The 288358-nt window shown below is 36.8% G+C and overlaps 1 protein-coding gene, 2 long non-coding RNA genes and 2 pseudogenes across 16 annotated transcripts, besides 1 other annotated feature; 2 read left to right on the forward strand and 3 right to left on the reverse strand.

Annotated features, from left to right (window-relative positions):
* NAP1L1P2 (nucleosome assembly protein 1 like 1 pseudogene 2) lies at positions 24245–25208 on the reverse strand (annotated as a pseudogene).
* On the forward strand, positions 30219–77344 carry ZFY (zinc finger protein Y-linked). Of its 14 annotated transcripts, none has more exons than NM_003411.4 (8): positions 30219–30607; positions 48747–48835; positions 55912–56484; positions 69933–70082; positions 70349–70492; positions 71508–71660; positions 72778–72918; positions 73648–77344. In NM_003411.4, the coding sequence occupies exons 2-8, from the start codon at positions 48775–48777 to the stop codon at positions 74829–74831; spliced, it is 2406 nt and encodes an 801-aa protein (NP_003402.2). In that variant the 5' UTR covers positions 30219–30607; positions 48747–48774; the 3' UTR covers positions 74832–77344. The 14 variants fall into 14 exon arrangements, with proteins under 14 accessions (NP_003402.2, XP_016885564.1, NP_001356631.1 ...); XM_017030075.2 differs by having other exon boundaries at positions 30219–30473; NM_001369702.1 differs by having other exon boundaries at positions 30219–30284.
* ZFY-AS1 (ZFY antisense RNA 1) lies at positions 61657–97464 on the reverse strand. Its single transcript, NR_144458.1, has 3 exons — positions 97151–97464; positions 76676–76765; positions 61657–61777 (listed from the first exon to the last, which is right to left on the reverse strand). It is a non-coding gene; the product is annotated as a ZFY antisense RNA 1 (long non-coding RNA).
* On the reverse strand, positions 89740–90113 carry EEF1A1P41 (eukaryotic translation elongation factor 1 alpha 1 pseudogene 41; annotated as a pseudogene).
* Positions 97465–97833: 369 nt separating the features above from the next.
* LINC00278 (long intergenic non-protein coding RNA 278) lies at positions 97834–197110 on the forward strand. The gene is made up of 4 exons (NR_046502.1): positions 97834–98055; positions 174122–174179; positions 191833–191894; positions 196923–197110. It is a non-coding gene; the product is annotated as a long intergenic non-protein coding RNA 278 (long non-coding RNA).
* Positions 182814–183355: an enhancer, noted in NCBI's record as "OCT4-NANOG hESC enhancer chrY:2956017-2956558 (GRCh37/hg19 assembly coordinates)". NCBI's record gives its function as "activates a minimal SCP1, AML or CMV promoter by ChIP-STARR-seq in naive H9 embryonic stem cells {active_cell/tissue: H9 hESC(naive)}" and the evidence as "EXISTENCE:reporter gene assay evidence [ECO:0000049][PMID:30033119]".
* Positions 197111–288358: the final 91248 nt, after the last annotated feature.

The following is a 288358-nucleotide window of genomic DNA, read 5'->3' on the forward strand; positions in this document are numbered from 1 at the left end:
ATCAAAACCACAATGCAATACCACCTTACTCCTGCAAGAATGGCTATAATCAAAAATGAAAAAAACTGTACTTGTCGTGGATGCAGTAATCAGGGAACACTTCTACCGTGCTGGTGGGAATGTAAACTAGTACAGCAGCTATGGAAAACAGTGTGGACATTCATTAAAGAACTAAAAGGAGAACTACCATTTGATCCAGCAATCCCACTACTGAGATCCACCCAGAGAAAAAGAAGTCATTATTTGTTTATTCAGAAAAGACAGTTACACATGCATGTTTATAACAGCACAATTCACAATTGCAAAATCGTGGTACCAATCCAAATATGCCCATTAATCAATGAGTGTATAAAGAAACTGTGGTATAGGCTGGGTGCAGTGGCTCACACCTGTAATCCTAGCACTTTGGGAGGGCCGAGACAGGCAGTTTGCCTGAGCTCAGTAGTTTGAGACCAGCCTGAATAACATGGTCAAACCCCATCTCTACTAAAAAAAAAAAAAAAAAAATTGTGGGACATGATGATGGGCACCTGCTACTCAGGAGGCTGAGGCAGAAGAATTGCTTGAACCTGGGAGATGGAAGTTACAGTGAGCAGAGATCGAGCCACCGCACTTCAGCCTGGGTGACACAGCGAGACTCCATCTCCAAAAAAAAAAAGAAAAGGAAACTGTGGTAGATATGTATACACACAAAAAGGAATGAATTAACAGCATTTGCAGTGACCTGGATGAGATTGGAGACTATTACTCTAAGTGAAGTAACTCAGCAATGGAAAACCAAATATTGTATGTTCTCACTGATATGTGGAAGCTAAGCTATGAGGACACGAAGGCATAAGAATGACACAATGGACTTTGGAGGCTTGCGGGGAAGAGTGGGAGGGGAGTGAGGGATAAACACTACAAATAGGGTGGAGTCTGTACTGCTTGGGTGACGGGTGCACAAAATCTCATAAATCACCACTAAAGAACTCACTTATGTAACCAAATACCACCTATACCCCAATAACTTATGGAAAAATAAAACATTAAAACACAATCATCATAGCTCCTCATAGCTCCTTTGTGCCAATGTGAATCAATGCAATCAATTATTACATTGATTCTAACTTGTCCTAAAAAGCCAGAGCAACATGAGGATGTCTGTTGGGTCCCTTATGGCTTATGGAGGGGGAAATTTCTGAGCCATTTTACAGACTCACAGATGGATTTCCAGGTACTTCCTAGCTGACCAAAATAGTGCACAGGAATCTAGGCCAGGATTATGTGAGTTGGTGGAGTCATTGCTTGTGCTAAGCACTATGACAAATATTCATAGATGAACAAAGTTACTAGAAACAATAATGATACCAATTTGTAATAGGGATCTGATCCAGAAACTTACCTTTTCTGGTAACTAAGAAAGTAAACCCTTTTCCCTTTTTTCTCCTCCCCTCTCCTCCTTCTTCTTTTTCTTTTTCTTTTTTTTTTTTTTTTTTAGACAGAGTCTCACTCTGTTGTCCAGGCTAGAGTGCAGTGGCGTGATCTTGGCTCACTGCCAGCTCCGCCTGCTGGGTTCACACCATTCTCCTGCCTCAGCCTCCCAAGTAGTTTGGACTACAGCCGCCCGCCACCACACTCAGCTAATTTTTTGTATTTTTAGTAGAGACGGGGTTTCACCGTGTTAGCCAGGATGGTCTTGATCTCCTGACCTCGTGATCCACCTGCCTTGGCCTCCTAAAGTGCTGGGATTACAGGCGTGAGCCACCACACCCAGCCTCCTTCTCCTTATTTTTTCTTGACATGGTCTCACTCTGTTGCCCATCACTCTGTTGCAGTGGTGCCATCATGGCTCACTGCAGCCTCAACCTCCTGGGCTCAAGCCATCTTCCCACCTCAGCCTCCTGACTGACTGGGCCTGCAGGCAGGTGTGCCTAGGTGATTTTTTTTTTTTTTCTTCAAGATGGAGTTTCACTCTTATTGCCCAGGTTGGAGTTACAATGGCGCGATCTCGGCTCACTGCAACCTCCGCTTCCCAGGGTCAAGCAATTCTCCTGCCTCAGCTTCCCAAGTAGTTGAGATTATAGGCACACACCACCATGCTTAGCTAATTTTGTATTTTTAGTAGAGATGGGGTTTCACCATGCTGGTCAGGCTGGTCTTGAACTCCTGACCTGAGGTGAGCCGCCCACCTTGGCCTCCCAAAGTGCTAGAATTACAGGCATGAGCTACTATGCCTACTTATTTTTGTAGTTTTTAAGAGGCAGTGCCCCACTATGTTGCTCAGGCTAGTCTCAAACTCCTTGACTCAAGCACTCCTCCCACCTCAGTGACCCAAAGTGCTAGGATTACAGGCATGAGCAACAGGCATGGAATTTAAACAAAATTCCAGAATTTTCTTTAAATATTACACAAATCTGTTATTATCATGAACGTGTTTACTTTCTTTTGGAATGCAAGTCTGAAATTTATTTCATTCTTGCTTTGGGAAGCTAAAGGAATAGCTCTTCTTAGCCAACTCTGTAGCTTTTTTTTCATATGGTGCAGCAGATTTCATCTTAAATCATCAGAAGAATTTTTCTGTCTTGCCATTTTTGCCCAATAATTTGCTCATCCTGACCCAAAAGCAGACGTATTAGCTGATATAAATCAATATCCAGCAATATAAAATGGGCCAACTGCTGTACATTCCTGGGCAAATTTATGGAGTCCTCCTCAGTCACCCTGGCAAACTTTTTGGCTATTGCATGCAACTCAGTGGGACCAGAGAGTGTAAGAAGCCACTAATAGATTCTGTTTATTATTGAGTGGTGTTGAAATGCATACGCAGGAATTGGAGGAAGGATGGGAAAGCCTTCTGCTCCCTTGTTTGGGGGCTTGTAGACAAGTTTAGGTTCAGCTGTTTTAGGTGACTGTAAAGGGGAAAGAATTGTAATTTTAGAATTTACAAATGTTGGAGATGGACATTCCTGTTAAGATTTTTACTTTATTTTTCCATTTTTTAAAGAGATAAGGTCTTACTCTGTCACCCAGGCTGGAGTGCAGTGGTGCAGTCATAGCTCACTGCAGCCTCCAACTCCTGGGCTCAAGAGATTCTCTTGCCTTAGCCTCCCAAATAGTCAGGACTATAGGTACATGCCACCATGCCTAGCTAATGTTTTTATTCTTTTGTGGGGGTAAAGTCTCACTATTTTACCCATGCTGGTCTTGATCTCTTGGCCTCAGACAATTCTTCCAACTCTGCCTCCCAAAGCACTGGGATTACATGCATGAACCACCCATGGTCTAAATTTTTATTCTAATTTTATTTTTATTTTTTTTTTACTCTAGAAGGGTAGAGACATACTGTCTTGCGGAGAAGGTATATTCGATTTAGTGGACTTTTTAAGGCTTCTGAGTGCTAATTAAATTACACTTCCATACCCTTTACTCATTCTGAGAAGTGCAACCCTTTTTATTTTCAAGGTGTTGTCTTCAAAAAATAGTTTGAAAAGGCCAAATGAGCCCCAAAGGGACTACTGCAACTCCAAACTATTGTTAGTCAAACAGAGCCTTTTAGATAAAAACACATAATTTAGATTAAAAACCCATAACACCTAAACCTATAACAATCTAGATTCCCTCTGGAGAGAGAGGAACTTTCAGTTTGCTTAAAACAAAGGCTTTTATCCTTTCCTTGTCTGAACTTAAAATGGAAACAAGCAAAAAGACTGACAAGGAGCGATGCCAACAAATCCTGAACAAAAGAGAGATCTCAATCAATATGAAAGTTGTTTGGCATGCAAGAGAGCTTATCACTCCTGGTACCAAAGGACACTAAGATCCCAAAGTGCAACAAGGTTTCAGTAGGTACCTCATGGATGACCAAGACCCCTGGAACCATGAAGGATAAAGTCACTTTGCAACCATGCTCCTGACACCAACTGTGAACCCTAAAAAGAAAGACAGAATCAACCAATCAAACACAAATAAGCATTTACTCTGAAATGGATGTTGCAACCTGGGTAGCAGTTAGAGACTGTACCACCTGAGAGGGTGTGGGGGCTTACATTTAAAGGAACTTATTTAGACTATGTAAATTGTCTCATTATTTTATTGGTGGATTCAACAATTAAGTCTGTAATCATTAGTAGAGTAAGTGTAGTTGTGTTAATCCAAAGAAAAGCACATATAGAATGTTTGTCAGTATTAGGACCAGTTTCTTTATATTGCATATGGTTGAAAATATGGTTGTTGTGAAAGAAGTGTGTTTCAGCATTCCTTTCTGTTTTTCAGTATTCAAGAGTAGTTCAATATGGCATTGGTAGCCTAAGATGGAGTCACTGACGGAAAGTTGGAAGCACTTCTAAGCTCACAGTAGCATGCCAAGACTGGGCATGGAAGTCGAGTGTATCTTTTGTAATAAGGCAGCAATCATGGGTATTTTTCTGGCTTCTCTTTTAGCCATTCCAGGGAATTATTGGACTTGAGGAGAGAATTATGGGAAACTAATATGTAGCCAGTCTGTCAGTAGTACAGATTTCTTGGGACTAAGAACTCATATATTAAATAGGCATAACTCTATTTAAATCTGTGGAGTGTTCCGAAACTCCAGTTATTTAGTGTTGGAAATAATTGATAGTTCACAATGGGTAGCTCCAGGAGTTAAAAAAAAAAAAAAAGAGAGAGAGATAGAGACAGATATGAATTCAATGGTTGGACAATAGTTGGTGTTCAGAAAATTGAATAATTGGTAATTGATGTATTCAGATTTGTTTCTCTTAATTTTATTCTAATCATTTGTGTCTTTCAAGGTATTTGTTTCATTTAATTTTTCTCCAGGGTTGATAGTAATGTCCCTTCTGATATCTCTGATTCTAATGTTACAGGTGGTTCTTTGTTCTTAGAGCTACCAAGATGGTGGCTGGCTGCTCCCAAGATGGCCTTTTGTTTTCTGACCTGGGGTTCTTGGCCTCATGGATTCCAAGGAATGGAACCTTGGGGCAGGTGGTGAGTTATAGCTCTATTAGAAGTCGTGGGTCACAGAAGAGAACTGTGGAACCCAGCAACGAGTGTTCAGCTCAATTAGGACGAACCTGGGCACTTAGCCGCACAGGAACAATGACAAGCCTCTAGGCAGATTGGGAGTGGCAATGGGTGCCTTGCTGAATCAGAAGCACATTGGACACCCTGCTGGATCTGGAGGGGTGGAAGTCACGGGTCTATGATGGCGGCGATCAGCAGTGGTGAACGGTGAGTGAAAGCTCAGCTTGTGCTGGACAAACACAGACCAGAAGAGTGTGGTGTTGCAAGATTTAATAGAGTGAAAACAGATCTCCCATATAATTGGAAGGGACCCAAAGGGGGTTGCCTGATCTGGCTTGAATGCCTGGATTTATATCCCGATCATTTTCCCTCCCCCTGTGCTCTCAGGCTATAGATGATTTGACTATTTCTTTACCTCCTGCTTTTAGCCTAATTAGTATTTTAGTGAGCTCTCTTTATTACCTGATTGGTTGGATGTGAGCTGAGTTACAAGCCCCCTGTTTATTGATGGGTGCAGTCACCTTCCCCATAGAGGCTTAGGAATTCTTAGTCGGCCTAGGAAATCCAGCTAGTCCTGTTTCTCACTAGTTATATGAAACTTTTCATGTAAAATTTGTCAATTTTGTTATTTTTTATACAGCCAGCATTTTGTTTTATTGATTGTCTCTACTATTCTCAGTTTCACTGAATCCACCCTAATCGTTATTATTTTCTATCTTATGCTTGTTTGTGGTTTGGTTTTGCTTTTCTTTTGCAGTGTCACTAGATAGAAGGTTAGGTTATTGATCTGAGGTCTTCTCATTTAATGTAGGCATTTACTGCCAAACTTTTTCTCTAAGTCATGCTTTAGATGCATTTTGCAAGTTTTGGTGTGTCAATTTTTTTCATTTATTTTTAAAGTATTTTCTGTTTTCCCTTTTGATTTTCTTCTCATAATGTCAAGTAAAAATTATAGGATGTTATTGAACTATGCTTCTGCAGTAGGTCCGAAAAGACCAGACTAAAAATTAAACTGGGGTCACACATGCTAATGTTCCGCATCCCCAAATGTGAATTAAATTATCTGACCTTCCAACAAATAAAAAGAGAAATGACAGTCAATTTCCCAAACAAGCCAGTTTTAAATTTTCAGGGTCTAGTTCAAAAACGATGCTGTAAAATCGAGCTGACTTACAGACATACAGCACCAAGATGATCATCAGCAACATCCCAGAACTCAAATGTGAGGACAAGACAGATGCAAGGATCACAGAAAAGTGAAAGACAAGGGAGACATATCCATGAGGATAGGCAGAAACAAAGAGGAGCAGTGAGATTACCATCCCTATCCCTGGAAAATGTGCTCTGTAACTTGGCCAAAGAGATGCCAAATCAGAGTGGCTTGTCAGGAGCACTATGATGCAAGAAGTGCATTTCATAGGTACCCTGGCCAAAAATGCCTAGGTAGCATTCCCACTCTGCTGGGATATCCCCTTTGGAACCTCCCTCATTCAAACTGGGCAGTACTCGAATTATTTAATACACCCAAGCAAACCTGGGCTTAAGATACAAACTAGAGTTAAAAAGAGGCAGCAACTTAGCAGTAAAGAATTTAAGCAAATATATCCAATAAAAAGCAAAAGAAGCCAGACGGGTAAGACTGCAATATGTAACCTATCCTTCAATGCAAAGACATGCATAAGAAACAACAGCAAAGAGGAAACTATGACCTTTCCAAACAGAGAAAACAAGAAAAAAGTGACTGACTCTAACAAGATGCCAATATGTGAGCTCTCTAACCAATAATTCAAAGTAGAATTTTAAGGAAACTCAATAATCTTCAACACAATACAGAAAAGCCATCAAAAACTTATCAGAGAAATTTAATGGACATTCAAATATATAACTTTAAAAGCATGCAAATCTTGAAACTAATAAATACTTTTGATAAACTGAAAAATTTGTTAGAGGTTCTTAACAGCAGGATGGATTCAGCAGAATAAGGAATTAGCTCGTAAACAGGCTATTTGAAAACACACAGAGGAAAATTAAAAAAAAAAAGGATAAAAAGGAATAGAAAATTACCTCAAAGAAAAAACAAACTTCAGAATTATTGGTGTTCAAGACAAAGTTGAGCAACAGCAAGGGGTGGGGGACTTATTCAAATAAATAGTAATAAAAAAGTTTCCAAAATTTAACAAGATGTATTCATGTACGAGAAGTTCAGAGAACAACAAACAGATTCAATTCAAAGAAGTCTACCCCAAGGCATATAACAATAAAACTCTAAAAGATCAAAGACAGAGAGGGGACCCTAAAAGCAGCAAGAGAAAACCAAATAACATCAAGGAGCTCAGAATTTTCTGGGAACAGACTTCTCAGCAGAGACCATACAGACCAGGAGAGAGCAGACAATATTTTCAAAGGGCTAAAAACAGGGGAAAAGACACACACACACACACACACACACACACCCCTACCATCCAAGAATACTGTGTTCAAAAAGCTAGTCTTTACATATGAAGGAGAGATAAATTGTTATTCAGAGTGACAAATCAGAGAAGTCAACACCATCAGAACTACTTTACAAGACATGCTAAAAATAACTCTTCTTCTTTGGCCAGGGTACCTGTGAAATAATAAAGCACCATGCAAAAAGAATGAATTTGACTGTATAAAAGCCACTGGTTAAATTTAGTACACAGACAAACTGAGAAATGTAATTGTAATATGCAATTCACTTCTAATTGTAGTAGGAAGTCCAAATGTTGATAGCTACAATAACATGTTGAGGTGAGTAATATAAAAATATATAAATTGATACAAATAAAAGTCAAAATGTAGAGGTGATTGAATTAATGTCCAGAATTTTTCTTTATGCCTTTGTTTCTGTATAATCTAAAATTAGTCGTCTTCACTTAAAATAACTTACTGTAAGATTTTTTTTTTGTAAGCCTCATGGTAACCACAATGCAAACATCTTTAAGAGACAATCTGAAAAGCAATGAATTAAGCCACAGTACCAGAGACAATCACTTAACCACAAAGAAAGACAGTGAGAAAGGGAAAACAGTTTAAAAAGAATGTGAAAACTTGCCACAAAATGGCAGTAGTAAGTGCTTTTTTTAAAAAAAATATTTTTTTGAGACAGGATCTTCTTCTGTCACCCAGCAGAGGGCAGTGGCAAAATCATGACTCACTGCAGCTTCACCAAACCCAGTGTAAGTCCTTCATAACAGTGGATGTAATTGGAATCAATTGATCAGTTAAAAGGCATAGAGTGGCTGAATGGATTCAGAAATGAGACCCAATTTTATGCTACCTACAAGAAACCCACTTTACCTATAGAGACACAGAGACTGAAAACAAACAAGTGGGAGAAAATATTCCATGCAATTGGAAAGCAAAAATGAGTAGAAGTAGTTATGATTATGTCAGATTAAATAAATGACTAATCAAACACAAAAAGAAACAAAAAAAGGTCACTATATAATGATTCAGCAAGAGGATATAACAGTTACAAATACATTTGCACACAACACCAGAGCTTCCAAGTATATACAGCAAATAATGGATCTCAAGGGAGAGACAGAATGCAAATAATAATAGTAGGTGACTATGAATCCATTCTCAGTAATGATGGATTCACACAGAAAATCAACAAAGAAATATCAGAGTTAAACAGTGTACTAGACATAATAGGCTTAAATGACATTTACAGAACATTTTATCCAACTGCTGCACAGAATTTTATCAGCACGTGAAATATTCTGCAGAAGAGATTATATCTTAGGCCACTTAACAAGTCTGAAAAAACTCAAAAAAATAAAAATAATATCAGGTATCTTGTCTGACCACAGTGGAATATCACTAGAAATCTGTAACAAGAAGAATCTTGGGAAATACACAAATACGTGGAAGCTAAACACTATGTTCCTGAATGACCAGTTGGTCAGCATAGAAATTAAGGAAACATTTATTTTTTTTTTCTTTTATTGAAGTCAAAAGACAGTGAAGAAATTTAATTTTTTTGAAGCAAAGGAACATGGAACTACAACACACCAAATTCTGTGTTTAGCAAAAACAGTACTAAGCTGTACTAAATGGGAAGTTTATAGCAATGAACAACTATATTGAAAAAGTAAGAAGACATCAAAATAACAACCTAATGGTTCACCTCAAGGAACTAGGAAAGTAAGAACAAACCAAACCCAAGTAGAAAGAAGAAATAATAAAGATCACAGCATATATAAATAAAATTGAGAAAATACAAAATATTAATGAAATAATTGTTTTTAAAGATAAATTGACAAAACCTTATCAGACTAAGAAAAGAGGAGATTGAATAAAATCAGAAATAAAAAAGATGTAACAACTGAGACCACCGAATACAGACCCTGGATACGTACAAGTTCCAAGGTGAACCATGATGATATGGAAAACCTCAACACACCAGTAATGAGTAATGTTATTAAAGCCATAAGAAAAAGTCATCCGTGAAAGAAAAGCACAAAATTGATGCCTTCACTGCTAAATTCTATGAAACATCTAAGGAAGAACAAATATCAGTTCTACTCAAACTCCTTAAAAGTAAATGGAAGAGGAGGGAATACTTCCAAACTCATTCTGTAGGTTTAGCATTACCCTGATACCGAAACCAGACGGGAACACAACAAAAAGAGAAAAACTACATGCCAGTAGCACTGATAAACTTAGATGCAAAAAATCCTCAATAAATTACTAAGAAGCCAAATTTGACATTAAGAATATTATTTACCATGATCAAATGTCCTATATCCCAGGGATGAAATAATGGTTCAACATACACAAATCGGTAAATGTGATACATTAACAGAAGAAAGAACAAAAACCACATGATTATTTCAACGGATGCAAAATAAAAGCTCTTAAATAAAATTTAACAACACTTTATGACAAAAGACTTAAACTGGCCGTAGAAGTAATGATATACCTCAAAATAATACAGGACATGTTTACATCTAAACAGTAACTTTATGGACAAATTTACAGCTAAAATCATATTTTACAGAAAAAAAAATTGGAGGTCTTTTTTTGTAAAATCTGTAACAAGAGAAGATGCTCACTTTTACCACTTTACTATAATACTAGAAGTCCTGGCCAGAGGAGTCAGGCTTGAAAAAGAAATAAAGGGGTTGGGCGTGGTGGCTCACGCTTGTAATCCCAGCACTTTGGGAGGCTGAGAGGGGGGCATCGCGAGATCAGGAGATCGAGACCATCCTGGCTAACACCGTGAAACCCCATCTCTACTAAATATAAAAAAAATTAGCCGGGCGTGGCAGCGTGGGCTTGTAGTCCCAGCTACTTGGGAGGCTCAGGCAGGAGAATGGCGTGAACCCGGGAGGTGGAGCTTGCAGTGAGCTGAGATCAGCGCCACTGCACTCCAGCCTGGGCAACTAAGCGAGACTCTGTCTCAGAAAAAAAAAAAAAAAGATTGATATTCATAATGTGTAAAATGTGTCTACAAAAAAAGGAGAAGGAAGAGCAACTCCAAAAAAAACAAACAAACAAAAAAAAAAAAAAACAAGAACAACAACAACAAAGCAACAGGTTGTTCCAAGGAAATTTTCAGAAAAGAAAAATTGCATAGCTAATATACCACAAAGAAATTATAAAATTAAAACAATGTTAGCATTTCACAGTTCCTGGGTTGACAGACATAAACAGTATCAAGAGTTGGTTGGCTAAGGAGCAGGGAATGGAGAACACTCTTCTTGCTTGAAAGAATGACTCCTGGTATACTGGGCATATTATGGTAAAATAATGTAAAAACCATTAGTAAATGGTTTTTACTAATGTAAACCCATTAGTTTTATGGCTTAATGAAACAGGACAAATTATTTTATAAAACTGATATATATAATCATATTTTAATAAACATAGACATAGACCCTACAAGCTTTGAAACTTGAGAACGTTTAATTTGTCTTATCTGAATTCCTTTCTCAGAAAACTAACCATCTGGCCTCCCAGGTTTCAGACACATAGTTTGTGAAGATTTTTCTCCCACTCTGTGTGTTGTCTGTTTTCTCTATTGATTATTTCTTTTGCATTGCAGAGGAGCTTTTTAGTTTAATTAGGTTACATCTATTTATTTTTGTTTTTTTAAATTATTTGTATTGAGTTTGCTTTTGTGTTCTTGGTCATGAACTCTTTGCCTAAGCCAATGTCTAGAAGGGTTTTTCCAATGTTATCTTCTAGAATTTTTATGGTTTTATGTTTTAGATTTAAGGCTTTGATTCATCTTCAGTTGACTTTTGTGTAAGGGGAGAGTTGAGGATCCAGTTTCATTCTTCCACATGTGGCTTACCAGTTATCCCAGCACCATTTATTTAATATGGTGTCTTTTTCCTTCCTATGTTTTTGTTTCCTTTGTGGAAGATCAGTTGGCTGAAAATATTTGGCTTTATTTCTGGGTTCTCTATTTTTTCCATTGGTCTTTGTGCCTGTATTTATACCAATACCGAGACAGCCAGGGGGTAGGGAGTCCCTGGAGAAACGCCAACCAGTCTGCCCACTGAAGTGGGGGGAGGCTCTGGGAGCTCATCACGTTTACAGCTGGGAGGAACCTGGCTCCTCGTCTTCTAGGAGGGGAATCTGGCCTTGTGAAAGATCCCTGTTTCCCTTTATTTTCCCCTTTCACCCAATAAAACCCTCCATTATTCACCCTTTAAACCACCTGTCAACCCAAATTTCTGTGGCTGTGGGATGGACAGGAAACCAGTCTTTAGCTGAACTAATGAAAAGTCCTGCAACAATACCATAGCTGTTTTGGTAATTATAGCCTTGTAGTATAGTTTGAAGTTGGGTACTGTGACACCTCCAGATTTGTTCTTTTTGCTTAGTGTTGCTTTAGCTATGAGGGCTCTTTTTTGTTTCCATATGAATTTTAGGATTGTTTTTTTCTAGTTCTGTGAGGAAAGATAGTGGTATTTTGATGGGAATTGCATCAAAAATTTGTATATTGCTTTGATACTATACTCATTTTCACAATATTGATTCTACCCATCCAGGAGCATGGAATGTGTTTCCATTTGTTTGTGTTATCGTCTGTGATTTTTTTCAGCAGTGTATTGTAGTTTTCCTTGTAGAGATCTTTCACATCCTTGGTTAGGTATATTTCTAAGTATTTTAACTTATTTTTTGGCAGCTGTCATAAAAGTGATTGAGTTATTGATTTGAATCTTAGCTTGGTCATTGTTGGTGTGTGCACTGTGTGCATTGATTTTGTATCATGAAACTTTACTGAATTCATTTATTGGATCTAGGAGCTTTTTGGATGAGTCTTTAGGGTTTTCTAGGTATACAATCATATCATCACTGAACAGTGACAGTTTGACTTTCTATGTATTGATTTGGATGCCCTTTGTTTCTTTCTGTTGTTTGATTGGCTAATACCTATTCACTTTCCCACAGTGGTTTGAAATTCTGGAGGCAGCAACTACTAAACATCAAATTACAGTATTTTAACTTGTTAAATGCTAGAGAGAACTGCAGTAGACATTCTGCATTGTAAATATTCTATTAACTACTATTCGTGCTGTTAAGTTACAGAGTTTTGACTTCTGGGTCTGAAAAAGGCAGCTACTTCCTTTTATTATTATTATTATTATCATTATTATTATTACACTTTAAGTTTTAGGGTACATGTGCACAATGTGCAGGTTAGTTACATATGTATACATGTGCCATGCTGGTGTGCTGCACCCATTAACTCATCATTTAGCTTTAGGTATATCTCCTAATGCTATCCCTCCCCCCTCCCCCCACCCCACAACAGTCCCCAGAGTGTGATGTTCCCCTTCCTGTGTCCATGTGTTGTCATTGTTGTCATTGTTCAATTCCCATCTATGAGTGAGAACATGTGGTGTTTGGTTTTTTTGTCCTTGCGATAGTTTACTGAGAATGATGATTTCCAATTTCATCCACGTCCCTACAAAGGACATGAACTCATCATTTTTTATGGCTGCATAGTATTCCATGGTGTATATGTGCCACATTTTCTTCATCCAGTCTATCATTGTTGGACATTTGGGTTGGTTCCAAGTCTTTGCTATTGTGAATAGTGCTGCAATAAACATACATGTGCATGTGTCTTTATAGCAGCATGATTTATAGTCCTTTGTGTATATACCCAGTAATGGGATGGCTGGGTCAAATGGTATTTCTAGTTCTAGATCCCTGAGGAATCGCCACACTGACTTCCACAATGGTTGAACTAGTTTACAGTCCCACCAACAGTGTAAAATTGTTCCTATTTCTCCACATCCTCTCCAGCACCTGTTGTTTCCTGACTTTTTAATGATTGCCATTCTAACTGGTGTGAGATGGTATCTCATTGTGGTTTCGATTTGCATTTCTCTGATGGCCCGTGAAGATGAGCATTTTTTCATGTGTCTTGTGGCTGCATAAATGTCTTCTTTTGAGAAGTGTCTGTTCATATCCTTTGCCTACTTTTTGATGGGGTTGTTTGTTTTTTTCTTGTAAATTTGTTTGAGTTCATTGTAGATTCTGGATATTAGTCCTTTGTCAGATGAGTAGGTTGCAAAAATTTTCTCCCATTTTGTAGGTTGCCTGTTCACTCTGATGGTAGTTTCTTTTGCTGTGCAGAAGCTCTTTAGTTTAATTAGATCCCATTTGTCAATTTTGACGTTTGTTGCCATTGCTTTTTGTGTTTTAGACATGAAGTCCTTGCCCATGCCTATGTCCTGAGTGGTAATGCCTAGGTTTTCTTCTAGGGTTTTTATGGTTTTAGGTCTAACGTTTAAGTCTTTAATCCATCTTGAATTAATTTTTGTATAAGGTGTAAGGAAGGGATCCAGTTTCAGCTTTCTACATATGGCTAGCCAGTTTTCCTAGCACCATTTATTAAATAGGGAATGCTTTCCCCATTGCTTGTTTTTCTCAGGTTTGTCAAAGATCGGGTAGTTGTAGATATGCGGCGTTATTTCTGAGGGCTCTGTTCTGTTCCATTGATCTATATCTCTGTTTTGGTACCAATACCATGCTGTTTTGGTTACTGTAGACTTGTAGTATCGTTTGAAGTCAGGTAGAGTGATGCCTCCAGCTTTGTTCTTTTTGCTTAGGATTGACTTGGCGATGCGGGCTCTTTTTTGGTTCCATATGAACTTTAAAGTAGTTTTTTCCAATTCTGTGAAGAAAGTCATTGGTAGCTTGATGGGGATGGCATTGAATCTATAAGTTACCTTGGGCAGTATGGCCATTTTCACAATATTGATTCTTCCTACCCATGAGCATGGAAGGTTCTTCCATTTGTTTGTATCCTCTACTTCTCTTAAATCTTGAATGTTGAAACCAATTAAAGCCTTACCTTCAGACCCATCTTCATTTGATGGGTCTTGATCTGGCCTTGTGAAAGATCCCTGTTTCCCTTTATTTTCCCCTTTCACCCAATAAAACCCTCCATTACTCACCCTTTAAGCCATCTGTGAACCTAAATTTCTGTGGCTGTGGGACGGACAGGAGCCCAGTCTTTAGCTGAACTAATGAAAAGTCCTGCAACAATACCATAGCTGTTTTGGTAATTAAAGCCTTGTAGTATAGTTTGAAGTTGGGTACTGTGACACCTCCAGATTTGTTCTTTTTGCTTAGTGTTGCTTTAGCTATGAGGGCTCTTTTTTGTTTCCATACTAATCAATCAAAATGCACGGTTCTTGTGAAACAGAGGTCCAGAAATCAAAACTATTCAATCCATATAGGCCCAGGGACTATTGTGGAAGATGGATGATTCTGATTCTTTGAATTATCTGAAAATTAGTTGAGAGATTTTCTATATATTAAACATTAATGTCAAAAGCACACTGATGTAAGTCCAGGACCTGGTCCTCTGTGTCAGAATAACAGGGTTTTCTTGGAGCATTGATCTGCTCTTTAATAAAAAATTGTAAATGGTTCTGGTACGTTGTGTCTTTGTTCTATTGGTTTCAAAGAACATCTTTATTTCTGCTTTTATTTTCTTATTTACCTAGTAGTCATTCAGGGTTCAGTTTCCACGTAGTTGTGTGGTTTGAGTGAGTTTCTTAATCCTGAGTTCTAATTTGATTGCACTGTGATCTGACAGACTGTTATGATTTCCATTCTTTTTCATTTCCTGAGGAGTGTTTTACTTCCAATTATGTGATCAATTTTAGAATAAGTGTGATGTGGTGCTGAGAAAAATGTATATTTTGTTGATTTGGGGTGGAGAGTTCTGTAGATGTTTATTAGGTCTGCTTGGTCCAGAGTGAGTTCAAGTCCTGGATATCCTTGTTAATTTTCTGCCTCATTGATCTGTCTAATATTGACAGTGGGATGTTAAAGTCTCCCACTATTATTGTGTGGGAGCCTAAGTCTCTTTGTAGGTCTTAAGAACTTGCTTTATGAATCGGGGTGTTCCTATATTGGGTGCATAAATATTTATAATACTTAGCTCTTCTTGTAGCATGGATTCCTTTACCATGATGTAATGCCCTTCTTTGTCTTTTTTTGATCTTTGTTGGCTTAAAGTCTGTTTTATCAGAGACTAGGATTGGAACCCCTGCTTTTTTTTGCTGTCCATTTGTTTGGTAAATATTCCTCCATCCCTTTATTTTGAGCCTATGTGTGTCTTTGCATGTGAGATGGGTCTCCTGAATACAGCACACTGATGGGTCTTGACTCTTTATTCAATTTGCCAGTCTGTGTCTTTTAATTGGGGCATTTAGCCCATTTACATTTAAGGTTAATATTGTCATGTGTGAATTTGATCCTGTCATTATGATGCCAGCTGGCTATTTTGCCTGTTAGTTGATGCAGTTTCTTCACAGTGTCGATGGTCTTTACAATCTAGCATGTTTTTGCAGTGGCTGGTACCGATTGTTTCTTTCCATGTTTAGCGTTTCCTTCAGGAGCTTGTTTAAGGCAGGCCTGGTGGTGACAAAATCTCTCAGCATTTGCTTGTCTGTAAAGGATTTTATTTCTCCTTCACGTATGAAGCTTAGTTTGGTTGGATATGAAATTCTGGGTTGAAAATTATTTTCTTCAAGAATGTTCAATATTGGCCTCCACTGTCTTTTGGCTTGTAGGGTTTCTGCCAAGAGATCCACTGTTAGCCTGATCAGCTTCCCTTTGTGGGTAACCCAACATTTCTCTCTGACTGCCCTTAACATTTTCCCCTTCATTTCAACCTTGGTGAATCTGATGATTGTGTGTCTTTGGGTTGCTCTTCTCGAGGAATATCTTTGTGATGTTCTCTGTGTTTCCTGAATTTGAATGTTGGCCTGTCTTGCTCAGTGGGGGGAGTTTTCCTGGATCATATCCTGAAGAGTGTTTTCCAGCTTGGTTCCATTCTCCCTGTCACTTTTAGGTACATCAATCAAATGTAGGTTTGGTTTTTTAACATAGTCCCATATTTCTTGGAGGCTTTGTGTGTTTCATTTCACTCTTTTTTCTCTAATCTTGTCCTTTCACTTTATTTCATTAAATTGATCTACAATTTCTGATATCTATTCTTCTGCTTGTTTGATTTGGCTATTGGTACTTGTGTATGCTTCACGAAATTCTTGTGCTGTGTTTTTCAGCTTCATCAGGTCATTTATGTTCTTCTCTAAACTGGTTATTCTAAAGCTAGCAGAAGACAAGAAATAACTAAGATCTGAGCAGAACTGAAGGAGATAGAGACATGAAAAACCCTTCAAAAAATCAATGAATCCAGGAGCTGTTTTTTTTTAAAAGATCAACAAATTAGATAGACTGCTAGCCAGTCTAAAGAAGAAAAGGGAGAAGAATCAAATAGATGCAATAAAAAATGATACAGGGGATACCACCTCAATCCCACAGAAATACAAACTACCATCAGATAATAATACTATAAACATCTCTATGCAAATAAACTAGCAAATCTAGAAGAAAGGGATAAATTCCTAGACACATATGCCCTCCCAAGATTATATCAGGAAGAAGTCGAACCTCTGAATAGACCAATAACAAGTTTTGAAATTGAGGCAGTAATTAATAGCCTACCAACTAAAGAAACTCCAGGTCCAGACAGATCCACAGGCGAATTCTGCCAGAGGTATAAAGAGGAGCTGGTACCGTTCCTTTTTTTTTTTTTTTGAGACAGAGTCTCACTCTGTCACCAGGCTAGAGTACAATGGCATGATCTTGGCTCACTGCAGCCTCCACTCCAGTGATTCTCCTGCCTCAGCCTCCCGAGTAGCTGGGACTACAGTCACGCGCCACCATGCCCAGCTAATTTTTTTTATTTTTTCAGTAGAGGTGGGGTTTCACCATGTTGACCAGGACGGTCTCGATCTCCTGACCTGGTGAGCCACCCACCTCAGCCTTCCAAAGTGCTGGGATTACAAGCATGAGCCACCATCCCCGGCCAGTACCATTCTTTTACAAACTATTTCAAACAGTAGAAAAAGAGGGAATTCTCCCTATCTCATTTTATGAGGCCAGCATCATCCTGATACCAAAACCTGGCAGAGACACAGCAAAAAAAGAAAATTACAGGCCAACATTGCTGATTAACATCGATGTGAAAATCCTCAGTAAAATACTGGCAAACCAAATCCAGCAGCACATTAGAAAGCTTATCCACCACAATTAAGTCAGCTTCATCCCTGAGAAGCAAGGCTGATTCAACATATGCAAATCAATAAATGTAATTCATCACATAAACATAACCAATGACAAAATCCACATGATTATCTCAATAGATGTAGAAAAGGCCTTTGACAAAATTCAATAGCCCTTCATGCTAAAAACTCTCAATAAACTAGGGACTGATGGAACGTATCTCAAAATAGTTAGAGTTATTATGACAGACCCATAGCCAATATCATACTGAATGGGCAAAAACTGGAAGCATTCCCTTTGAAAACCAGCACAAGACAAGGATGCCCTCTCTCACCACTCCTATTCAACATAGTATTGGAATTCCTGGCCAGGGCAATCAGGCAGGAGAAACAAATAAAGTGTATTCAATTAGGAAAAGAGGAAGTCAAATTGTCTCTGTCTGCAGATGACATACTATATATTTAGAAAACTCCATCATCTCAGCCCAAAATCTCCTTAAGCTGATAAGAAACTTCAGCAAAGTCTCAGGATACAATATCAAAGGGCAAAAATCACAAGTATTCCTATACATCAATAACAGACAAAAAGAGAGCCAAATCATGAGTAAATTCCCAATCACAATTGCTACAAAGAGAATAAAATACCTAGGAATCCAACTCACAAGGGATGTGAAGGACCTCTTCAAGGAGAACTACAAACCACTGCTCAAGGAAATAAGAGAGGACACAAACAAATGTAAAAACATTCCATACTCATGGACAGAAAGAATCAATATCGTGAAAATGGCCATACTGTCCAAAGTAATTTACAGATTTAATGCTATTTCCATCAAGCTACCATTGACTTTCTTCACAGAATTGGAAAAAAGCTACTTTAAATTTTATATGGAACCAAAAAAGAGCCTGCATAGCCAAGACAATCCTAAGCAAAAAGAACAAAGCTGGAGGCATCACACTAGCTGACTTCAAACTATACTACAAGGCTATAGTAACCCAAACAGCATGGTACTGGTACCAAAACAGATATATAGCCAATGGAACAGAACAGAGGCCTCAGAAATAATACCACACATCTACACCATCTGATCTTTGACAAACCTGACAAAAAGAAGAAATGGGGAAAGGATTCTCTATTTAATAAATGGTGCTGGGAAAACTGGCTAGCCATATGCAGAAAGCTAAAACTAGATTCCCTCCTTACACCTTATACAAAAATTAACTCAAGATGGATTAAAGACTTAAACGTAAGACCTAAAACCATAAAAGCCCTAGAAGAAAACCTAGGCAATACCATTCAGGACAGGCATGGGCAAAGACTTCATGACTAAAACACCAAAATCAATGGCAAGAAAAGCCAAAATTGACAAATGGGATCTAATTAAACTAAAGAGCTTCTGCATAGCAAAATAAACTATCATCAGAATGAACAGGCAGCCTACAGAATGGGAGAAAACTTTTGCAATCTATCCATCTAACAAAGGGCTAATATCCAGAAACTACAAAGAAAAACAAATCTACAAGAAAAAAACAAACAACCCCATCAAAAAGTGGGCGAAGGATATGAACAGACACTTCTGAAAAGAATGCATTTATGCAGCCAACAAACATATGAAAAAAGGCTCATAACACTGGTCATTAGAGAAATGCAAATCAAAACCACAATGAGATACCATCTCACACCAGTTAGTATGGTGATCATTAAAAAGTCAGGAAACAACAGATGCTGCAGAGGATGTGGAGAAGTAGGAATGCTTTTACACTGTTGGTGGGGTGTAAATTAGTTCAACCATTGTGGAAGACGGTGTGGCGATTCCTCAAGGACCTAGATCTAGAAATACCATTTGACCCAGAAATCCCATTACTGGGTATATACCCAAAGGATTATAATTATTCTATTATAAGTCACATGAACATGTATGTTTATTGTGGCACTGTTCCCAAGAGCAAAGACTTGGAAACACCCCAAATATACATCAGTGATAGACTGGATAAAGAAAATACGGCACATATATAGCATGGAGTACTCTGCAGCCATAGAAAAGGATGTGTTCATGTCCTTTGCAGGGACATGGATGAAGCTGGAAATCATCATTCTCAGCAAACTAACACAAGAACAGAAAACAAAGACCACTTGTTCTCACTCATAAGTGGGAGTTGAACAATGAGAACACATGGACACAGGGAGGGGAACATCACACACTGGGGCCTGTTGGTGGGTTGGAGGCTAGCGGAGGGATTGCATTAGGAGAAATACCTAATGTAGATGATGGGTTGATGGGTGCAGCAAACCACCATGGCATGTGTATACCTATGTAACAAACCTGCATGTTGTGCACATGTACCCCAGAACTTAAAGTATAATAATAAAAAAATTGTAAATGATTATTAAAGGCTTATGAAATATTTACCTTATAATAATCTAATTTAAAAAAATATGGTGTCAGTCAATTCTAACTATTCACTATTTCCTTATAGCAATTGACTTCAGAGTTCCATTAAACCTCTTTTTCTTTATAAATTGCCCAGTCTCAGGTATGTGTTTATCAGCAGCAAGAAAATGGACATACAAAAACCATCAGATCTTGTGATACTCACTCATTTTCATGAAAACAGTATGGGGAAAATCTCATGATCCATTCACTTTTCACTGTGTCCCTCCCACAGCAGGTGGGGATTATAGGGATTACAATTTGAGGTTACAATGTGACACAGGGGACACAGCAAAATCATATCAAATAGATTTGTTTATAAGGGTTTATTAAAATAGTTTAATAATACAACAGAAAAAGGTAAAATTTGGTTTTCTCTTTTGAAATTATTTTTTCTTTTCCTTTTTTTTAGGATCTCAGTTTGGCTTTCAGGCTGTAGAGCATTGGTGTGATTGCAGGTTACTGCAGCCTCAACCTTCCAGGTTCAGATGATACCTCCACGTCAGCCCCCTGAGTAGCTGCAACTACAGGCATGAACCACCACACCCAGCTATTTTTTCTGTTTTTTGGTAGAGATAGGGTTTTCCTATGTTGCCCAGACTGGTCTCAAACTCCTGGGCTCAAGTGATCTGCCTGTTTCAATCTCCCAAAATGCTGAGATTATAGGCATGAGCCACTGTGCCTGGCCTGAACAGAATTTGTGTGTAATATTAATTAGAAATGGTCCTGCTATTATGTATCTTTGGTGGAAGTAAGGGGCTGGAGAGAGAAAGATTGTGTTTCAGAAGAAAACTATAGTATTAATTTCACCTTTGATTCCCAGTTGGCCAAGAGGCCACCATCATATGGAGCTACCGAAAATGCCCCTTCTCAGCATTGTGAAAGGAAAATATCTTGGGTCCCTTCAAGGTAGTAACTACTCAGGGCAAATCTGCTTCCCATTATATTCAAAGTCATCCTTCTGATCACTGAGTTAGATGCATATCTGATTGCCTCCTTTGGATAGGCTTCTCAGAAACTCAAAAGAATACAACCATTTGTCTCTCACCTACCTGTAACATGGAAGCCCCCTCCCTGCTTTGAGTTGTCCCTGCCCTTCTGGATGGAACCAATGTACTTCTTACATATATTGACTGATGTCTTATTTCTCCCTGAAATGTATCAAACCAGGCTGTGCCCCAAACACCTTGGCCACATGTCATGAGGACATCCTGAGGCTATGTCATGGGTGTGTATCCTCAACTTTGGCAAATATACCTCCTTGAACTTGGAAAGTTTTAAAGTGTGTCTTATCAGAGTTCCTTTCTCAGGCAGCCCACCATCAGGCCTCCCATGTAGTATCAAGGAACTAAAACATAACTAGATTACTCCATTGGGATAATGAGATGCCAGACCCCTCACCCATTGCAATTGCATAACTGACCACTTGCTTCCTGTTGACCAAATCATCTTCTTTACACCTCCATAATTTCTGTTTTTCTGCATGTGTTTATATTTTTTCCCTGCTATATAAACCTTTGACTTTAGTTGCTTGGCACGATGGATTTGAGACTGAGCTCCTATCTTGTTGCCTGCAGCACCTGATTAAGCTTCTTCCCTATAAATATTTCTTGTTTTAGTAAATGGCTTCCTTTTCAGTGAGCAGCAGGACCTAGACTGAACCCCTGGCATTTTGGTAACATTAATCATTGATATGGTTTAGCTATGTCCCCATCCAAATCTCATCTTGAATTATATAGTTCCCATAATCCCCACATGTTGTGGGAGTGGCCTGGTGGGAGGTAACTGAATCATGGGAGCAGTTACCTGCTTGCTGCTTTTCTCATGATAGTGCATGAGTTCTCATGAGATCTAATGGTTTTATATGGGGCTTTTCCCCCTTTTGCTTGGAACTTCTCCTCACTGCTGCCATGTAAAGAATGATGTGTTTGCTTACCCTTCCACCATGATTGTAAATTTCCTGAGGCCTCCCTAGCCATTTTGAAATGTGAGTCAGGAAAGCCTCTTTTCTTTATAAATTACCCAGTCTCAGGTGTGTCTTTATTAGCAACATGAGAATGGACTAATAACAATCCTCAGTGGAAAAGCTATTTTAGATCTGGACAAAGAGGATTTTACAAGAGTGTGCTAATGTTTTTCAAAATGTGCTTGGTGTTGGGGAAAACTATTGATACGTGAGCCCTAAAATCAGTTCCTACAAGTAGGGCCCAGAAATCTCCATTTTTTAAAAAAGATGTTTCTCTGGAAATTTAAGAACTATAGCTGTTTTCTGAAATATAAGTGGTCTGATTTTTATTTAGCTGTTCCTTGGTTATGCTAATTGGTTTCTTGTTTTGTTTTATTTGTTTTTTTTTTTTTTTTTTTTTTTTGAGATGGAGTCTTGCTCTGTTGCCTAGGCTGGAGTACAGTGGCATGATCTCAACTCACTGCAGCCTCTGCCTCCCAGGTTCAAGTGATTCTCCTGCCTCAGGCTCCCGAGTAACTTAAACTACAGGCACATACCACCATGCCTGGCTAATTTTTATATTTTTAGTAGAGTCAGGGTTTCTCCATGTTGGCCAAGGTGGTCTCAGACTCCTGACCTCAGGTGATCCACCTGCCTTGGCCTCCCAGATAATTGTTTTTAAAATAAGTGGTATTGCATTGGTCCACATAAACATGAAGGAAGCAAGTAGTGTCTATAGAGCTTGTTCCTCAACAAAAATACTTGCGAATGTGAAGGTAAACTTTTCTTTTTGTATTTGTCTTTGTTTGTCTTTCAAACCTGTGAAGTATTTTGAATATACACACATGGAGAATTACTCCACATATCCATCACTCAGCTTCTATAACTGTTACAACATAGACAAATCTTATTTCATGTATACCTTTCACCTATTTCACGATCCACTCATGATCCTCCCTCAACTTCACAGTTTTTTGAAGCAAATTTCTGAAATATCATTTCCTGTAAAAATATTTTGATGGCATATCTTTAAAAGATAGGAATTCTTTTTTAAGGGTATAATTACATAATCATGTCAAAATAAACATTAACAAAAGCATTCAAATTCAACATATTAACAAGAATATGTAGGTATATAATAATATATATATTTGTATTGTATCTGTATATCATAATAGATGTATATTCATGTATATCTGTATATATAGGCATATTAAGAGTTTATATATTTCAAAGTCATAGTTTTTATAGTTATTTTTCTGGATCAGGATTAAAATAAATCTTATATAATTGTTTAATATGCCTTTTAAGCATCTTCTAATTTATTGATTTTCCCCTCCATTTTTATCTCATATTTTTTATTTAATAAAGAAAAGTCATTTGTCCAGTAGAGTTTCTCGCCCTCTGAATTGTGTTAATCTATTCCTGTAAAACACTCCCCACCACCATGGCTTTACATGTTTCTCTAAGCCCCTAAATTTATTGTAAATTAGTGGTTAAATCTAGAGGATTGATTGTGTACAAGACTGCTTTGGGGGAGTTAGGAAACAAATTACTTTATAGATCTTATTGTGCATATCCTTCATAGGGCACATATCTAATTGTCTTCTAGTAGTCACTGATAATCATTGCTTTAGATTAATTTAGGTACTAGGGCTTGCAAAATGGTGGTATTCTCCTATTGTCTATCCTTTATGAATTACTTGGAGTACACTTGTTTTTTGTATTTGACGTTTTTATTTTAGGCTGTAAAAACAAAAACAAGCCAAACAAGCCAGCAAGCAAACAAGAAGAAGAAAACAACAACAACACAAACCTTGAAATAGACTTGTCAGATGTAAATATTTCTTTTCTAGGGAAATAGAAGGTAGGCCATCTTACTTTACTGATGCTTGCTCTCTGTGAGGTTTTGATCCTGCTTTGGATTTTTGTTTTGTTGTTGTTGTTATTGTTGTTTTTTTTGAGACAGGATCTTACTCTGTCAGACAAGGCTGAGTGCAGTGACATAATCATGGCTCACTGCAGCCTTAACCTCTTAGACTCAGGTGATTGACCTTCCTCAGCCTCCCAAGTAGCTGAGACTTCAGGTGTGCACCACTATACCTGGCTAATTTTTGTATTTTTTGGTAGAGATGGGATTTTACCAGGGTGATCTTTGGTCAGGGTGGTCTCTAACTCCTGGCCTCAAGTGATATGCCTGTTTCAGCCTCCTAAAGTGTTGGATTACAGGTGTGAGCCACCATACCCAGCCTGGATAATTTTTCTCATCTCTTTTTGTTTCCTCTTTATCATCCATTTCTTCACTTTCTTCATCATAATCATCATCATCTTCAACACTTGCTCCAGTAAAGTGTAACACTGATTTTGGGATTATACACCATTTTCACAGTCTGCAGCAAATACAGCTTCAGCAGCATCATCCAGAACTGCATTCTCAGAACTTCAGGCAGGCAGAAAAAAATTAAAGTCATCAGAAACTGTTTTATTCCCATTAGAAACTGTCCCACATTCCTTGTGTTTCTGCTTCTTAAAGGTTTTTATTCCTTTTTTCCCAGTCCATCTGGCACCCTGTAGAACCCATAATTTCTGGCCTATCAAAAGAAAAATGATGAGAGTCTTCTGATTTTGACTTCATACTATATGTCTTTGTCAACACTTCATTTGTGAAATATTCAGGGTTCAAAGTGAAATTCTAAGACAAAACTCATAGGTTGGCCAGCATCTGAGAACTTCACCTTAACATCTTTGAAGTGCTTCAGAATAGGTTCATCATGTTCCTGAACTATATCATTGAGCAAGTCCAAAATTTAGGAATTCCTTTGGGGTCTTTGTTTTCTTCATCCATTTTTTCATGATCAACCTTGGCCTTTCTTTCAGCTTTGAATTTCAGCTGAAATTTTGTCTTCTTTATCTCCTTTCAATTCACATTTTTCTTCCATAGTTCATAAATTGCATTAATAACATCAAATCACGTATCAAATAGAGGCTGAGAGGGAGTAGCATACTTCCTTTCAGGATCATAAACTTCCTCATGGAATTTGGCCTCTGTCTGTGCACATTTAAGTTGCAGGTTTTTGAGAGCATTGACTCATCTTTAACTACCTTAGGCAATCATTCAATATATCTTGTTGATCTTTCTACCAAACCATCAAGTCTTTCTCTAAAGCCTGTAAGAATCTGAGGATTTTCCATCATCTGAACAAATCTGCTTTGATTTTTTTCTCTTCACCAGTTTCTTTTCTTTTCTTTCTTTTTTTGAAACGGAATCTCACTCTGTTGCCCAGGCTGGAATGCAGTGGCGCAATCTCAGCTCACTGCAACCTCCGCCTCCCAGGTTCAAGCAGTTCTCTGCCTCAGCCCCCCAACTAGCTGGGACTACAGGCATGCACCACCACACCTCATTTTTATATTTTTAGTAGAGACAGGGTTTCACCATGTTGGCCAGGCTGGTCTTGAACTCATGATCCACCTGCCTTGGCCTCCCAAAGACTTGGGATTACAGGCGTGAGCCACCATGCCTGCTCTTTTTCTACTTCTTCAATGCCAGTCAATTTTTTTTTTTTTTTTTTTTGGGCCAGGTCTCATTCTGCTGCCCAAGCTGCAATGCAGTGGCATCATCTTGGCAATTCTGCCTCAGCCTCCCAAGAGGCTGGGATTACAGGCACACATCATTGCACCCAGCTAATTTTTGTATTTTTAGTAGAAGTTGGGGTTTCACCATGTTGGCCAGGCTGGTCTTGAACTTCTGAGCTCAGGTGCTCCACCCACCTTGGCCTCCGAAAGTGCTGGGATTATAGGCATAAGCCACCATGCGCAACTAATTTTAGTATTTTTAGTAGAGATGTAGTTTAGCCATGTTGGCCAGGCTGATCTCAAACTCTAGACCTTAGGTGATCCACCGTCTCGGCTTCTCAAAGTGCTGGGATTACAGGTGTGAGCAAACACACCCAGCCCCAAATCTTGTCCAAGATCAGACTCTTCTTTGTTGTCAATGTCTGCCATGTAAGAACTCCGAATATCTGAAATGCAATCCCTCATTTCTGTTACAGTTCTTTCGGTGGATGAAAATGGCATATTTGTGCATTCTCTGGACATGCTATAACAAGGACACTCCTTGTAACTATTGTTACATATTAACTCAAAAATTCTTTCTCAAAGTGTGGTCTGAGGGTCCTCAGACCCTTACAGGGGAATTTCGAAACTATTTCCAGGCCGGCCGCAGTGGCTCATGCCTGTAATCCCCGCACTTTGGGAGGCTGAGGCGGGTGGATCACGAGCTCAGGAAATCAAGACTATCCTGGCTAACACGGTGAAACCCCATCTCTACTAAAAATACACACACAAAAAATTAGCAGGGCGTGGTGGCAGGCACCTGTAGTTCCAGCTACTCGGGAGGCTGAGGCAGGAGAATGGCATGAACCCGGGAGATGGAGCTTGCAGTGAGCCAACATCGCGCCACGGCACTCCAGCCTGGGTGACAGAGTGAGACCCTGTCTAAAAACAAAAGCAAAAAAAAAGCAAAAACAACAACAACAAAAAACTATTTCCATATAACCATAAATACTGCCTCTTGCATTCTTATTTTTCCACAGGTGTACAGTGGAGTTTTCTGGAGGCTACATGACATGTGATAAGAAAACAGACTGAAAAAGGGAATACATCTATAAAGAGAAAATTGCTATCACTGTTTTTGGTTGGGAAAAACATTTGTATGAGATAAACATGTTATTCTTTTCATAATCAGACATTCTTCTCACAAGTGTTGGTTCTCTACCATTCCTCAAAGGTGATAATTTTTTGAAATATGTTATTGTGGATTCATGATTTTGGATATATCCAATGGGTTTAAGTGCATTGCAATAAAATGGTATTTTGATACTCATCATTAGCCAGTACAAGCCTCTTCAAACTGGATCACAACGTTTTTTGACACACCCTAGTAATGATGTATTTTGCATGTGAGAAATAAGATGCATTTTGAGCGACCAGAGGGTAGAGTATTTTGGGCTGAAATGTGTCCTTCCCCAGATTATAACTCCAAGTACCTCCAACTGTGCCTGCATTTGCAGAGAGGTAATTAAGGTAAAATGAGGTCATATGGGTGAACTCTAATCCAATATGACTAGTGTCCTTACAAGAGAGTCAGACATAGACACAGAGCGAAGATCAGGTGAAGATAGTGATAAGGCTGCCATCACTAAAAGCCAAGTAGAAAGGCCTTGGAATAAATCAAACTTGTCAATACTTTGATCTTGGACTTGGGGCTCTGAAATTGTGAGAAAATGAATTTTCTTTTGGTTAAACCACTCAGTGTGGTATTTTCTTATGGCCTCCATAGCAGCCTAATACACTTAGTTCTATAAAACTTTTTGAGAAGTTTTAGATACGATGTCTTTAAATTTTGGTTCCATAAAGCTTTTTGAGACATTTTAGATAACATGCTTTTACATTTTGGTGTATGAATTAATTCTATACTATTGAAGTGTCTCTGTTTTCTCAAAAACTAGTATAATCTTTTTTTGTAAATTCCTTCTTAGTGATGGGAAGTAAAATTCTTTTTTTTATTTTTCTGCTTCATCTTCTTTTGGAAAAAGATATAAAGACCTTGTACTGTGTCTTGCTTATGCAATTGTAGCTACTTTACGCAATTGTAGCTACTTTATTAAAACCTCGATCTTTGTGAGCTGGTTAGTTACTTTCAAAGCTGAGACACATTAGCAACTGTGAACAACAGGTACATTTTATCAGTAATAAAAGTTTATTTGCTTTGCAGCCAGTTATTTTGTATTCACAATATACTTTTGAAATATTATCTCATCATTGTCCCTATATAAATTTTCCCTCTGTTGTGTTTCTTTGAGAAGGTAAAAAGATGTAAATATAGTTGACTTCATCTGTAGTCATTTATAATCTTTCTTGGACTGTAATAAAGACTTTTCTTATATGACAACTAAAATTAGACCATCCTTTCCTTGTCTCTCACCAAAAGTTAACATTATGAATGAAAAGTAATGTCAAAAGCTGTTTAGTTTATCTGAACTACCTCTGATCTTTCAGATTAGGAAACATCTTTTTTCCTTTATATTCCTTAGCTGTTCTTTCTGAAGTGCTTTATATATTGGTAATTTTTTATAATAATACTAGGATTTTTGATAAGCATGTAAGTATTAACAATAATGTTTACTTTGTTTTTTGTGTTCTGACCATGTTGCTTACAGTTGACATGAGACCCCATTCTTGACATACCATAAGGACATTAAATGAAGGCCTTTGGAAAATATTTGATTTACAGCTGTAATCCCAGTGCTTTGGGAGGCCATGGCTGTTACACTGAACTAGAGAGTTCAAGGCTGAGTGAGCTACGAAGGTGCCACTGCACTCCAGCCTGCGTGGCAGAGCCAGGTACCATCTCTAAAAACTTGAACGTTATCAGTATTTTGAAATTATGTTAATTACATATGAAATTAGGCTAGTTTTTTTTACTGAAAAACATAATGTAAAAATACTTTTCTTTCCTCAAAATACATTGTCTTAACTTGATGAAAATTTCTCAAACAAGATTTTATTTATTTAAATACAAGATCTTGCTCTGTCATAAAGGCTGGAGTGTGGTATCACAATCATAGCCCAAACAAATGGGCTTAAGCCTCCCATAGCTGGGACTACAGGCGTGTTCCACCACACCCAGCACTTTTCAATTTTTTTGTACAGATGGATCGCCCTATTTTCCAGGCTTGTCTCCAACTATCAGTTGAGCACAAGCTGATTTTATCTCAGCCTTCCAAAGTGTTTTGGAATTACAGGGGTGAGCCGCCTCTCATTTATCATTTTTGAAACAAAAGGTAACGACTTGAGAAAACAAGGTCAAACCAATGGTTTGAAAAGAGAATTGCTATCCAGCACTTAACTCATTATATCAACTATGTACCACTGGTTTTCCTTTCGTAAAGCATTTTATGATTTTTAGGTTTCTCAGTTAAGGACAAGATGATTTCTGAGTTTTAAAAATAGGTATGCTAGAAAACTGAAATACCTGGCCTCTACATTTAGAGATTACCGGCTCTGGCCCACAGGCTGCAGTGCAGTGGCTTGATCACAGCTGTCCGCCTGTATCTGCTGGCCTCAAGCGATACTCCAGCCTTGTCCTCCCAAAGCGCTCAGAGGTGAGCGACCGCGATAGGCATGTTTAACTTTTTAGTAGCAACTTTTAAACACAGTTTGGGTACCTAGTTTAATGGGAAATTAGAGTGCATTAAAACGTAAAGTAATGAAAACGCACAATACACGTTTTTGGAGTTCATCAGTACTATCTGTTTAATCAAATGCATTTTCCTCTCAGTCTCTAAAGCCTTTTTAAACTTTAAGAGGATAAATAATTTTGTAAGAAGACAATCCCAAAACCAATTGTTAGTTTACATTTATTAAAGGGTGTGCATAATTCATTGTTCATGAGACAATTACACAAAACTGACATTTCAAGGATGCCAAAAGATGAAACACTGCCATAAAGAACACACACTAGACATTACAAATCTTGGTCAAAATACCTACGTTAACGCAAAAAAAAAAATCAATTGGCTCAGTAATTGATTAGGATAATCCTCCCCTCCTCTTGCCTGTACACTGTGGCAAGTCCATTTACTTTCTTTTTTTTTTTTTTTAAAGCCAACAAAGGAGACAGTGGGGAATGCTATATGTCTGTATCTGCTTTCCTCCTCAACCCTAGGAATAAAGTAAACACGTTTACTGAGGGCGGGGGTCTAAGGGCCTGCAACAATGAGATCTGTCGCCTTGGCTAGGACTGGCGCCGAGAGGCGATAGGTCTCGGGAGAGCCTGGCGCAGGGTGTGGGAGATTAGGAATCCCAGGTCCACCGGAGATGGCAGGGGGTGGCCTGGCCCGGTGCGGGGCCGCTTGCCTGCACGCAACCAACTAAGGCGGTGGTGCGCAAGTAGTGGTGACGGCGGGCGCGCGGAGAAAAGGAACGTTGTGACGGAAACTCCAGCTGCCGGAGACCCCACCGCAGTGAGGTCACTGGACTCCCCGGACTCGGGGCGTGACCGGCGCCGACCCGGGGCGCCGAGAGGCCCACCGGGCGGAGGGGGCCCAACTACCATCCCGCATTTTCCTGGGTCTCTCTCCCGGGCGGTGACGTGACGTGCTGACGGCGGGCCCGTGCCGGGGAGCTGGGCCGCTTTTTGTCAGCTCCGAACTCGGCCCCTCCTCCCTCCCTCCGCCCGCCCTACCAGCCGGAGCCCGGCCCAGTGCTCCAGAGAAAGGCCGTCCTGCAGCACCCGCCGCTGTCGCCGACCGCCCGCACATCCGTCGGGTGAGTCCCGCGTGCCCCCGCGGCCGCGGGGCCTAGTGCGCGCGCAGTAACCTGTTTGTGGCCTGGTCGGCGTCCCGTAGGGCGCCCTCCCGCGCTAGGCCGGCCGGCGTGGCGCTCGGCGCCGAACAGGCCCCGAGGAGGCCGCAGTTAGGCCTAGTGATTATCCAGTTGCCCTGAGCGGCTGCGGAGGTGCGCTCCATAAGCGGGCAGGGTGGGAAAAGTTCGCCCGTTTGTCCGGAAGGCAGTTGATGGACCTGGGGTCGACACCACTGCGGACGCAGGGCACGGCACGGGGGCGAGAAGGCGAAGGCTGCAGGCGTGAGGTGAAGGCCGGAGGCCTGCTGGGCCTATTTTCGCTATGTAAATGTCCGCGAAGGGGAGGAGGGACGGGGGGGCAAGATGGCGGCTGCTAGGCGCCTGCTGCTGGGGAGTATTGAGAGTGTTGTCGGGAGGCGGAGCCGCCATCTTGAAGGCGGTATCTGGAAAAAAAATTCGGTTATGATCCTTGAGGCGGGGATGGGGAAAAGGACGGCGGCGGCGGCGGCAGCGCAGCCTCCGGCGCGACGGCGTGTCTGCGCAACAGGGCGTGCTCGTTCCCTTGGCGGCCCTTGCCTTTGTCGCCATATGCGCGCGTACGTTCCAGACGCCTGCGGCAGCGCCACCTTTCGGCCTTCCCCTCACAGCCCATCCTTGGCTGGGTGCAGTGTCGGCTACGCTTTAGGTGACATGCCGCAGGCGTCCGTTCGGGCGCCGGGGTCATTTCGCCCCTCAGCGCTCCCGGCTCTGTGCCCTTCCGAGAGTCTACAGCCACCCGTTTCAGCAGGTGGCAATTCGGGCATCTAGGCTCACGAGAGCACATAAATTCCAGAAAATTTTATTTTCCCCTAATTAAAGTCATTATGTGGCTGTTCGGGGACCTTCGATGCGCTTATTTTTCAACCATCATTGCCTCTTCGAGGATCTGCAAAATAGAACTGGAATTTATTATGAAAAAGTTATTAGGCACTCGTCCAATAGACAGTACAGTACAAATTATACAGCACGAGGGCAGAGGAATAAAATTTCCCCAAGGCGACTTTTCCCATTTATGTGGAAACACTTTTTTGATGAGCTGTATTTAAACGAGCGAGCTTTTTTTTAGTCCGTGTACTTTTTTTGAGTAAGAGATGGAAAATAGGCAGAAGAGGTATTTTTCTTTTTGAAAGACAATTCATGCATTACTTGTAGGTTCATATACCCATGATGACATTGAGATTTTATTTGAAATTTCTTATACAGTTTCATCTTCAAAATACTTTTGTTAGCATTTTGTACAACTTTGCTGGAAAATTGGAGCACAGTAATGTGAGCGTTGGACAGTGCTAGGTGCTAAGAAAGATTTAAAAGGCTCTTAATGCAGAACGTGACTGCAAAAAGTTTGCTGCGGGCATTTCACAGGAAGGCGAGGTTTCAGTTTGCAAAATTGGGAATCCTGAAGTAGATGGGGTTTAGCTAGGGTGAGGAATGGGAGTAGGAGAGGTCATTACAAGAATGAAATGTCTGTAGAAGATGCAAATATTTACGGTTTTGCTGGAGTGGATAATATAGATAGGAAAGGGATTCAAATTTAGGCTGTAAAAAGTAGATTTTGAAATACATTGGTGGCACACCTCAGTTTATGCTGAGCTCTGGCTGCAGCTGTTACAAAAGTTTAAAGGTTGAGAAGGATTGAGAGCTAGTATAAATTGATAAGTGTTTTCGTTACTGGATGGATGATCAAGAAGGTAGCTGTTTTTTGGCCAGGTGCGGTGACTCACGCCTGTAATCCCACCACTTTGGGAGGCCGAAGTGCGCGGATCACCCGAGGTCAGGAGTTCGAATCCAGCTCGAGACCAGCTGGAGACCGACATAGCGAAACCCCGTCTCTACTAAAAATACAAAAAAACTAGCAAGGCATGACGGCGCGCGCCTGTAATCCCAGGTACTTTGAAGGCGGAGGTTGCAGTGAGTCGATATCGTACCACTGCACTCCAGCCTGGGGAACAAGAGTGAGAGTCTGTCTCAAAAAAAAAAAAAAAAAAAAAAGAATGTGGCTATTTTTTGAATTAGTCTCTACTAGACTGCTGCTTCGTTTTTGCATCGAAAGTTTACCAAATAATCTTTTGCTCCTATTTAAAATTGTAAGCAAAATTGTATTTACTGTGGTTGAAAATTACAAAAGTACAGGAAATCAGTTTGAGAGGTATGTTTAGAAAAGCAGTTTTCAGAAATGCAGTAGCCTTCAGGTGGCTTTATGAAACTTTGCCCTTCTTCTTGGTGAAGGTAAGCAAGCTTTAAAATTCGCTGTTCACTTTATATGTGAGGGTCCTAGATGCAGTAGTTTCAGAGAACATGTATAGCAGCACTTGCTTCCTAGACTTTTACTAAATAAAACGCAGGTTTTGAGTCTTCCCAGACTGCAGCAGATCACAACGCTGATGATTCAAAGAAGTCTGAAGGGAACTAGAGATTGCTGTTTTACAAAAGTGTCTGGCAGTATATTGCAGGAGGTAGTCAAAGCAACATTTTTTTTTTTTTTTTGAGGCAGAGTCTCGCTCTGTCGCCCAGGCTGGAGTGCAGTGGCGCGATCTCGGCTCACTGCAAGCTCCGCCTCCCGGGTTCACGCCTTTCTCCTGCCTCAGCCTTCCAAGTAGCTGGGACTACAGGCGCCCGCCACCACGCCGGGCTAATTTTTTTTTTTTTTTTTTTTTTTTTTTTTTTTTTTTAGTAGAAACGGGATTTCACGGTGTTAGCCAGGATGGTCTCCATCTCCTAACCTCGTGATGTACCCGCCTCGGCCTACCAAAGTGCTGGGATTACAGGCGTGAGCCACCGCGCCCGGCCGTCAAAACAAATTTTTAATGCAATCTAGTTGTCGACTTGCTAAGGGGTCAGCATAAACTGTAGAGGTAGTTGCCTTATATCTTGACAGCTGAAGAGCTGTAAAGAAGATAGAACTGTATCTTGTACAGTACAGCAGCTGTAGATGTTCCAGTACATCAGCAGTGGATGTGCAAAAAGAACATAGGCAAGTGTATAGTTTTAAAGGATTTATAAGGAAATTGTTAAGTATAAAATATTTTTTTGCCTGATAGGATAGACCTTGATGATCTGCTAGCCAATTTCTTTTTTTTGAGACGGAGTCTTGTTCTGTCACCTGACTGGTGTGCATTGTTGCTGTCAGCTCACTGCCACCTCCGCCTCCTGGGTTCAAGCGATTCTCCTGCCTCAGCCTTCCAAGTAGCTGGGACTACAGGTGTGTGCCACCATACCCAGGTAATTTTTCTAGTTTTCGTAGAAATGGGGTTTCGCCATGTTGGTCAGGCTGGTCTCGACCTCCTGACCTCAGATGATCCATCCACCTTGGCCTCCTAAAGTGCTGGGATTACAGGCGTGAACCACGGTGCCCGACCTCTGGTAGCCAATTATCTTGGATGAATGAGTTGTTAGTTTTTAATTTATGTGTATTTATATTCAAATAGATGCCCCTTAACTTTCTTTCAAAAAGCATACAGTGCTTATATATATATATATATATATATATATATATATATATATAAATAAATAACTCTGTTTACATTTGTATTGTCACTAATTGATATCCTTTGAATTGTTGCATTTATGCATTCTGGCAATTGCAAACCTTTTTAGATTCTTAAATTCTTCAACCCCTGCATATTACTTCATTACTTAATTGAGAAAGATAGATGACTATATGATACATATGTTTGATCTCATTCATTTCATGCTTTTTCTTTATTTCTTCCTACACTTTCTTTTGCCGATGGAAGAAGTGCTGCTTTCAACGTCCATTTTCTCTGCTTACCCTTTTCCCTGCTCTCTGCCTGCCCCTTCCTATAAATATTCATAGGTATGCTCGTTTTACAAAAACCTTATCTGTTTTCTCTTTAGTTTCACTAGTCCTTCTATTTCTATTCTTCCCGCTTCTAAATCTGGTATTACTCAACGTGTGAAACGGTTCCACAGCAGGTAATTGGTGTGTCACATGAAAGTGTACTGCATTTCAGAAACTCTCTGTGCTTTCTTTGTCTGCTCTGGTCGTTTTCCTAACCTAAATGTGGAATTTAACTTGAGATTAATTACTTGTTTTCTCCAAACTTCTTCCCTGCATCACTGTCTCTTATTTTCACTCATCAAATTTGTCATCTAGCATTTACAGTTATCTACTGAACATCTCCATCCTGATCTCTTATTAACAGTCCATATTTAATATTGCTGAAACCAAATTTATCTGGCACATAGTAGGTACCCAGTAATGTGCAGTGAACCTCTTTTACTCTACAGTCCCTAAAATAATTCCTGATTTTGCTTTCTTTCTTTTCCAAACACTACTGTTTTACCAGGCTTTCTTTCATCCCGGTCACTTAGAGCAGTGTAGATATCTTTAATTAACATTTAATCTGTTGTATTCTAAATGTAGGTTTATACTTTTTGTTTTCATCCGTAACTTTCGAAGCCCTTAATTATAGTAGATAGTTTTTTATCTTGATTTGCTCCCCTAACAGAATGATTTGGCAGGTAAACATTATTCCAAAAAAAATTATTTGAATAATTTAATGCAGAGATTTATATGGAGTTGAATAGCCCTCCAATTGAAATTAAGGAGCCAAATAGTGTTCTTGAATTGTGTAAGTGTTAAGGCATACAGTGTTCATTTTTTGAAGGCAGCAGATGAAAACAGGATTCTCAGGAACATGTTTCCACCATTGCTTTCACAATCTACCTTGACTGAGAGCCCATTCTTTTTCTTACTAAATTGTTTTAAACGTAGTATTTTCATAAATACGGCTTTCTTATTTAGCTATAAAATGAAATAAAGGAGAGTTACTAGATTATAACCAAATCCTGCTTTATTGAAAGAGGAATTTGAATCTAGGCGAGGCACAAAGGAATCTACGTCAATGGCTTTAAAAAATTAACATAGTTAATATATTAAACATGTAAATTATAAAATCTTCTGTCCTTAGTAAGCAAGTACAAATCTGTTGTATCAGATTGTAACCTGTTGTAACAGATTGTAACAAATGTTACAGTCTTTCATACTTGTTTCATGTCTTTTTCTATTTAAAGAAATGGAATTCTGCAGGTCATTTTTAAGAGTTGCCTTCAGTGCTTCCCAATCCTGCTTCTTTTTCCCCAGACTGGTTTCCTTGTATATGTTTTAACTTTAGAAAGGTATCTTATAGTATGTGTCATTTTGTGTATTTTTTATCACTCAACAGTGAGTTTTTGAGTTTCTTTCATGTTACCTGTGGATCTGATATTTTAGTTAGCAAAAGTTGGTCTAGGAACCCATGGGGATCTTTGACACCTTTTCAGATGTCTGTGAGAGGACAACAATTTTTAAAAAATTACCGAGAAGTTATTTACCTTTTTTACTCTTATTATCCCATGAATGTAGTGTGTGGTAGAGTTTTCATGAGTTTCAGATGTTTCAGAAAGTTGAATGCAGAAGCAGAGGAATCCACCTGTTTTATTTAAGCCAGGTATTAAAAAGATTAACATAAAAAATTTGTATTGTGGAAAGTGCTTTTAATACAGTGTTATTTATTTTAATATTAATGGTTTATTAGTTGTAAGTGAATAAACATAAACTTTTCATAAAATTACTAGGCATTAACTTTTAAAATGGCATATATTGATAATAAAACCTGCTTAAACAAAAGCTCTTTGAGGACTCTCAAATTTTTTAATTGTAAAGGAGTCCTAAGGTGAAAACGTTTGGGAAATCATTAATCTGAATTTATTTATATTCTATTATAGTTTATAAATGTACTGTGGCCTGTTTATTCATTACTAGGAACCAGTTAGATTTCCAGTCTTTTGCAATTTTGAAACAATGTGGCTGTAACATCTTTGTACATGATTAACTTCTTTTGGGTTTAAGTGGAATTGGTAATCTGAAGTGTATGTGCATTGTCAACTTTACTGGAATTACCAAATTCTTTCCACATTGGTTGTATCTAGTTGATACTAAGTTTTCTATTAGACTGTTTCTCCATATCATTACCAAATTTTTTTTTTTTTTTTTTGAGAGAAGAGTCTCATTCTGTTGCCCAGACTGGAGTACAGTGGTGCAGTCTTGGCTCACTGCAGCCTTTGCCTCCTGGGTTCAAGCAGTTCTTGTGCATCAGCCTCTGGAATAGCTGGGACTACAGGCACGTGCCACCACACCTGGCTTATTTATTTATTTATTTAGTAAAGGCAGGGTTTTGTCATGCTGGCCAGGCTGGTCTTGAACTCTTGACTTCGGGTGAGCTGTCCATCTTGGCCTCACGAAGTGCTGGCATTTCAGGCATGAGCCACCATACCTGGCCCCAAAGATTTGACAGTTTAATTTCTTTCAGGGTTTTGGAGATGGAATAATACCCAGTTGTTTTAATTTTGCATTTATCATATTTTTAGTGAGGTTGAGCTTCCCCGCTTGCCCACCCTCCGCCAATATAAACTGTGTGTGTGTGTGTGTGTGTGTGTGTGTATATCTCTGTTTCCTGTGCTGGAGTGTGGTGGAGTGGTCACAATTCATTTCACCATGTTGGCAAGGCTAGTCTTGAACTCTTGGCCTCAAATGACCAGGCTATGTCAGCCTCCCAAAGTGCTGGGATTACAGGTATAAGCCACCGTGCCTGAGCCTAACTTTTGTATTTTTTGTAGAGATAGGGGTGTCACTATGTTGCTCAGGCTGGTCTTGAAATCCTGAGCTCAAGCGATCCTCCCACCTTGGCCTCCAAAATTTTTGGGATTACTGGTGTGAGCCAATGTGCCTGGCTAATTTTTCTTTCCTTTTTTTTGGTTATTTTTATTTTTTAAATATGGAACTTCACAAATTTGCAATTTGCATTTTTTTTTTTTTTTTTTTTTTTGAGACGGGGCCTCTCTGCTGTTATCTAGGCTGTAGTGCCAGGGCTATTTTTTTTTTTTTTTAATTTTTTTTTGAGACAGGGTCTCACTTCTGTTACCCAGGCTGGAGTGCAGTGCCTGATCATGGCTCAATGCAGCCTTGACTTCCCGGGCTCACATGATCCTTCCACCTCAGCCTCCCCAGTAGCTGGGGCTGCAGGTGCACACCACCATTCCTGCGTAAATTTTTCTTTTTTTTTTCTTTTTTTGTTTACTTTTTGGTAGAGGCAGTTTTTCACTATGTTACCCAAGCTGGCCTTGAACTCTTGGGTCCAGGTGATCCTCCTGTCTCAGCCTCCAAAAGTCTTGGGATTACAGACATGAACCATGGCCCCCAGCTGTGCCACATTTTCTTTCTCCATTCATTTATTGATGGACACATAGGTTGTTTCCATATCTTTGCAACAGTGAATAGCTCTATGATAAATATAGTTCTTTGAGAAATCTCTTTACAGTTTTCCACTGGGGTTATACTAACATACTATACCTACAATATATTAATATTGCTTTTTATAGAGATCTTGGAAAATTTTGGATAACTATACCAAGATGTTGTGTGACTTTTGTTGCCATTATGAATAACAATTTCAAAAAGTTATACTTACCAGTTGTTGTAATTTATAATAGAAATCCTATTGACTTTCAGCAACCTTGCTGAAAATTCCGTGATCATATTTCATAGCTTCTGAGATGTATAAATCTTCATATTTTAGCACTTCTAAAATCTGAATGTATTTTACCATGGATAGAGTTGTATAATCAGTTTTCCAATTTATAAGTTGTTCATTTTGTTATCACTTCAAATGAATTGCATCCATTTTTGGCACTAATCAGGTTGCTGATACATGCCAAACAGTGTAACTGTAAATAAAATAAATTTCCTTTGGATAAATTGAAGCAATTTTTATTTATTTATTTAAAGAAGCAGTCTCGCTCTGTTGCCCAGGCTGGAGTACAGTGGCGTGATCTCAGCTCACTGCAATGTCCGCTTCCTGGATTCAAGCAATTCTCCTGCCTCAGCTTCCTGAATGGTTGAGATTACAGGCGTGTACCACCATGCTTGGCTAATTATATATATTTTATATATTTTTAGTAGAGATGTCGTTTCACCAGGCTGGTTTCGAACTCCTGACCTCGTGATCTGCCTGCCTCAGCCTCTCAAAGGCTCAGCCGGGATTACAGGCATGAGCCACTGTGCCTGGCTGAAGGAAATGGCCAGAGGCAGGTTTGATTGGCCCTTGGTTCAGTCAGAGGTTAATTGGTCATAGGTTGAGTACAAATGCGTTGTAATGTGTTTATTATATATTTTCTAATTTTGGAGAGCAGTTCCTTACCATAAATTAGCGTGGTTCAATTGAGGGGAAATGATGAAACAGACTTGTCAAATGGTAAAGTACTAGCATTAGAACTTGGAAAGTAGATGTCTTTGACTTGAAAGAATATTCTAGAGATGATAATTTAGTATGCTTCATCGTTGGCACTGTTGTTATCAAGATGACTCTATTGTTAGAAAGATAAGGACATTGAACAGCAGTGAATAGAAAAGTGAGTAAAAGTAGCACTCTGAATTCAAATAAATTTTATCAATACCCTGAGCCAATTTCCTTTGGATGTTATTGTTCTTTCTATGTATGCATAAGAGTGGTGTATGATTTTTAAAAACTGTGTGAATAAATCTAAAAGAACTCCAGTATATCAATTTACTTGAATGTTTTTTCTTAGTGGTATATAAAGGCTCATGCTACAATTGTGAGCATGTAGACATAGTGAGATTTAGCAGTAATAACGATTTTTTTTGCATTTTTTGTACAATTATATTATCTGTGAAGAGTGATGTTAGATTTCTTTTCTGGTGGTCTAGATTTTTTGAAAGAAGTGCTTCCAGTGTTTTATCCTTAAATACTGATGTTAAGATGTTTTCTTGGGAAGATATTCTTTAAGCTTCCTTCCATTCACAATTTTAGAGTTTTTTTTTTTTAATATAAAGGAGGAGTTGAATTTTTAAGATAACTTTGGTTGCATCTGTTGATTTTCTCCTTTAATTTATTAATGTGCTTAATTGCGTTAACAGAGTTTCTAACTTTAAACGTTCTTTGAATCACCTGGATGTTTAATATTTACATTGCCTTATTGTAGTCCTATCTGCACAGTCTCATAGATGCTAATAAAATAGAAACAAAATTACAGTCCTGTAATTTTTTTTCTTTCACAGTTTGATAAGGTTATGTTAAACTCACGTAATGAGGGTTTCTCTCTTTCTGGACACAGGTTGCCTATTAAAAAGGGATTCATTGTTTCTTTGAACTTAGAATTTCTTTGTATATTTACTTGTACGTGGAGTCTTTTTATGATTTTTTTTTTTTTTTTTTTTTTTTTTTTTTGAGACAGAGTCTCGTTCTGTTGCCCAGGTTGCAGTCAGTGGTGCAATCTTGGCTCACTGCAACCTTTGCCTCCTGGGTTCAAGCGATTCTCCTGCCTCAGCCTCCTGAGTTGCCGGGATTACAGGCATGGGCCACAATGCCCAGCTAATTTTGTATTTTTAGTAGACATGGGGTTTCTCCATGTAGGTCATGCTGGTCTCGAACTCCTGACGTCAGGTGATCTGTCCGCCTTGGTCTCCCAAAGTGCTGGATTACAGATGTGAGCCACCATGCCTGGCCATGAATATTTTTTTGACATTTGATCTATTGAAAGTTTCTTTCATGGTGATATGTCTTTGGCTTTTCTTGAGTATGTTCTTGTTGCTTATACAGAATTTTTAATGTCCTAGAAATATGTTTATAAATAGGATATAAATATTTATAGTTTTATCTTATGACTTATAAAACATGTATAATTCTGTCAGTTTGCTTTTTTCTGATAAGCTTTTTACATTTTGCCATTTTTCCTTGCCAAATAGGAATTTGATTATATTTTTTAAGCAATTTTTTTGTTGATGCTTTTTGTCCATATCTTTTGTTCCCTTTTGCTTGAGTTTATTATCCTTTTTTTTTTCAGTTTTCTGTGTGTGCATATGTAGGAGGCTTAGCACATTTGTATTTAATTTCACTTTTTACAGTATGTTCAATTAAAGCTGCTCCCCTCCCCTCCCCTCCCCTCTTTTGACTCAGCATTTCACTCTGTTGCCCGGGCTGGAGTGGAGTAGTACGATGTCGGCTTACTGCAACCTGTGCCTCCAGGTCCAAGCAATTCTTGTGCCTGAGCTTCCCAAGTAGTTGCATGCCATCACACCGGGCTGATTTTTTGTGTGTTTTTAGTAGAGATGAGGTTTAACCATATTGGCCAGGACCATGTTGGCCAGGCTGGTCTCTAACGCCTGACCTCAAGTGATCCTCCCACCTTAGCGTCCCAAAGTGCTGGGATTAGAGGCATGAGCCACTGCACCCAGCCTCTATAAATATTTTACTTGTTACCCCTGAATTATTTAAGTTTTTCCCTTTGTTTTCAAATGTATGTATTTATTTATTGGGCTGTATTGTTAGGTGCCTGTGTTTAGGACTATTGCATATTATGTCACTATTTTCTTTTTAACATTAAGACATGATGTATTTCAACACTGATGATGATTCTTGTCTTAAAATGTGTTTTGGCTAATTTCTGGCTTTTTTGTTTGTTAAAATGCCTTTTTTAAAAATCTTTTTCTACCTCTTATAAAAATTGTATAATTTTTTAAAAAACTAGAATATGTAATGGTTTTAATTTTAATCTCCTATTAACAAAGGCATGCAAGGAGGTTTTTTTTTTTAAAGAGATGGGATCTCACTATGTTGCCCAGGCTGGTCTTGAACTCCTGGGCTCAAGCAATCCAATCACCTTGGCCTCCCAAAGTGCTGCGATTATAGACATGAGCCACCCTGGCTGGCCACAAGGAGGATTTTAAACATAACCCATTGAGTGAGTATCATTTCCAGGTGTGTTTAATCTCTTATTTAGGAAATATTTTTAAATCTTTTTCCATTGTATTTTATGTTGTCTGTTTGCCAATATTTCATATGAGTTCCCATCTCTTTTCTGACTTTTTATTTTACTGAATGATTTTATCTCACCATCTTTTTAAACAACAGCTTATAAATAAATTGCTTCTACTTACGTCTTTTCAGTTATTTTGTTTTAATGTTAAACCCAGTTACTTGATTTCAGGCAGTAGAAAATCAGTGTGTTTATTTTCTATTTAAACTTCTACTTGAAGATAGGGTTTGGTGGCCAGGAAAAAAAGGGAAGTTTAAAATTTGCTTTATCTTGAAAAGATTGGTTGAGTGGAGTAGCAGATAAGAAAAAAAAAAGATGAATTTTTAAGATAAATAGGATATATTAAATTAAAAATATTTGGGCCAGGCACAGTGGCTTTCTGCCTGTAATGCCAGCACTTTGGGAGGCTGAAACGGGTGGATCACCTGAGGTCAGGAGTTTGAAACCACCCTGGCCAAACATGCTGAAACCCCATCTCTACTAAAAAAAAAAAAAATACGAAAAAAAATTAGCTGGGCTTGGTGGCGGGCACCTGTAATCCCAGCTACTCAGGAGACTGAGACGAGAATTGCTTGGAACCTGGAAAGTGGAGGTTGCAGTGAGCCAAGATTGCGCCTGCGCCAGTGCACTCCAGCCTGGGCAAAAAGAGTGAGACTCCGTCTCAAAAAAAAAAAATTTTGAGGAAAGCTAAATAGAAGTTAAAAGCATTACAGTGATATCAAAGAAATGTGTATAACACGCCATATTAATGTTTTCTGAGTATTTTGATATGGAAGAAAGTTGGACCATGGAAAATCAGGATAAAAGTTTTATAATACGGTGCAAAGTAGCTTGAGATTTTATTTCTATAGATGAAATAAACATTATGAATTTGTTTCATCTTTCAAAAATCAGATGTAATTGTAATCCTGTGTACTAATTATTTGAATGAACAGAATGAATTAAATGGTGGATTCTGTTTTGGCTGACAAAATTGTGTGATAGTACAGTAATGGTATTTTCATTGAAACGCACTGCATGATAATAAAGAAAATATATTCAAGGGCTTTGTCAGTTTTCTAAGAGCTGTTGCAGGTCTTGATATTCACATAATTCTCCTTTGGAAAAAAATAGCTTCCGAGCTTACAGTTGTGTTTTTCTTTCTACAGTTATAATTTCTTTCTACAGTTATAAAGGGAGATCTATGTTTAAGCCAATGGCCATGACTGTGATTGAACATTTTTTTTTCACATTCACCAGTTTTTTATACATATATTGTAGGATTTACATTTTTCATCTTACAACATAATTGCTTTGTAATTACTTTGTATTGTCATCATGTTGCTGTATTTGCCATTCAGACTGATTAACAAAGACAATGTGTTGAGTGGGAAGCAGTTACAGTTTATAAAGGGAGGAGTGTTTGCATTTTTTAGTTGAGTAATCTCCAGTTTTTCTTATTCACGTATCTTGTTAAACTATTACTTGTTTTTAAACATACAAGGTAGACATTTAAAGGATGAGATGTTACAATATATAAAAACAAAAGTTTTGATTTTTGTCTTTTTACATCCATTCCCTAAATGTGTGCAAGTACTACTTTAGAGACTAGTAAGTAACATGCTAAATATGTTCATTCTTAGGACTTTTGTTTTCCTCTGCAACCATAAAACTCTTGAGACTAAGATAATGAACATTCAGATAAGTTAAAGTAGACTAAATGAAGATATTGTGAAACAACTGAAACTAGAGAATAAGGAATTAAAAGATTAAAAAATAAGTAGTTGAAATTTACATGAGGAATAAAATGGAATGAAGTCACAGATTATGATACGGAGTACTGAGACAAACAATAGACTTGGTGGTTTGACACCATAAATGAAAGATCTTCTTTTGCCATAGTGTGTCATTGAGCAGCCTTCTTAGCATTTTAAGCTTCAATTTCCTTAATTGGAAAATAGGGTTGGTCATACCTACTACTTTTGGTGAATTAAATAGTTGGTTTATACAAAGGGCTTAACAGATTTTTGCATCTAACAAATTATGCCACCTTTTAAAAATGGGTGAAGTTAGAATAAATTAAAACAAACATGGATACAAGTTAAAAAGACTAACATTTGACTTTTATTTCTGACTTTATTAAAGAAGCCTATAGCAGGCTAACATCCAGTGCTTTGAAGTAAATGTAATGAAACAATCTTTCTCACATATTCATATATTAAATCTAAGAGGACCTAAATTAAAGAATAGATATGGAGTAGAAAAGTTAATATTTTAAAGATGCTATTTCTTTTCAGATTGATCAGTGTAGATTGATGCAGTTCCAATCAAAATCTGATGGGGTTGCTTAAAAAATTTAAATATATGATGGATAAATAGAAGTATAACAATAGATCACATAACATTATCAACACGCATAACATCACATCAGTGAGATGAAACTTGATAGAGAGATGTATGAAATGCACAAGCAGACTTTCCAGAAAAAACACATTGGATATAAATGTTTGTTTGTTTTCAGTAAGGGGGTTAGAAGTTATTATTACTTTTTCTTTTTTTGAGACAGGGTATTAAAAAGCTTCATAGCTTACTGCAAGCTCAAACTCCTAGGCTCAAGCCATTCTCTCTCCTCATCCTTCTTGATGGCTGGGACTACAGGGGTGTGCCACCACACCCAACTAATTTTTTTTTTTTTAGTAGAGAAAGAGTTTCACTCTGTCGCCCAAGCTGGTATTGAACTCCTGGCCTCAAACGATCCTCTTGCCTTTGCTATTTCAAGTGTGAGCCACCATGCACAGTCACATTTTTTTTTTCCTTTTTTTGAGACAGTTTAGTTCTGTTGCCCAGGCTGGAGTACAGTGACAAGATTATGGCTCACTGCAGCCTCAACCTCCTGGGCTCAAGCAGTTCTCCCTCCTCAAACCCCAGATAACTGACTACAGGTACCCACTATCATGATTGGCTAATTTTTGTATTGTTTGTAAAGATGGGGTTTCACCATGTTGGCCAGGCTGGGTTTAAATTCCTGGGTTCAAGCATTCCACCTGCCTTAGCGTCCCAGAGTGCTAGGATTACTGGGGTGAGCCACGGCACCCAACCTGGCCAAAAAATTAAAGTCTGTGATGCTTATTAGTTTTTGGGAAATAGGCACTCTTACATTACTTGTGAAAGCTAATAAATTTTCAAGAGCCTTTATCGAGATTATTTTAGCAATATTGCTGGCTGTGATGGCTTACATTTATAATCCCAGCACTTTGGAGGCAGAGACAGGCAGTTACCTTGAGGCCAGGAGTGAAAGACCAGCTTGGTCAATGTACTGAGACCCTCATGTCTACAAAAAAAAAAAAAAAAAAAAAAAAAAAAAAGATTACCCAGGCATGTTGGTAAGTGCCTGTAGTCTCAGCTACTCTGGAGACTGAGATGAGAGGATCGCTTGAGCGTGGGAGGTCGAGGCGGTAGTGAGTCATGGTCACACCACTGCACTCCATCCTGGGTGACAGAGCAAGACCCTGTCTCAAAAAAAAAGAACACCAAAAAAACCCATATATATACACATACACACACAAACACACACTCATATATATGTTTGTAGAATGGTTTTCTACTTTACATTGCTTTATTTCTCCTTTTTTGGTTTACTAGCTATTAGTTGTTTTCTCATCTTCATACCACTGTAGCTAGGACTGAAGGCATGCACCACCACATCTGGCTAATTTTGCAGTTTTTTATAGAGACATTGTCTTGCTCTGTCACCCAGGCTGGAGTGCAGTGGTGTAATCATAGCTCACTGTCATGGCTACGTGACCTCTCAGGCTCCAATGATCCTTCCTACCTCAGCTTCCCAAGTAGCTGGGACCACAGGTGCACCACGACGTCCAGCTAATTTTTAATTTTTTTTGTAGAGAAGGGATCCAACTATTTGCCTAGACTTGTCTAGAACTCCTGGACTCCAGTGATCCCCCTCCCGTGGTCCCTCAAAATGCTGGGATTACAGGATTAAGCCACCACACCAGGCCTAAATTATTTTTCAGAGTGGATCCTCTGGATCATTCTGCTTATTTGTCTTCCAATTCAGCTGATCTCTAAGCTTGGTTCTTACTACAAAGGCATGGGAAATTACTGTGAAATCATGGGAACTTATTTTTCACCTTATCAAAATTGTGTTAATATTATTACCATTAAGAGCATGGTTTTGTTCTGGTTGTAGGAAGAAATTGGCATTTGTAACCCAAGAAAGCTTACTAACGTAAAGGTGTGGTCATCTTTACAGTGAAGTGCAAAAGAACCTCTTGTGCCTCTGTCAGTTTTCGCCGTGATAAAATAGGACAATAATCAGTCAAATGTGTTGTTGAAGAATGATTGCTCACTATAGTGAAGATTGGATTGGTGGTCAGCCCTTATCATAGGCTCAAGTACATAGTAGGGATATGTATATGACGTAAAATTATACTTAACCCTCTTTCATTCAAGATTTTGAGTTTGTAGGTGTTGTGCTGAATAGAGTCCTAGAATGTAGCAGTTCGTGGTTGGTTTCTCACTTGTTTGAGCTCTTTTCTCTTTATTGCCTGTTTCAGAATGATTAAACCAGAATTTAGCTATCTGTGGCACAGATGTTTGGTTACATACATGAGACACTAGCACTATGTCCCTAGGTCACTGATAGTGACATTTTCCTGCATTTATAAATATTTGTAAATATTAGCAGTTATTGACCCTGCTAATGACAGTTGACTAGGTATAGCTCCACTTTTTCAAGACCTCACCTCCTAGAAAATTCTAGGATGTTGAGTGCCAGGGTAAAAACATAAAGATCGTTTGAAGAATGACATGCTGTCCAGCTAGGTTGCAAAGTTGAGTAATAACAGTAAATAAGTCATGTGGTAGCTTGGGTTAATAATGTGGAGGTCACTGAATATTGGAGACTGCTTCTTGGTAAGGGAGTGATCAAAGCAGTGCTTCAAGAAGATTCATCTGGCTACAGATTGTAGGAATGCCTTGTTAGTTGGCATTACAAGACCCCCTTCTTATAATAGGTTTCCTAGTCATTTGTTTTGGAAGTGTTACAAAGGCCATTTCAGAAACTATTTTCATTTCTAGGGATCAGAAAATAGGAAGCTTAGAGTGATTGGTGATAATGGGAATACAAGCAGGGCAAACATAACAGAGAAATTGTGGAGAAGAAATTGACAAGATCTGAGAAACCAACTGTCAGGGAAGGAGGAAAAGGCCATAGTGATTGTGCCAGGAAAAATCTGGGTTTTAATTTTTGAAGATGTTCAGTAAACGGTCTGATGGAAATTTTAGGTCCTTCTCAGCGTGTGGATTTTGGGGATCATCTTCACGTAAGTCGTCATTAAAAACTGTGGAAATAAATGAGAAAGTAGTAGAGAGGAAAGCTGAATGTGAAACCTTGGACAAGACTATAGTAGCCATCGGTTAAGAAGGTGAGAAGAGAACTAAGATATCATATAAACAAAGAGGTAGGAGGGAGTTTCAAAATTAAAGAAACTGATCATCTATCAGACTCTAACAGACAGGTAAGGAAGATGAATACCTGAAACAGGAAAATTACGCTACAAGTTGATCTTTTTTTTTTTTTTTTTGAGATGGAGTCTCGCTCTGTCGCCCAGGCTGGAGTGCAGTGGCACGATCTCGGCCCACTGCGAGCTCCGTCTCCCGGGTTCACACCATTCTCCTGCCTCAGCCTTCCGAGTAGCTGGGACTACAGATGCCCGTCACAGTGCCCGGCTAATTTTTTGTATTTTTAGTAGAGACAGGGTTTCACTGTCTGTACTGTCAAGACACCAGGTGGTCTTGATCTCCTGACCTTGTGATCCACCTGCCTCAGCTTCCTAAAGTCCTGGGATTACAGGCGTGAGCCACCATGCCTGGCCCACAAGTTGATCTTTTATTAGAACTAATGAAATTGCTGTTTTTAGGAAAATTGGAAGGTCACTTCAATAATCCAACAAATCACATTTATTCCATCATTCATTGCCTTAATTTCATGTGGTTTTCTTTAATTATGCAGAGAAGATTAGTTTGCATTTATAATTTTATAATTACATTTTTTTAAGAGGGGAAAAATTAATGAAGCCAGAGATTGTTTGGGTAGAGGGAGCAGTGACAGCTTATTTAGAGCAGGTGCCCTTTTTCTTTTTCTGTGGTTGACAAAATATTAGTGTAGTCATCATGGCCTTTTTATTTGAAGCAGTTTGAATGTCATAAAACACACTTTCTTTAAATTGAGTAGATCTGTTTCAGAGAAACACTTTGGAAATCCATTGGTTTCTCACTTGCATATTGCCTTATCATATAGTTTAATATTTGAAAATTGACACACATAAGTGACCATAGCATGTGCTAAAAATACAGTAAGGGAGCTGGACATAGTGGCATGTGTCATTAGTCCTAGCTGCTTGGGAGGCTGAAGTAAGAGGATTACTTGAGCCTAGGAGTTGGAGGCTGCAGTGAGCCATGATCATGCCACTGCACTCCAGTCTGGGTGACAGGGTGAGACCCTGTCTCTGAGGGGAGAGAATGGGGAGGGCTTTTAAGCTACACAGAAATCTGAGGAGTGCTTATAATTATTAGGAATTTTGAGTTTTTTACCATTTTGTTAATTTACTGTAGAAAGACTGGAGACTATGTTAAATATAGAGATGTAATACAGTCTTGCAGCAAAAACCTACAGAATGTGTTAAAGTTGAGAGTTAATCATGGGTGCCAGACACAATAACATTCCTGTAATCCCAGTACTTTGTGAGGCTGAGGTGGGAGGATTGCTCAAGCTCAGGACTTTGACACCAGCCTGGGCAACATAGTTAGACCTTGTCTATACAAAAAGATACTTTAAAAATTAGCCAGGTTTGGTGACACATACTTGTAGTCCCAAGTAGTTGGGCTGAGGGGTGAGCATTGCTTGAGCCTGAGAAGTTGAGGCTGCAGTGAACTGTGCCACTTACAGTTTAGCCTGTATGACAGAGCCAGAGGCCCTGTTTACAAAAAAAAAAAAAAAAATCATGGGGGTTACTGATAGAAGGCAAGAGGGAGTCATCTGGTGTGTAAGAAATGTTCTGTTATCTTAATATAAATAATGCAAGTACCAGTTAACACTTACGTACTTAACATAAATAATGCAAATTCCAGTTAACACTTAGGTAAAAATTTGTTATGCTAAATACTTAAGCATTGTGAATTTTATATAAGATGATAATTGAACTTTTTAAAAAATCTAAACAAGCCAGATATGGCGGCCTGTAGTCCCACCCACTCAGTAGGCTGAGGGAGGAAGAATTACTTGAGCCCTGGAATACTAAGCTAGTGTGAGGAACATAGCAAGACCCAAAATCTTTAAAAAACAAAAAAACAGAAACACTGTCAATCTGATTTGATCTACCTGCCCTTTCCTGTCTTGTTGCAGCCCATGTATCCCTGGAAATCAATTTGTTCCCTTTAATTTTACATTGATAGCTTAGTAAAAAATAATTTGAGCATTTCAGAAATGTGAATATCATGACATTTTAATATGTGATATAAAAATTAATGTTTGGTATACTTTATTCCCTGGTTTAGGAGCTGTGACTAATGAGAATTAAAGGCCATGGATGAAGATGAATTTGAATTGCAGCCACAAGAGCCAAACTCATTTTTTGATGGAATAGGTATTACTATTTATTGGGTTGTTTCACTTCCCATCTGCCAGATTTTGAATTACTTACCAAAATTGCAGAATCTGATGTTAATCCATATTTAGGTACTTAGGTCCATACTTAGGTCCTGTCAGAATCTCATAGCCAACTCATAATCTTGTTAGTTAAGCCATCAATATCAAAATCTTACTGTTACCCTTCAGTTATTCCAGTTTTTCCAGTTATGCAACTAAAGCCTGCTAGTTCTCCCTTTGAAATGTTTTCTGTTTGTGCTAGTTTTCTATTTTTCTATTGGTACATTTCAGCAAATTTACTAATCTAAAACAGGACAAATTTATCTCAGAGTTCTATAGGTCAGAAATGTGGCTCAATTGAGTTCTGCGTGTAGAATTATACAAGGTTAAAATTAAGATGTTGGCCAGGTGTGGTGGCTCACATCTGTAATCTCATTGCTTTGGAAGGCTCAATTGTGAGGATTGCTTGAGATCAGGAATTGGAGACCATCGTGGGTGGTGGACAACCCAATGGAAACCTGTGTCTACAGAAAAAAAAATTTTTTTTTAATTAGCTGAGCATGGTGGTGCATATCTCTAGTTCTAGCTGCTCTGGAGGCTGAGGTAGGAGGATTGTTTTACCAGAAGTTAAAGGCTGTGGTGAGCTATAATGGCACAGCTGTACCCCAGCCTGGGTAACAGAACAAGACAGTGTCTCAAAAAATAAATAAATAAATAAATAAATAAATAAATAAATAAATAAATAAAATAAGCTATCTGCAGGGCTGGAGGCTCTTGACTTCGAAGAATATCCATACTTTTAGCCAAATTTAGTTTCTTTTTGTTGCACAATGGAGATACTGTTGTTCCCTACAGTTCATCATCCAGGGCCATTTTTTGCTTTCAGAGCCTGCCCACATTTCTTCTCATGCTTTGCATGGTGGTTTCCTGAAGCAGCAGTGAGTGGAGTCCATCTTATGTTTTTAGTCTTTCTGATCTTCCCCTCTATCACATCCGTCTTCTTGAATCTAGCCAGAAAACTATTCAGTTTAAGAGCTCACATGATTAGATTTGATGCACCAGGGTAATCCAAGATAATTGCCCAATTTTAAGTTCATAATCTTAATTATACCTGAAAAATTTCTTTTGCCATATCAAGTAACATATTTTCAAGATTTATAAGGATTAGTTTATGGACATCTTTGTGAAAGGACCATTCTCCCTGCCACCATCTTCACCCCGGTTCTCAAATATGTCTCTGGCAAATGTAAAATAACATCCACCCTCTCTTAAAGTTCCCAGTCCAAAAAAAAAAAATCTTACCTGAAATTAATCAGCTCAGAAGTCCTAAGTATCATTTAAATCAGATGCTTATTCTCTGGGTATCAGTCATTAAGTGCAACTCCTGGGACATAATTCCTCTTTATCTGCTTCCCAAAGTACAGTGGTAGGACAGTTTGGGATATTCTGGTTCAAACAGGGTGACATGAAAGGTAAGAGAAATTTGTCTGAAGAAATTTTGAAATGCAGCTGGACAAACTCCCATTAGGTTTCAAGACCTGGGAATAATCCTTTTTGGCCTGTGGCTCCGCCCTTTGAGTCTTCCTTGCCATTTTTTTCAAAGATAGCAGGTATTTGCAGCTGAATAGTTTTATTTCCTGCTTCCTGCCTCTGGAATTCTGTCAGTCCAACTGTCTTCATTATATTGATTCTGTGTCCCTTTCCGTTTAAGCTAGCAGTGCTTCTTTTGAAAAAAATTTTGCGTGTGTCATGGGGATTTATTGTATTAGGCAAGAGGCTAATATATTTTTTTTCTGAGATTATCCCATGTCTGTTTTTGACTTCTGCTAAAATGGTTGAAGTCCAATATCCTTAGATTTCTTAGAGGTGTTGGGTATGTGTAAGTCACACTTTTACTTGCTTGAAAAAGACTTAATTCTCTGGCCTTTTGATCTTTCCCTTTCCTTTCCCTCCACTTCCTTTCCTTTTTCTTTTTACCTTACCTTACCTTACTTTACTTTACCTTACCTTACCTTTCCTTACCCCTTGCCTTTTCTTTTTCTTTCCTCTTTCTTTTTCTTTCACCTTGGCTTTTCCCTTTCTTTCCTTTTTCCTTAACTTTTACTTTTCTTGTTTAATGATCGGGTGCCTGAAGGAATCTTTTGTTTTTTCTGAGGGTTCATGGAATAGTTGAGAATCACATACTGTTTTTTTCTCTCTCTCTAAATCAGCGTTCCCCACCTTTTTGAGTACCAGGGACTGGTTTCATGGAAGACAATTTTTCCAGAGACCTGGGAGTAGTGGGGTTCGGGGGATAGTTACTAGATGAATGAAGTGCATTACATTTATTGTGCACTTCATTTGTATTATTATTATGTGTAATATATAATGAAACAATTATACAGTTCACCATAATTTAGAATCAGTGGGAGCCCTGAGCTTGTTTTCCTGAAACTATGCCATCCCATCTGGGGGTAGGAGACAGATCATCAGGCATTAGATTCTTATAAGGAACATGCAACCTAGATCCCTCACGTGTGCAGTTTACAGTACGGTTTGCATTCCTATGAGAATGTAATGTTGCTTCTGACCTGACAGGAGGCGAGAGCTCAGGCAGTGATGCCGGTGATGGGAAGTGGCTGTAAATACAGATGAGGCTTTGCTCTGACAAGGAATCTCCTTAATTTAACCTCCCCTTTCACCCCCACCCCCCCCCCGCCCCCAAGATGGACAGAAAACTTCTGATTTTGTCATGTTTTGCTATCTTTTTGTTTAATAAATATTCCAACTATTCATTTTTCTCACTGAATTTTACTCTAAGCATTAAGTAGAAACAAGACCACTTGTCCAACACTTTGCTGAAATCTTCTGAGCTAAAGAGTTGATTTTTACAAGTTGTTTTTTCCACATAACCAAGGGAGACAATTTTGCTAAGTGGTTTGTCTTCAAGTTGTGCTTTCCACATAACCCAGGGAGACAGTTTTGCTAAGTGGTCTGTCTTTTTATGTAACAAAGCTCTTCTTTCCTTCAGATAGAAACTCACTTTTAAGCCCTTACAAGCAGTGTTACAAAACTCCAGATTTCTACTAGCAGTCATACATGACGTAGGTATTCTCTGAGTCCATGTAGGATTTCTCTACCTTGATCCCTTCTCCCTCTGGATTCTCACTGGCAGAGTTGTTACTGGTTTTTTTTTTTTGTTTTTGAGATAGGGTCTCACTGTGTCACCAGGGCTGAAGGGCAGTGACATGATTATGGCTCCTCACTGCAGCCTCAACCTTCTGGGCTCAAGTGATCCACCCGCCTCAGCCTCCTGAGTAGCTGGAACTACAGGCACACACCACCATGCCTGGGGAATTTTTTAAAATAGAGATGAGGTTTTGCTGTACTGCTCAGGCTGATCTTGAATTCCTGAGCTCAGGCTATCCTCCCACCTCAGCCTCCCAAAGTGTTGCGATTACAGGCATGAGCCACTGTGCCCGGCCTGTTATTTTTAACATTCATGTTTTTACTTATTGGTTTATTTAAGGAAATCTAGGCTTTTTTCCACTCAACAGAATCTAAGCTTTTCATTCTGTAAAAATAATTTTTTTTTTCATTTTCCTAAGAGCTGGAATTTCTCTTTATTCTTGTAAGAAATTTTACAGCTGGCACCTATCCAAGTGCAAAGCCACTTTACGTTTTTAGGTATTTGTATAAGCAGCTCTCCACTTCTCGACACCAAAATCTGAAATTATTTCTGTTACTGCAATGAAAATTACCACAAACTCAGCAGTTCAAAACAAATTTATTGTCTCACAGTTTCTGTAGGTCAGAATTCTATCATGGTGCAGCTAGTTTCATAAGGTATTGCCAGAGGTTTGTTCCTTTCTGGTGAATCCAGTTTCATTGTTCTCTGGATGCACCCAATTTGAGGTTATTCAGGTCATTGGTTGAATGCAGTTCGTTGTAGCTATAGGACTGAAGTCCCCATTTATGTGCTGGTTGTGAGCTAACAGGCTAGTCTTTGCTCCTTTTGACAAAATCTGTGTTGTTTCTTATGCTTTCCATGTGGCCACTGTAGGCAAGGCTAATTCGATCTCTCTCATACATAAAATCTTTTCAATTTATGATTCTGCTTCAACTTTCCAACTCCAGACATAAAAAGCCCTCTGCTTTTAAGTTTTATCTGAGCGGATTGTGCTTAACAAATTATTCTTAAAGTTCATGACCTTAATTTTACCTGCACTGCCCATGTGGTATATAAGTCATAACATAATATATTCATAAGTTCTAGTGATTAGAGAATAAACATCTTGGGGATTTGGTTGGTGGGGCATATGGTGGGGTGTAGATTGTCTGGGGTGCTGAGAGAAGTCTGCTTATGACACAGCTTTTTCTTCATGCTAGTTCCTAGGGCCATATAGGCCCTATTATCTCATTCTTAACTGATAATATTAAGACTCTTTTTTCACTCTTGGTTTCTTTCTTTCACCTACCCTAGTGGTAGAATATTCAGTCCCGAAAAACATGTGGATCATACCTTTCTACTGCCCAGGAAATAAACTATAAATCCCAGGTCCTCTGGAATTGATTCTGTTCGAACTTTTGTAACCCTTTCACATGTTCACAAAAGGAGCCTCTATATCATGCAGATGCATCCTTACCTCATTTCCAAAACTGCAAAAAGAAAATTATACCTAAACAAGAGGGGGAAAAAAGTATTCTCAATTTCAGATTGGTCATGGTTCTAAATACATAATGCTATAATTAAACTAGATTTTATTTTTCTGTTTCATACTCTAAGTTAAAATTTTAATGATTGTATTAACTGAATTTTAAATGAACATTGCCATATATTAGCAATAGTAATTAACTTTACCAAGAAACGTAAGGAATTTTAAATATACCTTCTAAATTTTGTGTGTGTGCGTATATTTGCTAAGCAATTTAGGATATTCTTTTGACTCACCGTTAAGTACTTTCAGGTTGTTAATGGTAAATGCAGACCTATAATTCTTTCTTTCTCTGGAACATAGTGAAATATAATTACTTTGGGAGGCCACAGCAAGAGGGTTGCTTGTGGCCAGGTTTTTAACACCAGTCTGCACCACCCTTTCAGATTTTTTGTTTGAAAGAGAGACTAAGTTCTTAGGGAAAACTCAGTATTTTTTAGTGTAATCTTGCCACAATCAAGCCTGAGTCAGGGCTAAATGGTAGATTGAAGGGCTATTGCATTTTAGCCTTGATTGTTAACACTTGAAATGGTATTTTTTTTAAATTTGAGGAAGTCATGTAATCTGCCCAAGCTCCCATTTTCATATGCATGATAATAATGAAACATCTGATTACATTTTTTTCAGGACACTTACCATGCATTCGCATTTGGTCACTATAGTCCTGTGAGGTGCGCATGACAGATACTACTGACATCATTTTACTGTTGAGGAAACTGAACTCAGAGGTTAGATGACTTGGTCCAAGGTCACAAAACTATTAAGTATCTACACTTTGCCCTCTGATTTAGACCATTATAACCAGTGCTGTTGCCACTAAATGCTATCAAATTTATATCTGTGCAATGGGGATTACACTGTTCTATTGCTGTCTATTATTATGAACATAGAAGACAAATGAGTAGAAAACATTTTGTAGAAGATGTATAAAAATAAAAGCAAACATTCTTTCAACATATAAGTTAAGTAGGTTTTAACTACTTTAAAGACTTCCTGCAACATCTATTGTTGGTTTGCCCTTGGTGATCATTTTTGTTGAAGAAGCTGTGTGTTTATTTGAGGGCTTTGCCACAGGTACACAATCACCGAGTTGTGCACCCACTTGGACTCAGCTTACTCTGAGTTACAATCAGAAACACTAATCAGATAAATAGCCTTTTTTTCCTTTCCTTTTCTTTTTTTTTTTTTTTTTAAGAAAAATCCGGTGAGGTAGTGAGAGTGCAGAAGGAAAAAGAGAAATCTTAACTGCTTGTGATACGTGAATAGCTTTTAATAGTCATCCATGTTTGCTTTTCTCTATGCACTAGTAGCCATAATGCCTGATTTGTTTCATATTAGGTTATATTTTTGTTAAAGTTGTATGAATTCTCTTCCTATTTGTGGTGTTCATTTAGAATAATATTTACTGAGCATGATGTGCTGTGCAAGTTGTGTGATCTTGGTTAAGTCATTTGATCTCAGTGGGCTTTAACTGGCTCTCACCCTTCTACCTTCATTGCTTAACTGCACCCAGCACTAGAAAATGCTTTTATATATTCTGAGGAACTACCTTGGGATTTGGGGTTAGTGGGAACAGGAGGAGGATAGATGGAGGTGGAATACCCTGGCAAAATTAGGGCAGGCCCCACTCCAACCACCCCCACCCTTCACCACCCAGCCCAGCCCATTTTATCTATCTATAGAAACCTCTAAACCTAATGTCTTTCCTCTTTTTATTCCTCTTTTAATTTCTACCCTGATTCTTTTGTCTTAGATTCAAAGAATTACTTTCTAATTACCAAAGTTATAGTGGATATTGATGGGATATTGCACCAGGACAAAGTGGGAAGATTATAAGGGCTGAAAGAGAAAAAAGAAAGGGTAAAAACGAGATATGTAGGTATAATGAAAAAAAAAAAAGTAATGTGTTAAGAAAGGAGATGATGAAAGAAGGAAGAGAAATGAATGAAACATGTAATGAAGAAATAGTATATTTGTTTTCTGAATTTGTTGTTTAACTTATATAAAAATCTCAAGATTTTATTTTAGTGGGGTGAGAAATTTTTTATCTTGATGTTTTAAAAGTATTTCACAAATAGTTTTTTTCTGTCATTGCCCCAAGGTTTTTTTTATTTTTCTTTTCTTGTTAGTTGATTTTATATTTCTTTTTTACTTTTGTATTTCTTTTCTTGTTAGTTGATTAGGGTTGAGTAAAATAAATTTTTATGTTAAAAATTTGTTTGTTAAGTGAATCAAAAGTGGATTCATTCTCTTATTTATTGTCTCAATGTTTGAGGAACACCAAGGACATAGTCTGTTTTCCCAGAAGAAATTAAATAAAAACTATATTTAGTCATGTATACTTACCTGAGATTTGTCATTTTAATTTTTATTCTTTAAGGAGCTGATGCTACACACATGGATGGTGATCAGATTGTTGTGGAAATACAAGAAGCAGTTTTTGTTTCTAATATTGTGGATTCTGACATAACTGTGCATAACTTTGTTCCTGATGACCCAGACTCAGTTGTAATCCAAGATGTTGTTGAAGATGTTGTCATAGAGGAGGATGTTCAGTGCTCAGATATCTTAGAAGAGGCAGATGTATCTGAAAATGTCATCATTCCTGAGCAAGTGCTGGACTCAGATGTAACTGAAGAAGTTTCTTTACCACACTGCACAGTCCCAGATGATGTTTTAGCTTCTGACATTACTTCAACCTCAATGTCTATGCCAGAACATGTTTTAACGAGTGAATCCATGCATGTGTGTGACATTGGACATGTTGAACATATGGTGCATGATAGTGTAGTGGAAGCAGAAATCATTACTGATCCTCTGACGAGTGACATAGTTTCAGAAGAAGTATTGGTAGCAGACTGTGCCCCTGAAGCAGTCATAGATGCCAGCGGGATCTCAGTGGACCAGCAAGATAATGACAAAGCCAGCTGTGAGGACTACCTAATGATTTCGTGTAAGTCATGGGGTACAGTGATTTTAAGCAATGTTTTTGAAACCTGTGTTTTCTAACATAAATAATGGTGAAATTTTATTGAGTTTAACTTCTGTAAAGTTAAAGTAGAAATGATAAACCTACATGCATTGTTGCTTAGTTTGCATCCCAGAAGATAAACCGTAATTAAGTGACATGGTGCAGAAGAGAGTTATTTCTATATTAGGATAGAACATAAGGATGAAAGAATAAGAAATGAAAATAACAGAATTGAGTCTTATGAAATCATACAAAGTATGATTGGTCTGTTACTCACCTTCAGATTTATCCCTGAGACTTGTAATCAGTTTTTTTAAAGTCTTTTTATTATGTAGTCATTTCACTTTCCCCTTTTTTTCTACCTTATTGTCCGTTTTCTCTTTAAGTAATGATTTTTTGTTGTTGTTTAATTCATTACTGGCTTTGGAGTTAAATCTAGTGAATTCTCTGAAATACAGTGGTCTCACCAAGACCATCAACCACTAATTTATTTAGGTTTGAAATTGATTTCAAATTTTACATTGTACTAGTTTTATGTTTTGCTCACTAATCCTCATGGGATGCTGGCTTTGTTGATTGTGTTTATAACTTTGTCAACCAGAACATGACTGGACATACTTTTGCTTATGCAGCAGCTGCTGTAGTCATTCTGTTACTAAAATCCCTGACTCTGTGTCTCTAATATTTTTAACTTCAATATCTAGGTATATTTTCTACGTTAATATGGTTACAACTTACGGAATCATTGTGTCATTTACCTGCTGATTTAAATAATTTAGTTATCCTAATTGACCAGTTCATTACTACGGTCTTTGGAATGAAGTTTTATAGTGTAGATTTAGTTTAGAGCATTCCCATTAATATTAAATACCGCCTACACTCCTCTTCCTGTGTCTTTGAGCATAGCACAGCAAAAGAGTTGTGCAGGCATTTTCGTGGGCACAGGGAGAGTAGGCATTTACCTCTTATATGATCAAGTGTACCATTATGGCCTAGTTTTCTGATAATGATAATTTTCTACCTCCCTCTGAACCTGCTTAATGATTTTAAACAGCCTCATTCAACTGATTTAATAAACATTTATTTCTGTGTGTAAAAACTTATTCTATGAAGTGTTTAAATATTTAAGATTAATAATTTACAGTTTTTGACCTTCGGTTTATAACCTGGTGTGCCCAAAAAAAGGGGGAGTAAGGTGGTGTTTAGCTCTTTGAAAATGTAATAATAAATATTTTTATATGCTGAATTTATCTAGCTATTTCAATTTTTTTTTTGCTAGCTCTTGTTTCTTCCAGAAGAAATATCTACTCTCATGCTGCATTTGTAATTAAAAATCCTGTAGGGCTGAGGGTAAGGGGACATATTTAGGGTTGACAGGTTTTTCTTAAAGTATATAAAGGAAGTACGGTCTGATTTTATATTAATATAGAGAATACTGAGAATACTGTCATTGACAGTAAGCTTTAATGCTTTCCATAATGTTATGAGAGTTGGTAATATCTTTTACATTCTTTAATATAGTTATTTAATACATAGATTAAAGGTTTTAAAACATTGTTTAAGTACACTTTACAATCTAAAATATGTTACTGGATTTAAGAGCTTATTTCTGTCTTTAGTAGCAGGTTTTTCTCCTCTGAATATCTCATTTAAAATGATGAGAGAGTCCTCTATGGTATCACAGTAGTATATCTGCACAAAAGTGCTCACTGTTACACCCTAAGTGCTATTGAGATCAACATGACCTCTTTATATACTCTTTACAGTATAGATGTTACTATTGGCTTTTAAGTTGATTATATCATCTTTAAGGACAGGTCCCCCTCAAACCTGTGCATATTTGGTATAAAATATTTGTTGAGTGAACACTTAGGTGAACTTTATAGCTGAACGTTTGTGCATATCATGTCTCATCCAAAGGGCATCTAGTTAGTTGTTTTAGCAATCTACCTGGTGTTTCTAATAAATTATGACTTTGGTCATAGTGAACATTCAGTGATTAAATGAATAAATGAAGCCCAATCCTCATATCTAAAGCAGAAAGCCTATGGATCAATACAGTTTGATGATTTGTTTAATGATTCTAGTGGCTATTAGAGCAGAATAGGGCTGGTAAAGTAGTTGTTTATTGTAATTATTTTATATTTTTTGTATATACACATTGCATATATTAATTTTGCTTATCCTTCTGTTCTATAACTCATTATTAGACGTATATATCTAAATATATATATATATGTTTTAAGCTACCTACTAGTTTTGCTTTGTTTTGTAAAACCATTTGGCAAAATGGTACCAAATGCAAGAATTTTAAAAATGTATATCTACAAGGGATGATTTCTGAAAAGTGAATAAAGATATTTTAGGGAGATAGGTTGTTTTAAGTTTTGATAAATTTCTGAAACGTGTTTTTTCATAAGACTTTCAAAAACTAATGATTTTTATGTAGGAACTCTAAAATGTATTTAGAAAATCTTAAAGCACATGCGCAGTGTTTCAAAGGAGATAAGCTAATCAAAGGAGATAGAAATCAAACGGTTGGAATTTAGGAAAGAAGCTGAACAGAGAAATAACATTATCAAGGTAAAAGAGACTATAAAAGCAGCAATTAAAATAAATGTGGATTAGTATTAATATGACTGGAGACCTTCTGATTGGGCTTTAGAAAATTGCCAAAATGAAATGATGAAAAAACAGACGTAAAAATGATTATGGACAAGATTAGCAGACATGAGAAACAGAAGGCAAACTTAGATACAGAAAAGAAGAAAACAATTAATATGACAGAAAGTTATGGAAGAAAGCTTTCCTGAAATTAGGAATGATTAGAGTACAGCAATGAAAATGGCAGAGTAAAGAACACTGAAAAACTTCTCTTTTATAAAAATAATGAGAACAATGGTTAAAAAATTATCAGAGTAACATTTTTCAGCACTCTGAAAACTAAATGATTGTAGCAATAGAGGGGGTACTGGATATTGGTGAGATTGTGCCCTTTTAATTTGCTGTTTACATCCACTCCTCCCAAGCTGTACGTTAGCCTTAAAAACTGACATCTGACAAATATAAAAAAAGGAGCAGTCACGGAAGATAACAGCAGCTCATGCCTGTAATCCTAGTGGTTTGGGAGGCTTGGCCAGGAGGATCACTTGGGGCCAGGAGTTTGAGACCATCCTGGTCAACATAGTGAGACCCTATCTCTAAAAAAGTTAAAAAATTATGTGAGCATGGTGGTATGCACCTGTAGTCCCAACTACTTGAGGCTGAGGTGGGAGTATCCTTTGAACTCAGGAGATCACGATTGCAGTGAGTTATGATTATGCTACTGCACTTCAACCAAGAGCAACACTCTGACTCAAAAATTTTTTTTTCTTTTAAACAGTAGTCTGGCAGTTACTGGAGGAGGAAGAAAGGCCCATTTTTAGAGAACTGATATTATTTGACCTGTTGGTGGTGACCTGCAAGACCCACCCTTTTTTTTTTTTTTTTTTTGAGACAGAGTCTTGCCCTTTTACCCAGGCTGGACCCCAGTGCTGTGATCTCAGCTCACCGCAGCTGCCAACTCCTGGGTTCAAGCGATTCTTGTGCCTCAGCCTCCTGAGTAGCTGGGACTACAGGTGCTGCGCCACCACAGCCCAGCTAATTTTTTTTTAATTTTTTTTTAATTTTTGGTAGAGATGGGGTTTCTCCATGTTGGCCTGTCTGGTCTCTAACTCCTAGCCCCAAGTGATATACCCACCTTGGCCTCCCAAAGTGTTGGAATTACAGGTGTAAGCCACTGCACCCAAGACCTCACTTAGACTATTGACTTAGACTCTGAACTTCTGTAGTATGATCAGCCTTCTCCTTTGGGTTGTTGGTTGAAAATTGTAGAGACAGCTGTTGAACATACTGGTTTTTAAGGCAATTGATACAGTTAGGGCAAACAATAGATACACTAAAGCTTAAAAGGAAAGAAAAGTCCAGTAGTGGAATGAAGAGTCCAGAGGGCTTTGAAAAACTGGGACATATTCCTGATAATCTTGAATGTGATAATGCCAGGTCTGTGGCCCTGCTAAGGAAAGGCTTGGCAAGGCCTTAGGCTCACACTTCGGGTAATCTTCAAGGGCTGCCCAAATAAATAAAAGCCAGTGTAGAACTATAAACAGCCTGAATGAATATTTCAACATGCATGTGGAGCCAAAAACTGCTGGTTCTACACATCTCTGTCAAGTCATAAGCTGAATATGTATTTTATGTAATTAGATAGACTTTTAAATTGCTGCATATGACAAAACACACACACACTTTATAGGATTAGTTTAGGAAAGTCACAGTACTGTTGTTTACTAAGCAACAGTAACCAATCATAACACACATTAGGAAAATGAAGAATCTGATTTTCACAGTTGCCAAATTATATTATTTTAAATGTTCAGTTTTCAACAACAACAAAAAATGAGACAGGCACAAAACCAAAAAAAAAGTACAGCCTATACGCAAGAAAAAGCACAGCCAACAGAAATTCATTCTAAGGAAGTCCAGACACAGTAACTAGAGTAGCTTATAAATCAGTTATATTACATTGTTCAAAGGCCTAATTAGGAAGTCATGTGTGAAGAAATAAAGGAAAGTAGGAGAATGATGTCTCATTAAGTGGAGAATATCAATAATCAGAAATTAAAAAGAACTAAATAGAATCTGGGGTGGAAAATTATGACAACTGAAATGAAGATTTCACCAGATGAACTCAAAAGTAGATTTAAACAGGCAGAAGAAAGAATCAGCAAACTTGTAGGAACTTCAATTAAGATTATCTCGTCTGAAGAGAAAGAAAAATAAGACAAATTAATATAGTCTTATATAATCTATGGAACGCCATGAAGTAAGCATACCAAGATATACTGTACCAGGAGTGAGAGGGAAGAAAGAAATTGGCTTAAAGAATAGTTTAATAATAGCTGAAAACTTCACAAATTTGATGAAAAACTGTAATCTTCACTTGTAAGAAGTTGCGTGAATTACAAGGGATCCATGTTTAGACACAAGACATTTTATGTTGTCAAAAGACAGATACATTTTTTAAAGCAGTAAGGTAGAAGTCACTTCTCACATACAAGTCCTCCCTCCTTCCCTCCCTCCCTCCCTTTTCTCCTTTCTTCCTTTCCTTCTCTTCCATCCATCCTTTTTTTTTTTTTTTGAGATGGAGTCTTTCTCTGTCGCCCGGGCTGTAATGCAGTGGTATGACTTCGGCTCACTGATGTTGTACAGCCATTGTGACAAAGTTTGGCAATTCCTGGAAAAGTTAAATTTACATAGGATTACCATATGACCCAGCAGCTCTCTTCTGGATATACCCAAGAGAACTGAAAACATATGTCCACAAAACAGTTTATATATTGTACAAATGTTCATAGCATCATTATTCATAGTAGCCAAAGAGTAGCAACAACTTTAATATCTATCAGTTGAATTGATAAAATGTGGTATATCTGTCTAATGAAATATTATTTGATCATAAAAAGTAATGAAGCACTGATGAATGCCATAGCATGGATGAACTTTGAAAACATTGTGTCAAAGTGCAAGAAGTGGGTGCAGTATCTAGAATAGGTATGTATGTAAAGTCAAAAAGTATATTGTTGCCTAGTGTTCGTGGATAGTGTTGTGTGGAATAGGGAGTAGTAGCTAAATGGTACAGCGATTTCTTGTGAGGGTGATAGAAATTTTCTGCAATTAGTGGTGTTGCTTGCACAGCTCTGTGAATTTGCACAGCTGTCTGAAAACCCACTGGTTTGTATGCTTTACATACTATGCAATAGTAACTCATATTATGTGAATTTCCTCTCAGTGCCAAAAAAAAAAAATTGGAATCTTTTAAGGCAATTCATTTTCTGCTAAGAAATTGAGAGACGAATAAAACTTTTTTTTTTTTTTTTGAGATGGAGTCTTGCTCCATCACCCAGGCTGGAGTGCAGTGGCTCAATCTCGGCTCGCTGTAACCTCCGCCTCCTGGGTTCAAGAAATTATCCTGTCTCAGCCTCGCGAGTAGCTGGGACTACAGGTGCCTGCCACCATGCTTGGCTAATGTTTGTATTTTCAGTAGAGATGGGGTTTCACCTTGTTGGTCAGGCTGGTCTTGAACTCCTGACCTCAGGTGATCTACCCACCTCGGCCTCCCAAAGTGCTGGGATGACAGGCATTAGCCACCACACCCAGTAAAAACTATTAATAATCATCATTATATTAATGAACTTAAGGATCAAGAATTATATAGTCACCCACATCAAAATACTCAATGCTATACACAGTGCAACAAAGCCTAAAGTTTCTGAGGAAAGTATAGCTTAAGAATTTTATACCCAGACAAATTATTCAAGTCAAAATTACAGGTAGACATTTTCAAACATCCAGGATTTCAGAAATTTTAACACCCATGTGTGATGGAGTTGCTGCTTGGTACCATAAACCAAAAGATGAATTAGTAGAAAAAGACTCAAGAATGGAGAACTGATAAAATAATGAGTAGTGATTTTTGAATTAATTTAATGTAAAATTGGAGTAAACATTTATACAAATTAAGGTTATGTAACATGGTAAATGTCTACAAAATATTAACGAAAATATTTGCCGTGGCATGATGTGCAAATATGTTCATGTTTTCACTTTTTTTTTTTTTTTTTTTGAGACGGAGTCTTGCTCTGTCACCCAGGCGGGAGTGCAGTGGCAGGATCTCAGCTCACTGCAAGCTCCGCCTGCTGGGTTCACGCCATTCTCCTGCCTCAGAATCCCAAGTAGCTGAGACTACAGGTGCCTGCCACCATGCCTGGGTAGTCTCTTTTTTGTATTTTTAGTAGAGACGGGTTTCACCGTGTTAGCCAGGACGGTCTCAATCTCCTGACCTCATGAACCGCCCGCCTCTGCCTCCCAAAGTGCTGGGATTACAGGTGTGAGCCACTGTGCCCGGTTGTTTTCATCTTTTATAGCAGGTGACAGTAGATAATATCTTTACAATATGATTCCTACCTATTATTTTTATCGTATTTTTCTTAGAGTATTTTAAAATCTTCTCTTGAATTAATAGACATTTAATTGATCATCATTCATATAACAAATTGAATGTTAGATAGTTACTAAGGCTAGACAGTATTGTCAAGTCTTGAGATACATCAGTGCACAAAATAGAGATTCCTTTCTCTCATCATTGTGGACTTGTAGTATGGCTGTACCTGTATCAAATTATTTAAATGTATATTAGAATGTGTCTTGGGAAAGTAGAAGAGTTTAATCAAAATGATTGTGAGTTTCAGAGATGGTCAAGGATGCCTTGCTGGAAGGATGACAGTTTGTCATAGACTTCAGTTTGAGTTGTATCATAAACTTCAAAAAGGAAATGCATGTATTAATCTTAGTAGAGAGGACAGTGACAGTTTGCATCAAATGCAGCAACTTAGGCAAGTCAGATGAGGACTCAGAATTGGTCATGTATGTCTTTGGTGAACAGATTCAGTGAAATCATGGACAAAAGCTTGATGGAAGTATTAAATAAGTTTAGAGAAAGAATGTGCAATGAGAATCACTGGAGATATGAAACAGTTGCTTGCAGGAGAAGTGGGATCAAGAGGAGATGGAATTTTTGTTTGTTTTAGTGTTGTTTCAAGAGAAAAAGCTTATTTGTTTCCTGATGGGAGTGTTCCTTTACTGGGTGATAGATAAATTGATGGTTTAAGGGATAACTGCAAAAAAACAGAAAAGAGAAGGTATAATTTAGTGCTTATGTGGAGGTATTGTTTTTAAGTGGAAAGGAACACTGCTTGTCTGTGGCAGTGTGCAGGAAATACAAAGTTTGTGAATTAGTTGTTGACAGTAGGACAGATGTGGCAGACAGCAGATCATCTTTTCTGTTTTGGGTTCTTCGTAAGGTGGGAAATAAGATCAACAGGCAGGCAGTATTGGAATTTTAAGAAAAATATGGCAAATAGCATCTACTCAAGATTCATATTGTATATTTAAAGATGATGCTATCTACATCATGCTTTTTTTTTCTATCTAGACTTAGCTGCATAGATGTAGATGCTGACATAAATTATATCAGGCAGGTTTGTGGTTTTGCCAGCCAAGTATTATGAAATCAGTCAGGGGCATAGGAGTTGAAAAAATATGCAAGAGAACAGTTAGAATGACCAGCCATGGAATTAAGCTGTTTTACTTGTTCAAATTGCTATAAAATTTTTGTTTAAAAGTAACATTTCAATTTTAATTTTAAACTTGTATTTGTCCTTTCTGTTCTTTTACTTATATATATGCATTGAGAAATATCTGAATAATATTATTGTAAATTCTATTCATATTTCAGATGGTTTGTTTTTGAGCACTCTTTAATTTTTAAGTAGTTTCTTAAATATTAAAGTGGATCATCTCAAGAAAAAGCTATCTTTTAGGGCAAAGTTGAAGAAGCATAAGGGAATAAATAATAAAATAGTATTGTTTAAATTTGGGGCCCATGAGATATTGAGGACAATAATACTGTAAAGACCAAAGGAGTTTGGGCAGATTTTGGTTGCTAGACTGTGCAATTTGTATTTTACTTGGTAGGAAAAGGAGTGCTAGAGACTAGGGCTGGAGGGTAAAGTAACTGGATCTTTCTTTTAAGAAGACAGAAAATTGATACCAATTTTCTTGATACCATTGATACCAATGTCAGGGTGTTTGGTTGGAAACCTTAGGAGAGAGAAATCAGGTAAACTGTTTGTTTCTGAGGTTGGTGGTAAATGAACTTTAACAACCTGGTTTTGAAAGATGAGACAATTTGAGTGGAGAGGCACAAGCCATGTTCTTGCATTGTAAGACTGCAAAGCAAAAGAATAGCAACGTTTTTATGATATTAATTTAGACAAAATGCAGTCCAGTGGAAATCCAACATCCAATTTTTTTTGTCAGCAAAACTGTAATTCTTTTTCTGAGGAAAACAAAGAGAAGTGAGATAACATGACTAGCTAAAAATTAAGCTGTGAATTATAAAGACAGACATCCTTCTCATTTCCTCACCTCTCCCTTTCGTAGCTGATTGGCTTGTGTTATTACAGCAGGTTTTACTAGCATTATTGGAATCTTTAACTCCCTAGCTTGTTTCATGCCCTTCCAATTACCTCTCCAGCTTTTACTACTTAGGTTAATTTGTGAATTCTTTCTTGCCCCTGCCTTAAATTGTAATCTCACTGGGACTGTGATTTTCTTTACACTCATGATTTCTTTACAGCTCATGATTTTCTTTACACTGCAGTTTGCTGATGGCTTCCAAATTGGTGTTGATCTTCAGCTTTCAGAGTTGAATATTCTGTAGGTGGCTTCATATGTCATTCATTCCGTCTTCTCAGTTTATTCTTAAATATGACCCAACTCCAGCCTTTATCCCAATTTATACTACCTCTGTCCTGATTCAAGGCTTCATTATCTGTCACCTAAATGTACTTGAAGCTGTAGTGCCCTGCTTCATTTCTTGATCTCTTCAAATCTGCTTTTTTATAAGGCCAGCAGGATGCTTTGGCAAAAATACTGATCTTAGTGACTGGTCTTTTTAAAAGCAGAAATTATCAGATCTCTGATAAGAATCCCCAAGAGTAGGATACCTTGAAGTCTATTTTGTATACAAGTTCATTCCATACCTGCAGATCTGGTTTTAATCAGATTGAGAAACTTGCAGTCTACCAGAATTAAGTTTGAGCCCCTCTGCCTGGTGCATAAAGTCCTCCATGACCTGGTTTTGCTTTACCTGTAGTTCACATTTCCCACTATGGCCTAATTTGCAGCAGTATTGAAGAACACACTCTCTTACTGTCCTGTCCCCCTACCTGCTGTATCCTTTGCATAGAATAAGTGCCATTCTCTTCCAGTCTACATAACGTACCTTCACTTTTTTTTGTGGCAGCTGTTATTGCACTTTGCAACATTTGCCAAAACGTTTCTGACTCCCCAGCCTGTTTTATAGTAACACTCATATGGACACCTTGAAAATTTATAAAATATTATTTCATTGGATGAGAAAATGAATCAATTTTAATAAAAATAATTTACACCAATGTTAACATTAAAGATTGCACTAGAGTTCAAAATTAGTATATTTTTATGTTTAAAGAAATTTTAGGCCAAGTGCAGTGGCCTGAGCCTGTAATCCCAGCACTTTGGGAGACTGAGGCAAGTGGATCACTTGAGGTCGGGAAGTTCAAGACCAGCCTGGCTAATATGGCAAAACCCCATCTCTACTAAAAATGCAAAAATTAACAATGCTTGATGGCAATGCCTGTAATCGCAGCTATTTGGGAGGCAGAGGCAGGAGAGTCACTTGAACTTGGGAGTTGCCGTGAGCTGAGATAGCGCCAGTGCACTCCAGCCTGAGTAACTGAGACTCCTATCTCAAAAAAAAAAAAAAAAAAAAGAGAGATTTTAACTTTTTCTTCTAAGTAATCTTTTAAATTTACTTTAAGGAATCAGGTAGTGTCTAAGTGACATTTTGTTTTGAAGACAAGTGTATATTAAAATGTGATTTGCCAATGTTACTGTATCCAAAATAGACAAAAAAACTCTTTTCCCCATTGTTTTGGGTTCTTACATCTTGTGTTTAAGTAGTTAAGTTTTAGTTGCTTTTAGTAGCCCAGTGTTTCAAGTTCTCATATTGTAGGTTAAGTAGTTAGATTTTATAATATCCGTGTTTGTAACAAGGAGATGCTATTTGAAAGTAGTCCATAATTTCTAGTAAGAAACTAAATTATATCGTCATTGTATTTTTGTTTTTTTTATGTTGGCTTTAGATAATTTTGATTAGACAAATATAGTTTTGGATCTTTTGAAGAACAAGACGGGGAATTTGAAAAGTATGCAGAGATTTCAAAATCTAAATTCTGTGTTTATAAGCCACTGCTGAAAGTTAAGACTAAGAATTTAAAACCTAAAATAGTCAAAACTATTACCATTGCCTTTTGTAAGTAATGCTTATTGTAGTTGAGTTGTGAATACATTTATCTGCTCTACACTAATGAAAAACATCTTTTGTTATACTGTTCTTTATTTCTTACAAAAAATTATTATTGCCTCTAACAATTTAAACTTAACAGCATTCTTCAAACACCAGAGGTTGATGGTGGTTTCTTGTGAATTACATGGATCAAGATTTGAATTCTGGTTTTGCCAGTTACTAGATGTGTGACCTTAGATAAATCATTCAAGTTTTCTAAACTTCAGTTTGCTTTACTGTAAAATGTCGACAGTATTATAGCACTTCCTCATGGAGTTATGAGTATTAAGTAATGCTTTCAGTAATCACTTAATAAAAAGTAACTACATTATTATGATCACATTTTAAAATAATCATCTGTTCACCTGTCTGCTTTTTCACTGAATTACAAATTTCTTGGGTCCATTACTTTTTTTTTTTTTTTTTGGAGACAGCCTTTCTCTGTTGCCCATGTTTGCGTGCAGTGGTGAGATCTTAGCTCACTGCAACCTCTGCCTCCTGGGTTTAAACGATTCTTGTGCCTCGGACTCCCAAGAAGCTGGGATTACAGGCATGTGTCATTATGCCCAGCTAATTTTTGTATTTTCAGTAGAAAACATGTTTTGCCATGTTGGCCAGGCTGGCCTCAAGCAATCCACTCACGTCCACCTCCCAAAGCCCTGGGATTACAGGTGTGAGTCACCACGCCTGGCCTTGGGTCAGTTTCTTTTAAAGTTTGCACCTCTAATACTTGCCCAGAGTCTGATTGATAGTTGTGAATCATTGTTTAATTGACTTAAACATAAACATTTAGCCAAAAGGATAATGAAATATATTCAGCAGAGGATTACAAAAACAAAACTAAAATGGGAAAGGGGAAATGAAAAAACTTCTTGGGGTCCTCCTCCTCTGTGGTTGGTCTCTTGCTGTGTCATACTGACCAGGTGGGCCCAGAACAGAGAGAACATTACTTAGTGTTTCTCTAATGGACCAAACATTGAAAAATCCAATTTTTGTGATAAATTAAATTGTACTATGTGCTATGTGTTCATTAGTCTGTGCCACACTTTCTGTTATGCTAAAGATAGTAGTCAGTGCCCACAGTGGTGTGTAGTGTAAGGTTACATTATATGGGGGTTGTATTTTTGGTATTTACTGCAATCCAGAATGTATTTTTTAAGACATTATTTTTTACTTTTGTTAATTTTGAAGTCCCAAGCATAACACCACACTTGATTCCCTTACCGTGTAACACTTAAAAGTTTGTTGTAGATTCCCTGAGCCCACTGTTGGAAATCATATGTTCACTTTATCGGTAAGTAAGGATTCTTTTTTTTTTTTTTAATACATAAACATGAAACAGGCTGCCTTAAGTATTTAAGAAGATACTTAAGTATACATCTTACTGTATTTGCCAGCAGTAGACCCAGACTCATTAGAACTCATATATATGTTTTGTGTGTGTGGTTTTTTTTAAAAATGCATGTGTGTGTAGTGTTAGGTTTGAACAGGTTAATATCAGAATTTACAACTATTTATTTATTTATTTATTTATTTATTTATTTATTGAGACAGTTTCACTCTGTCATCCAGACTGGAGTACAGTGGTGCAATCTTGACTCACTGCAACCTCTGCCTCCCGGGTTCAAGTGATTTTCCTGCCTCAGCCTCCTGAGTAGCTGGTACTACAGGCTCCTGCCACCATGCCCAACTCATTTTTTTGCATTTTTAGTGGAGACAGAGGTTTCACTATGTTGGCCAGGCTGGTCTCAAACTCCTGACCTCAGGTGATCCGCTGCATCGGCCTCCCAAAGTGCTGGGATTACAGACATGTGCCACCATGGCCAGCCAGAATTTATGTTTCTGACAACCATATTTTGATTTTTAAAAAGTTTATGATTCTCATAGAACAGATAAGACAATTGTATTCAGAAGTACTGAATGTTAGGTAATGCTCATAAAATATATTAGGACTAGTGTGTACTGAATTTACTAGTAGGACATTATTTTTCAGATCTTCAAGAACATTGGTAAGCTGGATGCAGTGGCTCAAGCTTGTAATCCCAGCATTTTGTGAGGCTGAGGTGGGAGGATTGCTTGAGCCCAAGAGTTGGAGATAAGCTAGAGAAAACCAGTGAGACCTTGTCTGTACAAAGAAATAAAAAAATTAGCTGAGCATGGTGGCATACGCCTTTTGTCCCAGCTACTCAAGTAGGCTGAGACAGGAGGATTGTTTGAGTTCTGGAGGTCAAAGGTGCAGTGAACTATAATTGTGCCACTGTACTCTAGCCTGAATGACAGAAAAAGAAAAGACCCCATCTCAAAAAATAAAACAGAATACTTGTAATATTGTATGCTTTTACTTTATGATAAACAAAGATGACATATGTCCTTTCATTAGTTTTCTTAAGTTTTAAAGAATCTGCTGTTATGGTTGATGATATATTTTCTGCCTTTTCAGTGGATGATGCTGGCAAAATAGAACATGATGGTTCCACTGGAGTGACCATCGATGCAGAATCAGAAATGGATCCTTGTAAAGTGGATAGCACTTGTCCTGAAGTCATCAAGGTGTACATTTTTAAAGCTGACCCTGGAGAAGATGACTTAGGTAAGAGGAAGCTGTCAGCATTTTATACATTGTCATCCAAATGTTTCAACCAAATGGTGTCAAAAAAAGTAAACAGGTTACTTTTTTTCATTGATACTTAACATTTAGTTTAGGTTATTTAGATTGGAAAATTTGAACTCTTTTCCAAAGACAACTTTTAAGACATATTTTTGAGTTAGTAATATAAAAATACACTAAAACGTGTAAGCAAAATATGTGAAAATGAACTCTCAAATAATTTTTGGAGCTTTCATATTCTCTGATAGGTGGAACTGTAGACATTGTGGAGAGTGAACCTGAAAATGATCATGGAGTTGAACTACTTGATCAGAACAGCAGTATTCGTGTTCCCAGGGAAAAGATGGTTTATATGACTGTCAATGACTCTCAACAAGAAGATGAAGATTTAAGTATGTGGCTTTTTAAAAAAAAATTTTTACTTTAAGTTCTGGGGTACATGTGCTGAATGTGCAGATTTGTTACATAGATATACATGTGCCATGGTGGTTTGCTGCACCTATCAACCCATCATCTAGGCTTTTAAGCCCCCCATCCATTAGGTATTTGTCCTAATGCTCTCTCTCCCCTTGCACCCCACCCCACAGTGGGCCCCAGTGTGTGATGTTCCCCTCCGTGTGTCCATGTGTCCTCATTGTTCAGCTCCCACTTACGAGTGAGAACATGTGACGTTTGGTTTTCTGTTCTTGTGTTAGTTTGCTGAGGATGATGGTTTCCAGCTTCATCCATGTCCCTGCAAAGGACATGAGCTTATTCTTTTTTATGGCTGCATAGTATTCCATGATGTATATGTGCCAGTATGTGGCTTTTTTTGTGGGAGAGGGTTTTATGTTTCTACAAGGTGTGTTTTTTTTTTTTTTTTGAGACAGAGTCTTATTCTGTTGCCAGGCTGGATGGAGTGCAGTGGAGCAATCTCCGCTCACTGCAGCTTCCACCTCCTGGGTTCAAGCAGTTCTCCTGCCTCAGCCTCCCAAGTAGCTGAGACTACAGGCACGTGCCACCACACCCAGCTAATTTTTGTATTTTTAGTAGAGATGAGGGTTTCACCATGTTGGCCAGGATGGTCTCGATCTCTTGACCTCGTGATCCGCCCACCTTGGTCTCCCAAAGTGCTGGGATTACAGGCGTGAGCCACTGTGCCCTGCCCAAGCTGTCGTCTTTTTTTTTAATGTAACCAATATTTGAAAAAAAATAAGCAGCGCTGTTGTAGAGATTACTGTGTTGCCGTATTCCAAGAATAGATATCAGTGACTATGTATGTTTTGATAGTTGCTTTATAAACTAATTATGGTGAAAGCCAAGAAACGAATAATTCAACCAATGTTTATTTTTTCCTACTAATGAATTTTTTCTGTGTGATCTCTGTAAACCTAGTCACAAAAAATTTTTTATTTATTTTGTGCTTAGATGTTGCTGAAATTGCTGATGAAGTTTATATGGAAGTGATCGTAGGAGAGGAGGATGCTGCTGTTGCAGCAGCAGCAGCTGCTGTGCATGAGCAGCAAATTGATGAGGATGAAATGAAAACCTTCGTACCAATTGCATGGGCAGCAGCTTATGGTAACTTACATAGAAGCCAGAAGGATTGAGTAGTTTTTGAACATTAATTCACTGTTGAAAGTGGTTTCTGTTGGCCAGGCGTGGTGGCTCATGTCTGTAATCCCAGCACTTTGGGAGGCTGAGGCAGGCGGATCACGAGGTCAGGAGATTGAGACCATCCTGGCTAACATGGTGAAACCCTGTCTCTACTAAAAAATATTTTTAAAAAATTAGCCAGACGTGGTGGCAGGCACCTGTAATCCCAGCTACTGAGGAGGCTGAGGCAGGAGAATGGCGTGAACCTGGGAGGTGGAGCTTGCAGTGAGCTGAGATTGCGCCACTGCACTCCAGCCTGGGCAGCAGAGCAAGACTCCATCTCAAAAAAAAAAAAAAAAAAAAAAAAAAAAAAAAAAAAAAGGGTTTTTTTTAGGGTTTCATGATTTAAGCAAAAGTAGAGGAGGATTAAATAGTCTCCCTGTTGCCTTTAATTTTAACATGAACTTCTTTTATTATGTAAGAAGTGTGGGAGCTTTCAGTCTAACATTTTAAATCTTGGTTTATAGGTGACACATAACTTTACAATTTTTGGGAGATAGCAGGGAGTCCAGTAGAGCAGCATGCTGCTAGATACGGAAGCTAGGCACTTCCCCTGGTCTTGCCATATATATGCCCATAAAACACATGGTCTACAATTGGGGGCCAGGTGTGGCTCTTGCCTGTAATCCCAGCACTTTGGGAGTCTGAGGCAGGTGGATGACCTGAGGTCAGGAGTTCAAGATCAGCCTGGCCAATATGGTGAAACCTCCTCTCTACTAAAAATACAAAAAAATGAGATGGGTGTGATGGCGTTGTTCCTGTAATCCCAGCTATTCAGGATGCTGAGGCAGGATAATCACTTGAACCTGAGAGGAGGAGGTTGCAGTGAGCCAAGATTACACCTCTGTACTCCAGCCTGGGTGACAGAGCAAGACTCTGTCTCAAAAAAAAAAAAAAAAAAAAAAAAAAAAGAATAAAAATAAATAAAGTAAGGACTTTCTGTCATTCATGAGTGTCAGGACTTCTTGTTGTTAATAAAGAATTCGTAATTCTTTAGAATTTATAATGTTGTGTAATTCTGTGTTTTAATGCACATTGTTAGGTAATAATTCTGATGGAATTGAAAACCGGAATGGCACTGCAAGTGCCCTCTTGCACATAGATGAGTCTGCTGGCCTTGGCAGACTGGCTAAACAGAAACCAAAGAAAAAGAGAAGACCTGATTCCAGGCAGTACCAAACAGGTGAGTTCCACAGGGGTGTTATGATGGAGTTTTAGCTAGTAGGCCACATGTATTTTTATGTGTTGAATTTGAAAGAAAAAATTTCAAAATTCAGTGATATTCATGAATGGTTTTCTTGGATAAGAAGAAACAGTTGTGCATCAACCATTCAGGAAAAAGAATTAAAATCCTCTGGTGATTTTAGTGAAAAGGAAAATAAATTTCTAAAATGTTACCTAACTTTAAGTGAACGAAATTACATGGATCTACTTATACTAGCATAAAGCAGGTATAATTTACCGAGAAGTGGAAGAAGTACCTAGGTTATTTGTAGGACTGATTACTATCCTATGTTGTTTTGAATGCTGCTTTGCATATTAAAATTTATTTATAGGTGCAGTTAAGCTTTACTGTTTGCATATATTTGGCTTGGAGTCAGTCACCAAAGCAGAAATGCTGGACTTGATTTTTATGAGTTATTTGCTACACATTTCTAAATTCATGTTCTTTTGTCACTGCTTGATTGATTTTTTTTTTTTAACTGGAGGGGGTGAGATTGGTTCATACTTAACCAAACCAGTTCTCTCGATTAGGACATTATTATAACTCTTAACATTGAAAAGCAGTAAAAGGAATGTTAATAATTTAAAAGTATTTGCCCACTAATGTTCAGAACACAAGCTTTAAAAAATTCATGAGGAGACCAGAAGTTTGATTAAGCACTCATACTGCTTTCTTTTCCTTTCTTAGCAATAATTATTGGCCCTGATGGTCATCCTTTGACTGTCTATCCTTGCATGATTTGTGGGAAGAAGTTTAAGTCGAGGGGTTTTTTGAAAAGACACATGAAAAACCATCCTGAACACCTTGCCAAGAAGAAGTACCACTGTACTGACTGTGATTACACTACCAATAAGAAGATAAGTTTACATAACCACCTGGAGAGCCACAAGCTGACCAGCAAGGCAGAGAAGGCCATTGAATGTGATGAGTGTGGGAAGCATTTTTCTCATGCAGGGGCTTTGTTTACTCACAAAATGGTGCATAAGGAAAAAGGGGCCAACAAAATGCACAAGTGTAAATTCTGTGAATATGAGACAGCTGAACAGGGGTTATTGAATCGCCACCTCTTGGCAGTCCACAGCAAGAACTTTCCTCATATTTGTGTGGAGTGTGGTAAAGGTTTCCGACACCCGTCGGAACTGAGAAAGCACATGCGAATCCATACCGGCGAGAAGCCATACCAATGCCAGTACTGTGAATATAGGTCTGCAGACTCTTCTAACTTGAAAACACATATAAAAACAAAGCATAGTAAAGAGATGCCATTCAAGTGTGACATTTGTCTTCTGACTTTCTCAGATACCAAAGAAGTGCAGCAACATACTCTTGTCCACCAAGAAAGCAAAACACATCAGTGTTTGCATTGCGACCACAAGAGTTCAAACTCAAGTGATTTGAAACGACATGTAATTTCAGTTCATACGAAAGACTATCCTCATAAGTGTGAGATGTGCGAGAAAGGCTTTCACAGGCCTTCAGAACTTAAGAAACATGTGGCTGTCCACAAAGGTAAAAAAATGCACCAATGTAGACATTGTGACTTTAAGATTGCAGACCCATTTGTTCTAAGTCGCCATATTCTCTCAGTTCACACAAAGGATCTTCCATTTAGGTGTAAGAGATGTAGAAAGGGATTTAGGCAACAAAATGAGCTTAAAAAGCATATGAAGACACACAGTGGCAGGAAAGTATATCAGTGTGAGTACTGTGAGTATAGCACTACAGATGCCTCAGGCTTTAAACGGCACGTTATTTCCATTCATACAAAAGACTATCCTCATCGGTGTGAGTACTGCAAGAAAGGCTTCCGAAGACCTTCAGAAAAGAACCAGCACATAATGAGACACCATAAAGAAGTTGGTCTGCCCTAACAGTGTGTCTACAAGCTTGTAAAGATGTTGGCCTTGAAGCAGAAAATTCATTTTTTAAAGCCAGTCTTGTTCACATCCATTACTATACATTGAATTATGCTGTGTAAAAATAGAATTATTGCTTCTAGTCCACTTTTCTTTACATTTTATTCAATACGCTGTCCTGAATCCTATTCAGTTTCTTTAATAGATGAGGAAAAATAGCAACAAGCAAGTTGCTTATAATAAAATAATTTGTGATTCTATACTGAATTTTCAGTCATAAAAGCTTTACTATTTATTTACATATTTATTCATGTTCATGGTACTCTTCTAAGACAAAATCAGATTGATAACTATGAAAGTAACATTTTTGACCCATTTCCTCCTACACAAGTGTTTCACATTGGAGACATCTGCTAATATAAATGGGAGGTTTTACTGTCAAGTCCAATTAGCAAAACGTGGTAATAATTTTTTTGTCAGTATTTTCAGATTACATGATAAAATTTTACATTTGAGCTTCTAGCATTGATTAATATAGGATATTGACCACGTTTATGTTTAAATTTCATTTTGTTCAGCAGACAAAATGTACTTCCCTTAACTTTCATTAATAGTGTTTACATCTTTTGTCAGCACAGCAAACTTTTAGAAAGTAATAGTTTTACTTATTTTTATCTTCTGTTTTCTCTTTGTACTGCTTTGTCTTGCATTGTGTTCCAACACATGAGACTTACTGCTCACTGAATTTTGGAGTCTTTTAGAGGTAAATTGTGGACTCAGGATTTTTTGAAACTTGGTGTGTAACTCTAAATCTTGTATATGCATCTTTGTTGCTTATTACATATTTACACACACAACCACAAATTTTAAACTTATGATGAAAATTTACAATAACCTGAAAGATCCAGAGATGTATGAGAGCATTTTGTAACTTGTTATTCAGTTACTAAATTTGAGGTGAATAATTAAAAAGAAAAGGACATTAGGAGAGTGAAAATCTTCTCTTCAAATAATCTTTGATAGATAAAAATGGAAGGTAAGATGTTTCTAGATAGAATGTTTTCATACAATTTCAGCTTCATATCATAAATTTTTCTGGAAAGCTATTTCAGACATAGATTTCATAGTATTTTTCTGAGAATCCTGTGAAGGAACGCTGTCTCTTTGCAAAGTAAGGAGGACTAAGGGAAAATGATGGTACCATGTAACAGAATGAGAGCTAATTCCAAATTAGCAACTTCATCCTGCTTTCTATTTTACATTGAGTAAAGTTTTAAAAAGACAACAGTCAAGTTGATTTTGATTAGAAGATAAAAGTACATAATGAAAATCCATGGCCTTATTTGGAATATATATCACTTTCCAAATTTTATTATTTATTTGAGAGTTAATAAGTTAATGTTATTAAGCAGTTAATAATTTATATGTATGGATATAATATAAAATGAATTCATATAATTAAAAAGAATTTGGTTAATAAGAATTTGGAGAATGGAAAATACATTTTTAGGTTCCTTAATTTGGCTGTTGGTACCTGTGTATTTGGAATATTTTAGGGGATTCGAATTTTTTTTAACCCACATTACAGCTACCTTCTAGCTTTAGTATGGTAGTGCTTCATTCAACTTTTGCTGTCAGGTTTTTATTTTCACCTTTTTCTGTGCCACCAATTCAAAAGTTATAGGATTAGGAAATATAAATTTATATTTGGTGATTGGCAGCCTCTGAAATGTTAGATTAATTTGATCTAGTTCTAAAGTGCTTTAGTCATATATGAATTTAAACCTAGTACCATCCAAAACCATGTAATGGATTTTAAGAATCTGTTAGGCCTTCTTAGCCTTTATACATGTCCCTACCTGATTTTTACTGTCCTTCATGATCCTGTTCTTGAAAACTTCAGTTTGTATTTGAGAATCCTTTAAATCTCCTTCCAATTTGTTTTCTCCCTGAAGTAATATAAAAGGAAGTATTTAAGTGAAAGTTTAAGAGTTTTAAAACATTCTTTAAAATTAATACAGATAGTTAGCTATTTATCTTTTAAAAATAAACTAAGGTAAAAAACGTGACACTTTACATATTTCATATTTTTCATATAGTCTGGAGGTATACACAGTTGTTTTGTTTTTAACCACGGTATTGAAACCTTTAAAAGGTAATTAAGCATTTGGTCAAGTAAATATAGAACATTTGTATAAAGAAAGAAATGAAATTGTGCTTAATGTTATATACTGTTATTATTTGCAGGCTGGTTTTAATTCTTAATTTGATTAGCAAAGCTAAAAAAGTGGATGTTGAAGTTGAAAGTTTTAAAGAGGTACAAAATCTTACAAGGACATAAATTATTATTTGGTTGAAAAATAGCCTATTAGATATTGTATGTCCCTTCCTCTGTACAAATTGTAAAATACTTAAAATAACTATGAAGAATTCATATAGGAAGTGTGATACTATTGTAAATGTGTATTTGAGAATATGCAAAAATAAAAATAATATTTTACTGTTAATAAATGTTTACTTGTATATGATACCAATACTAAGTTAACTCTTTCTTTAAAACACGCAGTTTTAAGTCTTAATAAACATAAAACATAGTGGACTATTTTTATTTCCCCACTTAGTTCATTCTGTACATCAGTGGAATACAAAATGCTTTTTATGTAAATATTGGTAACCTTATGAATTTACAAGTAGTATTTCAGAGTACTTGCGCTAGTTGATGAGGCCTTTGCTTAATGTGTTCTTGAAAGTCAATTTTTTGTTTTATCTTAATGAAAGATGGTTTGGTTAGCATCTGCACTTGCTGAAATAAATTTTCCTTGCATAAAGCTTTTTTTTCTTTTTTTTTTTTTGGTTTTTGTTTTTGTTTTAACAACAAAGTCTCACTCATTTGCCCAGGCTCAAGTACAGTGGTGTGTGATCTCAGCTCACTGCAGCCTTCAACTCCTGGGCTCAAGCGATCCTCCTGCCTCAGCCTACGCAGTAGTTGGGACTATGGGCATGTACTGTCATGCCTGGCTAATTTTTTATTTTTTATAGAGATGGGGTTGGGTCTCATCATGTTGCGCAGGGTGGTCTCAAACCCCTGGGCTCAAGGAGTCCTCCCGCCTCAGTGTCCCAAAATGGTGCTATTACAGGCATAAACCACTGCACCAGCCCTTAAGTGGTTTTTGAGGGCACTAAGTCCATAGCAGAAGAACCTGCACTAGTTACACATTTGTGTGTCACCTCTTTGTATTCAGTTTGGAGATCTTTAGTGCACACATAATACTGTGGGATGGGTATTATGACAAAAATTAGAAGCTTGGTAGAAGTTAACCAGGAGTCAAACAGATTACAACAAAGAAGACTGAGACTCATAAATTTTTGTAGAGGTAAAATTCACATGATAAAAGTCACTATCTTAAAATGTGTTAAGTGGCATTTAGCACATTCATATGTTACATTTCCATCACCTCTCTTTAGTTGCAAAACACCTTTTGTAAAGATTCTGCAGTTCTTCAACTCTAGGAATGTGTTTGTCTAATTGTTCAAACAGTAAATAATTAAAGCCATTAAAATGTTAAAAAAATATGGTGAATGTCACTGGCCAGAGTTGTAAGCCAGATAAGATCATGAATAACTTAGTTGTCTTAGAAAATCTAAATAAACATACCCAATCAGGCCTGTGATTTCATCTAAGATAATTTACTGACTGGTTTTCTGGCAATGTCAATGTCAATTTGATTTTTTTTTAAATTTTTATTATTTTTTAACTTCTCAGGAATTCTAGGGTTTTTGTAAAGAAAAGCGTTAAGCATTATGACCAATATCTTAAAGGTATGATATTTCGGAGCACTGGTTTTTGAGGCTGGGCCAGGTCAGCATCAGCATTACTTGAATCTTGTTAGATATATAAAATCTTGGGCTCATCCTAGACCTACTACATAAAAAAATTGTGCATAGGCACCAGCAGTCAGTTGGTTTCATTGTGAAAAAAAAAAATACAATTTCCCATTTAAACCATTTTAAGTGTATATGATTAGTAGTACTAAGAATATTTACATTGTTGTGAATGTTTCTTAACTTTCATATTTGAAACTCAACGTCCGTTAAACAACTTTCCTTTCTCCACTGATGCCCAGGCCCTGGTAATGTTTCTATGAATTTGACTACTTTATTAGAATCATACAGCATTTTTTTTGTGACTGGCTTATTTCACTTAGCAGCCTTGCCTCCTTAATTTTAGAGAAAAGTTTTCAGCCTTTCACCATCAAATAAGGTGTTACCTGTGGGCTTTTAAAAATAATTGCTGGCTGGGAGTGGTGGCTCACACCTGTAATCCCAGCACTTTGGGAGGCTGAGGCGGGTAGATCACCTGAGGTCAGCAGTTCGAAACCAGCCTGGCCAACATGGTGAAAACCCGTCTCTACTAAAAATACAAAAACAACTGGGTGTGGTGGCAGGTGCTTGTAACTCCAGCTAGTCGGGAGGCCGAGGCAGAAGAATTGCTTGAACCCAGGGAGCAGAGGTTGCAGTGAGCCAAGATTGTGCCACTTCCCTCCAGCCTGGGTGAAAGAGGGAGACTCCGTCTCAAGAATAAGTAAAATTGCCCCGGGTAGTCATGGTGGCTCATACCTATAATCCTAGCACTCTTAAGAGGCTGAGACAGGTGGTTGGCTTGAAGTCAGGAATTTGAGACTAGCCTGCCCAACATAATGAAACTATGTCTCTACTAAAAATACAAAAATTAGCTGGGCGTTCTGGCACATGTCTGTAAATCCCAGCTGCTCAAGAGGCTGAAGCATGAGAATGACTTGAACCTGGGAGGAGGAGGTTTGCAGTAAGGTGAGGTCGCACCGCTGCACTCCAGCCTGGGTGACAGAGCAAGACTCCATCTCAAAATAAATAAATAAATAAATAAATAAAAATAATTGCCATCATTATGTTGAGGGTTCTCCCTTCTTCCCTAAGTGTATTTTATAATGAAAAGGTGTGGAATCTTGTCACATGCTTTTTTTATGTAAATTGAAATTAGCCTTTGTCCTTTATTTTTGTTAACATGATGTATTAAAAGGTTTTGCTGAACCATTCTTAAAATCCAGTGAAATCTTACTGGTAATGGTATATAATTGTTTTTGTTTTTGTTTTTGTTTTGAGACTGATTTTTTTCTGTGTTGCCCAGGCTGGAGTGCAATGGCGTGATCTTAGCTCACTGCAACCTCCACCTCCTGGGTTGAAGAGATTGTCCTGCCTTACTCAGCCTCCCGAGTAGCTGGGATTACAGACATCTGCTACCACTCCCAGCTAATTTTTGTATTTTTAATAGAGATAAGGTTTCACTATGTTGTCCAGGCTGGCGTTGAACTCTTGACTTCAGGTGATCCATCTGCCTCGGCCTCCCAAAGTGCTAGGATTACAGGTGTGAGCCACTGCACCTGGCTTATGTAATTGTTTATTTTTTTATTTTTTGGAGATGGAGTCTTGCTCTGCTGCCCAGGCTGGAGTGCAATGGTGTGATCTTGGCTCACTGCAACCTCCACCTCCCAAGGTCAAGTGATTCCCCTGACTCAGCCTCTCAAGTAGCTGGGATTACTGGCGCATGCCACTGCACCTGGGCTACCACATGTGGCTAATTTTTGTGTTTTTAGTGGAGGCAGGGTTTTACCACGTTGGCCAGGCTGGTCTCGAACTCCTGACCTGAAGTGATCCACCCACCTTGGCCTCCAAAATGCTGGGATTACAGGCTTGAGCCACCACGCCCAGTCTATAATCCTTATAATGTGCTGTTAAATTCAACCTGCTTGTATTTTACTGAGAAGTTTTGCATAGATTTTTGTTAGTGATACTGGTCTGTGATTTTCTTTTTGTCTTTATGTGTTTAAAAAAAATTTTTTTTTGGACACAGGGTCTTGCTCTGTTGCCCAGGCTGTAGTGCAGTGGTGTGATTGCAGCTGACTGTAACCTTGAACCCCTGGGTTCAACTATCCTGCCATCTGAATAGCTAGGACTGCCAGTGCTCACTATCATGCCTAACTAACTTTTTACAATTTTTTTGTAGAGACAGGGTTTCCCTAAGTTGCCCAGACTTGTCACAAACTTCTGGACTCAAGCAATCCCCATCTTAATCTCCCAAGATGCTGAGAATATAGGCATAAGCCACCATACCTAGCCTTGTTTATGTCTTTATCTGGTTTTGATAGCAATGTAATACTGGCATCTTTATATGAATTTCAGAGTGCTTCCTCCTTTAGGATTATTGTTAATTTCTTTTTATTTTTTAAAAAATTCATTTTTATCTTAGATTCAGGTGTATTTGTACAGGTTTGCTATAAGGGTGTATGTGTAGTGTTGAGGTTTGGGCTTCTACTGATCCCATCAGCCACAAAGTGAAGATAGTACCCAATAGGAAGTTTCTCAGCCCTTGCCCCACTCCTTTACTCCCTTCTTTTGGAGACCTCAGTATGTGTTGCTTCTATCTTTATGGTCATATTAACCTATGATTTAGTTCCCACTATAAGTCGGAACATGTGACATTTGGTTTTCTGTTTCTGCATTAGTTTCCTTATGATAATGGCCTCTAGCTGCAACCATGTTGCCACAAGGACATGATTTCATTCTTTATTGTGGCTGCATAAAATTATTTTTAAATGTTTGATAGAATTCTCCAGTGAAGCCATCTCACTGTGGGCTGTTCTTTGTTCAGATTTTTATTTCTGATTCAATCTTACTAGTTACTGGTTTGTTCAGATTTTCTATTTCTTTCTATTTACTCGTGGTAGGTTGTGTGTTTCTAGCAATGTATTTTTTTTTTTAAAGACAGAATCTCACTCTGCCACCCAGGCTGGAGTACAGTGGCACTATGTCTGCTTACTGCAACCTCTGGCTCCGGGACTCAAGCAATTCTTCTACCTCAGCCTCCCGAGTAACTGGGATTACAGGTGTGCGTCACCACCCCTGAGTAATTTTTTTGTATTTTTAGTAGAGATGGGGTTTCACCATGTTGGCCACGCTGGTCTCAAACTGACCTCAGGTGATACCTGCTTTGGCCTCCCAAAGTGCTGGGATTCCAGGCATGAGCCACCACACCCAGCCTATTCCTTCTGATTTATCCAATTCCTTGGTGTAATTTCTATTCATTGTATTCTCTTTACTCCTTTTCATTTCTGTGGCATCACTTGAATTACCCTTCTTTCATTTGTAACTTCAGTTATTTGAGTCTTTTTCTTAATGTAGGCAAAATTTGCCAATGTTATTCATCTTTTCAAAAAATGAATTCAGTTTTGTTGATTTTTCTACGGTTAAGCTTTTTTTTTTTTTTTTAAATGGAGTCTCGCTCTGTCAACCAGGCTGGAGTGCAGTGGTGTGATCTTGGCTCACTGCAAGCTCTGCCTCCTAAGTTCACACCATTCTCCTGCCTAAACCTCTCCAGTAGGGGGACTACAGGTGCCCGCCACCACGCTGGCTAATTTTTTTTTTTTTTTTGTATTTTTAAAATATTTTTAGTAGAGACAGGGTTTCACCATGTTAGCCAGGATTGTCTCGATCTCCTGACCTCATGATCCGCCTGCCTCGGCCTCCCAAAGTGCTGAGATTACAGGCATGAGCCATCGCACCCAGTCCCTTATTTTTAAATAATGTATAAGAGTTATACATATTTTGGAGTACATGTGATATTGTTTGTACATATTTTGGAGTACATGTGATATTGTTAGGTAGTTGGTTTGAGGTCTTTCTTCTTTTCTGATAGATGTATTTACAGCTGTAAATTTACCTCTCTGCAACTACTTTGATTGTATCTCATGTTGTGTGTCCCAGATATTGTGCTTTCATTTTAGTGTGTGTCAAGGTAATTTTTCTTGTAACTTCTTTAGCTTCATTGGTTGTGTGGTTTTGTTTTTGACACTGGCTTTTGCTCTGTTGTCTAGGCTGGCCTTCAGCTCCAGGGCTTGAGAACTCTTACTTCCAACTCAGCCTCCCAAGTAGCTGGGACTACAAGTGAGTGCTATTGTGCCAGGCTTTCCATTGGTTAACAGTTTGTTGCTTGGTTTCCACACATTTGTGAATTTTCCAGTTTTCCCATTGCTCTTGATTTTTAGTGCATCATATTGTGCTCAGAAAACACACTTTGTATAATTTGCTTTTAAAATTTGTTAAACTTGTTTTGTGACCAAATATATGGTCTATTCTAGAGAATGTTCAATGTGCACTTTAGAATACTGTATATTCTGCTGTGGTTGTGTGGCATGTTCTCTATATATCTGGTATGTCCAATTGGTGTACAGCATTTTACCAGTCCTGTTTCCCCATTGATTTTCTATTTGATTTTTCTACCCATTATTGAAAGTGGTCTAATGATGCCTCCTATATTATTGTCTTTGTTTCTTGTTTTTATTTCTGTCAACATTTGTATCACATAGTTAAGAGCTCTGATATTTAGTGCAGATATATTTATAATTGTTATATCTTCTTTTAATTTTTATTTTAAGTTCATGTGCAGGTTTATCACATAGGTACACTTGTTTCATGGGGGGTTTGTTGTACAGATTATTTCATCACCCAGGCATTAAGTTGAGTACCTATTACTTGTTTTTCCTGATCCTTTCCCCGCTCCCATCCTCCATCGCTCTGATAGGCCCCAGTATGTATTGTTCTCCTCTATGTGCCCATGTGCTCTCATCATTTAGCTCCCACTTATAAGTGAGGACATGCAGTATTTAGTTTTCTGTTCCTATATTAGTTAGCTAAGTATGATGGCCTCCAGCTCCATCCATGATCCTGTTCTTTTTTTTTTTTTTTTTTTTTTTTGAGACAGAGTCTCACTCTGTTGCCCAGGCTGGAGTGCAGTGGCACCATCTCAGCTCACCACAACCTCCGCCTCCTGGGTTCAGGCGATTCTCCTGGCTCAGTCTCCCAAGTAGCTGGGACTACAGGTGCATACAATCATGCCTGGCTAATTTTTGTATTTTTAGTAGAGACGGGGTTTTACCATGTTGTCCCGGCTGGTCTTGAACTCCTGACCTTGTGATCCACCCACCTTGGCCTCCCAAAGTGCTGGGATTATAGGCATGAGCCACTGAGGCCAGCCTGATCCTGTTCTTTTTATATGGCTGCATAGTATTCCATGGTGTATATGTACCACATTTTCTTTATTCAGTCTACTATTGGTGGACATTTAGGTTGATTCCATGTGTTTGCTCTTGTGAAAAGTGCTGCAATGAACATACACATGCATGTGTCTTTATGATAGAAGGATTTATAATTCTTTGGGTATATACCCAGTAATGAGATTGCTGGGTTGAATGGTAGTTCTACTTTTCCTTTTATGAGGAATCACCACACTGTTTTCCACAATGGCTGACTTAATTTACACTCACACCAACAGTGTATGGGCCTGTCATTTTCTCCACAACCTTCCCAACATCTGTTGACTTCTTAATCATAGCCATTCTGACTGGTGTGACTGGTTTCTCACTGTGGTTTTGATTTGCATTTCTCTAATGATTAGTGATGTTGAGCTTTTTCTCACATGTTTGTTGGCTGAATGTATGTCTTCTTTAGAAAAACATCTGTTCATGTCCTTTGCTTATTTTATTTTATTTTTTTTTTGAGACAGAGTCTTGCTCTGTCGCCCAGGCTGGAGTGCAGTAGCGCTATCTCAGTTCACTGCAAGTTCCACCTCCTGGGTTCACGCCATTCTCCTGCCTCAGCCTCCTGAGTAGCTGGGACTACAGGTGCCCGTCACCATGCCTGGCTAATTTTTTCGTATTTTTAGTAGAGACGGGGTTTCACCATGTTAGTCAGGATGGTTTTGATCTCCTGACCTCATGATCCACCCACCTCAGCCTCCCAAAGTGCTGGGATTACAGGCATGAGCCACCACGCCCGACCCTTTGCTTACTTTTTAATAGGGTTGTTTTCTTGTTTTAAGTTCCTTATAGAGCTGGATATTACACCTTTGTCAGATATATAGTTTGCAAAAATTTTCTCCCATTCTGTAGGTTGTCTGTTTACTTAATTGACAGTTTCTTTTGCCGTGAAGAAACTATTTAATTAGATCCCATTTGTCAATTTTTGGTTTTGCTGCATTTGCTTTTGATGTCTTTTTCATGAAATCTTTGCCCATTCCTATGTCCAGAATGGTATTGCCTAGGCTGTCTTCCAGGGTTTTTACAGTTTTGGGTTTTATATGTAAACCTTTAATTCATCTTGACTTGAGTTTTGTGTATGGTGTAAAGAAAGAGTTTCCATCTGTATGGCTAATCAGTTGTCCCAGCACCATTTATTGAATAGGGAGTACTTTTCCCATTCCTTGTTTTTGTCAGCTTTGTTGAAGATGAGATAGTTGTAGGTGTGTGGCCTTATTTCTGGGATATCTGTTCTGCTCCATTGATCTATGTGTCTGTTTTTATAGAATTACCATGCTGTTTTAGTTACTGTAGCCCTGTAGTATAGTTTGAAGTCAGGTAATGTGATGCCTCCAGCTTTGTTCTTTTTGCTTAGGATTGCCTTGGCTATTCAGGCTCTCTTGTGGTTTCATATGAGTTTTAAAATATTTTTTTCAAGTCTGTGAAGAATGTCATTGGTAGTTTGATAGGAATAGCATTGAATCTATAAATTGCTTTGGACATTATGGCCATTTTAACAATATTCATCTTTATCCATGAGCATGGATTGTTCTTCCATTTATGTAATCTCTGATTTCTTTGAGCACTGGTTTGTAGTTATCCTTGTAGAGATCTTTCACCTCCATGATTAGCTGTATTCCTAGGTATTTCATTCTTTTCATGGCAGTTGTGAATGGAATCATGTTCCTGATTTGGATGTTGGCCTGACTGTTGTTGGTGTATAGGAATGCTAGCAGTTTCTATATGTTGACCCTGTATCCTAAGATTTTGCTGAAGCTGTTTATCAGCTTTTGGGCCAAGACTATGAGGTTTTCTAGATTTAGGATTATGTTGTCTGCAAACAGGGATAGTTTGACTTCCTCTCTTTCTATCTGGAGTCCCTTTATTTCTTTCTCTTGCCCGACTGCCCTGGCCAGAACTTCCAATACTATGTTGAATAAGAGTGATGAGAGAGAGCCTCCTTGTCTTGTGCCAGTTTTCAAGAGAAATGCCTTCAGCTTTTGTCCATTCAGTATGACGTTGGCTGTGGGTTAGTCATAGATGGCTCTTGTTATTTTGGGTTGTGTTTCTTTAATACCTAGTTTATTAGGAGCTTTTATCGTGAAGCAGTGTTGAATTTTATAGCAGCCTTTTCTGCATCTATTGAGATGATCTTGTAGTTTTGGTCTCTAGTTCTGTTTATGGGATAATTTACATTTTTTTATTTGTATTTGTTGAACCAAACTTGCATCCCAGAAGATAAACTCTACTTGATTATAGTTGATTAATTAGCTTTTTTATCTAATGCTGGATTCAGTTTGCCAGTATTTTGTTAAGGATTTTTCCATTGACGTTCATCAAGGATATTAGCCTGAAATTTTTTTTGTTAGTTGTGTCTCTGCCAGGTTTTGGTATCAGGATGATGATGGCTTCATAGAATGAGCTAGGGAGGATTCCCTCTTCCTCAATTTTTTGGGACTAGTTTCAGCAGGAATGGTACCAGCTCTTTCTTACATCCACTAGAATTCAGCTGTGAATCCATCTTATCCTGGGCTTTTGTTTTGGTTGATGGTTATTTATTACTGATTCAATTTTGAAATTTTAAAATATTTTCTTGTTGAATTGACCCTTTTATTATTATATAACATTTTTTGCCTCTTTGAATAGTTTTTTGCATGAAGTCTATTTTATCTGTTATTGTAGTCATTCCTGCTCTTTTTGGTTACTATTGCCTGAATTATCTTTTTTCATCATTTCACCTTCAGTATGTATGTCATTAGATCTAAGATAGATGACATATAGTTGGATTGTGTTTTCTTTTGTTGTTTTATAGCCAGTCATTAATAGTCTCCAATGTTACAATGTTATTTTCTTTCTTCTTCTTTTTTTTTTTTTTTTGAGACAGAGTCTCTCTTTCTTTTTTTTTTTTTTGAGATGGAGTCTTGCTCTATCACCCCACCTTGAGTGCAGTGGCACAATCTCAGCTCACTGTAATGTCCTACTCCTGGGTTCAAGTGATTCTTGTGCCTCAGCCTCCTGAGGGGCTGGGATTACAGTTGTGTGCCACCACACCCAGCTAATTTTTATATTTTTAGTAGAGATTGGGTTTTGCTACTTTGGCCAGGCTAGTCTCCTGGCCTCAAATGATCCATCAGCCTCAACCTCCTAAAGTGCTAGGATTACAGGCCTGAGCCCCTGCACATGGACACTCCAATGTTATTTTTAGATTTCAATCTATTTACATTTAAATTAGATTATAATAGGGGAAGGACTTACTATTGCCATTTTGTTAATTATTTTCTGTTTAGCTTTTTTGTTCCTGCTTACGTCTTAGTGCCTTCCTTTGTGTTTAGTTTTTTTTTTTTTTTTTTGGTAGTGATTCCTTGCTAATTTCTTTTGTGTATATTCTGGATATATTATGTTTACAATATTATCATTGCAATTAAATATCTTAAAGTTTATAACATTCTATTTTAAATTGATATAACTTAACTTCAATCACATATATGTGCCTCTTTAGCTGTAACCTCCATACTTGGTTATGTTTATTCATTAGCATAAATTTATCCTTACTTTTTCTTTTTTTATTTAAGAATTATGTGGGAAACTTTTATTTTTTACTCATTTTTGAAGGATAGTTTGCCAGTACAGTTTATTTGGTTGGCAGTTTTAAAATGTCAGCACTTTAAATGTATCATCACACTGCCTTCTGGCCTGCAATGTTTCTGTTGAGAAATTACTGATAATCTGATAACTCTTCTTGATTTTACTTGGCATGGGTGCTGTAGTTTCTCAGCTGATCTTGAGAGCTCTCATAAAGATATTCTGGTCTGCAGTTTATTCTTAACTTGGTGTCTCAGTGGTGGAATGAGGGCCTGGAGAGTTCTAGTATACCATCTTATGGACATCATTCTTTGCTGTTACTTGAGATTTTAGGCAGGCATAATTCATTTGCCAATATTTTTCCTACCAATAAGCCCAGCGATCTGATTTAATAAGTCCTTAAAGTTAAGGACTTTATTCTGATGCACTCTCAAGTTTGTGAATCTTTGCTAAAGAGCGCTTGAAGGAAGTTACAAAATAATTATGCAACGTATTGTGTTTTATGTGAAAAATTATAGAACTAAACCAAACCAGAAACTCACAGGTCGGATGTGGTGGCTCATGCCGGTAATCCCAGCACTTTGGGAGGCCAAGGTGGGCAGATCACCTGAGGTCGGGAGTTTGAGATCAGCCTGGCCAACATAGTGAAACCCTGTCTCTATTAAAAATACAAAAAAGTAGCCAGGTATGGTGATGTGCACCTGTAGTCCCAGCTACTCCAGAGGCTGAGGCAGGAGAATCCCTTGAAACCAGGAGGTGGAGGTTGCAGTGAGTGGAGATTGAGCCACTGCACTCCAGCCTTGGCCACAAAGTGAGACTGTATCTCAAAAAAAAAAAAAAAAAAAAAAAAAGCAGTGCAGGTAAAGCAGGGCCTAAATAGTTCATATTTATACATTTATGTATAGTTCATATTCATACTTTTATGTAAGCTTTTTACAGGGCAAGTTTTCATTCAATAAGTATACTTTTTAATGCACATGTAAATAATGTGCATTTCATAAATCTTGTATGGTCTCCCATGAGTTAAATTCTTCAAAGGTAAATAAAATTCAGAAGCAGAGTCAGCAAGCAAAACTCAAAAGGCTGGAAAAGATGTGGCGTGAGTAACTGCATGAGTATTTTGTTTTTTAAAATTAACTGCCCCAGGGGTAGTTAATGTAAATCATGTTAGAAATACAGTTTTTCCATACTCAGTAGCTATTAGGTAGTCAAAATTAAGTTGGCCTCATGGATTTTGTTTTATTATACATATATTTTTGCTCATAAAATTTTGTTTAATATATTATTCCTGTTTTGTTTTGATATCTGCTTTTATTTCTAAATAAATTTCTACCTTATTTTAAGGTACGTGTTTGAATATTGGTAGACAACAGATGACATGACATGTATATATATGTTTCTGTGTATGTATGTCCATATATATATGTTTGGGGATTCATGTATTCATGCATGGATATACACAAGAAATACATACAGACAAAAGCTGCTTAATCCCCAATATACTACCAGCTGGAAATGTTGCAGCTCTTTGAGTAGCTTGGCATTTCTGCTACCAGTGAAGTATTATCACTGTTGCCTGGAGGTATGACATCTATACCTACTCAGATTTTAAAACCATTTTTGTATCCTATGAGGTTGAAATACTTTGTAAATTATTGAAGTTTGAGGTCACAGGCTGGAGTACAGTGGAGTGATCACAGCTCACTGTAGCCTTGACCTCCCAGGTTCAAGAGATCCTCTCACCTCAGCCTAGCTGCTTATGTTGGCTAATTTATTATTATTTTTAAGAATTTTTTTGTAGAAATGGGGGTCTCACTATGTTTCTCAGGCTGGTCTCAAGCTATCCTCCTGCCTCTGCCTTGCAAAGTGGTGGGATTACAGATGTGAGCCACCACAAAAGCTGTTTTTCTTTATTTTTATTTATTTTTTCCTGTCAACTGAAAGTCAGCTTATGGTAAATACATAGGTTTTTATTCTGTTCCCTTGGTCAGTGTGTCTGTTTATATGCTGTGTCATGCTGCTTTGATTAATATAGTTTGTAATATATTTTGGGTTCTTTTTTTGGTGTTTTCTCATTAAACTTTGTTTTAATGGTTCTCAAAATGCTGTGACAGATTTTTATTCAAGTTGTTTCAATTAAATAGTACTGGTTTTTAAACCCAGTAACTGAAAACTGCCATATGCAAAAAAAAAAAAAAAAAATTCAGTGACGAACAAACAACACTCTCCCTACCAGTGACCCATAATACACTCTACTTTCCTTCTCAAGTTTTATGATGCATTATTTTCATTAATGATTCTTTCATTATTAAACTTAAATGGCCAATTGAAACAAACAGTTCTGAGACTATTCTTCCACCACTGATTAAAACTGGGGTAGCAGGTATTAAGGATAACATTCATTTAGCCTTCTGAGACTTTTGGGAAGAACTGAGGACCTTGCCAGCTCCAGCAGCCCTCTTGTCCACTGCTTTGATGATATACACATCAACTGTCTGTCTCATATCATGAACAGCAAAATGACCCAGAGGATAGTTAGAATAAGTCCACATTCACAGGGGCTTGTCAGGAACCCTATCAAGAATGGCAGCATCGCCAGACTTCAATATATATAAGATCATATCATCAGTGAATAGAGATAGTTTCACTTATTTCTTTCCAATTTAGATGACATTTATTTATTTTTACCTGATTGCTCTGGCTATCACTTCCCGTACTGTAGTGAATAAGAGTGGTGAGAGTAGACGTCCTTGTCTCATTCCTGATCTTTGGGGAAAAGCTTCTGAGTATAATGTGGCTGCAAGTTAGTAATATATATGGCCTTTATTGTGTTGAGTTACATTCCTAATTTGTTGAGATTTTTATTATAAAAAGATGTGGAATTTTGTCAAAGCCTGTCTGCATCTATTGAGATGATCATATGGTTTTGTCCTTCATTCTGTTAATGTTATATATTGCATATATTCATGTGTATATATTAAACCATTCTTGCATCCCAGGGATAAATCTCAATTGATCATGGCAAATGTTCTTTTAACATGCTGTCTTTTAGTCTGCTAGCATTTGTTTGAGACAGTTTGCATCTATGTTTATCAGGAATATTGGCCTATATTTTCTTTCCTTGTGATATTCTTGTTTGGCTTGGGTTTAGGGTAATTCTAGCCTTAGAAAATAAGTTTGGAAGTATTGCATCTCCTTTAACTTTCTGGACGGGGTTGGCAAGGGATTGGCATTAGTTTTTCTTAAATTATGTGGTAGAATTCACCCAGAAGCCATCAAATCTTGGGATTTGCTTTGATGAAAGACTTTCTTGTTTTTTGAGACAGGGTCTTGCTCTGTCACCCACATTGGAGTGAAGTGGTGAGATCACTGCTCACCACAACCTTGATCATGGGAAAGTGTTTATTACTGATTCAGTTTCCTTACTAATAATTTGGTTTGTTCATTTTTTATTTCTTCATGTTCACCTTTGATAGGTTTTATATTTCTATGAATTTATTCATTTCTTCTATGTTACCTCATTGTTTGGTATAAAATTTTTGGTTTGTAATAGTTTCATAATCTTTGTACCTTTGTGATATAAGATGTAATGTCCCCTCTTATTTCTGGTTTTATTTATTTTAGTCTTCTTTCATTTTTTTCTTAGTGTAAAGATTTATCAAATTTGCTTATTTTTCACTAAGTTAAATCTCAGTTTTGTTAATCTTTTAAAATGTTTTTCTAGTCCTATTTTATTTCTTTTCTCATCTTTCTGCTCTTCTGCTAACTTTTGGCTTAGATTGTTCTTTTCTAATTTCTTGAGGTAAAACAGTAGGTTCTTATTTGAGATCTTCCTTCTTTTATGATGCAGGTTATCCTTCCTTACACATGATCTAACAATTCCAGTTCTGGGTATTTATCCAAGGAAATTGAAATCAGCATGTGGAAGAGTTATCTGCACTTCCATGTTCACTGCAGTCATTATTCATAATAGCCAAGATATAAAATCAACTTAAATGTCCATTAACAAATAAAGGAATACAGAAAATGTGGTGTATCTACACAAGGAAATACGATTAAGCCTTTAACAAAAGGAACTTCTGGCATTTGTGACAGCATAAATAAACCTACTAGCTATTATATTAAGAGAAATAAGGTAGGTACAGAAAGACAAATACTGCATATATTCACTTATATGTGGAAATATTAAAAATTGAACTTATCAAAGCAGAGAATATAATGGCCTTGGGGTAGGAGCATATAGGCAATGGGCAGACATTGGTCAAGGGCACAAAGTATTACTTAGATAAGAGAAATAAGTAATACATTTTATACTATGATAACTGTAGTTAATAATAATGTATACCTTAAAATTGCTAAAAGTAGGTTTTAAATGTTCTCATAAAAAGAGTAAGTGTGTGAGGTAATGGATATGTTAATAAGCTTAATTTTTCTACAACATACACATGTATGAGAACGTCATTTTGTACTCCATTAATATACATTTATAACTTGTCAAGAAAAGCTTTATAGATCTACTGCAGAACAGTGTGAATACAGTTAACACTAGTGAACTGTAAACTTAGAAATTAGTAAAATGTTAAATTGTTTCCCACACTTACAAATACTACAAAGAATTTAATTTTTCTTTAATTATTCAGTGAGTGAAAACTTTCCTCAATTGGACTAGAAAGTTGGAATTATTTCTATGAAGTAGTTTTAGGTCCAGTAATGTTTAAATCCTGGTGTGTCCGGAATTGGTGGGTTCCTGGTCTCACTGACTTCAAGAATGAAGCCGCGGACCCTCAGTGTTATAGCTCTTAAGGTGGCGCATCTGGAGTCTGTCCCTTCTGATGTTCAGATGTGTTTGGAGTTTCTTCTTTCTGGTGGGTTTGTGGTCTCGCTGGCTCAGGAGTGAAGCTGCAGACCTCCGCGGTGAGTGTTACAGCTCTTAAGGTAGCGCCTCTGGAGTTGTTCCTTCCTCCCGGTGGGCTCTTGGTCTCGCTGGGCTCAGGAGTGAAGCTGCAGATCTTCGCGGTGAGTGTTACAGCTCATAAATGCAGTGTGGACCCGAAGAGTGAGCAGTAGCAAGCTTTATTGCAAAGAACGAAAAAACAAAGCTTCCACACAGTGGAGAGGGACCCTACCAGGTTGCCAATGCTGGCTCGCCAATGCTGGCTCGGGCAGCCTGCTTTTATTCTCTTATCTGGCCCCACCCGCATCCTGCTGATTGGTAGAGCCGAGTGGCCTGTTTTGTCAGGGTGCTGATTGGTGCGTTTACAATCCTTGAGCTAGAAACAGAGTGCTGATTGGTGTATTTATAATCCCTGAGCTAGATATAAAGGTTCTCCAAGGCCCCACCAGAGCCGCTAGATACAGAGTGTGGATTGGTGCACTCACAAACCTTGAGCTAAACACAGGGTGCTGATTGGTGTGTTTACAAACCTTGAGCTAGATACAGAGTGCCGATTGGTGTATTTACAATCCTTGAGCTAGATATAAAGGTTCTCAACGTCCTCACCAGAGCAGCTAGATACAGAGTGTCGATTGGTGCACTCACAAACCTTGAGCTAAACACAGGGTCCTGATTGGTGTATTTACAATCCCTGAGCTAGATATAAAGACTCTCCACGTCTCCACCAGACTCAGGAGCCCAGCTGGCTTCACCTAGTGGATCCCGCACCGGGGCTGCAGGTGGAGCTGCCTGCCAGTCCCGTGCCGTGCGCTCGCATTGCTCAGCCCTTGGGTGGTCGATGGGACTGGGTGCCGTGGAGCAGGGGGTGGTGCTCGTCCGGGAGGCTCTGGCCGCACAGGAGCTCATGGAGTGGGTGGGAGGCTCAGGCATGGCGGGCTGCAGGTCCCGAGCCCTGCCCCGCGGGAAGGCAGCTAAGGCCCGGTGAGAAATCGAGCGCAGCGCCGGTGGGCTGGCACTGCTGGGGGACCCAGTACACCCTCCGCAGCCACTGGCCCGGGTGCTAAGTTCCCCACTGCCCGGGGCCAGCAGGGCTGGCTGGCTGCTCCGAGTGCGGGGCCCACAAAGTCCATGCCCACCCGGAACTCCAGCTGGCACGCAAGCACCGCACGCAGCCCCGGTTCCCACTCGCGCCTCTCCCTCCACACCTCCCTGCAAGCTGAGGGAGTGGGCTCTGGCCTTGGCCAGCCCAGAAAGGGGCTCCCACAGTGCAGTGGGGGGACTGAAGGGCTCCTCAAATGCCACCAAAGTGGGAGCCCAGGCAGGGGAGGTGCCGAGAGCAAGTGAGGGCTCTGAGGACTGCCAGCGCGCTGTTACCTCTCACTGGCACACAGGATTCTGCAGAGGTAGTTTAAACAGGGTTCAGTACAATGAAACCGTAAGGTGGTCGTGGATAGTTATAGCATGATGGGAGAAAATAATCCTACATGTGCACACCTAGCCATATCAGCTGCCTTTTTTTTCTTGGTTCATTATTTTTTTCATACTCTTTTTTTTAGTTAGCAGCAGGCTTTTGATCACTTTGGCATATTAGATTTGTGGATAGTATTCATTTGAAAATGTATAATGTGGGAAAAAGGTATAAACATGAATACTCTTCAGTATGTTGTTTTATAAATATGAGAATTGAGGCTGCCAGTTAAAGTCACATAGTGGTTGATATTGTAGTAAAGCCACATTCTTTATTTCCCCCAACTTTGGACCTTCTCACCGATTATTTTTATCTGACACTTAGAAGCAAATTACTTTACGTCGACAATATTACACATGTATACCGTGAAAGCTGTCAGATTAAAAATGGAGTCCCTAATGTTAAAAAAAAATTCCTAACAAATGGAGCCAGGAAAGGCCAGGAATATAGGTACTTGTATGCCTGATAGCAAAGAAGACTCTACAAAACTCTACAACCTTGCACAATGTCCATCACAAACTATTAGTCCATTTAAGTGGTCTTATTTAAACTAATTTCAAGCCCGTTTAAACTACTATGCAGAATTCTGGATACCAGGATTTAAAGGTTATTGGACCAAGTGATTGTTAGTATCACTATTAGTCTGTTCTCATATTGCTATAAAGAAATGTCTGAGACTGGGTAATTTATAAAGAACAGAGGTTTAATTGGTTCACAGTTCTCCAGGCTGCACAGGAAGCATGGAAACATGTGCTTCTGGGGAGGCCTCAGGGAGCTTTAACTCATGGCAGAAGGCAAAGCAGATACAAGTGTCTCACATGGCTGGAGCAGGATCCAGAGAGAGAGGGGAAAGTGGCACACACTTTTAAACAACCATATCACAGGAGAGCTCACTATCAGAATGACAGCACCAAAGGGGGATTGTGAGCAACTGCCCCCATGATCCAATCACCCCCAAAAAGGGCCCTTGCTTCAATACTGAAGATTTCAATTCAGTGTGAGATTTGGGTGGGAACACAGATCGGAACCATATCACAAACTTACAAAAAAAATTTCCACAAAAAAATTTCCACAAGACATCTGCCAACAACTGCCTATTCAACCTCAGACTAGCATTATGTTTGTTACTTTTCTTTCTGACTTACCCACACACCTGTGTTACTGATCTTTGTAGCCAGGGATAGTTATTTCATAACAGTTATGTAATCCTCCTCATTTACTACTTTAAAGCTCCTTTGTCTTCCTTTACTGCTCTGAATGTGCACCTAGTTTACTATAGCTTGTGCATTGCTTGCAATTTTCCTTTTCCAAATAAACACCTTTTCTTTTAAAGAGTCTCTGTGTTTGTTTTTTTAGGTTTACACTACAATATGTTGCGTTTTAGATCATTGGTAAATAGTACACAGAAATTCTGCAAAAAAGGAAAAGTTGAATTTGAACTCCTGGCTTCAAGTGATCCGTCTGCCTTGGCCTCCGAAAGTGCTGGGATTACAGTGTGAGCCACTGTGCCAGAGGTGCCTATCTAAATTGCTGCTATTTAACAGCGTACTGGAAATTTAAGGCAGGTCAATTGGCAAGGAAAAAATAACAGGCATCTAAATTGTAAAAGATTAATGAAATCATCTTAATTTGCTAATGACGTAAACCTTTATGTTGAAAACATAAAGATTACACAAAAAAATACACAAACTGTTAGACATTCAGTACATACAAATAAGTCATATTTTCATATATTGGCACTGAATAATCTGAAAAGGAAATTAAGAAAATAATCCTATTTAAAATAGAATCCAAAAGAATAAAATACTTCAGAATATCTTTTTTTTGAAATGGAGTTTTGCTGTTGTTGCCCAGGCTGGCGTGCAATAGCACAATCTTGGCTCACTGCAACCTCTGCCTCCTGGGTTCAAGCAATTCTCCTCCCTCGAGAGAATCTGGGATTAGCTGGGATTATAGGCATGTGCCACCACGACCAGCTAATTTTGTTTTTTAGTAAAGACAGAGTTTCTCCATGTTGGTGACTCCAGTCTCAAGCTCCCGACCTCAGGTCATCTGCCCACCTTGACCTCCCGAAGTGCTGGGATTACAGGTTTAAGCCACTACACCCAGCAAAATAAAAAATATGTAAGCTGGACAAAATTAGAAACTTCTGAATACCTAAAAACACTACCAACAGAGTGAAAAGGCAATCCACAAATAGGGAAAATATCTGTCAATCATATATCTGATAAGAAACTAATATCCAGAATATATAAATAACTCCTACAACTCAACAAGAAAAACCAATTAAAAATAGGCTAAGGGTTTGAATGGACATTTCTCACCAAAGAAGATATACAAATCATCAATAAGCACATGAAAAGATTCTCAACATCATTGTCCATTAGGGAAATGCAGATTAAAGCTACAACGAGATACCATTTCATACAAATTAATACTTACTTTTAAGAGCAAATAAGTGTTGGGAAAAATGTGGAGAAAATGGATATTATGAATTGCTAGTGAAAGTACAAAATGGTGCAGCTGATGTGGAAAATGATTCAGCAATTCCAAGATTACATATATACCCCAAATAATTGAAAGCCTGGCTCACAGATATTTGGACATAAATATTTATGGCAAGAGTATGCACAACTGCAAAAGGTGGAAACAATTCACATTTCCATTAAGAGATGAACGGATAAACAAAATATGAAATATACTTAAAATGGAATGTTATTCAGCCTTAAAATAGAATACAATTCTGACATATGCTACAACTGGACTTACAGTAAAAACAGTGTTAAGTAAAATAAGCCAGACATAAAAGAACAAATACAGCATGATTCTGTCTATATGAAGTCCCTGGAATAGTCAAATTCAGGGAGACAGTATGTAGATGATGGTTGACAGGACTGTGGGGAGGGGAAAATAGGGAGAAGTTGTTTTAATAGGTATAGCATTTCTGTTTTACAAGATAAAGTTCTAGAAACAGGTTACATCAACAATGTGAAGGCATTTAAAAGTACTGAATTGTACACTTAAAAATGATTATCGTGGAAAATTTTATGTTATGAGCAGTTCATCATAATAATAATTTAAAAAGGCCCAATTTTCTTTCTAAGTAGATTAATGATGAAAAATACCAGGCAATGGAATTATTTAGGAGGACTCTGCTGCTATAAGAGTTTCTTGTTACTTTGTTTCTGTTTCCTAGTACTGGCTGTTAGCTTTGAGACTGACTTTTGCACTCCAACAGTTAGAATTAGTCATAATGACTTTCTGGTATCAGCTAGACACTCACCTTTAGCCTCACTTAGGGTTTCCAAGATGAATCTGTCCATAGGTTTAGATTCACTCCCTCTGCTTCCAACTTTGTTCTGCTGGACTCTTCTACTGTGAAGGTAAAGCTTGTTGTTTCTTGCTCATGAAGCAGGAAATATAAGAAAAACAAGTAAAAAGAAAAACAAGTCCTTCCCTGACCAGGCTGACTCACTCCAAAGTCCAGCTACAGCTGTGATAACATTACCTGCAAGGCCAGGTAGGGGCCCTGAAGAAATGGGTTCCAAAAACAGGGACAAGAGAAACAAGTTCTTATCAGTGTCTTCCTGAAATTCTCTACCCATGCCATCATTCTTTGTTCTGCTTGTATAACTATTTTTGTAACTATTTCTGCAAGTTTGCAAGGATTTTGTAAGGTCCTGTTTTTCCCATCTGTGCAGGATGGCAAAGGTCACAAGACATGCCTGAGTTACAAGACCTGTCACAGTTTAACTGCGTTTGTTCTGCTTCTGTAAGCTTGCTTTCCCCACCCCACAAGTTTTGCACCACAGGCCAACACCCTTTGGTCACATGAATAAAAGTCAAGCCCTTTCTTTGCTCATTGCTCAGCCTCTGGGTATTAATCTGCTGAGCTGGTGGCCACCTAAATACAATCGTCCTGTTCCCCTCATTGGTCTCTCCGGTCTCCTGATTCCAGCCACATTTTGGTGAGCCAGCCAGGAGTGAAGACGACAGGTTTGCTGTCTCCTTTGCCTGTGGGTCTGGGGCCCCAGCCTGGGGGAGACCCGTGACTCCAGGCATGCTATCAGGACAACTTCAACCCGAGGGGAGATCAGCTCTCCCGCAACCTGGTGCCGCTCTCTGACAGCACAACAGAACCTAAGGGGCTACAGGATGATTCAAGGAACAGTGTGCTACAGGACCTCGGTAAGGTTTGGGCCCGAGGCAAGACCTGTCCCATGACAGAAGGGGAGCCTCATCACCTCCCAGGGTATACCTAGTAATATGACCCAGGATGCAAGAGTGGCTCGCAAATTTGGAAGAAACCTACACCCCAACCAACCCAGGACACAAAAGTGGCTTGCTAAGTCAGTTAAGAAACGAAACCGGGAGTGGGGAGGTGTGTGAATGTGTGTGAAACAGACGATTCCAAAAGGAACCAACGTGGGGAATGGTGTGTGTGGAGCCACAGGTCTCTTAGCATAGACTGTATGCTAGGGAGGTGCCCCACAGTTTAGTGATTGTGGTGGTCTGGGTTTGGGACTCAAACCCTCCTTTAAAGCTTAGCAGTGTCTGAAATACTCCTGTGAGGGAGACAGTCTAATCGGTCTGAAGTGAAAGTAAAACAGTGAGTGAATTGTGCTGTAAATGGGAGGAAATGGGAGGGAAGTTGTTGAAACCCACCCCATTAGAATGCATGTTAAACAACTTTAAGAAAGATTATGTGGGGGATTATGGGATCAAGTTGACCCCCAGAGGTTGAGAACTGTCTGTGAAATAGAGTGGTCCTCTTTCAGTATTGGATGGCCGGCCGAAGGAACTATAGATGGGGAAATAATTGGCTGTGTATTTAAGGTGGTGACTGAGGTCGGAGGACAGCCTGGACTTCCAGGCCAATTTCCTTATATTGACTCACGGCTGAATATAATTCAAACTCGACCTGTATGGCTAGAGCCCTGCCTGGCAGCTTATTGCAGAACACTGGTAGCTCGAGCTGAGCCAAAAGTGAAAGAGAATTCAGCTTTACTGTCAGCTACAAACAGAAAGGAAAAACCACAAGAAAAACCAGTTTTGCAGGAACCACCAGCGGAAATAGAAACCCCTCTCCCCTATGCACCAATCTATCCACCTTTACCAAGCCTGGCCCAATAGCAGCCAGACTCAGATGATGATACACCTCAGGCTAACCCCAAAGTGTGAAATCTGAGCCCTTGCCCCAGGAGGTCAAGGAGGAAGGTCAAAATGATCAAGCAGGCCGCCTTTAATCTGGCTGCAAGAGCTTTGCAGATGCCTCTCTGAGAAACTTGGGGACCCATGTATTATGATGAACAGGGCCAGGTCCAAGGGTGGGCAACCAACTTTCATTTATCACCCTTTTTCAACTATTGATCTCCTAAACTGGAAACACCATACTCCCTCCTACATGGAGAAGCCCCAAGCTCTCACAAAATCTGATGCAGTCTATTTTTGAGACACACAATCCAACTTGGCCAGACTGCAAACAGCTTTTCCTGATGCTGTTCAACACCAAGGAATGCTGAAGGGTGACCTAGGTAGCCCACCAGTGGCTAGAAAACAATGCACTGGAAGGCACCCTTAATGTCCTGGCATATGCACAGGGCCAGTTCCCAGAAGCAGACCCGCACTGGGACCCAAACAAGGAAGCCCAACTACAGCAACTGCAGAGGTACCAAGAGGCACTCCTGCAAGTTTTGAGAAAAGGAGAGAAAAAGGCATTCAATATGGGAAACATTTCAGAGGTGCTTCAGAGAGCAGATGAAAGCTGTAGCCAGTTTTATGAGAGACTCTATGAGGCCTTCCAGCTTTGCAGTCCATTTGACCCTGAGGCTACTGAGAACCAGTGCATGGTAAACGCAGTGTTTGTAGGGCAAACCCAGGGAGACATCAGGCGAAAGCTGCAAAAGCTAGAGTGTTTCACTGGCATGAATGTCACTCAGGTTTTAGAAGTGGCCACCAAGGTGTACACTAACTGTGAGGAGGAGACTCAGGGAAAAGGCCAATTTGCTGGTGGCAGCACTTATGGAAAGGGGGGCGAATGTCCCAAGACGAAGTGGATGTAGGTGCGGACAAGGAAGAGGTCAAATCAGGCAAAGACCCGAGGATCAGGCAGCACTAGATAGGGACCAGTGTGTGGGGTGCAAGAAGAAAGGACACTGGAAGAATGAATGTCCAGAGGGTGATGAGGGAGAGGTGGAAGTAGGGGCCTAAGGGGCCATAACTTTAAGCCTGCCACCATCCTGAATATATGGTGTTAACTCTTGATGTCCCACAGGTGGAAGAATGGAGGCTGTATGCAGAAGGGTTGTCAAAGCTGGGGCTAGATGAGCTGTATGGGTGCCTAGTAAAATTCGTAGAGTGTGGGCTGAAGATAATGCCCCTACCCTCGCTGTGAACCAGATACAAAAGATAGTAGAACTAAAATCAGGAGAAACACTGGTTCGGTTTCGTTATTACCCACTTCCCTGAGAAGCAATACATGGCATTCAAGGGCATTTGAAGTGGCAATTAGAACACAGGATCTTGGCCCGATGACAGTCACTGTAGAACACTCTCCTTTTGCCAGTGCAGAAACTGGGGACTAATGAATATAGACTGGTGCAGGACCTACCTGTTGCAAACCAAGCCCCTGAGGATTCAGGAAGTGGAAGCTACACATAGCTTACTGGCTGCAAAGCTAAGGAAAAGTGGAGCACATGAACTGGACACTCCAGCAGCTATTAAAGAAATATTGCCAAGAAACACATCTAAGATGGGATCAGATCCTGCCCATGGTCCTCCTCTGAATCAGGTGCACTTGCACCAAACTGGGTATTCGCCCTATGAGATCTTGTTCGGCCGGCCACTCCCAATCATAGGTCAAATTAAGGGTGATCTCTGTGAGCTAGGAGAATTGTCCTTAAGAAGGCAAATGCAGGCCTTAGGGAAAGCCATGCAAGAAGTCCATGGCTGGGTATGGGAAAGAACAGCCATAGGACTAACAAGATCAGGGAGAAGAAAAACAAGTTCTTTTCAATCTCTCCCTGAAATTCTCTCCCCATGCCATCATTCTTTGTTCTGCTTGTATAACTATTTTTGTAACTACTTCTGCAAGTTTGCAAGGATTTTGTAAGGTCCTGTTTTTCCCATCTGTGCAGGATGGCAAAGGTCACAAGACATGCCTGAGTTACAAGACCTGTCACAGTTTGATTAACTGCGTTTGTTCTGCTTCTGTAAGCTTGCTTTCCCCACCCCACAAGTTTTGCACCACAGGCCAACACCCTTTGGTCTCATGAATAAAAGTCAAGCCCTTTCTTTGTTCATTGCTCAGCCTCTGGGTATTAATCTGCTGAGCTGGTGGCCACCTAAATACAATCGTCCTGTTCCCCTCACTGGTCTCTCCAGTGTCCTGATTCCCACAACAGTGTCCTGATTCCCACAACACTGACAATCAAGGCAACATAATGCTGTTGACTGAAGGCATGTCCTAATTATAAACCTTTATTGTCAGGGTATCCAACTATAAACCTTTATTGTCAGAGTATCCAACTGTTAAAAAACTTAAAAAATCCCAGGCAAACCAGGAAGAGCTGGCTTTCCTAGCCAGCTTGCACCATCTTATCCAAGTATCTGTTGCAATATGCTAGGAATTAATGAAAGTTTTTATGAAAATTTCTACATCTCCTTGGCCTGATATAAGATATCCCATTGATCCCTATTTCCCTCTGGATCATGACTTTTCTCTAATTGGCCACTTATTGGGATGGGCAGGTGGTGGCCATTGGTCACTTAGTTTGGCTGCTCAGAATCTAAAATTCCCTATATTTCAGGAATTCCTCAAGTTATATGGCAGAGTGTATCACCTTTCTTTGTAGAACCTCAGCATACTAGGTTCCCTTACAATTGGAGTGGTGGTATCTAACCAGGCTCTGCCAATCAGTGCTTGTACTGGAGGCTGAATTGGAAATAGGGATACAGAGTCTGGAATTTCGAGAAAGTTGTGCTGGTGAGGATGGAGACAGCCAGCAGAGGCCTATCAGAGTTAGAGGGAACAGTGTGCCCAAAAGTTCTAGAGTCAGCATCAGAACTCAGTGTCAGTGTTTGTAACATCGTGTGTCTGTAATGAGAGCAGGGACCACTAAACTAACTCTCTACAATTATTCTGGACATTGTTCCTGGTTACTTCACTTCCAGTCTTCATTCCCTCATCCTTCCAAAAGCTTATATTTTGTTACAGCCCCTCTGCTAAATCAAATAGAGTTGTTTTTTGTTATTTAGAAATGTATTCAATATATCCCCTTGACTAAGATATGGTCTCTACCTGCAACCATGTGACATAGAAAAACTGGGTAATTTAAGAATTTAATAAATGGACTATTTACAAAAATGAGCAGATTTGTGGGAAACTAATGAGATATAATGCAACATCCAATGTTAGGAACATTGGGGAGTACTCATCAGTTCAGACTACGGTGAAAGTGTTGGGAGGCTTTTTTGCTTCATTTCTCAGCATTCCCACATGGTCCACAAACAATCCACCTTGACAGCTAGAGATGAAAGATAGGAAATGCCATTCTCCCCTTAGAAGCATGCCAATATCCTAAAGCCTTCCCCTTTCTGTCACAGGAGACATTGGCTTACTTTCCAGTGTTACCAACCTGGAGACCCTTTCCCCTCAACACTTAAGGAGTTTTGCTAGCATTTCATTGAAAAAGTTCTCCCTCTGGAGGGGAGGATGGGAAGATCATTAGTAGCCTTGATAAAAAAAACCAGTCCCCTAACTGAGGGTTTCTCTCCTGTAATGCAACCCACCACAAGCTAGGTGAATACTTGGGCCTCAGCATGATATGTGTGAATGGAGGTATTTTGTATGAACTTAAGAGATTGCTCAGGCTGCTGCTTTTTGCTGTAAACAGTAAACAATCTTTGTCTTTGACCAGGTCTCTAGTCTCTTTGGTCAGGATATGAATATAATCACCTTATCTGTTGTCAGGAAGGCAAAATCTCTTGTCCTCCACAGTTCCTGACTTCTCAGGATAAGCATAGCCAAGGAAGAAAACTGTACTGACAGGAGCTTACTCCCTTCACAAGAGAGGAGCCAAGGCAATAAATACCACCTGCCTTTTATCACCTTCTAAACTGCCCATTGGCTGACTCCACCTGGAAACCAAAGGGAATGGGAGCACCTTACACAGTCCATAGAGGTCACTTTCTCAGGCACACAGCAAGGTAAAGATAGGAGGAGAATTGATGATGAGGAGCACAGTAAAGGCATTGAGCACAGTGAATAGTTTTATGGTTTGTACATTGCTTCTCTTGAACTGCTGCTCATGTTTCCCTTCATAAATGTGCTGTGTTAAATATTAATGTTTTTGTGTTTGTTGAGATTTTCTTTGCATACTTTACCTGGTCCATTATTTGCCAGTGTTCTATAAATGTATTGACTAATGGTTTACTGATTTGTTTATATGTCTCAAAACAACTATAACAGTGGGTAATGAGAGCAGGGAGGGGGCACTGAGTAAAAGCATGATGGAACCAAAATACTACACAATAACAATATACAGGAGAATTGGCATTGTTATTGCTACAGGATTCTTAGGGTGTCACTTTACCAACCAGAAACCTCTGTGACTGGTGACGCATCTGCTTGGGTTTTTCTTGGGCCTGCTGGGCCCAAGTGAGCTTGTTCCACTCACTTGGTGAAGCAACCAGCCTGGATTCCATGTCTGCCAAGGGCAAGCCAGATGTGCAGCAATGAGAGGTCTGCAAGTGAGGTCTGGCCACTGTGCACTGCCAGGCATGCCAGCTGTGGTGAGGTGGGCAACTCCAAGTGCTAACATAGGTGCTAGCTCTGTGTGAGGCTGCAGCTGGACCAGGCATACTGCAAGTGGCTTCCACTATGGGTACCGGGTAATGCAGTTGTGCCCAGAAGCTTGGAAATGCTAGGAACCATAGAGCCTCAAAGGTGTCACAACCCTGGCTTGGGGAGGCCCTAGGTTTGGGCTCCCTGAAAGTCAACAACTCTTTTCTTCTTCTTGTCACTCACAAGGTGTCAAGTGGAGGGTATGTTTCAGCCTTGTTTGTGTTACAGCTCTTTCAGTCCCACCATTCTGTGGTCCTGAGCTCTGGTCCTGCATCCAGGAAGAATGACGTATGTGGAAAACTGGAGCGTGAGCAAGGCAAAGAGGGGGTTCATTGAGCAACAGAACAGCTCTCAGGAGACCTGCAGTGGGTAGCTCCTTTCTGCAGGCTGGTTGTCCCAATGAGTGTCCACCTTTCAGCAGAAAGGAGACCTGCAGTGGGTAGCTCCTTTCTGCAAGCAGGTTGTCCTGACAAGTCAAGGAGACCTGAATTGGGTCACTGCTTCCCACAGCTGGTAGTCCCACAGTCTGTGTAAGTCTGGCTGTCTGAGGTTTTTATGGACTTCAGAAGGCAGGAAGTGTGTGCTGACTCGTCCAAGGGCAGCCATGTGCAGGCCTGGAAAAAGCACCATAAGTTTTCACTCAGGGCCAAGGACTTCACCTGGAACTGACAGCCTTCAGGATGGCTTGAAGCAGGGCCTCTCCAGGGAACCAACCCTTTATGCCCAGGAGCCATCTGCCTATTGTTGCCATCAACTTGGCATCCATAGTGCCCAGGCTGTTCATGCCAAGCAGTGCTGGCAGGCCTGTGCCAAATGACCCTCAGCACCCCCTCAGCTCCACTCCTGTGGTCATGGGCGCCCAAAGTCTGGAGGGGGATGAGGCGGCAGGGGGCTGGTGTGTCAGCACCACCCTGAGCACGTGCAACCTCCTGGCTGGGTTGTGATAGCACCTGGGCTTGGCCACAATGTTGCTCCACACTCGGAGCAACCAGGAGTTGAGAAAGGCCAGGCAGTGGCACCAAGCTCTTTCAAGCCTGCAGAGGCAAGGGGGCTTCCTGGGCTTCAAAAAGCACAGGGATACCAAGTCTGCAGCCACTGCTGGGCAGCTGCAGCTAAGCATGGGACTCCTGCCCCACCAACTTGGAAGGGGACAGGGCTCCTGCCTGTTCCCAGCTCCTGACGGCTCCTGAACATGCAGCCCTGGCCACGCCTCCCCTGCTGCAGCGTCCCCACAGTGGCTGCTCCAAACAGGTTGCCACCATCATTATAAGTCAGAATGCTCTTGGCTGCAAGTATTACGGATCATAACTTGGCTGGGTGTGGTGCCTCATATCTATAATCTGCTTTGGGAGGCCAATGCAAGAGGATTGCTTGAGGACAGGAGCTTGAAACCAGCCTGGGCAACATATAATAGTAATACCCTGAGTCTATACACATATGAAAAATAAAAGCACACTCACACACTCAAAATGGAAGACATGGCTCAACAGACCAAACAATAAGAAAACTTTTAATAGGAACTCCAGATGTAGTTATCTTCAAGGTTAGTTGCATATTTGATGTTTGTTGAATCAACATATTGGGAACAATACATTTATAGCAGTTCCACATGTCTCATCCAAATTTGGCAATTGGGAGAAAAAAGATAAATAACATTTTCCTATGGCTTTCTCTTAAAGAAGAAGAAACTTTTTCTCACAGTCCTTCTGTAAGGCTGCTTATCGTGTATCAATGGCTAGTGTTGGATCACACAGCTTTTCCTGGAAATACTGTTAACATAACTAACCATTACCAACCCCAACAAGTTAATGACATTATGCATAACTAGGTTGACTCCCATAACAAGAGATGGAGTTAGCTTTTCCTTCAGAAAAGCAAAGCAAAACAAAATATACACACATGATATGCAGTGAAGGTGTTGGTACTTCAACAAATTTAAAGTATCTTTGGTACAAGGGATAAGTATGTAGTGGGTAGGCAACCACTATCCTTCACTGCAGAGATTACAAGACTAAAACAGTGCTAAAGTATTATAATGAAAAAGGTTTGATTGCTTTTTTGTGTTTAAATTACATATAGGTGTTAAAGTATTAAGGGTAATCACCACAGGAATAGAGAGAAAATGCAAAATGTTCAAACAAGTAGAAGGGAAATATGGTACCAAAAAAACCCAAAACAAAATAAATGAACTTTCAAAACAAATTAAATAGCTGTTAGTAAAGCTGTCATAAAGGAAGTAAAGAAATAGCCTGATGAAAAGAAAATATGAAATAAAATATATAACATATTTTAATTATTTTAGCCAAATATTTTAATAATTGCAATGAATATAAGTAGACTACCTATTAAAGGCCAAAAATTATAAAATTAGATAAAATTCTAGCTATTCAATATTGGCAAGAAAAATACATAAATTAATGATACAAAAAAGCAGAAAGTAAAAAGATAGAAAATATACAGTAAAAATATATTGGGCAGCCACTGCCAAAATATTTTTAATGAAAGACTTTAATGCAAAATAATTATTATATAATGACTAAAACAACAACTTCCAGTGTCATAAATGGTAGCATGCTTACATACATAGCTGTACTTTGATTTGTCATAGTAAATGTTTTAGATGTTCAGTGTCATTATTGATTAGGAAAATAAAATTGTCTTATAAGTATTACAGTATTTTTTCAGTTTGTTTGTATGAACGTGGATCCAAATATGACTGGCACTATGTATGTTATATTTCTTAAGTTGCTCCTTCATCTTGTTTCTTCCTCACCTCTCTCCTGCTCCTTCCTCCTAGCTGGAGTTTATATGTTGAAGAAACAAAATAACTTGATGGGTATACTTTCCACAGTCTGGATTCTACCGATTTTATCCCCAATGTGATGTTGAACTTGTTTCTCTGGTATTGGTATTTCCCAACAGCTATAATATAATCTGAAGGCTTTGATCAGATTCAGATTTGACATCATGGCAAACACTATATCTTAAGTGGTAACATGCTTTTTTATGGAGGCACATTATATACCTAGCCATCTTGCTTGTGATTGTGGCAACTATTTGATGCTCAAAGCTAAGATTCAGTCAATTCTTCAAGGCTTGAAAATAGCGATATAGAATTTTATGATTCTTTATGATTTGCAATTCTTAATATTTTTTGAATGAGGATTCTTGAATTCTCATTTTGTCATGGGCCCCAAAAATTAAGTAGCTGGTCCTGGGTATGGACATCATGTAGGAGATATGCGGAAAACAAAGACAGAAATCTAGATTTGTTTACAGTGTGGTTGGCCTAATGTTGGTTCCCACCAAAGGAATACAAACTAATATGAAAATTTCAGAACATTTCCTCTAGTTTCTTCCTCTACATATCTGGATTTGTTATATTGTTAAGTTTTTACTAGACGTTTTCCTATCACCTTAACAGTGTTTTTAAAAATCTTCATGTTAGTTTCCTGATATAAAATCCTTAAGTCAAGGATATTTATTAGTTTAGTATTTTATGGCTGCAACAAAATACCAGACACTCCCACAAGTCACCCGGTCACCCAGGAGTGCCTTTCGGTGGGAGGAGCAAATGCCTTTTCTTGTCAGATAAAAAACTCAGTCTCTCATTTATCTATGAAAACAGCAGTTCAGTTCGTCACACAAATGCACACAGAAAAACCAAATCAAGATAAATTTTAGGAGAAAAAGCAATAGAGAATTCCCTTTAGAATGCATCTCTGAACTGGAATTAGGATCCTTAGACAACAACTTCCTAGCAGAAAATCAGCTCAGAATAAATCAAGCACCATCAACTAAAGGGAGGTGGGACTCAGGAGACTTAACAGTTCCACCAAAGGACAACTGGAAATCAGGTAGTTTTCAGTGGGCCCCGCTAGTACCTTAGCTCCAAGTTCAGATAACTCCTTCTGGGCCCTGAGTCTTCTCTGGGGCTCCTGTATTTAAGCACCAAATTATTGTTGATGAAAAGAGTTAAACTGTGTAAAATATTTCAAGACATTTATTTTGAGCGAAATGTGAGTGACCATAACCTGTCACACAGCCCTCAAGAGGTTCTGAGAACATGTGCCCAAGGTGAGCAGGGTACAGTCTGGTTTTATATATTTAGAAGAGGCATGAGATATCAATCAAATACATTTAAGAAATGCATTGGTTTAGTTAAGAAAGGCAGGACAACTGAGAGCAGGGGGGTTATAGGTAAATTTAAACGTTTTCTGGTTGACAATTGGTTATGTTTGTCTAAAGACCTGGTAGAAAGGAATGCTCAGGTTAAAATAAAGGATTGTGGAGACCAGGTTTTAGTGTACAGAGGAAGCTCTCAGATAGCAGACTTCAGAGACAGCAGGTTGTAAAGTGTTTGTTATCAGATTTAAAAGAATGCCTGGCTCTTAGTTGATTCTCTCCTGGATCTGGAAAGGAAGGAAGAAGAAAAAAGGTGAAAGTGGATTCTCTATAGAATGTGGATTTTTCCCACAAGAGACTTTTGCAGGGAAATTTCAAGGTATGGCTTGGGAGGCCAAAGTGTGCAGATCATGAGGTCAGGAGATTGAGATCATCCTGGCTAACACAGTGAAACCCCCATCTCTACTAAAAATACAAAAAATTAGCTGGGCATAGTGGCGCCTCTGTAGTCCCAGCTCTTTGTGTGGCTGTGGCAGGAGAATTGCTTGATCCTGGGAAGTGGAGGTTGCACTGAGCCAAGATGGTGCCATTGCACTCCAGTTTGGGCAACAGAGCTAGATTCCATCTAAAAAAAGAAAAAAGTATGGCAAGCAAATATATTCTGGGATAAAATATTTTGATTTTCTTCCTTGTTATGCCAGAATCACATTGGAGAGTAAGTCACTGTATAGTTTTAAATAAAAGGCATCTGATGATAATTTATGGTTTGTAGGGCATGACTCCTTAGACCCATTGGATAGGAATTTAGGCAAGATAAAAAAAATTAGAGCTTAGTTCTTACTTAGAAGACAAAAGGAGGCATAGTCTGGGCTGGATTGTCTCTGAGTCGTGCAAGGAACAGTCTTTGAGGTAGTAGAGTCTTCAGCAGCATATGCCAGGTTCTTATAATGAGTGACTGCAGGATGGTGTCAGCTACGACAGCTGTTTTAAGCTGCTGAAGTTCTGCTCTTTTATAGTCACAGCGTCCTCTGTGGAGGACTGACAGTGGAAGAGTGTGCTTGTTTATGTCCCCACATCTGGATGGATGCAAACCTAAACAAAAAAAACCCTTTGTTTATTAAACAAAACATCTTTGTTGAGAGAGTACCATATGAAATAGAAAATAAAGTCTTTTTTAAAAGGTGGAGTAAGTTATGTCAAGGGTGCTATACACAACCATGTAACTTAGATTCCCACAGTTTTCACACTAGAAGAGCTAGAATAATTTTGTTCAAATTTCTCTTTTTGCATTTGACTGCCAGGCCAAGAGATGTGTTGAACGGGCATTTTAATAGGCAAGAACTTCAGCTGAATTTTCTGACCACTGATCCAGTGCTTTTTCCAGAATGCTACTCATCTGCCAAAACTGTATCCATTTTTCCTATTTTTTTTTCTTGAGAGGCAGTCTCGCTCTGTTGCCCAGGCTGGAGTGCAGTGGCGCAATCTCGGCTCATTGACAGCTCTGCCTCCAGGGTTCACACCATTCTCCTGCCTCAGCCTCCCAAATAGCTGGGACTACAGGTGCCTGCCACCATACCCGGCTAATTTTTTTGTGTTTTTAGTAGAGATGGGGTTTCACCGTGTTAGCCAGGTTGGTCTTGATCTCCTGAACTCATGATCCGCCCACCTCAGCCTCCCAAAGTGCTGGGATTACAGGCGTGAGCCACTGTTCCCGGCCAAAGCTATCTATTTTTAAGCACCTTGCCTCTGTTCATTTGCTTATTCATTCCTCCATTCATTCATTTGTTCATTCATTCAATACCTATTAGTTTGTTGACGTTTTCTGGGTCTGGTAGTTTAGAGAATGCTTGCTTTCCTCAGCTAAAAGTTTTTTCTTTTTTTTTTTTCCTCATTTTTCTCTTTTAGTCAGAAGATTTTTTCCTTGAAAGCATCGATGGTAAACATCTGCACGTCAGAGAGTTTCTCAATAAGACTTGTAATCCAAAAACAATCTGAGAAACGTCTTAATTAATTTAGAAGTTTATTTTGCCAAGGTTAAGGACATGCCTGTGACACCACCTTCAAATGTCCTGACAACATGTGCCAAAGGTAGTTGAGATACAATTTGCTTTTATCCATTTAGGAAGAAATGAGACATTAATCAATACATGTAATATATATAGTGGTTTGGTTCAGAAAAGTAGGACCATTAGAAATCTGGGTTCCAGATTTTAAGTGGATTGAAAGATTTTCTTATTGTCAGTCATTTGAGTAAATATCTGCAATCAACAGAAAGAAATGTCTGGGCGATAATAAGGGATTGTGGATACCAAGGTTTGTCATGCAAATAGCCTCCAGGTATCAGAGAGGCTTCAGAGAAAATAGATTGTAAATGTTTCCTGTCAAACTTAAAAGATCTGTTCTATCAGTACCAAGGTCTGTGTTGATGTTAATGGTAATGAGGCATGTGTGACTCCGCCTTCTCATTATGGCCTGAACTAGTTTTTCAGGTTATCTTTGGAATGTTTTTGGCTGAGAGGACGTGTATATTCAGATGGTTTGAGGCTTTATATTTTATTTTGTCTTACAAGCTCATTTCTGGATAGTCCTGTGCCATGTGTAGGTAGTGGTGCATGTGTGTGTGGGGGACAGGGGGCTGTTACTAGAGGGTCAAAGAGAAGTTGTCTCAGTGAGGAATTTTAAGACCACCAAAAAGCCAATTGGGATGATGATGTTACAAATTGGTTAAATGAAACCCTGTCAAGTCATTGATTTACATACCTGCTGTCACTTTTTAATCATTTGTAGCTTTAGTAGTTGTACATTACTTAGAATTTTAACTACTACTATCCTTAACCCATAGAGAAAACCTAAGAAACACAGTTTTTAACTATGTGAACCCTGAATATCTGAGACAGGGCTCAGTTAATTTGGAAAACTTATTTTGCCAAGATTGTTCTGTTCCATTGGTCTATGTATCTGTTTTGGTACCAGTACCATGATGTTTTGCTTACTGTAGCCTTGTAGTATAGTTTGAAGTCAGGTAGTGTGATGCCTCTAGCTTTGTTCTTTTTGGTTAGGATTGTCTTGGCCATGTAGGCTCTTTTTTGGTTCCATATAAAATTTAAAGTAGTTTTTTCTAATTCTGTGAAGAAAGTCAATGGTAGTTTGATGACAGCATTGAATCTATAAATAACTTTGGGCAGTAGGACCATTTTCTGCATCTATTGAGATAATCATGTGTTTTCTGTCATTGGTTCTGTTTATGTGACAGATTACATTTATTGATTTGCATATGTTGAACCAGCCTTGCATCCCAGGGATGAAGCTGACTTGATTGTGGTGCATAAACTTTTTCATGTGCTGCTGAATTTGGTTTGCCAGTATTTTATTGAGAATTTTCACATCAATGTTCATCATTCCTTGGTCATAGATATTGGCCTGAAATTTTCCTTTTTTGTTGTGTCTCTGCCAGATTTTGGCATCAGGATGATGCTGGCCTCATAAATAATTTTTCCATTGTTTGTGTCCTCTCATTTTCTTGAGCAGTGGTTTGTAGTTTTCCCTGAAGAGATTCTTCACATCCCTTATAAGTTGAATTCCCAGGTATTTTATTCCCTTTGCAGCCATTGTGAATGGGAGTTCACTCATGATTTTGTTCTCTGTTTGTCTATTATTGGTGTATAGGATTGGTTGTGATTTTTGCACTTTGGTTTTGTATTCTGAGACTTTGCTGAGGTTGCTTATCAGGTTAAAGAGATTTTGGGCTGAGATGATGGAGTTTCTAAATATACAGTATGTCATCTGCAAACAGACACAATTTGACTTCCTCTTTTCCTAGCTGAGTACACTTTCTTTCTTTCTCTCGCCTGACTGCCCTGGCCAGAACTTCCAATACTATGTTGAAGAGGAGTGGTGAGAGAAGGCCTCCTTGTCTTGTGCCAGTTTTCAAAGGGAATGCTTCCAGTTTTTGCCCATTCATGGCTATGGATATGTGATAAATAGCTCTTATTATTTTGAGATACATTCCATCAATACCTAGTTTTTTGAGAGTTTTTTTTTTTTTAGCATGAAGGAGATTGTGTTTTTCAAAAGGTCAATGAAGTGTTATATTATCCTTGGCAAAAATTTTGTCAATAAGAGGAGAAACAGAGGGAACACATATAGTTGGCAGGGATTTTAAGAACAGAGAAATTCAGTAGATGGAGTAGCTATTATTGAGAGAATAGAGGCCTCACACAAATAAACATATATAGCCTAAATATTAACTTTTTGTTCATTTGTTTTTGAGGTGGAGTTTTACTCCATCGCCCAGGCTGGAGCGCAGTGGTGTGATCTTGTCTCACTGTAGCCTTGCCTCTTGGGCTCAAGCGATTATCCTGCCTCAGCCTCCTGAGTAGCTGGGATGAGTACAGGGATGAGCCATCATGCTCAACTAATTTTTGTATTTTTTACTAGAGGTGGGGTTTTGCCATTTTTGTCAGGCTGATCTTCAACTTTTAATCTCAAGGGATCTACCTGCCTTGGCCTCCCAAAGTGCTGGGTTATAGACATGAGCCACCAAACTGGGCCTAACTATCAATTTTTAAGTTGACTTTTGACTATAGAGCTCTTTTTTTGTCTGTTTTGAGATGAAGTCTTACTCTTGTCACCCAGGCTGGAGGGCAACGGTGCAATCTCGGCTCACTGCAATCTCTGTGTCCCAGGTTCAACCCATTCTCCTGCCTCAGCCTCCCGAGTAGCTAGGATTACAGGTGCCCACCAGCAAACCTGGCTAATTTTCATAGTTTTAGTAGAGACGGTTTTTCACCATGTTGGCCAGGCTGGTCTAAAACTCCTGACCTCAGGTAATCCTCCTGGAACTTTCCAAGTGCTGGGATTACAGGCGTGAGCCACTGCGCCCAGCATTTTTTTTTCTTTTTAAATAGACTTCATGAAAAGTCTTTTTATCAGATTTTCGTTGAGCAAGTACCAAACATTCCTATTTGTTGGCTTTTTGTTTCTCAAGTTTACAGCAAGAAAGATTTTGGAGATGGAGCCAAATTTGTTTGTTACAGGTCTAGGATGATTACTTTTAAAAGGTGCTGGTAGTTGAAATGTTTTAATGAAATATTTTCTTCTTTCTGGGTATATGTTTCCAAATAACTTACAAGAAACGGTGTAAACAAATAACAATAAAAGTTTCCTATTACATTCTAAATATAAAGGAGAATTTTAAATCAAAGATATTAATGAAAAAAATGACTCAAAAGCAACACGAATAAACATACATGAGGCCAAAACCCAAAAGCCCTTTATAGCATCAAAGAGGAAGCAAAAATTTTGCAGCCTTTCCAAGATCTATACCCCTACCACAGACTACTTAAAGGAAACTTTCACTAGCTGCCAATAGTTGAAACCCACAACTATCTGGCAATTTTCTTGCAGGGTTTCAGCTTCTAAGCTGATCATGTACATACAAATGCCCAGCATTTCTGGTGCCATACAGATGGAAGGTTAAAAGAGACAGTAGGTAAAATGAAAAGAAAAGGTGTTCATGTAGATGGCAAGCATAACACACGATACCCCCTCAAAATCAAGAGTTACATAAATAATCCAAAATAAATAGTTCAAATCAGAATAAGTAGTTCTAACAGAAATGTTTTGCTCCTAAGCTAGCAGTATGCACTGGGGAAAGGAATTTTGTGGTTGATCTAAAGAACTTTAACTCTGCCTCAAACCGGATCTTAGCTGAAATGTTGCTTGGCTGCTTGGATATAACATTTGGATATATCTCTGGATATAACATCTCCCAGACATAAGATTTACATCTCCAAGGAACTGCAAAAGGTCAGGGGAAAGGGTGGAGTGCCTTTTATAAATCCTGTAGGGAAGTTAAGCATGCAGTTTGAACATAAAAATGTTCTGGAGGACTTAAATGGGAAGTTTCTAAAAACAAAATAAAACTTATAGCCTATATAGTGACAAGACAAAGAAAAGACCACCTTTAGGCTCCAAAAGGCCTGAAAATGTGGAAAGATAAGTTTATGGGAAGAGTAAATCTGTCCCTCTATCCTCGATGCTTTTGTCTCTGAGCTGACAAGGAACATTAAGAGGCCTATCTTTAGATGGGAAAGGCAGCCAAGAGGACAGTAAGACCTTGTCTTTGTAAATTGCTGTCCTACTATCAGGTAGGCAGAGTGAGTGGAAGAATATCCTCCTACATATTTTTTGAGACGGAGTCTCGCTGTGTCTGTCTCCCAGGCTGGAGTGCAGTGGCGCCATCTCGGCTCACTGCAAGCTTCGCCTCCCGGGTTCACGCCATTCTCCTGCCTCAGCCTCCCGAGTAGCTGGGATCACAGGTGCCCCCAACCACGCCCTAAAAAATTAGCCATTTTTTGTGTTTTTAGGAGATCTTCCTACTTTTTAACCTCCTCCAGCTCTGCACTCTTTAGGATTTTGATAAAGCTCCGATGAGTGGAGGAACACCAGGGTTCTTGCCTTGCTTAGAATTAGGTAAGACAACACGGACACATGTGGACAGATTTTAAGGAGTAGGGAGTTTAACAGGGAAGAAAGAAGGGGGAAGAAAAAAAGAAGCAGCTCCCTTGTAGAGAGAGAGAGGTAGGAGGATCCAAAGCTGAGAGAGGAAACCCCGCTTTCAGGTAATGTTAGCCAGCTAAATTAGATGGCTGGAGGAGGCGGTGTCTGATTCGCACAAGGCTCAGGGTATTGGTTTGACCAGGCATGTCTTTCACGTAGCCCGAGAGAAAACTGGCCACCCTAGCCTTTTAAATATGCAAATGCAGAGTGCCCTCGTGTTCCAAACACCTGGAGATATGTGGGGGTGGCTATGCTGCCAGGCACGTGTTGGGGAAAGAGCAAGAGGACAAAGGTGGGAATCGCCATGTTGAGTGAACCCAGTTTCTAACGCTGGCATTTGCATATTAAAGGTTGACAGCCTAGGTCTAAGACCCAGGGTTTTCATGCTAGACAAGAGCTGCGAAAAATCTTCCAAGGACCCCGTTTTTTCCTCTCTGCCTAAAATAATTTCTTAATAACTCTTACCACAATTTTAGACGGAACATTTTTGTTTTCTTCACAGGCATCTTCCTAAATTAAGGGTAATGTAAATTTGAACTCAGCCCTGCTCAGTTGTTGTCATTAATTTTTTCACTTAGGCTTGGTATAGATATACAGATTTTCTCATTAATTTGGTTTGTTGGAAGGCAGATTTTTTTTTTTTACCACAGGCCATCATTTTGTAGAAAATGTTGCTCCTAACTATAAGGAGCACTGGTTCCAGGTGTTAGGTTCAGTCCTTTCCCATTGCAAAAAATCAAGGCCAACTCTCTCATTTATTTTTTTTTCTGGTTTTAAAACAAACTTTTTCCAATCACGCATGCAAATAAATTACTTTGAGCATTTCAAAAGACCTTCATTTAGGCTGTAGCTGCTTATGACCATCCCAGGTTACGTGGGCTTATTTTTCCAGATATTATTGATGACACCCCGTTTTTGTTGTACATAAAACCAGCTGCTTTTATAAAAGAAGATTGCCCATCAAAAGAATACACAGATCTGGCCGAGTGCAGTGGCTCATGCCTGTATCCCAGCACTTTGGGAGGCCAAGGAGGGCGGATCACAAGGTGAGGAGATTGAGACCATCCTGGCTAACACAGTGAAACCCCATCTCAACTAAAGATACAAAAAAAAAAAAAAAATTAGCCGGGTGTGGTGGCGGGCGCCTGTAGTCCCAGCTACTGGGGAGGCTGAGGCACGAGAATGGCGTGAACCCAGGAGGCGGAGCTTGCAGTAATTGGAGATCGCGCCACTGCACTCCAGCCTGGGTGACAGAGCGAGACTCCGTCTCAAAAAAAAAAAAAAAAAAAAAAAAAAAAAAAAGAATGCACAGAGCTTGATTTCCCATAATTTAGGAACCTTTTGAAAGTGACCTAGGGCAGAAATGTGTTTGGGGTTGAACTGTGCTGCTTATGCAAGTCACTCAGCCAAGGTGTTACCCAAGAGTCATTAATTTGTCTTATACATCTTGGAATTTCTCATCCCCTTGCAGTGGCTGAGTTGCTAAGTTGCCAGGTGACCAATCCTAATATACACCTTCTGGCTATGCTGAAACTCTCTGAAAGTCCTTTTTTTGCAAGGTCTCTGAGACTGCTACATATCATGGACAGCTGTCCAAACACCTCTGTAATACGTCTAGTCACTTAGAGCACCCAGTTGGATTTGGAGGGAGCAAGTGTCTCTTAACTCTGGAGTGAGAGAACTCATCTTCATGTACCTTTTGATTTGAAACTATCAGTAATTGGTTACAGATGAAAATGCAAGTCCACATTACAAACAGTAGGTCGCAGCTGCAATTTTAAATACACACAATGTAATTCTGGGCCAAAAGAAGTGAAACCATTGGTGGTACACTGCCAATAGCCTGACACAGATTTCTTCCTGAAGACAATGGCAGAGAAGGCAGTTCTCTGTAGAGTTGTTTTCCTGCTGTGACCTGCGCTTCTGTTCTTGAGGCAGAGAAGGCTGTTTTGATTTCTGTTTTTGTTTTTTTCTCCTGAAACTTGAAACTCCTACCCATGGCCAGAGATAGGCTAGATGAATTCTGCAAAGGGAGAGTTGGAAAGAACAGCTCAAACAGTTTGATCTCAACCAAGGGGTACAGAGATTTGAATTGTGGAGGACTAACCCCTTACATTAGCAGAAGAATGTAAGGTCTTCTGCCTGCCTAGATGTTGGGTCCACAGTGCTGACTCCTGGATGAGTGTTGGATGGTCAGAGGAGTGGACTCTGAACCCTGCTTACTGTACTCTAAATATCAAACTAAAGGAAAAAGCTGAGGGATGAAACATACTTTGAAAATGTCTATTTGATACAAGATGTGGAAAAGTTGCTGGAAAACACAGAACCTAGTAAACTTAGATAGGAGCACCAAAGTTTTGTTAACATGGGTATGTGATAAACAAATTCGTAAAGGCAAAAAGTGGACAGCAAGTGGCCTATAACAAAGTTGTTTGTTATGAATTGTCATTGGATTACAGAAATAGCATTGATTAGCAATTGGCTACATATTGTTAAGCTGTAGTTCGTTGGTTGTAGTGTCCAATATGTGGCATTGGTTGATGGTTTTTTAGCTAACGTGTGGCCATAATACTTGTAGCATCTATACAGCAAGCAGCTTCAAGAGATGACTACTTATCTTAAGGTGGGAAGTGGGATGTGGGTGCTACCTATGGGAGGCTTGCATTCCTTAGATAAAAGTTTATTTTCTTAGTTTGTTGCATAGCTTCTCAGTCTAAGGTGGTCTTCCAGAGTTTGGGACTCCAGTGTTAGACAGCCCCTGCCATGGGTCTTACCCTGTGCTTGTTTCCTCTCCATGAGGCCTTACCATGCTGTTTTTGCCTGTGGGTTTCTCCCTATTAGCGTTCATTGACTCTGTGATTGAGGTGTTCAAATGCTAGGTGCTCTAAGCACTTATGTAGATGTTTCATTGAGAGCCTACAAAGGCTGCATTAGCTGTACAGTATCATATGATGAAACTGACGCCAAGGGAGGTTGACTTAGTAGCCTCATTTCCCATAGCCAATGAGGGACAGCATGTCTTTGACTCCAATGTTGAGCACTGGTCCCTGCCTGTTCTAGATTCTCCATTGGCTTGGTTTTCCAAATTGCTTACACTCTGCTTGACTCTTTCAGAGACACTAATGTGTCATACATTTGGTCTCTTTACATAATCCCATATTTCTTAGAGGTTTCATTAATTTCTTTCTTTCTTTTTTTTCTCTGTTATTCTCTGAATGTCTTATTTCAGAAAAATACACTTCAAGCACTGAGAGTCTTTTCTCATCTTGGCCAGTTCTGCTGTTAATACGTGCAGTTGAATGATGAAATTCTTGTAAAGGTTTTTCAGCCCTATCAGGCTGGTTACGTTTTTTTCTATGCTAAGTATTTTGTCTGTCAGCTCCTGTTATCATTTATTTGTGGTTCTTAGCTTCCTTTAATTGGGTTATGCATAGTCCTGCATCTCAATGATTTTGGTCTCTGTCTCTATTAGGAATTCTGTTCCTGTCATTTTAGTTATCTCCGCCTGGTTCAGATCCCTTGCTGGTTCCCAGCTTCCTCCCCACTTCAGCTCAGCTTCTGTGTTTTCCCTCCATGCACTCTCAGTGCCTCCCTCTGAAGACCTGGTAGGAGTATGCCAGGCATCCTGGTACCAGACCAAACTAAGTGTTGGGCTGCTTATTCTCACAGCCCAATAAAGAGACACAAATGAACTGAGAAAGGAGGGAGTTCATTTCTGTAATTGGGTACAGAGAGGAGGCCTGGAAAATATTGCCAGACCAACTCAAAATTAAGTTTTCCAGAGCTTATATACCTTCTCAGGTATATGTGTTTGTGTAAGTGTGCATTCATCTAAAGATATAAGTGATTAATTTCTTCTAATCTGTAACTAAAGTCCAAACTTTGAAGACCCTTCTCAGGAGCTTCAGTAAATTTATTCAATCTAGATGGATCCGGGTGCTGAGGTGATTACCCTTATCTTGTCTCCCGCTAAATCATGGCGGCTTGGGGAGTTCTTTCAGATCTCCAATAAAACTTGTTTACGGAGGGCTAGGGAGTTTCTTCACACCAACAGTAAAACGTGTTTAATTCTAAACTCGTCCCATTAAGAATTCCTTTGTTATCTTATCATGCTTCAAGGCCTAGGAAAAGCCTGGGCAAAACTCTTAGTGGGCTTTTGTTACATTCTAGGCTTTGGATAAGAGCACTTGCTCTTATTATTTAGCTTAACCACTCAGTGCTGAAACAGTTGTTACAGGGGCCTGTCTGTTCAGCTGTTAGTGACCTACTCTGCAACAATCCTGGTCCCTCAGTGGCAGCTGTTTCACTTGACTGCCTCTGTTTGTCCATCTTGCTTGAATCTTGCAGTAACTTTTGAAATCTAGAATTGTGAGTCTTCTTACTTCCCCCTCCTGTAGTGTTACATGTAATTTCACATCAATTATAAAATCAGATTACCAATTTATTGAAAGTAACTCTTGAAGTCTAGAATTGTGAGTCTGTTAATAATGTTTGGTAATTTTCATACATTTTAAAACTTACAGTACAATGTTAAATAGAAGCTGTGTAAGCAGTATTCTTGTCTTGTTCTTTATCTTTTGGAAATGTATGCAGGCTTTCACTGTTAAGTGTGATGTTACTTGTGGGTTTTTGCAGATGTCTTTTATCAGTTTGAAGAAGTTTACTTCCATTCATATTTTTATCACAAATATTATTGGACTTTATCAGATCTTTTTCTCTCCTATCCTTGAGATAATCATGTGATTTTTGTGTTTTGTTCTATTGATGTGATGTGTAACATTAATATTTTTTGAATGATTAGCCAAACTTGCTTGCCCAAGATAAATCCCTGTTTGTCATGGTGGTTAATATGTATGTTGCTGCATTCAGTTTGCTGATATTTTGTTGAATTTTTTTGTTTTTCATTCCATAGTTAACACACTGTACTGTAGTTTTCTTATCATTTTTTTTTTTTTTTTTTGAGATGGAGTCTCCCTCTGTCACCAGGCTGGAGTGCACTGGCGCGATCTCGACTCACTGCAACCTCTCTGCCTCCTGGGTTCAAGCGATTTTCCTGCCTTAGCCTCCCAAATAACTGGGACTATAGGCATGTGCCACCAAGACCGGCTAATTTGTTGTATTTTTTTTTTAGTAGAGATGGGGTTTCACTGTATTAGCCAGGATGGTCTTGATCTCCTCACCTCGTGATCTGCCCACCTTCGCCTCCCAAAGTGCTGGGATTACAGGCATGAGCCGCTGCGCCCAGCCCCTTTTATATTTTTGTATGGTTTTGACATCAGGGTAAATAAGAGGAATTGGAAAATGTTTCTTTTCTTTTTGCAGAGTTTATGAATAAGTTATTATTATCATCATTATTTACAGAGTGTTGCTCTGTTGCCCATGCTGGAGTGCAGTGGCATGATCTCGGCTCCCGGCAATATTCACCTCCTAGATTCAAGCAATTCTCCTGCCTCAGCCTCCTAAGTAGCTGGGATTAAAGGTGCTCATGACCATGCCTGGCAAATTTTTGTATTTTTAATAGAGATGGGGTTTTACCATGTTGGTAGGCTGGTCTCAAACTGCTGGCCTCAAGTGATCTGCTGCCTAGGCCTCTCAAAGTCTGGGATTACAGGCGTGAGCCGCTGCACTTGGCCAAATTCATATTAGTTCTTCATTGAAGATTCAGTAACATTCATGGATAAAACTTTCTGACCTTAGGATTTTTCTTGTGGGCATTGAATCACTGTCCTCACTTGTTATAGGTCTAGTGAGATTCCTGTTTATTCTTGAATTAGTTTCAGTAGTTTGTTTCTAAGAATTCATCCACTTCATCTAAATAATCTAAACTTTTGATACACCCACAATGTTCATATTATTCGCTTATGTAAGGTTAGTAGTAATTATTTTTCTTTTATTTCAGATTCTAGTAATTTTAGTGTTCTCTTTTTTTTAGTTAAACTAGCTAATGGCTTACCAATTTTGTTCCTCTTTTGAAAGAACCAGCTTTTGGTTTCATTAGGTTTCTTTATTGCTTTTCATTATCTATTTCCTCAATTTCCACTCTAATTTTTATTACTTCCTTTCTTCTGCATGCTTTTAGTTTATTCTGTTCCTTCTCCCCCCACTATCTTATAGTAGTAAATTCAATTGAATTGATTTTTTTCTTCTTTCTTAAAAAGGCAGTTACAAGTGTAAATTTATATCTTTTATCATTACTTTTGCTGCATTGCATGAATCTGTGGTATGTTTTGTGTTTGTTTTAATTTATTTCAAAGTACTTTCTGATTTCTCTTTTGACTTCTTTTTGGAAGTCAATCCTGCAAACTTTTGGATTGTGTTTTAAATTTCTATATATTTGTGAGTTTCCCCCAACTTTTCCCGTTACTGATTTCATTTCATTGTGTTTGGAGAACTCACGTTATGTTATTTCCATTTAACCTTACTTATGATTGCTTTGTGGCCTAGCTGTCATCTATACCAGAGAATGCTTAAGGTATACATGCGAAGGATATATATTTAGTTGTTTTTTAGGATGGCATATGTGTCAATATAGTACAGTTGACTTACAGTGTTGTACCAGTCTTCTGTTTTCTTGTTGGTCCTATCTGTTATTGAAAGAGTGGTTTTGAAGTCTCCCGTTATTATTGTTTAATTGTATAGTTCTGTCTTAAATTTTGCATTTTTACCTTATTTATTTTTGTACTGTGTTAAGTGCATACGTGTTTATAATTATTATATTTTTCTTTGGGCTTCTCTAATTTCTTAACAATTTCCCCTGTTATATATAATGATGTTTTTGTTTTAGATGCCTTTTTTTGTCTTATATTAGTTATAGCCAGTTCATCTTTATTGTGGTTGCTATTTGCATGATACATATTTTTTTCATTATTTTACTTGAAGTATATATGTTTTTGAATTTAAATTGTGTCTCTTCTCTCATGTCTTTTGTTCTTCTATTTTTGCTATTTTATTTTGTATTGAAATAATATTTTCTAATAAAGAATTTTAATTGTATTATTTTTCTTTCCTTTTTTTGATTGCTTTGAAAGGCAGCATTTATTTATGTGGCTATGTTCTGAGAACTATGAAACAAATAATTTCATTATATTGTATCACAATTCATACCATTTTTCCTGTATTTATGATAGGAAAATATGACATGAAGCATGGTGTATACTTAATGTCTCATTTGTTTTACAAACTAAGAAGTGACAAAGGAAATTAACCCCCAAAATTACAGACATTAGAGGTCTACTCTGCTGCTTATTGTCACATGGTAACTACTTGTGTAGAATCATATGGAGTTTTAAAATCTTTTATTTGTTTATTTATTATTATAGGGTACATGTGCACAACATGCAGGTTTGATACATAGGTATACGTGTGCCATGTTGGTTTGTTGTACCCATGAACTCATCATTTATGTTAGGTATTTCTCCTAATGCTGTACCTTCCCCAGCCTCCGACCCTTGACAGGCCCCAGTGTGTGATGTTCTCTGCCCTGTGTCCAAGTGTTCTCATTGTTCAATTCCCACCTTTGAGTGAGAACATGCGGTGTTTGGCTTTCTGTCCTTGTGATAGTTTGCTGAGAATGATGGTTTCCAGCTTCATCCATGTCCCTGCAAAGGACATGAACTCATCCTTTTTAATGACTGCATAGTATTTCAGAGTGTGTGTGCCATGTTTTCTTAATTCAGTCTATCATTGATGGACATTTGTGTTGGTTCCAAATCTTTGCTATTGTGAATAGTGCCACAATAAACATACGTGTACATGTGTCTTTATAGTAGCATGATTTATAATCATTTGGGTGCATACACAGTAATGGGATTGCTGGGGCAAATGGTAATTCTAGTTCTAGATCCTTGAGGAATCACCACACTGTCTTCCACAATGGTTGAACCAATTTACACTCCCACCAACTGTGTAAAAGCATTCCTGTTTCTCCACATCTTCTCCAGCACCTGTTGTTTCCTGACTTTTTAATGACTGACCTTCTAACTGGCATCAGATGGTATCTCATTGTGGTTTTGATTTGCATTTCTCTGATGACCAGTGATGATGAGCATTTTCTCATGTGCCTGTTGGCTGCATAAATGTCTTCTTCTGAGAAGTGTCTGTTCATATTCTTAACCCACTTTTTGATGGGGTTGTTTGCTTTTTCCTTGTAAATTTGTTTGGGTTCTTTGCAGATTCTGGGTATTAGCCCTTTGTCAGATTGGTGGATTGTAAAAATTTTCTCCCATTCTGTAGGTTGCCTGTTCACTCTGATGGTAGTTTCTTTTGCTGTGCAGAAGCTCTTTAGTTCAATTAGATCCCATTTGTCAATTTTGGCTTTTGTTGCCATTGCTTGGGGTGTATTAGACATGAAGTCCTTGCCCATGCCTATGTCCTGAATGGTATTGCCTAGGTTTTCTTCTAGGGTTTTTATGGTTTTAGGTCTAACATTTAAGTCTTTAATCCATCTTGAATTAATTTTTGTATAAGGTGTAAGGAAGGGATCCAGTTTCAGCTTTCTACATATGGCTAGTCAGTTTTCCCAGCACCATTTATTAAATAGGGAATTCTTTCCCCATTGCTTGTTTTTGTCAGGTTTGTCAATGATCAGATGGTTGTAGATATGTGGCATTATTTCTGAGGGCTCTGTTCTGTTCCATTGGTCTATATCTCTGTTTTGGTACCAGTACCATGCTGTTTTGGTTACTGTAGCCTTGTAGTATCGTTTGAAGTCAGGTAGCATGATGCCTCTTAGCTTTGTTCTTTTTGCTTAGGATTGACTTGGCAATGCGGGCTCTTTTTTGGTTCCATATGAACTTTAAAGTAGTTTTTTCCAATTCTGTGAAGAAAGTCATTGGTAGCTTGATGGGGATGGCATTGAATCTATAAGTTACCTTGGGCAGTATGGCCATTTTCACAATATTGATTCTTCCTACCCATGAGCACGGAATATTCTTCCATTTGTTTGTGTCCTCTTTTATTTCATTGAGCAGTGGTTTGTAGCTCTCCTTGAAGAGGTCCTTCACATCCCTTGTAAGTTGGATTCCTAGGTATTTTATTCTCTTTGAAGCAATTGTGAATGGGAGTTCACTCATGATTTGGCTCTCTGTTTGTCTGTTATTGATGTATAAGAATGCTTGTGATTTTTGCACATTGATTTTGTATCCTGAGACTTTGCTGAAGTTGCTTATCAGCTTAAGGAGATTTTGGGCTGAGATGATGGGGTTTTCTAGAGATACAATCATGTCATCTGCAAACAGGGACAATTTGACTTCCTCTTTTCCTAATTGAATACTCTTTATTTCCTTCTGCTGCCTGATTGCCCTGGCCAGAACTTCCAACACTATGTTGAATAGGAGTGGTGAGAGAGGACATCCCTGTCTTGTGCTAGTTTTCAAAGGGAATGCTTCTAGTTTTTGCCCATTCAGTATGATATTGACTGTGGGTTTGTCATAGATAGCTCTTATTATTTTGAGATATGTCCCATCAATACTTAATTTATTGAGATTTTTTATCGTGAATCGTTGTTGAATTTTGTCAAAGGCCTTTTCTGCATCTATTGAGAAAATCATGTGTTTTTGTCATTTGTTCTGTTTATATGATGGATTATGTTTATTGATTTGCATATGTTGAACCAGCCTTGCATCCCAGGGATGAAGCCCACTTGATCATGGTGGATAAGCTTTTTGATGTGCTGCTGGATTGCTTTGCCAGTATGTTATTGAGGATTTTTGCATTGATGCTCATCAGGGATATTGGTCTAAAATTATCTTTTTTGTGTGTGTGTCTCTGCCAGGCTTTTGTATCAGGATGATGCTGGCCTTATAAAATGAGTTAGGGAGTATTCCTTCTTTTTGTATTGATTGGAATAGTTTCAGAAGGAATGGTACCAGCTCCTCCTTTTACCTCTGGTAGAATTCGGCTGTGAATCCGTCTGGTCCTGGACTTGTTTTTGTTGGCAAGCTATTAGTTATTGCCTCAATTTCAGAGCCTGTTATTGGTCTATTCAGAGATTCAATTTCTTCCTGGTTTAGTCTTGGGAGGGGGTATGTGTGGAGGAATTCATCTGTTTCTTCTAGATTTTCTAGTTTATTTGCATAGACGTGTTTATAGTATTCTCTGATGGTAGTTTGTATTTCTGTGGGATCAGTGGTGGTATCCCCTTTATCATTTTTTATTGCGTCCATTTGATTCTTCTCTCTTTTCTTCTTTACTAATCTTGCTAGCAGTCTATCAATTTTGTTGATCTTTTCAAAAAATCAGCTCCTGAATTCATTGATTTTTTGAAGGGTTTTTTGTGTGTCTATCTCCTTCAGTTCTGCTCTGATCTTAGTTATTTCTTGCCTTCTGCCAGCTTTTGAATGTGTTTGCTCTTGCTTCTCTAGTTCTTTTAATTGTGATGTTGGGGTGTCAATTTTAGATCTTTCCTGCTTTCTCTTGTGGGCATTTAGTGCTATAAATTTCCCTCTACACACTGCTTTAAATGTGTCCCAGAGATTCTTGTATGTTGTGTCTTTGTTCTCGTTGGTTTCAAAGAACATCTTTATTTCTGCCTTCATTTCATTATGTACCCAGTAGTCATTCAGAAGCAGGTTGTTCAGTTTCCATGTAGTTGAGCAGTTTTGAGTGTTTCTTAGTCCTGAGTTCTAATTTGATTGCACTGTGGTCTGAGAGACAGTTTGCTGTAATTTGAGTTCTTTTACATTTGCTGAGGAGTGCTTTACTTCCAACTATGTGGTCAATTTCAGAATAGGTGTGGTGCTGAGAAGAATGTATATTCTGTTGATTTGGGGTGAAGAGTTCTGTAGATAGATGTCTATTAGGTCTGCTTGGTATAGAGCTGAGTTCAATTCCTGGATATCCTTGTTAACTTTCTGTCTCATTGATCTGTCTAATGTTGACAGTAGGGTGTTAAAAAGTCTCCCATTATTATTGTGTGGGAGTCTAAGTCTCTTTGTAGGTCTCTAAGGACTTGCTTTATGAATCTGGGTGCTCCTGTATTGGGTGCATATATATTTAGGATAATTTGCTCTTTTTGTTGAATTGATCCCTTTCCCATTATGTAATGGCCTTCTTTGTCTCTTTTGATCTTTGTTGGTTTAAAGTCTGTTTTATCAGAGACTAGGATAGCAACCCCTGCCTTTTTTTGTTTTCCATTTGCTTGGTAGATCTTCCTCCATCCCTTTATTTTGAGCCTATGTGTGTCTCTGCACGTGAGATGGGTTTCCTGAATACAGCACACTGATAGGTCTTGATTCTTTATCCAATTTGCCTGTCTGTGTCTTTTAATTGGAGCATTTAGCCCATTTACATTTAAGGTTAATATTGTATGTGTGAATTTGATCCTGTCATTATGACGTTCGCTGGTTATTTTGCTCATTAGTTAATGCAGTTTCTTCCTAGCCTCGATGGTCTTTACAGTTTGGCATGTTTTTGCAGTGGCTGGTACCAGTTGTTCCTTTCCATGTTTAGTGCTTCCTTCAGGAGCTCTTTTAGGGCAGGCCTGCTGGTGACAAAATCTCTCAGCATTTGCTTGTCTGTAAAGGATTTTATTTCTCTTTCACTTATGAGCTTAGTTTGGCTGGATATGAAATTCTGGGTTGAAAATTCCTTTCTTTAAGAACGTTGAATATTGGCCCCCACTCTGTTCTGACTTGTAGAGTTTCTGCCGAGAGATCAGCTGTTAGTCTGAGGGGCTTTGCTTTGTGGGTAACCTGACCTTTCTCTCTGGCTGCCCTTAACCTTTTTTCCTTCATTTCAACTTTGGTGAATCTGACAATTATGTGTCTTGGAGTTGCTCTTCTCGAGGAGTATCTTTGTGGTGTTCTCTGTATTTCCTGAATTTGAATGTTGGCCTGCCTTGCTAGATTGGGGAAGTTCTCCTGGATAATATCCTGTAGAGTGTTTTCCAACTTGGTTCCATTCTCCCTGTCACTTTCAGATACACCAATCAGACATAGATTTGGTCTTTTCACATAGTCCCATATTTCTTGGAGGCTTTGTTTGTTTCTTTTTATTCCTTTTTCTCTAAACTTCTCTTCTCTCTTCATTTCATTCATTTGATTTTCCATTACTGATACCTTTTCTTCCAGTTGATCAAATCAGCTACTGAGGCTTGTGCTTTCATCACGTAGGTCTTGTGCCATGGGTTTCAGCTCCCTCAGGTCCTTTAAGGACTTCTCTGCATTGGTTATTCTAGTTAGCCATTCATCTAATGTTTTTTCAAGGTTTTTAACTTCTTTGCCATGGGTTTGAACTTCCTCCTTTAGCTCAGAGAAGTTTGATCATCTGAAGCCTTCTTCTGTTAACTCGTTAAAGTCATTCTCCATCCAGCTTTGTTCCGTTGCTGGTGAGGAGCTGTGTTCCTTTGGAGGAGGAGTGGCGCTCTGATTTTTAGAATTTTCAGTTTTTCTGTTCTGATTTTTCCCCACCTTTGCAGTTTTATCTACCTTTGGTCTTTGATGATGGTGACGTACAGATGCCATTTTGGTGTGGATGTCCTTTCATTATGTTAGTTTTCCTTCTAACAGTCAGGACCCTTAGCCACAGGTATGTTGGAGTTTGCCAGAGGTCCACTCCAGACGCTGTTTGCCTGGGTATCAGCAGTGGAGGCTGCAGAACAGCGATTATTGGTGAACAGCAAATGTTGCTGCCTGATCATTCCTCCGGAAATTTTGTCTCAGAGGAGTACCTGGCCGTGTAAGGTGTCAGTCTGCCCCTACTTGGGGGTGCCTTCCAGTTAGGCTACTCAGGGGTCAGGGACCCAGTTGAGAAGGCCGTCTGTCTGTTCTCATATCTCAAGCTGCATGTTGGGAGAACCACTACTCTCTTCCAAGCTGTCAGACAGGGCCATTTAAGTCTGCAGAGGTTTCTGCTGCCTTTTGTTTGGCTATGCCCTGCCCCCAGAGGTGGAGTCTACAGAGGCAGGCAGGCCTCCTTGAGCTGTGGTGGGCTCCACCCAGTTCGAGCTTCCCAGCCACTTTGTTTACCTACTCAAGCCTTGGCAATGGTGGGCCCCCCTCCTGCAGCCTTGCTGCTGCCTTGCAGTTTGATCTCAGACTGCTGTGCTAGCAATGAGTGAGGCTCCGTGGGCATAGGACCCTCTGAACAAGGTGCAGGATCTAATCTCCTGGTGTGCCATTTGCTTAGATCATCAGAAAAGCGCAGTATTAGGGTGGGAGTGACCCGATTTTCCAGGTGCTGTCTGTTACCCCTTTCTTTGGCTAGAAAAGGGAATTCCCTGACCTCTTATGCTTCCTGGGTGAGGCGATGCCTCGCCCTTCTTTGGTTCATGCTTGGTGCACTGCACCCACTGTCCTGCACCCATTGTCCGACAATCCCCAATGAGATGAACCTGGTACCTCAGTTGGAAATGCAGAAATCATTCATCTTTTGGGTCGCTCACACTGGGAGCTGTAGACTGGAGCTGTTCCCAATCGGCCATCTTGGCTAGACTCCCGTAACTCATTATTTTAAGCTAGGAAAAACTTAACCCTGTTTTTATAGACTAACTAATAAGCTAAAAGAAAATTCATAAAAATTCAACACTGTAACTTCATCTATCCGCTTCATAACTTGTTATTGTTTCTATTTATATCTTGGGCTAAATCTTGAGAAATTGTTTTAGTTATAATTTTTGAATTATTTGTCTTTTAGTCTTTGTGCTTTAAGTGTAGTTTACCCCCTGCAACTACAGCATTATACTATTCTGTGTTTTTTTTTGTACTTACTGTCTCTAATGAGCTTTGTTTCTGTAGATGACTTCTTATTGCTCTTTCGTGGCGTTTTGTTTCTGATTGAAGAACTGCTGTATTAGCATTTTTTATAGGACAGGTCTGGTGTTGATGCACTCTGCCAGCTTTCATTAATCTGGTAATTTCTTTATTTCTTCTTCATGTTTGAAGGATACCTTTGTCTGATATACTATTCTAGGATAAAAGTTTTTTTACTTGAACACATTAAATATCTCATGCGCCTCTCATGGCCTATAAGGTTTCCACTGAAAAGTCTGCTGCCAGAGGTATTGGAGCTACATTGTATGTTATTTGTTTCTAATCTCTTGTTGTTTTTAGGATCCTTTCTTTATCCTTGACCTTTGGGAGTTTGGTTATTAAATGCCTACAAGTAGTCTTCTTTGCATTAAATTTGCTTGATGTTATATAACTTTCTTGTAGTTGGATATTAATATCTTTCTCTAGGTTTGCAAAGTTCTCTATTATTAACCTTTTGAATAAACTTTCCACTCCCTCTCTGTCTCCTCTTTTTAAGGCTAACAAGGCTTAGATTTGACTTTTTGAGATTGTTTTTTCCTAGATCTTGTTGGCATGCTTCATTATTTTTTATTCTTTTGTCTTCATTTACTGTGTATTTTCAAGTAGCCTGTCTTCAAGTTTATAATTTTTTCTTTCATTTGATCATTTCTCCTGGTAAGAGACTTTGATGCATCTTTCAGTATGTCAGTTATAGTTTCAACTTCATAGTTTCTGTTTGATGCTTTTTAATTATTTCAGTCTCTTTGTTAAATGTTACCTGATATAATTCTATATTTCTTTTCTGTTATCTTTAATTTCTTTAAATTTCCTCAAAATGGCTATTTTGAATTCCATGTCTGAAAGGTCACATATCTCTGTTTTTTTCAGGTGTGATCCTTGTGGCCTTATATTATTAGTTCATTTGGTGAGTTCATATTTTCCTGGTTCATCTTGATTTGTCTGTGTCTGGGCATTGAAGAGTTAGGTATTTATTGCAGTCTGGACTTGTTTGTGTTTGTCCTTCTTGGGAAGGGTTTCCAGGTATTCAAAAGTTCTTTGGGTTCGGGATCTAAGCCATATTTGTGTTAGACACAACCCCGTGCTCAGTAATGCTGTTGTTGGTGCAGACTCACAGAGGTCCTACTACCTTGATGATGTTGGATAAGATCCAGAAAAATTATCTCAGTTACCAGCAGAAACTCTTGTGCTCTTTCTTTACTTTCTCCCAAATAAATGGAGTCCCTCTCTCTATGCTGAGCCACCTATTGTTGGGGGTGGGGTGACACCACTTCTCTGTGGCCACTGCCACTGAGAGTGATCTGGGTCAGACCTGAAGCCAGCACAGCACTGAGTCTCACCTAAGTCCTGCTGTAACTGCTACTTTGTTTCTGTCTGTGTTCACTCAAGGCCCTAGGCCTCTACAATCTTTAGGTGGCAAAGCCAGTCATGCTTATATCCTTCCCTAAAGGGCAACGAATTCCTCCTGGCTCCTGGTGGGTCCGGAGATGCCACGCAGGAGCCAGGGACTGGAGTAAGAAAGCTTACATGCCAACCTTGCATTCTCCTCTACTGTAGCTGAACTGGCCCTCAAACCATAGCACATTCTTTCTCACTCTTCCCTGTGCTTTCCATAGGCAGAGGTTCTTCATTCCATGGCTAACATCATCACAGCTCTTGGATCTCCAGTAAGCTTGTGATGAATGCTGCCAGGTCTGCAACTTACTCTTCAGGGAAGAGGGCTCCCTTGTGGCCCAGGGCAGGTCCAGAAATGCTAAGAGCCATGACCCAGAATTGGAAACACCAACAGCCCAGCTTGGTGCTCTACACCACTGTGCCAAGCTATTACCTAAGCTGCAAGAAAAAGTCCCCTTTACTTTTCCCTCCCCTCCCCTCCACTCACTTCCCTCCTTCCTTCCTTCCTTCCTTCCTTCCTTCCTTCCTTCCTTCCTTCCTTCCTTCCTTCCTTCCTTCCTTCCTTTCTCTTTCCCTCCCTCCCTCCTTTCTCTCTCTCTTTCTTTCCTTGTTTCTTCTTTCTCTCTCTCTCTTTCTTCCTTTCTTCTTTTCATTTCTTCTTTTCTTCTTTCTTTCTTGACAGAGGGTTGCTCTGTTGCCCAGGCTGAATGCAGTGGCATCATCTCAGCTCACGGCAACCTCTGCATCTTGGGTTCAAGTGATTCTCCTGCCTCAGCCTCTCAGGTAGCTGATATTATAGGCATGCACCACCATATAGTATGATGTACACTTGAACCATTGAGTGAATGGCTATTAATAACTCCTAAATGAATGGGGAGAAATTATGTTTTCCCACTTTACATCACAAGAGAATATAAATTATCCCATGTGATGGAAATGCAGACTTTGAAATCCAGCAAATATTTGGTAAGCTAGCACTAAATTTAGAGCTCAGATGCCAACAAAGACTCAGAAAATCCATGTATTTTATCAGTTGTTTTCCAAAAACTGATAGTGACACATACTTTTAACGTAGCTAAATGATAATTGTGTAACAAAAAAACTCTATTAATAATTTTTAAATTACAATACTTCCAAAAGTACATATGTCTGAAACCCAAGGTGGACTTATAATATAGGAGTTGTTCAAACAGGATTTGTTGATTCTGATGAAGGCAGTAGCACATAAAATACAAATACTACTGTCATTCTTTAGTAAGTGCATATAATTACAAGAAGGTATCCTAGATTATTCTTTCTATTTTTGTCAACATGACATATACATTATAACATTTTGGAAGTTTGTTATATAGGGAGGGGATGATTTGGTTTCTGGTGACTTGGCTTTTAATGGTGAAATTAATAAAACATCAATCTTGGATTAACCTTGTTTTAGTCCCTTTATGCTGCTTCAACAAAATACCACAGAATGGGTAATCTATAAACAAAAATTGATTGTTCACAGTTTTAGAGGGTGGAAGTCCAAGGTCAAGGTGCTAGAAATTTGGTCTCTGTGTCAAAGATGGTATCTTGTTGCTGGATCATGGCCAAGAAGCCCCAAATCCCCCATTCCAAACCCTCAAAACTTTATTCAAGCCAGCTAATAAGCCTACCAATCTGTCTTAAAGTTATTGACACTTCCCCAAAAATAAATAAAAGGAGACTCAGAGAAGAAAAGGCAAAAGATAATTTTCAAAAAGCACATGGATATGTGTTTCCCAAGCAGTATGCAATAAAATAGCTATTTGTTATAATTTCCACATGGTAATTGCAGTCACACAACTGAGTATATACACATATTAACAAGATTGTCCCACTGTACTTAGTTGTCTCATCACCATTATCAAAAGGAATGCCCTTGAGACTCCATATGTATCAATATGTCAAACTACTGTTAGTCAAAAACAAACTTATCAAACCTACATAAAGTAAGACCAGTAAAGTAAAAGAAAGGGGATGTAGCAGAAGGAGATGAGGAGGAAAAGGTTCTTAAGTTCGTATCTATAGTAACATCCTGTTTTCCTATGGCTAATCTTTTTACTTACATTGTTGAAAAATTAACATATTCACATGGGTCAAAAATAAAAAGATAAAAGTCTGCCATTCCTATCCCTAACTTCACAGTCTCCATAACAATCTACAAACATTTTTTTACCAGTTCCTTAACTGTCCTACTATACTTTATGCATCTGTAAGCAAGTCTGAATGTAGTTTCTTATTTCCTGTTCATGCATTACACATAAGATTAGACTTACACTCCTAAATTAAGCAAGCAGGTCATATTACACACTTGCACATTACCTGACTGGCCCCCCGCATTGGGTTTTCTTCTCTCTCTCCTCTTGACCAGTAGCCATCAGGCAAAGTTTGTGTTATGCATGCCAATAATAAAAATCATATTTAGCTGGTTTAAATATGGTTTGAATATGGTCAGTTCTTCCCACCAAAACTCTTGGAAATTTGAACCCCAGTGTTGGAGGTGGGACATAATGGGAAAGGTTTGGGTCATGACAATAGATCCCTTATGAATGGTTTGGTCCTGTTCTTGCAGTTGTAAGTTCTTACCCTTGTTTCACAAGATTAGTTTTTTGTAGAAACAGATTTGTTAAGCTGAAACACTCCTTGGGATTTGCCTCTTTACACTCCCTGTTTGACCTCTACAATCTCATAATGCTGCACAAAGCCCTCTTCTGAAGCTGAGATACCAGAGCAAGCCTTCATGAACAGCCTGCGGAACCATGAGCCAAAAAACCCCCACACCTATTTTCTTAACAAACTACCCAGTCTAGAGTATTCTTTTATGACAGTATTAAGTGGATGAAGACAGATGTGTAGAGTACAGCTTACTTTGTTTAATCCTTAACACAACCCCTTAATGCACTCAATTTTTATATGAATAAACTGAAAGTCAAAGAGTTTACAAAACTTGCCCAAGATGTGCTGCTAAATGAGGACCAGCTGGTCTATAGGACTGACAGCATGTTTGAAAATATAAAAATATGAGTCTTTGTACAACTTGCAGGGAAATAGGTAATAAATGAATAAAGTTTATCAGTTTTAATATTTCTTTTTCTTTTCTTTTTTTTTTTTTTTGAGATGGAGTCTTGCTCTGTCACCCAGGCTGGAGTGCAGTGGCACAATCTCAGCTCATTGAAACATCCACCTCCCAGGTTCAGGTGATTCTTTTTCCTTCAGCCTCCTGAGTAGCTCAGATTATGGATGTCTGCCCCCATGCGTGGCTAATTTTTTTTGTATTTTTAGTAGATATGGTGTTTTACATGTTGGCCAGGCTGGTTTTTGAACTCCTGACTTCAAGTGATCCATCTGCCTCAGACTCTGAAAGTGCTGGGATTATAGGTGTGACCCACCCCAACTGTCTAGTATTAGTTTCTAGCACCCGTTTTTTTTAACTTCAGCACCTCCAAAGTCACATTTCTGCTAGCTTTGGGTACAAAATGGTTCTCACTCTTGGTTATATATTGAAATCTCCAGGACAGCATAAGATACACAGACACTGGGGCCTACTTCAGAATGCAGGGTGAGAGGAGAGTGACGGTAAAAAACTGTCTATTGGTTCCTACACTGATTACCTAAATGATGAAAAAATCTGTACACCAAAACACTGAAACACCCAATTTACCTATTTAACAAACCTATACTTGGACCCATAAAGCTAAAATAAAAGTGAAAAAAATGGCAAGCAACAGGCATATGAAAAGGTGCTCAACATGATTGATCACCAGAGAAATACAAATCAAAACTACAGTAAGATATCATCTCGCCCTGGTTAAAATATATCCAAAAGACAGGCAATAACAAACACTGGCAAGGATGTGTAGAAAAGAGAATCCTTGTACACTGTTGGTGGGAATGTAAGTTAGTGCATCCACTATGGAGAACACTTTGGAGGTTTCTCAGAAACCTAAAAATAGAGCACCATATACTACAGCAATCCTACTGCTGGGTATATACCCAAAGAATGGAAATCAGTATATTGAAGAGTATCTGCATCCCTGCATCCGTATGTTTTTCACAGCACTATTACAATGGCCAAGATTTGGAAGCAACCTAAGAGTTCATCAGCAAATGAATGAATAAAGAAAAGCTGGTACATATACACAGTGGAATATTATTCAGCTATTAAAGAGAATGAGATCCAGTCATTTGCACTAAAGTCAATGGAACTGGAGATCATTCTGTTAAGTGAAATAAGCCAGGCACAGAAAGGCAAAATTTATATGTTCTTATTCATTTGTGGGAGCTAACAATCAAAACAATTCAACTCATGGAGGGAGTAAAATGATGGTTACCAGAGGCTGGGAGGGGTAGTAGAGAGCTTGTGTGGTGGGGAGTTGTGGATGATTAATTGATTAAAAAATTTAGAAAGAATGAATAAGACCTAGAGCTTGCTAACACAAGGTGACTATAGTCAAAAATAATTTAATCATACATTTTGCAACAACCAAGAGTGTAATTGAATTGTTCTTAACAAATGGATAAATGCTTTAAGTAATGAATACTCCATTTATCCTGATTTGATAATTATGCTTTGCATGCCTGCATCAAACCGTCTCATGTACTCCATAAATATATATATCTACTATGCACCCACAAAAATTAAAGGTAAAGTTCTTTTAAAAGAAGCATTTTTATTCCTACTTCATCACAAGGCAGCTTTACACTAAATTATGTTATTTAATAAATAAATAAATACGTATTTATTATGCAATTTATATTAACTTTTATGGTGACAGAGCAGGAGCATTGCCATCATGGACAAACCTCTCATTCTAAAGTTCATCTTAATAAAAAACCATCTAAATCCAAAGGGCATCAGCCTTATAGCTAAGGTCAACATGACCATAAACCACAAATAACATCTCCAACCAGAAACATTCCAAACTCCTCCCCATCCAGAGACATGTTAGCCCCTACGTAAGCCTCCTCCATCCAGGAAGATGCCAGCCTCGAGTTAAACCCCTCTGGGCTGGTAAGATGTCTGCCCCAAGAAAACCTCCCCTCCTCCCAGAGAGATTCCAACCCCACCATAAACTTCTCCACACACATAAACATTCCAAGCTTCTAAGCTCCCCCACCCTAAAACCAATATATACCCTTAGTGTGTAACAGAAAGGGCTGCTGATTGAAATTGGCCAGGGGCACCTCTCAGGTTTTAACTAAAGAAAACCTGTCTTTGGGTCTTGCTCTGTTGCCCAGGCTGGAGTGCAGTGCACGATCACAATTCACTGCAGCCTTAACCTCCTGGGCTAAAGTGACCCTCCTGCCTCAGCCTCCCAAGTAGCTGGGACTACAGTCATGGGGCACCACCATGACTGGCTAATTTTTCTTTTTTAGCAATTTTTTGCAGAGATAGAATCTCATTATTTTGCCCAGGATGGTCTCACACTCCTGGCTTCAAGTGATCCTCCCACCTCTGCCTCCTAAATCCCAGTTTGTGCTGGGATTACAAACATGAGCTTGTAATCAGACAATACTTGTGCTGAGACAATATAGGACCAGAAGGCCTGCACCTGATCTTCTGATCTTATATTCTCTTAGCACAGCTATTGTTTGATTTCTGTGTTACAGGTAACTAACATGTTGATGTTGCCCGTTGCTGTTAGTTCAGCCCCTCTAGGAAGCAGATACTGTGATGGAATTAGGAGTACAAGAAATTTATTGGGGGCTAATGGCTGTGACAGAAGAAGGTAGAGGAAACAGGACTGGGCAACAAAATTCTTCACACCTCCATGCAGATTAGACACTTGTGAAAGGAAAGAAAGAGAAGCAGAACTGGGCAACAGGAGCTTCAGACCATGCTGTGGATCTGCATAAGTCTCTGCCAATGCAACAAGGAGCTCTGGAACAAAGACTACTCATTAGAGGAGTCTCATGCTGGGCAGACAGGGCCACACCCGAGCACTCCCAGCTTGTACGATATTGGCCTGGGGGCTACCCAGGAAGAGATGGGCCTCAGATCAAAAATATGGCATATCTAGAAGATGCTGCAGCTAGAGGCTGTCGGCCAACTATACTCCTTGCAGCTCAACAGTGAATTTCTCTCTTAAAGGGAGATCTTCGCAGCACACCTCTGCAGCTGTCATGTGATCCAAATCTCTTATTCCATGCTAGCTTTCACTATAGAATAGTGGCCAGAGAGTTTGATACCTGCTTTCTGAGCCTCCCTGACAACTGGAATGACTATGTGACACAGTTCTGGCTAGTGGGGATTCTGAGAAGCTAACTGGATAAAAAGACAAAGTCTTATGCGAAGAAAGCACACACTCACACACACACCAGTTATTTGTTTTCTAAATTTGAATGTAGTCTTGATACCTGGAGGGGCAGCCATCTTGCAGGCAAGAGGCGATAAGCAAAAGTGCTGAAGGATATAGTTCCTTGATAACATTAATGAGACTGCTCTCTTCTTGGTAAATAAATAATATGTTATTAACAAAAAAAAAAAAAAAAGAAAGAAAAGAAAACCTGTCTTTGACTGCCAAGCTGTGTTTCGTGTTTCTTTCCTCTTTCTTCAAATTTTACATATGGTTATTCTATTAATTATTTGGTTTTGGAAAAAACATTCTAATCACCTTTTTTTTTCTCCTCATGATGGGTGGTTTTTGGAAGTAAAAATTAAAATATGGTCTAATACTAAATGAAAGATAGAACCAAAGTGAAAACTCAGAAACAAGAAGAAGAAGATGCTAGAGAAAATGAAAATTGTAGCACACTATTTCTATTCAAGAATAAGTGGATACTATTGGAGTGATTTTTTTTTTTTTGAGGTGGAGTGTTACTCCATCACCCAGGCTGGAGTGCAGGGGACGATATGGGCTCATTACAACTTCTGCCTCCTGGGTTCAAGTGATTCTTCTGCCCTAGCTTCCTGAATAACTGGGATTACAGGTGGTGCCACCATGCCCAGCTAATTTTTGTATTTTTAGAAGAGACAAGGTTTCACCATGTTGGCCAGGCTAGTCTTGAACTCCTGACCTCAAGCGATCCTCCCATCTTGGTCACTTAAAGTGCTGTGATGACAGGTGTGAGCCACTGCTCCTGGCCTATAAGGGTGATTTTTAAAGTAACTATTGCTATGAAATTCTGTTGTAAGGCAATGTTGCATCATCTCCAATCAACGTTAATAATACAGAATTTCTAAAATACCTGTAAGTATTATCCAAAGCAAATGAACTGGAACATTATAGTCTTGAAATCACAGGTGTCATTGCTATTTCGAGGTTGGTCTTGATGCTGAGATTTCAGAGACTCAAAGAATTGGCCCATCAGCAGTCATATGGCTGACATCTCTGTTACCTTTCTTCTGTTCAGTGGCATTTCTAACCATGGACTATAAGCTAGATTAGAGTTAGATTTCTTGTTTTTGTTGTTGTTGTTGTTGTTGGGCTGGCTGCACCTGCAAGTTAAGTTTCACTTATCCTTTTAGTTTTGGTTGGTTCCACTATCCATTCAAATTTGCCTTATTTGGTGTTCATACTGAGCACACAGTGGTCTGTTGACTCTCAGCAACTGCTCTTCAGTATGTTTAAAGTGTCCATCCCTTCAAACAAAACTGTCTCCTACCCCTTCCATCATTCTGGAATATGTTTTAGAATTCTCTCATTATTCTGATTATGTTGTTTTTGCCTGCATTGGAGCTGTAAATTTGTCATTATCGTCATTGACTGAATTGTATACAACTATTTATATTGTTTTAAAATTTGGAGTTTTTGGCAGGGAGGAAAGGAATGGTAGACCCATATCATAGTATTTACCAGTAGTAATCAGATAAAATCCTGAGGTGGTACCACAGAGTTGTTCACATTTTTGTATTAATTTAGGATGTGTGCATGTAAATAAAGCATCCTAACCTGCTGCTTTTCCATCCTAGCTGTATGTAAATTAGTCTGGGGAGCGTTAGATTTGTATTTGTATGTATAGTTGGTCTTCTTTAGTCTCAGGTTCTGCATCTGATTCGACTAGCTGTGGATTGAATATATTTAAAAACTCTCACAACTATAGAAAATAATACAAATTTTAAAACCAATACAGTATAACAATTATGATATCATATTTATACTGTATTAGATATTGTACATAGTCTAGAGATGATTTAAATATGCATGTAAAGTGCATAGGTTACATGGGAATACTATAGCATTTTATATCAGGGACTTGAGTATGTACAATTTTTAGTTTTGCAGAAGGCTGATTCTGCAGTCTTCCTAGTGGTGATGTAAAGATTAGAGGAACGTTTGCAAAGGGCACAAAGTATGTTCTCTGAAGGAACTGAATCTCGGTCAGCACTCACACTCAGGATGGACTTTGCCCAGTGCACATGGGCTACGACAAGAATGCACTTGACTTTTTTGGCACTGCATACATTTCAGTGCTCACAGTTAAGAGACTCAGTGCGGGTGGTAATGGCCATCCAGGTACTTGAGGATCCAGAAATTTTTGCCAGAACGGTGGGCCCATGAGAGCAAGAAGAACTGGAATTTGTGTGCTTATGGCAATATTCTCTGCTTGATCTCACATACTGGGAAGTAAAATTTATAGAGACAGAAAGTGGAGTAGAGATTACCATGGTTTGAGAGTAAGGATGGAGGAATTATTTCTTAATGCATAAAAAGCTTTAGTTTGGTATGTGAAACTTTTAAAAATAGTTGGTTACATTACACTGTTAATATATTTAATGCCAATGAATTGTAACATTTCAAAATTAGCCTAGACCACATAGTGAGATCCTGTCTCAAAAAAAAAATTAGTTGGATGTGATGATGCATAGCTGTGTTCCTTGCTACTTGACAGGCTGAGGTGGGAGGATCATTTGTGTCCAGGACTTTGAGGTTGCAGTCAGTGATGACTGAACCACTGCACTCCAGCCTGAGGAACAGAATGAAGACCCTGTCTCTAGAAAAAAAAATGGAAGTTGTATATTTTGTTATGCATATTTTGCCACAATTAAAAATAATTAGAAGTGCTTTTTTTTGTTCTTGTGTACTTTTTTTGGTTGTCAGACCTTTGAATTTGAGATGGCTATGTGTTTACATGCTGATATAAGAAGTGATACAGAGAGACAATCTACACTTTATCCAGTTTTCTTCAATGGTAACTTCTTGCAGAAGTACAGTATCATGTCAAAACCAGCATACAGACATTGATACAAAGTATGAACCAGTTCTATCACCACAGATATCCTTTATGTTGCCTTTTTAAGGTTACATCCACTGTCATTCCAATTGCAACTTCCTAACTCCTAGTAGCCACTATCTAGTTCATCATTTTTATAGTTATTTCATTTTTAGAATTTTGTATGATGGGAATCTACATAGTATGCATATAATTGACTTTATTCACTTAGTATAATTCCCTGAAGATTCATTCATGTTGTGTGATTTACTAACTTGCTCCTTTTTATTGCTAATTAGTATTCCATTGTTTACATGTACCTGTTGTTTAGCTACTCACTTTGATAGATATTTAGGTTGTTTAAATTGTTCTGCTATTATTAATAAAGGTGCTGTGAGCATTCTTGAACAAATATTTTTTGTGTTAAAATATGTTCTCATTTCTATGGCATAAATGCACCAAAATACATATGACTGCTGGGTAGTATGGTAGTTATATGCTTAGTTTGACAAGAAATTGCCAAAGTATATTATACTTTAGTGTGGCTCTACCATTATTCATTCCCCCTGGCAATGATTAATACTTATTTCCTCTGCATTGTCAGCAACATTTGGTCTTGTTACTATTTTTTATTTTAGTTATTGTTGTAATAATGTTATTATGGCTGTAATTTGCATTTCTTTCTTGGTTAATGAGGCTGAATATTGTTACATTTCTTTTTTTTGTGTTTTTTTGTTTTAGCTTTTTCTATTTCATTTTTTTGTAACATCTTTTCACATTTTTTGCCATTTATATATGCCTTTGATTAAATATGTTTTTAATGGCTTTTTCCAATTTTTGAATTGGATTTAGTTTTAAAACTGTTGAGTTTTGGCAGTTCTTTATATACTTTGGTTAATAGTTGTATATTAGGCTTGCGAAGCTATACTCCTAGTCTGTATCTTATCTCTTCATCTTCTTAATAAGGTCTTTTGCAGAGACAAAGTTTTTGATTTTGCTATGTTTCACTTTATTGATTTTTTTTTCCTTTATGGCTCATGCTTTGGTCTCAAATAAAAATATCCCTGTATATCTGTAAATTTGCAAGAATATCTTCTATCTTCTTTTTCTACAGGTTTTATGATTTTGTAGTCCACATTTGAGTCCATGATTTAAGATTTTTTTAATGTGAGGTGTGATATTTAGGTAGAGATTTTCTTTTCCTTTTACTTGTGATATCTATGCTCATTTGCTCCAGTACCTTTCTCCATTGAATTGCTTTTGTCAGAAATCAGTTTGGCCCACTTGTGCGAAACTACTTCTGGTGTATAATTTGTTTTTAAGAGAAGGGGAAGTTTCTCATAACTGCCTGAATCAGGAGTCAGACCCTGTAGTCAGTGAGGAACAAGCTGTGCACTGCAGGGAAAGCCCCTTACTCTCTTTGTCCTCAAATTTCTTTTAGTTAAAATGAGGCAAATATAGTCTCTCAAAAATATCTTCCGTTTATGTCCCTGAACTGTAAGAAGAAGTTCCTTGGCATTTTGTTTGGGCTGGCCAGAGTTGGGGTTGGGGCTTTCTTATGGGACTAATGATGGGTCTGGCCCCCAGATATTTTGACGGGAGTTGTTTCTCACACTCCTGATCTGAGGAGTTAAGAAAACAATTCTTGTGACTCAATATTGTGCTAAATGACAGAGTTCCTGCACCAGTTCCCATTATTTTATGAGTGGCTTCTTCTATCCTGAGGATGTTTTGAGTCCAGCCTAGTAACACTTGGACTGCCCCAAACATTCATTTGACACACCCATGTGTAGGGCAGAAGACATCACATTCCATGTCTTCTTGATGCCACGTAGCTGGGAAACCATTAAGGTCACAGAAATGGGCAGAAATTGTTATAAAGTGAGCACTTTCACCACAGTCCCTCTTGTGATGGTGGTAGCTGAGATGATGGCCAAGTTCCTGGGCAGTAAGCTCCTGGCAGAGTCAAGAAGGACTGTCCTGGGCCAGTGCTCACTCAGGCCCCCTTTTTCCTGCCCTGCTCAGACAGCAGTCTCCCTTCTGCCCACACATCGGTCTCTCTCCGTGCTATTCCCTGCAGCCTCTTTTGACAAAGCAGATCTGCTGATGACAAGCCCTGCCTCACATTCCCGGTGGTGGCTTATCAGGGTGGCTCACACATTTTTCAGGAGGCTTCGTTTTGCCAAACCCATTCTCACCCCACCTGGATGGGGCTAGGGCAGGTCCCAGTCCATCTGGGACTGGCCCATCATGGCTCAAGCATCCTCCACTCCTTCCATCCCCAGGGAGGAGGTTTGACGGGGACTTCTTCTCCTGTTGTACCTTCAACCCACTCTGCTGAAACCAACCCATCTGCATGAGCTGCACTTATTTACCTGGTGGCTCTTCCCCTGTACTAGCAACCTTGGGAACAGGGTCCCTGAAACTGGAGCTTCCAGACTGGTAGCATTTTGCCTATTTATGAGGCAGCATCTTGGATATACATATATGCACATTTTTTCCAGGGAGGAGATGGATAGCTTGTTTCAGATTCCCAAAGAGATTCAAGACCTAAAAAGAACTGCTGCCCATGGCACCTATTCTCTGCATCCTTTCCTGGTGCATAATTAATATGCACAGGTCAGATAGTACTTGTCATTTCTGCCCATGATTTTGTCCATAGTTTCAGTTGGTGACATGTGCAGCAATGCACCTATACATCTTCTCATGCCCCAAAGAAAATGAGTTAACTGACTGTGAAAGTTGTTTATTTTTTGTTGTTTTTTTCAGGGGTGATACTTAATGCAAAATAAGGTAGGTGATAAAATACTTTTGCTCTTATCTTAGAAGATGAGTGGGGTACTTTCTACATCTGGGCTCCAATAGAAAAGGAGGAACTTAATTTTGCAGTATTTGAAAACCTCAAGTTGAGATTACAGAACTCAAAAGATTGTGTTGCTTTTCTGCTTCCCTTCTTCCCTCCCTCCCTCCCTTCCTTCCTTCTCTCTTTCTTTTCTCTTTCTTTCTTGCTTTCTTTTCTTTCCTTTTCTCTATTTCTTACTCTCTCTCTCTTTCTGTCTGTCTCTGTTTCTCTTTGTCTTTCTCTCTTTCTCTTTCTTCCTTCCTTCCTTCCTTCCTTCCTTCCTTCCTTCCTTCCTTTCTTTCCTTCTTTCTTTCTTTCTTTTCCTTCTTTCCTTCTTTCTTTCTTTTTGGTAGGAGAGGGGAATGCGATCTCTCTTTGTCACCCATGCTGGCATGCAGTGGCCAGATCATAGCTCACTCCAGCCTGGACTCAAACAATCCTCTCACTTCAGCCTCTCAAAGTACTTGAGGCGCAAGTGCATGCCAGCTAATTATTTTGTAGAGACAGGAGTCACTCTGTTGCCCAGGCTGGTCTCAAACTTCTTGGGACCAGCAATTCTGCCTCAGCCTCCCAAAGTGCAGGAATTGCAGGTGTGAGCCATTATATATGTCCTTTTTATTCTTTCACATTTTTAATTTTAATTTTAAGTTCCAGGGTGCATGTGCAGGATGTGCAGATTTGTTACATAGGTAAATGTGTACCACAGTGATTTGCTGCACCTATCAACCCATAACCTAGTGGTATTAGGCCCAGAATGCATTAACTATTTTTCCTAATGCTCTTCCTCTCCCCAACTCAACCCCTGACAAGCCCCAGTGTGTGTTGTTCCCCTCCCTGTGTCCACGTGTTCTCATTGTTCAGCTCCTACTTATAAGTGAAAACATGTGGTGTTTGGTTTTCTGTTCCTGTGTTAGTTTGCTGTGGATAACAGCTTCCAGCTCCATCCATGTTTCTGCAAAGGACATGATCTCATTCTTTTTTATGGCTGCATAGTATTCACTGGTGTATATTTCCTACATTTTCTTTATCCAGCCTATCATTAATGGGCATTTAGGTTGATTCCATATCTTTGCTGTTGTGAATAGTGTTGCAATGAGCATATGTGTGCATGTATCTTTTGAATATAATCATTTATATTCCTTTGGGTATATAGCCAGTAATGGGATTCCTGGGTCAAATAGTATTTGTGGTTCTAGATCCTTAAGGAATTTCCACACCACCTTCCACACTGGTTGAACTAATTTACATTCTCACCAACAGTGTAAAAGTGTTCCTATTCCTCCACAACCTCACCAGCATCTGTTGTTTATTGACATTTTAAGAATCACCATTCTGACTGGTGTAAGATGGTATCTCACTGTGGTTTTGATTTGCATTTCTCTAATGATCAGTGATGTTGAGCTTTTCTTCATATGCTTGTTGACCACATAAATGTCTTCTTTTGAGAAGTGTGTCTGTTCAGGTCCTTTGCCCACTTTTTAACGGGGTTTTTTTTTTTCCTTGTAAATTTGTTTGAGTTCCTTGTAGATTCTGGATATTACACCTCTGTCAGATGTATAGATTGCAAAATTTTTCTCCCACTCTGTAGTTGCCTGTTCACTCTGATGATAGTTTCTTTTGCTGTACAGAAGCTCTTTAGTTTAATAAGATCCCATTTGCCAATTTTGGCTTTTGTTGCGATTGCTTTTGGTGATTTCATTCTGAAATCTTTGCCTGTGCGTATATCCTGAATGGTATTGCCTAGATTTTCTTCTGGGCATTTTTAGTTTTGGTGTATTGAAGTCTTTAGTCCATTTTGCTTTAATTTTTCTATAAGGTATAAGGAAGGGGTCCAGTTTCAATTTTCTGCATATGACTAGACAGGTCTTCCAGCACCATTCATTAAATAGGGAATCATTTCCCCATTGCTTGGTTTGTCCAAGATCAAATGGTTGTAGATGGGCAGTCTCATTTCTAAATTCTCTATTTTGTTCTGCTGGTCTGTCTGTTTTTGTACCAGCACCATGCTGTTTTGGTTACTGTAGCCTTGTAGTATAGTTTGAAGTCCTGTAGCATGATGCCTCCAGCTTTGTTCTCTTTACTTAGGATTGTCTTGGCTGTATGAGCTCTCTTTTGGTTTCACATCAATTTTAAAGTAGATTCTTCTAATTCTGAAAAGAATGTCAATGGTAGTTTAATGGGAATAGCATTGACTCTATAAATTATTTTATAGCATTGAATCTATAAATTATTATTCCATGAGCATAGAATATTTTTCTATTTGTTTGTGTCCTCTTTCATTTCCATGAGCAGTGGTTTGTAGTTCTCCTTGAAGAGGTCCTTCAGTTCCCTTACTAGCTGTATTTCTAGGTATTTTATTCTCTTTGTAGCAGTTGTGAATAGGAGTTCATTCATGATTTGGCTCTTGGCTTATCTATTTTTGAAGTATAGGAATGCTAGTGATTTTGGCACATTGATTTTATATCCTAAGAATTTGCTGAAGCTGCTTATCAGCTTAAGGGGCTGTTGGGCTGAGATGAGGGAATTTTCTTGATACAGGATCATGTCATCTGCAAACTGAGACAATTTGACTTCCTCTCTTCTTATTCAAATATGTTTTATTTCTTTTTCTTGCCTGATTGCCCTGGCCAGAACTTCCAGTACTATGTTGAGTAAGAGTAGTGAGTGAGGACATTTCTTGTCCTGTACCAGTTTTCAAGGGAAATGCTTTGAGCTTTTGTCCATTCAGTATGATATTGGCTGTAGGTTTGTCATAAATGGCTCTTATTATTTTGAGGTGTGTTCCATCAATACCTAGTTTATTGAGAGTTTTTAACATAAAAGGATGCTGAATTTTATTGAAGGCCTTTTCTGTGTCTATTGAGATAATCTTGTGGTTTTTGTCTTCAGATCTCTTTATGTGATGAATTATGTTTATTGGTTTGTGTATGTTGAACCAGCCTTGCATCCGAGGGATGAAGCCAACTTCATTGTGGTGCATGATGTACTGCGTTGGATTCAGTTTGCCAGTATTTTATTGAGAATTTTTGCATCAATGTTCATCAGGGATATTGGCCTGATGTTTTCTTTTTTGTTGTGTATTTGCCAGGTTTTGGTATCAGAATGATGCTGACCTCATAGAAGAAGGGAGTGGTTTCTCCTTTTCAGTAGTTTGGAATAGTATCAGAAGAAAGGGTATCAGCTTTTCTCTGTACTTCTGGTCCCCAGAATAATGGTCCCCAACTCCATCCCAGTTACTGTGAATGCCATTATTTCATTCCTGTTTATGGCTGAGTAGTATTCCATGGTATAAATGTATAGCACATTTTCTTTATCCACTCGTTGGTTAACGGCCATTTAGGCTGGTTCCACATTTTTGCAATTGCAAATTGTGCTGCTCTAAACATGTGGGTGAAAGTGTCTTTTTCATATAGTGACTTCTTTTCCTCTGGGTAGATACCCAGTAGTGGGGTTGCTGGATGAAATGGCAGTTCTACTTTCAGTTTTTTAAGGACTCTCCATACTGTTTGCCATAGTGGTTGCACTAGTTTACATTCCCACCAGCAGTGTAAAAATGTTCCCTTTTCACCACATCCATGCCAACATCTGTTATTTCATTATTTTTTTAATTATGGTCATTCTTGCAGGAGTAAGGTGGTATCTCACTGTGGTTTTGATTGGCATTTCCCTGATCATTACTGATGTTGAGCATTTTTTCATTTTTTTGTAGGCCATTTGTATATCTTCTTTTGAGAAATCTCTATTCATATTCTTTGCCCACCTTTTGATGAGATTATTTGTTTTCTGTTTTTTGTTTTTTCTTGCTGATTTATTTGAGTTCCTCAGAGATCCTGGATATTAGTCCTTTGTCAGATACATAGTTTGCAAATATATTCTTCCACTCTGTGGGTTGTCTGTTTACTCTGCTGATTATTTCTTTTGCTATGCAGAAGCTTTTTAGTTTAAGTCCCATCTATCTTTGCTTTTGTTGCATTTGTTTCTGGGTGCTTGGTCATAAACTCTTTTCCTAAGCCAATGTCTAGAAAAGATTTCTGATGTTATCTTCTAGAAATTTTATGGTTTTAGGTATTTGATTTAAGTCTTTGGTCCATCTTGAGTTGATTTTTGTAAAAGGTGAGAGATGAGGATCCAATTTTGTTCTTGTACATGTGGTTTGCCAATTATCCCAGCACCATTTGTTGAATAGGGTGTCCTTTCCCCACTTTATGTTTTTGTTTGCTTAGTCAAAGATCAGTTGGCTGTAATTATTTGGCTTTATTTCTGTGATCTTTATTCTGTTCCAATGATCTATGTGCCTGGTTTTATGCCAGTACCATGTTGTTTTGGTAACTATAGACTTGTAGTATTTTTTGAAGTTGGGTAATGTGATGCCTCCAGTTTTGTTATTATTGCTTTGTCTTGCTGTGGCTATTAAGGCTTTTTTTTTTTGTCCATATGCCATATGAATTTTAGGATTGTTTTTTCTAGTTCTGTGAAGAATGCTGGTGGTATTTTGATGGGAATTGCATTGAATTTGTAGGTTACTTTTTGCAGTATGGTCATTTTAACAATATTGATTCTATCTGTTCATGAGTGTGGGATGTGTTTCCATTTGTCTGTGTTGTCTATGACTTATTTCAGCAGTAATTTGTAGTTTTCCTTATAGAGGTCTTTCACCTCCTTGGTTAGGAATATTCCTACATATTTTATTTTTGTTTATTTGCAGCTATATTAAAAGGGGTTGAGTTCTTCATTTGATTCTCAGCTTGGTGGCTGTTGGTATATAGCAGTGCTACTGATTTGTGTACGTTAATTTTGTATCATGAAAATTTACTGAATTCATTTAGCAGTTATAGGAGCTTTTTGGACGAGTATGATTTTCTAGGTATACAATCATATTATCAGTGAATAGTGACAGTTTGACTTTCTCTTTATCTATTTGTATTCCCTTTCTTTCTCTTGTCTGATCGCTCTGGCTAGGACTTCCAGTACTATGTTGAATAGCAGTGGTGAGAGTGGGCATCCTTTTCTTGTTCTAGTAGAATGGAACATTCAGTAAAATGTTGGCTGTGGGTTTGTTATAGATGGCTTTTATTACCTTAAGTTATGTCTCTTCTATTCTGATTTTGCTGAGGGTTTTAATCATAAAGGAATGCTGGATTTTGTCAAATGCTTTATCTGTGTATGTTGAAATGGTCATTATGATATTTGCTTTTAATTTTGTTTGTGTTGTGTATCACATTTATTGACTTACATATGTGAAACCAAACCTGCACCCCTGGTTTAAAACCACTTGATCATGGTGGATTATCTTTTTGACATATTGTTGAGTTCAGTTAGCTAGTATTTTGTGGAGGGTATTCACATCTATATTCATCAGGAATATTGGTCTGTAGTTTTCTTTCTTTGTTATGTTCTTTCCTGGTTTTGGTATTAGGGTGATACTGGCATCATAGAATAATTTAGGGAGGAATCCCTTATTCTTTATCTTTTGGGATATTTTCAGTATGATTGCTACCAATTCTGCTTTGAATATCTGATAGAATTCAGCTGTGAATTTATCTGGTCCTGGGCTTTATTTTGTTTGCAATTTTTTATTACTGTTTCAATCTCACTACTAGTTTTTGGTCTGTTCAGAGTTTTTATTTCTTCCTGGTTTTATCTAGGAGGGTTGTATATTTCCAGGAATTTATTCATGTTCTCTAGGTTTTGTAGTTTGTGCACATAAAGCTGTTCATAGTAACCTTGAATGATCTTTTGTATTTCTGTGGTATTGGTTGTAATATTTCCCATTTCATTCCTAATTGAGCTTATTTGTATCTTCTCTATTTTTTCTTGGTCAGTGTAGCTAACGGCCTATTGACATTGTCTATCTTTTCAAAGAACTAGCTTTTCGTTTTATCTTTTGCATTTTTAAATTAATTTCAACTTCATTTAGTTCTGCTCTTAGCTTTGTTATTGTCTTCTGCTGGGTTTGAGTTTATTTTGTTCTTGTTTCTCTAGTTCCTTGAAGTGTGATCTTAAATTGTCTATTTGTGTTCTTTCAGACTTTTTGTTGGAAACATTTAATGCTATGAACTTTCCTCTTAGTACTGCTTTTGCTCTATCCCAGAAGTTTTGATAAGTTGTGTTACTATTATTGTTCAATTCAAAGACTCTTTAAATTTCCATCTTGATTTTACTGTTTACCCAGTGATCATTCGGGAGCACGTTACTTCATTTCCATGTATTTGTAGGGGAATGGTTCCTTTTGGAGTTAATTTCCAATTTTATTCCACTGTGATCTGAAAGAGGACTTGATATAATTTTGATTTTCTTCAATTTCTTGAGTCTTGTTTTATGTCCTATCATATGTCCTATCTTGGAGAATGTTCCATTTTCTGATGAAAAGAATGGATATTCTGCAGTTGTTGGGGAGAATGTTCTGTAAATATCTGTCATGTCCATTTATTCAAAGGTATCGTTTAAGTCCATTTATTATTTGTTGACTTTCTCTCTTGATGACCTGTCTAGTGCTGTCAGTGCAGTACTGAAGTCCTCCACTCTTATTGTGTTGCCTTCTATCTCATTCCTTAGGTCTAGTAGTAATGCTTTTATAAATTTGGGAACGCCAGTGTTTGGTGCATATATATTTAGGATTGTGATATTTTCCTGTTGGACTAGTTATTTTATTATTATATAATGTCCCTCTTTGTCTTTTTTAACTGTTGTTGCATTAAAGTTTATTTTGTCTGATATAAAAATAAATACTCCTCACTTTTGGTGTCATTTGCATGGAATATCTTTTTCCACCTCTTTAATTTTATGTGAGTCCTTATGTGTTAGATTATTCTCTTGAAGTAAGCAAATACTTGGTTGGTGTATTTTTATCCATTCTTCCATTCTGTATCTTTTAAGTGGCACATTTAGGCCATTTACATTCAATGTTAGTATTGAGATGGGAGGTACTGTTGTATTCATCATGCCAGTTGTTGCCTGAATACCTTGGTTTTTTTTTTTATTGTGTTATTGTTTTAGAGGCCCTGTGAGATTTATTCCTTAAGGAGGTCCTATTTCGGTGTATTTAGAAGTTTTGTTTCAAGATTTGAACTCATTTTAGCATTTCTTGTAGTGCTGGCTTGGTAGTGGCAAATTCTCTCAGCATTTATTTGTCTTAAAAAGGCTTTATCTCTCCTTCATTTATAAAGCTCAGTTTCATTGAATACAAACTTTTTGGCTGATAAACATTTTGTTTGAAGGTCTAAGATAAGACCCCAATCCTTTCTGGCTTGTAGTGTTCTGCTGAGAAATTTGCTATTAATCTTATCAGTTTTACTTTATAGGTTACCTCATGCTTTTGCCTCATAGCTCTTAAGATTCTTTCTTTTGTCTTGACTAGATAACCTGATGACTATGTGTCTAGATGATTATCTTTTTTGAGATGAATTTCCCAGGTGTTCTTTGTCCTTCTTGTATTTGGATGTCTAGATTTCTAGCAAGACCAGGGAAGTTTTCCTCAGTTATTTCCTGAAATATATTTCTCAAACTTTTAAGATTTCTCTTCTTTCTCAAGAACAGCAATTATTCATATGTTTAGTTATTTAGCATAATCCCATACTTCTTGTGGGCTTTATTTTTAAATTCTTTTTCCTTTTCTTTGTTTGATTAATTTGAAAGCCTTGTCTTTGAGCTCTGAAGTTCCTTCTCCTTTTTTGATTCTGTTGTTAAAACTTTCCAATGTATTTTGCATTTCTCTAAGTATATCTTTCATTTCCAGAAGTTGTGATTGTCTTTTCTTCATGATATCTATTTCTCTGGAGACTTTTTAAAATGCATATCCTATATTTTTTAATGTATTTAACTTCATTTTCACCTTTCTCTGGTACCTGCTTGAGTAGCTTAATAATTAACCTTCTGAATTCTTTATCTGGCATTTCAGAGTTTTCTTCTTGGTTTGGATCCATTGCTGGAGAGCCGGAGTGATCTTTTGGGAGCGTTATAGAAACTTGTTTTTTCATATTACCAGAATTACTTTTTTGATTCCTTCTCATGTGGGTAGAGTGTTTCAGTGGAAGGATCTGGAAATCAAGGGCTGCTGTTCATATTCTTCTGTCACATGAGACACATTTTGTCACATGGCTTGAGCTGGGGACCTGGAGTGCCTACAGGGCTCTTTCCACTGCTTCTTCTACTTTTTATATTTCTCTCAGCTCCCTAAAACAATTTCAGTTCTAGGTAAGGTTGAATCCTTCTGCTGTGATCTAGATTTTCAGGTTGCCCAGTGGGGATGTGTGTTCAGAGGCACACTTTTTCCCCTTCACACTTTAGGAACTCACAGTTTTTTGTGATGTGATGTGATGTTGTGCTATCCCTGTTCCCCTAAGGATGGGGCTTCCTGAGATCCCGACTGCAGTGATTGGTAATGCCCTTCCATGTCTAGCTACTTTGCAGGGCTAGCAGGCTCCAGGATGTTGCTGGGGAATGTTTGCAGAGTCCTGTGATGTGATTCATCTTTAGGTTTCCCAGCCTTGGATACCAGCCCCTGCTCCAATGGAGGTGGCAGGGGAATGAGGTTGACTCTGTGGGAGTCCTTGGTTGTAGTTTTGTTTAATGCACTGGTTTTCTCAGATGTTGGTTATGCTAACAGTGAATTTTTCATGTGACAGACTCAGGTCCTCTGGTTAGCTAGGGTGTTATAGGTGGTGGAATTGGCTGTTGTTTTCTTTTTTGATGGAGCACGATATAGTCTTGTTATGAGTTGCTATAATGGCTTGAGTTGGTTGGCCTCCAGCCAGGAGGTGGTGCTTTCAAGAGAGCTCAAGCTCCAGTAGCAGAAGGGAGATATAAGCTTGCCCTATGTTGCCTATGATAAGTATTCTAGTTTCTCAGAAAATGGGTGGTGCTACAGAGCTCCCCACAGTTCATGTCTTTTATCTTCAGCTACCAGGGTAGGGAGAGAAAAACCATCTGGTGGGGGCTGGGTTAGGTGTGTCTGAGCTCAGGCTCTTCTTGGGCAGGCCTTGCTATGGCCACTATGGAGGATGAGGGTATGGTTCTCAGGCCAATGGAGATATGTTCCCATTTGGATTATGGCTGCCACTGTGGCATCATACAGGTTGCCAGGGAAGTGGGCGAATGCCAGCAGTGACAGGCCTCAACCAGGTCCCATGCAGCCAGCAAGGCCATTCTCACTCCCACTGTGCCCCACCAGCAGCACCAAGTTTATATTCAGGTTATACCCAGGCCGCTGGTGAAAAGGGCTAACATCTTGCCACAGGCTACAAGCCTCCCAGCTAATACAGCAAGCAGGGCTCTCAGGCCTCACCCCTCCTTGCCTGCCTGCACCATGGGTGCAGCTTTTGCGCTTGTGTCTGCACTTCTCATTTTCCCCACACCCCCATGCCCCAGGATTCTGCCCAAAAAAATTCATGCTCTGTCAAAATTATTACAAAGTTCAGCTAGAAGTTTCTTTAATTCTGAGGCCTCTCCCCAATTCCACTGGCTGCCCTCCCCAAGGGCCCGTGTGAGATAAAACCAGGAATGGTTCCCTGGGCTTGAGCTGGGGACCTGGAGTGCCCACAGGGCTCTTCCCACTGCTTCTTCTACTTTTATATTTCTCTCAGCTCCCTAAAACAATTTCAGTTCTAGGTAAGGTTGAATCTTTCTGCTGTGATTTAGATTTTCAGGTTCCCCAGTGGGGATGTGTGTTCGGAGGCACACTTTTTCCCCCTCACGCTTTGGGAACTCACAGTTTTTTGGCTGTCACATGGAGTTTGCAGTGGCAAACCACTTCTTTCAAAGGGTCTGTGAATTCTTTCCTGATGGTTAATATTTTTTATTAACACAGGCTGGTTAGGCTTAGTAACATCCTTAATATAGGTCAATCAAAGGAGTGGTCAAGTTTTTGTTATGAAAATAGTAACATAGCTCTGTGGAATGCAGACTGGAGGGAAAGAAAGAAATTATTAGCAGAAAAACTATTTATAAAGTTGCTTTAATAGTTTATAAGAAAAAGACATTAAGGCCTAAACAAGGAAAATGACAGTGTCACTTGAAAGGAGAGGTATCATTAGACATATTTCAGATTTTACCCAGACCACTTGATAATCAATTAGATAAGAAATTAAGGAGCATGAAAACTAACTTGGAATATTATTTTTAAAATAAACAGAAATAAAGTGTGTAAAGAAGCTTACCTGGCATATAGTAGTACTTCAGTTAGTCCCAGTAATTATAATAATAACTATATTAATAAAATAAATAAAACTATTATATTTATTGGTGGTAGAATGACATGAAGTAAAGAGAAGAAGACATAAAATCTATCCTTAAACATTTTGGAGGCTGTTACCTTTGCCATATAAATACTTGAGTCTTTGCTTAGAAACACTGCAGATTCAAGGATAGAAAAAAAACTAGTAAAAATCAGGGCATGAACAATAGTTACATCTCCTTTAATCATTTTGGACTTTCTTCCTTCTTTCTTCTTGACATTGCATCCATTATCTCTTGTTGCCCCTTTCCCTATTTTCTGCTTCTGTTCACATTTTCTTTACAACGGTTTCTAATAAAAATTGCTTATTGCTACTTAGTCACCATTATTTTTCTTTGCACAATAAAAATATTCTGAGGGCAAATTTTGAAACTTGACATTTGTCAATAATCCTCCTGCTAGGAAAAGACCAAAATTGTTTTATCATCTTTTTTTCTAAAAAAAAAATCCCTTCTGTATTTAAATTATCTTATGTAGCAGGATTCAGGTCATTTTTCTACAAATGAAAACTGCAAAACAACTGATATTGCCTATCTATAATCCACAGCACAAAGTCCAGATTTTGTTCTTTTCTATATAGGCTCTCTGAAATAATGTCAAAATCTGACTTTTTTTTTTTTTTTGCCTTTTCTCTAAATGTTACCTCCCTTTTACCTCATCCAATGGCTACAAATATTGTTTTCCTTTTTTCTGAAAAAATCATTCTCATGAGTGCCATGCTCTTTGCACATGCTCTTTCTTTGCCTGGGAAGCCCTTCACCAACTTTTAATACAGTGCAATCTAATTCTTATCCTTCAGCTCAACTAAATTCCATTTCCTTTGAGATGCCTCCTTTCATTTCTTCAAAGAGGGAACATATATGTTGCCACAGAACTTTTGCAAATCTGTATTATAGAACTTAACACATTGTAGTTATTTGTAGACGTATTTGTCTCTTTCAGATTGAGCTACCAGAGAGAACGGGTGACATTCTAGTCATTTATATATTTCTTGAATGAAGCACTCATCAGTATGATTAAGAGATAGTAGTTTCTTAGTTAATATGTGACAGCAGAAGAAGTGAATGAATAAGTAATTTAATGAAGTCTTATGACTGACACTGTGGTAGACACTGGGTTCCCTGTGCTTTTTTTGTAGTGCATATTCCTCTTTTCTTGTCAGACAGCATTCTTATTAAACTGAGAAGATAATCTAAAATGGCCTATAAATGCTTTCCAGAAGATCAAATAAATATTCCTATGTAAGGCCTAGGTGAAATTTATGAGGCTACAAGAATGGTGAAATGAGATCAGTCAGTCAAGTGTGGAGGAAAGTAATTACGGCTGGAAAAGATTTAAACTATTAGAATAGAGAAGACTGGATTAGAGAATATTAATATTCTAGAAAATAACAAGCTTATGACAGGAATACTATATCAGAGTCAAGAGAAAACAAAAGTATAGGTAAAGACTGAATTTATCATAGCCCAAGACAAGGAGCAGGAACTGACATTTAGTCAACAGTATTTATTGAGTCCCTACTATGTGTGCCAAAATAAAAAATTAACTAAGTACTGGGTAACAGATAAAGAAATGATTATGAAAGCTGGCAAATAGGAAGTGAGAGATGAAACTAAAGATTTAGTTTTACTTGCACACTGACCTTGCAATTTCCCCAATGTAATTTTGTCTGATCTGAGTTGTGGCAAGATATCCTGTTTTTTGTACTTACAGGTATTCCTGCTGAGAGTCATTTCCTGTGCTGGATTTACCATCACAGGGACCAGATTTATAGAAAAATGAACATGTATTGTTGCTAAATGGAGTTGGTCATGGAGTGGAAACTAACAATATGTTCACCTGTAAGTTTTTAAGTGCTGTGCCAAGAAAGCCTCTTTGGAGGCCATTGCCATAATCTACTGTTTACATTTGTGCATTTAGTTTCCGGGAAATATTTTTTAAACCTATCCTAGGAGCTATTCAGAACCATAGAGGCTATTTCAGTTCCCCTATCGACTGTGAAATGGAGATCTACATTCAAAATTTAGCCTGAGTTCTTTAGAATCCTAGTGCATGCAATTGTGAGCTCTAAAACAATGTGGTTATATCTGCTTTGGGAAATCTAGTATTCAAGTAGCTAAATTTAGAGTTTTTGCCATTATAGAAGAAGTGTTAACTGTGCAAAATCATTTGCTAATGAGTATCAAGCTTTCTGGGAACGTTTATATGATCTGTAACAGTAAACAAACTACACACAATTTTCAGGGTGTTACGTATATTTGCCCAAAGTGGATTATCTGTAATATCTACACTAACTTAACTATCATTTATTTTCTGATATCAGAAGATTTCAGATTTAACTTTTAATTAGGCATTTTTTCTATGAGGAAGGTTGAGCTGAAGGATAAATGAAACATAATTGCTTTATTATGTGTTACCTATCAGGCAAGTTACCTTTGAGTTACTAGCACTCGCATGAGAGCAATGAAGCTGAAAACATTTTAGGGAAAATTCAAATAGGTTGGCATAGCTGGTATGTTTGGGGCTGATAAAGAGGTTGATGAAGAAGAGCTAGGAAGCACATAATGTAAGTCAAACCTGAGTTGAAGAAACAGAGATTTGTGCTCTGAGAACTTATTGGAGGACCAGCAACCTTGCTCACAGGGTTACGCCTTCAGTGCTATTGAAAGCACATACTTGGGACTTAACATCTGATAGTTAAGAAAGATAATCTGATAATAAGAAGTTTTAGTATTAAAAAATAGGCATTTTAAGCTCCTATGTTTAATGGTTCCTGGATAGAAAACCATTGCTGTTTTTTTCCCCCTCTGGATATGTAGAAATTAACGGGAAAGTTGTTTGAACAACAGTATGCTACACCTTGAATCTATTTTAGGAACATTCTTTCATGGCATATATTCACTTGATCATAAAAGGTGGTTCTCATTCAGGCAGATAAACAAAAAGCACAAAAAAGAAAATTAGATGACTGCCAATGTACATCAGACATAAATTACTGTCATTAAGAATTACTGTAAAAAGAGATCACACATTGTGTAGTTAAATATTTAATTCTTCTTGTATCCTGAGATACCAGTTAATATTCTTTCCTTTTAGCATAGAACTTAATTTGGTAGTTTCTTCTGGGTCCTAGGAATAAAGAATGCACTGATATTCATTGATGCTCACTACTAGATTTTAAAGCAGACTATTACTTAAAAGCATTTGGCTAATTGTCAAATGCAAGTAAAATTACTTTGGTTCTTTTTGTAATGGAAATTGAAACGCCATATTAGAGTATTTGATCAAAGAAAAGGAAAAATGTGGTAAGAAAACACTTCTATAGCAATGAGGTAGGGTTTTCAATAAGATTATTAATATTGTGACTCAGGGACATTACTAAAAAATTAAAAATAAGATTATGAATAAAATAAGCATACTAGAATACAATCTAAAATAATCTTTAAATGTCATGATTCATGTTATACAAAGCCCTGCAGTCCAGGATAGTTAAATCTTTTGCTCTTGTCTGTGAACATTACTTATCACCGGATTTGGAACAACAGGTTTTGTTTTTGGTTTTATGCTTTGTTTTCCACTTCTACCATGGAAAATGTTTAATTCTTTAGATGCTTTCTCACATTTTTCTAATACTAAATTTTTAGAAAATAGTGAATTATGACTTTTACTCCAAAGTGTAGAAGGAATACTTGCCTTAGGAAAAAACAGTTTTGCTTTATCAGGAATGCCTTCTGAGGAGTTTTACATGTCCCTTAATAAATTGCACCTATATCCCACTGCCTAATTTCTGAACAAATTGAAAAATAAAGACATTGCTATTCAAGAACCAAGATATCACCTTATAGATGATAAAAATCAAAAGTGATGGGTGCAGCTTAGCGTAAAATCCACAAGTGCTACCTACTGAATGCCAGAAGTAGAAGGTCTTGGCCAGTAGAAGGCAGTATTGAACCAGTACCCACCAGATATGTGTTGATGAAGGGAACACTCTGGAAGAGTAATGTAATTCCAAGCAGGGAAAAAAAATGAAGCTAAGTTATTCTTCTCAGTTTCACCAATTAGTTAAATCATCCTCCATTACCTGGGGACAGAATGAGTAAAGAAGCAAGCCAATGCCAGAAATGTGTTTGGAAAAACATGTGGGGAGAGATTAAGTCTGTACCTTACCAATTGTGAGAAATCATTGATATTATAAATTTCAATTTAAAAATATTAATAAACTCTATTTTTGAGAAGTTTTTAGGTTTACAGGAAAATTGAGAGAAAAGTACAGAGTTGTAATACACTCCATGTCACCGTCCACTCTGACCCCCAGCAATTAGCAATTTATCTTGTTATTAACATATTTAGTTTTTGTGATACATTGATTATAATGGATGCGCTAATATTGATACATTATAATTAAACTCCATAGTGACATCAGAGTTCACTCTTGCATATAGTATGTGTTTTGACAAATGTTTAATAACATGTATCTACTCTTATAGTATCATACACAATAGTTTTACTGCCCTAAAGCTTCCCTGTGTACCATCTATTCATCCTTTTCTAACTCCATTGAAAGCCCTTGATAACTGCAGATCCTTTAATATCTCCATAGTTTGGCCGTTCCCACCCAGAATGTCATATGGTTAAAATCAAGTACTACACAGCATTTTCAGTTTCTTTCACTTAACAATATGTACTTGAGATTCCTTTTTGTATTTTCATTTTTTTTCTTTTTTTGAGACAGAGTTTCGCTCTTGTTGCCCGGGCTGGAGTGCAATGGCGCGGTCTCGGCTCACCGCAACCTCTGCCTCCCAGGTTCAAGCAATTCTCCTGCCTCAGCCTCCCGAGTAGCTGGGACTACAGGCATGCAGCACCACTCCCGGCTAATTTTGTATTTTTAGTAGAGATGGGGTTTCTCCATGTTGAGGCTGGTCTCAAACTCCTGACCTCAGGTCATCCGCCCGCCTCGGCCTCCCAAAGTGCTGGGATTACAGGCGTGAGCCACCGCGCCCAGCCCTTTTTTGTATTTTCATGGCTTGATAGCCCATTTCTTTTTATCATTAAATAATATTTTACTATATGGATATACAACACTGTGTTTATCCATTCACTTAGTGAAGGACATATTGGTTACTTCCAGGTTTGGGAAATTATGAAAAAGATTATTATAAACATTTTTGCACACGTGTTTGTGGGGATGTCAGTTTTTAACATATTTGGGTAAATAGTTTTGAAAGAAACTATGACATTGTCTTCCAAAGTGCCTGTATTACTTTGCATTAGTACCAGCAATGCAAAGGACTTCCTATTACTCCACCTCTTTGCCAGCATTTGGTGTGATTGGAGGTTTTTTTTTTTTTTTTTTTTTTTTTTGCCATTCTAATAGATATGTATTAGTATCTTGTTGTTTTAATTTTCAGTTCACTAATAGCATATGTTGCTGAACACCTTTTCATAGGCTTATTTGCCATTTATGTGTCTTCTTTGGTCAGGTGCCTGCCACATGTTTTGCTAATGTGTTAATTAGGTCGTTTGTGTTCTTATCTTTAAGTTCAAATAGTTTATTATGTGTATTTGAATATCAGTCCTTTATCAGGTATGTCCTTTGAAAAGATTTTCTCCCACTCTGTGGCTTATCTTTTCATTCTCTTGTATTTTTCAGAGCAGAAGTTTTTAATTTAAATAAAGCTCAACTATATATATTTTTTATTTTATGGATTTTGCTTTTGGTGTTGTAGCTAAGAAGTCATTGCCAAATCCAAGATCACCTAGATTTTCTCCTATGTTGTCTTTTAAAGTGTAATAGTTTTGTTCTATATTTAGGTTTATGGTCCACTAAAGTTAATTTTTATGAAAGATATAAGACCTGTGTCTAGATTTGTTTTTGTTTTTGTTTGCATGTGAATGTTTGTTCCAACACTACTTTTTAAAAGTCTATACTTTCTCTACTGAAGCACATTCACATATTTTTGTCACGGATCAGTTGACTATATTTGTATGAATCTATTTCAGAGCTCTCTATTCTACCTGTATGTCTATCATTTTACCAATACTACACTGTCTTGATTATTCTGACTTAGCTATTAGTCCTGAAGTCAGCTAATGTAAGTTCTCCTATTTTTTCTTCTCCTTCAGTGTACCGTTGTCTCCTCTGGGTCTTTTGCTTTTCCACATACAATTTAGAATCAGTTTGTCAATATCCACAAAATAACGGTCTGGGGATTTTATAAATGTCAGGCTTAAGTTTTCCTGTTTTTTTTTTATTATTATTATTTTGTGCTCTTCAACCGCCACATTCCCATTAGCAGAAATGTGACTAAGAGATCAAGAGGAAAATATACAGAAAATTATCATTTTAAGAACATTTGAATGGTGATGTCTAAATTTCTACTTTGCTACACAGGTCTTGATAAATTACATTAGAGTTGATCAAATATAATACTTCTTAGGAAAGAGGATGTACTTTGGTATTTATATGTGTGTTTAAAAATGTCACAATGAAAATATAAATGCAGTATATATCTTTCTTGGACAAAAATCAATATGCCACTTTGAGAGTCTTGACTGGCAGAAAATATCATATCAAAAATCACATCAAGATAGAATTTATTTTCTATTAGAAATGCTCTTATTCAGTCAGCGCTATCTGATTCTGCTTTATTTTTCCATTACGGTAGATTAATCCTGAACTTCTTCCTTAACTCTAATGAAATCTCATGTTACATTTTATGTAAATATTCAGGCATATATATATTATATATATATAAAATTATCATATTTCATTGTAATACCTGTTTTTGCCATTTTGGCTGTGTTTATCTAAATATAATTATATTTTATTTTTACTAATCTTTTGAGTGTGTGTGTATGTGTGTGTGTGTCCTTCAGTTAAGTTCTTGGCAATCCCTGGATGTATTATTTTGTTTCTGTTTCCTATTTTTCAATAACTATATGTTAATTATAACATTAACAATTACACTTAAAATGGATGACCAACTACATTTCAATCAAACACAACTTGTTGCTTCTGTGCATGGATAGAATTTTGAACTTTAACATTGTTTCTGACAAAAAAAAACATTAACTCTTTGCAGATAATGTAAATCCAGTTGATAAAATAACATGCAGATTTGATTCCTGCTTACACAGAGAAAAGATTTGTTAAGATTGGCAAAAAGAAAACTTGACCATTGTTATCTGGCATTTTAAAACTAATAACCAATCTTGTCTTACTTTTATTCAGTCTAACCTTTATTTCATATTAATTAAAATAAAGCAAAACAAAACATAATTATAAATGCAGAGATATTGCTGAATGAAATTGTCTCTGAAAATAGATCACTGAAATTTGGAGAAGAAACAAAGATCATAGATAGTAAGAAGAAAGAAACAATTGTTAATTTATAGGTGGATGATACCATTAATATTATCTTAAATATAAAAATTATTTGCACGTCTGCATCTGATTCTAGGAAAGTATATATTTTCAATCAATGTTGGTATATATACATATATATAGTATTTTGAAACAACATAATTATTTCCCAAAGTATTTTTGTTGTTCTTTTTCCCTTAAGCCCATGTATGATTCTTGTTTAGAAGGTGAAAGCTCAACATTTTGTAGAATTTAATATTAATGTATTATATCTCTACAAGGATTTATAATTTTCAAAACAATGAATTAGTAAACAATAAAGCAACAACTTCTAACTCATATTTTTCTACATTTGAATGGATGGATAATTGTGAGCACTGTCTTCTCAACCACTTGGAAAAGAGCTCTGCATTGGAGTCTCATCTTCTCACCATGTACTTTAAGAATAGAGAACATGTGGTACATGGCATTTAAGAGATGGTGAAACAATTGGAAATAGTCAAAAATCCATTCATTGTGTAGAGACGAATCAAGTGTCTCATGACATTTCATTTAAGGCTGTCTCTGATTTTGACTCTACTAATTTTGTGCATCAGGTTGACTTCATTCATTTTCTGTAATTTAAGGGTAACATTTCTAATAAGACTTCCGCTGAGTTGATATAATTAAGTAAGAAACAAAATATTAAGTTACTGTTAAAGGTGTGTGTTTTCTTTTGTTTTGTTCTGTTTTGTTTTGAGACCACAGTCTTGCTCTGTCACCCAGGCTGGAGTTCTGTGGCGTGATCTCGGCTCACTGCGACCATGGCCAGCTAATTTTTGTATTTTTAGTAGAGATGGGGTTTCTCCATGTTGGCCTGGCTGGTCTTGAACTCCTGGCTTCAAGGGTCCACCTGACTCAGCCTCCCAAAATGCTGGAATTGCAGATGTGAACCACCGTGCCTGATCAAAGGTGTGGTTTTTCTTAAATGTGTTTTTAATGGATCAGAGGAGAAGCCAGGTAAGGACACTATTCTGTACTTGCTCTGACTTTCTTTAATCTCAGCAAACTATTTCCATACTCTAGTTGAATCAGTATAGATCAAGTGAATGGCCAAAAATATCATCAATTCATGTTAATGATACAATTGTGTCCTATGAGGTTTGTTGTTTTTAGTTTTATTTTTGCTTCTTTTTCTGGGCTTCAAGTTTATGCTTTCTATGCACTTTAGTAAAAATCATTGTGTGACCAAGAGAAGCACAAATATTGCTGTCCAAACTGGTCACGCTTCTCCTTCATTTGCCAATATTCACAGACGTATAACTTGGTACCCAAAAACTCTCTCAAGGCTTAGGTATCTAAAGTTTCTAGTCTATCAGTGTTCTTAAGAATTAAAAAGTTATCATTTATTAGAATATTAGAAATTTTATTAGAGATAAATTTATGCCATTCCATAATGCATCTTGCCTAAGTTATTTGAGTAGCCAATAACAATAGAAGGAATATAAACAAGTAACCCAGAATGTCCCTTGAATTTAGCATTACACGTACAAAATGTTTAGTATACAATTTTGCCAACATATTTCAGCTCATAGACATATTATAACATGTTATATATATGTATAATGTAAATTAAGAAAACCTATATTTATTTTGTTATGGCTAATTCTCAGAAAATAAAAGTAAATAAGTCTCTTGGGAGCCAAACTGAAAGTTGAGGGTTTCAAAAATGGTGTTATTTTGCCGAGAAATGAAATATAATTAAACAATTTTTTTTTTTTTTTGAGACACAGTCTCACTCTGTCGCCCAGGCTGGAGTGCAGTGGTGTGATCTCGGCTCACTGCAAGCTCCGCCTCCTGGGTTCACGCCATTCTCCTGCCTCAGCCTCCCAAGTAACTGGGACTACAGTTGCCTGCCACCATGCCTGGCTAATTTTTTTTATATTTTTAGTAGAGACTGGGTTTCACCGTGTTAGCCAGGATGGTCTCGATCTACTGACCTCGTGATCCGCCCGCCTCAGCCTCCCAAAGTGCTGGGATTACAGGCGTGAGCCACCGCGCCCGGCCTAAACAATCATTTTTAAAGAAATGTAAGGCCTATATTTGATTAGGAGAACCAAGTCTCCTCCTACATCATGAGCCTAACTCTGAATGACCAGACACAGAAGTCTACTGCTGAAAGTTGTATGATCATAGAGAGAGACTCCTACAGAATTAACAGAACTATTCATGATCCTTTGAAAGTTGAGGGTGAAGCAAGCATATTGACAAAACTCTCCAGCACTCTAGGATTCACACTAAGCAAGAGGTAGCAGCAGACTCACTGCTGGAGGAATTTGAAGTTTGTGGTACAATGAAAGTAACCATAGCAACAACAAAATCCAAACTGAGCTCAATTCCAGATGTGGCTGAACCAACTTCCTTCTCTTTCCCTAACCACCTCACAGTCTGTATGAAATAAACACTAAAGCCTTGACAGATGAATACACATAATTTTCCAGTTGGTTGTTTTAAAGGTGTACTTGTCACTGCAGGAAGATATAACACTCATTTAACAGTATAACATTTAATGTTCAGATTTATGTCAAGCAGGCTCCCAATTTTACTTTTGCTCTGTGTGTATTCTTGCACATATTATGCCCAACTCTAGATCTCAGAAAACTATGTGGCACCAATAGCTAGCATGAAATTGAAATGCTATAGATGGACATCTATGTTGTCTCTATCTCTGTTACCACAGATTACTTCTCTGTTTGTTTTTTTTTTCTAACTGAGCAAGATAATTCATAGCTCTTTGTGCTCCTGGCAGAAGTTTATTTCTTTTTAAATATTTCCCCCAGGCATAGAGTTACTCAATCATAAGAATCCTCAATTGTACTAAATACTTTGATAATGACTTCCAAAATGGCCACAGCAGTTTTAATTCCCAATGACTATATATTAAGGGTTGCTGTTCCCCCAACCTTCACCATTTGAAACTACTTGACTTTCCATTTTCCTCCTAGTAATACTAACGCAGCACATGTGTTGCTTTACATTTCACCATTTCAATTACTGGTGATGTTTACCATCTTTTCACATAATTGTTGGTCATTTCTGTGACCCCCTCCATTCACTCAGTATTATCTAAGCGACTATTTTCTGCCAAGCTTTGCACTAGGCAACTAGTGATCAAACAGTGAACAATTTATTCATATTGGTTGCCTGTTTTTTGTGTTACTGTGTTTTCTTTTGCACCTTCTGTCTTTTTATGGTGGATTTGGGAGAATTATTTGCATGTATTAGATATTAATCTTTTATTGGTCATCAACACTGCAAAGTTTATCTCAGTCTCTATTACCTGTTTATTTGATTTTCTTCTTTGAATAGAAATGGAATCCTCATTTTTAAATAGCACGCAAGATAATTCCAATGTAGATGGTTCTTTACAATAGCTGGAGAACTCTTGGTTCTGGATTTGTTCTCATTTATCCATGTTTTAGAAAGCATATATGTGAAAGTAATATATTTAGAAGGCAGTGACAAAAGTCTGCTTTCTACTTGAAGAGAGCAGCATCTTTCTGGAACAGCTAATGCAGAGGATTCTGAACCAGGAAATACTGTTCTATTCAATTAAATTTCCTTATATTAATATGTTGAAACAAGAGCATGTCATAACCAGTGTAATGAATGTTGTGTCTTTTTTAAAACCTCTAATGTAATTATATTGCCTTTAGTGTCTGAAAATGTGTTACTATTCTAAATCAAATGATTCCACCATCATTTTCATTTTCATTAGTTTTAATTCTTTTTATAATCAGTGGATCTTCTGAAAGCCGTCATAACCTAATATCAGAAACCAGATAGAGTATGGCTCTCTCAAAGTGTTATCAGGGCACCTAATATCTTCAAATTATTTTGGGTTTTATTTAAGCACTATTACTCTTTTTGGCTAAAGTTTTATGTGACTATGAAAGCATAAATACCTTTTTTGATACTTATTTCAGTTTTGAAGACCAACTTATGTTTTCCTATGAGAAATATTTTGCATCTATTATATTATGCTTTCTAGGCCTAATTTATTTGAAGAAAATATAATAATTAGGTGGAAAAGAAATATTGTCAAGTGTTCTTCAACTTAATTTTTGTTAAAATCACAATTTGACATTAAAGTCTAAAATCTGTCTTGCTTCTCATGAAGGTAAGTCCCCATAATTTCTTTTCTGTGATATATACCTAAGCAATACCTTAAAACGATACTTTAACTGGGTTCAAAAATCAATTTGAACTCAAAAAAGGCAGTTGAATTTTGTCAAATAACTTCTCTTTGTAGCTATTTAATGCTAAGTGATAAGTTTAACAGATGTGTTTACTCCTTTCTATTTATTTTGGTAAGGTTTACACACAAACAATATTTACTTTTACAGTTGTTTGTTTATGCCCTAGCTAAAGCTTCTTCAATGTACAATAAGGGGACACCTTTCACTACCAGATATCCCACATTAATCTCTATTACTACCAGTTTGCCTTTAGCCTGAATGTTTCTTAGGACAAACATTAACAGCAGCAGCATTTAGAGATCCCCCTAACAACAGGTATCCCTCTAGACAAAAATACTTGGCTTATAAGCATATGGAACAAGTTTTGGTATAACCGAGGTCATTGTACTGTAAATCTATTGAGATACATGAAGAGGGATAACTAAACATAGGAATACTTAATTTTTTTTGTAGTGTATCAGTTAGGTTTTTCTTCTGTGTAACAATGTACTCCAATGCTATATGGCTTAAAATAACAACAATTTTAATTAATTATTGTGCTAGTTGAAAAAGCAAACTATTCTGAGTTGGTTGGTTCCATGTGGGTTCATCCTTGGCATCATGGCCAGCTGTTGGGTTGACTGGGGGCTGGTTGGTTTAGGAAACTGAGCTGGAACAGTATATCTTTGCTCTATGTTGTCTCTCATCCTCCAGCAGCCTTATGCACAGGCTTGTTCACAAGGCAACTGGACAAGTTTTCAGGGAACAAATAGAAGCCTAGGAAACTTAAAGCTCAGGCTCAGAAGTGGTACATAGTTACTTATCCTGCATTTGATTGGTCAAAGCAAGTCACAATGCAGGTTCAGAGTCAAAAGAAGGGAAAATAGATTATACCTCTTGTTGGGAGAAACTGTACAATAAAAAAGAAAAAGAGCAACATAACTAAGAATATAGCTTACCAAGGGGGTGAAACATATCTACAATAAGAATTGCAAAACACTGCTGAAGGAAATCTGATATGACACAAACAAATGGAAAAATAATATTACATGCTCATGAATAGGAAGCATCAATATTGCTTAAATGGCCATACCACCGAAAGCAATTTACAGATCCAAAGTTATTCCTGTCCAAGTACCAACATCATTCTTCACAGTATTGGAAAAATCTATGATAAACTTCATATGGAACCCCCACCCCCCCAAAAAAGTGCAAATAGCCAAAGCAGTCCTAAGGAAAAAGAACAGACAGAAGAATCACACTACCAAACTGCAAACTATGCTACAAGGCTACAATAACCGAAACATCATGATACTGATACAACATATAGACACATAGACCATTGGAACAGGTTATGGAACCCAGAAATGAAGCTATTCATCTACCAACCACCTGATCTTCAGCAAATTTGGCAACAATACATGATGGGCAAAAGGCTCCATAGTCAATAAATTGTGCTGGGATAACTGGCTAGTCATATGCAGAAGACTGACTCTAAACCCTTTCCATTCACCATATGCAAAGATTAATTCAAGATGGATTAAAAAACTTAAATGTAAGGCCTAAAACAAAACCCAGGAGAAAATCTAGGAAATACCATTCTGAATATCAATTTTGGCAAAGAATTTCTGATTAAGTCCTCAAAAGCAATTACAACCAAAACAAAATTTGACAAGTAGGACCTAATTAAAGAGGTTTTGCCCAACAAAGGAGACTGTCAACAGATTAAACAGACAACCTAAATAATGGGAGAAAATATTCATAAGCTATGCATCTAAGAAAGGTCTAATATCCAGAATCTATAAGAAACTTAAATAATTCAGGAACAAAAAAGAAATATCTTTATTAAAAATGGGCAAAAGACAAAGAGACGCTTCTCCAAAGAAGACATATATGTGGTCAACAAATTTATGAAATAATGTTCATCATCACTAATCAGTAGAGAAATGCACACTAAAACCACAATGAGATCGTCACACCAGACAGAATGTCTATTATTATTTTTCTTTTCTTCTTTTTAAGCGTACATAAAAGCATTTTACATTATGAAACCCCGTATCTACTAATATACAAAAAATTAGCCGGGCGTGGTGGTGCACACCTGTAGTCCCAGCTGCTCAGGAGGCTGAGGCAGGGGCATTTTGTTTTATGTTTCTGCGTTACTTCACTTAGGATTATGGTCTATGGGTAGATCCTGTTGCTGCAAAGGACATGACTAACTTTTTGATGGCTGCGTAGTATTCCATGGTGCATATGTACCACATTTTTTTAATCAGTCCATCATTACAGGTATCTAGGTTGATTCCATGTCTTTGCTATTGTGAATAGTGCTGTGATTAACATATATGCATGCATGTGTCTCTTTGGTAGAATGATTTATTTTCCTTTGCATATATACGAAGTAATGGGATTGCTGGGTCAAATGTTAGTTCTGTTTTAAGTTGTTTGAGAAATCGCCTAAGTGCTTTTCACGGTGGCTGAACTAGTTTACATTTCTACCGTCAGTTTATAAGTGTTTATTTTCTCTACAACCTCACCAGAATTCATTGTTTTTTTGTTTGCTTGTTTTACTTCTTTTTCTTTTTCTTTTTTTTTTAGATGGAGTTTCGCTCTTGTTGCCCAGGCTGGAGTGCAATGGTGCAATCTCTGCTCACCACAACCTCTGCCTCCCAGGTTCAAGCAATTCTCATGCCTCAGCCTCCCGAGTAGCTGGGATTACAGGCATGTGCCACCATGCCCAGCTAATTTTGTATTTTTAGTAGAGATGGGGTTTCTCCATGTTGGTCAGGCTGGTCTCAAAGTCCCGACCTCAGGTGATCTGCCCGCCTCGGCCTCCCAAGGTGCTGGGATTGCAGGTGTGAGCCACTGTGCCTGGCCTTTACTTTTTAATGATAGACATTCTGGGAACTTATCAGCACAAAGAAGGAAACAACAGACACTGGGGTCTACTTGAGGAGGTAGGGAGGAAGGAGAAAGAGGAGCAGAAAAGACAACTATTGGGTACTGGGTTTAATACCTGGGTGATGAAATAATGTGTACAACAAACCCACATGACATGTGCTTACCTATGTAACAAACATTCATATGTACACCCAAACCTAAAATAACAGGTAAAAATTCAAATACAACTGGCAATAACAATATAGAAAATATCAAGGTGATAACCATACTGTTACGAATGCAGTAAAGGTTTTCTGAAACTTGTGTCTGGGTGTGGATGAGTTTGTGTGCATATCCACGAGAGATAGTTTTCTTTCTATGTACTGTCTTTGTCTGGTTCTGGTATTAGGATAATGCTTGCTTCATAAAATGAATTAGAAAATATTCTGTAATGTTTCAGTTTATGAAATAGATTATGGAGAATTGGTATTAATTCTTCAGAAATTTGATAGAATTCTCTAATGAAACCATCTTGGTCTGGAGGTTCTTTTGTGGGAGTATTTGAAATTACAAATTCAGTATACTTAATATGATGGGGCTATTCAAATTATTTATTTTATATTGGGCGAGTTGTGACAGTTTGTTTTTTTAGGATGGGTCAATATTATTTAGTTTGTCAAATTTATGTATATAGAGACTTTCATAGTATTATTTTACTATACTTTTGCTGACTTCAGGGCATGTAGTGAAATGTATCTCCTCTTTGGATATTTAATTTGCATCTTCTCTTAGTTCTAAGTTAAAGGTGTCGAATTGTAAGTAACAAACCAAATCTGAACATAGTATTGATGATGATGATGAGGATGATGATATACTTCATCGATTGCTGCCTTACTGAATTTTAATATATAGGCAATTCATATGCAATATTTTATTTAATTATAAATAGCAAACTTGAGAGCTTGACTATATTATCTATTTTCATATGCTCATAATCCCACAAATAGTAAGTAGCAGAGCCTATATTTGAGCATTGATCACGCTGACTCCAGTCTACCATTAGTATATATTGCAGAAGTTTTATTTGAATAACCTGGTGAGAGGTGACAACGTGCTAGCAGCCTTCGCTTGCTCTGGGAAGCTCCTTGGCCTCAGCCTCTGCTCTGGCCACACTCAAGGAGCCCTTCAGCCCGCCACTGCGCTGTGGGGGCTCCGCTCTGGGACTGGCGAGTCCAGAGCCGGCTCCCTCTGCTTGCGGGGAGGTGTGGAGGGGGAGGCGCAGCGGGGAGCTGGGGCTGAGTGCAGCACTCGCGGGTTGGCTTGGGTTCCGGGTGGGCATGGCCTGCCGGCACCTGCTGGGCTTGATCAGGGCTGAGCTCCTTCTGGGCTGCCGGAGTGCCCACGGGTGACTGCCAGTGACAGGTGAAGCCAGCTGGGCTTCTGGGATGGGTGGGGACTTGGAAAACTTTTCCTCTAGCCAAAGGATTGTAAACGCACCAATCAGCACTCTGTGTCTAGCTGAAGGTTTGTAAACACAACAATCAGCATTCTCTCAAATTGGACCAATCAGCTCTCTGTAAAATGGACCAATCAGCAGGATGTGGGTGGGGCCAGATAAAGGAATAAAAGCAGGCCACCTCAGCCAGCAACAGCAACTTTTCATGCTGTGGAAGCTTAGTTCCTTTGTTCTTCCTGCTAAATGTTGCTGCTGTTGACTCTTTGGGTCCGTGCCGCCTTTGAGAGCTGTAACACTCACCACGAAGGTCTGAAGCTTCACTCCTAAAGCCAGCGAGACTAGGAACCCACCAGGAGGGAGGAACAACTCCAGACGGGAGGAACGAACAACTCCGGAGGCGCCACCTTTATGAACTGTAACACTCACCATGAAGGTCTGCAGCTTCACTCCTGAGGCCAGTGAGACCACACATCCACCAGTAGAAAGAAACTACGGACAAGTCTGAACATCAGAAGGAACAAACTCCGGACATACCATCTTTAAGAACTGTAACATTCGCCGTGAGGGTCTGCAGCTTCATTCTTGAAGTCCGCAAGACCAAGAACCCACCAATTCCGGACACGCTGGGATACTTTGTGACTTTGTTTACAGAGAAAAAATAATATATTTTTTCATTCCAAATCTGTATTTAAAAATATGTATGGTCAGGCACAGTGGCTGATGCCTGTAATCCGAGCACTTTTGGAGGCTGAGGTGGGATCACTTGAGACTAGGAGCTCATATTGACCAGCCTGGCCATCATGGCAAAACCCCATCTGTACTAAAAATACAAAAGTTAGCCAGGTGTGGTGGTGCACGCCTATATTCCCAGCTATTCGGAAGGCTGAAGCATGAGAATTGCTTGAGCCCAGGAGGCCAAGGTTGCAGTGAGCCGAGATCCTGACACTGCACTCCAGCCTGGGCCACAGAGCAATATATATTATATATTATATATTATATATTATATATTATATATTATATATTATGTATTATGTAATATAATATTATATTATATATATTACATTACATATGTGTCTAGCTAAAGGTTTGTAAAAATTTATATATTATAGAAGTATACATTATATATGTGTTTTATTAATATTCGTTTATAAGTTAGAGAATTATGAAATCACATGTTTCAAGGTTACTTGATATATGTCAGATTATTAATGATAATCTGATGATCAATTTATAAAATGGAACAATTATGTTTTACATAATAGAGGTAACCTTAATAAACTACTAAAAACTTACGATATTAGAGGAAAGTAAGTATTACTTACTAGAAGCTATAAGGTTCAATATGAAGATAAGCTTTGGCATATTTGGATTAGAGTCATTCACAACCTAAAGGGTTTTTTTACATTGACAATTTTAACACGCATATACTTTAAGCTAGGAATGACAAAAATATTAGTGAAAAGTTTTGTGTCCATTCACATTAAAACATAGTATTTTAAAATCTTGAGTTTTTTGAAATATAAATAATATTTAGTGTATTTTATTAGTGTTATATATATTTGTAGCTCAGATTACACTCACTATACATGAAATATACTCTTAATCATTTAATATTATTTCTGATCATTTTTCATGATGTTGCAAATTCTTTGTATATGTGGTTGTAAGTGACTGCATAACATCTCATCTAATTGATGACTTGTATGTATGCATTTTGCCTATTTTGGGGTACAGTTTATTTTTTTCCATTTTTGATTATCATAAGCCATTTTGTGATAAAAATGTATGTGTGTGTGTGTGTGTGTGTGTTTATGATGTTTTCAGGCAATTTTCAAATAATAGGCTCTTAGAAGTAAAATTACTAATCCAGGAATTATTTTGTTTCAAATCTCTTTACTTGTTTAGGGAAGGATATGGCTACTTTGAAATGGAAACAAAAGATTTTAAATAAGAAACAATGAATAACATTATCCACAGAAAATCAGAGATTGAACCGTCAACATTAACATGGCATTTATCTTTTATTTTTATTTACATTATTTTTTTAGACAGGATCTTGTTCTCTTGCCCAAGCTGGAGTGCAGTGTTGTGATCATATTTCACTGCAGACTGGACCTCCCAGGCTCAATTGATCCTCCCACCTTAGCCTGAGTAGCTGGAACCATGGGCAGGGACCAGTACACCTAGTTAATTTTTGATTATTTGTAGAGACAGAATCTCCCTATGTTGCCCACGCTGGGTCTTGAAATCCTGGCCTCAAGCAGTCCTCCTGCCTCAGACTCCCAAAGTGCTGGGATTACAGGTGTGAGCCACCGTGCCTGGCCAGTATCTTTGTTGAAGTCTTCATAAAATCTTAACAGATTTTAATCTAATCTTAATCAGGTAAATATAAATTTCTTAAAATTTTTTATTAAATTTTACCACCATCATTAACTCCCTTTATATACTTTATAGCCATGTTGAAATGTCCATAAATGACCTGTTACAGGAAAAGAATATTGGCAACATATTTTTAAAAATCAGATACACACACATGCATTAATTATACTATCATTATATTTTCATTAATTTTCTTAAGAATTGATATTCAAGTGTTAATAGTCTATTTCTCTTGTACCAGATTAATATTTTATGTCTAGTTTATATAACTATACATTTTTAGGTCTCTGAGACACTATGCACTTGACAGTCATCATAAATAATATGAGAATAAAGGAAATAGCCCATAATGTAACTAATTACCAGTGATTTAATTTTTCTAATTAATCTGTGTATTAGGGTTCTCCAGAGGGCTAATAGGATATATGTATATATGAAAGGGAGTTTATTAAGGAGAATTGGCTCACAGTATCACAAAGCGAATTCCCACGATAGGCTGTCTGCAACCTGAGGAAGAAAGAAGCCAGTAGTGGCTCAGTCAGAGACCAAAAGCCTCAAAAGCAGGGCAGCCGACTGCAGTCAGTCTTCAGTCTGTGGCCGAAGGCCTGAGAGCCCCTGGCAAAACACTGGTGTGAGTCCAAAGGCCGAAGAACGTGGAGTCTGATGTTCAAGAGCAGGAGGAACAGAAGAAAGCATCCGGCACAGGAGACAGATGAAAGCCAGAAGACTCAAGTCAGTTTATCCCACCTTCTTCCTCTAGCTTTGTTCTAGCTGCTCTGGCAGCGGATTGGATGGTGCCCACCCATGTTTTGCTTCCTTTCCCAGTCCACCTACTGCAATGTTAATCTCCTCTGGCAACACCTTTACAGACACACGCAGAAACAATACTTTACCAGCTATCTAGGCATTCTTCAATCCAATCAAGTTGACACCTAACATTAACCATCACAATCTGCCTTATTGTTTGTGGTTTATAGCCCTGTTGCATGTACTATCATCCATATGCAGGCTTGTCCATCAATGACAGCTGTTTCTCAATGAACAATTACTAAGGGGTATACTTCAAGAAAAGTGAAGAAATATGTCACTCATTACAGTTTCTATTAAAAGCTATCAGAGTTTCCTATCAGAACAATGTGCTATGCAGTTTGGTTTTATCAATATACTTGGCAGATACCAGATATCAATTGGACCCGATGTTTGAGAGTGCTACAAATCTTGAAGAAAATTTGAGTCTTGTCTGCATTAGTGCTTTCAAGTAGATAACTAAGGTAGTCATTTCAAAGAAGGTTGTTAGAGAGTACTAGCAAATAACACAAGTTTTAAAATAGTTTATTAGATGGGTAAATTTAGACTAGGGCAAAAATCCACATAAAGTTTCTTTTTCTCATTTAAAATGGGAAAATAATTTCTAATTTATGAGTTTGTGGTGAGAATTATGTAATTTAACATCAAGCACCTAGTAAACAGTAACTGTTGTCAGTATTACTAATTATTGGAGTCTTTAGTCATTAACATCTGAAATTCTGTTTTATATAGTTCTTCTGAAATCTTTTGTTACTCCCTTTTACGTTTTCTACAATACCTTTTTTCATTAGTCATCCTAATTGTTAAAAAGCCAAAATTACATCTCTAAAGTCACATTAAATTTAGTTTATAATATTACAATGCATAAATGCATAAGGGAAGTGTTTTGCCATAGTTTTATTGGCCTTTTTACTTTCACATTATTACATTACCTTCTGAAGTTAAACATTAGAAACCCAATAAACATTCAGTGGAAAAGCTATAGGTTGAGGTGGTTTAAGGACATTCTTTATTTAGAAATGAATATCTTTGGCTAAGAATATAAAAAAAAAATGTGATACACTCTGGCATATGTCAACTAGATGTACTAACCAAGTGAATATTTTGACCTTAAAAGTAGATGTTGAATTCTACACTTATAAAGTTGGAATGTCCTACTGCTCATTGTGCAAGTAGATAACAATGGGCAGAGATAACTTAGCCTCCTTTAACAACTTGCACCTATTTGACAAAAAGCCAGAGGAAGATGAGAATAGTGGGACAAAGAATATAATAGCTATTCTGTGTATAAAATTGACCTTTTTTGGGGGATATTATTCTTACAAATGGTGATTAAAATATTTTCTGGTAATATAGTCGTCATTATGTTAAAGATCCACTTCTAGGAAACATGTGCTTTGAAATTTTAAACTCAATCTCAAATAATATTACATAAATACATGCCTGATGGACATTGCATAGGCTGGAAAACATCGAAATACAAAACATTAGATTTATGCCTCTTGCAAAGTAAGCTCATTGACTTTTAAGTAAAGGTTTAAATAAACATTTAAAGATAATTGCAAGATGACATGAATAATCTGCAAAGAACACTTTCAATGATAGGTGATTATGTTAATTTGCTTTACTATTAGTAAGATTCAGTTTAAGCATGGCATTATTAGTTAGGTATGACTGAATTATTTAACTCAAGAAAAAATTTTTTCTCTTTTGGCAAGAGCTACGTTGCCATTTTATTACATCTCAGTTTCTGACTAACAATATATTATCCTTCAGCTCATATCATTTCATAATCATTTCTTATCGGTGTCTAGCTGATAGGCCTAGGCCATAAGCTAAGGTGGGGACTTACTCTTCATCAGTCTCTCAAATTTATTTGTCTCTGACATTATTTCTGGAGTTAATTATTATCATATAAGAATCAACAACATAAGAAAGCGTTGTTGAATTTGCACATTTCTATCATGTATATATATCTTACATATATAATATATATAGATTACTGTAGTGTACTATATATTTATAATGCTATGTATACATAGATATCTTACTATATATGTAGATATATAGTAAACAACTGTTTCAAATGCATTATATTATACAATATATATTATGTAAATATATACATTTTGATTATATATGTACACACATAAACACATACATATACATATGCACACACATACAATGGAAGTTACAAACTTCTGTCCTGCAATGAAAGCATAAAATATTATTTTCAACTTCCAAACATTTTAAATTGGCACCATAAAACACTATTAAATAAATGTCACTTGTTGTGGCTCATGCATGTAATTCCAGCCCTTTGGGAGACCAAGGTGGAAAGATTCCTTGAAGGTGAATAATTCAAGACCAGCCTGGGCAACATAGTGAGACTCCATCTCTACAAAAATAAAAAATAAGAGGTGTGGTGGCATGCACCTGTAGTCCTAGCTACTCTGTAGGGTAAGAGAGGAGGATTGCTTGAGCCCAGGAGTTCATAGCTGCTGTGGGTTATGATTGTGCCACTGCACTCCAGCATGGGTGACAGTGAGATCCTGTCTCTTAAAAAATGAAAATTTTTAAAATGTCATAAATATTTCAGTTCTAAATATTATAGTGGCTTAAGGTAGCAAACATGAGGAAACAAAGTAAAAATAAAGAGAAATTATCAGCACAATCTTTTTTTCATCAGGGTTCCAATATGGCCAACATTTTACAGATACGAAATCTCTAATCCAGGCTGCTATAGGTTGCACAATGAACGAAAAAGGGCAAGCAATGGTTGACATCACCAAGAAGAAAGAGATGTTAGTATTATCTGACAGAGATTCTAAAGCAGCAATAATAAAAATGCTTCAATGAGCACTTACCAAAGTGTTTCGAACAAATGACAAAATACAAAGTTCCAGCAAAGAAATAGAATTTTTAAACCTAAAAATAGAAGATATAAGAAGCAACAAATAAAAATTGTATAACAGTCCTATAGCTTGAATGTATCCCCCAAAGTTAATGTTTTGAAAAGTTAGTACCCAATGAAATAGTGTCAAGAGGTGAGACCTATGAGAAGTAATTAGATCATGAGGTCTCTGCCTTCTTAAGTGTATTAATACCATTATCAATGGAGTGGGTTCATTACCATGAGAGTGGGTTTGGTATAAAAGTGAGTTTGGTTCCCTCTTGTTCTCTCTCATCCACATGTGATGTCTCTCCATGTGATACTTCCTGCCATGTTATGCTGCAGCAAGAAGACCCTCACCAGATGCAGCCCCTCTATGTTGGACTTCCCAGCCTCCGGAAGTGTAAGCCAGAAAAACTTATATTGTTTATAAATTACCCAGTCTGTAGCATTCTGTTACACCAGCACAAAATAAACTACAACAAACTGTAAAATATAATAAACAAAAACTAAACAAAACTTTGAGTGTGCTCAACAGCACAATAGAGAGGCAGAGAAAAGAATTAGTGACCATAGCAATTGCCTAATTGCAGAGGTTGCAGTCCTTAGGAGTCACACATTGGCCATGGGTTGGGGTAGGGAGGCCCATGGGAAGGAGAGTTTGACTGCTCAACAGCCAGATGAGGCCTACATTTTCCTTTTGCACTGCGCTCTGCAAATTGGACCTACTGTCATGGTTCTAGCTGCCAAATAAAAATTTTGCTAATAGGTTTAATTAGGTTACACGGAAATTGGTGCACTTTGTTTAGGTGCAGTGAAAATAGTACTGATTAGGACTCAGGAGAGATCAGTTTAAGAATCAGCCCTGTAAAAGGAAATTATCAACTTATTTTTTATCTTGATTTTCTATTCTCCATTTTGATTATCTCTGCTCAAAGCCTTATTATTTCCTTCTTCTGACTTGGGTTTAGTTTTTTCTCCTTATTTAGTTTCATAAGACTTAAAGTTAGGTAGTTAATTTGAATTCTTGCTTCGTTTTCAATGTACGCACTTACATTTAAAAATTCCCTCTTAGCATTTTTTTGGCTATATCTATAAGTTTTATTATTTTGTGTTTTTATTTTCATTTTTCTCAAGACATTTTCTAATTTCTTTAGTGATTTTATCTTTCACTCATTGTTTTTTAAAGAGTGTATTGTTTAATTTGCACATATTTGTGGATTTTTCAGTTTTCCTTTGCTTCATTTCTACTTTTATTCAATTGTGATGAGAAGAGCTACTTTGCATGATTTAATGTTTTTAAATTATTGAACGTCTCTTAGAGACTTCAATATCCCACGTTCAATAATAGAAAAAATAAGACAGAAGTTTGATAAATGAAAAGAGAATTTGATAAACATTATAGACCAATTGGATGTAACAAACATAAGTAACACAGAAGAATGTATTTTTTTTCTGAGTGCATATAGAATGTTCTCCAAGATAGACAACATGCTTGGCCACAGAAAAAGTCTTAATTAATTTAAAAACATTAAATCATGCAAAGTATCTCTTCTCGTCATCCCGTCAAATTCATCAGTATTCGCTTCACATATTTTCAGACTCAGACATTTGGTGCATAAATGCATATAAGTGCAATAAATAGTATATATATATATACACACACACTTATATATACATATATACACATATATACATATATATAGATAGATATAGGATTTGGTACTATCAATGGTTTTAGGCATCTATTGTGGGATGAGTCTTGAAACTTATGCCACGTGGATAAGGGAGGACTACTGTATCTTCTTGGTTATTTGAACACTTTATTGTTACATAATGTCCATTTTTGTCTCTAGTAACTATTTTTGACTTGAGAATTATTTGTCTAATATTAATGTAGCCACTTCTGCTCAATTTTTTTTACTATTTGCATGAAATATTTTCGCCATTCTTTCACTTTCTTTGCTAAATATGTTTCTTCATTTTTTTCTTTTTTTATTTATGCATAATAGATGTACATATTTTCAGGGTATATGTGATAATTTGATACATTCATATAATGTATGAAAATCAACTATCCTTTCATTTTTACTGTATATCCTTAGATTTAAAATGAGTCTTTGTAGTCAGTGTATAGTTAAATCATGTTTCTATTTTAAAATATTCTGCCAATCTATGTCATTTGATTGGGCAGTTTAAACTATTTACATTCAAAGTAGTTATTGAGCAGCCTCCACTGCTTTTTTTTCTTCACTCTGGGAGGCCCACATGGCTCTGCCTCAACTTTCTATTCCCTGTGACTCACAGGACCTGAGAGATCAGTAGGGAGGACAACATGGCACTCCAGAAGCTGGGAAGTGGACAAAGAAAAGGCAAGGGGATTCCAAAGCTCATATAGCTCAAAAAGTTTAGTTTACTTGGATAGTCTTATTTGAGTTTTCATCTATACAATTTTTTTTGCAAAAGTGCCAAAATGGCCAACTAGATGCAGATAGAAAGAGCTTCCCCCACTAAGAGACTAGACTATCAAAAAGACCAGCACACTCCAAGCAAATTTTCAGGAAGAAGGCATTGAGAGTGGGTAAAGGGAGGACATAGACTGAAGAGGGAGGAAGCTGGGAACCCTGCACAGGGTTGGTGAGCACCCTTATATCCAAACAAACAATTGAACTAGCTCTCCAGCAATACTTTTTAACCAAGCTGATATGTCTAAAATATAAACATATAATTCAGAATCTGGATAACAATGAAGATCATGAAGATTCAGGAAAAAATTGAAACTCAAGCCAAGGAAACTAAGAAATTTAGTAAAATGATACAAGAGCTCAAACAGAAAATAACTATTATATGCAAAAACCAAACTGATTTTCTACAGCTGAAATTTTCACTACAACAATTTCATAATACAATTGGAAGTATTTACAGCAGAATAGACCAAGCTGCAGGAAGAATCTCAGAGTTCAAAGACCAGTTCTTTGAATCTCAGTCAGACAAAAATAAAGAAGAAATACAAAAGAATTAACAAAACCTACAAGAAATATGGAATTATATAAAGAGACCACCAAACCTATGACACATTGGTGTCTCTGAAAAACAAGGAGAGGGAACTAGAAACTTGGAAAATATATTCAAGGGTATTGTCCACAAAAATTTCTCCAACCTCAGTAGAGAAAGCAATGTTCAAAGTAAGGAAATTCAGGGAACCCCTGTGAAACAGTATGCAAGGCAACCATCCCCAATGCAGTATATATATATATATATATACACACACACACATATATATATATCACATATATACATATATAAGTATATATATGGCATATATATATCACATATATACATATATAAGTATATATATGGCATATATATATCACATATATACATATATAAGTATATATATGGCATATATATATCACATATATACATATATAAGTATATATATGCCATATATATCACATATATACATATATAAGTATATATATGGCAGCTAGAAATAAGGGGCAAGTTGCTTACAAAAAGAACCCAGTCTGGCTAAGAGTAGACCTTTCAGCAAAAACCCTACAAACTAACAATGAGGTTTTCCACATAGTTAGAAAAATCACTTCTAAAATTCACATGGAACAAAAACAGAGCCCAAACAGCAGAGAAATCCTAAGCAAAATAACAAAGCCAGAGGCATCACAATAGCTGATGTCAAACTATACTACAAGGCTATAATAACCAAAAAGGTATGGTACTGGTACAAAAACAGACACATAGATAAATGGGACAGGTTAGAGAACCCAGAAATAAAGTCGTCCACCTAGAACCATTTGATCTTTGACAAACTCAACAACAGCAAGCAATGCGGAAAGAAATCCTTATTCAATAAATGCTACTAGGATAATTTACTAGCCATAGGCAGAAGATTAAAACTGAACCCCTTTATTTAAACAGATGTAAAAAGCAACTCAACATGGATTAAAGACTTAAATGTAAAACCTAAAACTATAAAACCCTAGAGAAAAACCTAGGAAATACTATTCTGGATATTGGTCTGGCAAAGATTTCATGGTGAAGACTCCAAAAATAATTTCAACAAAAATAAAAATTGACAAACAGGACCAAATTAAACTAAGGAGCTTTGACATAGTGAAAGAAACTACCAACACAGTAAACAGACCACCTAGAGAGTGGGAAAATACACTTGCAGACTATACATCCAACAGAAACCTAATATCCAGAATCTATAAGTAACTTTACAAAATCAAGAAAAAAAGAAAGAAAGAACTCCTCTAAAAATGGGCAAATGACATGAACAGACACTTCTCAGAAGACAAACACATGGCCAACAAGCATATGAAATAATGCACAATATCACTAATCATTAGGGAAGCACAAATTAAAACCACAATGCAATACTATCTCACACCAGTCAGAATGGCTATTATAAAAAAGTCAAAAAATAACAGATGTTGGTGAGGTTGCAAAGAAAAGAGAATGCTTATACACTGCTGGTGGGAATGTAAATTAGTTCAGCCATTGCAGAAGGCAGTTTGGTGATTCCTCAAAGTATTTAAAACACAATTACCATTTGACCAAACAATCACATTACTAAGTATATACACAAAGGAATATAAATTTTTCTACCATAATGACATATGCACATGTAGGTTCATCACAGAACTATTCACAATAGCAAAGACATGGAATCCACCCAGATGTCCATCAATGGTGCACTTGATAAAGAAAATGTGGTTCATATACACCATGGAATGCTTCACAGCCATAAAAATAAGTAAAATTATGTCATTTGCAGCAACATGTATGCAGACAGAGGACATTATCTTATGCAAATTAATGCAGGAACAGAAACCAAATACCACATGATCTCACTTATGAGTGGGAGCTAAACATTGTGTACACAGGGACATAAGGAAGGGAACAATAGACATTGGGGCCTACTTGAGGGTGGAAGGTGAGAGGAGATTGAGAATTAAAACCCTACCTATGCGATGTTATGCTCATCACCTGGCTGGTGAAATGATCTGTACAGCAAACCTCTGTGACACGCAATTTACCCTTGTAACAAACCTGCACATGTACCCCCTAAACCTAAAATAGTGTTTGGAAAGAAATAAAAGACTTTTATACAATAACATGCCCATCTGCGTTACTTAATTGTATCTGTATTGGAACAAAATTAAATTTGTAAATTACCTTAAGAACAATTGATGTTGATAATATTGAGTTTTCCCATCTAATAACATGATTTGATTTTTCATGTGTTTATGTCTACATTCATATAACTTAGGAACTTTCTATGGTTTTTGTTATATTCAAAACACATTTTTGTTAGATGTATTATTAGGTAGTTTATTTTGTTAGAGTCTATTAAAAAGTAAACAGAAGTATAAAAATAATAAAATAATTATTGATAACTATGGACATTTTTTAAATTCATTCAAGTAATTTGGAAGCCTTTGTTTTTTAGACTTAGTTACTGAGATATTTTCCCCCCAGTTTTTATTTTGGTTTAAGGAGTACATGTGCCAGTTTGTTATACGGGTAAATTGCATGCCATGCTGGTTTGGTGTACAGATAATTTTGTAACACAGGTAATCAGCATACTACCCAGTAGAGAGTTTTTCAATTCTCACTATCCTCCTACCTTTCAACTTCAAATAAGCTCCAGTGTCTATTGCTTCTTTCTTTGTGTCCATGGGTACCAATGTTTAGCTCCCACCTATAAGTAAGAACATGTAGTCTTTGGTTTTCTGTTCCTGCATTAATTGACTTATGATTATGGCCTCCAGCTCCATTCATGTTGTGGCAAAGAATATGATCTAATTTTTAAAAATCTTTGTAGTATTCCGTGATGTACATTACATGCACCACATTTTCTTTATCCCATTCACTGTAGGTGGCCATCTAGGTTAATTCCATGTCTTTGCTATTGTGAATAGTGCAGCGATGAACTTACTCATGCGTGTGTCTTTATGGTAGAATAATATATATTCCTTTGAGTATATACCCATTAATTGAATTGCTAGGTCAAATGTTAGTTTTGTTTTAACTTCTTTGAGAAATCTCCAAAGTGTTTTCCACATTGGCTAAAGAAAAATTAAATTCCCACTAACTGTGTAGAAGCCTTCCCTTTTCTCCACAACCTCTCCAGCATCTGTTATTTATTTATTTTTGACTTTTTAATGATAGCCATTCTGACTGGTGTTATTCTGATAGCCATTCTGATGGTATCTCTTTGTGGCATTGATTTGCATTTCCCTAATGATTTGTGATATTGAACATTTTTCCATATGCTTGATAGCCACGTGTGTATCTTCTTTTGAAAATTGTCTGTTCATGTCTTTGCCCATTTTTACATGGGATTATTTTTGCTTGTTGACTTGAGTTCCTTCTAGATTCTGGATATTAGACCTCTGCTGGATGCACAGTTTCCAAATATTTTCACCCATATTGTAGGTTGTCTGTTTACTCTGATAGTTTCTTTTGTTTTGCAGAAGCTCTTTAGATCGATTAGGTCCGATTTGTCAATTTTTTGTTTTTGTTGAAATTACCTTTGGAGGCTGCATCATGATTTCTGAACAAGGGCCAATGTCTAAGAATGGCATTTCATAGGTCTTCCTCTATAGTTTTTATAGCTTTAGGTTTTACATTTAACTCTTCAAGCTATCTTGAGTTGATTTTTGTGTAGAGTATAAGGAAGGAGTCCCATTTCAACATTCTGCATATGGCAAGCCAGCTATCCCAGCACCATTCATTGAATGGGGATTATTTCCCAATTGCTTGTTTTTGTCAGTTTTGTCGAAGATCAGATGTTTTTAGGTGTGTGGCTTTATTTGTGGCCTTTCATCCTTTCCTATTGATCTATGTGCCCATCTCTGTACCAGTACCATGCTATTTTAGTTATTTTACCCTGGCACTATAGTGTGAAGTTGGATGTTATGATGCTTCCAGCTTTTTTCTTTTTGCTTAGGATTGCTTTGGATGTTTGTTATATTTTTGTTCCACGTGAATTTTAAAAAAGATTTTTCTGATTATGTGAAGAATGGCATTAATAATTTGATAGGAGTAGCACTGAATCTGTAAATTGCTCGGGTCATTCTTGTGGCCATTTTAAAAATATCGATTCTTCCTATCCCTGAGCTTGGAGTGTTTTTCCATTTGTTTGTGTCATCTTTGATTTCTTTGAGCAGCATTTTGTAATTCTTGTTGAAAAGATCTTTAACTTCTCAGGTTAGTTGTTTTCCTAGGTATTTTTGTGTATATGTATGTGATTATTGGGAATGGGATTGTATTTTTGATTTGGCTCTCAGCTTGGACAGTATTGATGGATAGAAATACTACTGATGTTTGTACACTGATGTTGATTCTTGAAACATTGCTGAAGTCATTCATCAGATCTAGAAGCCTTTGTACAGGGACTAGAGGATTTTCTGGGTATAGAATTATAATGTCTTTGAAGAGAGTTTGACTCCCTGTCTTTTTATTTGACTGTCTTTTGTTTCTTTGTCTTACCTGATTGCTCTGGATAGGACTTCCAGTAGTATGCTGAATAGGTGTGGTGAGAGTGGGCATCGTTGTCTTGTTCCAGTTTTCAAGGGAAATTCTTCCAGCTTTTGGTTATTAAGTATGATGTCAGCTGTGCAGAAGCTATTTAGTTTAATTAGGTCCCATTTGTCAGAGACAGGAAAAAAAAAACTTAGTACCCCAAATTGCCACAATATATGACCTATAACGTTCAGTTATCAAAAAACTACAAGATATGCAAATAAATAGGAATGTGTGAATGATACACAGAAAAAAGGAAACAATGGGAAAAGTATGTAAAAATGAGGAGCTATCAGATATAACAGAAAAAGACTTAAACAGCTTCTGCACAGCTTCTCTGTTTCTGTTGTTGCTTACTTTGTTGCAATTGCTTTTGGCATCATTGTCATAAAATCTTTGTCAAGGCTTATGTCTAGAATGGATTTTCCTGGGTTTTCTTCAAAGGTTTTTATAATTTTAGGTTTTACATTTATGTCTTTAATAATCTTGAGTTGATTTTTGTATATGGTGTAAGAAAGTGGTTCACTTTCAATCATCTGCATATGACTAGCCAGCTATCCCAGCTCCATTTATTAAATAGGGAGGCCTTTTCCCACTGCCTTTTTTTGTTGACATTTTCAAAGAACAGATGGTTGTAGGCGTGTGGCTTTATTTCTGGGCTCTCTATTCTGTTCCATTGATCTATGTGTCTGTTTTTGTACCACTTCCACGCTATTTTGGTTACTGTAGCCTTGTAGTATAGTTTGAAGTTCAGTAATGTAATGCTTCCAGGTTTAATGTTTTTTGTTTGTTTGTTTGTTTTGTTCTTCTTAGAATGTCTTTGGCTATTCCGGCTCTGTTTTGGTTCCATATATATATATATATATTTTATAATTGTGTGAAGAATGTCATTGGTACTCTGATAGAAATGGCATTGAATCTGTAAATTGCTTTGGGCAGTATGGCCATTTTTATGATATTGATTCATCCTATCCATGAGCATGGAATATTTTTCCATCTGTTTTTTGCCATTTCTGATTTCTTTCTTTCCTTCCTGCCTTCCTGCTTTCTTTCTTTCTGTCTTTCTGTCTTTCCTTCTTTCATCATCTTCTTCTGTTTGTTTGTTTTTTTTTTGACAGGGTTTTACTCTGTCATCGAGGCTGGAGTGCAGTGCTGCGATCTCAGCTCACTGCCACTTCCACCTCCCTGGCTCAAGGGATCCTCCCATCTTAGCTTGCTGAGTAGCTGGGACCACAGTTGCGTGCCACCACGCCTGCCTCGCTAATTGTATTTTTTGTAGAGACAGGATTTCGCCATGTTGCCCAGGCTGATCTCAAACTCCTGGATTTAAGCGATATGTCTGCCTCGGACTTCCAAAGTGCTGGGATTACAGGCGTGAGCCACTGTGCCCTGATTTTTTGAGCACTGTTTGGTAGTTCTCCTTGAAGAGGTCTTTCACGTCCCTGGTTAGCTTTATTCCTAGGTACTAATATTTTATTCTTTTTACGGCTATTTTGTAAAGAATTGTGTTCTTGATTTGACACTCAGCTTGGATGTGGCTGGTGTATAAAATGGTACTTATTTTTGCAGATTGATTTTTAGGCAGGAGAATAGGGCTTGGAGGCAGGTAACCTAAGGCCAATTCGTGCTGAGTCACAGAAAAACATCAAGCTCTGTGGGCAAGGAATCTAAGGGCAATTCACTCTGACTTTTCAAAGCTGGATCAAAAGGAAAACACCTGGGTCTGGGGGCAGGGAACCTAAGGCCAATTAACACAAAATTCCTAAAGCTAAACCAAAAGGAAAAACCCCATCTCCCACAGGGAGTAACAAAGGAACAAGGCTACTCTCCCAACAACCCTCCCTCCCCCTTCCACCGTCTCAGTTGGAAAGGGAGAGTACCTTGGATTAGCCACAGGCCAAGCAGGGACCATCCCTTTATCTGCATTGGGCACCAATTCACAGCAGCCTTTAACCACAGACCAAATCCTTCATCCAGATAAGGGGTAGTCCAAGAACCTCAAACAGAGTTCTTAAAGCCCAGAAACTTTTGTAACTGGGCCATGGGGCCGCTTGCTGGGACCCACTCTCTCCCTGCAGAGTGCTTTCTCGCTTTAATAAATTCCTGCTTTCACTGCTTCGTTCTTGCATTTCATTTCTCTGCTACTTTGTGCGTTTTGTTCAATTCTTTGTTTAAAACGCCAAGGACCTAGAGAGTGTGTAGTCAAGACCCACTACCGGTAATAATTTTGTATCATGAAACTTTTCTGAAGCTGGTTACCAGATCTAAGAACTTTGGGGCAGAGACTATGAGGTCTTCTAGGTATAAAATCGTATCAACTACAAAGAGAGATGGTTTGAATTCCTCTCTTCCTATTTGGTTGCCTTTCATTTCTTTGCTTGATTGCTCTGGCTAGGACATTCAGTACGATGTTCACTAGAATTGTGGAGAGTGGGCACCCTTGTCTTGTTCCATTTCCCTAGGGAAATGTTTCCAGTTTTTGCCTGTTTCCTAAGATGTTGGCCATGTGTTTGTCATAGATGGCTCTTATCATTTTGAAGTATGTTTCTTCAATGCCTAATTTGGTGAGAGTTTTAAACATGAAAGAATGCTGATTTTTGCTGAAAGCCTTTTCTGCATCTATTGAGATGATCGTTTTTTAAAAGTTCTTTTTATGTAATAGACCACATTTATTGATTTGCATGTGTGGAACCAACCTTGCCTCCCAAAGATAAAGTCGACTTGATCATGGTGGATTAGCTTTTTGATGTGCTGCTGGATTCATTTTGCCAGTTTTTTTTCTTTCTTTCTTTCTTTTTTTTTTTTTTTGAGCATTTTGGCAGTGTTTGTTGTTGTTGCTGTTGTCATTGTGTCTCTGCCAGGTTTGTTATCAGAATAATGCTGGCCGCATAGAAGAGTTAGGCAGGAATCCCTCCTCTTAAGTTTTTGGAACAGCTTCAGTTAGAATGGTACCAGCTCTTCTTTATACATCTTGTAGAATTCAGCTTTTAATTAATCTGGTTTTGGGCTTTTTCTGGTTGGTAGGCTTTTTATTACTGATTCAATTTTGGAACTCATTATTGGTCTGTTCAGCATTTGAATTTCTTCCTAGTTCAATTTTGAGAGGTTGTATGCTTCTCAGAATTTATTCATTTTTTCTAGGTTTTCTAGTTTGTGTTCATAGAGGTGTTTGTAATAGTCACTGATGATTTTTGTATTTCTGTGAATGTTGTGATAATGTCCTCTGTCATTTTTGGTTGTATTTACTTGGATCTTGTCTTTTTTTTTCTTTTCTTTATTATTCTAGCTAGCAGTCCATCAATCTTATTTATTCTTTCAAAAAACAAACCTAGTTTTATAAAAATTTTCTGTATTTTTTGTGTCAATTGTATTCAGGTCTAATTTTGCTTATTTCTTTTGTTTTCTGCTTGCTTCTGAGTTGGTTTATGCTTACTTTTCTAGTTCTTCTACATTTGATGTTCAATTGTTAATAGAGATCTTCATGATAGTTATTTGAACATATTTATCATGGCTCCTTTAAGTCTTTTTCTGTTATATCTGATAGCTCCTCATTTTTACATACTTTTCCCATTGTTTCCTTTTTTCTGTGTATCATTCACATATTCCTATTTATTTGCATATCTTGTAGTTTTTTGATAACTGAACGTTATAGGTCATATATTGTGGCAATTTGGGGTACTAAGTTTTTTTTTTTCCTGTCTCTGTTTCTGTTGTTGCTTACTTTGTTATTATTATGATTTTTAACCTGGCTAGGCCATTTTAGTGAAATTGATCACTACAGCAGTTTGAAGCCTTTTGTGTTCCTCCTTTGAAGTCACCTACATGGCTGTGTATAATCACCCTGAGATTGTAGTGGCTTTGTCAGAGATCTCTTTGATTATCTCTTTTCATATTTTTTCTGTAAAACTCTCTGCGTCATTTGGTATTATTTCCCTCCAGTTCAGCTTCATTATCAGCTGATTTCTCTATTGTATTCAGCAATACCCTGAGTGAACTATTGCTCAGCAATTTGATCCAGTTAAGTTGGGTCAGGAATAGTATTTAAGGCCAGTCTTTAAACTTTGTCATGACTTTAGGGTCGCTATTCTTAGCTACATTTTTTCATACATTCTGGTAAAGTATCTGGCCTATGTTTCAGATTGCTGATCTTGATTGAGAAGAGCCATTGCTACTGAGAGTGTCCTTAATTTAAAACTCCTACATGTTCTATAAAGTCATATTTTGTAAGGGGAGCTTCATAGCTCTCTTTCCTTATACTCTTCCCTTCTCTCTGGCTAACTATATGACTAACTACTCTGGGCACTAGGCAGGCCACTAGACTGTGTTCTCTTATGCTTGCCTCTCCTAACATGGAAACTGCCCAATAAATGAGCTAGGGCAAGAGCATTTGGGGGTCCCAGAATTCTCAGCTTACCACATTGGGGTTAGAGCTTCTATCCTCTATGTAGAGACTGGGTGTAGGTAAAAGGTCCCACTTCTTGGTCACACTCACTATTAATTTGGCCTCTTTAACTAGGAGTTGGAGGAGATAAAACATGTTGATGACCTACCCCTCTAGGTGAGAGATAGAGTAAACCTTAATTTGGATTTCAGAGTAGAGAGTCTATCTTCTTGGCTATATCCACCTGATATAAAATTTCTGTCAAGATGAGCCCAGGATAGGTGAAGGAGAAGGTCTCAGATACCATGGGGTCTCTGTGCTCTTATTAAGTTTTAGTAGATTTTTAAAATAACTTAGTTTTGTTAATTAGGACGATTTCTAGGGACATTAAGTGGTTGTGATTTTAAATGTTTTTATGCTAGTTAGGCATTTTTCACAAGGGAGTGTCTCTGTGAAACACTACATGTCATCATTCTTAAAGAAAAGCACTCTAGTTGGTTTGTTAAAATGAGCATGTATGCAAGGAAAAAAAATTATCAGACAATAAACATTATACATAGTTTTAATTGCATTGATGGGAGTGGGAGTTTTGCATTTTCACATCTTACATAATGGATGAACAGAGAACTTTAGTTCTTAGTAAGAAAACAAAAACATTGAACCATGGATAGAACAGTGGGGAGCTCTCTTTTGAACAACTTGTAGGTTGATGAGTAAATCAACACTAGCACTTATGTCTATCCAGAAAATAATCAGGAGATTATCACAGCTCATGAGATAAGCACAGTAGATACGTTATAGCTTTTAAACAAATTTCTTTCTAAACACAATAAAAGGAGAAATTTAATTGTTTTGCTTAAGATAAAAACCTAAGTAGGCTGGGCGCGGTGGCTCACGCCTGTAATCCCAGCACTTTGGGAGGCTGAGGTGGGTGGATAAGGAGGTCAGGAGGTCGAGATCATCCTGGCCAACATGGTGAAACCCCATGGCTACTAAAAATACAAAAATTAGCCAGTGTAGTGGCGTGCACCCGTAGTCCCAGTTACTCAGGAGGGTGAGGCAGGAGAATCGCTTGAACCCAGGAGGTGGAGGTTACAGTGAGCTGAGACAGCACCGTTGCAGCTTGGGCGACAGAGCAAGACTCGGTCTTCAAAAAAAAAAAAAAAAAGAAAGATAAAAGAAAGAAAAAAAAACCCTAAGTAAAAGTGAAGAAATATGCATATTATATTGAAGTATTAGAAAAAGTGAACTAATAGACAATAGATTATTCTAAGTGAGATCAATTGCAAAATAAAATTTATGAAGAGAAAAGCCCACAATTACAATGAAAAACAGAGTAACAGAAAAACACTCAACAAAGCAAATAAAAGTAAAATTATTCTTTGAACTGACTTTATACAAATTTGAGTAAAATGATTAATTTGTAAGAAAATTATAATTACCAATAAATTGACTCAAGAAGCAATAGAAAAGCTACTCAGATGAGTATTATATACAATATTGAGTACATTTTCAAAGGGTTATACTATGAATTTTTTCTGGCCCAGAAAATTTTGCAGGCAGTTTTTGCAGTATGTTTAAGAACAGATAATTTTGTTGCTATTTAGCTATTCCTAAGTATAGAGAACAAAGAAAAAAATTATGCTTTTTTTTCAAGATTCAAGAATAAGTGAAATATGCTTAGCACACTGGTAGTGTGCTACTTTGTTTATTTTCATTATTACTAAATCATCATAACATTGTAACCAATGTCTGACAAAGACAGATCTAGGAGAAAATAAGAATACCAATTCACCTCACTGATAGACACTGACACACACATTTTTGATAATATGTAACTGCACTGCCTCCTGTAATACATGCATAAAAATTACATCATGATCAATTAAGATTAACCTGGGAATGCAGAGATCATACAGTCATAGTTTTATCTATTTTAGCTAATTCACCATTTTGATAAAAATGAAAAATGATCTTAATGATAAAAGTAAATTTGATATAATTAACAACTAATTTTCTAATCACAACATTTAAGTAAATCAGCCCCCCAAATTAATCTCTCTGTGCAAATATCAAAGACTAACTAAACTTACAAAATTTGCATTTGATTATATTTAGAGGGTATTATCCAACAAACTAATGTACTTACTGCTTGGAAAAAGCAAGTCTCTGTGATTCTGGAATACCTGTCAGTCAGCTCTGAGATTACTTTCTTATGTTAAGAAATACTTGTCTATCAACTGTGAGATTACTTTCCTTTGCTTCTTAATCCTATGTATTTTATTTTGGCATTTAAAATTAGTATTCTGTGAAGGGATCCATTTTTTTTTTACTGACAAAGAGGTGCACAGAACAAAAAAAAATGAGTAAATATAGCTCCTGTTTGGCAGCCTCCTTTGTATGGCTTTAGCTCTAACCATTGTTAGAGCTAATGGTCTCAATATCACCATTTCTTCCTTTTTGTCCCTTGAGAGCTAATGGTTACAAGGACTTCTTTCTGTTGCTAGTTACCAGATGCCTCAATCTGCCTCATTGGTTCTCTTAATCTTGCCATAATTTGCGGAATAGTCCTTTCCTTAAATATTCTTCAATTCCAGGCTTAGCAGGTCTTCTGTTTCCTTTGAAGATAAGTAGCAAATATATTATCCTGCCTTTATGGACAGAATTTTTGCATAGGCAGAATAGGCAAGGGAGTTAGCTTTATAAAGTTTGATGAGAATTGTGTCAATACAGAGCTCCTTTGCTAAATATATATGACTTGCATAATGAAATACTAAAATCCTCTACTAACTTCTTTTAGATATCATACTCTACAGATGTCCCTCATTTTAAAATTCAGATGTTCTCTGGAGGTCTAACATATTCAGTTCCTTAAAAAGAAATATTATTTTTCTTTATTAACCAGACGTGCTGCTCCTTTGCCTGTGAAGTCCTGAGTACTGAAAGAGGTTCAAGTAATACGGAAAAATGATGTTATTTTAAAAGGCAAACTTCCTCTTCTGTCTACTTTTCCATTTTGTCATGGGCCATCTATGACATCACTTATAAAGGAAATACAAGAAGTAATATTTCTGCACTTTGAGTTTTAGTGAGTAAATAAAAAATTGTACACATTCAAATCCTATACAGTACAAGCATTTATTAGTGTTATACTCCTATATTCTTGTTTCTGCTTGTGCCTGGGTGCAGAAGAAATTGCAAAACATTGGGAGTGATGTCTTATTTATGTACTATCCTCTGGAGCATCATCAATGTCTGCTAGAATGACTTATCACAACTGGTCTGTGGTGCCACCCTCTGTCCCTACCTTAACTACTTTGTTGCAACTGAGCTTGTCCTAAATTTTGGACATATGCTAACTTTGACTGCTGACATTTCTGGAATGTGCAGTGGCCTGTATTCATAAGAATCACAGACTTTGAACCTTCCTTGTCATAAGCCCGGGCCTATTTTGGCCATCAGTTCTCTCAACACTCTTACACCTTCCCATTAGGTAGGGCATGCAGAAATTTCTGGTTCTACTCCATGGCCCATTGGGACAATGTGAAACAGAGAAATAAATCATCTTAGATACTCTATTTACCAGAACATAAAATATATTCAACTGTACTCCATTGAACTATCTCATGTTGGCATGTAACATACTGTAATGATGTCTTCCTCCAGAGTTCCAAATAATAAGTGATACAGAAACACATTTTGTTTGTTTGTTTTCCTCACTTACACTCTCAATCTTATAATTCTATCTATCCATATGCCCAGTGCCCAGGGGGCCTAATACTGCCTCCTTTAAATATTTCCGTCATCATCTCATGTCCATGTAGTATTCTTTTTGCCTCCCTTCATTGTGGACACTGCCCTTGAATGATACCTTGTGTTTTCAAATATATAAGAGAGAAGGGAGAGTACAGTAGGAGCTGAAAATAGAGAGTTCTGAAGTAATACCTTTTAACTTGCTATTAGGACTCTTAACTTTACTTTGTGTGGAATAAAAAGCATTGGAAAGTTTTGAGCAGTGGAGAGGTATGACAAAACATTTTAGAAGAATCAGTATGGCTGCCACACTGAGAATAGATCATAGCGTGGTGGTGGCCAAAACAGAGACTAATTAGAGGCTATTGCCATAACACAGGTGACAGATACTGGCTTGGAGCAAAGCTGTAGCAGTTGAAGGGGTGAAAAGTGTCGAGTTTTAGATGATTTTTTTTTCGTGGAAGAGATGACAGTGTTTTCTTGTGGGCTGGAAGTAGGGCTTAAGAGAAAGGCTTTAAGAATAATTAAAAAGAGACTGCTGACTGCTTGCCATTTTCTTTCTTAATAACAAATTATCCTTATTATTGGAGGTGGGAATATTTTCAAGTTATAAAAGAAGGAAGAGAAGGAGGAGGGGAAGAAGGAAGAGGAGAAAGAGAATTCATTTCTCAGCTTCTCTTTCAAATGAAAGTAGCCAAGAAAATGCAATGATAAAATTGCCTGGTGGAGCTTTTGGGAATGCACTTTAAAATGAGTTGCTTAGCTAGAATGTTTACTTTATTGTACTCATCTTTTCTTTTTAAAAATTTTTTTGTTTTTAAAATTTTGTGTAGGTACATAGTAGAGGTCCATCTTCATGGTGTACATGAGATACTCTGATACAGGCATGCAACGTGAAATATGCACATTATATAGCATGTACTCATCTTTTGTTCCTTTCTGCTATCTGGAATATGGACTAAAATACCAAGATGTTTGCAAATGATGCATTTTAAGCCCTAAACTGGTAACAGTGGTTGTCTATATCTAAAATATTTGTCAAATAGGAAAAAATCATTCTTGTGTTTAAACCACTGTAATCAGGTCTCCATTACTTGTATTTTAGCTTAAATTCTAAGTAAAACAAATGAATTCAAGATTTTTGTTCTTAGCAGATCTAATGATGGCACTGCCATTTACTGAGAAGGAGAAAGCAGTTGGGAGGAGCAGATTTTGAGGGAAAACCAGGAGCTCAGTTTTGCATGCGTTAAGTTTTTGATGCCCATTAGATATCTATGTACAAATTTTTAGTAGGTATCTGGCCATATGAGTCTGGATATCATGGAGTCTTAGAAATAATTATGTGAAATGCCTGATACCTGTGAGTGATGTCTAAAGCCAGTACAAACTTTATAATTTCCCAAATGCTATTGATATATTTAAAACAGTTTATTTCAAATCGTCTTTATTTTTTGTATAATCAGAAAAATATTAGTTCATAATTAATGTATAAAAATGGGTAAATATCCTTTCTGCTTTGTTTTCTTTTACCACAATGGCATCACAATGAAGATTTACTAAATTAAATAAAGTTGATTTCAGCTAACATCTTCAAATCTTTGTAATATCCTGGATGCCAATGTATTTAAGTCAACTTGGACAAAACTATATTCAGTATAATAAATAAAATACTAATAAGATCACTAATTCTATTATGTAATTACAATTTATTTGTGACAATGTTCATTAGTACCAAAATAGTTATATATGTAAACACACACACACACACACACATATATGTATATACATATTTGTTTTTGTATTTAAAAATACGTGAGCAATAAAGAACAAAAATATTAATAGTTCTATCAAAACACTAAGAGAAAATATTTCTATATTCATGACCGTTGATTAACATGACTAGCTAATCCATACATGCTTGAGATTTAGGAATATATCAAAAAAACAAATAGTAATAAATATGAAAATTATTACCCATTGAAGCCATCCAACCTAAGCAGCAATCTTAGTACTGGCTGATCCTGCATTGTTACAGAAGTATGGGTGATTATATTTCCAAAGATTCTTTTCCTATAAAAACCTTGTTCTGCACAAGCAGAATATCAAAATTTCTATTCACATTTTACCACTATAGTTGTATTTTTTTTACTCACACTGTAGTTACTTAGAGGAAAATTAGTACCATAAACTTATACTTTTATTATCTTATGGCATTCTCCTCATTTTTGATCCTGCATTTATGAGCTTACATTCAGCCAGGAGCTTATTATTATCCATTTATAAGCAGCCAATAAAATAGTAAATTATACATTTGAAAGCCGGGCTTACTGAGATTTTTAAAAGTTCACTGCATTTATTTTCTTTTCTGTAGTAGAAATGTGCTACAACCACTCAAGGTCTGCAAACAGATTCCTATTTAGATGTTGTTGAGAGGTAAGTACAACTAGTTCTCATTAATATTTCATGTCCTATGTGCCATACTTACACTGCCATTTTGTAGTCATTTGTCCTACAGCTAAAGATTAATTTATAATCAGATACGTGAAATCTGATATGTGCATTAAGCTTGATTATACCTGACTGTGTCTTCACGAAGATAATTGTAAATGACATATTAATTAATTTGCAAGTGTGTTCGGTTTACATTACATATAGTATCACAGACAACATTACACATATGATAATTTGCCATTAGTCCTAAATATTAATAATATGATTTCTCAATGAGTCTGAAACATTTTCAAGATACTAGAAATTTGTGACAGATGCCTTTTACATCTGTGAGAATCCAGAATATTATTCTTTAAAATGCATTTTCTCATAAATAGCTCATTAACTTTCTCATTGTTCTCAGTTGTAAATCTGTAAAAAGCAATTTTGTTCCCTTGTCTGTAATAAGAAATCTTTTGCACTCATTAAGATAATTAAAGCATTACTAGTGTGCATGCTCACTATATTCAAAACATTTTCTACTTGATATGAGTTGTCATGGCATTATCAAGACCGGAGGGGGCGGAAAGAAAAAAATAAAATAGCGTCAGCCTATGGTTATGCTCTTTGAATTTGAATATGATTAAGTGCATCTTTAATTTGTTTCTGAGTCATAGTTTAAAATAAAAACTGGAGAGCATTTTGTAGGAGCAATACTGCCCTTTTGTTCAATTTCCTTCTTTTAATTCAACAGAACACTTAATAAAATCATACATTTTAGAAAGTTTTGGAAATTTTTTTGGTCTTTTTATTACAGTTAGGTAGGGGTTTTATTTCCTCATGTGTTTGCTTTATTTTGCTTGGGTAAAGAAATGTTTTCAAATTTAGTTTATGTCTTTACATTATACATGTAGTCCAGGATGTTAGCTGGTAACAAAATTATCAAAGCAAAATAGGTGTTTATGCTATGGGTTCCTTGATCTCCTACTCTTAGGCTTTTTGAGACACATTCACTTTTACCATTTTGATCTTTTAAATTTCTTTTTATTTTTAATTTTTGTGGGCACATAGTAGGGCATATATTTACGAGGCACATGAGTGATTTTGATACTGGCATACAATGCATTATAATCACATCAGGTTAAATGGAGTATCCATCACCTCAAGCATTTATCATTTCTTTGTATTACAATCTAATTCTACACTTCTAGTTATTTTTCAATGTATAATAAATTAGCATTGACTATAGTCACCCTGATGTGCTATGACATACTAGATCTTATTCATTCTATCCAACTATTTTTTGCACCCATTAGCCATAGTCACTCTGCCCCAATCTTCCCACTACCCTTCCCAGTCTCTGGTACCCATCCTTCTACTCTTTATCTCTATGAGTTTAATGGTTTTAATTTTTAGCTCCCACAGATAAATGAGAACATGCAAAGTTTTTCTTGCTGACCTGGCTTATTCACTTAACCTAATGACCTCCAGTTCCATCTATGTTGCAAATGACAGGATATCATTCTTCACATTTCATTCACAAATGGTATGACAAGCTGTAGTAGACAGAAATTATTTTTTGGTTTAATCTCACATGCCCCTTTTATCTTTATGGGGAACTAAACTATTTTTCTGGGAACTACTCCTTTCCCCACCTTAATCCCTATAGGTGTTTTGTTTTGTTTTGCTACAACTCTTATTATGTTATCTTACTTATTTTATGCCTGTTGCTCCATCCAGGTGTGGGCAGTTTATCTTATTGAGCGAATCATTTCTTCAATGAACACTTTATTAATTATACAGAAAAGTATGAGTGATTCCAACTTAAGAAGTTTTAAATTGTGGTGATGTCAGCTCTATTAATAGGCTAATAAAAACTTTTAAGATTAGGCCTGGTCATGGGAATACGTTTTCAGGAATCGTTTCATGAAAAAACACACAAAAATGTTTTACTTATGGTTCTGTATTCCTCAAAATTCTCCAGAGACACAGAATAAAAAGATAAATAGATATAAAGATAGATAGGTGATAGATGGATAGATAGATAGATAGATAGATGATAGATAGATAGATAGGAAAATAAATATATGTGAGGGGTTTATTAGGGGAATTGGCTCAAATTATTATGGAAGCTGAGATGTCCCACACTAGATCATCTGTAAGCTGAAGAACCAGAGAAACTACTAGCATGCTCAGTCCCATTTGGAAGGTCTAAGAACCGAGAAAGCCAACGATGGAAGTCTCAATCTGAGTCCAATGGCAGGAGAGCCCCAGTAGACTGCAAGTGCAATTCCCAGAGTCAAATGGCAGAACAACCTAGAGTTTTGATGCTCAAGGGCAGCAGAAGGGTGTGCTACTCCAAAAGAGAGAAAGATATAATTGACCCTTCTACCCTTTTTTGTTTAATAAGAGCCCTTAGCCAATTGGATGGTGTTTGCCCATGTTGAGGGTGGAATTTCCCCACTTAGTTGACTGGCTCACATACCAGTTCTTCTCCAAAAACACCCTTACAGACAAATACAGAAACAATGTTTTATTAGTCATCTAGGCATCCTTCAATCCAGTCAACAACTAAAATTTACTATCACAGGTGTCCACTGGTTTTTCTCTTCTATTTTCAATGACTCTTGATTGTGAGTTACAGAAAATGAAATTAAGCACAAATCAAAGTGTACTGGAAGAATCCCAGGGACCTTATAAAATAATAAAAATATGGAAGGAGAAAAAAACAAAGGATGGCCAGTGATTTGATTATCACCAGAGTTTTTTTATACCTTGTCTTTCTTTCTAAATGTCCAATGTTTTATTTCATTTTGTATTTTAAATTGTGTTTATTTTTAATTTTTGTGAATACATAGTAGGTATATATATTTATGGGTCACATGGGATATTTTGATACAGGCATGCAATGCATAATAATCACATCAGGGTAAATGGGGTTTCCTTCGACTCAAGCATTTATCCTTTGTGCTACAAACAATGCAATTATATTAGGGAGCTAAACATTAAAATAATTGGACTCATGTTCAGTATTTTTGTCTCTCTCCCCTCAGAATGACTGTCTATCTTGAGAAAAAAAAAAAAACATGCTTAAACCGTATACCATATCTTGTTTTTGTAGACATCCAGAGAGATAGGCTCTTAAAGATACACAAACCCTACTTTTAAAATATTAGAGAAGAATTGAAGGAAAGATTGACCACCTGTTGTAGGGGAGAAAAAAGTGATATGTTTTCCTCTCCCATCACAAGGGTGTTCATAGCCAACACCCCTATAACAAAAGACAGATTAACAAGAGAAAATCATCATTTATTTATTTAACCAAAGTTTTATGTGACATGAGAGCCTTCATAAATCAATGCAAACCAAAAAACCTAGAGAAAATGGTGTATTTTTATGCTGAGTATGAAGAAAAAAGTCGATAGTTGTGAAAAAACATGATTAGGAAAAAAAGAGTATAATCTAATGATATTATATAAACTGAGATAAACTTCAGCAAGGACTGTTTGTTCAGATTATTTCCTGCATCTCTGTATGATATTTCTTCCCCTAGAGTATGGAGCAGGACCCCTGTTCCATGAGGATCATTAGGGGAGAAGCGAGATCAGAGAGTCACAACCAAGGTGTCATTTTTTCAATGTAGTACTTTCTAAGCCTTGACACAGTCATGAGTGTGATCTTTCAGAATTATGTGGCAAATCAAGCAATTGGCAAGCTTTTAATGAAAACTAAAGGAGCTTTGAGGATATAAAAAAGATATAAATAAAAACAAGTTATAGAATTTATCAAAAATGATTTCAGAGGAAAATATGATAGTGGTCCTGCTTATCTGTGGGGCATAGGTTCCAAAATACCTAGTGGATGCCTGAAACTACTGTTAATACTGAACCCTATATGTAGTATGTTTTTTCCTGTGCACACATCTATGATGATATTTAATTTATAAATTAGACGCCATAAGATATTAACACTAACTGATAAAATAGAAGTCATAATAATATAATACACTGTAATTAAAGTTATGTGAATGTAGTTCTCTCTCTCTCTTTCTCTCTCTCTCAAAATATCTTATTTCTCTGAAAATATCTTATTGTATGTAATATGTTCACACTGCAGTTGATGGTGGGTAACTGAAACCCCAGAAAATGAAAACAAGGGTAATGGAAGACTACTGTACCTTAGAGATAGATTAGTGTTAAATATGTGCCAACATAGAAAACTGTCTCATTTACACAAATTCAATATAGTATTTTCTCTTAAAGCAAAAGGAGCTAATAATATTTTCTGTAGTGACTACTACTTCTTAATAGTGTAGCTTCTTTTTTTTGATAACCATTTTTCTTAGAGCTATTTGAAGACACTATTCAAGTAGTATAACAAAGCAAAAAGCAAATGTGTATGCTCTGTTAAAAGACAATGAAAGTTATACAGAAGAGCTCCTTTTATAACAAATAATTTTGCATAACATAACTACTCTTAAAGCAATACTAATCATACAAAACTTCTATTATTGATTTATAAGCATGACAAATAGCCATTATACTTTTTGGTGTTTTTGCTATCTTCTTTTGGATTTTATTTTCTGTTCATGTTTTGTAAGGTATGTTTTCTGTCATTTTAATTACTTTTAACAAAATCACATCCGGGTGCACTTTTTATTAAATAAGCATTTAGTTCTGGTCTCTGCCTCAAAGAGCCGAAGTTGAGTTGTAATATTTGCTTTAATGTTCAAGTTTTTACCTTGTAGGATAGTGATGAGTTCTGGGTTTGTGTAGTAGACAGAATAATGCTCTCAAAAGATGCCCACAATCTAATCCCCAAAACCTGTGAATATGTCACCTAGCATGGCAAAAGAGACTTTTGTACATTATATGTTATTTTCATGTCTTTAAGTGTAATTAGCTAAAATATTGTTTAGTTTTCCACTGTTTGTCTTTACCAATGATCAGTTTAACAGTTTTTCTATTATGGAGATTTAGATTGACATCAACATTTGCTATTAATCATTTATTATTTCTTCCTTTCTGAAAGCTGAATTTCTGGAACAAGAGATATAGATTAAGACTGTTGTTACATGTTGCCTACATGACTTTCAAAAGCTTGATTCCCAGTGGCGCTCTCAACAGCAGTCATAAACAATGGTAATTCAATGTATATTTATATTCAACTGATATATTAATTGGAATATATTAAAAATACGTATATTTATATTCAGAATATTTATATTGAAAATATGAATATGGTGTGTGTGTGTGTGTGTGTGTGTGTGTGTGTGTGTATCCCATTATTTCCCTAACACTAGATCAGGGCTTTTTAACTATGGTGATTTTACACACCCCTATTCTCCAGAAGACGTGTTATTTATGGAGACATATTCAATGGTCAAAACTGCGTGGATGATGTTAGTAGGCAGATGCCATGGATGCTGTGAAAGGTCCTACAATGCATAGGTCAGCCCCCCACCACAAATAATTATCTAACTCAAAATGCCAATAATCTCCAGATTTAGAAACCCTATTCTTCCTAATGAATAGTCATATTTTACCATCTTTAAAAATTGAGAGCCATGTGACAGAATTATTTTGGCATTCCCTTTCTCAGAAGAATGTTAAACATATTTTGCTCACTCTTTCTGAGTGATTTCACCACAGACACTACTTGCATCTGTTCCCACTTAACTTTTTAGCATCAAACCAAATATAGCATTTCAAAAACTAGTTACTTTTTCTGAATTAAATAAAATAAAAACATGATTTAAGCTGTGCCTTCAGATTTAAAATAACAGAATGCCTTTTCACATTGACCATAGTATATATGTACATAATACTTTCAAATATCTTTAAAATTTTCAGAGGTTACTTTTCTGGTAGAAAGTTTTATCTTTATATATGGCTGTGTGTGTGTCTGTCTGTGTGTTTGTGTGTGGTATATGATATATGTATGTGTGTGTGTTGATATGTATGTGACACATAAAATCATATGTAGCTTTTAACCATTTAAAAGGATCATAAAACCTACAACCATTTAACAATCATACTATTTTTTTAAAAATAGATGATTATTCATAGTCTTGAAACATTTCATTTGCTTTCATGAATCTCATTCCCTTCAACAACCCTGGAAAGAGCAACTTTCCTGGAATCAGCATATATAACATTCTTGATTTTCTTATTAGTTTACTCAACAATATCTGCAAGATACATTCATCCATATTCTTGATATATATGTAGGTTATTTATTTTCACTGCTCTGCAGTTCTCTACCATATGAAAATAGCACAATTATATCGATGTATCCCCTGGCTAGTGGTTATTTTGGTTGCTTCTATTTTTTTGATGTTACAAATAATGATGCTATGAACATTATGTGCACATTTTCTATTGAACATGGGAGTATCTCTTCAGCAGCAATCTTCAAACTTTTTTCTTTAATACAACTGAAAAAAACTATGTCCACTTCACATATGTTTGGGTTGGTGTCTAAATATTTTTATGTAAAAGAATTGCAAAAATATTTAATTTCTAGCATACTATAAATGTGTCTTAAAAATGTGTTTTCCTCAAACCCTTAAAGCTATAGCTTTATCTCATACAATTTGGGAAAATGTCTACTATATACTCTAATTGGCAAAACAGTTCCCACTCTGAGAATCAAAAATTACTTGCATTACCAATAAGAATAATTTCACTTTTGAACTCCAATAAAGCTTAAGATGCCCATTAAACATCTCATTTTTAAAGATTCCTGGGTAGATACAGTATGCAGATATATAAATGATTGATAGAGTGATTGATTGAAACAGACAAAAATTTTTGATAGTAGTTTTGTACTTAGGTGAAATAAAGGCAATATTTTTTACACATCTTTTTAGTTTGCTTTCACAATAAAAATCTTCCTCAGAAACTTTGTATGCTCATACTGTTTCCTTGTAGGATGCTCTACAGATTGGTACACTCTAATGTACTATTGTAATGTTCCAGATAGGAGAAATGGCTACCTTTATTTTGTTAAACTGGAGATTGGCAGCTATGACTGAGGACTTGCAAAAGCGGAAACAGGGACTTCTCAGTGAGGTCAATATTTGGAGGAAATATGTATAGAAACTGAAGATCTGTCTGAGTTTACCCCTGAGGTACATTATAGCATACATGAGTTTGAATATTTATTCTTTAATGTACATATTTGGTTATGGAGTTGTTTAAGCATCAGCTGTTTGGAAATTCTGCTTTGCCAAGATATTTCTAACTTGCTTTTTAGAACAGTTGTAACATTTTACATTTCCATAGCTCCCTTGGCTTCACATGATTGAGTAATACTTTAAATCAGATTGTAAATGTATTACGCAGTGGTTTTAATTTCCTGATTAGTAATGAGATTGTAACTGAACTCAGGTTCAGTTGTTTGCCAATTGAAAGCCAAAACTTGAGAGGCAAGCGTTGGTGGAAGAGAAAAGCAGGTTTATTCAGGACCTGACAATCCAAGGAGATGGTGGACTTGCATAGCAAAGACCATCTCAAGTTTCTCAGCCTGGACATAGGGGTTTTAAAGGGGAAAGGGCTTGGGAAACTATGTGCAGGAGTTAGCTATGCATTTCAGAATGTCTTTTTCCAACGACTGTCATGAGGAATGGGCATCAAGAGGTGTAGCTGGCATCATCCAACCTCTAATAAGATTGAAGATTAACTGCTCAGTATTTTTTTTCCATTAAGAACATTTCACAGCCTTGGTTTTATCTTGGGGTTAGTTCTTGGAATTCTTAAGCAAGCACACAATTAGGTATCGTAAAAGAAAGAATAGTTATTTGTTTCCAAAATGGAATGACTGCATCAGTTACAAGATGATCACCTTTATATGTTATTGCTATTCAGATTTTCTCTTCCATAAAATACTTGTTTGCATCTTTTGCCTGCAGTTTAATTGGGTGGTTTGACATTTTGGTTTATATGAATTTCTTAATATGTTATGGACATTAATCCTACACTGGTTTTTTATGTTGCAAAGATCTGCTCTCAGCGTGAAAATTCTTTTTATGGCGTCTTTTGATGATGAAAAGTCCACAATTCAAAATAGATTAACTTATCAATACTTACTAGTTTCTTTTACTTAAGTATGTTATTTCTCTTAAAAATTATCTATATATCAGAAAAATACCTCCATTTATATTCCTGAAAAAATTATTTAAATTTGCCTTTCATATTTAAGTCTCTGATATACTGGAAATTAACTTTTGCATATGTCATGACGGATACACTATTTTGCTTGCTTTATAGTTTCCGGATAAATACTTATCTCAGGGCCACTGACTGACTAGTCTATACTTTTACCTCTATACAATATCTGGTGTTCATATTTTTGCAGGTCTATTTCTTGACTCTCTAACGTGTTTTTAGCTTTCAATCCTTGCACTCACACCATGCAGTGTTAATTGCAATTGTTTGATAGTAAATTTTAATCACTGCTATAGCAAATTTTCGTATCTTATTTCTTCTGGGTTATACTTGGCTCTTTGGCCTTTGGTTCCTTGACTGTACTTCCATTTAAAATTTCAGGATTGACTTCAGTTAAAAATAATCTGTAAGAATTGTTCAAATTTAAGCTTGAATTACCAGAAATATTTCACTTTTTGCATTAAATGCATCTCATGATTATTGATATGTAATATTATTTTATTTTCTTCAATTCTAAAGATCACTTATTCCCCACTGGGATTTTTTATTTAGCATTAATTTATGTAGAAAAGTGTTTTTAAAATTCCAAGCTTATGATATTGTGAGTTATCTTTGTATTATTTAAAAATTAATAACATTGCAGTTAGATATTATTATGTGTATGAAATTAATATTGGAAAACCACTGAGAATTGCTCTATTTCCTATTATATTGTTGATTTTCATGAATGTTTCCTGTTTCTTGAAACTGTATATTCGTCAGTTCTTTGGTATAGTGTTCTATATATACTCATTTGATCATTCTTACTATATGTTACCCAAATATTCTTAATCACAATTTTTACCTGTTTCACCCATCAATTACTGAAAGATATGTTTTTAAATCCTCACTGATGTAGTAACTTTCAGCATATTTTGCACATATACAGATGCTCCTTGATTTATGATAGATTTATGCCCTGATAAACTCATAATAACTCAAAAATTTTGGAAATCACAATGCATTTAATACCCCAGTAAACACATTGTTAGTAAAAAAAAATATTAAGTTGAACTATCATAAGTTCAGCTGTTCCTTGACTTACAATGAGGTCACACCCCAATAAACCCATCACAAATGCAAAAAATCATAAGTTGAACCATAGTTAAGTAGAGGTCATCTGTATATATTTATAACTATATATCAATATAAACATAGATATAAGTATGTGTGTACATGCATGAATGTATATCATACAGATCTGTCAGGTTAGAACTATTATATTAATATCTTCCTGACAAATTGAACCCCATCATCTCTTGTTCACTGGGCCTTGAAATTTATTTTATCTGATTTTAATATAACCAAAGTAGCTCTTTTTTAATTAGTATTTGCCTGCCATATTATTTTGTATTATTTTACTGTAACAATTCCTGTTTTCTTGTGGTTTTGGTAAAACCTCTGAACACTGCATATAGATTTAAAATAATTCTGTAGATCTACTGGCATCATTTTTGTAGATATATGTTAACTTGTTTCTAATTCCAATTTTTTCAATTTTCCTCTTTTTAAAATTTCAGCTTTCATTGAGGAGTATAACACATGTATAGGAAATTGCACAAAATTTATATATATTCTTTTAGGGATAACTTTAAAAGATAAATCTGTGAAACCAGAATCTAGGACAATATATTTTTTTTTTTACGTGAAACCCAGTGAACCACAGTTATTTTATTAGTTGGGTATTTTTTTATGGCCCAGGGTTGCACAAAATTACAAAACAATTTATTTGCTACCCCACCAAATATAAAATAATGGGGCTGGAACAAAATCATGACAATAAAAATTTCCCATTCAGAATAAAGGAGAATGAAAGATTCATAGCAATTATGCAATGCTGCTGGATAGGCAATTTGAAGGCCCTTTTCCTTGGCGGTGGGGTAATTTCTTTGTTTAGACTGATTCTTCTTTTAAGAAAAACTATATTTTATGGTACTCACCAGGATTCCAGCTCTACGCTCAGCATAATTCTTTCTCATTTATTATCTTTTGTGGCCTCATCATAGGAAAAATGTACATATATTAAGATTTTAAATAAATGAATAATTCTAGATGTGGAAAGGTTATCATTATAATTAGTTATAACTATAATATTATAATAATACAAAGATCTGAATGAATGGCTTCTCCCAGATAATATTGTATTGAAAGTATATATATACCTTTTAAAAAATGAACATAATTAAGTTGCTCTAATGGAAGAAAAATCACACCTCGTTTTGCACCATGTACATCAATTGACGTTTGATAATAAAGTGCAGATTTTCACACACAGCACACAGCAACACCTTGGTCACCTTATCATTCCATCCAATCTGTGATATTAAGATTGTATATGATCTCTTAAGATTTATTCAGCTCATTATATATTCCCCCTGAAAGAAAGTGGGGATGGTAGACTCTCCCATTCATTTCTCTTAATTTTTGCACAGAATGCCCTTCATTGTGATACATACATTGCACTATCCTCCTAGATCATTACATGTGAGATGCAAAAGTTCCTTTTACCCAAATTTCAGTCATTTATAATTTTTAAATTTATTAGTTAAAAGTATAATAGTTATTTCTACTTTTTAGTAGCATTTGAAGATAAGAGACAAATACCTTACCCAGAATTATCTGGATGATTCAGTTAAATTTGTTAACTTTATTATGTGATAGGCCATTGAATTTTCCTGCACTGTAATATGAATTGTGTAGATAAAAACATTTACTCAAATGCAGCTCTAGCCTCACTTATATTTTCTATTCTATTTTATATTTTAAAAAACTAAATGTAATTTCCATAAGAGCTGTATGGAAACACAGCTGCCAGAGAGCATGGCATAATGTGGACAAGTGACACTGGGAGGGAACAGTCAGAAATTAGGTCAGTTTTCCAGTCCAAAAGCTTTGCTGGGGAGAATGAAAATGGGAAACAGAAAAAAGCAGGGGTTGCAATCCTAATTTCAGATAAAACAGACTGTAAACCCACAAAGATCAAAAAAGACAAAGGAGAGTCTTACATAGCACTAAAGGGCTCAATTCAACAAGAAGGCCTAACTATCCTAAATATATATGCACCCAAAACAGTGGCGCCCAGATTCATAAAGCAAGTTCTTAGAGACCTACAAACTTAGACTACGACACAATAATAGTGAGAGACTTCAACATTCTACTGATAGTATTACACAGATCATAGAAGCAAAAAATTAACAAAGATATTCAAGACCTAAACTCAACAATGGACAAAATGGATCTGATAGACCTTTACAGAACTCTCTAGCCGAAACCAGGATATACATTCTTCTCATTGCCACGTGGCACATACTCAAAAATTGACCACATAATTGGGCATAAAACAATATTCAGCAAATGCAAAATAACTGAAATTATACCAAACAGACTCTTGGATCACAGTGCAATAAAAATAGAAGTCAAGCCTGAAAAAAAAATCACTAAAAACTACCCAATTACATGGAAATTAAACAACATGCTCCTAAATGACTTTTGGATAAATAATGAAATTAAAGGAGAAACCAAGAAGTTCTTTGAAACTAACGCAAAGGTACAACATACCAGAATCCCTGGGACCCCGCTAAGCAGTGTTAAGAAGGAAGTTTATGACACTAAATGCCCACATCAAAAAGTTAGAAAGATATCAGATGAGCAACCGAGCATCACCATTTGAGGAACTAGAGAAATGAGAGCAAACCAACCCCAAAGCTAACAGAAGACCAGAAATTCTCAAAATCAGAGCTGAACTGAAGAAAATTAAGACACAAAAACCACACCAACAAATCAACGAATCTAGGAGTTGGTTCTTTGAAAGAATTAATAAAATAGGCTGCTAGCTAGACTAATAAATAAATAGAGAAATATTAAAACAAATGCAGTCAGAAATGACAAAGGGGACATTATCACTGACCCCACAGAAATACAAAACAAAAACAAAAACAAAAACAAACCCAAAAAACCCTGACACTACTGTGAACACCTCTATGCACACAAACTAGAAAACTTAGAAGAAATGGATAAATTCCTGGAACCCTACGACTTCTCAAGATTGAAGCAGGAAATAATTGAATCCCTGAGCAAATCAATAATTATTTCCAAAATTGAATCAGTAGTAAAAAGCCTATCAACAAGAAAATGCTCAGGACCAGATGGATTCACAGCATAATTCTACAAGATGTGTATATCTGTGTGTGTGTGTGTGTGTGTGTGTATGTAAATAAACTGGTACCATTTCTACTAAAACTATTCCAAAAAATTGAGAACGACATACTCCTCCCTAACTCATTCTTTGAGACCAGCATCATCCTGATACCAAAACCTGGTAGAGACACGGCAAAAAAAGAAAACTTCAGGCAAATATCCTTGATGAACATTGATGCAAAAATCCTCGGCAGAATACTAGCAAACCAAATCCAGCAGCACATAAAAAAGCTAATCCACCATAATCAAGTAAGCTTTATCCCTAGGATGCATGGTTTGTTCAACATATGCAAATCAATAAATGATATTCACCACATAAGCAGTACTAAAAAAACAAAAATCACATGATTATCTCCACAGATGCAGTAAAGACTTTTGACAAAATTTAACGTCTCTTCATGTTAACAACCCTCAACAAACTGGGCATTGAAGAAACATACTCTAAAATAATAAGAACCGTCTATGACAAGCCTATAGCAAACATCGTACTGAATGGGCAAAGGCTAGAAGCACTCCCCATGAAAACCGGAACAAGACGAGGATGCCCAATCTCACCACTCCTATTTACCATAATACTGGATGTCCAGGTCAGAGCATTCAGGCAAGAGAAAGAAAGAAAAGCCATCCAAATAGGAAGAGAAAAAGTCGTACTATCCCTTTTTACCAATGATATAATTCTATACCTTGAAAGTCCCATAGTCTCTGCCCAAGAACTCCTTGATCTGATAAACAACTTCATCAAAGTGTCAGGATGCAAAATCAATGTGCAAAAATCAGTAGCATTCCTATACAACAATAACATGCAAGTTTCTAAGCTTACATGGTTCTAGCCATGCCTCTTATTGTTAAAATAATGACTATCCAAAATTTTGTATATATTCTCACTTTATAGATGAATCTGTGGACCTTATTTTGGAAAATTTACTTCAGCTTACCATTTTAAAATTGTATACAATTTTATGATTTGTGGTTTTAATTGTGCTTCTAACATTTATCTAGATTGATGCATGAGCCCCATTAATATTACTGTGGTAGTAAAATTCATTGTGTGCACGTACTACAATGTATTTATGTATTCTCTGATTGATCATCATTTGGGTTGTTTTCAGGTTTTGATTGTTATACAAATGGTCTCCTGACCATTTGTGTACACGTCACTTGCAAACAGACACACGTTTTTGAGATATGCACCTGAGAGTAAGATTCCTCAATTTTAAGCTTTACAAGATAATTCCAATTTGTTTGCTAAGTTGTTTGTACAAGTTACATTTTTATGAAGAGTCTATAGCAGTTTCCTTTAATCTATACGTGTCAAGGTGTGTACCTGACATCTTAAAACTTATAATTTTTATGGCTGACTTTTGAACATGCTAAAATATTTCTTTGTAGATTTGATTTACATTTCTCTAATTAGTAGTAGTTCCAGCATTATTTCAGGTATATATTGACACCTTTTTTTCCTATTTTATGTAACTCCTTTTCCTGTTTTTGTTATTTTTTCCAAAAATTATGTATGTTGTCCCTTTCTTTTTGATTTTCAGGTATTATATAATTTATAGGGATGACTTTTTAAGTGATAAATATTGCAAATATTTTCACCCGCTTTGTGAATTGTCATTTTTGTCTCCTTTTATGGTGTTTATAATAAAAATAATTATTTAATGTAATATAGTCAGTTGCAGCATTTTCTTATGGGTCTAGCTCATGAAATCCATCTCTACTCCCAAAAGCATAAAGATATCTCTATATTTTCTTCTGAAAGTTCTAAAGTTCTGCCTTTTACTTATTTTGTTTTAACTTTTTTTTTTTTTTTGGGGGGATGTAGTTTCGTTCTTGTCGCCCAGGCTGGAGTGTCATTTTAACTTTTAAAACATCCTGTTCTGTTTCATTGGTAAGTACATTTTTTCAAAAGTTTAATTATGCTTCAATAGTTGTGAAGACAGATATACATTTAAAACATAAAAATCAGAACCTCAACAGAAACCCAGAGGTGAGCAGAGTAGGTAGGTCAGGTGTGATGTATATGGCAAATAGAACATCAATGCTGCTTTGGGGGCATGGGGGAATATATACAGTATTGTATTCAGTGTTCTACATGATCAGTGCCAGATTACTGGTTTGTTTTTGTTTTTGTTTTTATTTTTGAGATGGAGTCTTACCGTGTCACCCAGGCTGGAGTGCAGTGGCACCATCTCTGCTCACTGCAACCTCCACCTCCTGGGTTCAAGCAATTCTCCTGCCTCAGCCTCCCAAGTAGCTGGGATTACAGCTGCACACCACTGTGCCTGGCTAATTTTTGTATTTTTAGTAGAGACGGGGTTTTGCCATGTTGGCCAGGCTGGTCTCAAACTACTGACTTCAAGTGATTCGACCACCTTGGCCTCCCAAAGTGCTGGGATTACAGGTGTGAGCCACCACGCCTGGCCCAGATTACTGTTTATTGGGATCTTCTCCCATGGATGGAGACCACAGTGGTGGAGGTAGAAACCGTTCTGATACCATTGCTATAGGTCCTATGGGTAACTAGTACCTCTTTTAAGCAGCAGGCCTCTGGGGCCTGTGAGTGCTGGATGAACACTTATAAGCTAGTAATGTAATTATGTGATAGAGAGCAAGAGCCACAGAAGCTGGTGGAGAAAAGAGTATACAGCTGGGTGACATGGTAGTAGATATAAATGAAACTTATTTATTACTATTGTGAGTGAATTAACATATACAGTGAAACCCAGGGTGTATATAAATAGGTAGTTTGCTTCAGCGAATTATTGGTAATGAGCCTGTAAAAATGACTTAAAAATTGGCAGAAATGTTTCTGAAGTTGATGATACAATGGCTAAATGATTAAAAGTCACCTATATCTAAATCCATAATATATTCAAAGTTGATTTTTATTAATCTTATAAAATTTGGATTTTGAATGATTTTTCCATAAGGATATCTGAGTGTGTGATAACAATTTATTGAATAATCAGTCCATCTTTTCCTAATGGATCTATCTCTGTGTTACTACTACTCTCTATGTTACATATAAGTAATTGTGATGGTTAATTTTATGTGTCAACTTGATGAGCTATGAGGTGACCAAATGAAATATAATTTCTTGCTGTGGTCATGAGGGTGTTTGAGTGTTAAATTAACATTTTAATTCCTGGAAGGAGGAATTCACTTTTTCATTTTCTTCCTCTCTGCCTACTTAAGCTGGGGCATCTTATCTCATCTTCTAAGGCTCTTGAACTGGGATTCAGTTTCCCTGGTTTTCAGGTCTTTGACTCAGAGTGAATTATGTCATTGGCTTTTCTGGGTCTCCAGATTGCACACAACAGATCATGGAACTTCTCAACCTTCATTATTGCATGAAGAAATTTTCTATAATTGATTTTCTTTTCTTTCTGTCTCTATTTATTATCTATCATCTATCTATATCTATCTATTATCTATCTATCTATCTATTTATCTATCTATCTATCTATCGTTATCATCATTATCAACTAGCTCATACTTGGTTCTGTTTCTCTGGTAAACCCTGACAAATACAATAACTTTATAATGTACTTTGATATATTGAAGGTTGAATTCTCCCACGATATTTTCTTTTTCAACATACAATTGTATATGTTAGAATCACTTCTTTCCATATAGGTTTTAGAATCAGCATGTTGCTATTGTAAGTGATAGTTTTTTTAAATTATACTTTCCAGATCTGTGGCTGTTGTACAGAAATGCAATACGTTTATATGTACTGATTTATGTTCCCAAAATAGTGCTAATAGCTTAACTATTTTTACAGTTTAATGTGTATGTCATTTTGCTTCCTCTCCCACATCAATTTCAGAAATTAATTTCCAAGTGCCCTTCAAATTCTGTTCAAATTTTGTTCGTCATATCACTTATTATAAAAATAAGTGAGAGGAGATTTGACTTATTTTTATGCCTCTCTATTTATATAGATGTTTCTTGTTGATAATGAATAAAACTTTATACTTTTCTAGATCTTTTCAGGGTTATTGTTGCTATCTTAAATAAATATTTAAAGTGAATTTCCTAATTATTGGAGTAGACAATTGCTATTAATTTTTAGATTATGATTTTTTGGTTAAACTTTCTAATTAAATCTAATAGAGCATCTGTAGTTCTATTAGTGTTTCTATTCATACAATAATATCAGATGCATATAATGCATTACTGCTTTTCTTTGCATTTTTCTTGATGTAGTGAACTGGCTGAGCTTTCCAAGATGTGGTTGAACTGAAGTGAAGATAGAGAATTTTCTTCTATTTTTCCTCATTTAAATGAGCACAATTTTATTAGGTTACCATTATGAATGATGATTGCTGTTGATGTCTGAGATCTGATTTGTGATGACCATTAAAACCTTTTAAGTTTTTATTTCAGCCAAGAAATTTTGCTTGTTAATGTTTCCTTGACTGTTGTTCCTTATACTTTAAGTGAACTGACCTTCAATCTTTCTCTGTAACTCTTGATATTATCATACAATTTTTTCATCAAGTCTCTTAAAGCGGTGAATGATGTTTGAAAATTTGCTTATATAAAATCACTCTTTAACCATAACGGTCATGATTTACTATATTTTTAAGGGTTTATTCAATTCTGTTTACTAATATTTTATTCAGAATATTTACTTCTAAATTCATAAGTAACATGGGTCTATATTTTTTAATACTGTAAGTTTCATTTTGGTATTAAGATTTTATTTTTTATAGCATAGTTGAAGAATAATCTAATTTTTCCAATTTCTTTGACTAGTATATATAAAATTGGAATTATTTCTCCCTTCAAATTTTTGTAATAGTGCCCTACCAAATTTTAGATAAGCCACCAAAATTTGGATGATTAGAAGACCCCAATAAACAGGAATCTGGCATTGATCATGAAGATTATTTAGACCTACCAAAAAATCTTCTTTGTGTGAAGATTTTTTTTAAATTAAGCTAAATCAGGTTTCCTACTTGTTAAATCAGTTTTTGATATTTGTCCATATCATCTGAGTTTTCAAATTTACAGATATCAGTATTCTCATACTATGTTTTTATTCTCTTTTAAACCTCTTCTCTATTTGTGGTTATATCTTTTCATTAGTATTAGTATTTCTTTGGAATTCTTACTTTTCTTAACTATTTGTTTAAACATTTTATCAATCTTTTCAAAGAACCAAATTTTTATATGTGTTAGTGTTATATTTTTAATAATTATATTAATATTGTTTTGAATGCAAATACCAGGCTTCTGGATAAGGGCAGGTTTATTATTATTATATACATAATAGTAGCTATGCTAATTTCCCTTTGCCTCAGTGCTTAACCCTAGCATAAAACTATGAGAGACAAATGTCATCATGTGCATATTGGAGTAGGTAAAAAATACCAAAAGTATAAATCTGGGCATTTATATAGAAGAGAGAGTTTCTTGTCATCCCCTAATGAAAGGAGAAAAATACTTTTCTCCTTGAGAAGAATTCTTAGTTTTTACTCTCACACTTTGTAATGTAAATAAGTTTCTCCAGTAGAAAAATGAGACTAGTGTCTTTATAAAATGTCTCCATCTTTATAACCCAAGACATCTCTCTATAATCCAAAGTTTCATTCTCCTTTGAAATCTCAACATATATATTTTCAGAAGGAAACTACTTGTAGGTGGTCTGTCACTATTATCTGTCATAATTTAACTTCTAGACTTGTTGATAAGTTCAGATTCCAAGTTTTAGTACGATTTACTAAAAAAAAACCTAGCATGCAGAAACAAAAATATTTTCTCTACAGCTTCACTTTGAGCTTTTGCTTTATTTTTCATGAATTTCTGCTATATACTTTATTATTTCTTTTATTCTTGTTTACTTGGTTTTATCTGTGTGGTTTTTAAGTTTTTAAGTTAGATACTTACCTTGTTTTTGGACTTTTATATGTATCTATGCATTGAAGCCATAAAATTCCTAAGTTAAGCTTATGCTATATTCCATGGCACTCTTCAATGTAAGTAAATTTTTTGCTGTCTTGTTAAATATTTCAACACTATTTTTAATAAAGTTATATTGCCATGTTCAGAAGAAAAAAAATCGAGAGTCAAACAAAGTTACTTTTCTTTTTATTACAAGTGCTATTAATATACATAAGAAATTACAAGTTATTACAAGTGCTATTAATATACATAAGAAAAATATAACCAACTTCAGCCAGTTTCTGATATGAATTATACAAAGTGACATGATCAAGTGTTAACTACTAGTTTTAAATAGCTATGGCTATTTTGAAATACTTAACGCTTTTCACAATTGAAATACTTATTGATATTTTCGAAGAATCATAGGCAGTTGGAAAAAATAACACAGAGATGGTTTTATAAATCTTGCCCAGTTTCTTCCTGATAACATTGTGCAAAATTATAGTATAATATTGCAAACAGAATTTTGACATTGATAACATTCATTGATCTTATTCAGATTTTCCCAGATTTGCTTGTCCTCATTCGTGTATGTTTTCTTTTTCTTTTCTTTTTTGCTTCTTGAGACAAAGTCTTGCTCTATCACCCAGGCTGGAGTGCAGTGGTGTGTGATTTTGGCTGTCTGCAACCTCCGCCTCCCAGGTTCAAGGGATTCTCCTGCCTCAGCCTCCCAAGTACCTGGATTACAGGCATGTGCCAACAAGCTTGGCTAATTTTTATATTTTTAGTACAGACGGTGTTTTGCCATGTTGGCCAGGCTGGTCTTGAACTACTGGCCTGAAGCAATCCATCCGACTCAGCCTCCCAAAGTGTTGGGATTACAGATGTGAGCCACCATGCCTGGCCTTTGTATGTTTTTGTGCATGCTGACCTGTATACAATTTTGTCACACTTGTAAATTATGTGTTCACGCTACAGTCAAAATGATCAACTGCTCTAACATTACAAGAATCCCTTGCATTGCCCTTTTATAATGACAAACTCATGACTCCCACCCTCCTTTCTGTCTTAATCCTTAGCAACTACCATTCTGTCTCCCATTTTTAAAATGTTATAATTTCAAACATGTTATATAAGCCAGAAAAGTGGCATGAAGAACTCCAAGAATGTCCTTAGAGGAACAATCACAAATAACAAAAATTATTTCAAAATCATCATGCAAAGGGATTGCTGGGTTGAAAGGTAGTTCTGTTTTCAGAGATTTGAGGAATCTCCATGCTGCTTTCCACAATGGTTGAACTAATACCCAGAGGAATATATATATATATAATATATATATATAAAATATATATATTTTTATATAGATATATATTTATATATAGATATATAGAATTATATCTATATATATATTTATATATATAGATATATAGAATTATATCTATATATATATTTATATATAGATATATAGAATTATATCTATATCTATATTTATATATAGATATATAGAATTATATCTATATATATATATTTATATATAGAGAGAGAATTATATATATCTATATATATATATATATATATATATATATATATGTAATTCTACCATAAAGACACATGCACGCAAATGTTCATTGCAGCACTATTCACAATACCAAAGACATGGAGTCAACTAAATGTCCATCAATCACAGATTGGATAAAGAATATGTGGTATATATACACTATGGAATAGTATGCAGTCATAAAAAAGAAGACCATGCCTTTTACCAGAACATGGATGGAGCTGGAGGCTATTATTCTTCACAAACTAACACAGAAACAGACAACCAAATACCACATGTTCTCACTTATAAATTGAAGCTAAATTATGAGAACTCACGAACACGAAAAAGGGAAAAACAGACACTGGGGTATACTTGAGGATGAGGGGTAGGAGAAGGGAGAAGCAGAGAAACAAATAACTATTGGATGCTAGGCTTAATACCTGGATGATAAAATAATCTGTACAACAAATCCCTGTAACAAGAGTTTGCCTATATAATAAACCATTACGTAACTCCAGAACCTCAAATGAAAGTTTTTAAAAAAAGGAAGAAATTGCACATTCCAGGGCCTCCACACCTATGTTAGAGTAGAACTGCCCCACTGCAGAGGTCCAAGGCCTTAGCCTTGCCTTCCTCCTCTCAGCACGGTCTTGCTCGAAAGAATGGCTGACTGAAACCTATATTCAATTTCTTTTATTCATGCATGCATATTATCTGACTTTTGTCTGCACATGTAGGGAACAGAATAGTTGAGAATCAAAACATAAAAATTAAATGAATAAAAATGAAAAGACTAGAGAAAATAAAAATAAGTAAAAACTATCATATAAGGTCTCTGGAAATTGTTCTAACTTTATGCAACAAGTGGAGAAATATTAGTCAAGAAAATATACTAACCTTTGGTAAGAGCAGCAAGGAGTTTGGGACATTTGACCCAGATTGGTATAGCCAAGAAATCAGGGCTTGCCCTGTGCCCTGCCCCAAGTCTAGGGTTATAATATAATATGTACCTCATAGAGGCAGGCTACAAGCATTTCTAATCTGCTCTATTTCATGTGGCAGAAGCTCTATTCTAGGCAAGAATATCTTGAAGGAATGAAGCTCTAGAAACAGCTAAAGAGAGTTCTTCTAAAACTGGTCTCATACCAAGGTAACTGTGCACATAACCAGAACTTCACCACCTGATAAGTGATATTAGACACTCAGGGGAAATAGATTTCGCTGAACTAGTCTACTAGTCAAAGAAATTTAATTGTTTAGATTACTAAACAGACAAATAAATAAACTTTTTGTTTTATTGATATTCTCTATTTTTTGCTATTATCTATTTTATTGATTTTTACTCTATATTATTTTATTCTTTTTGCTGTAATTTGGTTCATCTTACTCTTCATTTTCTAGTTCCTTATAGGGTAAAGTTAGGTAATTCATCTGGGATCTTTCTCTTTTTTAATGTATACATTTACAGTTCTTAATTTTCTTTAAAGTATTGCCTATGGTGCATCACATAAGTTTTGGTGTGCCGTGTTTTATTTTCACTTATCTAAAAGTATTTTCTAATTTTATTTTTTAATTGTTTTCGATTCAATAGTTATTCAAGAGTGGGTTGTTTTATTTTCGTGTGTTTGTGAAATCTCTAATTATTGTTATGTTGTTCACTTCTAATTTCAATCGATTGTGATCAGGTAAACTACTTTGTATGTTACAATCTTTTAAAATTTACTGAGCATTGTTTTGTGTCAGCAGATGGTATCTCCGTGACTAAGATTCATGTGCACTTGGGAAAATGTGTTTTCTGCTGATTTTGCATGAAGTATTCTCTGTAGGTCAGACAGGTCTTGGTTTATGGTTTTTCAAGTCCTCAGTTTCTTCGCTGATCTTCTTCTATCTTACTGTATTTATTTCTGAAAGTAGACTATGGAAGCCTTTAACTAATATTGTATTTAAAGATATCATCTTTGATATTTTTTCCCAAAATTGACCACATCTTTTTTAAGATTCTGTTGTGTGTGTATATATGTTTTATAATTATTATAAATGTTTAATGAATTGATACTTTTATTATTATATTGCATCCTTCTTTGTCTCATGTAAAGATGTTAAAGTTGATTTTGCCTGGTATGAGTATAACTACCTTAGCTCTCATCTGATTAATATTTGCATGGAGTATATATTTCCATTCTTTCAGCGCATTTGTGTTTTTGGATATAAAGTAATATATCTTGAATATATAGTTTTTATCTGGAAATTATACTTTAATAAAGCTGAGGAGACAATAAAGTAAATCTCTTGTAGTCAACATATAGTTGAATTATGTATATTTTATACATTTCTTTAATACCTACCATTTAATTGGAGAGTTTAACCTATTCAGTTTTAAATTAATTATTGTTAAAGAAAAACTGAATGCTACCATATTGTTGTTTATTTTCTGTAGGTTTTGTATCTCTTATGTTCTTTCATTTGTTTATTACTGTCTTCTTTTGTGCTTAATTATTTTTATGTATACATTTTGATTCCCTTCTCATTTACGTTTTTGTGTGTTTATTTTATATTTACTTGCTTTTATTTGTATATACATATTCTTGTTTTTTTCTTAATGGTTACCTGAAGGATTACAATGAACATCTTAAATTTATAGAAATCTAATTTAAATTAATTCCAACTTAGGTTCAATATTACACAAAAATGGTGCTCCCACACAACTCTCTGTCCATCCTAATTTATGTTGCCATTTTGTTTATTTATGATGTACTAATTAATATAGATTTATTATTATTATCTTATTTGACTTTTATATCATATAGGAAGAAAGTGGAGTTGCCAACCAAAAATACAATAATAATGACCTTTATATTTTCCTGTGTAGTTATCATTTCTAGTATTCTTCATTTCTTCATAGGACTTGAATTTGTTCTCTACTGACCTTTCATTTCATCTTTTACCTGTTCTTATGAGTCATGTTTGCTAGTAACAGTCTTTCAGCTTTTGTTCATTTTGGAATGTCCTAATTTCTCCTACATTCTTGAAGGTGATTTTTGGTAGATATAGAATTTTTGCTTTACATGGCTTTTTTCTTTCAACATTTTAAATATTTCATTCTACTACCCCTTGGATCATGGTTTCTAATGAGAAATTAGTGATTAATCTTTTTTTATTTATTCAATATTTTAATTTTTAATCTTATGGGTACATAGTTGGTATATATTTATTGGATACATGAAATATTTTGGTAAAGGTATACAATGTGTAGCAATAACATGTGGGTAAATGGTGTATCCATCACCTCAAGCATTTATCATTATTTTGTGTTACAAACATGGCAATTTTACTGTTTTATTTAAAAATATACAATAAATTATTGTTGACTGTAGTAACCCTGTTGTGCTATCAAATACTAGATCTTATTCATTCTACCTAAACCGTATTGTTGTATCCATTAATCATTGCCTGATACCCTACCTCCCCACTACCCTTCTGAAACTCTGGTCACCATCCTTCTAATCTGTATCTTAATTAGTTTTTTTTTCTTTTCATTTTTAGCTCCCACAAATGACTGAGAACATGACAAATTTGTCATTCTGATACTCTGAACCAGACCTCCAGTTTCATTTATGTTGTTGTAAATGACAGGGTGTCTTTTGAAAAGTCTACACAAACTATTTAGTTTTTAACCTCAAGGAACTAAAAAACAAATGAACAAACAAACAAAAAAACTAAGCCAAAAGTTAACAAAAGGAACAATATAGTAGTACAGGTTACAGAAGAAATAATTGAAAGAGAGAATAGAATAACAATGGAAAAAGAAAATAATTCACAGATCCTTTGAAAGAAGCAGTGCACTGCTGCAAATTCTGTGAAACAGGTGAAAAACTTTGACTTCCCAAAGTGTGAGAGGGGGTAAACCTATCTCCAAAACACATCCCCACTGGGGAATTTAAAACTCTAGATCATGCAAGAAGGATTTACCCTTACCTAGAGCTGAAACAGACTTAGGGAGTTGTGTGAAATATGAAAGTAGAAGTAGCAGTGGGAAGTGCCTTGCAGATACTCACAGTCTCCAGCTGGAGCCCAGGGAAGCCATCCTTGACTATACCTCACAGAGCCCCTCAGGAAACAGTCAGCAGAATTGGGGAGGTGTTTCATGGCAAAGGAAGCATCCAACTAAAATTGGTAGTGGTTTTGACTGGGAACAATTTTTTTTCAGTGGAGTCTGGGGAACATTCAAGAGCCGCTGCAGATAAAAGTGCAGGAGTGCAGCAGCTGCCCAGACAAAGTGGGCAGATGAGGAGGAGCAAGGTTTGAAAAAGAAAGCTATGCTTGCGTTCTCAGCAGGGAAGCCCACAGCTTGGGGCAAGGTCTGAATGGGGCACTTGGGGACTCAGACTGGCTTTGTGAACTGCATGGAAGCTAGGTGAGGCCTCTCTCTATAGCCTATCCACCACTTCCCTGGTGAACTATATGACACAGCAGAGATGACCAAGATCCCCTCTGGAACATAACCCCACTGGACTGAAAACCACTGCTAAATCACCCAAGTGGCTGTGGCAAGCCCTGCCTAAAGAGAGTTTGAGCCCAGATCTGCCTAACCTTGCCCACCTGATGGTATTTCTCTACCTGCCCTCATAGCCAAACACAAGAGACAGAAACTCTTGGGAGCTTTATAGCCCTGCCCATCTCCTTAGAAATCAAAATAATCACCCTAGCCAACTTAGGGCAAGCTTAGAATCCCCACTACTGCTGCAGCTGGTGCTTTCCAAAAAGCACCACCTCTTTGCTGAAGGACAAAGAACACAGGCCACTACAGCAACTCATTACAGAATAACCCTGACCCAGGAAGGAAAATACAATACCTAATTTGACTTCCTGCAACATCCTGGTTAAAGAGTTCCTGAGTGTGCTCATGTGACAACTTCACTGCTGGCATAGCCAGCATTTGAGAAAGCCAGCACACTTAACATATCTACAACCAGACTCACGTAGTCTACTTCATTGCCCTGCCACCTCTACCAGAGGAGGTGCTGGTATCCATGGTTGGGAGACCTGAAGATGGATCCCATCACAGGACTCTTTGCCGACATTCTCCAGCACTAGCCTGGCGCCTTGTAGCCCTGCTGGGTAGCTAGACCCAGAAGAGAAATAACAATAACTGCAATCTAGTTCTCTAGAAGTCCCATTCCATATTAAAAAATGCTCAACATCACTAATTATCAGGGTGATGCAAATTAAAACCACTATGAGATACTACCTTACTCCTGCAAGAATGGCCATAATAAAAAAAATCAAAAAATAATATATGTTGGCATGGATGTGTTGAAAACGGTATACTGTTACAGTGATAGTGGGAATGTGAACTAGTACAACCACCATGGAACATAGTATGAAGATTCCTTAAAGAACTAAAAGTAGAACTATCGTTTGATCTGGCAATCCCACTGCTGTGTATCTACCCAGAGGAAAAGAAGTCATTATATGAAAAAGACACTTGCACATGCATATTTATTGTGGCACAACTTAAAATTCAATAATATGGAACCAGTCTGAATGCTTATCAACCAAAGAGTAGATAAAGAAAATGTGGTATATATACACCATGGAATACTACTCAGCCATCAAAGGGAAAAAAAATAATGGCATTCACAGCAACCTAAGTGGAGTTGGAGACCATTATTCTAAATGAAGTAATTCAGAAATGGAAAACCAAATATCGTATGTTCTCACTTATAACTGGAAGCTAAGGTATGAGGATACAAAGGCATAAGAATGATATAATGGACTTTGGGGACTCAAGGGGAAGGGTAGGAGGCAGGTGAGGGATAAAAGACTACCCATCGGTATGTGGTCAAGTGATCTTCAACAAGGGTGCCAAGAATACACAATGGGGGAAGGATAGACTCTTCAACAAATGTTGTAAAAGCTAGTTATCCACAAGCAAAAAAAATTAAAAGTAGAATCTTATCTCACAAACAAAAATCAACTCAAAATGTATTAGTGATTTATACATAAGACCTGTAACTGTAAAACTCCTAGAAGTCAACCTATGAGGGAATCTTCATGACATTGGGCTTGGGAATGATTTCTTGAATATGACACCAAAAGCACAGGCAATAAAAACAAAGAAAAAAGTGGTACTAAATGGAACTAAAGCTTCTGCACATCCAAGAAAATAACAGAATGCAAAGGCAACCTATGGAATGGGAGAAAATATCTTTAAACCATGTATCTGATAAGGGATTAATATTAATCCAAAATGTATGAGGAACTTCTATATCTGAACAGAAAAAACCCAAATAACCAGATTTTTAAAAAATGATCCAAGTCTTGAATAGGTATTTCTATAAAGAAGATACACAAATTGTCAACAGGTACATAAAAAGATGCTCAACAATACTAATCATCAAGGAAATGCAAATCAGATATTACCTCACATTTGTTAGAATGGCTATTATCAAAAACAAAACTAATGTTAAAGTGTTTGTGAAAATGTGAAAACATTGGAAACGCATACATTGTGGGTAAAAATCCAAAATGCTGGAGCCACTGTGGAAAACAGTATGGAGGTCTCTGAAAAAGTTCTGAATAGAATTACCATACAATCCAGCAATTCCACTATTGGGCATATATTCAGAATAATTGATATCAGCATCTTGAAGAGATACCTATACTCCCATGTTTATTGCAGCATGGATTTAATAGGTGGGTCTTAGCCTATTTTGTGGGCTACTGTTCAAAGCACAGTTTAAGAGCCCTTGTGGTGGTGCCACTGGAATTCTCAATGGCTCCCTCTGGTGCTGCCTAATGGCGTTAAGGGAGCTTCTCCAAGCTACGCTTCTGAATGTCTCTTGGTGGGGGATGGTTTTGATATGGGATTTCCCCAATGCTTTCTCCAACTATCTCTGCGTATGGGAGGAGGGTCTCAGCATGCAGGGACAAAGAGGCTTTCTGCCTTGGGCCAGTTGCTGTACCTGTGTCACTAGCCCATCAACTATGATGTCTCTATGCCGGAGATGATAATCTTGAGCCTGTGGGTAAACATGCTTGCTGTGACTGTATCCCATTTTCTAGTTCTTCTCACCCTCGTTTCTATGTAGGATGGAAATATAGCCTTGGGTTTTTGGGGAAGAAGAGGTTTCTCATTTTTCAGCGCTGTCTCTTTTTCTATCTAGTAACTCTAGATAGAAATCACTGCTTTAGTGATTCTGGGCATGTGGATTGGGAAAGTCTCAGGCCTGGAAGAGACAGGATGCTTTCCTGCCAAGAGTCTCAATCAAATTGTCTGGCCCAAGATGCCAGGATCCCTTTATGTCATAGGGTCTTCTATTCATTCCCGAGGATGAAAAAAATGACCAGGGTGCCTTTTGCTGTTAGATTTGGAGTCAGGAAATCCTGGGCCTGGAAGGCCTTCCATTGTTTGGTGGGATGACCAAGACATCCTGCTTCTTTGTTGTTCCTCCATTTCTGGAGTCCCTTACCAGTTTTCCTTCTTCTTACCACCTTTCAGAATTTTTTTTTTTTTTTGGTTGCATCTTGGATTATTTCCAGGGTATAAAGTTGTGTTTAGTAAATAAGAGAAGGGAGAAATAACTCTATGCCATCTTGTAAGATCTATGATTAGTTAGCTTTTTTAAAAAAAATGTTATAATGATGACTTTGTAAATATTTTTCTGCACCTCTAGCAAGTTTTGTTTTGTGTATTTAAAGATGGTTTCATTATGTGCATACAAGTTCAGAATTATGAAATTTTCTTGATGAATTGGTCATTTCGTTATTCTAAATTTATTAGGTTTTTTTTATTGCTGACATAAAACAACTCACCATAAACAACAACCATTCATTATTTCACATTTCTCTAAGTCAGAAGTTCAGGAGGCTCAGCTGAGATCAAGATGATGTAGGACTGTGTTCCTTAATGGTGATTCTCAGGAAAAGTCTACTTTCAAGCTTATTAAGGTTGTGGACTAAATTCTGTTTCTTATAGGTATATGACTGAGATCCCTTATTCCTTGCTGTCAGCCAGGGAGGTTTTCTCAGCATCTAGAGGCCACCTATATTCTCTAAACCATGACCCTCTTCATCTTCAAATTAGTGACAGCAGTTTGAGTCCTTCTCATGCTTCAAATTTTTTTGAACTCTCTTTATGCATCCTCTTTTGACACATCTCTATTTTGCTTACAACCTAAGAAGATGCTCCACTTTTAAAGACTAATGTGATTAGATTAAGAGGAACTAAATAATCCAGGATAACATTACTACATTAAACATATTTTTAATGTAATTTTGACCTTATAATTTAAAAAGTTCTTAGGTTCCAGTAATTTGGATGTGGAGATCTTTGGGGTCCATTATTCTGTATACTATATGAGATGACACTCTCTCTTATTAATAATGATTTTTCTTAGTAATTTTATTTTATATGATATCAATGTAGTCACCTTCACTTTCTTTTCATACTTTATATTGCATCAATAATTTTGCACATCTGCATTTTTGTATATAGCATATAGGTATATTTTTAAATTTGATTATTTCTGTCTTATAGGTGAAATATTTAGCTCATTCACTTTTATCAGAAATATGGCATTTTTAGATATTCGCACATATTAATTTTTGCTTTCTATTTTAAAATTTTCTATATCTCTTTCTTTATTCTTCTTTTACTCAAGTTATTTTGGGTTTTATTTATTTTTTTTTGGCTCTGTTGCCTTGGGAGCTATATACCTTACTTCTATTTTTTTAGTAGTTACCCCCTTCCAGGACCTTTCACCTCACAGATATAACAAGGTCTGAAGATAATGCCTTAATATCTTTTCTATACAATAGAAAGACTTTTAACTCACTTAACCTAAATTTAGCCTCTCATCACTTACATTCTATTTTGTCTAATGTCTAAGATTTGTGCTTTATTAAAACCTTCCTTAGAAACTTCTTTTTCATTGATTCATGTTAAACCATATTTTTATTATTTTACACTGATAATTTATTTGTTAAGATTCCCCTGTTAAGTCTATAAATTTCTTTGCTTAATATTTTTTCCTTTGTCACAAATATTCATTTTGGGTTAATTTTTCCTCTTCTTGCAATATTGAAAGAATTTTAGAGCATGTCAGTTGGTAATAAAATTGGCTGTTGTTTGAAAATTTATTTAGTTCTCATTATTGAGTAATAATTTTTGAGAACACAATTTTGTTTTTACATTTATTTTCTCTTACACTTTTTATATACTGTCTTCTGGTTGTCCTTATTATTATTGAGATGTTTGTTTTAAGTATAATTATAATTTTTAAGCCCATATTAATTTTTAACTACTTAAAAAAAACCTTTGCCTTAATGTTTTGCAATTATATTACAATGTCTCTAGATATATCATAATTTCCTTTACCATTTTAGTATTCATTGTATTTCCTGGTTCTTTATATTTAATTAGAGTTACAGAAGTCTTAGGAAATTTCTTGACAAATATTATAATTCATTAACTCTGTTTATTGCTTTCTTCTGTGACTTCAATTATACCAACAGTACTCCTTTTCATTTGTTCACATTTATTAAACCTTTATATTTTCCATCTACTTGCCTCTCAATATTCCATTCTGGGCAATTTCTTCAGGTCTATCGTTTAGTTCTAAATTTTCTTTTCAACTATGACTAAACTGTAGCTTAATCCATCCTGTGAGTTGTTTTCGTTTTTTTTTTTTTTAATTTTTTTGACTTTTTATATCATCTATTTTTTGCCCTAATGCTTAATTCAGAGCATAGCACATAGCTATTCCCAATATGTTCTCATTAAAGGTATTTATATTTGATTTTTAAAAGTAAGTAACAATAAAACTATGACAGAGGAGCAGCTTTTTCCTTTGAAAATTGTGGTTTAAATGCAGTAAGGGTTATTAACAATTCTACATGAATGACTTCTTATTTCACTGAAGTGTTTTATAAGGTTTTTAAAACAGTACTTCATAGCATCCTGCTCTTCAAAACATCTGTGGCTCTTTTTGGTTCCTATTAAGTGATAAATAACAACAGAATTTTGGTTCACATAAGGACCTGAAACAAGAAAGTTGGTTAAGCTATTCATACTTGTTGCTTTGAAATTGGGCTCATAGAATTTAATTTTATTATGTCTATAATTTGCACTGGTATTTTGTCAATTACCTTTTTTCTTAACTTACAAGTTACTTTTTTTAAAAAAAGAAAACCATATACAAAGCTTAGATTATATAATATAATGAACTGGTCATTTTTCTTCTCATCTCTCTATTCAAATCATAGATTTCAAAGAGTTTAAATTATTAATTAATTTGTGTGTGTGTGTGTGTTATGTAGTGGAGAGGCAAACTTGATACATTTAATGCTTTAACATTATATACTGATGCATTCCTAATTCAAAGTTATATCATGATATGAAGAAATATACACGTGAAGCTATTAAGAAAACATTTTTGTTTGTAAGGATTTTGAAAGTTGGAGGATCAAATAATAAAACTCAGAATTTTTCCTGTCCACAAAAAAAATGTGGAACATGAAACTCACCAAACGAGAGATATCTGAGAAATTGTAGTCAGTCCATGATTTTTCTCCCCTCTCTGAGAACTATCACCCTCTATTCAAACAAATCTATAAGCAGAGTCCTTGGTATCATGTTTGTACTGTGTGACATTTGCCTCTAGGCCAAGGCTGATTGTCCCATGTATTTTTTTTAATTTTGAGAATTTAATTTTACATTTTTACACGTTCAAACTCAGTTACTTTTTAAATATTCCTTTTCATTGTGTCTTTTTGTTCATTCATTTTTTCTTAATTGATGTATTTCATGAAGGTTTATTAATTTTTTAATTTGAATTATCCCTATTTCTATAATCTTTGGTGTCTATAAATCTCTTGCTTGTTGTTTCTCTTAACTCTAATTGATGGTGATTTGTTTTCTGGTTTTGTGTGTGTGTGTGTGTAATGTTTGATTAATATTACTTAATCATTGGGAAAGTCAGTGCTTTTCTCCAGAGAACTGGGGTTTAGTTTTTCTGGTCCAGAGCCTGGACTATTCTGGCAACCTTCCAAGTTGCCATTGTTAAATTGCAAATCTCAGAGAAGGAGAGAAAGAGGAAAAGTACTATTTCACAAAAGACTCTTATTAAATGTTTTTATCATGATTTTTTTCTCCTTTTAGGATTTTGCTTTTTGAGGTTTACCTATTATGATGATCTGTTCAATAGTAAATATTCATTCAGTTGGTGTAGATAGCTTACATAAAATTCACCAAAGAGTATTCAGGGATTATGTGAAATTCTCAGCATAACTGGTTTATTGTTTCAGCTTATTCATGCTACTCTTGCACTTTCACAATACACATTAGAATATCAAATAACTTAATAGATATTCCATTAAAGAAACATATTTGTGTCTATATAACTGAGCATTTCCAAAATATATGTGAGTATGAAACAAACCTATTTCTAAGATAATATTTATTAATATTTCAAGTTTAATGGAATTTGCTTTAGGAAATGCCAGCTAAATATTATATTAGCTCTGATGGGTTATTACCCATAGTTGTACCATAACTATTAAGTGATATTTTAAAATTGAGGCAAATGTCTTTTTCTCACTCAAAATCTTATATATTATACAAAAACAAAACGTGGTTTTGTCAATACCTATTTATTCCAGGTATGAAGAATATCACACATTCTCTTCACCTAAACACACAGACAGACACACACACACACACACACAAACTTATCTAAAGAATCTTCCTATTGCTTACATAGTAGACATAATTAAGTAAATTTGAATGGGAGAACCAACTAATTGTGAGAATACCAATAGATATTCAGGCACTGTCTTGAGTGTCTCTGATGGATTGAGTTTCTCCAAACCTAGATTTGCTGACAGAAAAAATGTTAAAGATCCTAAATGTAAGCTAATCCTGAAAAGGAAAATCTGGCCTGATTACCCAGGCCTATTGGCAGGATCTTTCTGTTTGTAGGGGAAACTGGTTCCTGCACAGTGTGCGTTTGAGGCCACAAACTTCATGACAGCCAACCAACCTGTCCTGTGATCATAATTTGGGAAGCTTTGCAGATCGTGGTAGTATAAGTTATAAAGTCTGATAATGTTAACAATCAACTCCTTGACCCATTTTTACATCTTGGCTAGTGACTATTTTTCCTTATCAATGTATAAGGCACATTAGACTATAAGTAACATACTTTTCAAAACGACACCATTTTTTCAGTTACAGAAACAATGACAACTGGTCTTAAAATACTTAGACTCTCTTAATTTATTTCTTATGATTTGGGGAGGCAGGACTTGACAAAATTGAAATCTGTATGTGTTAGATAATTTGGGCAATTTTGAAGTAATAAAGTTTCAAAAACAAGTTATTTGACTCTCTACTATTATGTGTGAATAGTGATTAATTAGAGGAAAAAAATTTAAAATTACTTCAAAAAGAAGAGTTTCTGAATATCCATTGATTTTCTCCCAGTTGGTCGATTCCCCCATGCAAATGGGGGAAGATGGCAGCATTTACACTCTATGCTAATGAAGTAAGTCACTTTTATTACAAAAGTGCTAAAAAGTTAATGTGATCTATACTTTGCAGGACTTTTATTTGGGCTTTAGAACTAAAAGTTTACTGCTACTACATAGTTCTTACTGTATGTTTTTCTTACTTTTTTTTAATTATACTAACTGTAATAGACAGTGAATGGAAAACTTAATTTTGGGACTCTGTCATCTGCACACCTATGTTCCCAGAGTTTGAGGAATCAATGCAAGTGGTTTAGATGTGACAGTTTGGAAAAATATACTTCCCCAGTGCCTATAAAAGTAAGTACCTCCGAGTGAAGCGTTAGTATTAGGAGAGATCAGAGCCATATATGTTAATTAGCTTGTTAATTATTCTCTACTGTCACGTAAGATGAAAATTTCTATGTGTTTTCCATATATCACTTTATTAGCTTTTGAAATTTATTTTATCTCAATTTTGCCTGTATAAAATGTGGTGTATGATGTTCTGGGATACATGGGAATGGTGTGGAAATCAGAACAGGATGTGTTCCAGTCCAAACATATCTTTAGAGTTGACTGTGCCCACAAATGTGTTTCTGTGAGTGATGGTCTGACAAGTGATAGTCTGACAAGACATGACCGTTTTCCAAATTTTTACTTACAAATTAAAACACGAAAGTAAATCTATAATGTATGTTTATGAAAAATATTTTGATATCATCTCAGCCATTTAATAAGTCCCTAAAGAGGCTCTCATTTATTCCTGAAGAAGAGTCCTTAATATATTGTGAATGCTCGTTGATTCTGATAGCAAGTTGACTCCCCATTACTGCAACTGTTTTTATAATGTAGAAAGAGCGCTAAGTGTCAAGCACTTTACCTTTCCATAGCTAAGGAAATCCTTAAAAATATAATGGGGTTCCAAATCATAGAGTCATTTTAGTACTTTAATAAGACCACGATTTGTTTAATGTGAGCAGAGAAACATTGTAATCAGAATTATCCTTACCTGTAGGAGGTACAGACTCTAGTGAATTATGAGGGATGCTGGAATGCGTTTCTGACCCAATTGATCTTGCAATTAGTACTGACCATGAAGTTTATTTGGTGATTACTTCATTTACTTAAGGCAGTAATTATGGGAAGAAAGGATTGGGTAAATGTTGGTCAAAATATACAAAATTTCAGTTGGGGGAAGAAGTTCTAGAGATCTACTGTACAGTATGATGACTATAGTTAATAACAGTGTATTAACTAGTTAATGTATAATTAATATATAATATATTTTAGGTATTCTCACCACAAAAACTGATAAGTATGTGTGGTAATGCATATGTTAATTATATTTACCTAAACCAACAATATATACATATTTTAAAGCATCGTGTCATATACCATAAATATATACAATTCTTTTTTGTCAATTAAAAATAATAATAAAAAACAAATGTTATCCAGAAGAGTTTTAATACTCAGAACTGTTTGATAATAACTTATTGTGTGTTAATTTATACATTGCCTTTATTTATCCCCATTCAGTTAGAGTCTGAGTTGTTACAGAGATAATGAGTCAAATATCTGGTGCATGGAGCTGTAACAGTGTGGAGGAGCATAGGATGAAACTTTGCCACAGGTGGGAAATACTAACATGCAGAAAAGGAGTCCTAAAAATGACTCAATATGTGCTAAGTAAATGACTTTTAAATGTAGTAAGTGACAATTCTGTACACAATTATTGGTAAAGAATAATTTTGGAGTCCATTTTTAGATACCTTGTCAGCTTTCAAAAATATCACCATTTGAACACAGCAAGTGGTTTCTGATTTTTATTTCTTTAATTTGCCAGATTGTTTGTATTCTTGTAATTATAACTAGCCTAAATGGATAGCTATTGAGAGTGTAGTGTCTGTGCTGAAGATGTTAATGCATTTATGTTTTCTTTATTGCTCTGGGAAATAGTGGTATTTCATGTTAACATTGTGAGTTCCTCTGTACCTCTTTAGCACACTATTTATTCCATAAATAACAGGACAATAAAAATAAAGTCGAGTGACCACCCGCTTTAAATCTACATTCAAATCAAATTTCATCACTAAATTATTGACATAAATAAATACACATAATTGGTTTTCAAAATGTGGCTACCTCCCCATTATTCAGGACTTGATTATACAGGTCATAAGTTACTGATATGGTTTGACTCTATGTCCCCACCCAAATCTCATCTTGTAGTTCCCATAATTCCCACATGTTGTTGGAGGAACCCGGTGGAAGGTGACTGAATTATGGGGGTGGGTCTTTCCTGCACTGTTCTCGTGATAGTGAATGGGTCTCACGAGATTTGGTGGTGTTAAAAACGGGAGTTTCTCTGCACAAGCTCTCTCTTTGCCTGCCACCAACCACATAAGATATCACTTGCCTCCCCAGCCACGTGGAACTGTGAGTACAATTAAACCTCTTTCTTTTGTAAGTTGCCCAATCTCGGTTATGTCTTTGTCAGCAGTGTGAAAACAGACTAACACAGTTACTTAAGCTTGTTTCCTGCTTGTCAGCATCACCACTAGAGTCAGGATTCAGGAAGACGGAAGAGGAAAAAAGCATGACAACCATGTTTGCATCCAATAATCAGTTATTCTACTGATGTTATGGGGAGGAAATTGTAGTATCTTGCTAAGATAAAGATTGTGGGTTATTAGTAGATTTAATTAGTCCATACTAAAGACTGTTATAATTAGAACTGAGAACACAAAGTTGAAATCATGTACATTTATAAACATGTATTATATCTGTATATTAGTCTATGCTATATATAAATACGAAGAAATAACTCTTCACAATGGCTATAATAAAAAGTGTAGTTACTTCCTCTTCGTGATTTTTCTTTTTACACTTAAGTTACAAGGTCCTTTTATTAAAAATCCAAATGTGAAACTCCTGTCCATCTATGGGTAATGAAAATAAAAGTTTCATGAAATAATATTTACCCTTAATATATGTGATATACTTTTATATTGCTATCCTAGTCTATGCATATTTGATGTTTTTTAATAGTGGTCGAGCCCTACTAAATTGATAAAATGACTTGTTCATAGATTTTTAAATCACAAGTTGAAAGAAACTGTTTAGTTAACTTGACAAGCTATCTTGATGTTGTGTATCACTAGGTAACTGTAAACAGTGTAGATTGTATTTACTGCCCCTGGAAAAAAATGCCTGGATTTTATCATTACTTCCTAAAACCAGATTAACTAATTTTTATTTTAATCGTATGTTATTATTTAATAATTAAATACATTAGGTATCACATTATGTTATTACCCAAGCCACCAATTTGTAGAAAGGAATATTAAATTTGTTTTTTAAATTCAAAATCTCTTTTGTTAATTTTTTGCCATTTAAATCTTTCTATGAAGCTGAACTCTGGTGATATAATTTAAATTAAAGATAATATTAAGGCCTTTCTCAGGTTTTATAGAGCAGTTGAAGTTAGTTTCCAGGTATTTATGGAAAATGCTACTAATGAGGGAATTAAAAAACATCAAGGGTGGAGGGAGGGGCAGAAAGCAATCTAATCAAACTATTTTTATTCAAATTTTTTGCCTTATTCATTTTATTTATTTAGTTTTAATAGATGCTATATTGACTAGTTGGAGAGCGAAAAAAGGAGTAGAGTTTGAATGGAATTACAGTACACACAAACACAAGAGACTGAAAAGAGCCTTATTCATTTATCATTAAAATGGCTTTGACTTTAAGGTAAATCATGACTGTAAAGCTCATAAGTTCAGAGATTGTGCCTGTTTAATTAACTTTGATAATTCTAATATAGCCTGGTACCATAGAAGTCCTCTATAAATGTGCATTGCATGGATACCTGAATTGATGTATAATTTTTGTACTTTTGTGAGTATTGAATATTTTGAAGTGCTGTTTTCTGCACATACCATGCACCTAATAAATATTTTTGAATGATGAACTTTTGCCTGCTTTGCTAAACTTTCACAGTTTGATAAATTTCACTAGACCAAAAATACATTAGAAAACATAGAAATTCATTTCTGTGATGACAGTGCATACAAGAAATTCCAGGTTAGTCTGATTTAATGTATTTTTTCTCAGTTGTCAAATGTGGTGCATGAAATTTTATTTCTGTACACATATAATAAATTGTGGTTGAGATTTTGGTCTCTCTCACATTTGTTTAAATAGAAAAAGAAAATATGCTCCTAATACAGTCATCATATGAATCCTAGGATGAATCCCCATTTTTTGGAGGCTTTTAAAGCTCTAAATCTACTTCTAAAAATTATGCTGTTATCCTCTATAAAAGAGACTATTGAGAAAATTATTCAAAAGCTGTTCTTAAAATTTAACATATTTCACCCTCACATCATATTTTATAGTTTTATTTTGTACCTCAGGCCCAGATTGTTGAAAACTGAATGAATTCAACCATTTCTTTATGTGTATAAAGCAGAAAGTAACCAACATAAAAAGATTACAATTGATCCTGAATATAAGTCAACCAAAAAAATTATCTTTCTTTTTGAACTGTATATATTGCATACATTCAAAACAATAAAGCTATTATTTGGTTAGTGTCAGAAATTTTCAAGAACTTCCAGATATTTTTAAAATTAACTTTAGTGAGATATAATTGCATACAATAAAAGGTATATACTTTAAGCATAGAGTTGCATGAGTTTTGACAAATGTGTGCACCTATGTAATAATTACACTAATCAAGGTTAAGAACATTTTTATCACCCCAAAACATATTTCTTCTCTTGGAGTAAGTTCCTATACCTCCACTGCAAACAAGCACTGATGTGATTTCTAACTCTATGTATCAGTTTTTCTTTTTCTAAAACTTGATTTAAGTTGAATATCTATCAGTATTTTTTATTTACTTTTGTATTACTCTATTGCTTGAATATATTGTATATTTTCCATCTAATTCTCTTGTTGATGGATGTGTTGATTGTTAAAGTTATAGCCATTATTTTTTATAGCTATTATAATTTTTGCTCAAGTGACAAGTGGTTTTGTGGACACATTTTTGTTTCTCTTGATTTAAATCCCTAAAAGTTAAAGTCTAACAGTATAGGCTAGGTTAATATTAAGTTTATAAGAAAATGACAAATCTCTTTTTCAAATTCATTACGCCGTTACCACCCATCCCCAGCTTTGTGGTATATATGTATTTCATTTGAATTTACCTTTATGAGACAATTGTAACTATGAAAAACATTGGCAAACTGATCGTGTAAAGTATGACAGCTAGTATAGAATGCATTTATGGCCAAAAAAACCCCAGGGCAATATGAAATTTCCTAGTTAGTGAAAGTGGAACCTGAAGGGTGGGTGCTTAGGTTGACAGGAAAAGGGAAGTAGAGAGGAATAAAGAGGTCAGAGTGAGATAGAGAATGAATTAGGAAACACGCACTACTTCACCACTGTCCCTGTGTTTTCTATTCCATAGAAATAAATCTATACTTATTTTTCTGAATAAAAATTCTATTGACCTCATTTAGATTATTTTACAACCAAGAGAAAATGAGAAACACAAGGCAGCAAAATGGTAGGGCTCCTCTCACTACTAAGAAATAACAAATTTATGGCATAACTCTTGACACTGGGAGAAGATAGCAGCTTCTTGTAGAATTAAAGGAACAGACGTTGAATGAAGAGATATTGCAATTTTAGTCCTACTTCTGCTGTTTATTAGAGTGTGACTTTGTACATGATGCTCAATATTTCTGAGCATCTATGATTTCATAAGTTGTATGAGAAAATTATAATGATAACCTCTCTAGCAGATTAGTTTAGGAATTCAAAGAATATTTTTCTCATTTGCCTAGCTATTTTGATACATTATGAATATTAATCCTTCTTTCCATGTTTATGGGGGTTATTGCATAATAAGAAATACAACTTCATACATGTATAATCAAACCACAAGTCAAAAGGGTTGAGGATAGCCTAGATATTGCCTATGACATTTATACTCCTTACAAGACCTCTAGTATATCTTCAATTTTGAACATTGAAAGAACTAGAAGATATATTGAATTTGTTCATTTTGGCTACTACTTTCTTATTAAGAATTGCCTATTTTCTCACACTTTGAAGATCCTTGAAAAATATGACTTTTATCACAGTAATTGCACTGAGTTAACCAAAAGTGGTAGTAAGCAATGAAGCCAGCTACTTCACTCATGAGTTGTTCTTTTAGAATATGAGGCTCGTCAATCATTTTACCCTGTTTTTATTTATTTCACATCACTTTGAAATTACTCACCTTTACATATTTGTTTATGTTCCATCTTTCCACTCAAATATAAACTCCATAATCAGTATCAGATCAGTGTCATATCTATTGTGTTCTCCTTTTCTACCCAGCATTAACATAATGTCTGATGCATATTCTCTGTTTAATATATCTTTCTAATAAGCAGTCTCTTACTTCTTTAAAGCTTTCTTTTTGCAAACTTTCTCCTCAAGGTACTCTGAAAAGGAAAACCAAGAAGGGCCACTTTAAAATACTTCAAATACTTAATAAACAAGTAAACATTTGTATGATTTCTCAATAAATGTTTTACAGTTAATACTGGATATTTCCTTTCCTTAGGGAGAAAAAATAACAACAAAGTTATAGACTAATATCCATTTTTCAGTGAGCCTTTGACAGAAAAAAAATGGTCTAAATTTTCAAACTGTTGGGAGAGAGTCAGGGAGTGGCAGTGTTGACAAAAATGTTAGGTAGGTACAAGAACTGTGAAACAATGCTCTTCTCCAGCTAATGAGTGTTTTATGGCAAAGCCTTCTGGACATAGAGTTTGAAAATCAGCTGTTATTCTATCAGTGGAGGTAAAGCTTCTATTTTCTGTGACCTTTGATCACTTACTTAATTTTCTCTAAGCTAAAATTATTTTTTTACAGACTCTCAAAAAGAATGAGAAAACAAAGGGCTTATTTTAGAAAACAATCCTGAGAATAAATCCAAAGTGTTGCCAGTCATTTCGCACATTGATTTTTCTTATGGCAAACACTTCTTTTTTAGTATAGATTGTTATTTATTCTTTGAGATGTAAAATTCTATGGATCTTATCAAATGCATAATGTCAGATGTCAATCATTTAGGTATCACAAAGAATACTTCAGATCCCCAACCCAGGCAATCACTGATCAGTTTACCATCTCTGTAGTTTCACCAGTTCCAGAATGTCATATAAATAGGGACATAAAGTGTGTAGCTTCTTCATACTGCCTTCCTTCACATAGCAATAGTTATGAAAGATCAATCCATGTGTTTGCATGTGTGGATACTTCAATACTTTCTTTATGAATGGTATTCCATTGAATGGATGCACCCTAATTTGATTATGGATGCAGCAATGGAAGGACATTTTAACTTTAAGGTTTTTTTTTAAACTTTTATTTTAGGCTCAGAGGTACATATGCAGGTTTATTATATAGGTAAACTGTGAGTCACAGGAGTTTGGTGTACAGATAATTTTATCACTAGGAAAATAAGCATGGTACCACCATCTTTGGGATTATGGCTGAACACCTTTAAGTAAGAATCCCACCCAGGTGGAACAATAGTTGTTGCCTTGGTAATCCTGCTCAGTATGAGAGGAACCACAGATTCAGACATTTGGTGTATGTGCTTGGCTGAGGAACCAATGGGGCCAAAATGATCTCAGCCTATTCTGGAACTTTAATTGGGGTGATTGACCCAGACTATCAAGATTAAATCAGTCTACTACTCCACAATAAAGGTAAGGAAGAGTATGCGTGGAATACAGGAGATCTCGTAGGCTGTCTCTTAGTATTACCATGCCTCCTGATTAAGTTCAATGGGAAACTACAACAGCCCAATCCAGGCAGGACTACAAATGGCCCAGACCCTTCAGGAATGAAGGTTTGGGTCACTGCAGCAGGTAAAACTCCATGACCTGCTGAGGTGCCTGCTAAAGGCAAAGGGAATACAGAATGGATAGTAGAAGGTAGTCATCAATACCTGCTACAACTACATGACCAGCTGCAGAAATGAGCACTGTAATTGTCATGAGTATTTCCTCCTTATGTTGTTAAGAACATGTTTGTGTTGTATTAAGAAAATATGTTCATTTTATTTCCTTTTATATCATGTGACATAAGATTTATTGACTTCATATCAGCATTTAAGTTTTGTTAATGTAATAGCATTTGTGTTGGGGATTGGTTCATTTCTGGTTATACAAAGGAAAGCTGTATTGTGCTAGGTGTAATTATGACCTTATTATTGTCTTTATTTGGAGATTATATACTATTTCAATAATGTGTATGGTTTTAAGTTGACATGGGGCAGATTTGTGATGGTTAATATTGAGTGTCAACTTGACTGGATTGAAGAATGCAAAGTATCGTACCACATTTTCTTTTCCAACATACCATTGATTGGCATGTATGTTGATTCTATGTCTTTACTACTGAGAATAGTGCTACAATGAACATATGTGTGTGTGTGTGTATTTGTGGTAGAATGATTTATACTCCTTTAGGTATACAGCCAATAATGGAATTTCTGGGTCAAATGGTAATTTTGTTTTAAGTTCTTTGAGGAATTTCCACACTGCTTTTCACAATAGCTGAAATAATTTACTGTCCCACCAGCAGTATATAAGTGTTCCCTTTTCTCCACAACCTCACTGGCAACTGTTATTTTTTGACTTTTCTATAATAGCCATTCTGACTGTTGGGAAATGGTATCTCATTGTGGTTTTGATTTGTATTACTCTAATGGATAGTGATGTTGAGGATTGTTTCATATGCTGTTGGCTGCATGCATGTCTTCTTTAGAACAGTGTCTGTTCATGTCTCTTGTTCACTTTTTAATGAGGTTTTTTTTTTGTTTTTGCTTGTAAATTTGTTTAAGTTTCTTATAGATTCTGTATATTAGACTTTTGTCAGAGGCATAGTTTGCAGATTTTCAGCATTCTTAAAAAATTCAACCAAAAATTTTATATTCAGCCAATATGTTTCATAAGTGAAGGAGAAATAGAGTCCTTTTCAGACAAGTAAATGCTCAGGAAATTTATTACCTCCAGACCTGTCTTACAAGAGTTCCTGAAAAGAGTGCTAAACATGGAAAGGAAAGACCATTACTAGCCAAAAACACACTTAACTATACAGACCAGTAACACTATAAAGCAACCAAACAAGTCTGCCCAATAACCAGTTAACAACACAATGACAGAATCAAACTTGCATATATTAATACTAACCTTGAATGTAAATTGGCTAAATGTTCTGATTAAAAGGTGCAGAATGGTAAGTTTAATAAAGAAGCAAGATCCAATGGTATGCTGTCTTCAAGAGATCCATTTCACATGCAGTGACATTTATAGGATCAAAATAAAGAGATGAAGAAAAATCTACCAAGTTAATGGAAAACAGCAAAAAAGAAGGAGTTGAAATCCTTATCAGTCAACACAGACTTTAAACCAACAATGATCAAAAAAGATAAAGAAGGGCATTACATAATGGTAAAGGGTTCAATTCAACAAAAAGATCTAACTATCCTAAATATGTATGCACCTAACACAGGAGCACATGGATTCATAAAGCAAGTTCTTTTAGACCTTTAAAGAGACTTAGATTCCAATGCAATAATATTGGGAAATGTCAACAACCCACTGACAGTATTAGACAGATCATGGAGGCAGAAAATCAAGAATATTCAGAACCTAAATTCAACCCTTGATCAAATGGACCTAATATACATCTGCAGAACATTCTGTTGTGGCTTTTTTACTCCCATAATTCAGAAGGCAGGAGTGTTACAGCTCTTTTACTCCCACCATCCATAGCTCAGTGAGCAGGAATGTTACAGCTATTTCACTGCCACAATTTGGCAAGTTGCGGATTCTTGTCCCTCAACCAAGAGGAATAAAGTACACAGACACTGGAGAGGGGGTAAGGCAGAGTAGAATTTATTAAGTGAAAGAAAAGCTCTTGACAGTGAGAGGGGACCTAAAAGTGGGTAGCCATCTGTGAGGCTGAGTCCAGGGTTTTTATGGGCTTTCAATGGGAGAATGCATGCTGACTGGTTTAGGGGTGGACTTGGAAAAGGCACTGTTTGATTAGTTAAAATGCATCATTCGGAAAGAACCAATTGAGGAAGAGTTGATAAGACAGAGATGGAAGTTCTCCCTCTGGAGTGTGGATTCTATCTGGAGCTGGTAGCTTGGTTTTCAGGCTTTAGTCTGTCCTTGGCTTGAAGGTCAAGTTTCACCAAGGACCCCTCCCTGTCTGCCCAGAAATTTGTCTCTTGCCACTGTCAATTCCACCCCAAAACAACAAAATATACATACTTCTCATCAACACCTGGCACATACTCCAAAACTGACTACAAAAGTGGACGTAAAATAACGCTCAGCAAATTCAAAAAGAATCATACCAACCACATTCTTGGACCACAGCACAATAAAAATAGAAATCAATACTAAGAACATCACTCAAAACCATACAATTACATGGAAATTAAACAATCTGCTCTTGAATTGCTTTTGAGTAAATACTGAAATTAGGCAGTAATCAAGAAATGCTTTCAAATTAATAAGAACAATGATACAATATGCCAGAATCTCTGGGACACAACTAAGGCAGTGTTAAGAGGGAAGTTCATTGCAAACTTTTACCAAACCTTCTTTGCCAAAATTGAGCTTCCTGTTTTGATTCTTCATCTATGTCAGAACTTACTAATTGTTAGCAGCTGGTTTATTCTTCTCTCAAATTATGTCTCATAATTGCTCTATGAGTCAATAAGTGATGCCAATGAGGATGTCAGTTATTTCAATAGATCCTTATACTCTTCAGATGGTATTTACATAGATGAAGCCAACTAATGGGGGCTATGTTAAGAAGGTGGTGAGAAATCAATGGTGGCATAAATTAATAAAACTTCTTTGGTTTCAAGAGTAAGTAAGCTTCATTTGCCACAAAATTGACCATTTGCATAATTACATATGCTAGAATAATACTTTAATGATTTTTCACGTGAAGGAGTTTTTAGCTTTTCATCTGTTTTAACCAAGAGGATACTTTAATGATTTTTCCCATGAAGGAGTTTTTAGCTTTTCATCTGTTTTAACCATCAGGATAAAAGTACCAAATACTTTTTCAAAAACTCCCTCAATTTTCTGCAGTCTCTTAGAATGTTTCAGCCATTTTTATCTATCTTTTATTTTGATGAAAAGGGTTCTACTGTTACAAAAATAACCTTGCATTTATGCTTAATTTTGTATTTTCTGAGACTTTGAATATTTACTTATCCTTGCTTCTTTTTTCTTCTCCAAACTCTCTTCATTCCTTCCTCCTCTGTATCTGCTAATTAAATACATCACTGCATCACCTCCAAAAACAAACAAATGCCCCTCTCATTATGTTTTTTAATCCTGAAATGTAGTTTCTATATCTTCTTTCTTCTATCAACAGATATATCAAAAACCTAAGTTATACATGTTTATTTCAATATTAGAAGTAATATTCATCCATGGGATTCTGAATTCTTCTTTTATCACAGTTATTCAAATTGCTGCCTCAGAAGTAATGGAGAATATCCTAAATACAAATTCAAAAGCCTATTCTCAGTACTCAACAAAATTTAAAACTGGAACATCTTATCCTGATGATCCGCCACTTTTTGAAAATTTTTTCCTCCTTTTCTTTAGTGTCAGTGCACTGTTCTGCTTTTTGTTCTACCTCAATCTTATTCATGCATTTACTCATCTGTATTCATTCTTACCTTAAATAAAGATGGTTCTTGAAATTCAGCCCCTATGTCTTATTTTGGCTTTTACTACCAACCAGAGCAATTTAAACCACTATTGAAATTTCAGCTGTCACAATTCTTTGATGTGAAACCACATTTCTAATTCTGACCCCTCTGCTGAGATCCCATCATGCATTTTCAATTGCATGTGGATACTTTCATATTCTTGTCTAAATTCCAACATGCCCAAATCCAAATATATACTATTTCTCCCCCAAATTCACAATTTTTACATGTGTGTGTCTATAGAACTGAAATTCTTTGGAGAAGATGTGTTTGATGGTTTTCACACTGCTGATAAATACATACCCAAGACTGGATAATTTATAAAGAAAAAGAGGTTTAATGGACTCAGAGTTCCATGTGGCTTGGGAGGCCTCACAATCATGGTAGAAGGTGAAAGGCACATCTTAAATGGTGGCAGACATGAGAGAATGAGAACCAAGTGAAAGGGGGAACCATTTATAAAAACATCAGCTCTCATGAGACTTATTCAATACCATGAGAACAGTATGGAGGAACCGCCCCTATGATTCAATTATTCCTACCAGGTTCCTTCCACAACACGTGCAAGTTATGGGAACTACAATTCAAGATGATATTTGGGTGGGGACACAGCCAAACCATATCATTCCACCTCTGGCCCCTCCAAAATTTTATGTCCTCACATTTCAAAATCAATTATGCCTTCCTAACAATCCCCCAAACTCTTAACTCATTTCAGTATTAACTCAAAAGTCCATAGTCCAAAGTCTTATCTGATATAAGGCAAGTCCCTTCCACCTATGAGCCTATAAAATCGAAAGCAAGTTAGTTACTTCCTAAATACAGTGGGGGTGCAGTCATTGGACAAATACACCCATTCCAAATGGGAGAAATTGGCCAAAATGAAGGGACTAAAAGCCCCATGCAAGTTTGAAATCCAGTGGGTCATTCAAATTTTAAAGCTCCAAAATGATCCCTTTGACTCCATGTCTCACATCCAAGTCACACTGATGCAAGAGGTGGGTTCCTATGGTCTTAGGCAGCTCCACTCCTGTGGCTTTGTAGAGCACAGACCCCCTCCTGGCTTCTTTCAAAGGTTGGGGTTGAGTGTCTGTGGCTTTTTCAGGTGCACAGTGCAAGCTGTCAGTGGATCTACTATTCTGGGATTTGGGGATGGTGGCCCTCTTCTTATAGTTCCATGAGGCAGTGTCCCAGTGGGGACTCTGTGTCAGGGCTTCAACTCCACATTTTCCTTACATACTGCCCTAGCAGAGGCTTTCCATGAGGGCCCTGCACCTGCAACAAACTTCTGTCTGGACACCTAGGCATTTTCATAAATTTTCTGAAATCTAGGTGGAGATTCCCAAACCTCAATTCTTGACTCCTGTGTACCCACAGGGTCAACACCATGTGGCAGCTACCAAGGGATACAGCTTACACTCTCTGAAGTCATGGCCCAAGCTGTATCATAGCCCCTTTTAGCCATGGCTAGAGTGGCTGGTACTCAAGGCACCAAGTTCCTAGGCTGCACGAAGCAGGGGGACCTTGGATCTGGCCCACAAAGCCATTTTTCCCCTAAGCCTCTGGGCCTGTGGAGTTTCCACAATGTTCTCTGACATGCCCTGGAGATATTTTCCCAATTGTCTTGGTGATGAACATTTGGCTCATCATTACTTATACAAATTTCTGCAGCCAGCTTGAATTTCTACACAAAAAATTGTTTTTTCTTTTCTAGCACATCGTCTGGCTGCAAATTTTCCAAACTTTTATGCTTTGTTTCAGTTTTGGAACTGAATACTTTTAACAGCACCCAAGTCACCTCTTGATTGCTTTGCTGGTTAGAAATTTCCTCTGCCTACCTTTACTACAATTTCCAAAAAGGTCCTGATCTCCATCTGAGACCACCTCAGTCTGGATTTTATTGTCCATATTATTATCAGTATTTTGGCCAAAGCCATTCAACAAGTCTCTAAGAAGTACCAAACTTATCCACTTTTTCCTATCTTCCTATGAGCCCTCCAAACTGTTCCAACCTCTGCATGTTACCCTGTTTCAAAGTTGCTTCCACATTTTTGGGTATCTTCACAGCAGCACCTCACTCCTGGTACCAATTTACTGTATTAGTCTGCTATCATGCTGCTGATAAAGACATACCCAAGACTAGGTAAATTATAAAGAAAAACAGGCTCAATGGACTCACAGTTCCACATGGCTGGGATGGCCTCACAATCAGGGTGGAGGGCAAAAGGCTCATGTTACATGGTGGCAGGCAAGAGAGAATGAGGACCAAATAAAGAGGGTGAAATCCCTTATAAAAACATCAGCTCTCATGAGACTTATTCACTACCACAAGAATGGTATGGAGGAAACTGTCCCAATGATTCAATTATCTCCCACTGGTTCCTCCCCATAACACATGGGACTTATGGGAGCTACAATTCACGATGAGATTTGGGTGGGGACACAGCCAAACTATATCGGAAGGTTACAATAAGGTATTAAGGGTCTAACTGATATCACACTTATGGTATTTCAATTTTCCCTAGGGAAAAAAAAATTATGCAATAGGTAATATTATTCTCATTTTACAAATAAGGGATTTGAGGCTTAGAGAAATTTGGTAACTTGCTTTATTTCATATGACATTAGGCAGCAGATTCAGAGTTTGAAGTCAATTGTGCCCAACCCCAATCATGCTTAAAATCCTGGATTTTTTTTGAGGTTTTCCTTTTTTAGATTCATCTCATAAATTCACATTCAACAAATCTTAGGAAATCTAGCTCAAAATAGCTTCTATATTTATACCTCTGTCCCTATTTACATTGTGAGTTACTGCCAATTGCATATTCTAGGCCCTTATTATTTCTTACCTTCATTACAACAATGCCCTGCCAACTCCTTTATCTTTTGTAGTCTCTTTACATTTCCAATCACACTTTTTATGATAACTAACATATTATAGAACACTCCACTATATAGGTAAATGCACTGCTACAAGTTGCCAGAAAAGGAAAAGCAGAAGATAGCATCACATTTAGGGTTATTCATGAGCTTTTTATCAAGCTAACTGTCCAAATTATATATTTTTATTTGTGCTTTTTTTCAACCCATATCCAGCTACTTGCATGACTCCAAATGTGATTTTCCCCTTTTCAATAATATATATTTGCTCATATATTTTTCTATTTTTAATGCCATTCTCTGTGTTAAAAACTGATACAATTCTAAAAATAGAGTCACGTATATATTGCCAGTTAATTTTATACAAAGTTAAGAGCAATTTCATGAAGAATGGACAGTCTTTTAACTAAGTTATGCTTGAAAAATTGGACAATCATATTCAATAAAAATAAAACAATACAAAATGCAACCTATATAAAAGATGACTCATAATGTTTTATAAACCTATATACAACACTGCAAACTATACAACTTCAAGAATAAAATATAATAGAAAAACTTAGCCTCATTGGGTTACGTATATATATACACATATATATATACATATATATACACATATATATATACATATATATACATATATATACATATATATATAATATTTTACCAAAAGTACAGTCACAGAAGAATAACACTAGATAAATTGGACATTATGGAAATTAAGAACTTCTGCTCTTCAAAATACACTGTTAAGGTAATGAAAAGAAAAATCACACTTTTTCTGGGAGAAAATATTTTAAGACCATATATCTGATAAGAGACATATAACCAGAATGTATAAAGGACATTCAAATCTCAGTAATGTGTAAACAGCAATCCTTCAAAAAAGGACAAAATATATTTTATTAGTCTGTTCTCACACCACTAGTAAAGGCATACCAGTGACAGGGTAATTTATAAAGGACAGAAGTTTAATGGACTCAGTTCCACATGGCTGAAGAGACCCTATAATCATGGCAGAAGGCAAATAAGAAGCAAAGGCACATCATTCATGGTGGCAGACAAGAGAATGTGTGCAGGAGAACTGCCCTTTATCAAACCATCAGAGCTCATGAAAATTATTCACTATCATGAAAACAGCATGGGAAAATGATGATTGCCTCCCAACTGGTTCCTCCCACAACATGTGGGGATTTTGGGAGCTACAATTCAAAATGAGATTTGGATAGGGACAAAGCAAAACCATATCATTCCACACTTGGCTTCCCCCAAATCACATGTTCTCACATTCCAAAACCAATCATGCCTTCCCAACAGTCTCCCAAAGTCTTAACTCATTTCAACATTAACTCAAAAGTCCAAAGTCTCATCTGAGAAAAGGCAAGTCCCTTCCACTTATGAGCCTGTAAAATCAAAAGCAAGATAGTTACTTCCTGGATATAATGTGGATACAGGCATTTGGTAAATACACCCATTCCAAATGGAAGAAAGTGACCAAAACAAAGGGTCTACAGGCCCCATGCGAGTCCAAAATCCGATAGGGCAGACATTAAACTGTAAAGGTCCAAAATGATCCCTTTGACTCCATGTCTCACATCCAGAGCACACTGATGCAAGGGGTAGGCTCCCACAGCCTTGGGCAGTTACACCCCTGTAACTTTGCAGGTCCTCCCAGCTGCTTTCATGTGCTGGCATTGAGTTTCTGCAGCTTGTCCAGGCACATAGTGCAAACTATTGGTGGATCTATCATTCTGGGGTCTGGAGGACAGTAGCCCTCTTCTCATAGCTCCACTAGGCAGTGCCCCAGTGGGGACTCTGTGTGGGGCCTTCAACCCCACAGTTTTCATCTGCACTGCCCTAGCAGATGTTCTCCATGAGGGACCCGTTTCTGCACCAAACTTCTGCCTGGACATCCAGGTGTTTCCACACATCCTCTGAAATCTAGGTGGAGGTTCCCAAAGTTCAAATTTTTATTTTTATGCACCGGAATGCTCAACACCATGTGAAAACTGCCAAACCTTGGGGCTTGCATCCTCTGAAGCCACAGCCCAAGTGATACTCTGGACCCTTTTAGCCACCATTGGAGCAACTGAGATGCAAGGCAACAGGCCCCTAAGGATGCACACAGCAGGGTGGCCCTGGGCCTGGCCCTCAAAACAATTTTTCCCTCCTAGGCCTCCAGGCCTGTGATGGGAGGGATTGCCACGAAGGTCTCTGACATGACCTGGAGACATTTTCTCCATTGTCTTGGTGATCAACATTTTATGCTCCACTTTCTCTTCAATGCTTTGCTGCTTAGAAATTTCTTGCACCAGATCCCCTAAGTTATCTCTCTCAAGTTCAAAGGTCCACAGATCTGTATGGTGGGGGCCAAATACCACCAGTCTCTTTGCATAGCAAAAGTGATCTTTACTCCAGTTTCCAACAAGTTCCTCATCTCCATCTGAGACCACCTCAGCCTGGACCTTATTGTCCATATCACTATCAGCATTTTGGTCAAACCCATTCAACAAGTCTCTAGGAAGTTTCAAACTTTCCCACATCTTCCTGTCTTCTGAACTCTCCAAGTTTCTAGAAGTTCCAAACTTTCCTAAATTTTCCTATCTTCTTCTGAGACCTCCAAACTGTTTCAACCTCTGACTGTTGACCAGTTCCAAAGTTGCTTCCACATTTTAGGATATCTTTATAGCAGTGTCCCACTCTCTGCTGTACCAATCTACTGTATCGGTCTGTTCTCATGCTGTTAATAAAGACATACCCAAGACTGGATAATTTATAAAGGAAAGAGGTTTAATGTACTCACAGTTTCACATGGCTAGGGAGGCCTCACAATCATGGCAGAACACAAAAGGAGAAGCAAAGGCACATCTTACCTGGTGGCAGGCAAGAGAGCATGTGCAGGGGAACTGCCCTTTATAAAACCACCAGATCTCATGAGACTTAGCCACTATCACAAGAACAGCACGGGAAAAATCCACCCCTGTGATTCAATTACCTTTCACTGGGTCCCTTCCATGACATGTGAGGATTATGGGGGCTACAAATCAGGATGAGATTTGGGTAGGGACACAGTGAAACTATATCACATATGAAAGGATGCTTGACTAAATTAAATATACACATGGCTAATGAGAATGTGAAAAGATTAACCCCATTATTCATTATGGAAGGGAATGGAGAAAAATATGAAATTTCTCCATGCACATATTATAATGGCAAAAACATTTTTTTAAATGACATACTAAGTGTTGATGAAGAGATAGAGCAACTGGAGCTCTCACATATTGTTGGTAGGAAAGCATTAAGTGTATAATTAACATTCTAACTAGGTACTTAACAGTTTTCTCAATGTTAATTATACACTTAAAATGTTACCTGGTAATCTTACTGCTAGGTTTTTTCCTGTGTGAAATAAGATCTTAAATACACACACACACACACACACACACACACACACACAGTAAAAGAATTTTTACAACTGATATATTTATAATTTCCAGAAAACAGAAAGAACAAATTTCCTTGTAATGGGTTAATAAAGAAGCAGGCTACAGTACAACTATCTATATAACATAATACTACTTGGCAATTACAAATGAATGAACTATGAATATACTCAAAAACATGGATGAATCTCAAATGTATTCTGTTAAGAAAAAATACATATAAGGGGTATATTACAAATAATTCCATTAATATGACATGCTTAAATAGACAAAATAATAGGGAGAAAAACCTGATGGGTGGTTGTCAGGGATTGGGAATAAGAATTGATGACAAACAGCATAATGAAATGTTTTACAGTAATGGAACAAATCTATATCTTGATTTTCCTGATGGTTATATAATTGACTATATTTGTCAATCACAGAACTCTATACTGAAATTGTACTGCTTGTAAAATGCAATGCCTCTTCAACCCCACACCCTCCAAAAAATACAAAATGAAAGAAAACTCAAAACTCTACCTAATAATCAGGCCAAGCTAAAGAAAAAACATATCCTTCATACATCATTTTCCAATACCAGTAATTAAGTTTAAAAAAAATTTTTTTAAATGTATATGGGTAAATAGTATGAGTATATGTATATAGGGTTCATGAGATGTTTTGATACAGATATGCAATGTAAAATAAGCACATTATGGAGAATGGGGTAAATATGCCCTCAAGCATTTATGAGTTACATACAATCAAATTACATTCTTTAAGTTATTCTAAAATATACAATTAGTATTGACTATAGTCATGCAAATGTGCTGACTTATTTATTCTACGTTTGGGTCTTATTTATTCTACGTTTTTGTACTCATTAGCCATCCTTACCTCCCTCTCAAACCCCTGCTACTCTTGCCAGACTATGGTAACTATCCTTTTACTTTCTATAACAATGAGCTCAATTGTTTTGACATTTAGAACCCATAAATAAGTGAAAACATGCAACGTTTGCCTTTCTGTACCTGGCTTGTTTCGATTAATGTAATGATCTCCATTTCCATTCATGTTGTTGCAAATGACTGGATTTTATCCTTTTTTATGGCTGAATAGTGCTCCATTTTGTATATGTACCACATTTTCTTTACTCATGCATCTGATGATGGACACTTAGGTTGCTTCCAAGTCTTAGCTATTGCAAACATTGCTGCAACAAATATAGGAGTGTGGATATCTCTGATATATTGATTTCCAATTTGGGGGCATATACTAAACAGTGCAACTACTGGATCATAAGGTAGCTCAATTTTTAGTTTTCTGAGAAACCTCCAAACTGTTCTCCATAATGGGTGTAATAATTTAAATTTCCACCAACATTGTAGATGCCGTTTTCTCCACATCATTGCCAGCATTTGTTATTAACTGTCTTTTGCATATCAGCCATTTTAAATGGGGTGAGATGATAACTCATTGTAGTTTTGATTAGCATTTATTGGATGTGCAGTAATGTTGAACACCTTTTCATATGCCTGTTTGCCATTTGTATGTCTTTCTCTGAGAAAAGACTATTAAAATCTTTTGCCTATTTTTAAATCAGTTTATCAGATTTTTTCCTATAGAGTTGTTTGTGTTCCTTATATATTCTGGTTATTAATCCCTTGTCAGATGGGTAGTTTGCAAATATTTTCTCCTATTCTGTGGATTGTCTCTTCACTTTGTTAATTGTTTTTTTTTGCTGTGCAGAAGCTTTTCCATTTGATGTGATTCCATTTGTCCATGTTTGGTTTGCTTACCTGTGCTTGTAGAAACCTTTGCCCAGACCGATGTCCTGGAGACTTTCCGCAATATTTCCTTGCAGGAGTTTCATAGTTTGAGATCTTATATTAGAGTCTTTAATCTATTTTGATTTAATTTTTATATAGTGAAAAATAAGGGCCTAGTTTTGTTCTTTTATCTATGAATATCCAGTTTTCCCAGCACCATTTATTGATGAGATTATCTTTTCCCCTATGTATATTCTTGGCATCTTTGTCAAAAATGAATTCACTTTGGGTGTATAAATTTGTTTCTGTGTTCTCTATTCTGTTCCATTGGTCTATGTGTCTGTTTTTATATCAGTACCAAGTTGTTTTGGTTACTATAGCTCTGTAGTACCATTTGAAGTCAGGTAATGTAATTCCTCCAGTTTTGTCCATTTTGCTTAGGACAGCTTTGGCTATACTGGGTCTTTTGTGGTTCCATATAAATTTTAACATTTTTTCTAATTCTGTGAAGAATGTCATTGGTATTTTGATAGGCATTGCATTGAATCTGCAGATTGCTTTGGTAATATGTACATTTTAATAATATTGGTTTTTTAGTTCATTAGTATAGATGATTTTTTACTTTTTTGTTTCCTCTTCAATTTCTTTCATCATGGATTTATGGTTTTTGTTAAAAAGACCTTTCACTTATTTTGTTAATTTCTAGGTATTTAATTTTATGTGTGGCTATTGCAAATGAAATTACTTTTTTATTCTTTTTTCACATTGTTCACTGTTGGCATATAGAAATGGTACTGATTTTTGTGTGTTGATTATGTGCCCTGCAACTTGACTGAATTTGTTTATCAGTTCTAATAGTTTTCTTGTGGAGCTGTTCAGTTTTTTCAAATATAAGATCATATCATTAGCAGGCAGGGATAATGTGACTTATTCTTTTCCAGTTTGGATGCCCTTTATTTCTTTCTCTTTTCTGATTGCTCTAGGTAGGAACTCCAGCACTATGTTGAATAACAGTGTTGACAATGGGCATCTTTGTCATGTTCCACATCTTACAGGAAAGGATTTCACTTTTTCCTCATTCAGTATGATACTAGCTGTGGGTCTGTCATATATGGCATTTATTATGTTGAGATATGTCCCTTCTACACACAGTTTTTTAGGGTTTTTAATCATGAAGAGATATGAAATTTTATCAAATGTTTTTTAACATCAATTGAAATAATCATATGGATTTTGTCCTTCATTCTGTTTCTATGATGTATTACACTGATTGATTTGCCCCTGTTGGACCATCCTTGCATCCCAGGATTAAATCCCACTTGATCATAATGAATGATATTTCTAATGTATTGCTGAATTTTGTTTGCTAGTGTTTTGTTGAGGACATTTACATCAACATTCTTCAGAGATATTGGCCTGTAGTTTATTTTTCTGATGTGTCTTTGTCTGGTTTTGGTATCAGAGAAATACTGGCCTCATAGAATATGTTTGGAAGTATTCCCTTCTTCTCTATTTTTCAGAACAGTTTGAACAGGATTGGTTTTAGTTCTTCTTTAAATGTTTGGTAAAATTCATCAGTGAAGCCATTAGGTTCGAAGCTTTTTATTATGAGAAAACTTTTTATTATGGCTTTCATATCATTGCTTGTGATGTATTGGTCTATTCAGGTTTTGTATGTCTTCCTGGTTTAAGCTTGGTAGGTGGTATGCATCTAGGAATTTGTCCATTTCTTCTAGATTTTTCAATTGGAATATAGTTGCTCATAGTAGCCTCTAATAATCTTTGAATTTCTGCAGTATCAGTTGTAATGTCTCCTTTTTAATTTCTGATTTTATTTATTTGGGTCTCCTCTTTTTTTTTTTCTTAGTTAGTCTGGCTATAAGTTTGTCAGTTGTGTTTAACTTTTCAAAAAACCAACTTTTTGTTTCATTTATCTTTTCTATTTTTTATTTTAATTTCACTTATTTCTGCTCTGATCTTTATTATTTCTTTTCTCCTACTAATTTGGGATTTGGTTTGCTCTGGCTTTTCTATTTATTTAAGGTGTGTCATTAGAATACTTACTTGGAATTTTTCCTCCTTTTGATGTAGACACTTAACCTATAAACTCCCCTCTTTGGTATTGTTTTTACTGTATCCCTTATCCCATATGTTTTGTTTTCATTATTATTTGTTTCAAGAACTTTTCAATTTCCTTCTTAATTTCTTCATTGAATCACTGGTCATTCAGGAGCATATTGCTTAATTTTCATTACTTGTATAATTTCAAAAATTCCTCTTGTTATTAATATCTAGTTTTATTGTGGTCAAAGAAGATACTTAATGTTACTTCAATATTTATGAATGTATTAAGACTTGTTTTGTGGCTTAAGATATGGTCTATCTTAGAATTATACATGTGCTGAGGAGAAGAATGTGTATTATTCAGCTGTTCAGTAAAATGTTCTGTAAATATCTATTAGGTCCATTTGTTCTGCAGTGCAGATTTGTCACAAATTTCTTTGTTGATTTTCTGTCTAAAAGGTCTGCCAAATGCTGAAAGTGAGGTATTGAAGTCTCCAGCTATTATTGTACTGAGGTCTATCTCTTTCTTTAGCTTTAATAATATTTTCTTTATATATCTTGGTGCTCCACTGTTGGGTCCATGTATATTTATAATTGTTATAGTCTCTTGCTGAATTGCCTTTATCATTACATAGTGATCTTCTTTGTATATTCTTACAGTGTTTGTCTTAAAATCTTTTTTGTCTAATGTAAGTATAGCAACTCCTATTTTTTTTAGTTTCCTTTGGCATGGAATATTTTTTTCCATCCCTTTATTTTTAGTCTACTTTTGTCTTTCCATGTAAAGTGTGTTTCTTTTAGAACTGATCAATGGGTCTTTTTTAAAATTTATTCAGCCACTCTATGTCTTTTGATTGGAGAGTTTAGTCCATTTACATTTAATGTTATTATTAATAAGAAAGAACTTACTCCTGCCATTTTGTTATTTGTTTCTGGATGTTTTGTGGTCTTCTCTTCCTTTCTTCTTTTATTCATGTCTTCCTCTAGTGAAGATATTAATGATATTCTCTGGTGATATGATTGACTTTCTTGCTTTTTATTTTTTGTGTATCTATTGTAGGTCTTTTTGGTTGGAGGTTACAAGGAGGCTTGCAAACACTATCTTATAACCCATTATTTTAACCTGATAAAAACTTAACATTATTTGCATAAACAAACAAACAGAAAGCTAATAAAACATTACCTTAACTTTGTTGCCCTGCTTTTTATCTTTTTGATGTTTTTATTTATACCTTACTGTAATGACTATGTCTTGAAAAGGTGCTGTAGTTATTATTTTTGATTGGTTCATTGTTCAGTCTTTCTAGTTAGCCTAAGAGTAGTTTACACACCACAGTTACAGACTTGTAATAGGCTATACTTGTTTGTGTACCTACTATTACCAGGAAGTTTTGTAGCTTCAGATGATTATTTATTGCTAATTAGTGATTTTTTTTCTTTCTGATCAAAGTACTCCCCTTAGCATTTCTTGTAGAATGTGTGTGGTGTTGACAAAATCTTTCAGATTTGTCTATCTGGGAAAATCTTTATTTATTTTTCATGTTTCAAGAATATTTTCACCAGATATACTATTCTAAGATAGAATATTATTTTTTCTTTAACACTTTAAATATGTTATGTCACTCTCTCCTGGCCTGTGAGGTTTCCAATAAAAAAGTCAGCTGTCCTGCTGCCAGATTTGTTGGAGCTCCATTATATGTCATTTGTTTCTTTTCTCTTGCTGCTTTTAGGATCCTTGACCTTCAGGAGTCTATTAAATTTCTTGAGGTAGTATTGTTTGTGTTAAATCTGCTTGGTGTTTTATGACCTTCTTGTACTTGGATATTGATATCTTTCTCTAGTTTTGGGACATTCTCTGTTATTATCTCTTTGAATAAACTTTCTACCCTACCTTTTTCTCTATCTCCACTTTAAGGCCAATAACTCTTAGATTTGCCTGTTTGAGGCACTTTTCTAGATTCTGTAGCGGTGCTTCATTTTTTTATTTTGTTTGTTTTGTTCTTGTTTTGTCTCATCTGACTGTGTGTTTTCAAATAGCTTGTCTTCAAGCTTAATAATTCTGTCTTCTGCTTTTTCCATTCTTCTATTAAAGGACTCTGATGCATTCTTCAGTATGCCAATTACATTTTTTCAGCTACAGAATTTCTGCTTTTTTTAAAAAAATATTTGAATCTATTTGTTAAATATATCTGATAGAAATCTGAATTCCTTCTCTGTGTTATGTTGAATCTCTTTGAGTTTCCTTAACACAGTTATTTTGAATTCTTTTCTGAAAAGTCACATATCTCTATTTCTCGAGGATTGTTCCCCAGTGCCTTATTTAGTTCAATTGTTGCAGTCTTGTTTTCCTGGATGGTATTGATGCTAGTAGATGTTTCTTCGGTGTTTGGACATTGAGGAACTATTTCTTGTAGTCTTCACTGTTTGGGCTTACTTGTAGCCATCCTTCTTGGGAAGGCTTAAGTTATTTGAAAGAACTTGGATGTTTTTATCTAAGCTGTTTCTGCTTTGGGGGCATTCCAAGCTAAGTGATGCTGTGGTTCTTGCAGACCCATAGAGATGCTGCCTTGATCATCTTGGAACAGATCAGAAAGAATTCTCTGAATTATTAAGCAGAGACTCTTGTTCTTTTCCCTTACTTTCTCCCAAACATACAGAGTCTCTGCCTCTGTTGTGAGCCCCCAAAGCTGGGGGTGGAGTGACACAAGCATCCCTGTGCCCAACACCACAATGACTGTGCTGGGTCTTGCCCAAGGCCTGCTGTAACCACCCCCTGGCTACTGCCTATGTTTGCTGAAGGCGCTGGGACTCTATAATCAGCAGGTGGCAAAGCCATCCAAGCCTGTGTCATTCCCTTCAGAGGTCCCCAAGACCCAGGTGAGTTCAGAAGTGCCATTTCAAAGTCAGGGTCTAGAGTCAAAAACCTTAGTAGTGTACCTGGTATTCTATTGTATTGCAGCTGAGGTGGCATTCAAACCACAAGACGCAGTTCTTCCCACTCTTTCCTCCCCTTTCCAAAGGCAGAGGAGCCTCACCCTGTATCCACTGCCACCTCTGATAAAGAGGAGTACTGACAGAGTACCACTGATGTTTTCTTAAGGCCCAAGGCCTCTTAAGTCAATTTGTGGTGACTGCCCGGCATGGAGCTCACCCTTTAGGGAAGTGGGATGCCCTCTGTCCCGGGGAAAATCCAGAAATGCCATCTAAGAGTAAAGCTATAGAATCAGAGACCCCAAGAGACTATTCAGTACTTCCTGTGGCATTGTTGGTTCCTAAGATGCAAGACAAAGTTCCGTTTACTATTTTGTCTGCTTTCCTCAAGCAAAAGTTTTGCCCCATAGCCACCATAGCTGGTAATGTGCTGAGTCTCACCTGATGCCAGCAAATCTCAGAGGCTCACCAAGATATTTGATATAGTACCTGGATATAGCTACTGGTTATTCAGGGCCCAAGGGCTCTTCAGTTATCCATTGATAAATGCTGGCAGGACTGTGTTCTTTTTTCAAAGCAGTGGGTTCCCTTCTGCCCTGGGGTGTGTCTAGAAATGATACCTCTGAGCTAGGGCCTGGAATAGGGGCCTCTTGATTCTTACTGGTGCCCTATCCTGCTGTGGCTGAGCTGGTGTCCAAGATGCAAGACAAAGTCCTCCCCACTCTTCTCTCTGCTCTCCACGTGCAGAAGGGAGAGATATCTTTTATAACCATGAGCTGTGTAGCCTGAGATTAGGGGAGGGGTGTTGGCAGTCCTTCCTTGGCTGCCCCAGCTGGTGTCTCAGTATGTCACAATATTCCGCAGTCCACTGTCTGTGGGTCTAATTCAGCCCTAGGACTCATCTAAGAGTTGCAGTCGTTATGGCCTAGACTGTCTTTCAAATTTTCTTAGACACTGATAACACTTTGGCCCTTGGTGGTGAGGTTTGCAGGGTCTCATGTTCAGACCACTAGGATTGGCAATTCTCCTCTTGCTAGGGCTGGTTTAAGTGTCCCCTCTGTGGGTGGGCATTACTCTGAGGTTTTTTTTGTTTCGTGGTTTTTATTTTTATTTAATTAATTAATTAATTCATTTATTTGTTTGCTGCAACAGGACAACATTCAGTTTAATTCCTCACATTTGCTGTGTAATCCCTCCCCCAGCACCGAGAGATGCTCTCTTCACCAAGCTACGGCTACTTGGTGTAAGACTGCGATGACATTGGTGATTCAGGACTGTTTTTCTCTCCGTTCAGTGCCTCATTCAGTGATATGAAGTTAAAACCAAGTACTGTGAGTGCTTACCTGATTTTTGGTTCTTATTAAGGTGTTTTTTCTGCGTAAATAGTTGTTAACTTGGTGTCCCTGCAAGGGGGACAATTGCTGGAGGTTTCTATTTTGCCATCTTGATCCCAATCTCCTTAATTAATTTTAATTTAATTCCCCCTTCTGGCTTCTTAGCAATTTTTCTATACTTTTAGTGCCCCAAGGTGTTCTTTTTTTTTTGTACGAGAAATATGTCACACCTTTGTCATCAATTTATCCATCTTTTCCTCATCAAAATAAACATTTGTTTAGTGCCCACTCTGCCTCATACTGTATGATAACCTCTTGACATACAGTGATACGCAAGAGCAACAGGTCCATTTTATTTTATAGAGCTTATATTCCAATAAAATAAACAAAAAATAAATGAGCAACAAATAAATAAATAGGATAAATGCTTTCCAGGTCTTTATCCCATGGTCTTGGCTATTAGTTTTTTGCTCCCTTATAGTTATGAAAATTTCTCTAGCAAGTGCTTTCTCTGAAGCCTGCATGAATGCTTCTCCCCCCAAAAAAGCTTTTCCTTTCTTTGTTACATGGCCTGGTGGTAAATTTTCCAAATGTTTTTGTTGCAAATATACATTTGTAAACATAAATTTCAAATTTAAGCCATTTTTTTAATGCATTTGAGCATAGGCTGTTAGAAGCAGCTAGGCCACATCTTGAATGCTTTGCTGCTTAGAAATTTCTTCTGCCTCATACCCTAGGTAATCACTCTCAAGTTCAAACTTCCACTGATCCCTGGGTCATTAACAGAATGTCACCAAGCTCTTTGCTAAGGCAGACCTTTGCTCTAGTTTCCTATAAGTTCCTCATTTCCATCTGAGACCCTGCCAGCCGAGAATTCACTGTCCATATCACTATCAACAGTTTGTTTCCAATCATGTAACCAGTCCTTAAGAAGTTCCAAACTTTATCTCATTTTCTTTTTTTCTCCCGAGGCCTCATAACTCTTCCAACTTCTGCCTGTTATCCAGTTCTAAAGCTCCTTCCACATTTTCAGGTATCTTTTGGTACCAGTTTTCTTTAGTAGGCCATGTTTACATTGCCATAAAGGAATACTTGAGACTGGGTAATTTAAAGAAAAGAGATGTAATTGGCTCACATTTTTTGCAGGCTGTACAGAAAGCATAGTGGAAGCATCTTCTCAGCTTCTGGGAAGGCCTAGAGAGCTTTTACTCATAGTGGAAGGTAAAGCAGGGCAGGCATGTCATATGGTGAAAACAGGATCAAGAGGGAGTTGGAGAGGAGGTGCCATATACTGTCAACCAACCAGATATCAAGAGAACTTGCTATTGTGAGGACAGCACCAAGCCAGGGTGGATCCCTCCTCATGACCCAAACACCTCTTGCCAGGCCGCACATTTACACTGAGTATTATCATTTAACCTGATTAGGCAGGCACATATATTCAAACTACATTATCTACCTAGTATTTCTAAGACCCCAAATTAGAATAAGAAGTTTTTAGTTTTAATTCATCTCACAGAGCACTTTGTCTCATTAATTCTACAGATCTAAGGAAAGACATAGAATTTCATATTTCAAATAATAGGTATCTTTCAGTCAGGATGGTTTTTCTTAAAGGAGTAAACATTCCTGCCCTTTGAAAAACAGCAAGACTCCCTTTATCTTCCTGTGACATTGCTTTCGATGGCTTGAAAATCTCTGTGGCATAAAAGTGGAAATGTGTTGTAGATAATGATCCATGAAAAGTGGATTCACTTATTCTTAGTATGCTGCCATATTTTAAAATGTCACATATTTCAAAGTAGTTATTAAAATTTGTCATTATCTTTGTAAAAATATACTTAGCCCACTAACACTTGTTTCTCTCTATTACTTCAGGAACAACTTGTGCATTCATAGAAATATAAAATAGTAATCTTACATAATGAGATTTATCTCATTCTGACTTGGCCATTGGGAGCTTTGTGCTATTTCCAGTTTTACTTTCTTATGTAATGAGTCGTCAACATTCCTGGAATACTTTAATTGTTATTGTTCTGGGTAGGAGGAGAAAATGTTCTAGGAGTGTTTTCATGATTAAAAGAAGTATTTTACATTCATTGAAATTATTTAACACTTTAATTTTATGAAATTTTAATATATTTCTTTGCAGGACTTGATACATCAGCAATGTGAATGATCATATAAAATTAAGAGGGTTTGGAAGGCCCAACTGTTTAAAATTGTTTATGCATCTCTCCATCACCACCACCACTCACAGAAATAACTTCATTAGGTAGTGAAGGCCTTTTGCCTTTTCTCATTTCTAATATATATGTAAATATCATTCAGAAGAATCTCAAATACTGCCTATTATTATCTAATAACCTAGCAAGTCTCCTGCTCAATCATGAAGTAATCACTTGAGGAAGTGTTGTGTAACCAATATGATAAATAATATGATGCATATATAATAGGAACTAATATCTGAGGACTAAATTGACTAAAATGACTTCAGTTTTGAACAGAAATCCAACAGAATACTTTGGCTTGCAATAGACCCATAAAAGGATTTATGATTCTGTACTCGTGATAATTTTAAATTTGGTTTAAACGTTACATATTTTTTACTAATACAAATAACACAGATTTACAGCACACAATTTGTTAAATATGGCACTATGCAGAAATATCTATATTTTGCTTTATTTCTACTCTAGTCTGAATATGTCCTCCATAATTCATATGTTGAAACTTAATCAACAATGTGGTAGTATTAATAGGTGGGTGCTTAAGTTACAAGGTGATTAAGTCACGTGGGTGGAGCCTTCATGCATGGGATTGGGGCCCTTACAAAAGGTTTTCAGAGAGTAGATTCTTTTTCCTTTCGCTCTTCCACCTTCTTCCCTTTGGGGACACAGCAAGAAGGTTCTCACAAGACGTCAAATAACAGCTCCTTAATACTGGACTTCCCAGTCTCCAGAACTGAAAGAAATGAAGTTCTGTTATTTATAAATTCCTGAGTCTCAGGTATTTTGTTATAGAACACAAATGTACTAAGATAGTTCCCTTTTACAAGTAACATACTTCTGTATCTATACACATACAGGTATCCATCACAATCTCAATTCACATTATGTGAATTTAAGAACTGAAAAGATTTGTAGCATTCCTATATCCATGTTTATCTTTGAAAATCAACATCAGTTTACTAATTGAGGTCTGAAAGACATATACTTTCTGTTTATTTTATTTAAATGAACTTAATTATACACTAAATTTCCTATTTTTGTAGACCAATAGAAAATTAAACCTCAGGGCTGGGCATGATGGCTCACACCTGTTATCCCAGCACTCTGGGAGGCCAAGGTGAGAAGATCTTTTGAGGTCAGGAGTTTGAGACTAGACTGAAAAATATAACAAAACCCTGTCTCTAAAAATAAAAATGTCAAAAGTTAGCTAGGTGTGGTGGCACAAACCCGTAGTCTGAATTATTCAGGTGCCTGAGGCAGGAGAATTGCTTTGGTTTAGAAGTTTGAGGTTGCAGTGAGCTATGATTCGGCCACTTCAATCCAGCCTGGATGACAGAGCAAGACTATGACTTTAAAAAACAAGAGAGGGAAAAATAAAAATAAAAATATATCTCATTCTTTCCTGAGGATATCTTACCAAGGTTGTATGTCTCTGCACAATCCGCACATAGAGTTTTATGTTTTTGTAGTCATATCAAACAATCTTATATTTTATTAGTTTTATTTTTAGTGTTTTGCATAAAAATAACCACTCCCAAAAAGATAATATGCATTTGTATTTGATGCAGGTCATATATAAAACATATCATTATATTAAATAATTATACTTCGTTCTATAATAGTTCTGGACACTCTGTTTTGTTTAATCTTTCTATATATCCTTGATCATCTTGTTTAATGGTACATTTTCAGAACTCTTGACACAACCATCATTAAATACGTTTCTATGTAAACATTTTCTTTGTTGTTATTCTATTTATGGTTTCCAGAAAACTTGGGAATTATATTTGCAAGTTTTTAAATAAAATTACTCAATTTGAAGTATATTATAATAATTGTATTTAGGCAAGAATTGACATCATAATATGCAGTTTTCACTCAGGAACTTAGAAGGACTCTCAATTTTATTTTTATAGTACTTACATATTTATAGTTAATTATATTATAAAATGTTCACATTTGCAATAAAATGTCAATGATATTTTTATAATTACACTCTCTAAAGAATTTATTTTATATACAGAATTGTATTTTTTGTATTTATGCATAACTTTCTAATTAGACTCATACTTCAAATAGATTTTGTCATCTCTCATATTATAAATATAACAATTAATCATCTCATGTTATTTTTGTCCACTTGGTTGATGTTGTTTGTGGGTTTCTGCTAGTGGTGTGGGGGATATTTCCCATAATCCAGAATGATATTTCTTTGGCCCAGCTTCAAACATGCAGGAAAATGAACGACAAAATAGAAAGAATCAGGTTCTCTAAATTAATGCATAAACAAAGTGCATAATCAATATGAACATTACACTTCCACATGTTTGGATGACACTGTAACATTTTCAAGTGGTTGTATTAGGGCACAAATTTTTATCCCTATAAAAATATAATTATCTCGAGCCACTTGATTATCCCCAGTGACATAAATTACATTCTATGAGCAATTATATTTTTAATAAATATTAAAATTAATTATCAATATAGTGATCTGCTTCCAGCAGGTATGCTAATTCCTAGAATATTCAAGTATGCCAATTTTCCTGAATCTACTTTAGCAAAGTAAATTTTCTGAGAAAATTGTACACAGATTTCCCAGTTTACATAACAATTTTATAATACTACTATTGTTAATAATCCTCTTGTTTACCTATAGTTTACTGTTTTCATCCCTGATATTGTAAATTGTTTCTTCATATAAAATTGACAAGATATTTAGCTGTTGTATTAGTCCATTCTCACGCTGCTATAAAGAACTGCCTGAGACTGGGTAATTTATAAAGAAAGGGTGTTTAATTGATTCACAGTTCCAGAAGGCTGGGGAAGCCTCAGGTAACTTACAATCATGTTAGAAGGGGAAGCAAACACATCCTTCTTCACGTGGCAACAGGAAAAAGAAGTGCTGAGCAAAAGAAGAAAAACCCTTCATAAAACCATTGGATCTTGTGAGAAGTCACTCAGTATCACAAGAACAGCATGGAGGTAAGTGCCCCCATGATTCAATTATCTGCCACTGACATGTGAAGATTATGAGAACTACAATTCAAGATGAGATTTGAGTGGGGACACCATCAAACCATATCATTCTGTCCTTGGCTCCTTCCAAGTCTTATGTCTTCACATTTCAAAACACAATCATGCCTTTCCAATAGTCCACTAACCCGAATGTCCAAGTCCAAAGTCTCACATGAGACAAAACAATTTACTTCTGCCTTTGAGCCTGTAAAATCAAAAGCATGTTAGTTGCTTCCTAGATAAAATAGGAATACAGGAATTGGGTAAATATACCCATTACAAATGGGAGAAAGTGGCCAAAGTGAAGGGTCCACAGGCCCCAATGCAAGTCCAAAATCCAGTGGGACAGGCAAATCTTAAAACTCCAAAATGATCTTCTTTGACTCAATGTCTCACATCCAGGTCACACTAAGGCAAGAGGTTGGCTCCCACAGCCTTGGGCAGCTCTGCCCCTGTGGCTTTGCAGGGCACATCTCCCCTCCCAGCTGCTTTCACAAGCTGGCATTGAGTGTCTTTGGCTTTTCCAGGCACACAGTGCAAGCTGTCGGTGGATCTACCATTCTGCAATCTAGAGGATGATGGCCATCTTCTCCAGTAGGTAGTGTCCCAGTGAGGACTCTATGTCGGGGCTCCAACCCCTACATTTTTCTTCCACACTGCCCTAGCAGAGGTTCTCCATGAGGGCTCTGCTCCTCAAGTAAACTTCTGCCTAGATATCCAGGCATTTCCATACATCCTCTGAAATCTAGGTGGGGGTTCCCAAACCTTAATTCTTGTCTTCTGTACACTCACAGGCCCAACACCAAGTGTAAGCCACCAAGGCTTGAGGCTTGCACCATCTGAAACAACAGCCTGAGCTGTACCTTGGCCCCTTGTAGCCACGGCTGAGATGCAGGGCACCAAGTCCCAAAGCTTCACAAAGCAGCAAGGCCCTGGACCCAGCCCATGAAACCATTCTTTCCTTCTAGGCCTCCAGGCCTGTGATTGGAGGGGCTGCCATGAAGGTCTCTTACATGCCTCAGAAACATTTTCCCCATTGTCTTGGCAATTAGCATTTGGCTCCTCATTACATAAGCAAATTTTTGCAGCCAGATTGAATTTCTCCTCAGAAATAGGGTTTTCTTTTCTATTGCATTGTCAGGCTGCAAATTGTCTGAACTTTTATGCTCTACTTTCTCTTGAATGCTTTGCTGCTTATAAGTTTCTTCCACAAGATACCCTAAGCCATCTTTCTCAAAGTCAAAATTCCATAGAACTGTAAGGCAGGGGCCAAATGCCACCAGTCTCTTTACATAGCAGGAATGACCTTTACTCCAGTTCCCAACAAGTTTCTCATCTCCATCTGAGACCACCTCAGACTGGACTTTATTGTCCATATCAGTATAATCATTTGGTCAAAGCCACTCAACAAGTCTACAGGAATTTCCAAACTTTCCCACATCTTTCTGTCTTCTAAGTCCTCCAAGTGTCTAGGAACTTCCAAACTTTCCCACATTTTTCTGTCTTCTTCTAAGGTAACAAAACTATTCCAACCTCTGCCTGTTACCCAGTTTCGAAATCTCTTCCAAATTTTCAGGTATTTTTATAGCAGCACTCCACTCTCTGTGGTACCAATTTACTGTATTAGGCTGTTCTCCCACTGCCATAAAAAAAATGTCTGAGACTGGGTAATTTATAAAGGAAAGAGGTTTAATTGACTCACAGTTTCAGGGCTGGAGAGGCCTCAGGAAACTTACAATCATGGCAGAAGGGGAAGCAAATGCATCCTTCTTCACATGGAGGCAGGAAGGAGAAATACTGAGCAAAAGTGGAAAAGCCCCTTATAAAACCATCAGATCTCATGTGAACTCACTCACTATCACAAGAACAGTGTGAAGGTAACCACCCTCATGATTCAATTACCTTCCCCTAGGTCACTCCTATGCCAGTTGGGGATTATGGGAACTACAATTCAAGATGAGATTTGGGTGGGGACACAGCCAAACCATATCAGCTGTGTATTTGATTTTTTTCATAATATACTTTGGATTATTATAATCTGCAGTTTGGCTTCTACTGTTATCTATTTTCTTATTTTGTTAGATATACTAATCATTTCTTACATTACCTTTTACTGTATTTTACTGTTATAATCTGAGCTCTTGAATTTAATATTTTATTTAGTTTCATACTTTGTTGACATAATGAAAAGATGTAAATCTGTGAATTTCCTTATGGGCAAAATTTTGATTTTGTCTTATATATTTTGATATTCACTGTTATGACTATTTTTTAAAGCAATACATTTAAGCAAGTAATTTTGGAGATTGTTTTCAAATTTGTTGCTTATTTATTTAGTTTTGTTATTAGTTTCAAGATGTATTGTATTGTGTTCATTAAGTGTCCTTCATAACCTTTCTGTATTATTGTATTTTACTATAAGCTTGGTAAAAAGTAACTATTAGTATATACCCTTTAAGTATATATATAAAATTTATGGTTTGTGGGTAGGCTGTTTGACTTTAATCTATATCATATACTATTCTAAGATCACCTCTGAAATATTATTTTTATAATTTTTCTGTAAAAAAAGTAATCTGAAATTTACATTTTTATATAATTATAATTAGGCATTCAAATTTATAATTGTAACATAGATTATATCTAGGTTTGCTATCAACATTTTTGAAATAAATCAACCTTCATCTAATAAATTTAAATTCTAATATTTTAATATATTTATTATATATTGTAATTTTTGTAAGCTATCCAATGATCCGCACATGTATTTATCTATCCATTTCAGCAAAAAAAAGAGAGAAGACACAAGTAGCATTGGCATCTTTTATTGATCGAAGTCAATACTTCATAAAATCAATGAGTACCATTCATTAGTGTGTCTATGCATATCTGCAATTATGTCTTTGTGTAGATGTTTGTTGCCTTATTTTATATTTTATTTGCTCAAAATATATAAGTGAATCATTTTTGCACCTAGAAAACATCTTAAAAACATAGTTGAGCATTCATTGTGAAACCTATAAGAATTAGGAGTTGGGGCATTGTAAAGTAGAAATGGACAAAAGAAAAAAAGAACTAACAAGCTGTCTCAAATATGAAATTTTACAAAAGGTAGAGAAAGTGTTGCCTGGGCATTTCCTGATTGTATGGCTCTCATTTATGAACTTCTTGATGCTTAGTGTGCACTTCACAATTTAGAATTTGGTTACATTTGAGCCATGCTTGCATGTATTTTTATGAACTCTCCAGACATTGCATCTTGTGGAGTGGTATTTTTGCCAACATATTAACTTCCAACATCCAGTGCTGTTGTAATTATTTGTAATTTAGGATTGGTATACAGAACGTTTACAATAAAGTTAACTATATATTAAACTAATTATTAAATAATACATATTTCAAATGTAAAACACATAACACCTTAATGTGGAAGCTGAAATTTCTTCTTTTGTAATTTCCTATCTAAATGAACATCACCCCATGTATGATTTTAATGGAATGAGTTACCCTCTGGATTCTCCTTTTCATTCCTACATTTGTTGGTGTTAAATTTAATCATTCTGTAAAAGTTAACATTATTTTTATATGTATGTTTGGACCCCTGGGTTATCATAAAATATGATATTCACATTTTATAACTTTTTGCAAATCAAACACATACTTTCATTCCTTTTATACAAGGTTATTTGCATTTTCTTTCTTCTTTTTTTTTGAGACAGGGCTTCACTCTTTTGCCTAGGCTGGACTATAGTGGCATGGTCTTGGCTCACTGCTACCTCCACCTCCCAGGCTCAAGCAATCCTCCCACCTCAGCCTAATAGGTAGCTGGGACAACAGGCATGAACAACCAACCACTCCTGGATAATTTTTGTAGTTTTTTTGTAGAGACAAGGTTTTACTATATTGTTAAAGCTGGCCGTGGACTCCTGGACTCAAGCAATTAACCTGCCTTGGCCTCTCAAAGCACTGGGATTACAGACATGAGCCACTGTGCCCAGAAGTTTATTTCCATTTTCCTTTTTTTGAAATGGAGTTTTGCACTTGTTGCCCAGGCTGGAGTGCAATGGCACAATCTCAGCTCACTGAAACCTCCGCCTTCTAGGTTCAAGCGTTTCTTCTGCCTCAGCCTCCTGAGTAGCTGGGATTACAGGCATGTGCCACCACGCCTGACTAATTTTGTATTTTTTTTTAGTACAGATGGGGTTTCTCCATGTTGGTCAGGCTGGTCTCAACCTCCGAACCTCAGGTGATCTTCCTACCTTGGCCTCCCAAAGTTCTGGGATTACAGGCGTGAGACACCGCCTCCAGCCTTATGTGCATTTTCCTTGTGTATTCTGTCATAGTGGTAAATCTCCTCAAGTTCCTAAAAGTTTTCCTCCCTGTTGCAGAGCAGCAATTTTTGGTCTTCATTGATATATATATTTTTTCTAAAATAGTTTCTTGAGTATTGTTGTCTTGCATCTCTGCTGGTGATCCTCTCTGGCTAATTTGTCCTCTAATTTATTAGAATAAGCTAAAATATAGTCATATTTAACTCAAAAGTGCAAAGTCCAAAGTCTCATCTGAGATAAGGCAAGTCTCTTCCACCTGTGAGCATATAAAATAAAAAATAACTTAGTCACTTCTAAGATACAATGTTAGTACAGACATTGGGTAAACATTCCCATTTCAGAAGGGAGAAATCAGACAAAAAGAGGGACTACAGGCCCCATGCATGTCCAAAGCCCAGCAGGACAGTCATTAAATCTTCAAGCTCCAAAAGAATCTCCTTTGACTCCATGTCCCATATCCAGGGCAACTCGGTGCAAGGGGTGGGCTCCCAAAGGCTTGGGGAGCTCTGCCCCCGTCACTTTGCAGGGCTCAGCCCACATAGCTGCTCTCATAGGCTGGCGTTGAGTGCCTGTGGCTTTTCCAGACACACAGTGAAAGCTGCTGGTAGATCTATCATTCTGGGGTCTGGAGGATGGAGGCCTTCCTCTTGCACTTCCACTAGGCAGTGCCCCAGTGAAGACTCTGTGTGGGGGCTCCAACCTCACATTTTTCCTCTGCACTGCCCTAGTAGAGGTTCTCCATTAGGACCCTGCCCCTGCAGCAGGCTTCCTCCTAGACATCCAGGCTTTTCTATATATCATCTGAAATCTAGGCAGAGGCTCCTAAGTCTCACCTCCTGCATTTGGTGCACCCACAGGCTTAACACCACCTGAAAGCTGCCAAGGCTTAGGGCTTGCACCCTCTGAAGCAGAAACCTGAGCTCTACTTGGGTGCGTTTTACCTATAGCTGGAGCTGGAGGAGCTGCAATATAGTGAACAGTGGCCCAAGTATGTGCATTGCAGTGGGGCCCTGGGCCTGGTTCATGAAACCTTTCTTTCCTCTTAGACCTCTGGGCCTATGCTGGGAGGGGCTGCTGGGAAGGTCTCTGAAATGCCTTGAAGGCCTTCTCCCCATTGTCTTGGATATTAGCACTTGCCCTTTTTTTTGTTTTTAGTTATGCATATTTCTGCATGAATTTCTCCCCTGAAAATGGGCTTTTCTTTTCTACTACATGGCTAGGTTACAAATTTTCCAAATTTTTACACTCTGCTTCCCTTTTAAATATAAGTTCCAGTTTCAGAACATTTCTTTGCTCATGCATATGTGCATAGGGTGTTAGAAGTAGTCAGGTCACATCTTGCTTTGATGCTCAGAAATTTTTTCTGCCGTATACCCTAAATCATCTCTCTAAACTTCAAAGTTCCACAAATCCCTAGGGCAGGCACACAATTTAACCAAGCTCTTTTCTAAAGCATAACAAAAGTGAACTCTGCATTAGTTTACAATAAGTTCCTAATCTCCATCTTTGTCTTCCTCTGCCAGGCCTTCACCATTTTTATCACTACCAGCATTTTGGCCTTGATCATTCAACCAGTCTCTAGGAAGTTCCACAATTTCCCCTATTTTCCTGTCTTCATCTGAGCCCTCCAAACTCTTCCAACCTCTTCCCATTACCTAGTTTCAAAATTGCTTCCATATGTTCAGGTATGTCTTTAGAAATGCCTCACTCCTTGGTATCAGTTTTCTATAAGTCCATTCTTGTCCTGTTATAAAAAAAATCTGAACCCTGGTAATTTATAAAGAAAAGAGGTTTAGTTGGCTAAAGTTTCTGCAGGCTGTATAGGAAGCATGATGCTGGCATTTGTTTGGCTTCTGGAGAGGCCTTTACAGTCATCACAGAAGGTGAAGGGCAAGCAAGTATGTCTTATGTGGCTGGAGCAGTAGCAAGGGAGAAGAGAGTGGAGAGGAACTATGCACTTTCAAATGACCAGATCTCATGAGAACAAAATCAAGGGAGAAATCTGCCTCCACGATTTAATTACCTTCCCCTAGGCACCACCTCCAATATTTGGAAATACAATTCGACATGAGATTTGGGCAGGAACACAGATCCAAACCATATCTGTGTCACTTAGTGATTTCGGCAATTACTTGTTTTTTAATTAACCAGTTGAGTACCTTGGGACATAAATAAAATGGCATTGCTCTGAACTTGAATGCATATGCTATCTATCAAGAATCAGTATAAAATGACAAACACAGATTTTTGCAACATATTTGGTATAGAGAGCAATGCATTCAAAGATTTATTTATTTCTCGTATCTAGGTAAGTTCTTGTTTCAAACTGTTTTTGTCAAGCATATAGCAATGGAATTTAGAGCTCAACCAATAAAAATTAATGGCAGTACCTTATATCTACTTTTTCTATAAAATACATCATAAGAAAATATGCAATTATAGGACAGTTTATAAGTTAGAAAATAAATATTTTGACTTAGCTCTTGAATAGATCCATAACTGTGGAGTAGCTTCCCACACATTAAATTTTGTTTTTTAATCTCAGAACATGTTGATGGTGATAAATGTAAGTGTATTACTAAATAAAATGTGAAAATACTATGTCTCTTTTAAATTTTATGATGGTAAACTTAGAAGACTATGATGAGATTTCTATCAATTTATTATTACCTTTTCTTTAGAAAGTTGACTCTTACACCTGAAGACAACAACAACTTCTTGGTTTATGGCAAAATATCTTCTTAGCTTAGTATGAACTCAATTAATTTGTAGGAAGCTATCCTGCTGTGAAGTTATCAAAGGTGTTGGAACTAAGATTAGCATAAACTTCAAATTCAATTTAGATATTGATACATTAAATATTCATTATTACTGGATATATTTTATATAATCATCAATTAGGCATTTGCAAGAGCATAAGAGAAGTAATACTTTTACAAATAAATTTAAGTGGCAAAAACTAACATAATAAAGCATTAACAAAAAGATCTTTCAAAGGATATTGGTTTCATTATACTACATCTTAATCTTACTTGAATAAAGGCATATAGCTATATAATATTTTGTATTGCTTTTTTTTTTTTGCTTTTCTCTTAGATTATGTGGGTTATTACAATAAAATTAAAAGTGAAAAAAAAACATTTTTAACCTATCTGGTTTCGGCAAAGTGATGATAATATTGTTGATTTTTAAATCTCTAAAGTCCTCACAAACAATCTGAGCAAGTAATGTAACAAACAAACCAAAACCAAAAAACAAATACATAAAAGCAACTTTGCATATCACCTTTAATAACACTGGTAAAATACCAGGAATTCTGGAATATGAGTTAATCAACTACTAATGACTGCAATAAAAGTACAAGGATCAGTAGGTGGGCAGAAGCCAGTGGAGAGAGGGAAAAAATAATTCTGGGGATCTTAAGGGTCTTGAATATCATTATTGACAACAAGTCCTCAGCTTCAAAAGAAAAGAACTACAATGATGGTTTAACACTCAGCCAGCAGATCTGAGTACAAATGTTAAATCTGTCATACACAATTTAAAATATGTAAAAATTTAAATACTGACTACAGTATTACAAAAGGAGAGAGGTGATTAGGTATATTAAAGGAATTCTAAGGTCCTTTTGCTGTTTGGAAATTGGTAAATACATTAATATATTTTTATGGTATTAATAACAATAATTATTGTAATTACTAGGATAACTACCAGAAGAATAGTAAAAAGAATATAAGATTGGAAAGCTGATACAAAGAAAATGTGGAAAATAAAACAGTTGAAATTAATAAAACAAAGGAGGGGGAAAAGAGAATATAACACATGTAGGACAAATAGGAAATGAGTAGTAAGATGGTAGATGTAACGCCAAGTATATCAGTAGTTATGATACATAATAAATTGTCTAACAAATTCAATTAAAGGCAAATAATAGCATGTTATATTTTTTTAAATATCCAACTATATGCTGCACACAACAGGCTCACTTTAAATATGGAGAAACAAATTTTGAAAGCAAAAGAACAAAAAATCATACTATGAAATTATTACTATAGTAATTTTAGTAAAAGTACACTTTATAGAAGCAACATTACTAGAGAAAGAGAAAGATTTTGTCATGGAAGAAGGGTTAGACCCCAAGAAGGTATTTATATATACCACATAATATAGCCGCAAAATGTACAAAGCAAGATTGGACAAATGTACACTCATTGCATGAGGTTTAATTTCATTTTAACAGTTTTATTGAGCTTCATTTTAGAAATTATAAAATTCATTAGTTTTAAATATGTATTTGAAAGATTTTAGCCGCTTTACTGAGTCATAAAACCACCATCATAAATCTGTTTAGAACATTTTTATCCACTGAATAAGATTTCTCTTGTTCATTTTCAATTAATCCCTATTCCTATCCCCACACACAGGCAAACACTAATCTGTTTTTGTAAATGTCTTTCCTAGATATTTCATATAAATGGAATCTTACAACATGTGAGCTCTCGAATCTGGCTTCTCTTGCTCGGTGTAATGTTTTTAAAATTATTCCATGATGTAGCATGCATCAATATTTGTTCTGTTTTTACTGCTGAACAGCATTCAATTGTGTGACTATAAGTCATTTGGCTGTCTGCTCAATGGTTGATGAGCATTTGAGTTGTTTCTAGTTTTGAAAAATTATGAATTAATGCTGCTATGGACATGCATATACAAGTATTTGTGTAAATATATGTCTTTATTTTTCTAGATAGGAAAATAATTGCTGAGTATTATGGTAGTTTTATGTTTAATTTCTTAAGAAGTAAAATAGTTTGCAGAGTGGCTGTAACATTTACAGTCCTGTCAATAATATATGAAGACCTTCTTCTCCACACTCTCACCAGTATGCATTATGTCCTGTTACTGATTAAAGCCATTGTAATGAATGTGAAATAATATCTCATTTGGGTTTTAATCCGTATTGCCAAATGAATTGTGATATAGATATTTTTAATGTGTTTATTAGCCATTTGTGCATCAACTTTGGTAAACTGTCTATTTGAATCTTTTGCCCATTTTTTGATTAGGTTGTTCGTTTCTTAATATTCAGTTGTAAACATTTCTTGTAAATTATGAATAAAAGTCTTTAAGTAGTGTTTCATAAACATTCTTCCCAGGACTTTTTTGTACCTTTTTTTCTTTTTTTGGGGGGGAGGGGGAGATTACTATTTTTAAAATTTAATTACTAAAATCGGTAGATATTTGTGGCATAAAACATGATACTTTGAAATATGTTCACACTGCAGAATGGCTAAATAAAGCTAGTTAGTATATCTATTATATCACTTACTTACTTACCATATTTGGAGAATGCAACCATTTAAAATCTACTCTCAACTATGGTCACCATTTTTGTGGAATACATTGAACTTATTTCTCCTGCTAACTAAAATTTTGTATCATTTGACAAACATCTCCCACTCTCACCCCCTCCCAACACCTAACTCATGGTAACCACCATTTGACTCTCTGCTTCTATTAGTTTATTTTAGATTTCACATATAAATGAGATCATGCACTATTTGTCTTTCTGTGCTTGACTTATTTCACTTAACATCATGTCCTCCAGGTATATCCACGTTGTCACAGATGAGAGGATTTCCTTTTTTAAAGTCTGAATAGTATTCCATTTTTTATATATGACACATTATTCTTTATTTATCATCCCTTGATGGACATTTAGGTTGATTCCATAACCTGGCTACTGTTAGTAATGCTGCAATGAACATGGGAGTGCAAATATCACTTTGAAAACTTCATTTTATTTCTTTGGGACTGATATGCAGAAGTAGAGTTGGTGCATTATGTGGTAGCTCTAGTTTTAACATTTTTAAGAAACTCCATACTGTTTTTCATAATGGTTTTAAGCTTTTCTCCATTTGAAATTGACCCAATTTCCCCATGAAATTAATGTTTACTTTTTTTTATAAACATAGAAATTGACCATCTGTGGAGGAAGAGTTAAATATTAACTTTGAACTCAATTGAACTTGAACACAAAGAATGGTTACGTGCCAGTAAACAGCCCCTGGGCATCTGCCCAGGAGCTAGTAACCTATACTGATTGTTTTCGTAAGATACATTTTCTGCCTTAAGGCAAACAACAGAATCTAGAGAATAGGCTAACCTTCCTGTGTTCCCTGAGCCCAGTCATGAAGGGCCCTCATTCCTGGGCCTCAGGCCAAGAAAGGAATACTACAAAAGGGCTAGGGTCCCAGACCACACAGAAGCTCCATGAGACCTCTCCTCATCTGTGCATGGTCGAGTGACCAACTCTGGATCCCAGGCTATTGCTTCCCGATCTGGTGATGAATCCTCCATAGTCTAGTGAGTGTAACTATATATACATTTCCTTCTCCCCTTCCCATTGCAATTTGCTTATTATATAATTTGCTTATTATACCATTTTCTTATTATATCTGCATTGCCATTTACGTAGGATAAAGCATAGGATAAAGATTGTTTACCTTTAAAGGTATCGTGTATGTGTCTTTTCTTTCCCCTTCATGCATTTCCCACACAGAACACAATCACTATCCTAGTCCTCTTTTTTTTTTTTTTTTTTTTTTGAGACTGAGTTTAGCTTTTGTTGCCCAGGCTGGAGTGCAGTGGTGCAATCTTGGCTCACTGCAATCTCTCCCTCCTGGGTTCATGCGATTCTCCTGCCTCAGCCTCCCAAGTAGCTGGGATTACAGGCATGCACCACCAGGCCTGGCTAATTTTGTATTTTTAGTAGAGATGGCATTTCTCCATATTTCTCAGGCTGGTCTCGAACTCCCGACCTCAGGTAATCTGCCCACCTTGAACTCCCAAAGTTCTGGGATTACAGGCTTGAGCCACCATGCCTGGCCATCCTAGTCTTAAAGCTTGAAACTTACATTTGTCTTATGAGTTCCTTTCACAGAAAACTGATCCTGAGGCCTCACAAGTAGTGTCAAGATACTGAAACTCCTTAATTTCTGTTTTCCTAACTGACCACCTGCTTCCTGTTGACCAACTCCTCTTCCTTACCCCTCCCTAATTTTTGTTTTCCTTCACATAGCTACATTTCTTCCTCACTATTTAAACCCCCAATTTTAGTTGGTTAGGGAATGGATTTGAGGCTTATCTCCCATCTCCTCTGCTGCAGCACCTGAATAAAGCCTTCTTCCCTGGCAATGCTAACCTCAGTGACTGGCTTTCTGTGTGGTGAGCAATGGGACCTAGATCAACCACCTGGCATTTCAGTAAACCATTGAGTATAATGATAGCTGTGAGCTTGTCGTATACAGCCTTTGTTATATTGAAATACATTTCTTCTATACATAAATTGCAAAGCATATTTATTATGACAGGATGTGGAATTGTGTCAAATGCTTTTACTGCATCTATTAAGATGGCCACGTTTTATATCCTGCATACTTTTAATGTACTGTGTGACATTTATTATTATTATTACTACTATTATTTAGAGACAGGATCTCACTCAGTCACCCAGGCTGGTGTGCAGTGATGCAATCATAGCTCACTGTAGGCTCAAACTCCTGGGCTCAAGTGATTCTCCTATCTTGGCCCCTCAAGTAGCAAGGACTTAAAAGTTCATGCCACTACACTCAGTTACTTTTCTTTATTTCTTGTAGAAATGAGGTCTCACTTTGTTTCCCAGGCTGGTCTCAAACTACTGGCCTCAAACAATTCTCCCATTTTGGCCTCCCACAGTGTTGGGATTATTGATTTGAGCCATTGGACCTGGCTTCACATTTATTAGTATGAATTATATTTCAGACAATTCATAGATCTCCATTAATTTGAGGTCAGTTACTGGAAATTTATTTTCTTTTGGTGGTATCCTGTTTCCCTGATTCTTTGTTATTGATGTAGCATGTAGTGGGTGTGGATCCTGTTTAGTATGTGGATATCTAATTGTCCCAGCACTACTGATTGAACAGATTATGGTTTCCTCAATAAACTAGCTAGAAAAAAAGTAAAAAAAAATCAGTATAACAAAAACAGAAGAATTTATTTATAGATTTTTAACTGGTTGAATTGAGCTATATGTCTATTTTTATGCCAGTACTATAGTGTCTTGACTTACTGCTGGTTTGTAGTAGGTTTCGAAATCAGAAAGTGTGAGTCCTCACAATTGGTTTTCCTTTTCCAATTGTTATGGCTATTCTGGGCCAATTACATCTTCATATAAAATGTATACTTATGTCAATTTCAGAAAAATCTGTAGAGATTTTTATAGGAATTGCACTGATTTTTGAGATTTATTTTAAGACTACTGCCAGCCTAGCAATATTTTGTGTTTCACTCCATAAACAAGAAAGATCTTTTCAGTTATTTAGATCTTAACTACTTTTAATAATATTTTGTTCTTTTCAATGTACAAGTCCTGCATGTGTTTTGTTAAATTAATTTCTAATTGTTCTATTTTTTTGATGCTGTTTTAATGAAATTTTTTTTTCATTTTGAATTATTTACAGAAAAACAATTTTTGTATATTATTCATGAGTGTTGCAACTTTGTAGAACACTTATTTATTAGTTCTAACAGTTTTTAAATTTTATTTCTAAGAATTTTCTCTGTATAAAATCATTTTATCTGCATACAGATATAGGTTTATCTGTTCATTTCCAATCTGGATACTTAAAAAAAATTTTTCCTTGCCTCATTGTCATAGCTATAACCTGCTCAATAGTGTTGAACCATGAGAAAAAACATTTTAATCTTGTTCCTGATATTAGGAAAAATCTCTAATTCTTTTAAAATTCATTATTATGCTAGTTACGAGTGTATTACAGATGTTCTCTATCAGGTTGAGGAAGTTCAGTTCTATTAAGAATTAGAAGGTTTTTAATCATGAGTGGGTGAATAACTTTGTCATAATTTTTCTTCTTCATATGTTCAAGTATTTATTTGTTCTTTATTATATTAAATGCTATAATACACAAAAGTGAAGTAAATCTCACTTCGTGATGTGCAAACTATTTGCATTTTTCAATTATTCTGGAATTTTTTTTTTAGCTTTCATTTTAGGTTCAGAGGTGCATGTGTAGATATATTATATAGGTAAATTGTTTGGGGAGTTTGGTATACACATTATTTTCTTACCTAGGTAAGAAGCACAGTACCTGCTATGTGTTTTTTTCAATCCTCAGCCTCCTCTCATTCCTCCATTCTCAAGTAGCCCTGGTGTCTGTTGTTCCCTTCTTTATGTTCACATGTACTGAGGGTTTAGCTTCCACTTATGAGTGAAGATATACAGTATTTGGTTTTCTATTCCTGTGTCAGTATGCTTAGGATAATTTTCTCCAGCTCCATCCCTGTTGTTGCAATGGACACGATCTCATTCTTTTCATTATTATTATTATAATTTTTATTATACTTTAACTTCTGGGGTACATGTGCAGAACATGCAGTTTTGTTACATACGTATACACGTGCCATGGTGGTTTGCCACACCCACCAACCCATCACCTACATTAGGTATTTCTCCTAATGCTATCCCTTCCCTAGCCCCTCACCCGCCGACAGGCCCAAGTGTGTGATGTTCCCCTCCCCCTCTCTGTGTCCATGTGTTCTCATTGTTCAACTCCTACTTATGTGTGAGAACATGTGGTGTTTGCTTTTCTGTTCTTGTGTTAGTTTACTGAGAATGATGGTTTCCAGCTTCATCCATGTCCCTGTAAAGGACATGAACTCATCCTTTTTTATGGCTGCATAGCATTCCATGGTGTATATGTGCCACATTTTCTTTATCCAGTCCATCACTGATGGAGATTTGGGTTGATTCCAAGTCTTTGCTATTGTGAATAGTGCTGCAATAAACATACGTGTGCATGTGTGTTTATAGCAGAATGATTTATAATCCTTTGGGTATATACCCAGTAATGGGAATGCTGGGTCAAATGGTATTTCTGGTTCTAGATCCTTGAGGAATCACCATACTGTCTTCCACAATGGTTGAACTAATTTACACTCCCACCAACAGTGTAAAAGCATTCCTATTTCTCCACAACCTCTCCAGCATCTGTTGTTTCCTGACTTTGTAATGATCACCATTCTAACTGACATGAGATGGTATCTCATTGTGGTTTTGATTTGCATTTCTCTAATGACCAGTGATGATGAGCTTTTTTTTCATATGTTTGTTGGCTGCATAAATGTCTTCTTTTGAAAAGTCACTGTTCACATCCTTCATCCACTTTTTGACAGGGTTCTTTTCTTCTTGTAAATTTATTTAAGTTCTTTGTAGATTCTGGATATTAGCCCTTTGTCAGATGGATCGATTGCAAAAATTTTCTCCCATTCTGTGCATTGCCTGTTCACTCTGATGATAGTTTCTTTTGCTGTGCAGAAGCCCTTTAGTTTAATCAGATCCCATTTGTCAATTTTGGCTTTTGTTGCCATTGCTTTTTGTGTTTTAGACTTGAAGTCTTTGCCCATGCCTATGTCCTGAATGGTATAGCCTAAGTTTTCTTCTAGGATATTTATGGTTTTAGGTCTTATGTTTAAGTCTGTAATCTCATTCTTTTTATGGCTGAATAGTATTCCATTATGTATATTTTCCACATTTTTAATAAATCCAGTTTACCATTGATGAACATTTAGTTTAATTCCATGTCTTGTTATTGTCAATAATGCCACGATGTATATATGCATGCATGTGTCTTTACAGTAGAATGATTTCTATTCCATTGGGTATATAATCACTGGGTCAAATGGTAGTTCTATTTCAAGTTTTTCAAGAAATTGACAACTGTTTTCTGCAGTGACTGAACTGCTTTACATTCCCACCGGCTATATATAAGTGTTCCCTTTTCTCTACAACTTCACCACCATCTGTTATTTTTTTGACTTTTTAATAATGCCCATACTGACTTGTGTGAGATGGTATCTCATTGTGGTTGTGACTTGCATTTCTCTAACAAATAGTGATGTTGAGCATTTTTTATGTGCTTGTTGGCTGCATGTAAGTTTTCTTTGAAAAGTGTCTGTTATTGTTCTTTGCTCATTTTTAATGGGGTTATTTCTTTTTTGTTTGTTAATTTGTTAGTTTCTTATAGATTCCGGCTACTAGACCATCAGCAGACACATAGTTTGCAAATATTTTCTCCCATTTGGTAGGTTGTCTGTTTACTGTGTTGATAGTTTATTTTGTAATATAGAGGCTCTTAATTAGGTCCCACTTGTCAATTTATGTTTCTGATGCAATTGCTTTTGCCATCTTTATTATGAATCTTTGCCAGGTCCTATGAACAAGATATTGCCTAACTTATATTCCAATGATTTTATAGTTTTAGGTTTTACATTTAAGTCTTTGATTCATCTGGAGTTGATTTTTGTATATGACACAAGGAATGAGTCCAGTTTCAATCTTCTGCTTATGGCTAGCCAGTTATTACATCACCACTTATTAAATAGGGAGTGTTTTCCCTGTTGCTTTTTTTTTGCCAAATTTGTTGAAGATCAGATGGTTGTAGATATTCTGCTTTATTTCTAGGTTCTCTATTCTGTTCAATTAGTCTGTGTGTCTATTTTTCGACAAGTACCATGCTGTTCTGGTTACTGTAGCCTTGTATTATAGTTTGAAGCTGGGTAATGTGATTTCTCCAACTTTCTTCATTTTTCTTAGGATTACTTTGGCTATTCTGGCTCTTTTTGGTTCCATACACATTTTACAAAAGGTTTTCTAATTCTGTAATGAATATCATTGGCAGTTTGATAAGGAATAGCATTGAATCCATAAATTGCTTTGGGCAGTATGATTATTTCAACAATATTGAGTCTTCCTGTCCATGAGCATGAAATGTTTTCCATTTGTTTGTGTCATCTCTGACTTTGAGCAGTGTTTTATGATTCTTATTGTAGATTTTCACTTCCCTAGTTAGCTGTATTCCTTGGTATTTTATTGTTTTTTTTTTTTCTGGCTATTGCTTATGACATTATGTTCTTGATTAGCCTCTCACTTTAGTAGTTGTTGGTGTACAGAAATGCTACTAATTTCTGCACATTGATTTTGTATCCAGGTAATTTTCTAAGGTTGTTTTTCAGACTTAGGAGCTCTTGGAAAGAGACTATGGAATTTTCTAGGTAAAGAATCATATTAGGTGCAAAAAGATAGTTTGACTTCCTCTCTTGCTATAGGGATATCTTTTATTACTTTTTCTTGCCTGGCATAAAATATCCAGTCCAGTCTTATGTTGAGTAGAAGTGGTGAGAGTGGGCATCTTTGTCTTGTTCCAGTTCTCAAGGGGAATGTTCCCAGCATTTGCCCATTCAGTATGATGATGACTATGTGTTTGCCATAGAAAGCTTTTTTGTTGTATGTTTCCTCAATACCTTGCTTGTTGAGGATTTTAAGATGAACAGATGTTAAATTTTATCAAAACCCTTTTCTGCATCTATTGAGATAATTGTGTTGGTTTTGTTTTTAGTTCCTTTTATGTAATGAATTAAATTTATTGATTTTCCTATGTTGAAACAATCTTTCACCCTAGGGATAAAGCCTACTTGATAATGATGGATTAGCTCTTCGATGTGCTACTAAATTTGGTTTGCTCGTACTTTGTTGAGGATTTTTCCATCTCTGTTTATCAAATATATTAGTCTAAAGCTTTCTTTTTGTGTATTTATCAGGTTTTGATATTAGAGTGATGCTGGCCTCCTAGAATGTGTTAGGTAGGAGTCCCTCCTCCTCAATATTTTAGATTAGTGTCAGTAGGAATGGTACCAGCCTTTCTTTATACTTGTAGAAATTAAGCTGTGAATCCATCTGGTCCTCAGCTTCTTTTGGTTGGTAGGCTTTCTATTATTCATTCAATTTTGGAACTTATAATTGGTCTGTTCAGAGATTCAATACTTTTGTAGTTTAGTATAGAGATGTGCTATGTTTCTAGGAATTTATTTTTTTTAAAGTGTTTTAGCTTGGTGCGTAGAGGTGTTCAAAGCAATCTCTGAGGAATTTTGTATTTTTGGGGGCTGTGGTAACATCCCGTTTGTCATTTCTGATTTTATTTATTTATATCATATACTTTTTATTAGTGTATTCAGTGGTCTATCAATCTATTATTTTGAAATAATCAACACCTAGATTTGTTGATCTTTTGTATGGTTTCTTGTGTCTGAATTTCCTTCAGTTCGGTTCTTAACTTTGGTTATGTCTTGTCTTCTGCTACCTTTGGAGTTGGTTTGCTCTGCTTTTTCTAGTTCTTCTAGTTGTGATGTTAAATTGTTAATTTGAGATTTTTCTAACTTTTTGATATGTGCATTTAGCAATGTAAAATTCCCTCTTAACATTATCTATGTATCAGAGATTCTGATATGTTGTACCTTTGTTCTCATTAGTTTCAAAGAATTTCTTGATTCCTGCCTTAATTTCAATATTTACCAAAAAGTTATCAAAAAGTAAATCAGGAGCATGTTGTTTAATTTCCATGTAATTGTACAGTTTTGAGCTTTCTTAGTATTGATTTGAATTTTCTTAGTATTGATTTGTATTTTTACTGTGCTGTGGTCTGAGTGTGGTTGGTATAATTTTGTTTTATAATTTGTTGAGAATTTTTTATGACTGATTTTGTGCTCCATTTTAGAGTATGTGCTATGTGCAGATGAGAAGAGTGTATGTTCTGTTGTTTTGGGGTGGAGAGTTCTGTGGATGTCTATTTGGTCAAGTGTTGAGTTCGGGTCTCAAATATCTTTGTTATTTTTCTGCCTCAATGATCTGTCTAATACTGTCTCTGGATTACTAAAGTTTCCACTATTATTGTGTGGTAATCTAAGTCTCCTTATAAGTTGTAAAGTACTAAGTATGTAAAGCTCTGTGCTCCTGTTTTGGGTGCATATATTCTTAAGATAGTAATATCTTCTTGTTGAATTAAATACTTTACAATTATGTAATGCCTTTGTTTGTCATTTTTGATATTTGTTGGTTTAAAGTCTGTTTTGTCTGAAATTAGAATAGCAATCCTAGCTTTTTTCTGTTTTCTGTTTACTTGCCAGGCTTTTCTGCATCCATTCTCTTTGAACCTATGGGTGTAACTGCATATGAGAGAGATCTTTTGAAGACAGGATACCATTGGGTCTTCCTTTTTTATGCAACTTGCCACTCTGTGCCTTTTATTTGGGGCATTTAGCTCATTTACATTCAAGGTTAATCTTGATATGTACAGATTTAATTCTGTCATCTTGTTCCTAGCTGGCTAATATGCAGAGTTGATCGTGTACTTGCTTTATATGTCAATGATTCATGTACTTACATGTCTTTTTCTGGTAGCTGGTAATGGTCTTTCCATATTTAGCACTCCCTTAAGGACTTCTTGTAAAGCAGAACTGTTTGTAATGAATTTCATTAGCATTTGTTTTTCTGAAAATGATCTTATTTCTCCTTCGTGTATTAGGCTTATTTTGGCAGGAATAAAATTTGTGATTGAAATTTATTTCCTTTATGAATAATGTATATAGGCCACCAATGTCTTCTGGCTTGCAGTGTTTCTGCTGAAAGGTCCACTATCAGCCTGATGGGATACCATCTATAGGTGACCTGCTCCTGCCCTCTTGCTGCCTTTATCATTTTTTCTTTTTTTCAAACTTGAAGAATCTGATAACAATGTGTGTTAGGGATAGTTGTCTTGTATAGTATCTTCCAGGGGGTCTCTGCACTTCTTGAATTTTAATATTGGCTTCTCTAGCAAAACTGGGGAAATTTTTATTGATGATATTTTCAAATAACTTTTCCAAGTTACTTGTTTTTGCTTCTTGTTTCAGGGATGTAAATGAGCATAAATTTGGTCTCTTTACATAATCCTGTTTTTCTCAGAAATTTTTTCAGTCTTCTTTACTCTTTTCTCTTTACTTTTATCTGAGTGTTTTCAAAGACCTGGTCTTCATGCTCTGAGATTTGTCCCTCACCTTGGTTGATTCTACTGTTCATACTAGAGATTGTATTATGAAATATTTGAAATGAGTTTTTCAGCTCTGTTAGATGAGTTTAGTTTTCTTCTTAAAATGATCATTTTGTCTTTGAGCTCATTGTTTTGTCGTATCCTTAGATTCCTTGGATTGGGTTTCAGATTTTCCCAAATCTCAATGATCTTCATTCCTATCCATTTTCTGAATTATATTTCTGTCATTTCAGCCATTTCAGCCTGGTTAGGAAACACTGCTGAGGAACTAGTGGGTTTGTTTGGAGAAAATAGGACACTGTGTCTTTTGGGGTTACCAGAGTTCTTGTGCTGGTTATTTCTTTTCATTGTTTTGATGTTCCTTCAGTCTTTGAAGTTGTCTTCCTTTGGATGGGGTTTTTACTTTTATCTTCTTTGATGCCTTTGGGGGTTTGATTGTGGTATAAAGTAGGTTCAATCAACTAGCTTCATTTCTGGAAGATTTTAAGGGGATAAGTCTCAACTCTTAGACTGTGTCCCCTAACTCTGAGGGGGGGCTGATATATGGCCGCTTGCTTTGTTCTGTGGCCCCTTGAGTTTAAAAACCTCATGTGCTGCAGGGTCCAATATGTTCCCAGTCCACTAGCTACAACACTTTCATTGGCAGTGCTGGCTAAAGCATTTTGTTGGCATAGTGGCAGTGGGATCCATGCTTGCTTGTGTGTGCCAGCAGCTGCAGCAGTGTGGCGGGGTGCACACGCATGGGCTGGCATGGCATACTGGCAGGAGTGGGGCTGTAGCATTCCTGCTTGTGCCTATGCCAATGGCCTCTAATCTTTTTTATAAGTTGTCGGATTTGGTTTGCTTATATTTTCTTGAAGATTATTGCACATATATTGCTAAGAAATATTGGTATGTAGTTGTTTTTCTTTTCTTGAGATGACGTATTTTTTTTTAATCAGGCCATATATAATGGGTTAAATATTTTTTCTCTTTTATTTTATTGTAAATATTTCTTTAAGATTGGTGTTGATTACTTAAGCTTTTGGTAAAATTAAACAATAAGGGCACTTAGTCCTCAACTCTTATTTACGGGAACTTTTAAAATTACCGTTATAAAAGCTTTATTGTTACCGGTTGGAATATATTTTCTGTTTCTTCTTAAGGGGGTTTTAGAAGTTTTGTATTTGTGGTCATCTATTTCATCTAAGGTATCTAAATTGCTTTCATACAGTTGTTCATGTTATTTCTTATAATCATCTTTGTTTCTGTAATGTCTGTAAAAATATCCCTCTTTTATTCTAAATTTAACTCATTTGAGTCATCTGTATTTTTATTTTTAGTAAGTCTAGCCATAGTTGCCAATTTGTTAATGTTTTCAAATAAGCAAATTTTGGTTGTACTGTTTTGTGTCTATTATTTTCCTAGTCTTTATTGTATTTATTTCTCTTCTCATGTTTATTATTCACTACTTTTTGCTTGCTTTTAATAAATTCTATTATCTAAAAATAAAAAAATAGGTGAAATAACCAATGGAAAGTCAAATTGGAAAAGTTATAATTTTTATATCACAAACAATATGTAATATTCCTGATATAGAAAGAGCTTATACAAATTAAGAAAACAACAACATTTAAAAAGTCAAGACATATAAATTGTGCAAAGAGAGAATTATAAATGCATACAGGATACACAGAAATAAACACTAATATTCCTTAATCACATGAAAAAATAATATTTTTCAAAAGAAGAAAACTAAGGCATTACTTCTATTTTATTTACAACAACTCAATGTTTTGATGACATAAAACAATAATATGATTAATAAATTAGCAAGGCTTGGTATGATGACTCATGTGTGTAATCCCAACACTTTGAGGGGCAGAGGCAGGAGAATCACTTAAGCCCAGTAGTTCGAGAGTAGCCTGGGCAACATAGAGAGACCCTGTCTCTACAAAATACATACTTATATATATTTTTAACAACCAGGAAATGTGGTGCACATCTGGGGTCCCAGCTACTCTGGAAGCTGAGGTAGGAGGATCACTTGAGCCTGGAAGGTCTAGACTGAAGTGAGCCATGTTCACCCCAGTGCACTAAGTATCACTAAAAGAGTGATTTCAGTATCACTAAAAGAGTAAATGTTTAACATTCTCATCACAAAAAAATATTAAATATCTGTGGTTATATATATGCTAAGTAGTTTAATTTTTCACATTGTATTAAAAATTGTAATACCACTTTGTACTTTGTAAATGTATACAACTGTAATTTGTCAACATATAATATATTTTTTAAATAGACAAGAAAAATTTTTTAAAACTGGTATTGGGACTACAGATTCTCTAAATGGGAAAATAACTGAGCCTTTAATTGTAGCATAAAAACAAACAGAAACCAAAAGAAATAACAAATCAGTGATTAGCAAAAAGATCACAGACCTAAATGTGAAAGGCAAAACTTAAAAATATTTTAAGAACATTTTGGTAAGTATTTTGTTGAATTAGTTTAAGTCAAAATTTCCTGACATGAAGAAAGTACAAGCATAAAGGAAAAGACTGATAATTGTACTGATAAATTTGAGTATTAAAAAAGTTTGTATAATGACACTATTTCCACAATTTAACAATAAACTAATGACAGTTAGGGAATGTAGTTTCAGTGCATATAAACATGAAGTGATTAGTTTCTGGAACATATAAACAACTTCTACAAATCAACGTATTTTAAAAAATGAAAAATAAGTGAAGGATATAGGCAGTCAATTCACACAAGTCACTTACATGACTGAAAAATATGGATGAATTCTCAATCTCATTTATAATCAGGAAAACTCAAAATCACACTGTTACCATGTCTTGTTTATTATGAACATAGCAAAACAAAGTTTGACAGTACAAAGTGTTAGCAGCAATGTAGAGTCTTGTGTATTCTCAGACACATAGGGTACAGATATATAGAGGTATAACTATTTTAGGGAGAAATGTGGCAAAATTTCATAAAGTTGAATTTGATTATACCCACTGGGCCTCCTGTCAAGTCTGTCTACACTTAACCTCCAGCAATATGTCAATTAAAGTTAAAGTGTTCTAACCAATACTAAATCCAATTGTGGGCTTCTGCTCCTAAACTTTTGTCCAGTAAGCTGTCTGTCTCTCCAGTGTTCAGGGCAGCCGTTTGTCCTATGACCTCAGTTCTCTGATGACAGAGCAAAAATTTGTTGATTTTGAATTTTTTTTTTATTGTGAAGAAACTTATTACAGTATTTGTTCAATTCTTCCCTCACATTCTTGGTGATATTTTTGTAATATATTTTAGTTTTGTATATGCTAATAACACAAAAATACTTCTATTTTTGTGTTATCTTTTAGAGCAATTAAAATTAAAATAACCCATTTAATTTTACTTTTATTTAATCCATTTACTGTGTTCTTTATTAATTTTTATAGAATCAAGTCTCTGACCCTTTATCATATCTGTTCTTTCTGATTTTTTACCGTTTCTAGTAGGCTAGAACTGGTAGTATAACTGGAAAGGGGTCCCAATCCAGACCTCAAGAGAGGTCTCTTGGATTTCACAGAAGAAAGAATTTGAGGCGAGTCCATAAAGCAAAGTGAAAACAAGTTTATTAAGAAAGTAAAGGAATAAAAGAATGACTAATCAAGAAATAACCATAAAAATGGTTGCCCATTTTTAGTATTCATTAGTTTTCCAGGAAAGCGGTGGGCAATTCCCAGAGCTGAGGTTCCTCCCCTTTTTAGACCATATAGGGTAACTTCCTCACATTGCCATGGCATTTATAAATTGTTATGGCACTGATGAGAGTGTAGCAGTGAGGACAACCAGAGGTCATTCTCATTACCATCTTGGTTTTGCTGGGTTTTAGCCAGCTTCTTTACTGAAACCAGTTTTATCAGCAAGGTTTTTATGACCTGTATCTTGTGCCAACCTCCTATCTCATTCTGTGACTTAGAAGGCCTAACCATCTGGGAATACAGCCCAGTATGCCTCAGCCTTATTTTATCCAGCCCCTATTTAAGATGGAGTTGCTCTGGTTCCAACACCTCTGACATTTTCCCCATCTCTTTTATAAGAGATCCCTTAATCCTAAGAGTTGTAGAGGAGCAAAGATCCATCTTCTGTAACTTCTTCAGGCTGAATAGGGGTGATATTATTCCTGCCTAGCTATTGGGGTCTCTTGTATTACAGGTAGAGAGGAGCCCAGTCATAAAGTGTCAGTATGGTGAAGGTCATTCATACCTCTGAGTTCCTACAAAAGCTTATAATTTATTAAGTATTCAATTTAAGAAAATATTGAGTAAGCTTACCCTTCATTCCTACACAAAGAGTACAATAGCAAATATATTCCACATCTGATGAGACTAGAATCTAATAATGAGTGTACCATAGTTCTTGAAATATAGTTTATTTCTCCAGTCTCCCATTTTCACTAAAAATAAATCATAGTAAGACTGGCTTGCTTTATTAAACTTGGCCTGATTATTTGAATAAAGTGGAGCAAGAATAACTATTTTTCACATAGGCTTTCTAAATTGACTTTGATTGAACTCTGTTCCATAAGAAATCTCATACAAGACATTTTTCTTTTAAAACTGAGCCCAGTGATGGGGTTGTACTGTCAAATACCTATGAGTTGGGTAAATTCCTCTCCTCTTGAGGTCCCAAGATAACTTGGGGCTCCTGGGCCTGTCAGAAAGTAATATTCTTTACTTATCCCAGGTCAGGAACCCCGTATAGGAACTCTATAGACAAGGTATGAGGCCAGTTTTCCCAAGGGGCTTCTATTGGCTCTCCATGTCAAATTTGATTCCTTAAAAGAAAGCATGCCATTCTAGTCAAAGCCTTGTAAAATAAACAATTTATCCACTTGTGTCCTGTTGCAAAATAAAACATTCTTATGGAACTTATGCAAATAAATATATTGCCACAATTTAAGATACAAATAGTTTCCAAATTTTGGAGAAATCAGGTAGAGAGAAACAAATATGCTGTAAATGTTACTCACAGGAGTACACTTTACACAATTGTTAAAATCTGTAGACAACTCAAATGAAAAGTTTCCTTGACTCTGAAAACAAAACAAAGGATGGGCAATGTTTTTAAGCAAAGTCAAAAAATAATTACTTCCATCTTTTATTAGTCCAGTTCATGTGGTTAACTCCTGTTCTTCTTGATATTCATGAATATTTCAGCTCTCCATGAGAGTCCTGGAAGTTTTTCCTCTATTCTGATGTTACAATCTCCAAAGCTATCAGAAACCTGCATTCAAGAGTACCTGTTAAAGTCCTATAGTTGATTATAAAAACCACCTTCTAAAGAGGACTAATACAAAACAACAATTGTCTGTGGATGATAAAATGCCTTAGGGCAGCCTCTATTAAAACCACAATTGACTAGGAATTTTGGTTACTTCTGTGGCATACAACAATTTCATGTAACAATTATAACTATTAATAACACACTAAGCCATAATAGAATTATGGGAGTTCCTCATAATTTTGGAACACATACCAATGGCACATTTATACACATACAGCCCAAAGAAAGCCAAACACCATTTCATATTTGACAATGCTTTCTGTATGATTTTTATACCAAATAAGTCAAATGTCATTTTTACATTAATGTACTATTAATGTTAAACCCTATCCTTAATAAAACCTTATAGACATTTCTAACCAATTTTAATGTTTGACCATAAGGTAAGATTCTCATAAGCCTTTTGTAACACTTTGCAAGTTTTCATTAAAAAGCAGATCAGTGGTAAGAAAAACCTGTTGTGCTTTTATTTTCATTCAATTGTTCAATAAATGTTCAATTTACAGGAAAACTGTATACCCCTTTAAATTTAGCCAGTATGTTCAGACATAGAATTTATTTTACAAAATTCTAACTTGAAACAATAATTTAACCCTCTAAACTTAAGCAAGAAATCCACACTCCCATGCCTTCTTATAATCTTTTACCAAACGTATATTCTACATTCCTTATATGCCTTGCATGTAGAACTGTTTCTTTAGTAGCCTCAAATACATGTTACACTGTTAACTCTTAGGAACTTTTGCTTTTGGTGAAAAACTTGGTTAGTAGGCGATTGTAATTATGTATCAAGTGTGGAGCTTAGGACATCAGACAGAAGTGCAGATAAGGGCTTAATCTTTCCGGCACAGCTGGGGTGCATGGTGCTCCACATGTCTCCATGTCTTATCAAGAATCTAATGCTTCAAAGTAGGTAAAGTGAACAATTTTCAAAAGTCAAAGAAGCAGTATATGACCTTAAAGCATTTAGTAAACTTAATATCTTGCCTACCTGATTTAGACGAAATATCTTTATTTTACCAATAATCTTTAAAGCTGTCTCTATTTCTCAAAGATTATTTAAGTCCTATGAACTAAAAAGCATTGCACTTTTTAATTTTCTGATAAAATATGTGATTTAAACACTATTTTTAAATGAATTAAAGTTTTTTATATCACACACACAACACATATAAATACAGATACAGAAGAAGATCCAGTACTTGTAAGAGTTTTCATTTGCCAGCTTCCTAATTGGATTTTTGGCTTCAGGGTGGAACCTTTGGAGGAACAGGGGCAGGAAAGCACGCAGTTTCTGCAGCCTAATAGGCAGGCACAACTGGAAGGCAAAACTGATCTCTAGAAATTAAGGGTCCTGTAGTTATACCAGATTCTGGATCCCAAAAAGAGGGAATCAGACCATCTCCCATGGGAGCCTTATATCTCATTGTGGGGTGGGGACATTTCCATACTTTTCTGGTAGTCAAGAGCATGCTTCTCTGATCCAAATGTGCACAGAGCTGAGTATCTCCCCATAACTGCCATTAGCAATCCCCAAAACTATATTTCCTACCTAGTTACCACACACCAAAGTTCTCTCATAATTTGAAGTAATTTCTGATACTCACAAAACTCAAAAAAGGTCAGATAATGCAATGCAAAACAGAACAAAGCCTTAGATTTTGAAAGGAATCTATCCACTTCCAATTCCTGGAGTTTCATGAGGAAAACAGAGGTGCTGTTTTTTTCCCCCAAAACTGGGTCTGTGATGCCTCCTCTGTTTTTCCCAAGGAGTCCAAGTCTGTGAGAGCTTGAATATCTGGTTTTAATTAAACTGACTTTTAGCTATAGCACTCTTTATAAAAGTCTTTTTAAATTTCTTATTACCCTACTTTAGCCAGGCCAAATGGTATTTATTTCTGTGCTCAGAGAAATAAAAGTTCAAGACAGATTGTTGAGGGGAAGAGAATAAACAAATGGTAAGGGTCACACAGGTATCAAACCAGAAAGGTCTCATTCCCTAAGACAGGAATTGAACCCTTAACTTGGGCGACCACTGTGGTGGTGGAGACCAAGAGAAAGTACTGCCACGTGGTCACAAGGTCATGCTCCCAAAGACATGACTGACCAGTTTGCTGGGCCATCTTAATCAACAAGCTTACATGTGTCCTAGGCCCACATTCTATCCTAAGGTACCACTCTTTATGACAGAACAATAAAGGAAGACACACAAAGCACACCAGATTCACCACAGCTTAAGACTAGCATCACAAATGCTTTTTTCCACTAATCAAAATTCTACAGAGGAGAAAAACAGTGTTTTTTTACCATTTATTTAACCAGTTTGCACAGAGAAAGAGAGGCCAGAAGTCTGACTGGCAAAAAATTCTTACCCTTTTGTTAGCATGCCAGGCTCTCGGTTCCCTTTCCCTTATTGGGCCTAGTGACCTGACTTTTTGCACTGTAGCCTTGGGGGACAAGCTGCAACACAAAGGAAAATTATCTTTTTCCATTCTGGCCAGAGCAAAACACATGTGACAAAAGGTAGACATTAGCCACTCTGCTTAGCACCCAATATCAAACTGGCGAGGCTCAAAGTTGCCCCAGGTTGGGCCTCATCATCGTTAATTCAACCTCTGACTGGGAATTTCAACATGGGGTCAATGGGCAAGAAGGTCGCCCTGAGTAATAGAAAATATAATAAAGGGAAAGGAGAGAAAGAGAGAGACAAAAGCATTGTCTGTAGCAGGGTGGGGAAGGTGAGGCACTCAGGTCAGAGAAATACCCACCCATTGCAGTGATGCTGAATCAAAAGTTCAGGCAGCTGCTTGTGGGTCATGAAAGGATCTTTTCTGGCAGCCCCATCGGCTCTCAAGTGTTCTCTTTTGGGGAGAGAAAAAATCTCCCCATGTCCGGTGATCCTGTACATGGCTAATCCTATCACCCATAGCTGTCAGCAGAGTGTAAGACAGATTAATCCAAAGAGAAGAGCAGTTAGCATCCCATAGTGCCAAACCCGTTCTTCGCTGAGGGGAACTTTACTGAGAGGGACCTCCAACCCCCTAAATCTTAGGAGGGACTTTAACCTTGGGCCTTGAATCCATGTTTGGTCAAGCATCCTTGCCTTTTATTAAGAGAGGCCTTTAACCCTCTCTGTCTTAGGAGAGACTCTAACTCCCCTAAGTTAGGCCTCTAATCCAATCCCATCCTCTACCTGGGTACCCCACCACTTACTTAAAAGTTGGCCATCAGTGCTGCAGTCTATTTCCTTTGGGTTGGGATGGTCTCCTCATTATTGTCCCTTCAGCATTCACCAGAAAGTTGTTACACAAAAGGGGTCCGATTCCAGACCCCAAGAGAGGGTTCTTGGATCTTGCACAAGAAAGAATTTGAGACCAGTCCATAGAGCAAAGTAAAAACAAGTTTATTAAGAAAGTAAGGAAATAAAAGAATGGCTACTCCATAGGCAGAAAACCCCAAGGGCTACTGGTTGATCATTTTTATAGTTATTTCTTGATTTTGGAGTCTGTCATTAATTTTGGGGAAATCTTGGTTATTGTTACTGAGAGGTGAAGTCAGATGAGCTTCTGGGTCGGATGGGGACTTGGAGAACTTTTGTGTCTAGCTAAAGGATTGTAAATGCACCAATCAGCACTCTGTAAAATGGGCCAATCAGCACTCTGTAAAACGGACCAACCAGTAGGGCATGGGCAGGGCCAAATAAGGGAATAAAAGCTGGCCTCCCAAGCCAGCAGTGGCAACCGGCTCGGGTCCCCTTCCACACTGTGTAAGCTTTGTTCTTTTGCTCTTCACCATAAATCTTGCTGCTTCTCACTCTTTGGGTCCGCACTACCTTGAAGAGCTGTACCACTCACTGCGAAGGTCTGCGGCTTCACTCCTGAAGTCAGTGAGACAAGGAACCCACCAAGAGGAACACACAACTCCGGACGCGCCACCTTTAAGAGCCGTAACACTCACTGCGAAGGTCTGCGGCTTCACTCCTGAAGTCAAGCAAGACCATGAACCAACCGGAAGGAAGAAACTCTGGACACATCTGAACATCTGAAGGAACCAACTCTGGACACACCTTCTTTAAAAACTGTAACACTCACTGCAAGGGTCTGTGGTTTCATTCTTGAAGTCAGTGAGACCAAGAACCCACCGGAAGGAACCAATCCCGGACACATTACTTCAAATATATATATTTTTATTATCTGTTATCTCTCTTCTTTACATCTGGGTTTTTGTATGCTCCTGGCCAACAGACAAAATAGACTCCCCATGGCTAACTGAGGACATTCAAGACAGCCATCACACCACCTCCGTTTCTATAATCAGGCCAAACCAGTTTCTGTTTTTACTGCCAAGATAAATTACAGCCAGAATTTTCTTCCTCCTCCTTGCTATTTGAAAGAAACATCTGAAAGAGGCTTCCGGTTTGGGGCTTGAAAACCACCCAATCAGGGATCGACTATTTTGGTCATTCATAACTGAACAAGTTTGAATCCTTTATTTGCATAAATGAACCTGATAGAGAACAAGGCAAGAACTTTCCTTATTTAAGCCAGACCTCTCTTTCTTCTTCAGAGAGCACATTTTCATTTTTAATGATGGCTGTGCCTCCTCAATCTTCAGACTGTTTTTTTCTCCTATGTACAACTCCTTTGTTGTTTTTCTCGTTTCTTTTTTAATTTAGAAAGTAAAGTTCTCCTTTATTCCTCTGCAAATCTCATGATCTTCTTGTTAACACAACATTTCTGTAATGTATTGTCATGATCCCCCAACAAACACAAACACACACGCGCGCGCACACACACACACTTTTTTCTGTGTTTTGATTTGGGTAATTTTACTTGATCTATCTTCAAGTTCATGAGTGCTTTCCTCATTTATATTCAAGTTATCAATGAGCTTGTTGAAAGCACTCTGATATTTCATGTCATCTACTTTTATCATTAGAGACAAACATTTCATTATTACTTTAAATATGTTCTGTGAAATAATGCCAGCATCTTTGTCATACCTGAGTCTTGTTTTAATAATTGTCATACTACTTGAAAGGGTGTTTTTCTTCCTTTTTAATATTTCTTATAATTTTTGTGAAAGCCAGGCATGTTAGAAAGGGCAGTAAATAATGAGCTAAATATTTTTTATACTTAATGATGAACACACATTTTCTTCAGCTAGACCTTTGTTGTTGAAGTTTGTGTTAGTATAGTCAGGAGTGAGCTGGTGTTGTTAAGGTTATGCCAGCTGCATCTTTGGCTGTATATTCCTCCAGTGATATGTTGTGTTTAAAAGGTTGAGTAGTTTTACCAGAAGTTATTTTGGCAATGTCTGCTTCTATTTGGGTTTTGGTTCTGTGTCTTTTCTTTTGTTGTTGTTGTTGTACCCCAGAGAAAACCTGTCTCTTGTAGCTCTTCAAGTTGTATTTTACTCTTATTTTCACTCAACACTTGTTAACTTGGTAGTGGGTGGTGACATAATGAGGCATTATCTGATGTTCTGATTAAGCCTTGGTTTTAGGCATGCACTCTGTCACTGGATCTTGCGGACATGGCCTTCAAAATTGCTGCTGTCTACTCTCTATTTCTAGTCCTGGGCCCAGTATATAGTCTTGCCCCTCCACCAGGGGTGTAGCTAATTCTTCTCTTCTGTTTCTTCACCATTGAGTCAAGGTGACAGTTTTGTTGTTTGTCCAATATAGATTAAGGTAGTTATCCTCCCCAATATAGATTAAGGAACATAGGGGATGTGGGTTGTGCAGAATTTTGCCAGTGGCTGTTCTGTCCCTCTTCTAACCCATAGCCAAGAGGTGAAACTTTTTAGTATCGTGACAATCTTTTCTGTGAGCATCTGGTGGAATTTTTGGAAGAAAAGCCTAAAAGAGGGTGTGCAGCCTCCTATATTTGGAAACTTCAGGGGCTTCACACTTTCAAGCCCTTAGCCTTTAGCAATTAGTCCACATTCACCCTTTAGCAATTCATTAATTTTTTAGCTTGATTTTATTACTGGTGTATACGATACCTGGTAGTATCACCAGTAAGCAAATACTCAGGTTTTGTTTCTCCCTGAAAGCTCATGTTATTTTACAAGATTTCTTATTAGTTAATTGCCCTGTGACTGCAATTCTCCTATGGGTTTAATAAAGGAATTAATTTGCAGTTCATCTAAGTTTTCCTAGGTACCGACATTCTTCCCAGATCTGTATATCTTTGAGCTTAAATCGGAAGTCTCAAATCATGTACTTTTGATGATGCTAGCATATTTTTATTCTTCTTAAACAATCTCAAAAGTTGGAGTTACCATGTAAATAAATTTCTTACTAAAAATTTGAGTCTAAGTTGGCAAAATGGTTCTCCAGTATCCCAGATGCTTTAATGTTTGTTTCCTACAAGAAGAGGGAGGATTCTCTGTATTACCATAACATAAACATCAAAGTTAGGAAATTACTAGTAATAGTTTTTATTATGCTCTTTTCCAATTAAAATTTCTCAACTTATTCAAATAGTGTCCTTTATATCAAAAGAATACAGTTCATAATCACACATTACCTTTAGTCTTCATGTCTTTTGGTCTTCATTCTAAAATAGTTCTCTAGCCTTTCTTTGAATTTCATGACTTCAACACTTTTGAAGATTAAAAACAAGTCATCTTGGAGAATTCCTTCAATTTGAAACTGTTTGGTTATTTCTTCTGGTTAGTTATTTAGTTTCAGGTTATGAGTCTTTGATATGATATCACAGAGTGAGGCTATATTCTTCCCATTGCATTCTGTCAGCTGGTGTGTGATTTAGATTTTTCCCATTATTGATGGTAACTGATCAGTTGATTAAAGGGCTGTCTGCCAGTATTCACCAATGTAAAATTAATCTTTTCAGCTTTGCAATTAATAATAAATGTTTTATGAGGGAATACTTTGCAAACTACATAAATATCCTATTTCTCATCAAAATTCCCATTTATTAATTTATTTAGTTTTATCTCTGAGGACTCATGGTTCTCAATTTGATGCAATGGGTTATAATTTATCATTGCCATTATTTATTTTGATGCTCAAATTTTCCCCAGTTTGGCCAATGAAGGTCCACTTTCTATGTCATTTTAATATGTCCCAATATTCTTTGAGCTCTCCTTTGCTTCCTGGCACGAGAAATTTTAGATGCATCTTGTATTTTTCCTCTTTATCCCCAAAATGAGCAATTTCTCCCACAGAACCCTGGTCCCATTGGTGGAGAATAGTATTTAAAAGCATAGATTTAGGTAGTCAGTATACTCACTGTTATGGGAGCATCATCCATCTACACATATGCGCACCCAAATATATATCAATTAATTTTTATTAACCTTTATATGTTAAAACCAATGAGTTTATACTAATATCTCTAATTCCACACTAATGGTGCTTGTTGCATCGTAGTTTTTTTTTTCTATATTTTTAATTGTCTTCTCTGACAATGGAAACTCAGTCTCCCATTATTCTTAATATATTTACTTGCTATGTGCTATACAAAGCAGTAGGAGGCACTATCTTTTCATTCAATAAATTAAAATATAGTTGTGACAATAAGACATATGAAAAGTCTCCCATTCTCTGTCCACTTTTATTCTCTGCAACCCACATGGATGCCCTTCTCACTATACTTGGGCTCTGACTCCCCATGGTAGCTCACACGTCTGTGCAGAATCTTTGTCAACCTATTTAGGCTAATCTTCATGCCCTACTGTCCCTTTCTGAGCATGGTCACTCTACTCACTACTGTCAGGCTCTGACACTTCAAGCAAGGCTCCCTGTGTGCAGGAACTCCCTCCTCATGTTGCTGGGGCTCTCAGATCCCACCTATGTCCCTGAAGCACTTATCCCTGGTGCAGTCTCCTACCTTTCTCTGCTATGCATACTGACTAGGACCGAAATGGTCAGGAAATGAAGGGAAAATTGAAGGTCTTACTTATATATGTAAATGTATTGTTAACTCTTGTGTTCAACTTTTCATGTCTTTTTTGTCACAATTATATTGAAATTCTTTAATTGAAAATAATGTGTCTCATACTTCTTTGTGTAATAAATAATTATGCATAGCAGGGC

Source organism: Homo sapiens, chromosome Y (assembly GCF_000001405.40).
Source record: "Homo sapiens chromosome Y, GRCh38.p14 Primary Assembly".
NCBI classification, from domain to species: domain Eukaryota; kingdom Metazoa; phylum Chordata; class Mammalia; order Primates; family Hominidae; genus Homo; species Homo sapiens.

Excerpts from the sequence above, each read along its gene's own strand:
- ZFY (NM_003411.4), top strand. The coding sequence starts at position 48,775 with ATGGATGAAGATGAATTTGAATTGCAGCCACAAGAGCCAAACTCATTT. Across the intron at positions 70,083-70,348 it reads CCCTGGAGAAGATGACTTAG|GTGGAACTGTAGACATTGTG; the intron begins GTAAGAGGAAGC and ends ATTCTCTGATAG. Across the intron at positions 72,919-73,647 it reads TTCCAGGCAGTACCAAACAG|CAATAATTATTGGCCCTGAT; the intron begins GTGAGTTCCACA and ends TTCCTTTCTTAG.